We start from the raw sequence: 277533 nt of genomic DNA, 5'->3' as shown, positions 1-277533 counted from the left end.
CAAAAAAAAGCAAAATAAAGCCCACATTTCTGTAGATTTGGATAGTTCAGGAAAGGGTTACAACGCCTGCCAGGTTTTTATTGCTGCCTGTGTTTCCACTTGGGAGATTGACCCTCTCTGTTTTATATAGTGATCGGTGATGGGAAATGCAAAATGGTACAGTTGTCACCAGAGCAGGAAGAGAGGGAGATTCTTCCAATGGGAACACTAGTTCTGGCAAATCTAAAACGATAATTCATTTTAGACTAGGTTGCCAGTCGTGACTCGTGATACTAAAGTCTCTTTTTTTTGTTTCAAAATAATAAACATGTTATACTTATCTCATCTGTACAGTTGGTTTTGCACAGAGCAGCCCAGATCCTCCTCTTCTCGGGTCCCTCTTAGGTGTTCCTGGCCCCTCCCTCCTGCCTAGTACCCCCACAGCAAGCTATGGGGGCATGCTCTGTGTGTCCATTCAGACACGGAGCTGCAGTCCAGCCCCACCCCCACTCTTACCTCATTGGCTCACTGACTTTGACAGCAGTGGGAGCCAATGGTACTTCGCTGCTATCTTAGCCAATGAGGAGGGGAGTCCCTGGCAGTTGAGACCATCCTACAACATTGCTGGATCTAGATGGACCTCAGGTAAGTTTTAGGGGGCTGCTGCACACAGAAAGAACCCTTCTCTACTGCTAGTACTGTCCCCCACAGGCTGGGTACCTGTCCCTGCACTACTGACTCACATAAAGCACACTAAACCTGGGAGCCACAGGCCTTAAATAGGCTTTGCTTGACCCAAGATGGCTGCCAGAGTCACAAAAGGTGGCAGCATCCAATTGGGTGCTTTCTCAGTGACTCAGGAAACCCTAGAGCAGGGATATGCAATTAGCGGACCTCCAGCTGTTGCTAAACTACAAGTCCCATCATGCCTCTGCCTTTGGCTGTCATGCTTGTGGCTCTAAGAGTCTTGCTAGGCCTCATGGGAATTGTAGTTCTGCAACAGCTGGAGGTCCGCTAATTGCATATCCCTGCCCTAGAGGAACTGGGTTGCTCTTGACTTCCTCTCCAGCTGCAGTGCTGTTGCGGAGGAGCGCCACCTGCAGTGGAGAGAGTAGACTGCACCTGTCTACATGCTTACCTCCCAACTTTTTGAGAAGGGAATGAGGGACACCTATTAGCAAAAGTATGCAGGCATAGGACACACGCTCTGCCACATCCCCCTAAAGGTGAATTAAACAAAAAAAAAAGATTAGTTATATCCACAGGTGTTTTTTTTTTTACCATTTACTATTCCTTTTATTGGCTTTTTAAATTTACAAATAGAGCAATTTAGAAATTTGATGAAAGGTTTAGCGCTGGGAAACACTTCTGAATGATAAATAATGCATTTTATATACAACTATATAGATCAGACCAAAACGAGGGACAAATGAGGAGGAATGAGGGACGAGAGGGACATTTCTCCAAACCAGGGACAGTTGGGAGCTATGTGTATTTAGAATAGTTGCTGTAGCCCCTCCCAGCTACTAAATAAATCAGCTTTTATTGCTGTTTCTGTCTCCATCAAAGAGATACCCCACAACTTCCTGTCCTGAAATCACCATGACACTGGGACAGGAAGTGAGGATATATCTAGCCAACGGGGACACCGACAGCAAAAACCTGACAGAGGCTCCAACCCTTCTCCATTCCATCCAAAACTTTGAGGCAATAGTTAGGCTTTTGATAGTGATGTGTGTATCTTATTATTCAACACTGAGATGAATGGTTGGGTGCCAGCTGCAGCCGGTATATAATGAGATCCTTGATGCAGCTGTGGTGATACGGTACGCGGGCGAGGACGAGGGGGCGGAGGATGTGACCTCCCCGAGATGACAGTGACTTTGATCTTGTCTGTAGAGTGATTGTCATCTGGCTGTGTGGGAGATGAGATGAGGTCTACATCACGGCTTTGATCTCATTATATGAAGATGTACAGGATGAGGAGCGCCAATGTGACCCACTCCACCAATTACATAACATACAGTATTATTGTTGATAATGATAGTATTACTAATAGTATCATTAATATGAAAATGGTTATAATACATAAGTTCTAGCAAGCAGAGCCCTCTGATTCCTCTTGTACCAAATTGTAATGTAACTGTAATGCCTGCCTTTTATTAAGTGCTGCGCAAACTGTTGGCGCTATTTAAATCCTGTATTATAATAATAATACTACTGTTAATAATAATAATAATAATAATAATAATAATAATAATAAAGTTAATAGTACTATATCGGGACTAGTATTAACAATATTGTAAAATAGTATAATATTGTAGCTTTTATATATAAATATGTATAATGCATATTGTACACTGGCTTAAAAAAGTATTCATACCCCTTGAAATTTTCCACATTTTGTGATATTACAACCAAAAATGTAAATGTATTTTATTGGGATTTTATGTGATAGACCAACACAAAGTGGCACATAATTGCGAAGTGGAAGGAAAATGATAAATGGTTTTAAAATCTTTTTACAATTAAATATGTGAAAAGTGTGGGGTACATTTGTATGGCGCCCCCCGGAGTCAATACTTTGTAGAACCCCCCTTTCCCTGCAATTACAGCTGCAAGTCTTTTTGGGGATGTCTCTACCAGCTTTGGGCATCTAGAGAGGGACGCTTTTGCCCATTCTTCTTTGCAAAATAACTCTGGACTGGACTTTGACGGGACCATTCTAACACATGAATATGCTTTGGTCTAAACCATTCCATTGTAGCTCTGGCTGTATGTTTCGGGTCGTTGTCCTGCTGGAAGGTGAACCTCCGACCAAGTCTCAAGTATTTTGCAGACTCTAACAGGTTTTCTTATAAGATTTCCCTGTATTTGGCTCCATCCATCTTCCCATCAACTCTGACCAGCTTCCCTGTCCCTGCTAAAGAAAAGCATCCTCACAATATGATGTTGCCACCAACATGTTTCACGGTGGGGATGGTGTGTTCAGAGTGATGGGCAGTGTTAGTTTTCCACCACACATAGAGTTTTGCCTTTAGGCCAAATGTTCAATTTTGGTCTCATTTGGCCAGAGCACCTCCTTCCATGTTTGCTGTGTTCCCCACATGGCTTCTCACAAACTGCAAACAGGACTTCTTATGGCTTTCTTTCAACAATGACTTTCTTCTCACCACTCTTTCATAAAGGTCAGATTTGTGGAGAGACGACTAATAGTTGTCCTGTGGACAGATTCTCCCACCCTCCCACCTGAGCTGTGGATCTCTGCAGCTCCTCCAGAGTTACCATGGGCCTCTTGGCTGCTTTTCTGATGAATGCTCTCCTTGCCCGGCCGGTCAGTTTAGGTGGACGGCCATGTCTTGGTAGATTTGCGGTTGTGCCATACTCTTTCCATTTTCAGATGATGGATTGAACAGAGCTCTGTGAGATATTCAAAGCTTGGGATATTTTTTTATACCCCAACCCTGCTTTAAACTTCTCCACAACTTTATCCCTGACCTGTCTGGTGTGTTCCTTGGCCTTCATGATGCTGTTTGTTCACTAATGTTCTCTAACAAACCTCTGAGGGCTTCACAGAACAGTTGTATTTATACTGAGACTAAATTACACACAGGTGGACTCTATTTACTAGTTAGCTGACTTCTGAAGGCAATTGGTTCCACTAGATTTTAGTTGGGGGTATCAGAGTAAAGGAGGCTGAATACAAATGTACCCAACACTTTTCACATATTTATTTGTAAAAATGTTGAAAACCATTTATCATTTTCCTTCCACTTCACAATTATGTGCCACTTTGTGTTGGTCTATCACATAAATTCCCAATAAAATACATTTACGTTTTTGGTTGTAACATCACAAAATGTACAAAATGTCAAGGGGTGTGAATACTTTTTCAGGGCACTGTATTATACAATAGGTGCGACCCTTAGAGGTCTGTATATAAAACACTGCAGTACATCCTTTATCTGTCTTATAAATGCCAACCATCAATACGTTTACCTATTGATGAAGCTGCTCTGAGCCATTTCTCTGTGAACATCTGACAAAATCTATTGTACAAACTCCACCTATAGGAAAAAAAAGACTTTCCATCTATCAGTAATCACTGAATCTCAAGTTTACATTTAATTTAATCTGGTTATATTTTTCCTCTACTGCTTCCCCCTTCCCCCCTCATCAGCATACTAATGACTTTTTAAAATAAAAGCTTTCCATTCTTATTGTATACCTCATTTTAAGGCCAGTGATATCATCACTGGGTCTCTGTGGTTCTCTGTGCAATGCAGGCAGATCACGGCTGGTGGGAGGAGCAGCTGTACACAGCTTTCCTGGAAACATCCCAGCAACCTGCCTCAGTACTTATCTCAAGATCCCTCAATCCCGATGCAAGCAGTGGGAGGAGTTATACAAATATCAAAACACCTTGATGGGTGGATGTCAGACTGGTGGAGTGGGCGTTTATGGGCAGGCTGTATTTGCATGCAGACTGCCCTGGGTAACACCCACATGTGATACTGATTGACAGAACAGAAATCCAATGAATGAATGGAACAGGCCAAGGACAGTCAAGATGGGGAAGAAAGGGCTAGATGATGATGGGTGTCCTCCAGCCAGGAAACGGGGCGGGGTTTTTTCTGACTTGCTGCAGCTTTTGATGTACACTGTGAGAAGCTCACAGTGTGCAGTGAAATCACAGTAAGCCATTTCAGTCCAGGAGAGGAGCCGGTACAACTGTGCAAGACTGAATGGGAGGCTGAAGGTCAGCAAATGATTGTAAATTGTGTGTTTTCTTCCTTGGAGAACAAATCAACTAAATCTTTAATGCTCTAACAAATATATTTTTATTATAAAGTTGTCTAAAATAAAATGTAAGCTAAACACTACAATTATAAATTAAAAAATTGTTACTAATAATGGTCTGTACTCTGAAATCTCTGATAGTTGCTGGTAGAGTTGGGCCGGACAATAAAAATGAAAAATCCCTGTAAATGTAGTGCCTGGGGGGTCCCCTTAGTCTGCCTGTAAAGTGGCGCATCTGCACCATGTATAGAACCTGCTGCAGCAAAAATGCAATTTCTAAAGAAAAAAAATGCCATTTAAATTGCTGGCAATACAATATCATTTCCGACAATACATGAATTTGAAAAAAAAAATGGCGTGGGCTCCCCCCCAAAATCCATACCAGGCCCTTATCCGAGCATGCAGCCTGGCAGGTCAAGAAAGGAGGGGCGAGCGCCACCCCCCCCCCCCACCCACAAATCCCACCTGGGGGGGTCTGCCTGCTCAGATAAGGGTCTGGTAAAGATTTTGGGGGGGCCCATGCTATTTTTTTTTTACATTTTGGCATGGGGTTCCCCTTAAAATCATACCAGACCCAAAGGGCCCCCCATGCTGTTTTTTTTCCACATTTTTATTTATTGCCAGCAATGTTTTCTTTTTTTCATTTAGCTGTCAGCGGGGAAGCCCAGTGACAGCTGATGACTCATCCGTTGTCAAGGACACAGCAGCTGGCTTTCTGACCCCGCTCCTTAACAACCAACCATTTACTATGCCCTGATTGCATTCTAAGCCCTGACTGAACAAAGCTTTGCCCAATGTGCAACCCACCGAGCGCCCTGCAAAATTCTGGTGTTCGCCGAACGGGCGAAAAGGCATTGTTCGGCCCGGACTTTTGCTTGGCCCAAACCGTTCCCCCAACTTTATTGTTTAATATTAGTATTTAGTCATGACTAGGTATTATTACGATTAGTTATTATTAGTAAATGTTATTAGAATGTAGTCATTACTAGTTAATATTATTATTATTATTTTTTTTTGTAGTAGTAATAGTAGCTAATATTATTAAATATTATTAGAAATTAGTTGCTACTAGTTATTATAATAAATAATAATATTATTTATTTAATATTATTAAATAAATAATATTATTATTAATATTATTTATTTAATATTATTAAATATTATTAGCATTTAGTTATTGCTATTTACTATTGCTAGTTATGATGATGATTATTTAACAGCATTTTTATAGTTTATAGTTTTTATAGTTAGATGATTTTAAATATTTCTAGCAATTGGTCATCGTTAGTAATTATTGTTTCATATTGTTTAATATAATTAGTATATATTAATTAGTAATCATGCTTTTTATTTATTTATTATTATTATTATTATTATTATTATTATTATTATTATTATTATACTACTATTAAGCCCTAAATGAAGAAAAAATGTTTTGGCACCACACCCAAATAATTAGATATAGAAAAATAGAAAAAAGTGGGGACTTTAAAGGTGCAAACGGACACACAATAATAAAAAAAAATATATTATTTATTAGAAGTCAATAAAATGCATCTCGTAAAACAGATATTTTCAACAGATACATATATCACATTGAATAAAAAAAATGATGCTTCCACTCGACATGTTTTGTCGAATATTTACCCAGCTTCTTCGGGGGTATATGCATTGATCTAAATGAAACAATAAATACCGTATTTATGGGTGTATAACACGCACGTTTTCCCCCTTAAAATCAGGGGGAAATTGTATGTGCGTGTTATAGGCCTAACCGTTCCTCTTTCCCAGAAATAGACATAGCTGAATCTCCTGTGTATTCGGCTCTGCTCGCAGTCATGCCCAGTCCCGCCTCCTGGCATTGACATCCCGCCATTGGACGGGTGTTATGTCCATCTTAAGAGCCGGGCCAAGAGGCGGGACTGGGTGGCACTGCGAGCCGAGACGAGTACACAGGAGATCCGGCTCTGTTTATTTCGGCAATAACAAGACTGCAGATGTGCACTGATCATGCTGCAATGATGTGCCCATTGCAGGCTGCAGATGGGCACTGATCATGCTGCAATGATGGGCAAGGCTACAGATGGGCACTGATCATGCTGCAAAAAAGGGCAAGACTGCAGATGGGCACTGATCAGACTGCAATAATTGGCAAGGCTGCAGATTGGGAACTAATCAGGCTGCAATGATGGGCAAGGCTGCAGATGGGCACTGATCAGACTGCAGTGATTGGCAAAGCTGTAGATGGACACTAATCATGCTGCAATGATGGGCAAGGCTGCAGATGGACACTGATCTTGCTGCAATGATGGGCAAAGCTGCAGATGGGCATTGATCAGACTGCAATGATTGGTAAGGCTGCAGATGAACACTAATCAGGCTGCAATGATGGGCAAGGCTGCAGATGGACACTAATCATGCTGCAATGATGGGCAAGGCTGCAGATGGACACTGATCTTGCTGCAATGATGGGCAAAGCTGCAGATGGGCATCGATCAGACCGCAATGATTGGCAAAGCTGCAGATAGGCACTGATCAGGCTGCAATGATTGGCAAAGCTGCAGATGGGCACTGATCAGACCGCAATTATTGGCAAGGCTGCAAATGGGCACTGATCAGGCTGCAACGATTGGCAAGGCTGCAAATGGACACTAATCATGCTGCAATGATGGGCAAGGCTGCAGATGGACACTGATCTTGCTGCAATGATGGGCAAGGCTGCAGATGGGCACTGATCACACTGCAATGATTGGCAAGGCTATAGATGGACACTAATCATGCTGCAATGATGGGCATGGCTGCAGATAGGGAACTAATCAGGCTGCAATGATGGGCAAGGCTGCAGATGGACACTAATCAGGTTGCAATGATGGGCAAGGCTGCAGGTGAGCACTGATTTTGCTGCAATGATGGGCAAGACTGCAGTTGGGCACTGATCAGGCTGCAATGATTGGCAAGGCTTCAGATGGGCACTGATCAAGCTGCAATGATAAGCAAGGCTGCAGATAGGGAACTAATCAGACTGCAATGATGGGCAATGGCAAGGCTGCAGATGGGCACTGATAAGGCTGCATTGATGGGCACTGACCATTTTGCTTCAAAGTAGTTTATTTATAAAAAAAAAGTAAAAAGTTTTTTCTGAAACTTCCCTCTTAAATTGAAGGTGCGTGTTATACGCCGCTAAATACGGTAATTCATAAAAGAAAACGTACACAGTGAATATAAACAACGTTTTTTTTTTAAAGAAAGATTATAATTGTATAATCATGACATGATAATTCAATAAACATCAATACATAGTAGTGTAAAGTCCCCACTTTTTTCTATATTTAATTATTATTATATTTTTTATTATTATTATATTTTTTATTTCCATGAAAGGTATGGATTTCGGCCTTTCTATAAACATTCCACTCTGAAAACCTTTTGTTAGGAACAACAATGTGGCAAGATGAGCCGTTCTTGATGCTGATTATTAAAAGATCATTAAAGAATAGTTAATTGTGCGGCGAGGGGGTTACATATATATTTCCCCTCCCCCAATTCTGATCTCTGTGTTTGTGGCGGATGGACGGACCCCTACTGTCTCTGTCCGTCCCCCGCCGCCGTCTCCTCTGCCTCCATGGCAGATCCCGTATGCAAGCTTTAGTTCCACAAGCTTACACGATTACAGCCAGGCCTGTCCCCCCCCCCCCTGCCCCCCACCCCGCCTCTGTAAAAAACAAAATGATTATGATAACTAATTGCCTATAGCGTTGTCTGCGTACAATCAGCGGCCAGGCCTCTCCCTCTGAATTAGCGGCGGCAACAGCTGACGCGCTCGATTGAAACATCACACCGAGATTAACGATTCGTTCCACGCATTTGTGTTTATTTAGAGAGAGGGAGCAAAAAAAATAAAAAATCTCTGTGAAATAAAATTAACATTTCTATTCAGCGATGCAGAATACCTCCCAACCATCGAAAAAAGGGCCAGAACGTAACGCTTGAGATTTGTGTAAGCCGCTGCACGTTTAATGGCGCCCGGAGACGCACGTAGGACCGCGACCATTCATGTAAAGATTTGCATAAGAAGGAGGCGATTACAGAAAAACCCGCTCAGTTCCAATTTTTATTTTTTATGCATTTAACTGTAATTTGGGGTGTCCGTAGAAGGGCCAATCGCTTACCGCCAGCACGGCTGCTCATAGACGGGATGATTATTTGTATCAAATTACATTTCTTTTTTTTTCTTTAAATTTTATTACATTTCTTTTTTTTTAAATCAGATCCTTTTTTATTATTTTATATGAAAACAACATTGACACAATACAGACAGAACCACAAAAAATAGAAATCACACCAAACCAAAACCCTCCCCAAAAAAATATATAAAAATTTTTTTTATTAAATTTCACATTATACAAAATATAAAATAGTTTGTTCAAAATTCTCGTTCATAAAAATATAATATAATAATAATAATGATAATAATAATATATAATAATAATATATACATTCCATTTCTGTATAGGCATAAGAGCCCTTTCACACGGCCAGCGCGGCCGCGTTAGCAGTAAAGCGCCGCTAGTTTTAGTGGTGCTTTACTGTCGTTTTAGTGGCGCTTTCCGGCTGAGGAAAAGGTTAAAAGCGCCGCTGCCGAATCGCTTAGCAGGTGCTTTGGCAACACTGCCCATCAATTTCAATGGGCAGGGGTCGGTGGGAGAGCGGTGTATACATCGCTTCCCCTCCGCCCCAAAGATGCAGCTTGCAGGACTTTTTTTTTCGGTCACGCAAGCGCACCGTCCCAGCGTGAAAACACTCGGGCCTTCACATTGGGGAGGCCAGAGAGGTGCTTTTCAGGCGCTGTTTTTAGCGCTAAAACGCCTGAAAAGTGCCTTAAGGCTACTTTCATACTGGAGGAGGGGGGGGGGCATTAGCAGTAAAGTACCGCTATTACCGCTATTATAGCGCTGCTTTACCACTGTTATAGCAGTGCTTTTCAGACACTAGTGGGGTGCTTTTAACCTCCGCTAGCGGCCAAGGAATTGGTTAACAGCACCCAAAAATCGCCTCTGACGAAGAAGCATTGCATGCGCTTCGGCAGGGGTGCCCATGAGTTCCAATGGCTGGAGCGGTGGAGATCCTGCAAGCGTACCACCCCAGCGTGAAAGCACTTTACAGGCGCTATCTTTAGCGCAAAACAGCCAGTAAAACGCCTCAGTGTGTAAGGGGTATAAGTGGCACTAAATCTTAATGCATTAATAATAAACATTATTATTGTCCAGTGCCATAAGTGCCCATTGATAAGCCTTTTGCTGCCTATGTAATGCATATGTTGGCGGCACAGAGGGTGAGCTTCAACGCCCATACGCCGTATGTATGCGTCCCTGAGCTGCAGAAGGCAGCGCTGAGAGCACGCTCACTGTGTGCTCCCAGTACAGTGACCGAGCTGTCACAGACAACTCCCGGTCTCTCTCAGGAATGGGGGGGGGGGTGGATCGGCTCCCAATCATGTGATCGCTGCAACGACCAATCACAGTGGTGAAGTGATTCGGCAGTCATTCCCGCCCCCTTGGTGTAACGTCCAAGTTAAAGGGGGTTCAGCTGAATTGCTGCTCTCCTATACCAAAGAGGTCTATGTCTAAAAAAATAATTAGCTGCCTGGATGTCTTAAACATTGGCAAAGCAAATGACCTCTGTATTGTTTTTAATATGAATATTATAGTAAAAAGGAGAAAATCTGGACAGCCGCACTCCAATAAGAACACCTCTATTGTGAAAGATATCAAAAGTTCATCACAACAGCAGGGTACAGGGCGGAAATAACTGACGCGTTTCACACTCTCAGCAGTGCTTAATTATAGCTTTATTATACTTGATCATTAGCGTCATCTCTTGCCCATAATGCGGTATTTTCCTAAAATACATCAATGAAAAGAAACAGGCTGAAAATACCTGACACGCTTCACACTTTTAGCAGTGCTTAATCATAGATTTATAAATACTTGATCATTAGCTCCATCTATTGCCCATAATGCAGTACTTTCCTAAAATACATCAATAAAAAGAAACAGGCTGGAAAAGTTGACGCGCTTCACATTCTCAACAGTGCTCCTTGATCATTAGCTCCATCTATTGCCCTTAATTCAGTATTTTCCTAAAATACATCAATAAAAATAAACAGGCTGGAAATTACTGAAATGTTTCACACTCTCAACAGTGCTTAATCATAGCTGGCGATCATATTTGATAATTATATTACACACAATACAGTGATCTTTCGTTGCAGCTGAATGAACTGTCCTCTCAATTTAATGTAGCGAATTTCACATAGAGGGGTTCATAGTATTAATAATTGATAATCATATTGCAAACAGTACAGTGACCATCCGTTGCGTCTGTACGAATGCCTAAGATATTTGCGCTGCACATTTCTTATACACAAACCCCTCGGTGGAAGCTCCAATATTAGCTGCAGCATTAAAATAAGCCCCATGGACTTCAAAGCCGGGTTTGATATTCAATGCCACCTATCAACTCGGCATGTCTGGTTAATTTTGCCACAGCCATGACATAAAGATTGGCAGCGAATGAACAGCCTCCGCCAGTCTTGTTTAGCCTTTAGGTAAGTAGCCAGGGTGCGGTAAAACTGAGTTTCAGCTGTATGTCTTTACCCACCCCTCTTGTGAAGGGGCCTTTAAGAATGAATAGGGTGTAGGTCACGCTAGGATCTGCAGCTCCTCTTGCTACCTACGTAATGCATATGTGTGGCAGCAAGTAGGCGCTAGTAATGATTGGGAGCCAGGAGGACCAGATCCTAACCATGTGACCACTGTGACAGCCAATCACAGTGGTCACATTAACCACTTAAGGACCGAGCCACTTTTTAAGATTTGTTGTTTACAAGTTAAAAACTGTTTTGTTTTTTTTGCTGGAAAATTACTTGGAACCCCCAAACATTATACATTTTTTTTCTAACACCCTAGAGAATAAAATGGCGGTCGTTGCAATACTTTCAGTCACACCGTATTTGCGTAGCGGTCTTACAAGCGCACTTTTTTTTGGAAAAATTACACTTTTTAAATTAAAAAATAAGACAACAGTAAAATTAGTCCAATTTTTTTTTTTTATATTGTGAAAGATAATGTTACGCCGAGTAAATTGACACCCAACATGTCACGCTTCAAAATTGCGCCTGCTTGTGGAATGGCTTCAAACTTTTACCCTTAAAAATCTCCATAGGCTACGTTTAAAAAAATTCTACAGGTTGCATGCTTTAAGTTAAGGGCTAGAATTATTGCTCGCACGCTACCGATCGCGGTGATATCTCACATGTGTGGTTTGAATACCGTTTTCATATGCGAGCGCTGCTCACGTATGCGTTCGCTTCTGCGCACAAGCTCGGCCGGACAGGGCGTGTTTAAAAAATTATTTTTTTTCTTATTTATTTTACCTTCTATTTTTTATTTTTACACTGTTTTTTTTTTTATTGTGTCACTTTTATTCCTATTACAAGGAATGTAAATATCCCTTGTAATAGAAAAAAAAGCATGACAGAACATCTTATATATGAGATCTGGGGGTCAAAAAGACCTCACATCTCATATTTACACTAAAATGCAATAAAAAAAAAAAGGGCCTTTAAGAGCTATGGGCGGAAGTGACGTCAAAACGTCACTTCCGCCCAGCAATGATAAGGAGAGGGGTGGGGTCCATCTTCCCCTCACTCCTCTCCATACCCAGCAAGGGGTAACATCCGATCGCCTCTGCCGCTGCCAACAGCTCCGGTAAGCGGTGGAGGGTACCAAATCGCGACGGGAGGGGGGGCAATAAAAGTGATCTTGTGGCGAATCCGCCGCAGAGACCACTCTTATCGGAAAGCGGCCTGCCAGCCAAAGAAGAGGATACCGGGGTTATGGCAGCTAGCTGCTCCCATAACGATATTCCTCTTCAAAGTTAGGACGGAAGTGGTTAACGGACAGACCTTCCCAGTTAAAGGGATGCGGGGCTGGACAAGAAGGGTCTAATATTGTCTAAATCCATTCATCATTTGTATTCTTCTTTATGCTTTGGCTTTCTGCACAGACCTGGAAGAAATACATAGTGTGAGACTTCCTGTAATAAAGACCACCCACTGCTGCTCTCTCTCCCTGTGCAGGGTGACCGGTCTTGTCTCCGCCCCTCATCCTGTCATTTTCTATAGTGGGTGGAACCTTCTGGGCCCCTCCCATGGCTCTACTCTCTGCACAGCCCAGTGATGATGTCACTGCTACTTTTGCAGGGTAATATCTAGGTTTGCAAAGGCATTTGGTGCACATGAAGAAGAATCCTTTGTGGCTATTGAGGAATATATGTAAAAGTTTTGGAGTTCAGCTTTAAAAAAGCTCCAGGGCAAAGGTTTGGCTTGTCTTTGTAGAGCACTCAGTGGAGGGTAACAGGACTCTATAGAGGGAGAGGTCGGGGTGGCTCTTGTGTCCAGTGCTTGGCTTTGGGTTACTGCAAGTCATCCATCAGACTGTCAGCGCCTTGTACCCGGAGACATTAACCCTTGTCCTACCCGCCAGAGAGAAACACAAGGACCCCAGCTGCTTTCAAGACCGGGGGCCCTTGTATGGTCTCTTGTACAGCTGGAATATTCATGACCTCCTCTGTCCTCTCTAATTTATTGTCCCCTTCCCAGCACCGCACTATCATCACCTCCACTGCAAGGGAGTCCATAAAAGCAGGTTCAGTGCCTTGTGTGTATAAAGGTAATGTTTCCCTAGGAGAGCCAGGCAGCCATATTGGAAGCTCTTTTTTTATTTTTTATCAACAACTGACACTTTTTAAATATTTTATTTAATAACTTTTTATCATCATTTTATTATAATATATATATATATATATATATATATATATATATATATATATATATATATATATATATATATATATATATATATATATATATATATATATATATATATATATATATATATATATATATTTTTTTTTTATTACAATAAAAATAAAAAAATAAAATTATATATATATATATATATATATATATATATATATATATATATATATATATATATATATATATATATATATATATATATATATATATACTGTATATATTCCCCATCTCAGTGCTTCTCATCTCCTCTTTTCCTCTTTCAACCACTTACTTGTCTTCACGCTTTTGCTCCAGTGTCGGTCTTATATTGTGGTTCTGGACTAGCTTGCCAGTGGACCATGCCCGCTCAATGTGTGTCTCCACCAGGGGGCGCAGGTGACAGGGCGGGACGATTTAAAGGCAATTCACCACATCACAGGAAGTACCTGAACAAGTATGTATCTTCATGGCAGGATCACCGGGTATTCTTGCAGATTTAAAAAAGAATTAAAACAATGTTTTGAAAAGAGTATCAGCACATCAAATATTATATGAGGTTTGGGTGATTGGGTTTAGATATCACTTAAAGCTGACCTCCGGCCTTCCCTTGAGTCTTGCACAGCTGTAGAGGCTCCTCTCTTGGACTGAAATGGCTTACTCTGATTTTACTACACACTGTGAGCTTCTCATAGTGTGCATTAGAAGCTGCAGCAAGTCAGATAGAGCCTGCCACCCACTAGCCATTATCTGCCAACATGGCATAGAGAAGCACTTCTCCGGTATATGGGTCTGTCCTTCCATGGCAGTTGGGCCCATTCTTCCTCAGTATATGGGCTTGTCATTTCCCAGTATATGGGCCCATCCTTCCTCTGTAGATGGATTCTTCCTTCCCCAATATATGGGCTCGTGCTTCCAGGATATATGGACCTGTCCTTCCCCGGGATTAAGGCCTGTCCTTTCTCAGTTTTTGAATTCATTCTTCCCCACTATAAAGGCCTGTCCTTCATTGGTATATGGGATTTTCCTTCCCCGGTATATAGGTCTGTCCTTCCCTGATATATGGGCTTGTCCTCCCCGCTATAAAGGCCTGTCCTTCCCCCAGTATATGGGCTCATCCTTCCCTGGTATATGGGCTCATACTTCCTTGGTATATGGGCTCATACTTCCCTGGTATATGGGCTCATACTTCCCTGGTATATGGGCTCATACTTCCCTGGTATATGGGCTCGTACTTCCCTGGTATATGGGCTCGCACTTCCCCGGTTTATTTGGGCCTGTCCTTTCCTGGTATATAGGCTCATGCTTCCCCAGTATGAAGGCCTGTCCTTCCCCAGTATATGGGCTCATCCTTTCCCGATATATGGGCTCATCCTTTCCCGGTATATGGGCTCATACTTCTCCAGTATAAAGGCCTGTCCTTCCCTGGTATATGGGGCCCATCCTTCTCCAGTATATAGGTCAGCCTTTTCCCAGTATATGGAGCCCATCCTTCCCTACTATATGGGCCTGTCCTTCCCTAATATATGGAGCCCATTCTTCCCCAGTATATAGGCCTGTCCTTTCCCAGTATATGGGCCTCTCCTTCCCCGGTATATGGAGCCCATCCTTCCCTAGTATATGGACCCATCACTTCCCGGTATATGGACCCCATCCTTCCCCAGTATATAGACCCATCTTTTCCCTGTATATGGAGCCCATCCTTCCCCAGTATATAGACCCATCTTTTCCCTGTATATGGAGCCCATTCTTCCCCAGTATATAGACCCATCTTTTCCCTGTATATGGAGCCCATTCTTCCCCAGTATATAGATCCATCTTTTCCCTGTATATGGAGCCCATTCTTCCCCAGTATATTGGCTTGTCTTTTCCCAGTATATGGAGCTCATCCTTCCCCAGTTTATGCAGCCTATCCTTCTTCAGTATTAGGCCTGTCTTTTCCCGGTATATGGAGCCCATCCTTCCCTAGTATATGGGCCTGTCCTTCTCTAATATATGGAGCCCATTCTTCCCCAGTATATAGGCCTGTCCTTTCCCCAGTATATGGGCCTCTCCTTCCCCGGTATATGGCGCCCATCCTTCCCTAGTATATGGACCCATCATTTCCTGGTATATGGAGCCCATCCTTCTCCAGTATATGTACCCGTCTTTTCGCAGTATATGGAGCCCATCCTTCACCAGTATATAGACCCATCTTTTCCCTGTATATGGAGCCCATTCTTCCCCAGTGTATGGGCTTGTCTTTTCCCAGTATATGGAGCCCATCCTTCCCCAGTATATGGAGCCTATACTTCTTCAGTATATAGGCCTGTCCTTCCCCAGTATATAGACCCATCATTTTCCAGTATATGGAGCCCATCTTTCCCCAGTATATGAGCCCATCTTTTCCCGGGATATACTGTAGAGTCCATCTTTCCCCAGTATATGGGCCTGTCTTTTGTCAGTATATGGAGTCCATCCTTCCCCAGTATATGGAGTCCATCCTTCCCCAGTATATGGAGTTCATCCTTCCCCAGTATATAGAGCCCATCCTTCCCCAGTATATGGGCCCGTCTTTTGCCAGTATATGGGCCCATCTTTTCCCGGTATATGGTTCCCAACCTTCCTCAGTATATGGGCCCTTCTTTTCCCAGTATATGGAGCCCATCCTTCCCCAGTTTATGGGCCCGTCTTTTCCTGGTATATGGAGCCATCCTTCCTCAGTATATGGGCCCATCTTTTCCCGGGATATAGAGCCCATCTTTCGCCAGCATATGTGTCCAACTTTTCCCAGTATATGGGCCCGTATTTTTCTGGTATATTGAGCCAATCCTTCCCCACCAGTATATGGGCCTGTCTTTTCCCGGTTTATAGAGCCCATCCTTCCCCGGTATATGGGCCTGTCTTTTTCCGGTATATGGGGTATATGGAGACAATCCTTCCCCAGTATATGAGCCTGTCTTTTCCCAGTATATGGACCCCATCCTTCCCCAGTATATGGGCCTGTTTTTTCCCGGTATATGGAGCCCATCCTTCCCCAGTATATGGGCCCTTCTCTTCCCGGTATATGGAGCCCATCCTTCCCTAGTATATGGGCCCTTCTTTTCCCGGTATATGGAGCCCATCCTTCCTCAGTATATGCGCCTGTCTTTTCCCAGCATATGGAGCCCATCCTTCCCCAGTATATGGGCCTGTCTTTTCCCAGTATATGGAGCTCATCCTTTCCCAGTATATGGGCCTGTCTTTTCCCGGTATATTGGATATATGGGGTCCATCCTTCCCCAGTATATGGGCCAGTCTTTTCCTGGTATATTGGGTATATGGGGTTCATCCTTCCCCAGTAGATGTGCCCATCAATTGAAAATAAGATTGTATGACCGTCAGATTGGAACATATCCAGCCCTCGTTTCCCACACTGTGCCTTTTTTCTTCTCTCGCTCTCCATATAAACACTATAACATAATGGCATGCAATCTGATTTGCGTTCGCATTTCATTCATACGTTTTTTTTTTTTTCCCAGTGGCGGTGACAGTGAATGAACGGTCAAATCCTGTCCTTTTCATGTGGCCGTTTGTATATCCCTGCATTGCTGAGCGATGACGTTATGCGCAGCGAAGACAAAAGACGAGGAGGGGGGAGGGGGCCAGGGGAGCCGGTTACCATCATTCAGTCTCTCCAGTGATGGAATCCCAATTACACTCACAAGAGGGATTGTATCAATATTGACAGACCAGCCCCTCCCGGGAGCAACGCCGCACCGGCCGCCATGTGAACGTCTGATTATGATTTTCACATACAGGAAACGATCACACAGATCACACCATGGAATTTTAATTGGGGGGAAAAAAAATGTTTGTAGACATTTCTATGAAAATTGTTTTGGGAGCTTCGCCGCTCGATGCTCAACATGGATGCATGGGACACTGGAAATGAAATATAGATATATGGAGCTATGTACAGTATATATACACACACCGACCACTTTATTAGGTACACCTGTTCAATTGCTTGGTAACACAAATTGCTAATCAGCCAATCACATGGCAGCAACTCAATGCATTTAGGCATCTAGACTTGGTGAAGACAACTTGCTGAAGTTCAGAATGGGGAAGAAAGGGGATTTAAGTGACTTTGAACGTTGCATGGTTGTTGGTGCCAGATGGCCTGGTCTGAGTATTTAAAAAACTGCTGATCTACTGGGATTTTCACACACAACCATCTCTCGGGTTTACAGAGAATGGTCCCAAAAAGAAAAAATATCCAGTGAGCAGCAGTTGTGTGGAGGAAAATGCCTTGCTGATGTCAGAGGAGAATGGACAGACTGGTTCCAGATGAGAGAAAGGCAACAGTAACTCAAATAACCTCTCGTTACACCCAAGGTATGCAGAATACCATCTGTGAATACACCATGAGTACAACACACCCAACCATGAAGCAGATGGACTACAGCAGAAGAAGACCACATCGGGTGCCACTACTGTCTGCTAAGAACAGGAAATGAGGCTACAATTCGCTCACCGAAACTCGACAATAGAAGATTGGAAAAACATTGCCTGGTCCAGCCTTTCTCAACCTTTTCAACACAGAGGAACCCTTGAAATAGTTCTCCGGTCTCGGGGAACCCCTGCTAAAAATTAGAGATCTACAACTCATGATACATTAGTGTGATGGTCAGTGGGAAGAATGGTCCTTACACTTGTGGTCATTGGGAAGAATTCCCCCCTTACAGATAGTTAAAAAGATCAATGGTGTCGGTGGGAACTTATCTGAGAGGCAGAAATTGCCCAATGCTGAAGGAACCCCTAGCAACCTCTGGAGGAACCCTAGTTGAGAATCACTGGCCTGGTCTGACGAGTCTCGATTTCAGCGGCGACATTCAGATGGTCGGGTCAGATATTTAGCGTAAACATGAAAGCATGGATCCATCCTGCCTTGTATCACCGGTTCAGGCTGGTGGTGGTATAATGGTGTGGGGGATATTTTCTTGGCACACTTTGGGCCCCTTAGTACCAATTGGGCATTGTTTAACCACTTGCCGACCGGCAGAATGGCACGGGCAGGCATATGGGCGTATATATAAGTCCCTGCCTTCCCGCGGGTGGGGGGCCCGATCGGGCCCCCCCCCCGGTGCCTGCGGCGGTCGGTATTCGTTCGGGAGCGATCCGGGATGAGGGGGCGGCCATTCATTCATGGCCACCCCCTCGCGATCGCTCCCGACGAATAGAAATGCTCCGTGACATCACTTCCTCTCCTGTAATGTAAACACAGGAGAGGAAGTGATGTAATCTCTCCTCCGTGTCGGTATTTTTCGTTCCGGCACCGAGGAGAGAGGATCGGTGAGTTGCACCAACACACCACACGTACAGTAGAACATGCCAGGCATACTCACACCCCCCCTTTACCCCCCGATAACCCCCCAATTAACCCTGCCCCCCCCCCCCAGTCACAGTGACACCAATTGCATTTTTTTTTTTTTTTGCATTGGTGTCATTTGTGACTGTAATAACTGTTAGGGCAGTTAGGGTTAGCCCCCTTTAGTTCTAATGTGCCCCCCTAACCCCCCCCAATAAAGGTTTAACCCCGTGATCACCCCCCGTCGCCAGTGTCACTAAGGCTGGGTTCACATTGCAGCGGTTTATGAGAACGAATGTGATTCGCACCGCACTGCAGTGCAAATCACATCCGATCTCTGTGCGATTCGAGTTCAGCCATACAGATAGTATGGCTGAATTCGCGCCGCACCCGCCGCAAATTCGCACGGGACCCTTTTTTTGGTCCGCAGCAGAATCGGATCTCATGGGTGTTCACACCATGCAATCCGAGTTTGCAGATCGCACTGCGATATGCGAACTGATCTGGGGGTGTCATTAACATTTCACTGACACTCCCAGCAGTTCGCATAGGGCAGTGTGAACTGCCGCCGGGAGGCATGCGATGCGGGAACCCGCCGCGGATTCGTGGCGTTCCCGCATCGCTCCAGTGTGAACCCAGCCTAATAAGCGATCGTTTTTCTGATCGCTGTATTAGTGTCACAGGTGACGCTAGTTAGGCAGGTAGGTATTTAGGTTCGCCGCAACTTTTTATAGCGCCAGGGACCCCCATATACTACCGCATAAAGCCCCCTGATTGCCCCCTAGTTAACCCTTTCACCAGTGATCACCATATAACTGTTACAGGTGACGCTGGTTGGTTAGTTATTTTTTTATAGTTTCAGGGCACCCGCCATTTATTACCTAATAAAGGTTTAACCCCCTGATCACCCGGCGGGTGTCATTTGTGACTGTAATAACTGTTAGGGCAGTTAGGGTTAGCCCCCTTTAGTTCTAAGGTACCCCCCTAACCCCCCCAATAAAGGTTTAACCCCGTAATCACCCCCCGTCGCCAGTGTCACTAAGGCTGGGTTCACATTGCAGCGGTTTGAGAACGGATGTGATTCGCACCGCACTGCAGTGCAAATCACATCCGATCTCTGTGCGATTCGAGTTCAGCCATACAGATAGTATGGCTGAATTTGTGTCGCACCCGCCGCAAACTCGCACGGGACCCTTTTTTTGGTCCGCAGCAGAATCGGATCGCATGGGTGTTCACACGATGCGATCCGAGTTTGCAGATCGCACTGCGATATGCGAACTGATCTGGGGGTGTCATTAACATTTCACTGACCCTCCCAGCAGTTCGCATAGGGCAGTGTGAACTGCCGCCAGGAGGCATGCGATGCGGGAACCCGCCGCGGATTCGTGGCGTTCCCGCATCGCTCCAGTGTGAACCCAGCCTAATAAGCGATCGTTTTTCTGATCGCTGTATTAGTGTCACAGGTGATGCTAGTTAGGCAGGTAGGTATTTAGGTTCGCCGCAGCTTTTTATAGCGCCAGGGACCCCCATATACTACCGCATAAAGCCCCCTGATTGCCCCCTAGTTAACCCTTTCACCAGTGATCACCATATAACGGTTACAGGTGACGCTGGTTGGTTAGTTATTTTTTTATAGTTTCAGGGCACCCGCCATTTATTACCTAGTCTCACTAGTGTACCCCTAAATTTAGGGGTGTCTACTTTCCAAAATGGGGTCATTTGGGGGGCGTTTGTGCCATCTTGGCATTTTATGGCCTTCAAAACTGTAACGCCCTTAGAAAGCCTGAAGGCGGTGCTTGGTTTTCGGGGCCCCGTGCGCGGCTAGGCTCCCAAAAAGTCCCACATATGTGGTATCCCCGTACTCAGGAGAAGCAGCAGAATTTATTTTGGGGTGTCATTTCACATATGCCCATGGCATGCGTGAGCAATATATCATTTAGTGACAACTTTGTGAAAAAAATAAATAAAAAAAAAAAGTTTGTAATTTTCCCGCAACTTGTGGCAAAATATAAAATATTCCATGGACTCAACATGCCTCTCAGCAAATAGCTTGGGGTGTCTACTTTCTAAAATGGGGTCATTTGTGGGGGTTTTGTGCCATCTTGGCATTTTATGGCCTTCAAAACTGTAATAGGTAGTGAGGAGTGAAGTCAAATATTTACGCCCTTAGAAAACCTGAAGGCGGTGCTTGGCTTTCGGGGCCCCGTACGCGGCTAGGCTCCCAAAAAATCCCACACATGTGGTATCCCCGTACTCAGGAGAAGCAGCATAATTTATTTTGGGGTGTCATTTCACATATACCCATAGCATGTGTGAGCAATATATCATTTAGTGACAACTTTGTGTAAAAAAAATAAATACATTTTTTTTTTGGCATTATTCAATTGCTTGAGGCAAAAAAATAAAATATTCAATGGGCTCAACATGCCACTTATCAATTTCCTTAGGGGGTCTACTTTCCAAAATGGGGTCATTTGGGGGGGTTTTGTACTGCCCTGCCATTTTAGCACCTCAAGAAATGAGATAGGCAGTCGTAAACTAAAAGCTGCGTAAATTCCAGAAAACGTACCTTAGTTTGTAGATGTGACAACTTTTGCGCAAACCAATAAATATACAATTATTGACTTTTTTTTACCAAAGACATGTGGCTGAATACATTTTGGCCTAAATGTATGACTAAAATTGAGTTTATTGGATTTTTCTAATAACAAAAAGTAGAAAATATCATTTTTTTTCAAAATTTGCGGTCTTTTTCCATTTATATCGCAAAAAATAAAAATCGCAGAGGCAATCAAATACCATCAAAAGAAAGCTCTATTTGTGGGAAGAAAAGGACGCAAATTTTGTTTGGGTACAACATTGCATGACCGCGCAATTACCAGTTAAAGCAGCGCAGTGCCAAATTGTAAAAAGACCTCTGGTCATTGACCAGCAAAATGGTCCGGTCTGAAAGTGGTTAAACAACACGGCCTACCTGAGTATTGTTGCTGACCATGTCCATCCCTTTATGACTACAGTGTCCCCATCTTCTGATGGCTCCTTCCAGCAGGATAATGCCCCATGTCACAAAGCTCCAATCATCTCACCACTGGACAATGAGGTCCCTGTACTCCAATGGCCTCCACAGTCACCAGATCTCAATACAATAGAGAACCTTTGGGATGTGGTGGAATAAAAGATTGGCATCATGGATGTGCAGCTGACAAATCTGCAACTGTGTGATGCCATCATGTCACTATGGACCAAAATATCTGAGGAATGTTTTCAACACCTTGTTGAATCTACGCCACGAAGAATGAAGGCAAAAGGGGGTCCAACCCGTGACTAGCAAGTGTACCTAATAAAGTGGCTGTTGAGTGTATATACCCAACTGTATACAGGGGGGATAGACAATAGTTTACATTCTACAGGAAGCACCAGAGATTGAATGGTGTGTGCTCTGATTTGTAAACCGGAAACAGTACAAAATTCTATATATAAGATGAAGTGTGCCTACCACTGGGACTATCCATCATCAATGTATCTATCCCGGACCTATCTATCTATCTATCTATCTATCTATCTATCTATCTATCTATCTATCTATCTATCTATCTATCTATCTTGTACATGGATTGTCTGTATACGGACTGTTTTGCAGGCAATGTCCAGCAGGTCTTGATTGGGCCCAGGAAGGGGATTTTGGCAAGACGTTGAAGGTCCTCATTTCCTTTCAGCGGTGTCCCCATGCAGTTTTGTTGCCTAGGAGACACCCAGTGTCCTCCAGAACAAGATGGTGGCGTGGTCAGTCCAGCTGTGACCCGCCTGTCCCCAGACATTATGAGTCCACAGTCCCCAGGGGCACAAACACAGCTGGGAGAGGAGAATAGGAGGGGGAGGGGGGACAATCCATTAAATAAAGGGTTCTGCCGGAGTTGCTCTTGTGCTGACCATGGCGGAGTACAATAGGGAGATATTGGATGTTTTCTCTATTATTTCTTCTGTCTGTCTGTCAAAACAGACAATGTATAGATGACAGCTCCTTCTTTCTGATGTATGTAACGCTATCCGGGGAGTTATACTGTATAGCCAGGATGAAAAAAAACCATGCCTGTACAAAAATAAAGTCCATCGTTAACACTCAGCACCAATAGGCATGGTTTAAAATACATGTAAACCTTACCTGAGTATCAGCAACAATTGTCTTTTACTGTGTTAATAAAGTTCTTTTTTTTCAATTGTCGTAACTTTTTGTTGTCAATCTCCTGCAGCCTCTTTGCAGCCACTTCCCATCTACAAGCACTCCAGCAATGCCTGATGACATTTCTTAGTGGGGTTTTCCTGATGGTTACTACAATACTTATATGTCCCGTACACACGATCGGATTTTCCGAAAACAAATGTTGGATGTGAGCTTGTTGGCGGAAAGTCCAACTGTGTGTACGCTCCATCGAACATTTGTTGGCAGGCTTTCCGCCAACAAATGTTGGCTATCAGGTTCTCAAATATTCCACCAACAAATGTTTGTTGTCGGGCTCTCCGATCCTGTGTACACAAGTCCGTGGGACAAAAGTCCACGCATGCTCGGAATCAAGTACGAGCCGGAAGCGCTCGGTCTTGTAAAACTAGCGTTTGTAATGGAGATATCACGTACGTCTTGTACGTCACCACCTTCGTAATTGTTGGCCGTTTGTGGGACCGTGTGTATGCAAGACAAGTTGGAGCCAACATCCTTCGAACAAAAATCCACGGTTTTGTTGTCGGAAAGTCCAATCGTGTGTACGGGGCATTAGAGTCCAGTGTCAGGTCTTCTCTCCAACAAGCAGCCACCAGCACTTCCAGGATCCCTAATGACACATGACTCGGAATTCAAGCAACATGTTGCTCCATACTTCCAATGTCTTGAAAACCCTTCTTCCGATCCTTCTCCTCTTCTCCTTTGGCTCCAGCACGTGGATCCATGTCTCTAATGCCACGTACACATGACCGGACTTTCCGTCGGAATGAACTCTGACGGACTTTTCGGTGGAGTTCCGATGGAGTTCCACTGAAACGGACTTGCCTACACACGATCACACCAAAGTCCGATCGTTTAACGCGATGACGTACAACGGGACTAGAAAAAGGAAGTTCAATAGCCAGTAGTCAATAGCTGCCCTTGCGTCATTGTTGGTCCATTGGACCTGCATACAGACGAGCGGTTTTCTCGATAAGAACTGGTTCTGGCGGAAAGATTTGAAACATGTTCTATTTCTAAAGTCGACAGAAAAGGTCCGATGAAGCCCACACACGATCTAATTGTCCGACGGATTCGTTCCATTGGACCTTTGCTGTCGAAAAGTCCGGTCGTGTGTATACGGCATAAGTGTAACCCTTTGCCACAAACACCCCTTTGGGTCTCCAAATTCTGTCCCTGTGTCTCCATTGCACCTCTGGACATATCTGAATCTCCAAGTGTACCCCTATGTCTCAAGCATGCCTCTGTGAACTTCTGTGTCTCCATATGTACCCCCGTGCTACCAGCATCCCCTGGACTTCAAGTGAACCCCATGTGCCCCCAACAAAACCTTTGAGAATTTCAAGGTCTTCAAGTGTGCCCATGTGCCACTAACGAAACCTTTGAGCATCTCAGGGTCTTCAAGTGTTCCCATGTCCCACCAACGAAACCTCGGAGCATCTCAAGGTCTTCAAGTGTACCCATGTGCCACCAGCATGCTTCTGTAAGTTTCCATGTCTTCGCTCTCCAAGTGTACCCCGTGCCATAAGCATGCCTCTGTGAACCTCTGTGTCTCCATATGTACCCCTGTGCTACCAGCATCCCCTGGACTTCAAGTGAACCCCATGTGCCCCCAATGAAACCTTTGAGAATTTCAAGGTCTTCAAGTGTGCCCATGTATCACTAATGAAACATTTGAGCATCTCAGGGTCTTCAAGTGTTCCCATGTGCCACCAACAAAACCTAGGAGCATCTCAAGGTCTTCAAGTGTACCCATGTGCCACCAGCATGCTTCTGTAAGTTTCCATGTCTCCACTCTCCAAGTGTACCCCATGCCATCAGCATGCCTCTGTGAACCTCTGTCTCTCCATATGTACCCCTGTGCTACCAGCACACCTCTGAGCATCTCCCGGACTTCAGGTGTACCCCTGTGCCACCAGTGAACCTCTGAACATTTCAGAGTCTTCAAGTGTATCCCTGTGCTACCAGCATGTCTCTGTGTGCCGCCACGTCTCCAACTGTACCCATGTATCACCAGCATGCCTCTGAGCATCTACAGGTCTTCAAGTGTACCCACGTGGCACCAACATGCTTCTGTGAGCCTCGATGTTTCCAAGTGTACCCATGCGCCACTAGCATGCCCCCGTGAGCCTCCATGTCTTAAAATGTGCCCTTGTACCACAAGCATGCCTCCGTGAGCTTCTGTGTCTCCAAGTGTATCCATGTACAGTGGGTAGAATGCTTCTTACATTGGTGGACAATGAGAAGAATGCCCCTTACATTGGTAATCAGTGAGAAGAATTCTCCTTACATTGGTGGTCAGTGGGAAGAATTCTACTTACATTGGTGATCAGAGGGAAGAATTCTCCTTACATTGGTGGTCAGTGGGGAGAATGCTCCTTACATTGGTGGTCAGTGGGAAGAATGCTCCTTACATTGGTGTTGGTGATCAGTGGGAAGAATGCTTCTAACATTGGTGGACAAGGAGAACAATGATCCTTACATTGGTGGTCAGTGGGAAAAATGTTCCTTGCATTGGTGATCAGTGAGAAGAATGTCCCTTACATTGGTGATCAGTGAGAAGAATGTCCCTTACATTGGTGATCAGTGAGAAGAATGTCCCTTACATTGGTGATCAGTGAGAAGAATGTCCCTTACATTGGTGATCAGTGAGAAGAATGTCCCTTACATTGGTGATCAGTGAGAAGAATGCCCCTTACATTGGTGGTCGGTGGGAACCTTACAGGAAGTTAAAATGATCATTGGTATCCTGCAGCTGGCTCAGACAAGTAGTTTGGCCTTTGAACTACACAGGTACCTTCAAATAGGAGGTCAATCATTCACAGCTAAAGGAACCATTATCAACCTCTGGAGGATCCCTAAGGTCCACTGGAACCCAAGTAGAGAATGGTTATTCTAGCATTCCAGTTATGCAATGTAGGGAGGAAGGTCAAAGTAAGGACTACAGTCCCAAACAGTGGTGGACAGAGTCACTAATGCAACTCCTGGCCAAGTAACAACATCTATTCAATGGCAGCTAGATGGATGTGAACCATATTCAGATCTACATAACAGTGGAAAGGGTCATAGAAACCCATCTGGCCCATATAAAGTAAAAATGGACCCTTACGTTTCAGAGGGCCCTTGTGCAGCTGCACAGTCTCCACAAATGGTATATTTGCCCATGTCTACAGCACTAGCTTATAACGATCAGACGTTTTCAAATCTGTCCAATCAATCTTTTCAATTCAGAGTGAATGTTTCTTCTAGTGGCATAGACATAAATATACAATGGTGAAAACCCATTCTTGTTTAAGGTTCTGCTCAAAGCCATTTCGGCCCCTGAAGAAACAGATTTGTAAAATATGTCGGGAGGGGTTAATTAAACTTCCTCACTGACATGCATTCCCATTCTGTTGCTCAGCATTTTCCTCCTTGAGCTTTTCCCAGCATCCAGTAAGTGGAAAATCAGTTCAGTGATGGTGTGCTCAGCTCCCAGGCTGATGCAGTCCAGCCACAGACATAACAGCAGCTGAGCCCAGCAGGGACCCCAAGCCTGCCAAGGGCTGAGGAATGTCTGTACTCCAGTGACCTCTGGTGGGCATGTTTAGGAACTTCATTTTTTCCTAGTCACCGTCATCGGTGGACGAAGCCTAGGCTGTGTCACGTAATAACCTTCCAGATCAGTTCTCTTTAGGCTGGGTTCACACCTTTCTGGTGCATTAACAAATGCATGTTAGTGTGCATTAACGTGCATTGTTAAGGTAGCACATTCATTTGACTAGGCTGCCAAAACACACCAAAAAAGGTCCATGCATAAACACAATATTATCAAAAGTATCGGGACGCATTCCTTTACATGCACATGAACTTTAATGGAATCCCAGCCTTGGTCCGTAGGGTTCAATATTGAGTTGGCCCACTCTTTGCAGCTATAATGGCTTCAACTCTGTGGAAGGCTGTCCAGAATGTTTAGGAGTGTGTCTATGGAAATATTTGACCATTCTTACAGAAGCACATTTGTGAGGTCAGGGACTGATGTTAGAGTGAAGACTGCAAGCCAGGCCTTCTCACCCAAGTCATCCCAAAGGTGTTCTATTGGGTTGAGGTCAGGACTTTGTGCAGGCCAGTCAAGTTCCTCCACCAAACTCGCACATCCATGTCTTTATGGACCTTACTTTGTGCACTGGTGTGCAGTCATGTTGGAACAGGAAGGGGCCATCCCTAAGGTTGCCACATCATTCCTTTAAACCCGAACACATATGAATTACACAGGTTCTGAGGCTAATTTAGCACAGATAAGGCACCAAGTGAGTTTAGCTACCACCATGGTTTTAGTCCGTCGGACTAGCACACAGATGAACCAATTGTCCGCTAAAACGCAAGCCCAGTGGACAATTTTGAAGCAAGTCTTATTTCTAGGTCCGCTGGACTTTTTGGGAAGAAAAAGTCCGCAAGAGCCCACACATGATCGAATTGTCCAGCGGAAAGTCCGATCGTGTGTACGCGGCATTAAGGGGATCAGCATACCAAGACATTTTGGACAATTTCATGCTCCCAACTTTGTGGGATCCATTTGGGGATGGCCCCTTTGTGCACTGGTGTGCAGTCATGTTGGAACAGGAAGGGGCCATCCCCAAACTGTTCCCACAAAGTTGGGAAAATGAAATTGTCCAAAATGTCTTGGTATGCTGCCGCTTTAAGAGTTCCCTTCACTGGAACTAAGAGGCCAAGACCAACCCCTGAAAAACAACCCCCACACCATAATCCCCCCTCCACCAAACATATGGCACAATGCATTCAGGCAAGTACCGTTCTCCTGGCAACTGCCGAACCCAGACACATCCATCAGATTGCCAGACAGAGAAACATGATTCATCACTCCAGGGAACACGTCTCCACTGCTCTAGAGTCCAGTGGCGATGTGCTTTACACCACTTCATCTGACACTTTGCATTGCACTTGGTGATGTAAGGCTTGGATGGAGCTGCTTAGCCATGGAATCCCATTCCATGAAGATCTCTAAGCACTGTTTGTGTGGCCTTCAGATTAGCACAAGTTTGGAGGTCTGTAGCTATTGACTCTGCAGATAATTGGCGACCTCTGCGCACTGTGAGCTTCAGCATGCGCTGACCCCATTTTATGTGGCCTACAACAAATTGTGGCTGGGTTGCAGTTGTTCCCAGTTGCGTCCACCTTGTCATAATACCACTAAGCCCCTGTACACACGGTTGGAGATTTTGCCAACCAAATCCGTCGGATTTTGCCCATCGGATTTTGTCCGTCGGATCTTATCCGAAACTGTTGCATACACACGGTTGGGCCAAGTTGGCGAAAAATCCGATCTTTCAGAACGTGATGACGTAATTTCGTTACGATGGGACTACATTCAGGCTAGTAGCCAATAGCTTTGATGTAGGAATTTGATCTGAGCATGCGTGGCACTTGGTCCGATGAAAATGCTCTACACATGATCGGATTAGGTCCGTCCGGCCCAGTTGGTCGGGAAATATTTCCAACATGTTGGAAAATTGGATCGGACAGAGATTCGGACAGAATCAGTCCGATGCATACCACACACAGTCGGATTATCTGACGACACGGTCCGATAAGACTCATTCCGACAGATTCTCCGACCGTGTGTACAAGGGCTAACAGTTGACCATGGAATATTTAGTAGCAAGGAAATTTCACAGATGGACTGACTTATTGCACAGGTGGCAACCTATCACGGTACCACACTTGAACTCATTGAGCTCCTGAGCGCAGCCCATTCTTTCACAAATGTTTGTAGAAGCAGTCTGCATGCCTAGGCACTTGCTTTTTATTTTTTTTATACACCTGTGGACATGGGGGTGATTGGAACACCTGAATCTAATGATTTGGAGGGTTGTCCCAATACTTTTGGCAATATAGTGTATATGCAGGCTGCCATTGAAGACCAAATTCTGAAAATGTTACTTGCACAGCAATGATGCTAATGCAGTAAATTAGTTTCACCAGAGAAGCGAAAACTCCTGATCTGCATAGTTGTTCTGGGTCAGGGACTTAGAAACGTTGGTAATAAGGGGAGAAGGTTACAAGGTCCACTTATACCAGGAAGTACCGGATATCAGGAGGTCTGCAGAAGGCACACAAAGGGGTGTTGACGCTCTATTTGACTAATGTGACGTTCCACAAATAAATGTGTGAGAATCTCATCGGCGTGCTGGTGACTTTTTTTCTTTCCACATAACTGAGTTCCACACTTCAGACATATATATCATGATAGCTGTTGTTACATAACTGAAAATTCTACCTTTTTCTCAGCTCAGCATACATGATGTGGGAGGTTGTGATATTTTTACCAATGTTGTGCAAGGTTTTAATTTGCACCTATGGTAAGTGATACAGTTAGAGGAGTACTGGAGCATTTTCACTCCTGTTTCTGGCATGTTCATGCTGTAATGAAGTCCGTTCAGACACCACCCTTGCCGGTGTCCTATCATATAATGTCCCCCATTGGATAGTGTCCGCTGTGTACTGCGCATGCGCAGTACACAGGACACCCACATTCCAAAAATAGCCGAAGATGAACGGTGCCTGCGCCGTGAATCCAGGTTCTAGCCCCACCATCCAAGTGGATATAGAGTTAGAATAAAAAGAGCCGAGCGCAGCGAGGCCGTGCCCGAAGCGTGGCGAGTGAAGTGAGCCCGCGAGGGGCCCTCTATTATGTGCAGCCCTATGTCCACTTGGATGGTGGGGCTTGCACCTCGACTCACGGTGCAGGCGCCGTTCATCTTCAGAGATTTTATGAATCTCCTGCTCCGTACTGCGTAAGCACTGCGCCTGCGCAGTATGGGGCGACACTTCTAGATGGCCGGACGATATATATCAGAACACCGGCTTGTTAGGAACATTTGCCTCCCACTAGCCATGACCAAAACATAGAGTTCACAGTAGAATTCTCTTTGCTACAGGATTGCTGCAACCAAAAACAAGTAAAATGCTAAATGGCTCCCTATACAGATCGCCGCATTATATGGCATCTTCTAGGGCAGTGATGGCGCACCTTGGCACCCCAGATGTTTTTGAACTACATTTCCCATGATGTTCTTGCACTCCGCAGTGTAGTTGAGCATCATGGGAAATGTAGTTCCAAAACATCTGGAGTGCCAAGTTTCACCATCGCTGTTCTAGGGCTTCTTTTCTCAACCCCAGAGGAACCCTTGGAATAGTTTTCAGGTCTCAGAGAACCCCTGCTAAATATAATTTATTGAGGGTCAGTAGGAAGAATGCCCCTTACATTGGTGGTCAGTAGGAAGAATGCCCCTTACATTGGTGATCAGTGGGAAGAATGCCCCTTACATTGGTGATCAGTGGGAAGAATGCCCCTTACATTGGTGATCAGTGGGATGAATGCCCTCTACATTGGTGATCAGTGGGATGAATGCCCATTACATTGGTGATCAGTGGGAAGAATGCTCCTTACATTGGTGATCAGTGGGATGAATGCCCCTTACATTGGTGATCAGTGGGAAGAATGCCCCTTACATTGGTGATCAGTGGGAAGAATGCCCCTTACATTGGTGATCAGTGGGATGAATGCCCTCTACATTGGTGATCAGTGGGATGAATGCCCCTTACATTGGTGATCAGTGGGATGAATGCCCCTTACATTGGTGATCAGTGGGAAGAATGCCCCTTACATTGGTGATCAGTGGGAAGAATGCCCCTTACATTGGTGATCAGTGGGAAGAATGCCCCTTACATTGGTGATCAGTGGGATGAATGCCCCTTACATTGGTGATCAGTGGGAAGAATACCCCTTACATTGGTGATCAGTGGGAAGAATGCTCCTTACATTGGTGATCAGTGGGATGAATGCCCCTTACATTGGTTATCAGTGGGAAGAATGCCCCTTACATTGGTGATCAGTGGGAAGAATGCCCCTTACATTGGTGATCAGTGGGATGAATGCCCTCTACATTGGTGATCAGTGGGATGAATGCCCCTTACATTGGTGATCAGTGGGATGAATGCCCCTTACATTGGTGATCAGTGGGAAGAATGGTCCTTACATTGGTGATCAGTGGGAAGAATGCCCCTTACATTGGTGATCAGTGGGAAGAATGCTCCTTACATTGGTGATCAGTGGGAAGAATGCTCCTTACATTGGTGATCAGTGGGAGGAATGCCCCTTACATTGGTGATCAGTGGGAAGAATGCCCCTTACATTGGTGATCAGTGGGATGAATGCCCCTTACATTGGTGATCAGTGGGATGAATGCCCTCTACATTGGTGATCAGTGGGATGAATGCCCCTTACATTGGTGATCAGTGGGATGAATGCCCCTTACATTGGTGATCAGTGGGAAGAATGGTCCTTACATTGGTGATCAGTGGGAAGAATGGTCCTTACATTGGTGATCAGTGGGAAGAATGGTCCTTACATTGGTGATCAGTGGGAAGAATGGTCCTTACATTGGTGATCAGTGGGAAGAATGCTCCTTACATTGGTGATCGGTGGGAAGAATTCCCCTTACATTGATTGTCAGTGGGAAGAATGTACTTTACATTGCTGGTCAGTGGGAAGAATGCCCGTCTTGCATTAATGGTCAGTATACCGCCCTTCCAAACAGCTGAAAAGATCATTGATGTCTTTCAGCTGGCTCTGCCAAGTGACATTGGACCTGAAACTTTGCAGGCACCCCCAAATCAGAGGTCAGTCAGCTACAGCTCAAGGAAACCGTAGCAACGTCTGGAGGAAACCTAGGGCTCCATGAAACCCTGGTTAAGAATGGCTGTTCTAGGGCCCGCAACGGACAAGCTATGCTCAAATACAATGTGAGACCCTTTTATTGCTGTATGGTAGGGATGATGTTTATTTACCCAAAATAGCACAGATAATTAGGAGAATTCAGTGAAATGTTGCCATTTTGGCAAAATGTTTGGAAGGCAAAATGAAGGTGGTTTTATACCCCCGGATTACTTTCTTTTTGTATTGTTCTTAGTCGTTGAGCACATGCTATGTTGGCAGTGGCAGGTTTATGTAAAGTTTTTGTATTTAAAAAATCCAAGATTATATAAACAAGAAGGTTTGGGTATTTTTGATAGTTGCAATGGACTTTAAATAGTGCCTGAAGGTTATGGAGGCTCTTTCAAATGTCCTGGACCTATTCTTGTAGCAAAAAAATAAAATAAAAATGTCTCTTGGTAGCTTAATTATTTTATGTTTCAACCATATTGAACACCCCATTGAATAACTCTGGAAATCATTTGAATTCAGATTGTGAGCCAGGTCTTCTGAGCTCACATTAGCTCTTTTGGGCACAAATTTCCAGAGACACCCTCAAAAATCTTGTGGAAAGCCTTCTCAAAAGAGTGGAGGCTGGTAGTATAGCTACAAAATGGGCTTTATGAAGGTCAAGTGTGCCCAGATATAGACCTTATAGTACCACATATGCAAATCCTCAAAGAACATGTTCCAATTAAACCAGGCACAATCACAATATTCCTTTGCATTCATAGAGAACCTCTTCTCTAGATCAGAGGCCTCCAAACATTCTAAACAAAGGGCTAGTTTACTGTTCTCCAAACTTTGGAGGGACCGGACTGTGACCAGTGGAAGAAGAAAATGTCCTGGCATCAGTGGTAGTATACAATGCCCCATTGTTGGTATTAGTGGGAGGAATAGTGCCCCATCATTGGTGTCAGTGGGCTTAGTAGTGCCCCACCATTGATGTCAGTAGGAGGAATAGTGCATCATCATTGGTATCAGTGGTTGTAATAGCCCCCCTCTCATTGTTGGTATCAGTGGGAGGAATAATGCCCCATCATTTGTGTTAGTGGGTATAGTAGTGCCCCATCATTGGTGCCAATGGGAGGAACGGCGCCCCATCATTGGAGTCAGTGGGAGGAAAATTGCCCTATGGTTGGTGTCGGTGGGAGAAACTGTGCTCCATCATTGTTGTCAGTGTGGAAAACAGTGCCCCAGCGTTGGTGTCAGTGGGAGGAACTGTGCCCCGTCATTGGTGTCAGTGGGAGGCACAGTGCCCCATTGTTGGTGTCAGTGGGAGGAACAGTGCCCCATCATTGTTGCCAGTGCGTGTAATAGTGCCCCATAGTTGGTGTCTGTGGAAGGAATAATGCCCCATCATTGATATTGGTGGGAGGATTAGTGCCCCATCATTGGTGTCAGTGGGTGTGGTAGTACCCAATCGTTGGTGTCAGTGGGAGGAATAGTGCTCCATCATTGGTGTCAGTGGGTGTGGTAGTACCCCATCGTTGGTGTCAGTGGGTGTGGTAGTACCCCATCGTTGGTGTCAGTGGGTGTGGTAGTACCCCATCGTTGGTGTCAGTGGGTGTGGTAGTACCCCAATCGTTGGTGTCAGTGGGAGGAATAGTGCTCCATCATTGGTGTCAGTGGGAGGAATAGTGCCCCAAAGATGGTGTCAGTAGGAGGAATAGTGCCCCAAAGATGGTGTCAGTGGAGGAACAGTGCCCCATTGTTGGTATCAGTGGGAGGAAAAGTGCCCCATTGTTAGTGTAAGTGTAAGGAACTATGCCCCACTGTTGCAGACAGTTGAGGGAATAATGCCCCAAGGGTCGGATAAAAGCAAGCAAAGAGTCAGATCTGGCCCTGAGACACAGTTTGGAGACCATTGCTCTAGATAATAAATACAAATAGTTAATTACACTTTGCTGGAATAATGGCATTTCATTGACTGATCCTCCCATATCTGCCCACATTTCTGTTGTCCCTAGAGTTGGGAAGAAACAATACACTGAAGCAAAAACAGTTTTTTTTTTCTCTGGATGAAAACTTTAAAGAGTGATATATTTTATTATATTTAAAGCATGGTGAGAAAACAGCACAAAATTGTTCCAAAGACGGTGCTCTCCAGAAGTGGAAAGAGTTGAAAAAGAGACAAAAGGAAAGAAACATGCAAGGTAGAGAGATCATGGGACACGTACATAGAGATTCATCATGTTACATGAGAGAGAAAAGGAGAGGAGAAGATCAATAGATAAAAGAGACCTTCTGGAAGAGATGGACAGAAATAGGTATACAAGAAGGGACAATGAAGGATGATCTGATTGTATCTTGAAGGCCATCACCCAAAGCTGACTTCTTAGTTTTGTGTAGACATTGGTTCATGGAGTTGTTCACTCGTGTCTTAGATCTCCTGGAGACTCCAATAGCAAGAGATCCCTCGCAGGTGTTTGGGTCTCAATGCCCTCCCACAATAAAGGTGTCAATTTCTCACAGTTGAATCCACCAATTATCGTTCTTTCTTTATTACTGAAAATCTACCGAGGGCACATGTCATTATTTGGCTTTGTAATAGTTGCTTAAGTTGAGAAAATATCTCAACGTTGGAGTCCCTCAGAGATAGAAAGGGTTCACCTTGCCAGCAACTACACAAAACTGACATATCAGATTTGGTTGAAGACAGCCTTTTACCCCTGAAGCATCCTTAAAACTATCACATCGTTGTGTGACATCTCACAGTTCCTGTAAAACTGGGACAAATGGCGTCAAAATCACAAACGCCGTAAAAAAAAGAAAAAAAGAAAGAAACCACACTGCTTCTCCCTGGTAAGCTGAGGGCACAGGCCATGGATGGACGTAATGCAATTCAAAATGTCCTCCATCTTCTGGTCGCAGTGAAGTGAGCACAAGCAGTAATGTACAGGCACTAGGGCAAGCCGGGAAGATGTACAAGAGAGGAAGGAATCCTCTCTGTCGAAGCAAAGGTATGTACAAGGCGGTTTCCTCCTGGAGATGTTCTGGTCAATGGTCCCACCATGTCTTTCAATCCACCCTACTCTTTGTTTCAGGCTTGATGGCTTCATTTTTGATCCATCTACTAAAGGATGACCATCCAAGGCAACTCATGACTGACCAGTGTCATGGTAGGTAATCTGTACCTGAACGTGATGCAACAATGCATTTCTTCATCTTTCCTCATGTTGGCCACAACAAACCAGCGTTCTCAAGTTGCCTACCACCACCTTATAAACAGCATGACTGCACTCATGCCAAGAAAGCTATTGTGAGGTTTACGCCTATAGGAAAAATATAGAAATTCTGAGCTAGAAGCAATGGTCAAATGCTGAAATGTTTACACCGTAAGGGAGAATGGGTTGACAAAGGTGTAAAACAGTCTAAACGGGACTGTGTTATAGGATGGGTTTCTATGAATCGACTTAATCCCTCCATCTTGATACAAGCCATAAGACTTTTTCTACAGCCATGCAAAACCCTCTTCAACCTTTTCCTACTTTCTAAGAAACACATCCATAAATGCCAGTGCCTCTTCTTCATATATTTCCTTGTTCTTCTTCTTTAAATCTTGTCACCTGTAATGGCTCCAAACTTAGGACATCAACAAAAACCAGAATCAATGAATGCTCTGGAACAGACTATCTAAGATAATAATCTTCTGAAGCATTAGGAACCAAAACATGAAGGACCACCACTGAACTTGAAGCAACATTCCACAATGCGCTGGACTCAACCTCACACCATAGAATCCTTGTAGAGTACGCTGATGTTTTTTTTTTTTTTTTATCAGATGGGAGTCGGCTCTACTTGTGAGTTTCATAACAGTCCACGACAGAGAAGACAAGAGATGAGGCGTGGGAAATATACAACCCTTTTTTTTCTTCAGAACATGGAATGAGGTCTTCACAAACCGGAGTTTAAAGTATCTCCCAGGATCTTGCTCTCCCTGCTTGTCAACAATTCGATGGTTCGGCTGTGTTAGCCCACCACCCCTACTGCCAAAGTCTCCGATCAGATGGTCAGTGCTGGGAATGGTTCGGAGGATACGGTTCGAAATTTCAGCTCCTGCATCTTATTCGATCACAACACAGCGGGGCAGGTGCTGGGAGAAATACTTGAAGAGTTCAGGTGTGGCACCTGGGCAGTTGGTGAGTTCCAATTCTTCCAGATCTTGTAGCTGAACGAGGCCCGAAAGGCCAGTGGTTGTCAACAATGGGCAACCTGAAACAACAGCAGAGTATTTTTTATGTTAGCATGGCTCCTAGAACTGTCCAAGTGTAGCCAAAACAAAACAACTCCTGTGCATGAGTGTGATAATTGGGTGCCAGTTCTTCATGAGCATCTGCTTCACCACACAGGTCAAAGTCACACCGACACCGCCTTGCTGCCCTCCTGGGACTGGGCAAGTCCCGATAGCACTCTACAAATAAACAAAGGAGGGTGCACCCGCCTAGTGCATTGTCCCACACACCATTTATTAGTAATCCACAAATAAATATACTCACAGTGTATCAAAGCAAACATCTTCCAGGTTGCTCTGTCCAATCAACACACTCCTGACCATGGGAGAACACCACCAGGATGCTAGCTGGCTTATGTGTTTCGAGGGAAGTGCCCTCTTCCTCAGTGCCAAACCCTTCCCTTGAAACGCGTAAGCCAACTAGGATACTGGTGGTGTTTTCCCAAGGTCTGGGATGCGCTGAGTGGACAGAGTGAGCTGGAAGTTGATGCATGCATTGATACTCTGTATTTCTTACATGGTTTGTGAGTATATTTGTTTGTCAAGTACTAAATGGTGCGTGGGATAGTGCAGCACTAGGCTGGTGCTTCCTACTTTCTTTGTTATTTTGTAGACTTTCAAGTGTAGGGTTGTCCCTAAAATGAGACAATCCATTGATGGATCGATTTCCCCTATCAGCACAGTCAGTCAGTGTTGATGGGGGAAAGCCTCCCGCAGGGCTATTGTATTCTACCAGCGGGGGGGGGGGTGGCACAGGGAACCTTCTCGGCCGTCAGGTTACATTGATTACTAATAGTGGCTATAGCTGCTGGTAGAAAGTACATGAAAGATCTGACATTCTGGTTGTACCCAAGTTGATTGGTGGGGTACAATCAGCCTGCTCATAATGGAATCGAAATTTGGCCAGGTTTGGGTACAATCAGCATGCCCATGCTTGTGTACAATCAGCCTGCCCATACATGGATTGAAATTTGGCCAGTCTTGGGTACAGTTAGCATGCCCATACTTGGGTACAATCAGCCTACCAATACATGGATTCCGATCTATGTATGGTCTGCTTAAAGGGGTTGTAAAGGTAAAAATGTTTTCACCTTAATGCATTCTATGCATTAAGGTGAAAAAAACATCAGACAATGCCGGCCCCCCAGCCCCCCCCCTCTTTTACTTACCTGACCCCTCGAAAATCCCGCGCTCGCACCCGACATCCTCTTCGCTGATCAGCCTGGCCGCTGATTGGTTACAGTGGATGGATTGACAGCAGCGCGAGCCAATGGCTGCGCTGCTTTCAATCACATCCAATGACGCGGCGCTCCGGGGGGGCGGGGCCGAGTGATACAGCGAGCGGCTATGGCCTCCGGCTGTATCACAGGAGCGCACCCGCAAGCACTTCTCACCATGCAAGGGAGCTTGCATGAATGAAAGAACTCCTTGCGGGGGGAGCGAAGACAGCTGCCAAGGGACCCCAGAAGACCAGGTTTGGGGCCACTCTGTGCAAAACGAGCTGCACAAAAGAAATACCTTTACAACCCCTTTAAGTCAGAAACAAGCAGATTTCACCCAAAGAATAATGGATGATTGGAAATTTGCCCATGCTTGATTGGAAGGACCCACCATTAGTTTTAGTCCCTATTTTCCTGATGCTCAGATGCAGTGCATTCTTGGTGAAAGTAACATTGGCCCTAGTATATGAATGGGGACCTAAGATTGTGAGCTCCTTGAGGGTAGGGACCAATGTGAGTGTGCAATGTACAGGGATATGGGTAGACACTCACTCAGGTTGAATTGGATGGACTGGTGTCTTTATTCAACCTTACTAACTATGAAACATTCCCTGATCCATGCGGAAAGGGCACAATTGCTATGCAATCACAAGATTTTTTTTAGAACCAATGGCAATTATTTATTGCAGTTTTTTTCCTTGCTGGGGAGATTTGCCCTCTCTACTTACACTGGCGACCATTATCACCAGAGAGTCAAAGGCAACCCAAAATATTATGGTTGTCACCAGAACAGGAAGTGAATGGAATCTTCCAATGAGGAGACTTGTTTTAGCAACATCAAAAAAGGATAGATTTCCTCTTACTTCCTGCTGTATCTTGAGCCAGGAATTGAAGGACAACCTTCCCAACGTGACAGATAGCAAAAAAGGTTCTAACAGCACTCTAAAAATGTTGGCAGGTGTGAAGAAATGCTGTAAAGTAAGAATGCTTTCAAAAATATATATTTTAATCGTTTCATTTTATCAATTTACAAAATGCAAAGTGAGTGAACAGAAGAAAAATCTAAATCAACTCAAGATTTGGTGTGACCACCCTTTGGCTTCCAACCAGCATTAATTCTTACAACTTGCACACTTGTCAGGGATTTTGTAGGACTGGAGTCAGGTGTGTGATTAACCAATTATACCAAGCAGGTATGGAGTTTGAAACACAGTCATTAACAGAAAAATCTGTGTAGGAGGCTTAAAACTGGGTGAGAAACAGCCAAACTCTACCACTGTAGTGAGATTGTGGAAGAAAGTTTCATGTCACAGGTCAGCAGGGGCGGACTGACCATTCAGCCACTCGGGCACTACCCGAGGGCCCCCATCAGGGTTGCCAGCCTCAGTAAAACCAGGGACAGTATGTAAAAAATCGGTGTTTTTTTTACATGTGTTTCTGAAATGTCCCTTGCCGACATCCTTTTGGTCTAAAAATCCTGAGATTATAGCTGCCCTACCTCTCCAGTACCTTCTTAGCCAATAGTGTACTGTGTGATTGTATACTGTTTGTGTGTACACTGTGTACAAGGTGATCAAATACCACCAAAAGAAAGCTCTATTTGCGGTAAAAAAAAGAACATACATTTTTGTATGTGTAGAAGTGCCGATAAAATGGCCTGGTCATTAAGGACCTTCCAGGGCTGAAGTGGTTCTATTGTTATACGTGTTTCTATTGTGGAGGTTCTGGAAATTAAGACCCCTTTCACACCGAGGCGCTTTGCAGCCTTTAGCATTAAAAATAGCGCCTACAAAGCACCCTAAAACAGCGGCTCCATTCACTCCAGTGTGAGAGCCCGAGGTGCGCTGGCAGGGCATCAGAAAAAGTCCTGCCAGCAGCTTCTTTGGAGTGCATTAGGAGCGGTGAACTCACCACCCCTAAAGCGCCCCTGCCCATTGAGATCAATGGGCAGTGCCACCGAGCCGCCGGCAAAGCGCCCCTGTAGAAGCACTTTGCGGGCAGTTTTAATCCTTTTTTGGCTGCTAGCGGGGGTTAAAAGCACCCCGCTAGCGGCCGAAAAGCGCCGCAAAAACAACAGTAAAGCACCGCTAAAAATAGCAGCATTTTACCGCCGCCGCTCGGGGCTGCTCAGTGTAAGAGGGCAAAGGGCTCTTAGAATTAGGACCGCAGTATATACAGAGGTTCCTTGGCGTGGGCACTGCCGCTTATGCATATATTTGCAAATGTGTGCAAAAAGAAAAAAAAAACGCTTTGGTTTTATTGCAAACTGTTAGAGCCAATTTGGTTGTTTTACAGGCTGGTGGTAAGTGTGCTGGGAAATCTTTTGCTTGTTAAAGAGTTCAAAGCAGACTGGGATTTCAAGATGTGTGTTGTTCAAGCTCTTTTGAAGAAGCACAAAGAATCCAGGAACGTTGAGGACCGTAGACGCAGTGACCGTGGACGCAGTGACCGTGGACGCAGTGACCGTGGACGCAGTGACCGTGGACGCAGTGGTCGGCCAAGCAAACCTAATGTAGCAGATGAAAGACACATCATGCTTACTTCCCATTGCTGGTCATCAGAAGATGTCCAGCAATGCCGTCAGCACAGAACTGGTGAAAACCAATGGGACCCAGGTACATCAATCTACTATATGGAAAGATCTGGCCAGATGTGGTCTTCATGAAAGAATTGCAGCCAGAAAGCCATAACTCCGATGTGCAAACAAGGCCAAGTGACTCAACTATGTATGAAAGCATAATAACTGGGGTCCAGAAAAATGGCAGCAGGCGCTCTGGTCTGATAGCAGGAGACTGGAGGTGAAGGACTGGAGCGCGCTACAATAATGAATCCGGCAACAGTGAATCATGATGGAGGTTCCTAGCAAGTTTGGGGCTGCGTTTGGATCAATGTTGTCCTCAATGATGAGAAATACAGGCAGATACTTATCCATAAGGGAGGTGCGTGATTGGCCCTAATTTATTTTGCAGCAGGACAACAACCCCAAACATACAGCCAATGTCATTAACCACTTCCTGCCCGCCATCTAGCCATATGACGTGCGCAAAGTGGTTGTGTTATTCTGCCCGGAGCTCAAATTACGTGGTCAGTATAACAAGCCGGTGTGTGCCCGCAGCACGGCGATCCTGGAAGTGATGGTTTGGCCCCCACAGACCCTTGATCTCAACATCATGGAGTCTGTCTGGGATTACATGAAGAGACAGGAGGATTTATGGCAGCCGACATCTACAGAAGATCCGTGGTTAGTTCCCCAAGAAGTTTGGAACAACGTACTTGTTGAGTTCCTTCAAAAACTGTCTTTAAAAAATAAATAAATTCTTCTAGGTAGACTTGAACACAAAGGGGGGTCACACCAAACATCGATTAGATTTGGATTTCTCTTCTGTTCACATACTTTCCATTTTGTTACTTGATAAAAACAAACAAATAAAGCGGAGTTCCACCCAAAAATTGAACTTCCGGTGATGGTGACCCCCTGACATGCCACGTTTGGCATGTCATTTTTTTTGTGGGGGGGGGGTACCCAGTTTTTATGGGCACCCAGCTCCCACTTCCTCCCGGGACTCTGTAGCACCAGAAGAAAGTTCACCTCTCACCCCTCCCTCCCTGCAATCTTCTGGGACATGTCCCGGGTCCTAGGGGATTGCCCGGCCATTCATAGCGTGGCTCTCACATGCACAGTGCGCGCCAGGCTGTGAAGCCACACCGGTGCCACGGAGAGGAGGGGGAGACGAGTGAGGCTTCCTGCACCCGCATCACTGGACCGTGGGGCAGGTGACTGTCTGATTGTTAAAAGTCAGCAGCTACACTTTTTGTAGCTGCTTTTAAATGGGTGGAACTCCGATTTAACACTTCTTATTTCTGAAAGCATTCTTCATTTACAGCATTTCTTCACACCTGCCTAAAACATTTGCACAGTACTGTTTATGATGTAACACAGAACTACAGACACGGGGGGCACATATATATGATCTATATGAACCATTACCTAAAGATCTGCTTTATTCAACACAACATCGGATGCTACTCACCGGCCAAAGATAAGAGTCGTAAACTTTTCATACACAGTAAATGCTTCAAACCAAAATCCTGCACCTGGGGATGAAGAAAAACACGGGATCATGGATGTACTTTCATTTTATTTTTATGAATGTCCAAAACCATCCATCCTCTCCCTCTCTCCATCTATCCAATCTCTCTCCTCTCCCCATCCATCCATCCATCCATCCATCCATCCACCCAATCTCTCTCCTCTCCCCATCCATCCATCCTCTCCCTCTCTCCATCTATCCAATCTCTCTCCTCTCCCCATCCATCCATCCTCTCCCTCTCTCCATCTATACAATCTCTCCTCTCCCCCATCCATCCATCCATCCATCCATCCATCCTCTCCCCATCTATACAATCTCTCTCCTCTCCCCATCCATCCCTCCATCCATCCATCCTCTCCCTCTCTCCATCTATCCAATCTCTCTCCTCTCCCCATCCATCCATCCTCTCCCTCTCTCCATCTATCCAATCTCTCTCCTCTCCCCATCCATCCATCCATCCTCTCCCTCTCTCCATCTATCCAATCTCTCTCCTCTCCCCATCCATCCATCCATCCTCTCCCTCTCTCCATCTATACAATCTCTCCTCTCCCCATCCATCCATCCTCTCCCTCTCTCCATCTATCCAATCTCTCCTCTCCCCATCCATCCATCCTCTCCCTCTCTCCATCTATCCAATCTCTCTCCTCTCCCCATCCATCCATCCTCTCCCTCTCTCCATCTATCCAATCTCTCTCCTCTCCCCATCCATCCATCCATCCATCCATCCACCCAATCTCTCTCCTTTCCCCATCCATCCATCCATCCTCTCCCTCTCTCCATCTATACAATCTCTCTCCTCTCCCCATCCATCCATCCATCCACCCAATCTCTCTCCTCTCCCCATCCATCCATCCTCTCCCTCTCTCCATCTATCCAATCTCTCTCCTCTCCCCATCCATCCATCCATCCATCCATCCACCCAATCTCTCTCCTTTCCCCATCCATCCATCCATCCTCTCCCTCTCTCCATCTATCCAATCTCTCTCCTCTCCCCATCCATCCATCCATCCATCCATCCACCCAATCTCTCTCCTTTCCCCATCCATCCATCCATCCTCTCCCTCTCTCCATCTATCCAATCTCTCTCCTCTCCCCATCCATCCATCCTCTCCCTCTCTCCATCTATACAATCTCTCCTCTCCCCATCCATCCATCCTCTCCCTCTCTCCATCTATCCAATCTCTCTCCTCTCCCTATCCATCCATCCATCCATCCACCCAATCTCTCTCCTCTCCCCATCCATCCATCCTCTCCCTCTCTCCATCTATACAATCTCTCTCCTCTCCCCATCCATCCATCCATCCATCCACCCAATCTCTCTCCTCTCCCCATCCATCCATCCATCCACCCAATCTCTCTCCTCTCCCCATCCATCCATCCTCTCCCTCTCTCCATCTATACAATCTCTCCTCTCCCCATCCATCCACCCAATCTCTCTCCTCTCCCCATCCATCCATCCTCTCCCTCTCTCCATCTATCCAATCTCTCCTCTCCCCATCCATCCATCCATCCTCTCCCTCTCTCCATCTATCCAATCTCTCTCCTCTCCCCATCCATCCATCCATCCATCCACCCAATCTCTCTCCTCTCCCCATCCATCCATCCTCTCCCTCTCTCCATCCTATCCAATCTCTCTCCTCTCCCCATCCATCCATCCATCCATCCACCCAATCTCTCTCCTCTCCCCATCCATCCATCCTCTCCCTCTCTCCATCTATCCAATCTCTCTCCTCTCCCATCCATCCATCCACCCAATCTCTCTCCTCTCCCCATCCATCCATCCTCTCCCTCTCTCCATCTATACAATCTCTCCTCTCCCCATCCATCCATCCATCCATCCCCCTCTCTCCATCTATCCAATCTCTCTCCTCTCCCCATCCATCCATCCATCCATCCATCCACCCAATCTCTCTCCTCTCCCCATCCATCCATCCTCCCCTCTCTCCATCTATACAATCTCTCCTCTCCCCATCCATCCATCCATCCATCCTCTCCCTCTCTCCATCTATCCAATCTCTCTCCTCTCCCCATCCATCCATCCATCCATCCATCCACCCAATCTCTCTCCCTCTCCCCATCCATCCATCCTCTCCCTCTCTCCATCTATACAATCTCTCTCCTCTCCCCATCCATCCATCCACCCAATCTCTCTCCTCTCCCCATCCACCCATCCTCTCCCTCTCTCCATCTATCCAATCTCTCTCCTCTCCCCATCCATCCATCCACCCAATCTCTCTCCTTTCCCCATCCATCCCATCCTCTCCCTCTCTCCATCTATCCAACTCTCTCCTCTCCCCATCCATCCATCCATCCATCCACCCAATCTCTCTCCTCTCCCCATCCATCCATCCTCTCCCTCTCTCCATCTATACAATCACTCCTCTCCCCATCCATCCATCCTCTCCCTCTCTCCATCTATCCAATCTCTCTCCTCTCTCCATCCATCCATCCATCCATCCACCCAATCTCTCTCCTCTCCCCATCCATCCATCCTCTCCCTCTCTCCATCTATCCAATCTCTCTCCTCTCCCCATCCATCCATCCACCCAATCTCTCTCCCTCCCATCCATCCATCCTCTCCCTCTCCCATCTATACAATCTCTCCTCCCCTCCATCCATCCTCTCCCTCTCTCCATCTATCCAATCTCTCTCCTCCCCCATCCATCCATCCATCCCCCCAATCTCTCTCCTCTCCCCATCCATCCATCCTCTCCCTCTCCCATCTATCCAATCTCTCTCCTCTCCCCATCCATCCATCCATCCATCCACCCAATCTCTCTCCTCTCCCCATCCATCCATCCTCTCCCTCTCTCCATCTATACAATCTCTCCTCTCCCCATCCATCCATCCTCTCCCCTCTCCATCTATACAATCTCTCTCCGCTCCCCATCCATCCATCCATCCCTCCATCCATCCACCCAATCTCTCTCCTCTCCCCATCCATCCAATCTCTCCTCTCCCCATCCATCCATCCTCTCCCCATCTATACAATCTCTCTCCTCTCCCCATCCATCCATCCTCTCCCTCTCTCCATCTATCCAATCTCTCTCCTCTCCCCATCCATCCATCCATCCATCCACCCAATTTCCTCTCCTCCTCCATCCATCCAATCTCTCTCCTCCCCCATCCATCCATCCATCCATCCCCCCAATCTCTCTCATCTCCTCCTCCATCCATCCATCCATCCAATCTCTCCTCCATCCATCCATCCGATCTCTCTCCTCCTCCATCCATCATCCAATCTCTCCTTTCCTCCATCCATCCATCCATCCATCCAATCTCTCCTCTCCTCCATCCATCCATCCAATCTCTCTCTTCTCCTCCTCCATCCATCCAATCTCGCTCCTCTCCTCCTCCATCCATCCATCCAATCTCTCCTCTCCTCCATCCATCCAATCTCTCTCTTCTCCTCCTCCATCCATCCAATCTCGCTCCTCTCCTCCTCCATCCATCCATCCAATCTCTTCTTTCCTCCTCCATACATCCAATCTCTCCTCTCCCCATCCATTTATCCATCCAATCTCTTCCTCTCTTCAATCTCTCTCCCCTCCTCATCCATCCATCCAATCTCGCTCCTCTCCTCCTCCATCCATCCATCCAATCTCCTCTCCCCATCCATTCATCCATCCAATGTCTCTCCTCTCCTCCTCCATTCATCCATCCAATGTCTCTCCTCTCCTCCTCCATTCATCCAATCTCTCCTCTCCCCATCCATCCATCCATCCATCCACCCACGCTCTCTCCTCTCCCTCTCTCCATACATCCAATCTCTCACCACTCCCCATATATCCATCCATCCATCAACCCAATCTCTCTCCTCTCCTCCTCCATTCATCCATCCAATCTTTTCCTCTCTCCAATCTCTCTCCTCTCCCCATCCATCCATCCATTCTCTCTCCTCATTCATCCATCCATCCATCCATTCAATCTCTCTCCTCTCCCCATCCATCCATCAATCCATCCAATCTGTCTCCTCTCCCCATCCATCCATCCACACAATCTCTCTCCTCTCCCCATCCATCCATCCATCCATCCATCCACACAATCTCTCTCCTCTCCCCATCCATCCATCCATTCACCCAATCTCTCTTCTCTCCTCTCCCCATCCATCCATCCAATCTCTCGCTCTCCGAAACAATCAATCCATCCATCCATCCAATCTCTCCCTCTCTCCATCTATCCAATCTTGCTCCTCTCCCCATCCATCCATCCAATATCTCCATCCATCCAATCTCTTTCTCATTCCCTCACCCCCTCTTCCCATCCATCCAATCTCTCTCTCCATCCATCCACCCATCCATGCAATTTCTCTCTCCTTCCTTCACCCCCTCTTTCTATCCATCCATCCAATGCCCCCCTCCCTCCATCTATCCATCCATGCACCCAACTAATCTCTCTCTCTCTCTATCCATCAATTTGATCTCTCCCTTCCTGTATCCATCCAAACCCCCTCCCCTTTCCATGCATCCATCCATGCAATCTCTCCACCCATGCATCCATCCACTCATCCAATCTCTCTCCTCTCCCTATTCATCCTCTCCCTCCCTCCATCCATTCTCTCTCTCCATACATCCATCCATCCAATTTCTTCCTCCATCCAATCTCTCCCTCCCTCCATCCTTCCAGTCTCTCTATCCCTCCAATCTCTCTCTCCCTCCCTCCCTCCCTCCATCCATCCATTCATTCATACAATCCATCCATCCATCCCTCCAATCTCTCCCTCTCTCCATCCATCCATCCATTCATGCAATCTCTCCATCCATTCCTGCAATTTCTCCATCCCTCCCACCATCTCTCATATATACAGCATCCTTCCTGCATAGGGTGGTGGGAGTTCTGTCCTCTTGTGTCCGTCTCCTCACCTGGCAGCACCATCGGAGGTACAAGCTGCGGAGTGATGTCATAGTGGACAGGTAGCTCAGTCCTGTATCTGTAATCCGGACACACCTGCGGAGAGGATAACACAGAGGAGTAATTGTCCTGGACATGCCATACTTTCCAATGCCGGGGACGACTTTCCTGCCAGAGCAGTTGCTGATGGTACTTTGTGAGTCAGAAGGATAAAGGTAAGTAGTTCTGGCTTCTCCCTGATTTCCATTAGCTGCCACCATGTTCAAGAACAGTGGTGCCGAACTATATGAAACCAGACGAGGCAACTAGCATTTCCAGATGAAGGCCAGCAAGAGAAGTCCCTGTGCTTTTCTCCCCCCCCCCCCCCCCCCGCAGCTACACTTTACAAGAGTTATGGATACTGCCACTGTTGACCAATCTTACCGAAAATGCTGGTTGCCTGACCTACCTGACTGTTATGTTGATCCGCTGAGTCTAGTATGTTCAGAGTGATTGGCAGGGGACACGTATGTAGATTGGGAGGTTTGAGCTCACTCAGATATCCAGCACGGTTCTGGGTTAGTGAGGCTAGAGAGAGTCAGGCAGTTGGCATTTTCAGAAAGAAAGCCAGCAATGTTAGTCTAAGTATTTCTTTCAGTATAGGCTTTCTTTGACTTTCTTAAAATTTTTCCTTCCCAGGTCTGTACACCATAATAAATGGGTCACCATCTCCCTACTGGACTTTAAGCCCTTGTACACACGGTCGGAGATTCCGTCGGAATGTTTCCGATCGGAGCTTTTGTCGGATATTCCGACTGTGTGTGGTCTGCATCGGACTGTTTCCGTCGGAATATCCGTAGGACCAACTTTTCCAACTTGCCGGAAATATTTTCCAACAAAATGCTCCGATCGGACATACTCCGATCATGTGTAGCCTACTCCGACGGACAAGGTGCCATGCATGCTCAGATCAAATTCCTAGACCAAAGCTATTGGCTACTAGCCTGAACGTAGTCCTGTCGTAACGAAATGTACAATCGGATTTTCCAACAACTTAGTCCGACCGTGTGTATGCAACATCACTTCCGGACCTCTTCCGGAATTAATCCGTTGGAATTACTCCAACGGATTTGGTTGTCGGAATCTCCGACCGTGTGTACAAGGGCTTAGGGTTCATACATACCGGGATTTTATAGGCATAGCATGTGCCCAGCATGGCAATTATATGCCATGCGGGCCTGAGATGCCACACGTATAGCCTACCACAAAGGTGAATGGCTGTACGTGGCAACGCTCTTGTAAACACCAATGCTTTGGTGTATCAGCATTTACGCCGCTTTTACAGATCCCTGATGTTTTTTTCTCAGCCTCTAAATGCACCTCCATGTTAGCCTATATATACACACGTTTACAGGCATATTAGAGGAGGAGCGTTTAGAGGCTGGAAAAAAAAAACGCCTCCTCCAGCTCATTCAGGAGAGCAGCGTTTGAGCAGAAAAAAATGACTGATGTGCCTAAATGCATCTAACAGCTTAACCGCTTCAGCCCCAGAAGATTTGGTTTGCGCAAAAGTTTTAGCGTCTACAAATTAGGGGATAGTTTTATGGCATTTTTATTTTAAATTTTTTTTTATTAGTAATGGCGGTGATGTGCGATTTTTATTGGGACTGCGACATTATGACGGACACATCGGAAACTTTTGACACTATTTTGGGACCATTGTCATTTATACAGCGATCAGTGCTATATAAATGCATTGATTACTGTGTAAATGACACTGGCAGTGAAGGGGTTAACCACTAGGGGGCGATGACGGGGATAAGTGTGTCCTAGGGAGTGATTCTAACTGTGGGCTTCAATTCCCATGACAGCGATCACTGCTCTCGATGACAGGGAGTGGTGATCTCTGTCATGACACAAGCCAGAACAGCGAAATGCCTTGTTTACATAGGCACTTCCCCGTTCTGAGGCTCCGTGACATGATCACCGGGAGACTGGCGGACATAGAGTCTGCCGGTCCCGAGGGCAGGGTCACGCTGTATGTGGCAGGTGTGTGTGCGCCTGCTATTCCCGGCTCTTAAAGGAGATGTACAGGTACGCCCATTTGCCCACCGCTGTCATTGTGCCGACGTATATCGGCGTGCGGCGGTAGGCAAGTGGTTAAACACACGTTCACTTCATTCTGTTGACCAGAATTAATGAGTGTCTTTGCCAATGGAATAAGGCCCGACCATAGACTGTGAAAATCTCGGCAGGTTTAGCAGGAACCGGACGAGAGTCTAACCATGCCTGGGCAGGCTGAATGTATCAAAGCCCTGCACTTACCACATCTAGGAAGCGGCCGGGCAACATGTCTGGTGGCTTTCTTCCTCCTCCTGTGGTGTGGATCACAGCACCTTCTGCCTTGCATCCTCCTCCTCTTCCTCCTAGGTGTCCAATAGGATTGCCTGACCTTTCAGCCAATCGGTAAAAACGGATTTCAGGCCCGTGCTTCCTGATTGGCGGAGAGGTGATTCAGTGTTAGAAAAGCTAATATTAATTTGCTTTTCTAACACACCTGGGTGGGCTCCGAGTGCAATGCTCTGTGCTCCGAGTCTACCCTATTTTAAAGCCTATGGCTCTAATCAGGTGCTCCCCTCCCCCCCAGCCAGAACACTCCATTGGCTGAGAGCGTTGATGCCGGTCAGCAGACCATTTTTGGCTATGAGCCTGGCTTCTTTCGGATCGGCTGTCATACACACAGGCCGAATGTTGGCTGGTTTCTATTGAACCGGCCAATGCCGGCTGACATTTGGGCCGTGTGTACCAGGCTTAACTTAATACCCAAACATTTGCAAAATACGTCTTGAGGTTCGTTTTTTTAAGTTGCCTTCTCCTCTTCTGGAGCAAAGTCATCCAGGGGAGGAAGAAAAAACATTCTATGTGCACGAGGCCTTACCCATGCATGTGCGTCTGACTGCAGGGCTTCTGGAATGGACCAGCATATCTCCCAACTTTTTGAGATGGGAATGAGGGACACCTATCAGCAAAAGTATGCAGGCATAGGACACGCCCCTTGTCACGCCTCCTTAAAGGAGAATTGTACAAAAAAAAGATTTGTTGAACCCACAAGTGCTCTTTTTACCACTAATATTCCTTTATATTGGCTTTTGGAATTTACAAATGCAGCCATTTAGAAATCAGGTGAAAGGTTTAGCGCTGGAAAACACTTTTTGATAGATAAAAAGTGCATTTTATATACATCTGTATAGATCAGTCCAAAATGAGGGACAAATGAGGAATGAGGGACAGAGGGACATGGCTCCAAGTCAGGGACAGTCCCTCGAAATCAGGGACAGTTGGGAGCTATGGATCAGAGTCCTCCTCTGTGCCGGTACAGACCAATCAGAATCACTCTGATCTGTCCTGGAAGCGCTGCAGAGGGAGAAGAGCAGAGATTTCAAATCCCTGGACTGCTACACTGGCTGTGTGTGTGGCTACTGACAGCTCATCGCCCACCGAGGTAAGTACAGTGGGGACCGGGGGGGGGGTGTACGGTGTTTGTTCATCTTTTCTGAAAAGCCGAGCTTACACTTTAAAATGACTTATTTGCTAGAAGAGAACTGTAAACCAAAATTCCCCTACCCTCTGCAAAAGAAGAACGTTCCTGCTTATTTCTCCTGCTGTCTGCCCAGTGCCCCGTACTACAGAGATACAGCTGCCTGATGAATCTTCATAATTGGACACGGTTAATTTCAATACCTGGTGCTCATTTTAAAATCCGCGTTCCCCTATGTCCCTACTTTGTCTTGAAGGGGTCACTTAGTCCCTGTGCTTCTCTATGCAATGCAGGTAGATCATGGCTGGTTGGAGAGGCTGACAGGACGGTGTACATAGCTTCCTGAAGACACCACAACTCCCTGCCTCAGTACCTCTGTTCCTAGCCCTCAGCTGACGCAAGATATGGGTTGGATCTTTTTGTGCAATTATCAAAATGTCTTAACGGGTGAATGTCAGTTTGGAGGACTAGAGGTTGCATTTGCTTATGTTGAATTGTTTTATGGCACACGGAGCATTAGCAGATACATTTCCTTCAATATAAGCTTAGCCCTTGTACACACGGTCGGACATTCCGACAACAAAATCCGTCGGATTTTGTCCGAAACTGGTGTTGCAAACACACGGTCGGACAAAGTTGTCAGAAAATCCGATCGTTCAGAACGTGATGACGTTATTTCGTTGCGACGGGACTACGTTCAGGCTAGTAGCCAATAGCTTTGGTCTAGGAATTTGATCTGAGCATGCGTGGCACTTTGTCCGATCGGAATTCTCTACAAACGATCGGACAAAGTCCGATCGGATCATGTTGTTGGAAAATTTTATAGCCCAGCTCTAAAACTTTGTCGGTCAGATATTCCGACGGAAACAGTCCGATGGAGCCCACACACGGTCGGATTATCCGACAACGCGGTCCGATCGGACATTTTCCGTCGGAATTTCCGACCGTGTGTACAAGGGCTTACATCTACATTACGATACAAAGAATGGAGCTCAGTTCTCTGCCTTCCATCAGATTTAGAATATCAGGGTGACAAGTAACTTTCATGGCCACCCTGTGCCCTTCCACACCTACCTGTCGAGAACCAGTTCCTCCAGCTTGTGCAGGTCGCAGGCGATGTACTCTAGTGCCGTGTCCGTCAGCCTGGGGCACCACGACAGGTCCAGTCCTCGGAGCCTTCTCAGGTTCTCGGCCACCAGCTCCACCCCATCATCGGTCACTTTGGAGCAGCCGGAGAGGCTTAGGACAGTGAGGTTGGGCAGGCTGTGGACCACGTTGACCACGCCGTGGTTGGTGATCTCCCAGCAGGAGTGAAGGCGCAGCGTGTGCGTGGCCCGGCCCTGTTTGGCAGTAAAGTAAGCCAAGGCGGTGTCCGTTACGTGGTAAGCCTGGAGGTTGAGCTCGCCCAGGTTGGGGAGGAGCTGAGAGATGGCTGCCACTGCATCGTCCGCCACGTTGATGCAGTCACTAACGCTCAGGGAGGTGATGCGTCCGTGTAGGCTGGACCACAGGCCAGCTTCCGTGAAATCGTTGCATCCCGAGAGCTCTAATCTTACCACGCCCTGCATCTGCTCCAGCATCACCTGGTGGGAAACAAAGACAGAGTTAAAGACTTGCTGAATTTTCAGATTAATTTGGTTGTATCTGTTCTAGATTCTTCAAACCAAAAGGTATGAAAAGTTTTACTTTTTTTTTTTTTTTTTTTTTAGAAAGCAACCACAGCCTGAGTAGAAAAGCCAGTCCCCTGCCAGTGTGAAGCTTGAGGAGGTGCGAAAGTCTTACAATTGGTTTTCTTTAGAAAGCAACCACAGCCTGAGTAGAAAAGCCCGTCCCCTGCTAGTCTGAAGCTTGAGGAGGTGCTCAAAGTCCTATTATTGGTTTTCTTTATAAAGCAGTCACAGCCTGAGCAGAAAAGTCCCCTACCAGCATGCTGTAGATGAAGGATCACCCGAATACAGCACATAGACACTTTGGGAGCCAGGGAAAAGAGTCAATGTGTTTTGTCATGAGTAAGTGCTGAGATGCGCAAAACATGTTGACCCTTTTCCCTGGTTCCCACAGTGTCAATGTGCTGTATCCAGCTGCTTTTATTATAAAAAAAAGTTGGATGTCTTATTAGAGTGCAGTTGTCTGGATCTTTGGAGATTTCTCATGTATGCACCTATGCAAGTGTTTTTTGTAAGCAGTGATCTCCCTCCAAAGGTCTTCATGCTGTACCCTCTCCCGAGGTCTAACACATCCCCTGCTAGTCACTAGAGCTCTCCAATCAGCAGGGAGCATGTGTTTTGCTGATTGTAGAACAGTAGCACTGACTCACCAGGGTGGCGTGTTGGACTTCTGCAGAGATTAAGCAATAAGACCTTTGTCAGGGAGACCACATAGAGACAGTGAGAGCCAGGAAAAAGGGTCAACGCGTTTCAGTAAGTGCTGAAACTCGTTTAAAGATTTTCCTGGCTTGCACAGTGTCCGTGCTGCATCCAGTGATTTTATGATTTAATAAACATGGATGTATTATTAGAGTGCAGCTGTCCGGATTTTTGAAGATTTCTCATGTATGCAGCTATGTGAGCTGGGCTAGCACCCGAATGTGTGTGAGGTTGAAGCATATTGATGGCGGACTCCACTTGAGCACCAGCTTATTGTTCAATACTGTGATTTGGTGATCCTGAGTTGTGCCCATCGAAACTGTGTTATTAACAGGTTAACTTTAAAAAGCATCACTAGCTGCACCACTAGGGTGCTTGGACATAAAATGCAGCCTATCTCCAGCCTAAGAAAGTACCCCTCAATGGGGGTGGGCCACTCCACTGACTGCTGTGAACTGTGAGTTTAAAGGAGTTGTAAACCCTCGTGGCAGAGAGACAGGGTGCCCTGGTCCAACTTTGATCGTCCATCACACGCCCACATGCCGCGGGCGCAATCACATGTCTGTCCCCCCTGGCTGAACTCACTGCAGACCAGACTGTAGCCCCCTCCTCCTTGGCTCTAACATTTCAAGTACACAGGCTGGGAAGAGCCGAGGAAGAGGGGCACCACACTACAGCACCTGCCTTAAGGTATGTAATTACAGGAGTATTATGCTGAGGAGGGGGACAGGGTAATTGGGAGGGGGCATTGGCAGGTAACAATTATTCTGCCAAGAATGATTTTAGAGGGGAAGAGTTAGAGGATGGGGGCTAGGGGGTGCTTTTTGGGGGTTAAACAGAACTTGTGCTAGAAGTAGAAGGGGGGCAGATTTGAAGTTTGACCCCTCAGCACAATTCCTCTCCCCTTACAATACACCCCTAGCACATATTCTCTACCCCCCCCAACAAATCAAAGATCCCATCCCGGCTCTATCCATCCAGCCCAATACCATCCCTGCTCCATCTACCCCCCTGATCCCCTCCTGGCTTCATCCACCTTCCCCCAATCCCATTTGGGCTCCATCCACCTCCCCCCGAATCCCACCCCGCCTCCATCCACTCCCAGATCCCATCCCTGCTCCATCCCCCCACCCCAGATCCCAGCTCCATACACCTCCTCCCATCCCATCCCAGCTCCATCCACCCCTTGATGCCATCCTTGCTCCATCCACCCACCCTTGATACCATCCCGGCTCCATCTATCCCCCTGATCCCATCCTGGCTCCATCCACCTCCCTCAACCCCATTCAGCTCCATCCACCTCCCTCCAATCCCACCCCACCTCCATCCACTCCCAGATCCCATCCCTGCTCCATCTCCCCCACCCCGGCTCCATACAGCTCCCCCCGATCCCATCCCGGGTCCACCCACACCCTCGATCCTATCCTGGCTCCATCCACCTCCCTCAATCCCATTCGGCTCCATCCACCTCCCCCCAATCCCACCCCACCTCCATCCACTCCCAGATCCCATCCCTGCTCCATCTCCACCACCCTGTCTCCATACAGCTCCCCCCGATCCCATCCCGGCTCCACCCACCCCCTGGATCCCATCCTGGCTCCATCTATCCATCCATGGTCCATCCATTGTGGCAGGTTAAGCAGCTCCAATGCACTAGTCTGCTTGGTGCCCGGGGGGGGGGGGGGGGGGTGATACCATGCTTTAACACACCGGGTTACACCAACCCTAGTGCCGCCACTGCTCAGTAGTACACACACTTGCTAGCCAATGCAATCTGCTAACCAACAAGAATATGGTAGCTCCCACCAATAATTCTAACTTAGATGGGCATGTCCCAGGTCAAGCAATCAAACTGCCTGGAGGAACCATGAGGTGGAAACAGTTTTGAGAAATTTTTGTCTAATGGTGGCCATGCACATGGTCATTTGAAGATCATTTCAGCCACTTTCAACCAGTAGGGATGAATGAAATTGTGAGTTTCTGCTTTGGTAAAATTCTCGAAAAATCTGTATTTTCCATTGGTTGAAATGCATTGGAGTTAAAGTAGCAGTTCAGCCTAAAACTGTTTCTAAACCGCGTACACACGACTGGACTTTCCGGCAGACTAGGTCCGACGGTCTTCCTGACTGACTTTTCAGCAGAGTTCCGACGGACTTTCCAGACAAACTGACTTGGCCACACACGAACGGACTAAGTCCGTTCGAAAGTCCGTTCATTTTGAACGTGATGACGTAAGACGGGACTAAAAAAAGAAAGTTCAATAGCCAGTAGACAATAGCTTCCCTTGCGTCGTATTTGGTCCGTTGAACCAGCATAGAGACGAATGGTTTTCCCGACAGATTTGAAACATGTTCTATTTCTAGATCCATCTGATTTTTTTTAAATAAAAAAAATCTGATTATACCACACACGATCGGATTGTCCGATGGACTGATCCCGTCGGACCTAGTCTGCCGGAAAAAGTCCGGTCGTGTGTACGCGGCATAAATCTACTCTGTGCCACATTCTAAGACTAACCTATCTAACCCAGTAAAGTAAAAACCACTATACATACCATTTCTGCAGCCGATCCGGTCTGGTGTCCTGCAGCAGATGCTGTGTAGAAGAGACAACCAACAACGGTTGTGAAATGCCTGGGAAGAGACATCACCCATAGTTACTATGAGGCTTCCCGTTGTTGGCTGCCTCTTCTGCACACGCTTACACACTGAAGCCATGGAAACCGGACCGGAGCGGCTGCACAAAAGAAGTGCATAGGGATTTCATTTTTACAGCGGTAGATAGGTTAGTCTTAGCCCTTGTACACACGGTCGGACATTCTGACGGAAAATGTCCGATCGGAACATGTTGTCGGATAATCAGACCGTGTGTGGGCTTCATCTGACTTTTTCCGTCGGAATGTCCGACCAACAAAGTTTGAGACCTGGATATAACATTTTTCCGACAACATGATCCGATCGGACTTTGTCCGATCGTTTGTAGAGAATTCCGATCAGACAAAGTGCCACGCATGCTCAGATCAAATTCCTAGACCAAAGCTATTGGTTACTTGCCTGCACGTAGTCCCGTCGTAACTAAAAAACGTCATCACGTTATGAACGATCGGATTTTCCGACAACTTTGTCCGACCGCGTGTATGCAACACCAGTTTCGGGCAAAATCCATTGGACAAAATCCGACAGGTTTTGTTGTCGGAATGTCCGACCGTGTCCGACCAGACTTTCCGGCTGACTAGGTGTGACGGTCTTCCCGACGGACTTTCGGCGGAGTTCTGACTGACTTTCCGAACTAACGGACTTGGCCACACACAAACGGACTAAGTCCATTCGAAAGTCTGTTAGTTTTGAACGTGATGATGTAAACGAGACTAAACAAGGAAGTTCAATAGCCAGTAGCCAAAAGCTTCCCTTGCGTTGTATTTCATCCGTCGGACCAGCACACAGACGAATGGTTTTCCCGATTTTAGTCTGTCGCAATTGAGTCCGTCGGATAGATTTGAAAAATGTTCTATTTCTAGGTCTGTCTGATTTATTTTTTGAAAAACGATTGGACTAGCCCACACACAATCGGATAGTCCGGACCTAGTCTGCCGGAAAGTCTGGTCGTGTGTACGCGGCATTAGATTTCGTTTTAAGCTGAACTTCTACTTTAAGGTAGGTCAGTCATTCAATCTGGTTTTGTTTCAATTTATATCCCCTTGTTAAGGGTTTAAAAATGCACTGCAAAATGTGCCTGAAAAACATGTGTGTGTAAAGTGATTGTAAGGGTTCATTTTTTTTTTCATTTTTCATTTTTTTAAGTAACAAACATATCACACTTACCTCCACTGTGCAGCATGCTTTGCACAGAGTGGCCCCGATCGTCCTCTTCTGGGTCCCCCGGCAGCTCTCTCGGCTCCTCCCCACATCAGATAACCCCCTAGGAGAAGCGCTCTCGCTGGTGGTTACCCCTAGGAGTCCAGCATTCTGCGGCCATAGCCGCCGAATGTATGACTCGCCACCGCCCTCTGGTGCCTGCGTCATTGGATTTGATTGACAGCAGCGGGAACCAATGGCTGCGCTGCTATCAATCTATCTTATCAAGAGCGAAGAAACCCAAGCAGAGAGACAGCACGTCCCCGCCGGGTCAAATTCCAGGGCTCAGGTAAGTAAAACGGGGGGGCTCGGGGGCCAGTCACTGCCAGGTGTTTTGTTCACCTTAATGCATAGGATGCGTTAAGGTGAAAAAAACACAAAGGTTTACAACCCCTTTAACTCTACAATGAAAAGCATTACTTTTCATTCTTTTTTACGTTTTGTTCCCTTCTTTGTTATATTATATTATATGGTATACTAAACCCTGGAGCCTAGGTTCACACATATGCGATCTCAGACATCGCATGTGATTCACACCCACACTGCAGGTGCCGATCACATGCAATGTCTGTTTGATGCAAGTTCAGCCATACTATTGTATGGCTGAACTCACATTAGATTCTCAGAAAACATAGTGCAGGGACCCCCCCCCCCCCCCGCATTGAAATCGGATCGCATGAGTGTTCTCACTTATGCAATCCGACTGCTGTACGAGCTCACAGTTCACACTGCGATTTATGAACCGATCTGGGGGTGTCATTAACAACGTATTGACACCCGCAGTGGTTCGCAGAGGGGAGTGCGAACTGCCTGCGGTCCCGTGGGAGAGATGCAATGTGGGGACTGGCGCTGGAATTGCGCTGGTTCCCGCATTGCACAAGTGTGAACCTAGGCTAAAGATTTATCTTTAGTTTTGGATAGTGGTTAGGAGAACCTCTGCAGGGTTTCGATGGCTGTCTGTGTTCCCCTTGGGTAAATTTGCCCACTTTGCTTGTCTGGTGAAAATTGTCACTGGAACAGAAAGTGGTGTGAAACCCAAAATGTTGGAAATGTCACCATAACAGAAACAGAGGAGAAATCTTCCAATGGGCACACCTGTTCTGGTGACAATGGTCTAGGACAGTGTTTCTCAAATCCAGTCCTCAGGCCCCCCCCAACAGGTCATGTTTTCAGGATTTCCCTCAGATGAAACGGCTGTGGTAATTGCATTTTACAACAGTCCACTAGTATGATTTATGTCCTTTATGGGGCACAGGAGTTTTTTTTAGAGTTCTGCAGAAAGTTGTGTTACTGCTCATTCAAGCTCTGATAAAGGGGGATTTTTTTGGCGCCAGAAACACGTTGGCTACCTTTTTATCACCTCAAGTTTATCAGCAATAAATAATTGTAGACTCTTAATGCTGTTTTTTTTTATTTTACAAAGAAGTCCAAGGAAATCTCAATGGAGACGGCAAAAAAAAAAAAATTGCTTGACAAAGGTTTTGTTTATTCCCTACTTTATTGAAAAGTCTTTAGATATACTTTTGTAGCACCCTCTACATTGATAGGAAGCTAGGCCTGCTAAATATGCCTACACTCACACAAAAAAGAAATCTAGCACCTAATTGTTTTAGTTTCTGTGGGCTGGGAGTGGCACAGTTAGCAGCTGGTGACTCACAGCCAGTGTCACTGAGACCTCCCTCTTCCTTCTAGAGGATTCTAGAAGGAGAGGAGAGGTGGAGCTGCCTGGTGTGTTCACCAATCCCCAACCTGGATTGGCAGGGGCAGGCCTCCTTAAATACCAAGGGACAGCCCAGCTGGGGAGGAGTTGTCGGGTGGAAGAACTGAGGATGAAGGACTAGGCTGTCAAGGCCTTTGAGGAAGCTCCGCAGTCTGGGGGGGGTGACCTTGGATGCAGCACAGAGCCCTCCAGGAAATCATGGAGGCTCTGAACAGGAGGCACAGGAGAAGCAAGAGAGGTCAGCAGGAGCTAGTACTGCTGGGCAAGTCTTCAGGAGGGAACCACTCGTTGCAGCCAGGAGGGCTGGTGAGTGACGTGCAGTCAGGAGGGAGGTACGCCTGAGAGGACTGGAAGATTGCAGTCAGAGATGGGTGCAGAGCCAGTAGTGAGGACTGCAATGTCATGGGCAGTGGAGTTGGGCCGATGCAGGCAGGAGAACTGGTAGGGCCTGTAGAGGGCTGTCTGGAAGCAGTAGTCCACCAATAGCACAAAAAGGACAACTAGCACAAAAAGACTTCCTATTTTCTGCTACACCATAGGGGCGTGTGGTCCCTGCCTGCAAAAGGCAGTTGCTAAGGCCTGGCTGACCTAGTGTCAGGCCTAACCTCACATGTGCTAGCTGTTTCTGAGAAGCAAGAGTTGTGCAGGAGGAAGCGCGAGAGAGAGAACAATAGTCTGCAAGCAATAGTTGTGGAGAAGTTTTGTGTACATAGTTGTCCCAAATGATTGATATACAATCCTCCTATTGATTGATATACAATCCACCTAATTGATTGAGATACAATCTGCTGGACATCTCATAATTCCCTTACCCCATCCAAGTAAAATTCCCTTATAAAAATAACAAAAACAAGCACATGGACTGTTTTCTGCCAGAGAGTGACTAAGGAGTGAACACCTGGCTGGGCAGGGTGACAGGTGGGCCACATCACTTAGCAGCCCCTACGGGGGTACTGCTACACTTTAATCCAGTTTTTCTCAACATTTTTCTCCCCAGAGGAACCCCTAAAATAACTTTCAGGTCTCCAGAAACCCTTACTAAAACCAATTAATTGGGGGGCAATGGTAAAAATGTCCTTTACATTGGTGGTCAGTAGGACGAATGCAACCCTTAGCCCTAGTACACACGGTCGGAACATTCCGGCGGAAAATGTCCGATCGGACTGTGTTGTCAGATAATCCGACCGTGTGTGGGCTCCATCGGACTGTTTCTGTCTGAATATATGACCGACAAAGTTTTAGAACTGGGCTATAAAATTTTACGACAACATGGTCCAATCGGACTTTGTCCGATCGTTAGTAGAGAATTCCGATCGGACAAAGTTCCACGCATGCTCAGATCAAATTACAAGACCAAAGCTATTGGCTACTAGCCTGAACGTAGTTCCGTCGTAAGGAAATAACGTCGTCACGTTACGAACGATCGGATTTTCCGACAACTTTGTCCGACCGTGTGTATGCAACACCAGTTTCGGACAAAATCCGTCGGACAAAAGCCAACAGATTTTGTTGTCTGAATGTGTGTACAAGGGCTTACAGTGAGGGTCAGAATGTAACCATTACAGACAGCTGGTCTGTAATGGTAGCATTACGACCATCACTGTAAGGGTTGCATTCTTCCTACTGGTTAATTGTCCCTTTTATTTGATGGTGTCTCCATAGTTTCTAGGCTGACACCACTTACCAAAGCCAGCAGCATGACAACAAGCTTAAAGTCAGTTAGTTTTCATGCTGCTGGCTTTGTCAAGTGGTGTTGGCCCAGGAACTATGAAGACACCGTCAAATGGGGGGACAATCAACCACAGGTCAAGGAACCCTTAGCAACCTCTGAAGGCACCTAACAGTTCCATTGAACCCTGGTTGAGAATGACTGTTTAATCTGTCCATTTTAAGTACCCTGCTTTAAAAGGGAGTTAGTGAAAACCATTTTGTGTCTGTTTCTCCAACCATTGCGTCACATTACTTGATTAACACAACTTAAAGCTAAAGACCAATTAGTACATAACAAATGCCCACCAATGGTCTGCTGACCAAAGAAAGTAACCATACATGGTAGACTTCTTAAGATTTTTGCTAATGTCCTCAAATTTCTGATTCTCAAGGAATGAACATATTATGTAAAGGGTTGCTTACCTCCAAGCCAGCGTCGGTGATTGTTGACCTCTTCAGACTTATAGACTTGACCCCTTTCTTAGACAGGGGATAGTTGTCAATGAACTCACAGATGTCCAGGTCTGAAACCCCAACCAAACAAAATGAGTCAAACCCACGCACCGCAAACCCCTGCAGACTGACAAACTCCTTCTCCCCCGAGGGCAGCACGTTGTAAAGTTCCTTGGCGTGCAGAACTGGGGTCATTCCAACCCAGAACTTCGGCTGGTACAGCACCCGCCTCCACGTCTTGCTGACCTGCGCAAGAATGCATTTCTCGCAGGCCGAGAAGTAACAAAAGAGCCGGTTGAGGATCTTTTCGTCGAAGGCCAGGTGACAGTCCATGCCCTGGTTCTGAACCCTCTCCATGGAGAGGCCACAAGGGAAGGGGGGATTTTCTTCTCCAGGGCTGAGACCCAGCGGGATGGTGTGGGTCGGAGGTGGTGGCAAAATGGGTAACACTGAAGGATTGACATGCTCTGTGTGCTTGGGGAAGGCTTGACTTAAAATGGATGGCACTGAGGCGGGCTGGCAAATTCGGTTCTTGACAGCTGGTGTTCCTTTGGTGATGCTGGCAGAGCCCAGGCCATTGGTGGGGCTGGGGATCTTCACCAGCCCGTTACGGGGCAAGCACTGGGCCTTGGTGTCTCCGTTATTTGAGTTAGACATGTTGACAGCTGTGGAGAAGCAACGGAAAATACATAGATATTAGTGTATATTATATACTGTATATCAAAACCTAGAATTTCATATATACTTTAAAATGTTAATGTACAGTGTATATAAATGTAATTTTCAATATTTTTAAAGGAACATCTTAAGATAAAATATTAAAATAATACCTGGTGATCTTGCTATGAGGTGCCTTGTTCAGGCCCTTCCTGTTGTATACAGGGTGACAAAGCTCTGTCCATGTCTCCCACTTGTCCTTCTGCATTGTTACATAAAAATCTAACTGTGTGTGGCTAGTTTTCATTTTTGGCCAGCTCCATTAAAACAAAATTCCATCCAAAAATAATTAAAAAAATAGTTAATAGCCCACAGTGGAATGCACAGGTTCAAATGCGCATGCTCCCATGCAGGGGCGGACTGACCATTTGGCTACTCGGGCACTGCCCAAGGGCCCCGGGCCACTAGGGGGCCCCATCAGGGTTACCAGCCTCAGTAAAACCAGGGACAGTATGTAAAAATCTGTGTTTTTTTTTTACATCTGTCTCTGAAATGTCCCTTACCGACATCCTTTTGGTCTAAAAATTCTGAGATTATAGCTACCCCACCTCTCCAGTACCTTCTCAGCCAATAGAAACATGTCTGTGTATACTGTGTGTACATGTCTGTGTATACTGTGTGCACATGTGTGATTGTATACTGTGTGATTGTATACTGTGTGTGTATACTGTGTGATTGTATACTGTGTGATTGTATACTGTGTGATTGTATACTGTGTGTGTATACTGTGTGATTGTATACTGTGTGATTGTATACTGTGTGTGTATACTGTGTGATTGTATACTGTGTGATTGTATACTGTGTGATTGTATACTGTGTGTGTATACTGTGTGATTGTATACTGTGTGATTGTATACTGTGTGTGTATACTGTGTGTGTGTATACTGTGTGGAGCCATAATCTCTGATTGTCTGGGGGGCCCATAATCTCCTATTGCCCGGGGGCCCCATGAGTTGTCAGTCCCCCTCTGCTCCCATGTGTTCCCATGCGGTCAGGTTTTGCAGCCCATTTATTTGAATAGGCTGCAAAATGCACTGGAATGCAGAAAAAGTGGTGCAATGCAAGCATTACTTTTTTCAGAACGTACTGCACCAAACTACGTGGTATTGCAATACTACGAGATATGGTGCCTGCAAACAAGCTGCCTTTGCGGGATGGGCTTGGGGAGCTATTAACAAATCACTCCAATGAAAAAAGGGCATTCAAGACAGTGAAAGGAGAAACAGCACAGTAATGAGCTCTGTCACTCAGCACTCTCCTCCTATCAGCATGCCGCATTCCGGAACATGAGCTTATTTTCTCCTTGTGCTGCTTCTTCCTCTCACACTGCAGCCATGCTGTAGAAGGATTGCAGGAGCTGATACCGGGTCACATTCAGGTACTTACTGCTTGTATTTAAAAATGCACTTAATGGTGTATTCGTGATTACATGAATTAATTGCATTAATTTGTCCTTAATATCTCCAGGGAGCTTTAAATAATAAACTTAAAGGGCCGGTGTACTGTGAAGAACGCTATTACTGATTCGTCTTGAAAATGTTGGATAACCGAGCTCTGTCCATTCACAGTTCTAAAGCTGCTGTCCAAGGTGCTGAAACTCCATTTTCCGTCCGTCAGTTTCCCTCGTGAAAGGTTTGCTTGAAAATATGTTTGTGGCCCATGCAGACCAAAACGCGGTGCGGGAAAGGTGAACGTGCGGGAAAGGTGAACGTGCGGGAAAGGTGAAGTGCGGGAAAGGTGAAGTGTGGGAAAGGTGAACATGCAGGAAAGGTGAATGTGCGGGAAAGGTGAAGTGCGGGAAAGGTGAAGTGCGGGAAAGGTGAACGTGCGGGAAAGGTGAAGTGTGGGAAAGGTGAACATGCAGGAAAGGTGAATGTGCGGGAAAGGTGAATGTGCGGGAAAGGTGAATGTGCGGGAAAGGTGAAGTGTGGGAAAGGTGAACATGCAGGAAAGGTGAATGTGCGGGAAAGGTGAATGTGCGGGAAAGGTGAATGTGCGGGAAAGGTGAATGTGCGGGAAAGGTGAATGTGCGGGAAAGGTGAAGTGTGGGAAAGGTGAACATGCAGGAAAGGTGAAGTGCGGGAAAGGTGAATGTGCGGGAAAGGTGAATGTGCGGGAAAGGTGAACGTGCGGGAAAGGTGAAGTGTGGGAAAGGTGAACATGCAGGAAAGGTGAATGTGCGGGAAAGGTGAATGTGCGGGAAAGGTGAATGTGCGGGAAAGGTTAAGTGCGGGAAAGGTGAATGTGCGGGAAAGGTGAAGTGCGGGAAAGGTGAACATGCAGGAAAGGTGAAGTGCGGGAAAGGTGAAGTGCGGGAAAGGTGAATGTGTGGGAAAGGTGAAGTGCGGGAAAGGTGAATGTGCGGGAAAGGTGAAGTGCGGGAAAGGTGAAGTGCGGGAAAGGTGAATGTGTGGGAAAGGTGAATGCGCTGCCCTTGAAAATGCCAGTAAATTGTTAATGGCACCTCAAACGCATGTCAGGAGATTGTGACCACCTCTCTATGGAGCCGGTTCACACATCTCCGGAGCGGCTCCATAGGGAGCACAGGGATTAGCACAGGAGGTATAGGGAATTGCTTAGGAGTCTTGTGCGTTTTCTGGTCCATTTCAGGTCCCAATTCAGCCAAAACTTGGGGCTGAAATCGGACCTGATGCGGTGAACGGAGGCGAACTGGACCCCCGCTGTGAGCCGCTCCATGCTGCGGTGTGAACCCAGCCTCATACATTATTAAAAATGAATATTAAATTCACACAGTGTCAGCACCTAAATATGACCGGATATCAGTGTCTTGCAATCCCTGTAGAGCAGGGCTGGAGTGTGAGAGGAAGAAGCAGCACAAGCAGCCAATAAGATCTTGCGCTGACAAGAATCATGGTAATTGGAGGAGAGAGCAGAGTGACAAGCTCATCACTGTGCTACTTCTCTATTCACTGTCCAGTAACAGGTTGGGGGCTGGTACAGGATTACCTGAGTTGAATGATACTGAACATCAAACTGAGGACACCTAGTGGCAAAAAAAGGTACTGCAGAAAAAAAAATCTGGATTAAAGCTGAAGCAGCAGAAGCTGGTTTTGTTATTTCTCCATGGTGGGTGCCGAGGGTTGGAGGGGAAGGCGAAGAGCAGACATATGTCCATTCTTCTCCCCTTCTTCTTGACCCGGAAGTGACGTCAGAGACGTCACTTCCGGGTCAAGCTCTCGGGTGTCCCCGGCTAGCTCAGGTTAAATTAGCAGTGCTTTCCCGCTAATGGACCCACTGCCCCAGTGTGAAAGCAGCCTTAGTGGAGCACAGGGGAGGCATTGGGGGTCTTTTAGACCCTACATATCTCAATAAAGAGAACCTGTCACCTACAAATCATCACACAGGGGAGAGTTTATCCCCTTACGTTAAAAAATTATGTAAAACAAATTTGTTTTTGCAAAAAAAATAAAATAAGGTTACACCCATGCACATAAAATCCCCCCCCCCAAATGTTTTTGAGGCCACACCCCCACATATACACACGCACAAATGTAAATGCATTCATCCGGGCACCAACATGTGAAAACGTTGATTGCGATACAAGTGTTGTATATCACTGCGTGTGCCGGAGTGAGAGCAATAATTCTAACACAAGACCCCCTTGGTAACACTAAACCTATACCTATAGGGGGCTTTTGAAGCGCCGCCTATAGAAAATATACGGTACTGAAGTTTGACGCCATTTCACGGGCGCGCAAAAATTTACAGTTTGGCATGTTGGGTATCGAATTACTCGGTGCTACCTCGTCTTTTATACATTACCAAAAATCTAGGGTGCCGCAAAAAAGCTTACTTACCATATTCATCACTCCTCCAGCAGATGGCGCTCTGCATGGGTCTTGAGGGTGTTGTAGGAGTTGCGACCATCGGAGAGTAGGAGAGAAGAGGCTACGGTGGGGACTAGTCTTACAATCTGTGGGCTCAAGGCCCCTTCAGGGGCGGACTGACCATTTGGCCGCTCGGGCACGGCCACTAAGGGGCCCCATCAGGGTTGCCAGCCTCAGTAAAACCAGGGACAGTATGTAAAAATCTCTGTTGTTTTTTTACATCTGTCTCTGAAATGTCCCTTACCGACATCCTTTTGGTGTAAAAATCCTGAGATTATAGCTGCCCCACCTCTCCAGTACCTTCTCAGCCAATAGAAACATGTCGGTGTATACTGTGTGTACATGTATGTGTATACTGTGTAATTATATACTGTGTTTGTGCATACTGTGTGGCCCCATAATCTCTGATTGCCTGGGGGCCCCAAAATTTCCTATTGCCCGGGGGCCCCATGAGTTGTCAGTCCGCCCCTGGGCTCCTTAGACCTACTGTAAGTCTAGGTTCACATCCATGCAGTTGCGATTGATGCATTTTTCAGAATCTTTTTGCATTTTTAAACCCGCAGTTTTCATGCATTTCGTGTTTTGCTTTTTTTTTTTCCTCTTTAAACACACTGAATATAGTTGGTTACTACTGAGCGGGCCGGAAAGCCGGCCGCCGCATCCTTGACCACTAGCTGACCAGCGCACGATGATATACGTCAGCACAATGGCACGGCTGGGCAAATGGGCATACAGGTATGTCCCCTTTAAATCGCGGCATTGTGGTCGTCTGCCGCATGCTCCATGTCCGCGGACTCGATGTCGCAGATCGTGACGTAGAACGGAGAGATGCCTATGTAAACAAGGCATTTCCCCACTCTGCCTAGTGACATGACAGGGATCTACTGCTCCCTGTGATCGCTCGCTGTCATATCAGTAGTAGCCCATCCCTTCATAGTTAGAATCACTCCCTAGGACACTCTTAACCCCTTGATTGCCCCCTAGTGTTTAACCCACTTGCCTACCGCCGCACGCCAATATACGTCGGCACAATGGTAGCGGTGGGCAAATGGGCGTACCTGTACATCTCCTTTAGGAGCCGGGGATAGCAGGCGCACACGCACCTGCCACGTACAGCGTGACCCTGCCCCACATAGAGTCCGCCGGTCTCCCGGTGATCATGTCACAGAGCCTCAGAACGGGGAAGTGCCTATGTAAACAAGGCATTTCGCTGTTCTGGCTTGTGTCATGACAGAGATCACCGCACCCCATCATCGACAGCAGTGATCGCTATCATGGGATTTGAAGCCCACCGCCCCTCAGTTAGAATCACTCCCTAGGACACACGTATCCCCTTCATCGCCCCCTAGTGGTTAACCCCTTCACTGCCAGTGTCATTTACACAGTAATCAATGCATTTGTATAGCGCTGATCGCTGTATAAATGACAATGGTCCCAAAATGGTGTCAAAAGTGTCCGATGTGTCCTCCATAATGTAGCAGTCCTGATAAAAATCTCACATCGCCACCATTACTAGTAAAAAAAAATAATAATAAAAATGCTATATATCTATCCCCTATTTTGTAGATGCTATAACTTTTGTGCAAACCAATCAATAAACGCTTATTGCGATTTTTTTAAATCAAAAATATGTAGAAGAATACGTATCGGCCTAAACGGAGGAAATAATTTTTTTTTTATATATATATTTTTTGGGGGGATATTTATTAGAGCAAAAAGTAAAAAATATTGCTTTTTTTTTTTTCAAAATTGTCGCTCTTTTTTTGTTTATAGAGCAAAAAAGAAAAAAAGCAGAGGTGTTCAAATACCACCAAAAGAAAACTCTATTTGTGGGAAAAAAAACGTCTGTTTTGTTTGGGTACAATGTTGCATGACCGCGCACTTGTCAGTTAAAGCGACGCAGTGCCGAATCGCAAAAAGTGCTCTGGTCAGGAAGTGATTAACAACCGATCGGTCATCTGCTGGCAGCGAGGTTCTCTGCTGACAGCTGAATGTAAAAAAGGAATTGCTGGCAAAATAAATTTGTGGGAAAAAAACAGTGTGGGCTCCCCCCCTACCCCAAATCCAACATCAGTTGTTAAGGATGCAGCGGCCCGCTCCTAGACGCTTTGCTTCTATATGTTTTGCGGTGCTGCGTTTTTTTTTTTTAAAGGGTCGGGGACTTTTTCCCCACCACAGATTACGTTTTGCCTGTAATAGACTTCAATGGATTCGCACCAAAAACGCAAGTGTTGCGTTTTTTTTAATGTGTTTTGTGTTTTTTTTTCCCTTTAAAAACAATGTACATAGCTGGTCGCTAAGGAGCGGGCCGGGAAGCTGGCCGCAGCATCCTTAACAACTGATGAGTCGTCAGCTGCCAGTGGGGTTCTCTGCTGACAGCTGAATGTAAAAAAGGAATTGCTGGCAAAAAAATTGAGAAAAAAAAATTTAAAATGTCGTGGTCCTCCCCCCCCCCCTCAAATCCAACATACATCAGTTGTCAAGGACGCAGGCGCCCGCTCCATAGCAACCAGCTATATACAGTGTGTTTAAAGAGAAAAAAAAAAAGCGAAACGCAAAATACATGAAAACTGTATGCAAAAACGCATCAAAAACACGGGTTTAAAAATGCAAAAGGCACCTGAAAGACGCATCAACTGCAACCGCATAGATGTGAACCTAGACTTAGGTCTAAGGAGCGTTTTTTTCACACTTTTTGTTTTTTTGTGCTGCCAATTTTTTTTTTTTTTACATTCAGCTGTCAGCGGAGAACCCCGCTGGCAGCTGATGACTCCTCGGTTGTTAAGGACGCTGCGACCGGCTTTGCTTAGCGACCAGCTATGTACAGTGTTTTTAAAGGGGAAAAAAATGCATAATATGAGAAAGAAATAACAAAAACGCACTTATATATTTTTTTTTGCCGGCAATTCTTTTTTTTACATTCAGCTGTCGGCGGAGATCCCCGCTGGCAGCTGATGGCTTATTAGTTGTTAAGGACGCTGCGACAGGCTTTCCTTAGTGACCAGCTATGTACAGTGTTTTTAAAGGGGAAAAAAACAAAACGCGTAAAATAAGTGCGTTTTTGGCGCGACTCCATGAAAGTCTATTACAGGCAAAACGCAATCTGCGATGGGAAAAAAAAAGTCCCTGACCCTTTTCAAATAAACACAGCGCCGCAAAACGCACAGATGTGAACTACACCCATAGGAAACCATGTTAAATGGATTGTAGTGTGTTTCTGCAAAAATGCACCAAAAAGCGCATAGGAGGATTTGGGAGGGTACCCACGCTGTTTTTTGGGGTTTATTTTCACAAATGTATTTTGCCGGCAATTCCTTTTTTACATTCAGCTGTCAGCAGAGAACCCCGCTGGCAGCTGATGACTCATCTCATGTTTCTGCAAAACGCACTAAAAAGCGCATAGGTGTGAACGCAGAGCAATCGAGCGTTCGACCCTTGCAGCACCGGGGCAGCCCCACTGCAAGGGAGGATTTTTTTGCTATCCCCGGACACTCAACCTATCCCATTCATACATAAGGCTATGATGAGTCCGCAGCTCCCCTTTACATAAGCCGGAGCGTTTCTCCGGGGTCAGCGAGACGAGGCTGTGAATAGAATGACATCACGGAGTGTTTAGAGTCGATCGACTCCGAGCTAATCCACAGCCTGCGAATCCCCACTGAGCAATTATTCACTGTGGCGTGACTCGCTGCTTCACGAACGATAATGTGTGAGGTGTGGGGGGGGGGGGGGGGGACATCCCTCGGAAAGAAGATGGTGGACTGTCAGTGGAGAGGAAGAGGTGGGAGGAGAGCAGGAAAGAGATGAATGCAGCACTGAAAATAGACGGCGTGGGAGGCAGAGAAGGAGAATGGATTGGAACAAAATCGAAGCAAACTGGATTATTGAACAACGCAGCGCAAAGAGCGACGCCCGGGTACGGGATCCTGTGTCCACCAATCACATATCAGTTTACAGCACATACCGGCCAATCGCCTTTCTGCCATTTACTCCACTTCAGCCCCGGAAAGGTTTTAACCCCTAATGACCAGAGCCTTTTTTTTGCGATACGGCACTGAGTCACTTTAACTGACAATTGCGCGGCCGTGCGATGTTGCACCCAAACAAAACTGACGTCCTTTTTTTCACACAAATAGAGCTTTCTATTGGTGGTATTTGATCACCTCTGCGGTTTTTATTTTTTGCGCTATAAACAAAAAAAGAGCGACAATTTGAAACTTTTTTTTTTTTACTTTCTGCTATAATACACATCCAAAGAAAAAATATAAAAAAACAAATTTATTCATCAGTTTAGGCCGATATATTCTTCTACATATTTTTGGTAAAAAAAAAAAAATCGCAATAGGCGTATATTGATTGCTTTGCGCAATAGTTATCGTGTCTACAAACTACGGGATCGATTTAGGTTATAGGTTAGGTTATACTGGTAATGGCGGCGATCTGCGATTTTTTAGCTGGACTGCGACATTGCGACGGACAAATCTGACTCGAAATTACACTTTTTGGTGACCAGTGACATTAAAGTGGAGGTCCGACGAAATTTTTATTTTTTAAAAGTCAGCAGCTACAAAAATTCCAAAATTGCAGCTGCTGACTTTTAAAATATGAACACTTACATGTCCAGGGTGCCCATGATGTCGGCACCCGAAGCCGATCTATCGCTCAGCTCTCAGATGCTGCCACCGCCATCTTCACAAGGGAATCGGGAAATCAAGCCTCGCGTCTTCACTTCTCGGTATCCCTACTGCACATGAGCGAGTAGCACTGTGCAATCCGGATGGTCTCTGCTGTCTCTGGGATCTGTGTGTTTTCCAGCAGATAGCGGGGGGGGGAGAGGGGGGCAGAGGCGTAGACTCTCGGAGTCTGTGCCTGGAAGTGGGTGCAAATACCTGTATTATACGGGTATCTGCACCCCCTCCCCCCTGAAAGGTGCCAAATGTGACACCGGAGGGGGGGAGGGTTCCAAAAAGCAGAGGTTCCATTTTTGTGTGTACATCCGCTTTAATACATTGATCAGTGCTATAAAAATGCACTGATCAATGTAAAAATTTCACTGACAAGGAAGGGGTGAACACTAGGGGGCGATCAAGGGGTTAAGTGTGTTCCCTCAGCGTGTTCTAACTGTAAAGGGGGGTGGGCTTACTAAAACATGACATCACCAGGAGCAGTAAATCCCTGTCATGTCACTGGGCAGAATGGGAAAATGCTTTGTTTACATTGGCAGTTCCCACGTTCTGACTCTCCTCGCCACGATCGTGCGCCGCCGGTGGACATAGAGTTCACTAGACCTGCGGGCACGCTCCCACATCGCGTGTGGTGGGCGCGCACGCCCACTATCCTGCTTTTACGGACTGACGTACAGGTACATTGGTTTGCGCAGGAGAGCCATTCTGCCGACGTATATATGCGTGAGCCGGTCGGGAAGCGGTTAAAGGTTAACTAAACCCAAGAACAAAAATGCGATATATTGCAGCGTGCTGCTCCTTACATGTGGTGGCGGCATTCCTACTTTTTTTTTTTTTTTTAAGCCAAGGACAATTTCAGCAAGTACAAAAAGTGCCTGTTGATCCTGCCAGAAATGCACAGTCTGTGTCATTTTGTGTGAGTGGAACTGAAGGCACAAACAATGTTATATTTCTTTTGTAAACTACTAATCTTCCCATTCCCCATGTAATGGAGATGAAGAAAGGCAAGCATACATTTTAGCCTTGGTCACACCCATTTCTCCCTCCATAGATGCAGTAGAGTGAATGAACATATTCCCCATGTTGTAAAGCGCTGCGCAAACTGTTTGCGCTTTATAAATCCTGCATAATAATAGAAATAGCCAGACAGGAGGTTTGTTATTTGTGCTCTACCAGGTGAAAAAATAAAAATAAATTACCACGTAGCCCGGCTACCACTTGTGGGGTCCTCTGGTGAAGACCAAGGTGCCACAGGCTAGAACCAATGCTCCCTCCATAGATACAGTGGAGTAAGTGAGCGTAGCCACCTTAGAACGAGAAGTCTGTTATATGCATTTTGCCAGGTGAAAACTAAGGGAAAAAGTGGCAAAGTAGCCCTATTACTACTAAAGGTGATGGCCTATCCCCCTTGGAGGTGCTCTGGTGAAGAACAAGGTGCCTCAGGCAACAACCATTGCTCCCTCCATGGATACAGTGGAGTGAATGAGCGTAGCCACCTTAGAATGAGAAGTCTGTTATTTGATCTTTACCAGGTGAAATAAAAAGGGAAAATGTGGCAAAGTATCCCTGTTGCCATTAGGGTCACTGACTCATTTCTCTTGTTGCGTGCTCAGGTGAAAACCAAGGTGCCACAGATAACAACCATTGCTCCCTCCATAGATACAATGGAGTGAGTGAGCGTAGCCACCTTAGAACAAGAAGTCTGTTATTCATACTTTACCAGGTAAAACAAAGGTGAAAAGCGGCAAAGTAGCCCTATTACTACTAAGGGTGATAGCCTATCCCCCTTGGAGGTGCTCTGGTGAAGACCAAGGTGCCACAGGCAACAACTATTGCTCCCTTCATGGATACAGTGGAGTGAATGAGCGTAGCCACCTTAAAATGAGAAGTATGTTATTTGCTCATTAGCAGGTGAAAAAAAGGGAAAATGTGCAAGGTAGCCTTGTTGCCATTAGAGTCACTGACCCATTCCCCTTGTTGGGTGCTCAGGTGAAAACCAAGGTGTCATAGATGACCACCAGTGCTCCCGCCATAGATACAATTGAGTGAGTCAGCGTAGCCACCTTAGAACAAGAGGTCTGCTTTTCGCACTTTACCAGGTAAAATAAAGGGGAAAAGCAGCAAAGTAGCCCTAATACTACTAAGGGCGATGGCCTTTCCCCTTTGGAGGTGCTCTGGTGAAGACTAAGGTGCCACAGGTGACAGCCAGTGCTACCTCCATAGATACAGCAGAGTGAGTGAGCGTAGCTGCATTAGAAAGAGAAGTCTGTTATTCGTACTTTGCCAGGTGAAAACAAAGGGAAAAAGTGGCAAAGTAGCCCTGTTGCCATTAGGTACACCAGCCCATCCCCTTTGAGTTGTGTGCTCTGGTGTAGACCAAGGAGCCACAGATCGGAGCACCTGCTGCATTGTGGTAGAGACAAGAGAGAGTCCTACTGCCCTTGTTACCATTTTACCGTGGTGGGCAGCAGTGGTGGGTCTTCTTTTGTACCTTTTCTTCAAGCCAAACCCGAACACTTTTGCGGCACAGGGCATTTTTTTTTTCCTGCAGGAAACACTATAGGATTATAAAAGATCTGGGACAAGGGGAATAGTAACATAGTGCACAGAGCGCGCCAATGGGTGTGGCCAAATTGCTCTTTCCCACCCTTCAGTGCTGCCAAACCTGAACCCAAACAGCCACCTGCAGCTGCAACAGATTTGTGTATGACTATCTCGGTTACTTGGGGAGCCACAGCCTGGTCTGAATAATGTGTCCAGGTTTCAGGCAGAATGAAACCCGGACACCTGATTCAAAACCCGAGAAGATCCATCGATCAACTTCAGGACAACCAGCCTGTTTTTGATTTTTTTTTTTGCATGCGATTCATGTGTTCCAGAAATGTAAAACAGTGAGGGACAAGGTAGGAGCTTAGCAGCCATAGAGACGGCTCTCACGGTTTACATTTAAAGGATAGATTTTGCAGTGAGATCAGAATTTTATAACAGCAGAGATCCAGCCGTGTGACCTTAGTATTCCCTCTTTCTCCCTCTCTCTTTCTATATACATATATTACAGTATCTAATATATATATATATATAATTTGATTAGAAGTGTTCCCTTTAAAATCGACTTATTATTCTGTGGCACAAATGTAGTATACCTTTGTTCACCTTCCCCGTGTCACACGGTGTTACGGTAACAACGAAAATTGAAATCACACTATTTAACCCGTGGCCGTTCCTTGTGATCACGGCAAGCTAAGACTGCAAAGTTGTTGTTTTTTTTCATTTTGTCAACTTCTCTCACAGATTATTAAACATGCCCCCCCTTATGTAACACACTGTGCTCGTTCACACTTCACATACAGTGTTAAATGTGCAGCGAAACGCGTTACCCAATCACTATTTTTTGGAGTTTTCGGAAAAGTTCTGGAGTGAGAAGGATTGCAACAACTACCTTGCATCTGAAATGTGATAAAGTGTGACTTTTAAGTAGAACTATACGTATGTGTTATCTTTGGGCTTTGTGAAGAGGAACTTCACAAAGGGGTTAATTTTGCTTTTAACCCCCTCTTACCCTTTTCACTTGCCTATAATCAAATAACATATTCACGTGCACAAGGAATCTAGAATTGTCCATCTGTGATCCATCTCCACAAACTAGGTCCCATGCCTCCATATGACAAGCCATCAGTTCAACTCTCCTCCAGCCACAGGGCCACACTTCTATAGCTGCAGGTCGCTCTGCTCCAGCCACAGGCCTGCTTTCCTCCAGCTAAAGGTCTGCTGTTTTCCAGCAAAAAGGCCACCCTCCTCCATCCACAGGTCACCCACTTCCTGCTACAGGTCACCCTCCTCCAGCCACAGGCCCACCTTCCTCCAGTCACAGGTCACCCTCCTCAAGCCTCAAGCCCACCTTCCTCCAGTCGCAGGTCACTCTCTTCCCACCACAGGCCCGCCCTCCTTGAGCCGCAGGTCACCCCCCTCCAGCAACAGGCCACCCTTCTCTAGCAACAGGCACAACCTCCTCCATCCACAGGTCACTCTCCTCCCACCACAGGCCCACCCTCCTCCAGCCACAGGTCATCCTTCTCCAGCAACAGGCCCACCCTCCTCCATTCACAGGTCACCCACTTCCTGCCACAGGTCACCCTCCTCCAGCCTCAGGCCCGCCTTCCTCCAGTCACTGGTCACTCTCCTCCTGCCACAGGCCCACCCTCTTCCAGCCAAAGTTCACCCTCCTTCAGTCACAATTCATCCTTCTCCAGCAACAGGCCCAGCCTCCTCCATCCACAGGTCACCCACCTCCTGCCACAGGCTCAACTTCCTCCAGTCACAGGTCACTTTATTCCAACCTCAGGCCCGCCCTCCTCCAGCCACAAGTCACCCTGCTCCAGCAAAGGGCCACCCTCCTCCAGCAACAGGCCCACCCTCCTCCAGCCACAGGTCACCCACCTCCCGCCACAGGTCACCCTCCTCCAACCGCAGACCCGCCTTCCTCCAGTCACTGGTCACTCTCCTCCTGCCACAGGCCCACCCTCTTCCAGCCAAAGTTCACCCTCCTTCAGTCACAATTCATCCTTCTCCAGCAACAGGCCCAGCCTCCTCCATCCACAGGTCACCCACCTCCTGCCACAGGCTCAACATCCTCCAGCCATAGGTCACCCTCCAACAAAAACTTCTGACATTTGGTCACATGATCCCTACTGAATGGAGAATTTTTTTGATTATTTCCCTTCAGCACCAATCACAGTGCCTAGGCTTTTGATTATACAACCAGTACTAGAAGGAGCCCATGTCAGCATTTTCTCCAGGAAAGGTAAGTATGTTAGCCCTTCTTTTTATTCAACTCAGCAATAATGTTAACGTATCTTTAAAGCAAGCCTACACTCTACCAATAGTTGACAAAGCATCAGGTTTCCTGTATAGGAAACACATAACCTATTCTGTCATCCCCACCAGGGAGACAATGTGACCAATGTAGAACATATGCAGGTGAACGTCATCCTTAAATGCATAGTGGTGACAAAATATCCAAAAGGGTTTAGGCTACAAATAAGTAGCACATCATTGCGGCTTTATAGAGATGTCCTTTAGGACTACAGTATGTCCATGGACATCATCTTCAGAAGTATATTCAATAAATGGATACTTTTTTTCCACATTTGAACAACTTTTTCTTGCTTTTGAGCTGTCTCTGAGTTGTGTTTTTTATCTGAACTGTTTTTTTTTTCCATTTTTCCATTTAGTGGATGCAAACAAATGCCTATGTATATAAGCACAGGTGTAGTGCATGCAGTGCACATGGGCCCCAAGGGGAAGGGGACCACATTGGGGATTCCATACCAAAAGTGCTCCTCCACTAAGTGATTTTGCTTGAAGTGATTGCGGCCGCCATATTAGTTTTGGGAAAAGCTTCTGTCCTCCAGCTGTGGTGCTCTGAAGGCCATCAGATTAGCCTGGCCTCTGTGAAGCACCTTTCCTAGCTAGAGGACCAAGCCAGGGCCTGTGGTGTTATTGGCCTGGCTTGTGTCCCAAGAGTTGTGAGGAATATTCACCCGGAAGCACAAATGCTCCCAGTGAAATTAAGAAAGTTCCGTCTGATGCTTGCGCTGGGGTAGGAGGCAGCTCCCAGGGAGCAAATTCTCTAGGGGCTCATTAACACTCTCAAAAGTGATCTGCAGTTAGATGTTTTCAGAGGGCACCTGGGTGGTGATATGTTGTCTACCGGATGCCTGTTTTAACCTTTTAAAGCTTGAATAACCACAACCGCATTACACGTTGTTGCACTCTGGTTGCAGAATGCCTCCTATCATTGAAATGGGTCCATAAAACACGACACAGGGTTTACTTTTTGCTGCAAAGTAAAGTATCAAGGCAGCATGTGTACCACCTACTTCAGCGGCCATCTTAGTTTAAAGTGGATGGTCAGGGGGCAGTAAAACCGTAGCTTAGCTTTCTATTTGTAGGGCTCCTTCCCCTGCTGCAGGCCTAACAGTGAATTGATGCATTACACAGGGTATGAAATGCAACACTGGGTTACATCTATGTCCTCACAACCATAATATGCTATGACAGGTCCTCATCGGAAAGAGTCATGCTACGGTCACTATCCTGTATGAGAATTGCTGTAAGCGTCCATTGTGTATGTGCCCAAAGCATAGGGCATTGAAATCTTGAAGAAAGGGGTCCAACTTATTATATTACACACTGGTGGTCCTCCTGCATTCCCAAAATGCCCATGTATATAAGACCTATAGAACCTTTAGGTATCAATTGGATTCCAACGTTCAGGGCTAATATGATTCTGATGGCTTTAATTCTGATGGCTTTGATTCTGGTGGCTTTAATCACATTTCTTCTTATCTATTTAAATTATACAAACTTTACAATTAAAAATGAATTCCAGGATTCCAGGCACTTTGTAAAAGGTGAAGGCACACCATGAGACAAGTCCAAAGAGGTACATGACATCTCCTGAACTGCTCTATTATTTATATCTAACGGGTTTATGGCTCTGCCTGAGCATACACTGGGGCTGTGAGACAGAGACACAATGCCTGCCCTTTCCCTCTGCTGCTCATTCAGAGAAGCCTTTTTATTTTGTGAAGGACTTCACATAATACAAAGGCCTCTGTGATGGGCAAGAGGAGGAGAGAGACAGGCATAGCAGGTGCACCAACTCTAATGTTGAACATTGCGTAGACCTGAAGCATCAGCGTCAGGCTCCAAGAAATTCAGTGATACCCATCTTCTGGAAGTGCAATAAAAATGTCATATGTAAATAATAGAGATAAGTTCAGGAGATTTCATGCACTTCCTTAGACTTAACTCATGGTGTGTCTTCAATTTTTAAAAAGGAGCTGCATACCTGGAATTTAGCTTTAAGGTAGTATGATGAGAGGAAATCCTTTATCTATGCAAACTGATTTCCTGTTCAGTAACCCAATAGAAGAAAACTGACAACTGTCACTTTTTAGTCTTCTTTAGCCTATGATGGCCACTAACGTAGCATTATATATTACATTATGTAGCTTTTCTAGGAGCCCTGATATCTCTGTTCTTCAAATTTATTCTTATACTGGGTATGATACTGCACACAAATGTACACATCCGATCCATAGCATTCGACGCTAAAGTTACCTCGCCAAACCACAGTTCACTTTTCCATTTTTAAAGCCTCTTAATGTCGATACCTTTTTAGCGGCAGGAAGGGTAAAGGTTACCGTCTAATTGTTGCTATTCACCCGCCCCCGATGGCTGTTAGGCTCTCTCCAAATTCATTTTTAATGAAGCATCGAACTGTTTTTTCCATAACGTGGACTCTTTTAACTTGCAGGAGACAAAAGTCAGAATTAGCCGCACGCTACGGTGCAAATAAATGACCTCTTTAACGAATAAAATAAATATACAACTATAGACTGGAGTCTGCAAGTTTTTTTTTTCCACCCTGAGCTAAGTAAAGAGCCAAAGAGTGGTAATAAAAATGGAAAGGAGTTACGGATGCAGACAGTTCAATGGACAAGGAACTTTACTGAAAGCAATAAAAGAATCCTTTGGGTCGATGTTGGGTGACTGCTGTAGCAGTGATTGGCTGGAGAAGATTATGGCAGTCCTGTTTTTATTAGCAGTTGTTTCGGGACGAAGACAAGGACAACTGAGAACTTTGAAATGTTCTGTCTGGTCAAAAGTTGGGACATACTAGTCCCAGCGTGTCTGCTAGGGCTATAGGTAGCTTTCCTCATGATAGACCAATTAATATCTTGGTGACGCAGAAGACAAAACCACCCTCCTTATAGGTGGTGCTAGTGTTCAAGTGCAGAACTAGTGCTGGGCTTTCTTATTAGCCTTTGTACACACGGTCGGACATTCCGACAACAAAATCCGTCGGTTTTGTCCGACGGATTTTGTCCAAAACTGGTGTTGCATACACACGGTCGGACAAAGCTGTCGGAAAATCTGATCGTTCAGAACGTGATGGCATAATTTAGTTACGACGGGACTACGTTCAGGCTAGTAGTCAATAGCTTTGGTCTTGGAATTTGATCTGAGCATGCGTGGCACTTTGTCCGATCGTTTGTAGAGAATTCCGATGGGACAAAGTCCGATTGGATAATGTTGCCGGAAATTTTTTATATCCAGCTCTCAAACTTTGTTGGTCGGACATTCCGACGGAAAAAGTCAGATGAAGCCCACACACGGTCGGATTATCTGACAACACAGTCCGATCGGACATTTTCCATCGGAATGTCCGACCGTGTGTACAAGGGCTTAGACTGACAATTATACATTGGTACTGTGAACAATAAAACATACAGTAGAAGCACCTTTATGTTTATTGTAGTTTTATTCTTGTCTGTGGCTGTTCTGGCTCTAGACAAGTACAACTGAGAACTTTAAAATGTTCTGTCTGCTCAAGAGTTGGGACCTAGTGTCAGCGTGTCTGCTAGGGCTATAGGTAGCTTTCTTCGTTGATCGATCAGTTAGTACCTTGGCTTAAACATAGACACACAACTGGATGATGCAGAGGACAAAACCATCTCCTTTTAGATGGTGTTAGTGCGCAAGTTCAGAACTAGTGCTGGGCTTTCCTATTAGACAGCCAGTTATACATTGGTACTGTGAACACTGAAGCATAGGAGCACCTTAACATTTATTGCAGTCTTATTCTTGTCTATGGCTGTTCTGGCTCCAGACAAGGACAGCTGAGAACTTGAAAATGTTCGGACTGCTCAAGAGTAGGGACCTACAAGTCCCATTGTGTCTGCTAGGGCTATATGTAGCTTGCCTCGTGACCGGTCAATTAGTATCTTTAGTTAAACATAGACACACAATTGGATGAGATAGAGGTCAAAACCACCCTCCTTTTAGGTGGTGCTAGTGTAAAAGTGTGGAACTAGTGCTGGGCTTTCTTACTAAGCAGCCAAGTATACAATGGTACTGTGAACACTGAAACATAGAACCACCTTGATGTTAATTGCAGTCTTACTCTTGTCTGTGGCTGTTCTGACTCCAGAAAAGAACAACTGAAAATGAACTGAAAACAGTCTATGGCTGTTCTGGCTCCAGACAAGGACAACCGAGAATATGAAAATGTTCGGACTGCTCAAGAGTAGGGACCTACCGGTCCCAGAGTGTCTGCTAGGGCTATATGTAGCTTTCCTTGTGACCGATCTATTAGTATCTTTGGTTAAACATAGACAAACAATTGGATGACGCAGAGGTCAAAACCACCCTCCTTTTAGGTGGTGCTAGTGTACATATGCAGAACTAGTGCTGGGCTTTCTTACTAAGCAGCCAAGTATACAATGGTACTGTGAACACTCAAACATCTTGATGTTAATTGCAGTCTTACTCTTGTCTGCGGCTGTTCTGACTCCAGAAAAGGACAACGGAAAACTTTAAAATGTTCAGACTGGTCAAGAGTTAAGACCTACTAGTAGTTCCAGTGTGTCTGATAGTGGCCACAGGTAGCTTTCCTCTGGTTTATAGGTTGCTTATGTCATCTTTATCTTATCTATCTTATTATCAGTATCTGAGGTTAACCATACACACACAAATGTATGATGCTGACGATTGACGAACAAACCACCTTTCTTTAAAAGGTGATGCCAGTGTGCAAGTACAGAGCTAGTGCTGGGCTTTCTTATTAGACAATCACTGGTCCTGAACACACTGAAGCATTGAAGCACCTTAACGTTTATGGCAGCCTACTAGTAGTCCCAGTGTATCTAAAGCCCCATACACACTATCAGATTGTCTGCTGAATTTTTCCTTCAGGTTTACCAAAACCATGTAGTACAAGGGCCTGCCTGATTGCATACACATTGAAACTCCTAAGGTTTGACCTCATATTATATGGTTTTGGTAAATCTGATGGAAAAAAATCAGCAGAAAATCTGATAGTGTGTATGGGGCTTAATAGTGGCCACAGGTGGCTTCCCTCTGGTTTATAAATTGCTTATGTCACCAGAGACCCATTTTCAATATCTCAGATTAAACATGCACACACAACCAGATGATGCAAAGGTGCAAACCACCCACCTTTAAAGGTGGTGTTAGAATGCAAAATACAGGGCTAGTGCTGGACTTTCTTATTAGACAGCCTAAGATATATTGGCACTTCGCAAACTAAAGCATTATAGCACCTTGACATTTATGACAGTCTTGCTCTAGTCTGTGGTTGTTTTGCTCCAAACAAGGAAATCAGAGAACCTTGAAATCCTCTGACTGCTCGGGATGGGAGTTGAGACCTCCTAGTAGTTCCAGTGTGTCTGCTAGGGCCATAAGGAGCTTTCTTCGGGTTGAGGGGTTGCAATGGCATGACAGACTCATTATTAGTATCTCAAATTAAGCACACACACATACAACAGGATGATGAGAAGAAGGAAACCACCCTCCTTCAAAAGTATTGCTAGTGTGCAATGCAAAGGTAACATGCTTGTCTGGATTACCCAGAGGGGAGACATTCACCCCTCCTCTCCTCTAAGGGCATAAACTATATAATTTAATGGAATCCTGTACAGTGGAAGTATGGATGCTGACCTCCCCTGGCTGTTATTCTGATCTAGTGGGTTTAGTACTTTCTGGAGCTTTGACTGTGGATAGGTAGATTAGGAACTTTCACTTTCCTCTGAATTTCCTGATGGGCATGCTTCTTTTTAGATGATGTCTCAGAAAATATTTAGGTCTGAGATAGTCAGGAATTTAGTAATGTTAGAGGGAGGTCAGCAATGACAGCTAACACGTCTTTTAGTACAGGATTTCTTGATGACCAAGACATATGCGTGCATGACTTATGTATGTATTCACTTCTGTGTGCGAGCACGGAGGGATGGGGCGCTTTAAAAAATATCTTATTACAATGTCCTTTTTTTTTTTTAATCACTTTTATTCCCATTACATGAAATGTAAACACCTCTTATAATAGAAATAAGAGATAACAGCATAATTGCCAACTGTCACGTATTTCCCAGGACATTCCCGGTATTTAGACCTTTGTCCTGGTCTTACTGTATCCCGGGGATTTGTCCCAGGCAATCTGAGTTTTCTCAATTTTTTTTTCAATGCCGCTAGAGGTACGTGGCCAGCACTGGTGAATTGTCTCCGCCGGCACGGAGACCAAATCACCAGTGGCGTCACGGGTGCCGCTGATGTAAGGAGGGGCTCCTCTGGGGACACCTGATGTAAGGAGGGATTCCGCTGGGGGAACCTGATATAAGGAGGGACTCTGCTGGGGCACCTAGTGTAAAGGAGATAACACTGAGGCACACCTGATGTAAGGGGGACATCGATGAGGGACACCTGATGTAAGGAGGGACTCCGCAGAGGGACACCTGATGTAAGGAGGGACTCCGCAGAGAGACACCTTATGTAAGGAGGGACTCCACTGGGGACACCTGATGTAAGGAGGGACTCCACTAGGGACACCTGATGTAAAGAGGGACTCTCCTCAGGACACTTGATGTAAGGAGGAATCCGCTGGGGACACCTGATGTAAGGAGGGAGTCTGCAGGGCACACCTGATGTAAGGAGGGACAATACTGGGGCACCTAATATAAGGAGGGACTCTGCTGGAAACGCCTGGTGTAAGGAGGGACTCTACTGGGGGCACATGATGTAAGGAGGGACTCTTCTGGGGGCACCTTTATGTAAGGAGGGACTCTTCTGGGGGCACCTGATGTAAGGAGGGACTCTTCTGGGGGCACCTGATGTAAGGAGGGATTCTACTGGGGGCACCTAATATAAGGAGAGACTCTGCTGGGTACACCTGATGTAAGGCGGGACTCTACTTGGGCAGCTAATATAAGGAGGGACTCTGCTGGGAATGCCTGGTGTAAGGAAGGACTCTACTGGGGCACCCGATGCAAGGAGGGACTCTGATGGGAATGCCTGGTGTAAGGAGGGACTCTGCTGTGGACACCTGATGGCATCTGGTGGCAGGTGATGTGACAAGTGACACGCTCAGGGCTCCCACTGATTCATTATGGTTAGTTGAACGATTTCATTTTATATTACAATGTAATAATAGAAATAATACGCTTAAATAATCCTGACACCATAACAACCATGGTGCTGTGATGATTGAAGTGCCAACACCAGGTGTTTGGAGTATTTTTATCTGCTGATTGTTAAACTTTCTGGAATACACATATCGCTATTGTGGTGTAAGATCTGCGCCTGCTGTCCCTCCATCCCTCTTTCTTTATTTCTCTCTCTCTCTTTCTCCCTCCATCCCTCGTTCATCTCAGACTCGAACCACGCCCCCTTTAAGCCACGCTCAAAATTTTGTTTAAACCACGGCCATTATTCACCGTGGGCCACTGAGCGCATCACATTTTTGTTCCCACTCGCAAGTGATGCCTATAAATGAAGGCCCAGCCCCCTAATTATAATAAGACTCCACCTACATACAACAAAGTGTCCCTAAAAATGTTTTACTTCGGCCCTAGACTGGAAGTGACGTCGCTCCAGTCCACCAAGACCCGAAACAATCTGGTCCCTGGGAAAAATTATATATATATATATATATATATATATATATATATATATATATATATATATAATTTTATTTTTTTTTTTACCTCTGCCTGCCTGCAACATTAGCAGCAGCGAGTGCGGCCTATAATTTTGGAGGACAACATGATGCTTGTAGCCGGTGTATCTATATAATTTTGTTTTTCTCCTTCTCCTTTATTTTATACCTCTGCTTGCCCGCAACATTAGCAGTTAAGCCTCCAAAATTATAGGCCCCGCTTGCTGTCAGGCCTTATGTGATGCTTGTTGCCCGGCAACAGCTGTTACAGCCCCCATAAGGCCTGAGCTGCCATAAATCCCATTCTGTTGACAGAACCACTTACATCGATACGCCGGCACTTCCTGTGCATCGGCTATTCACAAAATAATTATTTGGATGGAATTACGTCTTCCTTCCACGAAAATGGAAAAATGGGCTTTTCAATGTCCACTATTAAAATGTTCGCTGTGAGAGCAACCCGGGGACCACACAACAGCCCTCACCCACACCTCCCAACTTTTTGAGATGGGAACAAGAAAAAACCTTTTAACAAAAGTATGTAGGCATAGACACACCCCCCTGCCACGCCCCCTTCAAGGAGAATTATACAAAAAAAAATGATAAGTTAAACCCACAAGTGCTTCTTTTTTCACCACTACTAATCCTTTATACTGGTTTTAGAAATTTACAAAAATCGGATGAAAGCTTTAGCACTGGAAACATTTTTTGAAAGATAAACAGTACATTTTATATACAACTATATGCATCAGACCGAAATGAGGGACAAAAAAGGAGGAAAGAGGGACAGAGGGATCCAAATCAGGGACAGTTCCTTGAAATCAGGGACAGCTGGGAGCTATGCCCTCACCTACAGTGTCACATTATATAAATAACAGCTCCCCGCTGCAATTTTACTGACACTGGAGACATTACCATAAATATATCATTATTATTAGAACTTTTTTTTACCACATGCCGACCAGTGCGCGACGATGCTGGGCAAATGGGCGTACGGGTACGTCCCCTTTACAATTGCGGCATTGTGGGCGCGCACCCGTCGCATACTCCACAACCCTGCTCGCGGGTCCCGCAAACTCGATGTCCGCCAGGGGCCCGCGATCGTGTCACGGAGCGACAGAACGGGGGAGATGCCTATGTAAACAACACATTTCCCCGTTCTGCCGAGTGACATGATAGGGATCTACTGCTCCCTGTCATCGGGAACAGTGATCGCTGTCATGTCAGTGGTAGCCCATCCCCCCAACAGTTAAGCCCTGTACACACGGTCGGACATTTGGACCACAAAATCCGTCAGATTTTTTCTGACGGATTTTGGCTGAAACTTGTGTTGCATACACACGGTCGCACAACGTTGTCGGAAAATCCGATCGTTCTGAACGAGGTGATGTCAAACACGTACGTCGGGACTATAAATGGGCCAGTAGCCAATAGCTTTCGTCTCTTAGTTTATTCTGAGCGTGCGTGCCACTTTGTCCGTCGGAATTGTCTACACACGAGCAGAATTAATGCGATCGGATTTTGTTGTTGGAAAATTTTAGATCCTGCTCTCAAACTTTGTGCGTCGGAAAATCCGACAGAAAAAGTCCGATAGAGCCCACACGCGATTTTCCAACAACATAATCCGATCTGACTTTTTCCATCGGAATTTCCGGCCGTGTGTACAGGGCATTAGAATCAATCCCTAGGACACACTTAACCCCCTGATTGCCCCCTAGTGTTTAACCCCTTTCCTGCCAGTGTCATTTACACAGTAATCAGTGCATTTGTATAGCACTGATTGCTGTATAAATGACAATGGTCCCAAAATAGTGTCAAAAGTGTCCGATGTGTCCGCTAAAATGACGCAATCATGATAAAAATTGCAGATCGCTGCCATTACTAATAAAAATAAAAATAAATGATCATAAAAATTACATAAACCTATCCCCTATTTTGTAGATGCTATAAATTTTGTACAAAACCAATAAATGTACGCAATTTATTATTTTTTTTTAACAAAAATATGTAGAAGGATACATATCAGCCTAAACTGAGAAAGAAATTAGTTTTTTTTTATATATTTTTGAGGGATATTTATTATAGAAAAAAAAAGTAAAAAATATTGCTTTTTTTTTTTTTAAATTGTCACTTTGGTTTTTATTTTTTGCGCTATATAAACAAAAATACAGAGGTGATCAAATACCACCAAAAGAAAGCTCTATTTTTGGGGAAAAAGAACGTCAATTTTGTTGAGGTGCAACGTCGCACGACCGCGTAATTGTCAGTTAAACTGGCGCAGTGCCGAATCGCAAAAAGTGCTCTGGTCAAGAAGGGGGTAAATCCTTCTGGGGCTGAAGTGGTTAAAGGAAAGAACTCCAGTCTACACCAAAACATTTCAATAGCTTCTAATGGTGGAGCTGTTCAGTTTTCTGACTATAACCTCTTAAGCTGCGTACACACGGGCGGACTGTCTGGCCAACTTAGTCCGTCGAAACACATTTCAGCGGACAGTCCGCTCGTGTGTGGGCTTCAGCTGACTTTTTCAGCGTGCAGTCTGGCGTACTAAGTATTTCGGAATTTCCGTAATATTGTCCGTCGTACTTTGGTTTCAGCGGACAGTCCGCTCGTGAGTAGGCTAGTTCGATGGACTAAGTATGGCGCATGCTCAGAAAGGATTTACACGGCGAAAGGTTGCATTGCAGTGTATTGGACTTCCTATTTCTAGTCCCGTCGTACGTGCTGTACACGTCATCGCGCAAACTTTCGACGGACTGTTTGTGCATCCGTGTGTGGTCAAGTCCGTTCATTCGAAAGTAGGACGGACTGTCCGTCGGATTGTCTGACGGACTAAGTAGGCCATACAGTCCGCCCGTGTGTACGCGGCTTTAGCAGTTCTAAATCCAGATCTGGACCTGGAAAGTCTGCTAATCAGCAATTCGACTCACTTTCTAAACTGCGGCGGCACCCATCCTGCTCTAAAGTGTATCCCAATCGCCCATTTTAAGCGTTTTCAGGAAATAAAGGTTCACCAGAAAGCAGAAGCCCATACCTCCCAACATTCTGAGATGGGAATGAAGGACACCTACTAGCAAACGTATGTAGGCATAGGACACGCCCCCTGCCACACCCTCTTAAAGGAGAAATAACCAAAAAAAGGTTAATTAAATCCACAAGGGCTTTTTTTTACCACTACTATTCATTTATATTGGTTTTCAAAATGTACAAATGCAGCAATTTAGAATATGGATGAAAGGTTTAGCACTGGGAAACACTTTTTCAAAGATAAAAAGTGCATTTTATATACATCTATATAGATCAGACCAAAATGAGGGACAAATGAGGAGGAATGAGGGACAGAGGGACATTGCTCCAAATCAGGGACAGTCCCTCCAAATCAGGGACAGTTGGGAGCTATGGAAGCCATCAGAAGACTGTTATTAAACAGAAAAGCCTCTTCCGTGCAGCCCCCTGATACTGGTTTCACTTTCTTACTATGAAATGACTCAATAGCAGGATTTCCGGTTAAACACTCACACAGCTGGATGACTCAGAGGATGAACACACCAACCTCCTCCTCGTTTGTAGAGACAATGCCAGTGTTCGCAGGAGGAGCTAATGATGGGCTTTCTCATTACACCACCCAGTATGCACTTCAAAGCCTGCCCCCTCTTCTGGGAATAACATCTTATATTGTAAAGTGCTGTGCAAACTGTTGGCACTGTACAATAATAATTATCTTCAAGAATTTTTTTATGTTGTACTAATAATGGCAATCGGTCCCATTGTAGCACCCTCTACCAGAAGGTAGGTGCTAGTAAGGGTTGTTTTACTAGGTTTGTTCAGCACAGGCAAATTTAGGCAGGCCTATGCTGCAAGCTAGGCCCATATGTTTTGATCTTGGGGCTGGGAGTTGTTAGAGTAGCAGTGGGTGTGACCACCTGCACAGTTCTGAGGGGCCCCCTCCTGCTTCCAGGGAGAATGTTCTGGAAGAGGAGGCTGGGCCTAGAGCTGGAGTGGCAGGCAGCACATGTGGGAGCCCTGACCAATCCCTAACTGGTGTTGGCAGGGGGCGGGCGTCCTATATATGCTGAGGTGACATGCTGCTGGGGAGGAGTAGTCGACTGGGTGATGTGAGGAATGGAGTGCTAGACAGCCGCAGGAGCCCACCCCCGTCTGGGGGGGGGGGAAGTATTGATTGCAAAAGGAGGCTCAAGGAGAGCTGTGAAGGAACGTTGTCTCTACACGGTCATTGGCAATGTCTCTGTCACCAGGGCCGCTGATAGGCCAGTACAACTGGCCCTGCGGTACCGGGCCTGACCAGCAGGGGGGCCCGGGCAACCTGAACGGCAAAATTTTATGTTTAAAAAAAAAAAAAAGTTCCTCCTCCACCGATCAGTGCTATACAACCCCCCCCCCCCCCCAGCGCCCCCCTCCACAACTGAAGAGGAGACAGCGCCGTGCCTTCGCAGCCCACACAGAGAGAGCCCGAGGCACTGGCAGTGGGCAGCATTTCAGGGGGGAGGTGCGAGCAGCCCCCGAGTGGAGTGACATCTGCCGGCTCAGTGATCCGGGACCCGGCGCAATAATCCCCTTCTCTCTGTGGTCGCGTCGCGCGGCCGTTCTGATCAGTCTCGGTATCGGCTGTCACTCACAGCCGAGCAGAGTGAAGCCGCCTCCCCCTCCTCCATGCACAGCACTGTGTAGACATAAAGGAGGAGGGGGAGGCGGCTTCACTCTGCTCGGCTGTGAGTGACAGCCACTGCCGAGACTGATCAGAACGGCGCGACGTGAGTCACGCGACCACAGAGACAAGGGGATTATTGCGCCGGGTCCCGGATCACTGAGCCGACAGGTGTCACTCCACTCGGGTGCTGCTCGCACCTCCCCCCTGCAATGCCGCTGCCTTGGAATCGAGGTACATTATGGGTCCTTAGGGGAGTCTGTGCACTGTAGGGGGGTTCTTTACTGTGGGGGGTCTGTGCACTGTGGGGGGGGTCTGCACTGTGGGGGGTCTGAACTGTATGGGGGTCTGAACTGTATGGGGGTTCTGCACTGTAGGGGGGTCCTGCACTGTAGAAGGGGTCCTGCACTGTAGGGGGGTCCTGCACTGTAGGGGGGTCCTGCACTGTAGGGGGGTCTTGCACTGTAGAAGGGGTCCTGCACTGTAGGGGGGTCCTGCACTGTAGGGGGAGGGGTCTGTACTGTAGGTGAGGATTCTGCACTGTAGGGGAGTCTGTACTTTAGGGGAGTCTGCGCTGTAGGGTGGAGGGGCCTGTACTGTAGAAGGGTCTGCACTGTAGGGGAGGATTCTGTACTGTAGGGGGGTCTACACTGTAGATGGGGGTCTGTATGGTAGGGAGGGGGGTCTGCACTGTAGGGGGTCTGTGTAACATGCAGGAGGTCCAGAGCTGTGAGGGGCTGTGTAATGTAAATGAGTGCAGAGGTGCAGGGTGCTGTGTAATGTAAAGGGGTCCAGAGGTACAAGGGCTGTGTAATGTAAAGGGGTCCAGAGGTTCAGGGTGCTGTGTAATGTAAAGGGGTCCAGAGGTACAAGGGCTGTGTAATGTAAAGGGGTCAGGAGGTTCAGGGTGCTGTGTTATGTAAAGGGGTCCAGAGGTACAAGAGCTGTGTAATGTAAAGGGGTCCAGAGGTGCAGGCTGCTGTGTAATGTAAAGAGGTCCTTAGGTGCAAGGTCCTGTGTAATGTAAAAGGGTCCAGAGGGGCAGGGTGCTGTGTAATGTAAAGAGGTCCTTAGGCGCAAGGTCCTGTGTAATGTAAAGGGGTCCAGAGGTGCAGGGTGCTGTGTAATGTAAAGGGGTCCAGAGGTGCAGGGTGCTGTATAATGTAAAGAGGTCCTTAGGCGCAAGGTCCTGTGTAATGTAAAGGGGTCCAGAGGTACAGGGTGCTGTGTAATGTAAAGGGGTCCAGAGGTGCAGGGTGCTGTGTAATTTAAAGGGGTCCAGAGGTGCAGTTGTGGAGAGGGGGGTACACAGTAGTGACAAAAAGATATTGAAGGATGCAGAGGTATGCAGGGGACACAGTGGGTGTTTTTACATTTTATGGTGGTGTCTCCGCGTGACAAGAACTTAGTAGCAGAGTGAGAGGCGACTCAGGCGAGCAGAGAAAGCAGGGGCCGGGCGAATCGATCGAGTCGAGATCTTGTGGACAATTACAGGTGACAAGGTGAGGTGTATGCTTGCTTGGGGGGGGGGGTTTGAAGTTCAACATCTGCAAATGCAATACATACCCTGCCAATACCCAATACTCTGCAATACATACCCTGCCAATACTCTGCAATACATACCCTGCCAATACTCTGCAATACTCGGCAATACTTACCCTGCCAATACTCTGCAATACTTACCCTGCCAATACTCAGCAATACTTACCCTGCCAATACTCTGCAATACATAACCTGCCAATACCCAATACTCTGCAATACATACCCTGCCAATACTCTGCAATACATACCCTGCCAATACTCTGCAATACTTATCCTGCCAATACTCTGCCAATACTCTGCAATACTTACCCTGCCAATACTCTGCAATACTTACCCTGCCAATACTCTGCAATACTTACCCTGCCAATACTCTGCAATACTTACCCCGCCAATACTCTGCAATACATACCCCGCCAATACTCTGCAATACATACCCCGCCAATTGTTTCAAGGCGGGGTCTGGGGAGGGGCAATGGGTGGGGGCAGGGGTGGGGCTGAAGGAGGGACCAGGGGCGAGGCCAGGGTGGAGCTGAAGGGGGCCCCATCAGGTAGGCTGTACGGGGCCCCATGATTTCTATCAGCGGCCCTGTATGTCACCACACTGTCGGTGGCAGGGAACTGGAGCAGAGGGGCAGGTGAAGCTGTTGGAACGCATGGTCCAGACAAGTTCCTCATCGAGGACTCAAGACTGGAAGGTCGGTGAGTGGTACCACAGTGGATGGCTGGAGGTGCCAGGGAATCTGTAAGCCCTTGTACACACACCGTGTTGTCAGATAATCCAACCGTGTATGGGCTCCATCTAACTGTTTCCGTCGGAATATCCGACTGACAAAGTTTTAGAGCTGGGCTATAACATTTTCCGACAACATGATCCGATCGGACCTTGTCCGATCGTTTGCAGAGAATTCCGATCGGACAAAGTGCCACGCATGCTCAGATCAAATTCCTAGACCAAAGCTATTGGCTACTAGCCTGAACATAGTCCCGTCGTAATGAAATAACGCCATCACTTTCTGAACGATCGGATTTTCCAAAAACTTTGTCCGACCGTGTGTATGCAACACCAGTTTCGGACAAAACCCAACGGATTTGGTTGTCGGAATGTCCAACCGTGTGCACAAGGGCTTAGGGAACCCTGCTAGTGACCGTGTAGAAGCAGAGTCTTTATCATGCACACAGTGGATGGTGAAGAGTCCTGGATCAGAGAAGAGACTGTGGGGATCAAATCAGTGTGGTCGGCTAGCACATGGTTTGCAAGTTGGACTGGCTGGGAGCAGTAGTCCATTTCCTAGAAGATAGACTTTAACCTACCAGGCCTCTAGGGAGAGGTTCTGCAGGCCTCAGGCCTAGTAGCAGCGAGTCACCAGAGCCAGTAGAGGGGCTTATTCAGAGTGAGTTCTTCATACTCATTAGAAGAGGATGTGCGATATATCTCAAATGTAATTATAAGTTGTGCAGGAGGAAACCAGTTGTGCAAGAGGAAGCAAGTTTTGGGCAGGAGGTGAAGAGATCTAAGACCATAACTTTTACACGGTCAAAAGTGACGTTCCTATCCTTCACACGGTAATGGATGGAGAACTCTTATGAACAGTCGTCTGCATGGAGATGCAGAGGGAGTAACAGACTGCAGAGAGCTGCAGGAGAAGAATTCTACTTGTGCACATTCAATCTTCAGGCTCTAACTATAATCAAAGTATAAAGAAATCTGTAAATATGATGGCAATGATTAATTCTATGGGCATCCCATATCCCAACCCCTATCCAAGTTGTACCCCCTCCATAAAACAACAAAAACAAAGCTTGCAAAAGACTGTTCATTGTCTCTGGAAAGGATGTATGAAGTCTGGCAGTGGAGTGATTTGGTGGATTGTTTTTCATTAGTACTAACACCATGGCTACACCATTTTTACCAGTCATGTCAGTAAATTTCAGACAGATAGTGTAACACTGACTTTTGCTGGGATCCGACACTGGGTTTTCTTTGCAGTACATGGCTGCTTGCACTTCCCAGTTTCACCCAGTGTGGCGGTGCCACTGCCAATCGGGAAACAGCTCTGCTGATTGGCAACTGGAGAAGCAACGCACGGCTCAGCGTTTAAGCACCACACTGCTACACCTAGACCAAAAAAGTTTTAATTTTATTTAGTATTACTATTGCCACATCTTCTTCTCCCTTTTTTTTACATTTTTGGTTGTGCCCTTTTCATATAAATACCCTCTGGGGAGGGACAATTGATGGTGGCGACTAGTGTGTCTCTTGGACTACAGTTTTTTGTTGGTACCATGAGGCTGTGTTGCGTCCATTCTCCTGTTGAGTGTAACAACTAATGTAGTCCGGCACACTATCCTCTGTTATAGATATATTCCTGTATTCATTTATAATCTTCTGGTTCCCAAGGGATGTTTCAAAACGCACCCTTATGTCTCCAGTAAGCCCCCATGTCTTCTGTGTTCCCTGTGTTACCCTATGCCTCCAAGTGCAATTTGCATGTCTCCAGTGTGCCCCTGTGTCTCCAAATGTGCCCTGTGCACCACCGTTTCTCCAAATGCACCCCTGAGTAGCCCTGTACCTTAAAGTGTGCCCCCATGTCTCCAGTGTGCCCCTGTGTCTCCAAATGTGCCCTGTGCACCACCGTTTCTCCATTTCTCCCCCCTGGGTAGCCCTGTACCTCAAAGTGTGCCCCCATGTTTCCAATGTGCCCCTGTGTTTCCAAATGTGCCCTGTGCACCACTGTTCCTCCAAATGCACCCCTGGGTAACCCTGTACCTCAAAGTGTGTCCCCTTGTGTCCAGTGTGTCCCTGTGCACCCCTGTATCGCCAAGTATGCCCTTTGACCCCAGTGCCTTCAAGTCCACCCCTTTGTGACCCTGTATCTTCAAGTGCGTGCCCATGTCTCCAGTGTGTTTCTGTGCACCCCCACTGTGCCTTCAAGTGTGCCCTTTTATCTCTGTGCATCCCTATGTCTCCAAATGCACCATGTGTGGCCCTGTGCCTCCAAATGTACCCCTGTGTGGCCCTGTGCCTCCAAATGTTTCTCTGTGAACCCCTGTGCCTCCAGCACTCCCCTGCGCATCTCCATGACACCTGTGTCTTGACACAGCCTGTGGAACACTCCTGCAATCGCTTGGACTGTCCATCTCTCAGTAGATATGGACCACAGTCCATGACAGTTGGAATTGCTAATCCACTAGAGGCTCAACCTCCCCGACCTCAGGCCTAAGCTCTACCCTGCATTTCTAATTCCAGTCCACTTCAGCAGACTCTGCAATTTCGCTGAAAAATCAATTCAGCTGAGATGATTTCGCTCATCGCTATGTGGGCCTCCACCCCGTAGATACAACACGACATCAGATGTAAAACAATAAAAAGCAATAGCTGAAAATAAATTGATGGAGATATCGAGCCGATGTAAAGAGCCAAGGGGATGGATGGGGACGAGTCTCCATCCAGAGAGGCTTCGTCTAGTGATGGTTTACCATCCATCCTGCCTTTCCCCAGGAGGGTGGATTGAGTGAGCCTGCCTTATAATTAGTCATTTTAAATGAGAAGGACCTGACAGAGCCATGTTTTATGGTAATGACACACTTCCTGTGCTGAGATGAATGGAGTGACGGCAGTGAGCAGAGAGCGGAGGTGAGGTCATAGTATACCTCCATCATTCCTAATCCCTGAACAGGGCCATGCCATTCCGATACACTACGGCGCCCCGCTGCCTCCATGCCGGAGTATTGTCCTGGGACTAAAAGGGAGGAAATAGAAAAGGGCAATCTAATTACATTGCTGGGGAACTTACAGCTCATCGCTGGGGGAACGGCTAAATACACATTCAAAATGCACATCGGAAGTGTTTGAGCTGCCAAAAGATTTGTAATTCTGCTCAGCTAGCTTTGCGACCCAGACAAATCTGCCAAACAGCATTTCCAGATTCCTGTTCTCCAGTGGAGTTAACCGCTTGCCGACTGCCTCACGTGGGAGTAGGACAGCAAAGCAGTTCTCCTGCACTGGATCACATAGTAGATACGTGATCCAGCACTTCCGGGTAGGGGCCTCGACCAACTGTGCTGTGATTAGTCACAGCAGAAGCCGATTAGCGGGTGCGGGCCAATGGATGTCGGACGGCACCCACTGCTCTGCGAGGAGACACACTGGGCGGAACTCTGCCTATGTGAACAAGGCAGAGCTCCCCCCTGTCAATGGGGATGTGCTGGATTTTGTTTCCCTGCAAATGCACCTACAATGGGCACGTGAACATTGGAGGCCAAGTCAACAAACCATTGGTCCAGTTCCAAATTCTCCAGATCTCAATCCAATAGAATATCTTTGGGATGTGCTGAAAAATCAAAGGCCCCACCTCACAACTTACAGAACCTAAAGTGGAAGTAAACCCATCCATTTAACCATTTCAAATAAGTAAAATTTCCGGCATGTGCTGGGAATGTAACACTCCCATTGGTTGTACTCTCAATCAGACTGTCAAACCATCCAATGTCTGGTGTCATAACTAATCGCATGTGTAGCATCATGGCAGTTGTATACTAAATAGAGGCCAAGATGCCAGCTTCCTTGGCTGAAAACAATAGTAGGGTTTACTTCCACTTTAATGCTACTGATGGTTTGGTGCCAGATATCACATACCTTCTGAGGTCTAGTGGTATCCATGCCTCGATGGGTCAAGGCTGTTTTGGCAGCAAAAAGGACCGACTCAGTATTAGGTGGGTGATCATGTTATGCCTGATCGGTGTGCAAACAGTATAACTGAAATAGTAATTACAATGTAAAAATACACAAATTCATTGTATTTATTCAATGACACTTGTAGACTATCTGCAAGTGCCATTTTACACAGGAGTGGTTGTGTTTTGACAACCTAAAGCCTGATACACACAATCAGATTATAGGACTTTTTGTCCATTTTTTTGTTGCATGCTAGTATCATATCGAAAGCGAAGAGGTTACGCAACATGCGAAAATTCTCGTACAACAAAATTCAACTTCAGGAGTAATGCAATGTGTTAAACTGTTTTGTATGTGTGCTTTCTTTTCTGAGCATGCGTAGTCTTGCTCCTATGATTTTTTCCCGACAAAAACTGTGCTAATTAAATTGGACGCTGTGTTCACATATGACTACATTTTATACCGTGCACATCCAGTTTTTGTCGTCTGAAAATTCGGAATCAGTTGTCGAAAGCACTATACTAACGATCCGAAAATCGACAGATCATTAGTTGGATGAAATTTTACTTCCGATTTTCTGATCGATCGTGTGTACGGGCCTCTACTGTGTAGAATAAATAAATTACTGGCTGCCACTTTGACAGCCAGTAGTTGCTGGTAGTATGAGCAGAAGAAGTGAAGGCAGAGAAATAGGAGCTGGACTTTTAGGATATGTAAGTTTTTTTAAGACACATCTCTGTTTAAAATCCTCAAGTGGTTAAAAAAAAAAGTAATCTGTTTTTGCATATATTTAGTATAAGTACCTAAACATGCCTGGATCTCAGCTGTAACATCAAGCACAACAACACTGGGACTGGGAAGGAAGGGACAGCACTTCCCAGCCAATCAGAGGAAGGGAAAGCACTCCCCAGCCAATCATAGGAAGGGACAGCACTCCCCAGCCAATCATAGGAAGGGACAGCACTCCCCAGCCAATCAGAGGAAGGGACAGCACTCCCCAGCCAATTAGAGGAAGGGATAGCACTCCCCAGCCAATCAGAGGAAGGGATAGCACTCCCTAGCCAATCAGAGGACAGGACAGCACTCCCAAGCCCATCAAAGAAAGGAAGAGCATTCACCAGCCTATCAGAGAAAGGAAGAGCACTCCCCAGCCAATCAGAGGAAGGGACAGCACTCCCCAGCCAATCAGAGGAAGGGACAGCACTCCCTAGCCAATTAGAGGAAGGGATGGCACTCCCCAGCCAATCAGAGGAAGGGATAGCACTCCCTAGCCAATCAGAGGACAGGACAGCACTCCCAAGCCCATCAGAGAAAGGGACAGCACTCCCCAGCTAATCAAATGAATGGTCAGCACTCCCAAACCAATCAGAGGAAGGGACAGCCATCCCCAGACATCCAAAAGGAAGGGATAGCACTCCCCAGCCAATCAGAGTAAGGGACAGCACTCCCCAGCCAATCAGAGTAAGGGACAGCACTCAGCTGCTCAGAGGAAGGGACATCACTCCCCAGCCAATCAGAGGAAGAGACAACACTCAGCCATTCAGAGGAAGGGACAGCACTCTCCGGCCCATCAGAGAAATGGGACAGCACCCCCCCCCCCCCTCCAGCCCATCAGAGTGTCAATTGCACTGTTGCCCCATGTTGAAGTGCACATTAAAGTGCGTTGTGTTAAGGCAACATATTCAATTGAATGAATTGTGCAATGCACTAAAAAAGGTGCATGCAACCTTTTTTGGCAGTGCAACATAACGCAGGTGCATTGAGAAGGTGCACTGGGGTTCCATTCATAATGAAAGGCATCCCATCATACCAATGTGTGATATTATGGGGGTTATTTATAAAAGGCAAATCCACTTTGCACTACAAGTGCAAAGTGCACTTGAAATTGCACTGCAAGTGTACTTGGAAGTGCAGTTGCTGTAAATCTGAGAGGTAGATCTGAAATGAGGGGAAGCTCTGCTGATTGTATCATCCAATCATGTGCAAGCTAAAATGCTGTTTTTTATTTTCCTTGCATGTCCCCCTCGGATCTACAGCGACTGCACTTCCAAGTGCACTTGCAGTGAAATTTCAAGTGCACTTTGCAATACAAGTGCAAACTACAAGTGCAAAGTGGATTTGCCTTTCGTAAATAACCCCCTATGTGTTTCAGTAACATGTGCGTTACTGTAGCACAATAGTGTGAACAGGCCACTAGGGCGTCATTCAGACATGCTGCTGTGTTCAGATATACTATATGTTTGCTATGCTTCTTTTTTTGAATGAACAGAGAGACTTTGCAGAGCTCTTTCCACTCGTTCATTCTGTGCAGTTGAGGATCCAGAGATGGAGAGTGAGGACTGTGCAGTGGCGGCGGCTCCATTAGGAGCGAAGTGGTAGCGCCTGGCCCCTAATCCATGCGCCTGGCCCCTAATCCCCATGCAGGGCACCGAACGCATGGACTTCAATGGGTGTTTTTTTTTTTTTGTTTTTTTTTTAAGCACATGATTAGAACTTGATAATTGGCTTCAAAAAAGGGTGGGCTGCGGGAGCAGAGCACTGCACCCTGAGCCCACCCAGTTGTGTGATGATAGCAAATTAATATTTAATATTAATATTGTCTTCCTGCTTCTCCTTCGGTCAATCAGGAAGCGGATCCTGAGACCCGATTGGCCGAGAGGAGAAGCGACCGTATTGGCTGGCACCGGGGAGGATGTATGGGGAGATCCGGGAGATGTCCGTCCTCAACGGAGCAATCTCTCTGCTCTGCATCACCGGCAACCTAGCCAGCCACAACAAGCCAGAGCCCAACTGCGTGAGTACCACCCACTGACCCACATGAACACTATAATAGGGATAGGGACATAGAGATCTGATAACCGGTGGTTTGTTTGACGGCCCCCCCCCAACAAATGGAGCACCAGCCGCCACTGGGACTGGGACTGTGTCCTCAATCACGTTCTTTGTCTCAAAAGTAAGACATCAGAGGTCCCTGATATTTCACCAAAGCCCCCCAACAAGGCTGTTAAAAATAATAAAAATAAAAACTGCTGACAACGTTTACTGCCCTACTGACTTACATTGTCCACTGCCCTACTGACACCAACCTCTGCCCTACTGACATGTCCACATCCACTGCTCTATTGAGACATCCACTGCTCTACTGACACCTTCCACTTCTCTACTGACACATCCACTGTCCTACTGACATCTCCACTGCCCTACTGACACTGTCCACTTCTCTACTGATACCATCCACTGCTCTACTGACACCTCCACTGCCCTACTGACACTGTCCACTGCTCTACTGACACCTCCACTGCCCTACTGACACTGTCCACTGCCCCACTGACACTGTCCACTGCTCTACTGACACCTCCACTGCCCTACTGACACTGTCCACTGCTCTACTGACACCTCCACTGCCCTATTGACACCTCCACTGCTCTACTGACCCCTCCACTGCTCTACTGACACCTCCACTGCCCCACTGACACTGTCCACTGCTCTACTGACACCTCCACTGCCCCACTGACACTGTCCACTGCTCTACTGACACCTCCACTGCCCTACCTACACTGTCCACTGCTCTACTGACACCTCCACTGCCCTACTGACACTGTCCACTGCTCTACTGACACCTCCACTGCCCCACTGACACTGTCCACTGCTCTACTGACACCTCCACTGCCCTACTGACACTGTCCACTGCTCTACTGACACCTCCACTGCCCTATTGACACCTCCACTGCTCTACTGACACCTCCACTGCCCTACTGATACCATCCACTGCTCTACTGACACCATCCACTTCTCTATTGATAATTGTCCACTGCTCTACTGACACCATCCACTTCTCTATTGATAATTGTCCACTGCTCTACTGACACCATCCTCTGCCCTTCTGACACCATCCACCGCCCTACTGACACATCCACTGCTCTACTGACACATCCACTGCCCTAATGACACCAACCTCTTGCCCTACTGGCTCATCCACTGCTCTACTGACACCAACTCTGCTCTACTGACAACAACCCCTTCCCTACTGATTCCATTCTCTTCTCTACTGACACATCTACTGCCCTACTGACACCGTTCTTGGCTCTTCTGACACCATCCACACACCTTCCATTGCCCTACTGATACTGCCCACAGCTCTACTGACTGACTCTGTCCACTAAGGTAAGCTAAGTTTATATTTTTACGTTGAGGAGGAGATTCTGTTGGGACTCTTGGGAGGATGTAAGGTCTACCTGTCAATGTGGCAGGAAAACTATGGACTGGATCATGTCTGATGAATAGTAAAAGGAGGGAGGAGCAGCCAGTTTGGGAGAGGAGCTGGTGATGGAGGCTCTCTCATGAGGGTGAAATGGGGGCTGTATGGTCTAACCTTCTAAGTGTCAGGGACCCTATGTTAGGGTCTGCTGTCTAACAGAACCTTCCTATGGACTGAGCCTGGACCACAGGTGTGCGAAGACTCACAAAGTATGCAGCAGCTTCCCTTTATGTCTTCCAACTGAAGCAAGTAAAGTGTAACATGTTTAAAGAACTGGTGAAGGGAGATCAATGTTCAACGCTATTCCCCTCAAAATGACTGAGTGTTTGGTCACTGGCAAGTAAAAAGATGTTATCCTAGCACTGTGCGGCCCGGTGCAGTCATTTGGGCTCCAGCTATGAAGGGCACTAACTCGCACATTCAGGTAATACCACCTTGTTAACCATGCCACCTATAAAAAGATAATTAAATTAACTGACAGCATGCCGTTTCCCTGTGCTGCCAGCAAGCAGCTACAGCCGCTGATCTGTGTATTCCGGCAGCACCCGGGGGCTGATGTCAGAATATAATTTCCAGGTGAGGGGGGTTCCTCCTCCGGGACATTGTTCAACCCACTTGGCTAAACAAGAAGCGGTGTTTCTACCTTAGGACAGGACTACAGAACACCTCCCCCAATCCTCTGCTCCATAACATGGGGTAGGGGTTTATAATCTCAGGAGAGAACTGGGAACAATGCAACTGATAAAAAGTCAGGACAGGCAGAAAGCACAGAAAGTAATCAACATGTTTTTGTTTTATCTGCTCCAAAAGTGCAAAAGAAAAAAAATGCTTCCATGGTGTGACCATAAAGGCGCAAATAATAGAAGATCATTGTTAGGCCCCTTTCACATGGACGGCTGTTCTGCCGCAGTGTAGCATGTTTATTTTTTTCAGTGAAATTCAAGACTCCATGCACAGCGATCAGCTGCATTTGCACAGTGCAATTACCTGCGTTTATGTGCGTTTCTGTGCAGTTGCGTTCAGCTGCAGTTATCTAATATAGTCATTCCCATAGCAACCCTTTTTTTAAATTTATTTTTTTGGTCCCTTGAATCCCTTCTCACGCTGCTATCCGCAGTTGACACAAAAGACTGCGATTACCTGCGGTTATATGCATATAGCTGCGCTACATCGCACCTGGACGCATTCAATTCTATTTTTTCTATTCGCACCGAACCGCATGTAATGAAAACGCTGTGTGTGAATGGGACCATAGAAAAGCATTGTGTGCTTTTAGCTGCGGTAGAAAACTAGAAAAACCACAGCTAAAAGCACCATTCTATCCGTCCTTGTGAAAGGGGCCTAAGGATTTATATATCCTCCTCCAGACACCTATGGGGTGATTCTAGTAAATACGACACTTGTGGAACACATCTGGTAGGTGGGAAAACCACATTCTGATATTCTTCAGGGGATTTTTGTGCTTTAAATTATTCAAAGAATGCCTGAAGTACATAACCTCTTATACAATATGTATGGTGTAAGGTAAATAGTCTGCGGTGGAAAGGTCGGAGGGAGCAGGTTCTGCTCCCGTCCAAAACTGCCATTAGGGGCGATGTAAAGAGAACCTGTCATGACTGCAGTATGGGCATTGCCTCAATTGCTTCCGGCTTGACACCCGCCTGGCATTGAGCGCCTTCTGTGGGGAGAAGATGTGAACGTAAACAGTGCAGCAGAACATGATTCTGCCACATTGTAACAAGAAGCTCTTCATTTAATGCAGGGGTGCCCGACCAGTGGCCCGGGGGCCACATGTGGCCCGCGACCCCCTGCTCTGGGATGGAATAAAATAGAATACTGTTATTAGAAGAAGGTTTATTACTAAAATCACAGTGTATATTTGGGCATTTCTGTTCTGCAGTAGCTACTGGGCGGCTTTCAAACTGATCCACAGGTGCAGAGAAGTGCACCTGTAGGTTACCTGCACTGAGCCATAGACTTCTATTACCTGCAAGTTTGGTGAGCTTTCTGAAAGTGCACCACACCTACAGGCTATAATAGAAGTTTATGGCAAAGTGCAGATAACCTGCAGGAAAGCCATAGGTGAACTGTGCTGCACCCGTGATATGGGTAAACAACAGTGCAGCAGTGTGAATGCAACCTTAGGCCCCTTTCACATGATCAGTCCAACCCAATCGGACCCTCCATTCACCTCTAAGGAGTGGAAGATGTGTCCGTTTACAAACGCCTATATCCAATCCAATCCGCCATCCACCCACTCCGCTCATTGTGGCCCGCGACCAGGTTGCCAAGCAGCTTAAGTGGCCCTTGCTCTTCAAAAGGTTGGGCACCCCTGATTTAATGCTTGTATATCTAAAGCTCCCTGACTGAATTAATTTTTGTTGACATGGCATTATCTTTAGCCCTACCCCTTTTGCTTCCCCTCCTTCCCAACTGAGATTCTCTAACCCAGTGATGGTGAACCTTGGCACCCCAGATGTTTTGGAACTACATTACCCATGATGCTCATGCACTCTGCAGTGTAGGTGAGCACCATGGGAAATGTAGTTCCAAAACATCTGGGGTGACAAGGTGCGCCATCACTGCTCTAACCCACCGCCCCCTTCTACTAATCCATATTTACCACTTTCTTGCCATAAGAGCCCACCGCATCGTTCACACTCTGCTACCAGCCTCTTTTTCCCTAAAGCCAAAGTAGGTGCTGTAGAATCCCACAGATTTCAACGGGGGCTGTCTTTCAAGCCATCTCTCAGCCCTCTTGCAGTCTACAAGCTTCTACTGTGCATGTATGGACTTTCAGCCTGTGGGGTTCTGCTGCACATGTCACTTTGAGACTCTGGGGTTCTACTATGCATGTAGGGTCTTTGAGTCTATGAGGTGTCATTACGCACATACAGTAGTAGTTTACTATGCACGTATGGACTTTCAGCCTATGGGATTATACTGTACATGTAGGGACATTGGGTCTATGGGAGTCTACTACACATGTCAGGACTTTGAGTCTATGGGGTTCTACTATGCACATAGAGACTTTGAGTCTATGGGATTTTGCTATGCATGTAAGGCCTTTGGGTCTATAGGGTTCTACTAGTACTACACATGTTGGCACTTTGAGTCTACGGGGTACCATTAGACACATAGTAGTCTTCTATGCATGTAGGGACTTTGAGTCTATGGGGTTCTACTACATATGTAGGGACTTTGAGTCTATGGAGTTCTGCTATGCACAGTGGCGGCCAATCCATATCAGGTGCAGGGGCACCGTACCCAGCCCAATCCAAGCGCCCAGCCTCTAATCTACATGCAGGGTGCTGGACGCATGGATTTCAATGGAGTTTTTTTTTTTTTTTTAAGCACATGAAGCTCTAATTGGCTTCAAAAAAGGGTGGGCTCAGGGTGCAGAGAGCCCATTCAGTTGTGTGACAATATTGTCTTCCTGTTTTTTCTCCCAGCCAATCAGGATGTGGGTCCTGCGACCCGTTTGGCCGGGAATCTTAGAGCAGACCAGGTTGAAGAGGAAGGCTATGAAGAGAGTAAGAATGACGAGGGCAATCTCGGCAGCAAGAAGCCCAAGGAGCAGAGGTCACTGAGGCTGAGCATCAACAACGAATGATGCATTGGACATCCCCTATGCCCATAGCCCATCCGTCAGGAAACACTCCGGTAGGTTCGGCCGGTAGGAGAAGCCCTGGCTCTTCTTCTGGAGCACCTACAGTTGCAGCCTCCTAACAGTAAGGCCTCTGATCACTGCCGTCGGGCTGGGGGGGGGGGGGTTTGATGAAGGTGCGAGCGAGGAGTGGGGGGGGGGGGTTGTTTGCCGCCCTCCAAAAAAATATTGAGCACCAGCCGCCACTGGCTACTTTGGCTATATGGGGTTCTACTACAAGTGTAGGGACTTTGAGGCAGGACTTGGATGGATTCAGTGCAAGAACTATGTAAGTATGGAGCTGTAGAGAGGCAGTTCAAAACTTCAAAGGTTTCCTTACATTTTTCTACAGCCAAAACCTTTTTTTTTTGTGTTAAATGAAGTCCGAAAGGATTAGGACCCCTGTCCGGGTTTACTGCTATCTGTAGCCCATAGTTCTATTACAGGAATTTGCCTTCACTTCCTGGAGATTCACCCTCTCTATTTGACTCACACCTATGCATTTTTTATTGCTTTTTGCAGAAACGCACTACAATTAATTTAACATGGTTTCCTATGGGACACATTCATATCTATGCTTATTTCAGCCGCTGCATTTTTGGAAAGGGTCAAAGACTTTTTTGAAAACAAAACTGTGCATTTTTGGTTCAATAGACTTCAATGGAGAAGCTGTAGAAAAGTATGTCGTGTTTTTAGCCTTAATTTTATAGCGATTTGTGTTTTTTGCCTAGGGTTGTGGGGAAGAGGCACCCCCTGTCCTAAACACCCCCCCCCCCATGTTGAGGGCATTCTTTTTTTACATTCAGCTGTCAGTGTGGAAACCCGCTGACAGCTGACGAGTCATCAGTTGCTAAGGACACATCTTCTGGCTTCCCGGCCCCGCTCCTTAAAGCGGGAGTCCGCCGTTTTTTTTTTTTTTAAAAGCCAGCAGCTACAAATACTGCAGCTGCTGATTTTTAAAATAATGACACTTACCCGCCCAGCGCGCCCGCGATTTCGGCACCCGAAGCCGATTTTTCGATCGTCTCTCGGGTGCTGCCGCCGCCATCTTGGGTATGGGAATCAGGAAGTGGAGCCTTTCGGCTTCATTTCCTGGTTCCCTACTGCGCATGCGCGAGTCACGCTGCGCAATAAGGATGGTCCCCGCTGTCTCTGGGATCCGTGTGTTTTCCAGCATGCAGCGGGGGGACCTTCGGAAAGGGGCGTAGATTCTGCGGAAAGGGGCGTACCTTCTGCAGAATCTACGCCGGAAGTGGGTGCAGATACCTGTACTGTACAGGTACCTGCACCCCCCTCCCCCCTGAAAGGTGCCAATTGTGGCGCCGGAGGGGGGGGGGAGGGTTCCAATGAGCGGAAGGTCCACTTTAGGGTGGACCTCCGCTTTAACAACCAGCTATTCTTCACACAGAATTCAAATCAATTTTCCAATCTACACAAGTCGCATCAAAAACGCACCAACGTTGCATTAAAGTCCTATCATGGTAACGTTGCAATGGAAATTGCACAATTTTTAGGTTGCACAAGTGTGAATAGGGCCTTACGGACTCGGTCTGTATCCTGACTTCACTCCTGCCTTCATTTCTGCACCTGATCCTTCTGCCGGTGTATGACCCAGCTTGTCTGACTCTGTTCCAAATGTTGCTAGACTGCCAGCTGCAAGCCCTTGCCTACAGTCCACTGGTGCCTACTCATCGTCTGTCTTCTACCTGCCTGTGCCTGTCTGCTGTTACCAGTGCAAGCTTGCACCTTCCTCCTGCTCTCTGGTGTCCATCCGGCATTCCTACTGTGGTCCACCGATGGTCTGTCTCTGCTCGATCTGGATATTCCGCCCAACCCTGCTGCTAACAAGACCCACAGGCACTCGTGCCACTCTGTACTCCTGCGCCAACTGTCCACTCACCTCACGAGTTAGAGTGTAAGAGAGGCCTTCCTCATCGTGTCAGGCTCTTCTACCAGGTACATGACAATGGTCCATGGAAATGTAACTGGAGGAACAGCCGGGTGTTTCCTTTACCTACATACTTTGTCTAAAAGGTGTCGCTTTTTCTCATCTCAGAAAGTTGGGAGGCATGGTATAGGATGGAGCTGTCTATCTACATGCTTTAGCACTCACATCAATGTGTGTCTTTACTTTGTATGTAGTGTTCCGAATACCTCTACCTCTACATTTACCAGTTGGGAGATTTCACCTTGTTTCCCATCTAGACAGGAAGTTATTTAAAATCTCCTTAACAGAGATACAATCAGAAGAAAGTTAGCTACAGCGGGAAGGAGTTAGAACTTTGTGTTTACTGTAGGCCGTGTCTGGGACTTTTTGCTTTCCTTAGTTCTTGTATCGGTGTCACAGAGACAGGAAATGAGGGATGAAATGCCAAAAGTGGCCACAGGCAGTTAAAAAAAAAAAAAAATTAAGTCTTCCCCACTCTATTCAAAACCAGCAGATGGTGGGGATGATATAGTACAGGTCTCCTGTAAGTGAATCAATTGTATTGACTGTATTTTTCAATTAAAATGATCACCTTCAAGGACAAGTGAGCTTTAAAACAAGGTGCATTGATCTGTTTTGCCCCCTTCCCCTGACCTAACGTATCCCCCCCCTCCCCCACCATAGATGCACACTTACCTCCTTCCGACAGCTGCAACTCCACTGTTTGTTTACATCCATCGTCGCAAGTCTTCACTGTCCTGGCCACACCTGTGTACCAAGGCAAAGACAGTCCCATAGAAATCTATAGGATTGTGTTCCGAAGCCGGAGACAATCAAAGACTATCCCCTTGAAGTCTACCGGACTATGTCCCAAGGCAGGAAACAATCCCATGGAAGTATATGACTGTCCCAAGGCTGGAGACGGTCAAAGACGATCCCATACAAGTCTTCAATACTATGTCCCAAGGCCAGAGATGATCAGAAACCATCCATAGAAGTCTACAGGACTGTGTCTGAAGGCAGGAGACAATCCTCTAGAAGTCTATAGTAATGTGCCCCAAGGCTAGAGATGATTGGAAACAATCCCATAGAAGTTTATAGGTCTATGTCCCAAGGCCAAAGTCGATCCCATAGAACTCTATAAGATTGTGTCCCAAGGCTGAGAAATATCTCATAGAAGTCTACAGGACTGTGTCCGAAGGTAGGAAACAACCCTCTAGAAGTCTAAAGTACTGTGTCCCAAGGCCCAAGATGATCAGAGACAACCCCACAGAAGTTTATAGGACTGCGCCCCAAGGCCAGAAACAATCCCATAGAAGTCTATAGGATTGTGTTCAAAGGCTGGAGACAATCCTATAATAGTCTATAGTATTGTGAAGGTAGGAGATGATCAAAGATGATCCCACAGAAGCCTATAGGACTGTGACCCAAGGCCTGAGGTGAACCCATAGAAGTCTAAAATTGCTTTGTCCCCAAGACCGAAGAAGTTCAAAGAGGACCCCAAAGATTATATTACTGTGTCCCAAAGATAGAGATGATCAGAGACAGTCAATAGAAGTTTATAAGACTGTGTCCAAAGGCTGAATATGATTAAAGAGGATCCCATACAAGTCTTCAGTTCTATGTCCCAAGGCCAGAGATGATCAGAAACAATCCATAGAAGTCTACAGGACTGTGTCCAAAGGCCAGAGATGATCATAGACGGTCAATAGAAGTCTAACGGACTGTGTCTGAAGGCAAGAAACAAGCCTCTACAGTACTGAGTCCAAAGGCCAGAGGTGATCGGAAACAATCCCATAGAAGTTTATAGGTCTGTGTCCTAAAGTCAGATATGATCGCATAGAACTCTATAGGAATGTGTTCTAAAGATGTAGATGATCAAACAAGATTCCATAGAAGTCTGTAATACTGTGTTACAAGGCTAGAGAAGAATAAAGACAATCCCAAAAAAGTCTATAGTACTGTGTCTCAAGGCTGGAAAAGATCTCATATAAGTCTATAAGTCATACAAGTAGTTGACTCTGTATAATAGGATAGGTGTGTAGGTGGTGGCTCTGTAGATTAGGGATAGGTCTAGTGGTAGGCGACTCTGTATATCAGGGATAGGTCTAGAGCTAGGTGATTCTGTATAATGGGGATAGCTCTCTAGGTAGGTGACTGTATATTAGGTATAGGTCTAGTGGTAGTTGTATATTAGGGACAGGTCTAGAGGTAGGTGATTTTGTATAATGGATATCAGTGTGTAGATAGGTGACTCTGTATATCAGGAATAGGTGTGATGGTAGGCGACTCTGTATAATGGATATTGGTGTGTAGGTAGGTGACTGTGCATAATAGGATAGGTGTGTAGGTGGTGACTCTGTAGATTAGGGATAGGTCTAGTGGTAGGTGACTCTGTACATCAGAGATAGGTCTAGTGGTAGGTGACTCTGTATATCAGGGATAGGTCTAGTGGTAGGTGACTCTGTAGATTAGGGATAGGTCTAGTGGTAGGTGACTCTGTATATCAGGGATAGGTCTAGTGGTAGGTGACTCTGTATATCAGGGATAGGTCTAGTGGTAAGTGACTCTGTATATCAGGGATAGGTCTAGTGGTAGGTGACTCTGTATATCAGGGAGAGGTCTAATGGTAGGTGACTCTGTATCTCAGGGATAGGTCTAGTGGTAGGTGACTCTGTAGATTAGGGATATGTCTAGTGGTAGGTGACTCTGTATATCAGGAATAGGTCTAGTGGTAGGTGACTCTGTAGATTAGGGATATGTCTAGTGGTAGGTGACTCTGTATATCAGGAATAGGTCTAATGGTAGGTGACTCTATATATCAGGGATAGGTCTAGTGGTAGGTGGCTCTGTATATCAGGGATAGGTCTAGTGGTAGGTGACGCTGTATATCAGGGATAGGTCTAGTGGTAGGTGACTCTGTATATCAGGGATAGGTCTAGTGGTAGGTGACTCTGTATATCAGGGATAGGTCTAGTGGTAGGTGACTCTGTATATCAGGGAGAGGTCTAATGGTAGGTGACTCTGTATATCAGGGAGAGGTCTAGTGGTAGGTGACTCTGTAGATTAGGGATAGGTCTAGTGGTAGGTGACTCTGTAGATTAGGGATATGTCTAGTGGTAGGTGACTCTGTATATCAGGAATAGGTCTAGTGGTAGGTGACTCTGTAGATTAGGGATATGTCTAGTGGTAGGTGACTCTGTATATCAGGGATAGGTCTAGTGGTAGGTGACGCTGTATATCAGGGATAGGTCTAGTGGTAGATGACGCTGTATATCAGGGATAGGTCTAGTGGTAGGTGACTCTGTAGATTAGGGATAGGGCTAGTGGTAGGCGACTCTGTATATCAGGGATAGGTCTAGAGCTAGGTGATTCTGTATAATGGGGATAGCTCTCTAGGTAGGTGACTGGATATTAGGTATAGGTCTAGTGGTAGTTGTATATTAGGGACAGGTCTAGAGGTAGGTGATTTTGTATAATGGATATCAGTGTGTAGATAGGTGACTCTGTATATCAGGAATAGGTGTGATGGTAGGCGACTCTGTATAATGGATATTGGTGTGTAGGTAGGTGACTGTGCATAATAGGATAGGTGTGTAGGTGGTGACTCTGTAGATTAGGGATAGGTCTAGTGGTAGGTGACTCTGTACATCAGAGATAGGTCTAGTGGTAGGTGACTCTGTATATCAGGGATAGGTCTAGTGGTAGGTGACTCTGTAGATTAGGGATAGGTCTAGTGGTAGGTGACTCTGTATATCAGGGATAGGTCTAGTGGTAGGTGACTCTGTATATCAGGGATAGGTCTAGTGGTAAGTGACTCTGTATATCAGGGATAGGTCTAGTGGTAGGTGACTCTGTATATCAGGGAGAGGTCTAATGGTAGGTGACTCTGTATCTCAGGGATAGGTCTAGTGGTAGGTGACTCTGTAGATTAGGGATATGTCTAGTGGTAGGTGACTCTGTATATCAGGAATAGGTCTAGTGGTAGGTGACTCTGTAGATTAGGGATATGTCTAGTGGTAGGTGACTCTGTATATCAGGAATAGGTCTAATGGTAGGTGACTCTATATATCAGGGATAGGTCTAGTGGTAGGTGGCTCTGTATATCAGGGATAGGTCTAGTGGTAGGTGACGCTGTATATCAGGGATAGGTCTAGTGGTAGGTGACTCTGTATATCAGGGATAGGTCTAGTGGTAGGTGACTCTGTATATCAGGGATAGGTCTAGTGGTAGGTGACTCTGTATATCAGGGAGAGGTCTAATGGTAGGTGACTCTGTATATCAGGGAGAGGTCTAGTGGTAGGTGACTCTGTAGATTAGGGATAGGTCTAGTGGTAGGTGACTCTGTATATCAGGGATAGGTCTAGTGGTAGGTGACTCTGTAGATTAGGGATAGGTCTAGTGGTAGGTGACTCTGTATATCAGGAATAGGTCTAGTGGTAGGTGACTCTGTAGATTAGGGATATGTCTAGTGGTAGGTGACTCTGTATATCAGGGATAGGTCTAGTGGTAGGTGACGCTGTATATCAGGGATAGGTCTAGTGGTAGATGACGCTGTATATCAGGGATAGGTCTAGTGGTAGGTGACTCTGTAGATTAGGGATAGGGCTAGTGGTAGGCGACTCTGTAAATTATGGATAGGTCTAGTGGTAGGCGACTCTGTATATCAGGGATAGGTCTAGTGGTAGGTGACTCTGTAGATTAGGGATAGGGCTAGTGGTAGGCGACTCTTTAAATTATGGATAGGTCTAGTGGTAGGTGACTCTGTATATCAGGGATAGGTCCAGTGGTAGGTGACTCTGTATATCAGGGATAGGTGTAGTGGTAGGTGACTCTGTAGATTAGGGATAGGTCTAGTGGTAGGTGACTCTGTATATCAGGGATAGGTCTAGTGGTAGGTGACTCTGTATATCAGGGATAGGTCTAGTGGTAGGTGACTCCGTATATCAGGGATAAGTCTAGTGGTAGGTGACTCCGTATATCAGGGATAGGTCTAGTGGTAGGTGACTCTGTATATTAGGGATAGGTCTAGTGGTAGGTGACTGTATATCAGGGATAGGTGTAGGGGTAGGTGACTCTGTAGATTAGGGATAGGTCTAGTGGTAGGTGACTCTGTATATCAGGGATAGGTCTAGTGGTAGGTGACTCTGTATATCAGGGATAGGTCTAGTGGTAGGTGACTCTGTATATCAGGGATAGGTCTAGTGGTAGGTGACGCTGTATATCAGGGATAGGTCTAGTGGTAGGTGACGCTGTATATCAGGGATAGGTCTAGTGGTAGGTGACGCTGTATATCAGGGATAGGTCTAGTGGTAGGTGACTCTGTATATCAGGGATAGGTCTAGTGGTAGATGACGCTGTATATCAGGGATAGGTCTAGTGGTAGGTGACTCTGTAGATTAGGGATAGGTCTAGTGGTAGGTGACTCTATATCAGGGATAGGTCTAGTGGTAGGTGACTCTGTATATCAGGGATAGGTCTAGTGGTAGGTGACTCTGTATATCAGGGATAGGTGTAGTGGTAGGCGACTCTGTATATCAGGGATAGGTCTAGTGGTAGGTGACTCTGTAAATTATGGATAGGTCTAGTGGTAGGCGACTCTGTATATCAGGGATAGGTCTAGTGGTAGGCGACTCTGTATATCAGGGATAGGTCTAGTGGTAGGTGACGCTGTATATCAGGGATAGGTGTAGTGGTAGGCGACTCTGTATATCAGGGATAGGTCTAGTGGTAGGTGACTCTGTAAATTATGGATAGGTCTAGTGGTAGGCGACTCTGTATATCAGGGATAGGTCTAGTGGTAGGCGACTCTGTATATCAGGGATAGGTCTAGTGGTAGGTGACTCTGTAGATTAGGGATAGGTCTAGTGGTAGGTGACTCTGTAGATTAGGGATAGGTCTAGCTGTAAGTAGGGAGGTGTATGGCCTGTATATAAGGCAGAGGAGTGAAGACATCAGACAATATGGATGGCACGTACAATCACCAAATCTTACCGTCAACAGCGCCGGCTCAGCTCACGGCATCATTCCTCTGCGGACTCCTAGGGGGGGTCACCAGGTACCGATGGGGGCCGCACACACCTTCCTTCCTGGAAGCCCCCCCCCCAGCCTTGTATAAAGAGGGGGGTCCCGGCCTTGTAAGAAGAAGAAGGAGGGGGGTCCGAAGACGACAATTCCCCCGATCTCCACACTAGACCATCAGCCTCCGAAATAGGTCACGCCAACATCCCGAATCCCAGAACGCCTTGCAGCCGGCAGAGATGACAGCCCGAGACGCTGGAAATCCACAGGGATCCCGGCTCAGCCCGGGGGTCCCATTCACCCAAACGTAGGAGGAGGAGGGGGGGGGGAGGGGGGCGACAGCTGGAGATACTTGCAGGTGCAAAGACACAAGATGGAGCCAATCCAAGGAAGAGGAGGATAAAAAAAACAGAATCCTTTAAATAATGGCTTGGAGGGGAACCAGATCTCCTCACCCAGCAGGCAGCGGTGGCGTCACGGACAGCGATGGGTAAAAAGCCGACATGAAAAGCCGAGGACTCCCCACCCTCTGTCACACACGCACACACATACACACACAGGGTGTCAAACAGCGCTCTGGTTAAAGAGACATCACCATCATTATCAATAATACATGACTCCAGGCTGGCCTCCTCCCTTTCTGTCATTCCCCTCCACCCCCTCCTCTCCTCTGTCACTGTCCCTCCTCCTCCTCCTTAGCAATACAGAAATCGGAAAGTAAGGTGCCTATTACATGCCGATCTGCGCCCCCCCCCCCCCCCTTCTCCTCCAGAGAGGCAGACGGAAAGAGGATTGCTCCTTAGAAATAAAACAAATCAGAGGTTTATTTAATAAGGCAGCACATAGAGCAACCATGGGCAGCGCCTGTGTGGAGCCCAATATTTGCAAGCGATGGGAAACGGCGCTAGTATTGCATGTCGGGGCGAGCGAGAATGAGCGCTTGCATTCAGATGCGGAAATTTTGCATGGTGGCGGAGAATTTCTGCAACTGGTGGATGAAAAAGATAAACAAAAATACATCGGACAAATTGTTAAATTTGGTTGCATATTTGGTTTTTGGACAGTGAAAAAAAAAAAAAAAGAGACATCGCACAAACTGCTATATAATAAAAATGAATACATCATAATATCGATACATCATACAAAATCAATACATCGCACAAACCGATACAGCATAGAAATCAATACACCACAAAGCCGATACATCATAGAAATCAATACATTGTACAAACCAATACATCATACAAACTGATACATCATACAAACTGATACATCATACAAACTGATACATGTATAGAATTCAATACATCGTACAAACCGATACATCATCGAAATCAATACATCGCACAAACCGATACATCATAGAAATAAATACACCATACAAACTGATACATCATGGAAATCAATACATCGTACAAACCGATACATCATAGAAATCAATACATCGCACAAACCGATACATCATAGAAATCAATACACCACAAAGCCAATACATCATAGAAATCAATACATTGTACAAACCAATACATCATAGAAATCAATACATCGTACAAACCGATACATCATAGAAATCAATACATCGCACAAACCGATACATCATAGAAATCAATACACCACAAAGCCAATACATCATAGAAATCAATACATTGTACAAACCAATACATCATAGAAATAAATACATTGTACAAACCAATACATCATAGAAATCAATACATTGTACAAACCAATACATCATAGAAATAAATACATTGCACAAACCGATACATCATAGAAATCAATATATGATACAAACCGATACATCATAGAAATCAATACATTGTACGATGTATTGATTTTTATGATGTATCAGTTTGTGCAATGTATTGATTTCTATGATGTATCAGTTTGTACGATGTATTGATTTTTATGATGTATCAGTTTGTGCAAACAGATACATCATAGAAATCAATACATTGCACAAACCGATACATCATAGAAATCAATATATGATACAAACCGATACATCATAGAAATCAATACATTGCACAAACTGATACATCATAGAAATCAATACATTGCACAAACCGATACATCATAGAAATCAATACATCGTACAAACCGATACATTATAGAAATCAATACATCGTACAAACTGATACATCATAGAAATTAATACATGTATCGGTTTCTATGATGTATCAGTTTGTACGGTGTATTGATTTCTATGATGTATCGGTTTGTACAATGTATTGATTTCTATGATGTAATGGTTTGTGCGATGTATTGATTTCTATGATGTATCAGTTTGATACATCATAGAAATCAATACATCGTACAAACTGATACATCATAGAAATCAATACATCGTACAAACTGATACATCATAGAAATCAATACATCAATACATCGTACTGATAAATCATAGAAATCAATACATCATACAAACTGGTACATCATAGAAACCGATACATGTATAGAAATAAAAACGTTGTACAAATCGATATATCATAGAAATCAATACATCACACAAACGGATACATCAGAAAAATCAATACATCGTACAAATGGATACATGGGCAGCTTCTGTGTGGAGCCCAATATTTGCAAACGATGGAAAACGGCGCTGGCATTGTGTGTCAGGGCGAGCGAGAATGAGCGTTCGCGTTCAGATGTGGAAATTTTGCATGGTGGCGGAGAATCTTTGCAACTAGTGGGTGAAAAAGATATACAAAAATACATCGGACAAATTGTTAAATTTGGTTGCATATTTGCTTTTTGGACAGTGAAAAAGAAAAAAAAAAGAGACATCGCACAAACTACTACATAATAAAAATGAATACATCATAAAATCGATACATCATACAAAATGTATACATTGCCCAATCTGATACATCGTACAAATCAATATATAATAAAAGTCAATACATCATACAAACCAATACATCATACAAACTGATACATCATTGAAATCAATACATCGTACAAACTGATACATCATAGAAATCAATACATCGTACAACCCGATACATCATAGAAATCAATACATCGTACAAACCGATACATCATAGAAATCAATAAATCGTACAAACCGATACATCATAGAAATCAATACATCGTACAAACCGATACATCATAGAAATCAATACATCGTACAACCCGATACATCATAGAAATCAATACATCGTACAAACTGATACATCATAGAAATCAATACATTGTACAAACCGATACATAATAGAAATCAATACATCGTACAAACCGATACATCATAGAAATCAATACATCGTACAACCCGATACATCATAGAAATCAATACATCGTACAAACTAATACATCATAGAAATCAATACATCGTACAAACTAATACATCATAGAAATCAATACATCGTACAAACTGATACATCATAGAAATCAATACATCGTACAACCCGATACATCATAGAAATCAATACATCGTACAAACCGATACATCATAGAAATCAATACATTGTACAAACCGATACATAATAGAAATCAATACATCGTACAAACCGATACATCATAGAAATCAATAAATCGTACAAACCGATACATCATAGAGATCAATACATCGAACAAACCGATACATCATAGAAATCAATACATCGAACAAACCGATACATCATAGAAAACAATCAATCAGACAAATTGATAGATACGGTTGCATGTTTGGTTTCTGGTCAGTAAAAAAAAGATACACCACACCAACTGATATTTCGTAAAGATTGATGCATTGAAAAAAAAAATAAAGATACATCAGTCAAATGATGATTGATACATCTTAAAAAAGCTACATTTTACAAACCAATACAATGTAGAAATCACTACATTATACAAACTGATAGCCCCTGGAGGACGAAACCCGTAGGGCGGGGCATGGACATGACATCATCACACACTGGGTTTGCGCTCGTGGCCAGGAATCGTGGTCAAAGAGAGCCCCGTTCTAGTTTAGGGCAGTTATATTTGTGTGAGTGGAGACACATGGAAATGGGAGTCTGCAGATCATTACTCCCGGAGGGGAATGTGCTGTTAGCCGGTTTATAATATTACCAGCATTAGTCTCTGGTGAGTTTAGTACATGTGGTGGAAGAAAGAAGAATTAAAAAGAATTTCCCCTTGATTTATTATGTTAGGGCTGTTTAATTACATATATGAATTTCCCTGACGTCTTTTTATTTAATTTTAAATCGCACAAATTGTTTACATTTATTATTGGATTACCCACTTGACCTGCTGTAGACCAGCACAAGGCTGGAATGGGCTACATGACCATCAGAGAGAAGCTTGGTGAGAAGGAGACAACTGTTGGAACGATTATTTGCAAATGGAAGAAATACAAAATAACCATCAATCGCTCAGCCTGGAGCTCCATGCAAGATTTCACCTCATGGGGTGAGGACGATCGTGAGAAAAGTGAGGGATCAGCCCGGAACTACACGGGAGGAGCTTGTGAATGATCTCAAGGCAGTTGTGACCACAGTCACCAAACAAGCCATTGGTAACACAATACACCACCGTGGATTGAAAACCTGCATCGCCCGCAAGGTCCCCCTCCTCAAGAAGGCACATGTACAGGCCCGTATGAAGTTTCTTTGAGTTTGATTTTGAACATCTAAATGATTCAGAGAAGGATTGGGAGAAAGTGCTGAGGTCAGAGGAGACCAAAATTGAGGTCTTTGGCATCAACTCCACTCGCCGTGTTTGGAGGAAGAAAAATTCTGACTATGACCCCCAAGAACACCATCCCTACAGTCCAGCACGGAGGTAGAAACATTATGCTTTTAGCGTTTCTCTGCTAAAAGGTACAGGTCGACTTTGCAGCATTGAGGGGCCAGTTGTAAAATCTTGGATGAGAACCTTCTTCCATCAGCCAGAACACTGAAAATGGGTCGTGGATGGGTCTTCCAGCATGACAGTGACCCAAAACATACCGCCAAGGCAACAAAGGAGTGGCTCAAGAAGAAGCACATTAAAGTCATGGAGTGGCCTATAGGAACAAAAAACAAGCCACTGCTCCAAGTAAGTATTGTAATCCACAAGTCTGGATGGACTGAGTGCTAGCCCCTACCCGCGTCTGTGAGCATGGGATCATAAAAGAAGGAATTGGCTGCACACCTTCGCCGATCCAACACATTTTTTGAATATGTGATGGACTTCCACCAGGACAGGGACACAGACAAGGATGGAGGTGAGGTGTTTCACGCTAACATCTTTTCTGATCCCATGGAGTGGCCTAGCCAGTCTCCAGACCTTAATCCTATAGAAAATGTATGGAGGGAGCTGAGACTTCCAGTTGCAAAGAAACCTTAAGGATTTAGAGAAGATCTGTAAAGAAGAGTGGACCAAAATCCCTCCTGAGATGTGCAAACCTGGAAACCAACTACAAGAAACATCTGACCTCTGTGCTCGCCAACAAGGGTTTCTCCACCAAGTCATGTTTTGCTTGGGGATCAAATACTTATTTCACTCAATGAACTGCAACTCAATTTATAACATTTATATCAATTCTGGGTCAATTCTGACACTTCGCTCCAACATGTAAAAATAGACTTTTTTCTTGCTAGAAAATTACTTATAACCCCCCCCCCCCCCAACATTTTTTATATATATATATTAGAGCCGCACAATTAATCGTCAAGAATCGTTATCGCGATCTTGACTAAAGTGTTTCACAATTCTTTCTATGCAAAGAATTCTCTGCTCTTCTGAAGACACAGCCCTCAAAAAGAAAGGAAGAGTCTGCCAAGAATCAAAACATTCTTTATCAGTTGAACTTAAAGCGGTTCTCCACCCTAAAGGGGAAGTTCCGCTAATCTGATCCCTCCCCCCCCCCTCCGGTGCCACAATCGGCACCTTTCAGGGGGGAGGGGGTGCAGTTACCTGGATAATCCAGGTATCTGCACCCACTTCCGGGCAGACCGCCGCAGACGCCCCCCCCCCCTCCCCCCCGTTGTGTTCTGGGAAACACACAGTTCCCAGGACACAGCAGGGACCAGCAGAGACGTGCAGCGCGACTCGCGCATGCGCAGTAGGGAACCGGGCAGTGAAGCCGCAACGCTTCACTAACCGATTCCCTGACAGAGGATGGCGGCGGGGGCAGCAGCGAGACGAGCGATCGCTCATCATCTGCCGCCGACATCGCTGGACCCCGGGACAGGTAAGTGTGATTTTATTAAAAGTCAGCAGCTGCAATATTAGTAGCTGCTGGCTTTTAATATTTTTTTTTAGGTGCAGAACCACTTTAAGTATAAACATTGTAAGGATTTGTCAATGGAATAGAGGTTATGTGTAAATGAAAAAAGTTTAACCACTTAAACACTAAACCTTTTTCTGACATTTGTTGGTTTCAAGATAAAACCATTTTTTTTTATTATAGAAAATTACTTAGAACCCACAAACATTATTTTATATATATATATATACATAAATATTTATATTTATTTTTTTAGTAGACACCTTAGAGAATAAAATGGTGGTTGTTGCAATATTTTATGTCACGCTGTATTTGTGCACGGTCTTTCAAGTGCAATTTTTTTGGGAAAAAATGACTTTAATGATTAATAAAAAAAAAAAAAAAACAGAACAAAAAAAAAAAACTAACCAGTAAAGTTAGCCCATTATTTTTTTTGTATAATGTGAAACATTTTACAACACGAGAATTGTGAGAGAACCGTGATCTTTTTACTCTAAGCAAAAAAATCGTGATTCTCATTTTGAGCAGAATCGTGCCGATGGTCAGGTGCAGGCAGATGGCAGGAAGGGGCACAACAGATAGCCGGGTCTTTAAACTGGTAATCACAGGTCAGTTCAGGTTTGGGTACACAAAACGCCGTAAAGCAGACAGCGGGGACCGTCTGTGACAGACAGGCTTAAATAGCCCGTCTGGTGCCAACAGAGGTGCACGTGCGCGCTGCCGCGCATGCGTGTACGCACTCCCACGCGCATGCACGATGGCGCACGCGAATGCACGCCAGAGAGCCTGGAGCGCAGATTTCTGGCAGGATCTTCATGACAGACATGAAGGAGACAACAGTTGGAGAGGCTCAATACTACATTCATGGAATAAAATATTAAAAAGGATTATAAGGATGGTGCTGAACAGAAGTTGGGACACATATCCAGATTGAAAAGGAGGTCCCCCAAAGAAGTATAAATCCTCAAAGCTCGGGAGATCCCTCACACGGATCAACAAAAAGGGAGGAATGACGGCGTTTGTCTCATACAGAACCCCAGAACAGCAGCGTCCTTCATTGGGTGACCTCCTTTTCAATCTGGATATGTGTCTCCACTTCTGTTCTGCACCATCCTTATAATCCTTTTTAATAAATACTTTATTCCATGAATGTAGTATTGAGCATCTCCAACCATTGTCTCCTTCATGTCCCTGAAGAAGGGATTTATCTTGAATCTCCCGAAACGCGTCAGTCTATAGGAGAAGTGCTCTAGAAGTGCTCTTTTCTTATATACTATATATGGATAGTATGTATTACTTTGTGCATTGTTGTTATCTCTGACCGTTACACTGTTTTTATGAAATAAATTCTTCTTTTTTTTTTTTTGAAAATATTGTGCCTTCAAATATTATATCATAAAATCATTATTTTCCCCACTGTATATAGCAGTTGTCAGTGATTACTCGTTGGGCGATCATGGGCGAAGCCAAAAATCGCCCGTGTGTGCCCAGCTCTAGATTGCACACTGCTGTGATTGTGTGTGAATAAGCCCCCCCTGCCCCCCTGCATCCTTTATGTGTGCCGCTCCGTTGGGAGATATTTCTTCCTTTTGTATATTGACCAATCGCTAACAAAATCACTGAACGCCAAGATAAGTCTCGGTGTGCTTTGTGTATTTCTTCCAGGTCTGTGCAGTAATCCAATGCGAGACTTCCTGTAATAAAGACCTCTCACTGCTGCCCTCTCTCCTTGTGCAGGGGGACTGGTCTTGTCTCCGCCCTCTCCTGTCATTTTCTGCAGGCAGCCTGTAGTGGGTGTGGCCTGATAGGTCCCTCCCACAGCTCTCCTCTTTGCACAGGCTACATACAGCGCAGTAATGATGTCACCGCTGCTTTCACGCGGGAATAACTGGGTTTGTAAAGGAATTTGGTGCGCCCAGAGCGGATTTCTATACTTTGTGGCCCAGGAATAGATCATAAATGATGGTTTTTGTGCCCAGCATTCAGCTTACAGATCAGAGAAGACACAGTGTGGATGATTGATGACAGATATGAGGTCATATCACTGGGACGAGGCCCCGCTGCTTGTAAAATGCCTACTAAAACACTCCAAGATTTACGGCTGTCACAGATACCAAGGTGGTTAGAATTAATGGGATGTATACCCACCTCCCTACCCCCCGCTCAGGATAATTACTGCTTCCTAATGTGCAGATAATAATTGGATCCTAATTCCCTTAATGACGTATAAATGACTCTGGGGCCGCTCTGGAACATTTCACATTTTAGGACAGGAAGGAAGACAGACGCACACCTTCCCCTCTAATGTATATCTAAAGGCAGAACTTTTTTTTTTGTTCTGCCCACCTGTGTCCCATTGGAAAGAATACCCTTACTTCCTGTCCTCTAGACACAACAGGAAGTGAGAGCTCCAGCTGACCTCCAGCCTCCCTTTCAGTCTTGCACAGTCATACCGACTCCTCTCCTGTTACTAACTCTGATTTCACAGCACACTGCGAGCTTCTCACAATGTGCATTAGAAGCTGCAGCAGACACAGTCCGCCTTATTTCCTGGCTGGAGGACGTCCGGCATCATTTTAGGACTTTTCTCCCCATCCTGACAAACCCCGCCCCTTTAATCCATTGGATTTCTGTTCTTTCAATCATGGAGGCTCAGAATCACACGCGGCCTGCCTAGGAACGCCCACTCCTCCAGGCTGGCATCTGCCCACCACGGCATTTTTATATCTGCATAACCAGAGATCCCAACTGTCCCTGATTTGGAAGGACTGTCCCTGATTTGGAGCAATGTCCCTCTGTCCCTATTTCCCCCTCATTTTGGTCTGATCTATATAGTTGTATATAAAATGCACTTTTTATCTATCAAAAAGTGATTCCCAGCACTAAACCTTTCATCTGATTTCTAAATTGCTGCATTTGTAAATTCCAAAAGCCAATATAAAAGGAATAGTAGTGGTAAAAAAAAAAGCACTTGTGGGTTTAACCAATCTTGTTTTTTTTATACAATTCTCCTTTAAGGGGGCGTGGCAAGGGGGTGTGTCCTATGCCTGCATACTTTTGCTGATAGGTGTCCCTCATTCCCATCTCAAAAAGTTGGGAACTGTGGCATAACTCCTCCCACTGCTTGCATCAGGGCTGAAGTCTCATGGTAGGAGTACTAAGGCAGGGGGCTGTGATTTTTTTCTCAAGAAGCTATGTACATCACCCTGCTGACTCCTCCCGCCAGCCATGATCTGCCCGCGTTGCATACAGAAGCACAGAGACCCAGTGATGATATCACATAAGGTGTGAACATGGAAAGTTATTTTTATTGTAAATGTTATTAGCGTGTTGATGAGAGGGGAGGGAGGATTAAACTTCTGAGAGGGCATCTATTGCATGAATGAATGAATGAAATACTTATATAGCGCACAATGCGCACTGAATCGCCTCTAGGCACTGTGGCGAGCTTTGATCATCTGCTAAAAGAGGAAGGTCTTGAGTTTTTTCCTAAAAGCCAGGTGATTTTCTTCAAGGCGGATGTTGATTGGAAGACCATTCCATAGCCGAGGCCCTTGGACAGCGAATCTCCGATCCCCCTTGGATTTATACCGGGCTTTGGACACGAGGAGGAGGTTTTTGTTGGCTGATCGAAGACTGCGGTTTGGTGTGTAATGATTTATTTTCTCCATTAGGTATTGCGGAGCTTCTCTATGCACGCATTTGTGGGTGAGGCAAAGGGTCTTGAACGTGATCCGATTTTTTACGGTTAGCCAATGTAAGCTCCTCAGTGAAGGAGAGATGGATTCCCAGGTTTTTTTTCCTGTTATCAGCCTTGCCGCCGTGTTTTGGATCAGTTGTAATCGCGCAAGTTGATATTGTGGTAATCCTATGTAAAGCGAGTTTGCGTAGTCCAGTCGTGAATTAATGATTGTTCCAACTACCACTGCTTTGTCATTCTTTGGGATAAAAGGGATGAGTCTGCGAAGCATGCGCAGCAGATGGTGAGATCCACTGACTACAGATCCTATTTGCGCCTCCATTGACATTTGTGCGTCTAAAATAACCCCGAGACTCTTCGCTTTGGTCTTTGGGGAGATAGTCTGCCCAAAGACGGTTGGTGGAGACCAGGAGGTTTTGGTTGCGGGCTTATGATTTGGGTGTAAGATAAGAAGCTCTGTCTTTGATTGGTTCAGCTGGAGGGAGTTGGTGGTCATCCAGTCCTCTATTGATTTGAGGCAGTTTTCAAGTTGTTGTTGGTGATCTTTTTTTCCATTGATCCGGAAATAAAGTTGCGTGTCGTCAGCGTAAGAGTGGAAGCTGAGATCTGAGCATCTGATGATTTGAAGGAGTGGGCGAATGTAAATGTTGAAGAGAACGGGTGACAACGGAGAGCCTTGAGGGACTCTATTGACGACCCCCCCCCCCCCCCCCGCGCACCCTCAGCGGCAAGCACTCATGCTCTCTGTGATTGCGGTGTCCTTCAAATACAGCTAAGCACAGATCAGGCTAAAAAGCCAATCACAACGGTGATCAGCTATGGCCAATCCCAGCTGATCACCATGTAAACACACTTGCCGATTATCAGCATTCCTTTCTTCACGCGGTCACAGCGTGAGGAGAGGAGAGAGCTGGTAACTGGCAAGTGTGAAAGGAGACCCAACTGTACCCATCAGTGCTGCCAAACAGTGCCTCATTAGTGTTGCCTAGCAGTGCCCTTCAGTGCTGCCTACTAGTGCCCACAAGTGCCACATATTAGTGCAGCCTCATCAGTACTGCCTGTTAGTGTCGCCTCATTAGTGCTGCCTATGAGTGCCCTTTAGTGCTGCATATTAGTGCAGCCTCATCAGTGCAGTCTATTAGTGCCCATCAGTACTGCCTATCAGTGCAGCCTATCAGTGACCATCAGTGCTGCCTATCAGTGCAGCCTATCAGTGACCATCAGTACTGCCTATCAGTGCAGCCTATCAGTGACCATCAGTGCTGCCTATCAGTGTCGCCTCTCAGTGCCCATCAGTGCTGCCTATTAGTGCCCATCAGTGCCACATATTAATGCAGCCTCATCAGTGCCACTTATCAGTGCCCATTAGTGTAGGCTCATCAGTGCAGCCTATCAGTGCCTATTAGTACTGCCTATTAGTGCCACCTCATCAGTGCTGCCTCATCAGTGCTGCCCATCAGTACTGCCTATTAGTGCCGCCTCATCAGTTCTGCCTATCAGTGCCGCCTAATCAGCGCACATCAGTGAAGGAGAAAAATAACCTGTTTAGAAAAAATGTTATAACAGAAACTATGAAAAAAAAAAATCCAAATTATTATTTTTTTGAGCAAAAAATAAAATGTGCAGTGGTGAATACATACCAGCAAAAGGTGGTATTTGTGTGGGGAAAAAAAGATACACATTTCAAATGGGTACAGTGTTGCATGACCGTGCCACTATTATTCAAAGTGCGCCAGCCTGGGCAGGAAGGGGGTGAAAGTGCCCAGTAGGCAAGTGGTTAATTTAAAAAAACACAATACATACCCCAATTTTTTGGTAAAATATAAAAGATGATATTTTACGCCAAGTAAATAGAAACTTAACATGTCACGTTTTAAAGTTTAAAAATGTTTTTTTACACTATCCCTTTTTCATCACGTTTATTGCTATCACCAGAAATGTAAACCTCCCTTGTGATCATAGGCATACGCACAGGGTGTGCCGGATGTGCCTGAGCACACCCTAATCACCCTGTGCAGTACAGTGCAGCTTTGTGTCTACTATGCTTCCGTTTCTGAATGAACAGGAAGCCGTTCAACACAGAGCACTTCCCATTCATTCACTTTCCAATGCAGCTCAGGCTGCAGAGAAAGGGATTGGAGTCTTCAGTTCTTTTCTCTGTCTCAAAAGTGAGACATCAGGGGTTAAGACCCCTGATATATTACCAGACCCCCAACTGGGCTCCTAAATAAATAAAAAATAAAATAATAATAATAATATTTAAAAAATAATAAAATAATAAAAATAAAAAAACTGCTGACACTGTCCACAGCTCTACTGACACTGACCTCTGCCCTACTCACACCATCTACTGCCCTACTTACACCAAACTCTTCCCTACTGACATGTCCACTGCCCTACTGGCTGTTTTAATACAGTTTAAAATAAGAGTGTGCGTATTTATACAAACGCATGTTTGTTTGAGCTTTAGGCTGCGCACACCTATGCTTGTGTTATCAATAAAGCATGACAGGTCCTCTTTATGGAGACATTTGGGGTCTATAATACCCCAGATCTCTCCTCTACCCTTGAAAGCATTAGATAAAAAAAAAAAAAAAACATTGATCTCATGCTTTCCAGAAAAAAAGGCTCTGTTTATATTTGCCCTAACTGGAAGTGATGAAATGCTTGTCACTTCCCATCTCCTAGTCCAGTGGTCTCTAAACTGCAGCCTGGGGGCCAGATACGGCCCTTTGCTTGCTTGCTTGGGGCACCATTTCATCCACTTATACCAACAATAGAACACAATTGCTCCCAATGAAACCAGCAACAGGGCACAATTCCTCCCAAAGAAATCAACAAAGGGGCACAATTCCTCCCAAAGAAACCAACAAAGGGGCACAATTCCTCCCAAAGAAACCAACAAAGGGGCACAATTCCTCCCAAAGAAACCAACAAAGGGGCACAATTCCTCCCAAAGAAACCAACAAAGGGGCACAATTCCTCCCAAAGAAACCAACAATGGGGCACAATTCCTCCCAATGAAACCAACAATGGGGCACAATTCCTCCCAATGAAACCAACAATGGGGCACAATTCCTCCCACTGAAACAAACAATGGGGCTGCCGAATGTGCAAAAAGTACAATAGATTTGACTTTTAAAACCATGCCACACCAAACCGCTGGTGGTTGTGAACACTCAAGATGTGTGAAGGTGCCATTAAGAATTCATGGCTCCCGTGCTCGTCTGCAGATAGGACTGGGGAGACAAGCTTAAGAGGACTAATAGAGAGCAGCCTGAGATGGGTGTAGAACCAGAAGAGGGGACTGGGGAGACATGTCTGAGAGGAGTGATAGAGAGCAACATGAGATGGGTGTAGAACCAGAAGAGAGGACTGGGGAGACACGCCTGAGAGGAGTGATAGAGAGCAACATGAGATGGGTGTAGAACCAGAAGAGAGGACTGGGGAGACAAGCTTAAGAGGACTAATAGAGAGCAGCCTGAGATGGGTGTAGAACCAGAAGAGAGGACTGGGGAGACACGCCTGAGAGGAGTGATAGAGAGCAACATGAGATGGGTGTAGAACCAGTAGAGAGGACTGGGGAGACACGCCTGAGAGGAGTGATAGAGAGCAACATGAGATGGGTGTAGAACCAGAAGAGAGGACTGGGGAGACACGCCTGAGAGGACTGATAGAGAGCAGCCTGAGATGGGTGTAGAACCAGAAGAGAGGACTGGGGAGACACGCCTGAGAGGACTGATAGAGAGCAGCCTGAGATGGGTGTAGAACCAGAAGAGAGGACTGGGGAGACACGCCTGAGAGGAGTGATAGAGAGCAACCTGAGATGGGTGTAGAACCAGAAGAGAGGACTGGGGAGACATGTCTGAGAGGACTGATAGAGAGCAGCCTGAGATGGGTGTAGAACCAGAAGAGAGGACTGGGGAGACATGCCTGAGAAGAGTGATAGAGAGCAACCTGAGATGGGTGTAGAACCAGAAGAGAGGACTGGGGAGACACGCCTGAGAAGAGTGATAGAGAGCAACCTGAGATGGGTGTAGACTGTAGAACCAGAAGAGAGGACTGGGGAGACACGCCTGAGAGGAGTGATAGAGAGCAACATGAGATGGGTGTAGAGCCAGAAGAGAGGACTGGGGAGACACGCCTGAGAGGAGTGATAGAGAGCAACATGAGATGGGTGTAGAACCAGAAGAGAGGACTGGGGAGACATGTCTGAGAGGACTGATAGAGAGCAACATGAGATGGGTGTAGAACCAGAAGAGAGGACTGGGGAGACACGCCTGAGAGGAGTGATAGAGAGCAACATGAGATGGGTGTAGAACCAGAAGAGAGGACTGGGGAGACATGCCTGAGAGGAGTGATAGAGAGCAACATGAGATGGGTGTAGAACCAGAAGAGAGGACTGGGGAGACACGCCTGAGAGGAGTGATAGAGAGCAACATGAGATGGGTGTAGAACCAGAAGAGAGGACTGGGGAGACATGTCTGAGAGGACTAGGAGATTGCAGTCTGAGGTGGATGCAAAACCAGGTGAGAGAACTGTGGAAACATGAGCAGTGGAAAGAGGCAGCTGCAGACATGGGGGCTGGCGGGACCTGAAGATGTGGTACTGGGCTCAGTAGCCACGTGGACAGCTAGCTCTAAAAGACTATCATATTTTGTCACTACAAGGGGCCCACGTTCCCTGCCTGCAAAAGGGCACCTACCTTAGGCCTGGTTGAGTCACTTCCGGCCTAAAAATCAGTGCTAGCTGGTCCTGGAAGCGTAAGCCAGTAAAGTGCTGGAGGTATTCAGGAGGAATAGTCTGCAAGCAAGTGTTGTGCTGGAGTGAAGACTGGAGTGTATATAAAGAAAGTGCATATAGTTGGTCCCATGTAAATTTTCTACAATCAAGTGGGCATCCCATATACCCTTACCCCATCCAAGTTAATTCCCCTCAACAAACATACAAGACAAAGTGCATGGACTGTTTTCTCTCTAATGGCGTGTATACACGACTGGACTTTTCAACAGCAAAGGTCCGACTGAACGAATCCGCCGGACAATTCGACCGTGTGTGGGCTTCATCGGACCTTTGTTGTCTAAAAATCAGACGGACTTTAGATTTAGAACATGTTTCAGATCTTTCAGTCGGACTCGAGTCCGGTCGAAAACTCAGTTTGTGTGTGTGCTAGTCCGACGGATGAAAACTGACACTAGGGCAGCTATTGGCTACTGGCTATGAACTTCCTTATTCTAGGCTGGTCATCACGTTTAAATCCATCGGTGTGATTGTGTGCGGCCAAGTCCGTTCGTTCGGAAAGTCCATCGGAACTCTGCTGAAAAGTCAGTCGGACCTAGTCTGCCGGAAAGTCCGATCATGTGTACACGGCATTAGAGTGACTGGAAATCGTGTGCCAGGCTGTGCAGGGTGACAGGTGGACTAACACACTCAGCAGCCCTCACGAGGGTACCGCTACATGAGCAAATCCTTTAATGAAACGTGATTAGGCTTGTTTTATAGAGAACATTTCCCGTTTCCTCGCTCGCTATCATAGAGAAGTCATAATTAAACCCCACACTCATTTATATTTTAACTCAGCAGCCATCCCCCTCCCGGTGACTACACCTCTATTAAAATTTAATGATATTGAAAAATATCACGCGGGCGGCTTAAAAATAAAAACATTGCATAATTAACCGGCCTAGGGAGATAACGCGCACACCTCAGGTGGGGACGCCGCTACTGGCAGAAAAGAAAGACACCTTTTAAAGTGGACCCGTCATTGAAATTACAATAGCATATCAGCATTAGGATTCATGGTGGGAACAGATCCGTTCTCCAATTCTACCAATGGAACTCAAAGGTAAAGCATACAGACAATCATAGTGCTTTCTCAACAAAATGCCATTGCAATGGGCAGCGCGTCTTGGGAGTACTATTTACATCCCCCCCCCCCCCCAAAGTTGCTGCTTGCAGGAATTTTCGTGACGTCCGGAAAGGGCACAGCCCCAGCATGAAAAGACGCACTGCAGTGAATGGGATGCGATTTTCAGAGACTATTCCTAGTGCTAAAGGGCCTGAAAAGCACCTCAGTGTGAAAGTAGCCTTACCTCCTTAAACAGAGATTGCTGAGTGCCCTTCATCAGAACCAACGTTGGTCATCTTCAGCTATGAAGATTTCTTAACTGTCGGACCGCCCCCACCCATCCATTTAGCTGTCCGATCGCCCTGCCCATCCATTTAGCTGTCAAAACGCCCCCGCACATCCACTTGGCTGACGAAATGCCCCGCCCATTCATTCGGCTGTTGGATCGCCCCGCCCATCCATTTAGCTGTGAAAACGCCCCTGCGCATCCACTTGACTGACGAAACACCCTGCCCATTCATTCGGCTGTTGGATCGCCCCCACCCATCCATTTAGCTGTTGGATCATCCCCGCCTATCCATTTAGCTGTCGAATCACCCGCCCATCCATTTAGCTTTCGAAACGCCCCCGCACATCCACTTGGCTGACGAAATACCCCCCGCCCATTCATTCGGTCGTTGGATTGTCCATTCATTTAGCTGTCGGATTGCCCTGCCCATCCATTTAGCTGTTGGACTGCCCCACCCATCCATTTAGCTGTCGAATCGCCCCCTTCCATCCATTTGGCTGTTGGATCACCCCCACACATTCATTTGGCTGTTGGATCACCCCCACACATTCATTTGGCTGTTGGATCACCCCCACACATTCATTTGGCTGTTGAAACGCCTCGCCCATTCATTTGGCTGTCGGCTCAACTCCCCCCCCACCCATCTATTTGGCTGTCGGATCAACCTTGTCCATTCATTTGGCTGGCGGATCGCCCCTTATTCATCAGTTTGGCTGTCCGATTGCCCCCGCCCATCCATTTGGCTTTCAGATCGTCCCGTCCATCCATTTGGCTGTTGAAAGGCCTTGTCCATTAATTTGGCTGGCGGATTGCCTCCCTCGGCCCATCCGTTTGGCTGTTGGATCGCCCCCACCCATTCATTTGGCTATCGGATCGCCCCCATTCATCCATTTGACTATCGGATCGCCTCCACCCATCCACTTGGCTGCTGGATCGCCCCTGCCCATCTATCTTGCTGTCAGATCACCCCATTCATCTATTTGGCTGTCAGATCATCCCCGCCCATTCGTTTGGCTGTCGGATCACCCCTGCCCATACGTTTAGCTGTCGGATAGCCCCCCATTCATCCATTTGGCTGTTGGATCGTTTCGCCCATCCATTTGGCTGTTGGATCACCCCAGCCCATCCAGCCACCATCTTGTCATTCCTATACCTCATTTTCTTCAATGCATTCTTTTGCCCTGCTAACAGGTTCTCTTTAGCAGAACACATATTAATGTTTCACGCATGGTTTATGTTTCCTAGAATAGCAGCGTGCTGCTCCCCCTCTCCCTGTGCCACCTTAATTCGTTGTGCCGGCTCCTGAAACATATTTTTTATTTCAATTCCCTGTCTCCCCAAAATCCCATCTGGGACCGGCCAGGAGGTCATAATGACCCCAGCATCATCTGCTCTCGTGCTGTGCAGACACCTTTTAAAAGCCTTTGCTTTGTAGCTGTCTGTCTCCCGATCTTCCCTGCTCGATTATTTAAGAGTCTGGTCAGGTTTCTCTGGTGTAAGGTGATGGGAGGGGGGAAATGAGCGCGCATCCCAAAATAGCAACAAACTCACACGGCACGCTTTCCCGCTCTGCCTGCCTCTCCCCTCCCTCCCTCCCGTATTGTTATTGCCATCCAGTATGCAGCCACATTCACAGAGAACCAAACAGAAGCAGAGGACTCTGGGAAGATGGTGACTCCATCATCGCACAGAACTGGTCGGGCAGGGACCAGATTGATGTCAGTGTTCCAGCCATGATGGGCCTCATTTACACATAGGAGGGTAAAAACAGGTGGCTGATTCACATTTTTATGCCCCTGACCGATTACTTACAGCAGACATGGTGGGCGTTTGCATTCCTACACATTGCTGCAGTGCAGCCTGACCAAGGGTGTCCATTGAAGTCCATAGCACTGCACAGCAACCGCGTGTCAAATGCTTGGCATATGGTTGCTGCATGCATTCCCCTTTGGTTCAGGAAAATAGGACACATTCAGGAAGTAGCAGTATCATCTTCAGAAGGCCTGCAAACCATCTCTGAAAGGTGATCCATTGCAGAACACTTTTCAGAGATGGTTAGGACCACTTTGAGAATGAGGCCTAAAGCCTTGCACACATGATGGGATTTTCCGCAGACAAAACCTCTGACTTTTGTCCGAAGGTGTGTGCAGATTTTGTCTTGCATACAAACGGCAAGTTATTGTCGGCCAACAAACACGAACGTAGTGACGTACTATAGGGTTTTCCAACTCTTTAGCACCACCCTTTGGGCTCCTTCTGCTAATTTTGTGTTAGTAGAAGTTTGGTGAGTGTTGATTCAAGCTTTTCATTTTGTGCTTTTCAGTTTGTTTCTGAACGGCCGTTCGTCAACCAGCCATGTTGCAGAATTGGAGGAGATAACGTGTTATTTATTATTGGCCTTGGAGTTATTGTTTTGACCCAAGTCCAGTCTAGGTACAGGAGGAGGAGGATTTCTTGGACCAAAAATTGGTTGCTTTATTAATCGTGACCAATTATGTCATATGCCTTTGCTGCGGGAGCTCCAGGAGAATAATCCGGATGATTTCCAGATGACGGACCCCTGCTTTCACCAACTCTTGGCATTGTTGACCCCCCTATATTAAGAAGCAGGAAACATACATAAGGCTTTTATTTTATTTTTTGGTTGAATAATGATTTGATTTGGTATATTTTCTATATTTTTGGATGCATCGAATGCACTTTTTTGTTAAGTTCTATTGGCAGATAGCATGTCTAATTTTATTTGTTTTCTTTTTTTTAATGCACAATAAAAAAATTGTGGAGAATAATACTTGGCTGTGTGTTTTACTTCAAATGACAGTTTGTATTTTTTTTTTTATATAACTGCCCACTCCCAATGTAAAATCGACAAGGGACATCCCAACATAGTTGTATCTTTGATCTTATAAACTACAGGATGATGGTGTTGAGGTAACTTGCCCAAAAAAAAAGCATAATAATATGATTCTTGATATCACTAGAAAAAAAAAGCCTTTGAAAATTAGTTTGCAATAACTCCATCAGTATCACCAGCAAAGCAGCTTCATTATTATCCCATAAAGAAGAGAATTGTGCGCTGCATTTCGAGATTTCATAATTTGCCGCTTCACGAATGTTAATTCTCCATTACGAACGCTAGTTTACAAGACCGACCGCTTCCGAGCATGCGTGTTTGTACTTTGGACTTTTGTCCGACAGACTTGTGTACACACACTCGGAAAATCTGACAACAGACATTTGTTGGCTGAAAATTTGAGAACCTGCTAGCCAACATTTGTTGGTGGAAAGTCCAACAACAATTGTCCGATGGAGCGTACACACGGTCGGACTTTCTGCCAACAAGCTCACATCCAACATTTCCCGTTGGAAAATCCGATCGTGTGTACGCGGCTTTAGACACAAAACGTTTGAATATAGTGGGGGAAGTCTTGAACGCTCTGGCAGATTTGTATTACTTGGTGTGGTAAGGCTATATATGACTTCTTGTCAGTTTTGCGAGGTGATCGGACTTCAAAATTTGGGGCTTAGTGGTGGCGGTGTGTTGTGACCATGTATTGGTCCTCCGCTGCTCATCTTCTTTAGCTACCACCAATCAGAATATTTTGTTTCAAATGCTGCTTTATGTCTTGACATACCTCCTTAGACCCAGTCTGACCAGGTCACCTGTTGACTTGGCACCATTCTCAGGCAGCTTAAGTCTTTAATAAGACAAAGATGTTGAATCCAATGCAAATTTACTTCAGATGACTACAGTGCAGTGGATGTTTTTTCAATCTTTTGAAATGTAAGAAGACAATGGCATTCCCAAGTGAATAACTAACACTGACTGAAGAAACATGGAAGAAACAGTAAGGGTCTAGCTAGGACTGATCTAACTAGCACTAAAAAGGAGAGAAGGACATAGGGAGAAACCTTAATTACACAGTAAACATGTTGTAGTGGCCCAAGACCTCCACTAGATGTCAGCATACTACAGAACAATAATAACCTGATGCGATTCAATACAAAACATGAAAAATACACGAAAGTGGGGCAGAGTATTGGTTTGTGTAACACTATATTGTTAAAAAGTATTGGGATGTCTTCCTTTACACGCACAAAGGCATCCCAGTCTCTGTCCGTAGGGTTCACCTCTTCTGGGAAGGCTGTCCACAAGGTTTAGGAGTGTGTCTATGGGAATGTTTGACCATTCTTCCAGAAGCGCATTTGTGAGGTCAGGCACTGATGTTGGACGAGAAGGCCTGGCTCGCAGTCTCCACTCAAATTCACCCCAAAGGCGTTCTCACGGGTTAAGGTCAGGACTCGGTGCAGGCCAGTCAAGTTCCTCCATCCCAAACTCGCTCATCCATGTCTTTATGAACCTAGGTTAGTGCACTGGTCCAAATCATTTGGTGGAGGGGGGATTATGGTGGGGGGTTGCTTTTTAGGAGTTGGGCTTGGCCCCTTAGTTCCAGTGAAGGGAACTCTTAAGCATAGCTCCTAAATTTCTGTCAGACCCACGTACCTGACAGGTGAGCCCGAAATAGCAGGGGAAGGTCTCCCTTACGGGTCTGGTTCACGGCCCCTGATAGGATGGACAGGAGGCACGGGAGCGCAGACGGGTATGAGAGCCTGGCGGGTTAGTTGCTGAAGGAGGGATCCGACGGCAAAGTTCAGACAGGTAGGCAGACTCTCACAGCTGGATGCAGGAGCAGATGCAAGCAGAAGGTGGTGAGCAGGTCCAGCCACAGGCACAGATGACAGCAGGCAGGTAGTGCAGAAAAGGGATAAGCAAGTTCAAGTCCGGGTCACAAGCAGGGTTGGCAACAGGCGGGCAGCGTGGTACAAGGAGAAGGCAGATGCGAGGTCAAAGGCAGGCAGCAGACAGGAAAACCCAAGGGACGAGCTGGGTAAACAGGAGTTCAGGAACACAAGCAAAGTCACAGGTAACAGGGCACAGGAAGCTGCAGATCGGACAGCACCGAGCACACCACGGGGGAACACTTAAGTAGGCCGATTGGCGCCAACGCGCACCGACGCGCGCGCAAGCGCAGCCGCGCGCCCAGCACACACCGGAGCCCCCCACCAGCACACATCCTCTTGTTATAATCCTGGGTCTTGGCCATAGCCTCCTGTAGCAATTTGTTGTTGGTCATAAAAAAGTCAATTGTCTCTGAAACTGCAGGAATGGCACACTCAGGAACCGAACTGGGCAAGAAGGATATAACCATAATTTGCGAAGAAAGGCGTCTGTTTGATAGCAGAATGCAATGAGTTATTATAGGCAAATTCGGCTAGAGGCAGAAGAGAGACCCAGTCGTCTTGTGAGAAGGCAGAAAAACAGCGGAGGTATTGTTCCAAGGTCTGATTGGTCCTCTCCGTCTGCCCATTCATCTGGGGATGATAGGCAGAAGAAAACGCCAACTCAATCTCAAGGGAACTGCACAGAGCCTTCCAAAACTTGGAGGTAAATTGGACACCCCGGTCGGATACAATGCTTGAGGGAACTCCATGCAACCTCACCACTTCTTTAATGAACACCTTTGCAGTTTCCAAGGCCGAAGGTGTGCCTTTCATGGGCAGAAAATGGGCCATCTTAGACAGTCTGTCGACCACCACAAAGATGGTAGAGAAACCTTCCGCCAGGGGCAACTCCACGATGAAATCCATTGAAATCATCTTCCAAGGTCTTTCTGGAACTGGCAAGGGTCTTAGTAGACCCCAGGATCTTGTCCGGCTAGTCTTGTTCCGGGCACAGGTGGTGTAGGACTCTACGTACTTGCTGCAATCACTACTTAGCTGCGGCCATCAGAATGCACGATGTACCAAGTCCGCCGTCTTCAAAGTGCCAAAGTGGCCGGCAAGTTTGTGGTCGTGGCAGAGCTCCAGAACAGCCATCCTCACATCATCCGGGACTAGAATTTTGTCCCTGTACCGGAACATGCCATCTTGTGATCTCACAACATTCTCAACCGGCGGGGACCACCCCACAGAAGCTTGTCTAATCCGGGACAGGAGGTCCCCCTGAAGAAGCAAAAAATTTCCAGCAGGGAGGATGGTATCTGGAAGCAAGGTATCCTGGGAGTTATGAAACATGCGGGAGAGGGCATCTGGCTTGATGTTCTTGGAGCCGGGTCTGTACGTTATGTGGAAGTGGAATCTGGAGAAGAACAATGCCCACCTCGCCTGCCGTGGTTTCAATCTCTTAGCCGTTCTCAGATACTCCAGATTCTTATGGTCGGTATAGACCAGGATTGGATGTGCAGCACCCTCCAGTAAGTAACGCCACTCCTCCAAAGCTGCCTTTATAGCCAGTAGTTCCCGGTTCCCCACATCGTAATTTCTCTCCGCTGCGGAAAGCTTGCGAGAGTAAAAGGCCACAGGGAAGAGAAGGGCCTTGGAACCTTGTCGCTGGGAGAGTACAGCCCCTACCACGATTTCCGAAGCGTCCACCTCAAGGACAAAAGGCAGGGCAGGATCCGGGTGCTTTAGGATGGAAGCAGAAGTAAAAAGTTCCTTCAGTTTCTGGAAAGCAACTTGGGCCTTAGGGGACCAACAGAAATGGTTTCCTTGCTTGGTTAATTCAGTAATGGGGGCGATTATAGCTGAGAAGCCCCTAATGAACTTCCGATAAAAATTGGCAAAGCCAATAAAACGCTGGACACCCTTTTTATCGGTAGGAGTGGGCCAATCCAGAATAGCGGACACTTTCCGAGGATCCATCTTGATACCATCAACAGAGATAACCAGGCCAAGGAACTGTATGCTTTCGAGCTCAAATTCGCACTTTTCCAACTTGACCTAAAGTCTATGATGCCTAAGGCGGGTCAACACATTTCGGACGTGCCTGCGATGGTCAGAGACTGAGGAAGAGAAGATTAGGATGTCATCCAAGTAAACGATCACATATAAATCTAACAGGTCACGGAAGACATCGTTTATAAAGTGTTGGAAAGTGGCGGGTGCATTACACAGACCAAAGGGCATAACAAGGTATTCGAAGTGCCCGAACCGCGTACGGAAGGCAGTCTTCCACTCGTCCCCCTCACGAATGCGGATCAAGTTGTAGGCACCGCGGACGTCTAACTTGGTGAACACAACAGCGGATCCCAGTCTCTGGAAGAGTTCAGGCACTAAGGGTAGCGGGTAGCGATTTTTGATGGTAATTTTATTTAGCTCCCGATAATCAATACAAGGTCGAAGAGAGTGGTCTTTTTTTTCAACAAAAAAGATGCCGGCCCCAGCTGGGGAAGTAGATGGGCGAATGAAGCCTTTCTTGAGGTTTTCATCCAAATAGCCCTTCAGAGTTTCCAGCTCTTGCTCAGTTAACGGAAAAATCCTTCCAAAAGGGACCTCAGTTCCGGGTAGAAGCTCTATCGGGCAGTCGTAAGATCTGTGCGGGGGTAAGGTTTCTGCTCCTTTCTTGCTAAACACATCCGCAAAATCCCGATAGGGCTCAGGAATTGCTTGAAGTGACTCAGGATCAGAATCCAGACTGAGAAGCTGAGTGGACGTGGAAGGGACTTCAAAAGAGCAGTGCTGTTGGCAGTAGCCGGAAAGAAACTTGACCCTCCCTGAGGCCCAGTCAATGTTGGGGTTGTGGGCTTGTAGCCAGGGCATTCCCAAGATAATGGGAAAAAGAGGGGAAGAGATGGCGTCCAAGCAAAGGAGTTCACGATGGTTAGGGCCCATGGTGGCCAGCAAGGGGATGGTTTCCTGGGTGACAGGACCAGAACTTAGGATGGAGCCATCGGCAAGGTGCACCGCCAGGCTCTGGGACTTCGGTCGGAGGGGAATGCGGTGATTGGCAGCAAATGTCTGGTCAATAAAACAACTACAGGCTCCGGAATCAATTATGACTGGAACTGGGATATCCTTGTCGGGAAGCTGTAGAACAACAGAGAGAGCAAGGTGAGAGGTAGACTTAGGCAGATTAGGAGCATGCTTGAAAGGAATCGGAAGAGACTTACGCGTCTTGTTATGACAAGATCTCACGTAGTGACCTGGTTCCCCACAGTACATACACAGGTTACTGGCTCTTCGACGTTGCCATTCCTCCAGAGTGAGGGAGGGACGGATGAGACCCAGCTGCATGGGTTCAGGTCCCGGAGCCGGAGGAGCTAGGGTGGTCGGCCGAGAAAAGCTGGAAGCACTAGGAACCTTGGGGAGGACCCACGTAGGCCGAAACTGACTGGAGGACCTCTCAGAATGACGTTCCCTAAGGCGTCGATCGATTTGGATGGAGAGGTTGATGAGCTCTTCCAGAGACTGAGGGACACCGACCCGTGCCAGTTCGTCCTTGAGTGAGTCAGACAAACCCATGCGGAACTGGTAGCGCAGGGCGACGTTATTCCATTCTGTATCAGAACTCCAACGTCTAAAGTCCACCACATAGTCCTCAACCGCCCTGCGCCCCTGCTGTAGGACATGCAAGGCAGCCTCCGCAGTTGCTCTCAGCTGGGGATCCTCATAGAGCTGGGACATAGTGGCGAAAAAGGTATCCAGACTGTCAAGAGAGGGCGACATCTGCTCTAGAAGACGATGGGCCCAGGACTGGGGTTCACCAGACAGAAGAGAAATCACGAAGCCCACTTTAGTCGCTTCCAGGGAGAAGGTGCGAGGTTGTAAAGCGAAGTAAAGCTCGCAAGCATTGCGGAAGGACCGGAACCTACCGCGGTCACCAGAGAATCTCTCTGGAGTTGGTACCCTGGGTTCGGGAGGCAGCATTACTACGGAGGGTGCTGGTCCGGCAGCGGAAGCTCCTGGTTGGTGTGCAGGAGATGACAGTACCTGGATTTGGCCTTCCAGTCTGGTGTAGCCTTCTTGCAGACTCTTCACGGCTTGAGTGAGACCCGCCAGGTATCTGCACAATTCCTCCATGGGGGAGGCTCCCTGCTCGGGCTCAGACATGGCTGTCCGATACTGTCAGACCCACGTACCTGACAGGTGAGCCCGAAATAGCAGGGGAAGGTCTCCATTACGGGTCTGGTTCACGGCCCCTGATAGGATGGACAGGAGGCACGGGAGCGCAGACGGGTATGAGAGCCTGGCGGGTTAGTTGCTGAAGGAGGGATCCGATGGCAAGGTTCAGACAGGTAGGCAGACTCTCACAGCTGGATGCAGGAGCAGATGTAAGCAGAAGGTGGTGAGCAGGTCCAGCCACAGGTACAGATGACAGCAGGCAGGTAGTGCAGAAAAGGGATAAGCAAGTTCCAGTCCGGGTCACAAGCAGGGTTGGCAACAGGCGGGCAGCGTGGTACAAGAAGCAGGCAGATGCGAGGTCAAAGACAGGCCGAGGTCAAAGGCAGGCAGCAGACAGGAAAATCCAAGGGACGAGCCGGGTAAACAGGAGTTCAGGAACACAAGCAAAGTCACAGGTAACAGGGCACAGGAAGCTGCAGATCGGACAGCACCGAGCACACCACGGGGGAACACTTAAGTAGGCCGATTGGCGCCAACGCGCACCGACGCGCGCCCAGCAGCGCCAGCGCGCACCAGCACACACCGGCGCCCCGCAGCGCGCCCAGTGACACGTCCGCTACGGGCAACTCTCTGACACTTTCCCTGATTTCGAGGGACTGTCCTTGATTTGGAATAAAGTCCCTCTGTCCTTCTTTCAGTCTTTCAGTGTTGACAACCCCCCCCCCCACGTGAAATGTAAAGGGGAATGCCAGGAACTCTGATGTGGGGGGCACTCTGGTGACTAGAGACCACCTTCCGCAGAATGAATACACTAAAGTAAGGAATGGGGGTTACTAATAGGGGGGAACCTTTATATCAGTGCCCCCTTACATTATTTGTATTACCTCCCCCTTACATCAGTAACCCCCTCCTCACACTGGCCTGGTGGTGCTGTCACTGACCTCCTCTCAGGTGCAATGTGCAGTGCTCAGTCGGCTCCAACTTGGTGGCTCTGGTTTTATCCTATAGTCTCCTCTCCACAGTCCACACACGTTTGGCTCCTCCAGTGACCCACATTCCAGTGGCACTCCCACTCTTGACTCCTCTCCAGCCTCCCCTCAGAGACTGCAGACATGATAAAAGACAAGAGATGGTCAGAAACTGCGGACATGGTACAGGGGATGGTCAGAGGCTGCGTGGACATGATACAAGAGATGAAGAGAGACTGCAGACATGATACAAGAGATGGACAGAAGCTGCAGACATGATACAAGAGAAGATCAGAGACTGTAAACATGATCCAGGAGATGGCCAGAGGCTGTGGACATGATACAGGAGATGGTCAGAGGCTGTGGACATGATACAGGAGGTGGTTAGAGGCTGCACGGACAGGATAGTGTCCTCCTCACCCTCTCACAGTAGTAGTTTCCTCCTCTGTCCCCCTTCATCAGTGTCCTCCTCCTGTGCCCCTTTCACCTCTCCAGTCCACAGGCACATCAGTGTCCTCCTCTGTCGGCTTCACCCCCCCCAGTAATGTCCTCCTCTGCCCCTTTTTTTATTATCCCCTCACTAGTTTCACTGTCCTCACTGCTCTTTGGCTTCTCCTCTGCTGCGGCAACTGGCGAGAAGCCGCTGCGGCACTGCCGAAAACGAGTGCCTTCTATTCAAAATTAGCGTTACTGCACATGTACCGCCTGGCTGAGTGTGTACAAGCTTTCCCGAGCCCGGTAGGCTCCGGTACAGTGCATGTGCAGCTGTATGGTCGGCCCACAGCCACTGCTCTGTTCGCAAATAGTGTCAGAGGTGCAGCGGTGGTGAAGGACTGTGCTTGCTTCTCTTCATTCGGGAGTCGGGACACAGACAAATATTGGTATACTGGTAGGCTGCATTGATGGGTGCTGGTGAGGTTGCATTTGACGGGCGCTGTTGAGGCTGAATTTGATTGGTGCTTCATTAAAAAGGTGGGGTATACATGGGCAGGGCAAATGGGGTAAAATCAGGAGTGGAGCAAATGGGGGGCAGCAAAATTAGGCTTCACCTAGGGTATCAAAAATTAGATATACACCACCGCTCAAAGGCAGGTCCTGGGAACTCAGAGATAATTGCTCCAGGTGAAGGGATCCGGGTGCGAGCCACAACATGCAGATAATGTGAATAATGACGGAACTCTGGACGGCCGCACTCCAATGCTAAAACGATGCTTTATTCAAATAATATTTAGGACACAGCAAATTACATCATAGCGAAAGATGCTAACAGCTGACGCGTTTCGCACTAAGGCTAGTGCTTACTCATAGCTGGGTATCAAAAATCCTTGAACCAGCCCTGGTTGCCAGAGCTTGACTGAAGAGGAAGCCAGAGATAATGCTTAAGCGTGGATAGGGTAGAAGTAGAACTTTGAATTTTTTTTTTGGGGGGGACAAAATTTAACTGGGGTTCCACTTTAACTTGTATTTTATTTATAGAGGTCTATACTTTGATCCTTAAAAGGGAGCACTGAGAAAGAATGAGGGATAGAGGGATTTGGCTCTAAAAGTGGGATAGTGGTTCCAACTTAGGGACAGTATGAGGAGCACCTTCTGTAGAGAGTCCTGTAACTGTGGTTTAGTTCACAACTTTATTAGTATTCACAGAATTCTACTTTATTTTTAAAAAAATATAGGAATTTTCAGCTTTTTATCATTTTCCATGACCCCTCTGGTGAGATTTACCCTATTTGTCCTGGTCACCATTGTCCCTGGGACAGAAGGTGAAAAACACAGATTTTTCTTTTACAGAAGGGAAATCATCCAATGGATACACCTGCTCTGATTGCAAATATGGGGGGATTTCTTCTCACTTTCTCTTGTGTCTCAGAGACAGGAAGTGAGGGTAAATCTGTCCAAAATGTTGCAATCAGATGTACTTCAGGAAAGATAGAAGACTGTAGGTAAGGATTCCAGGAGATCATTGGCCAATGATCCTGACGGTTGTCCTTGTATACCACCCCTTCCTGTTTCTAACTGACCACTTGTGTGTGTCCCTCCTTCCTACTGGAGCTACAAAGCACCATGCCAGTCCTCGGTGTTCATGTAGTCTTGGAGTCATGCCCCCCAGCCAAGCTGTTACAGGCAGGAAGTGTCAGTGGATGTCAATCATCCATGGATCCCGCCTACAGCCTGAGGACAATACAAGGGTCTCCATGGAGCAATGAAACCTCTGAGATCTGGGACATCTGGGGACCTTCTGTTCTTCGGAGTCATTGACCCGGGACAAGAGTACAGATAAAAAAAAAACAGAGAAAAGTCAGAAGAACTGTCTCCGGTCACTGACTCAACATGTACTGGGGCCAAAGCATCACTATAATAGCCAGGAAACTAGCATTTTTCTCTCTTTCTCATAATTATCTGTTTTTTTTTTTAAACCTATTTATGTATCTTCTGTATCTATTTCATAATTATCTATTTCATAATTATCTATGTATCTAACTATTAGTCTCATAATAATCTATGTATCAAGCTATCTCATAATTATCCATGTATCTTTTTAACTTATTTATATGATAATAATCTGTCTAGCTATCTATCCCATTCCATCTATTAAACTTTCTCACAATTATCTGTGTTTCTTTTCCATCTATCCATCCATCTATCTGTCTATCTATGTAATAATTATCTGTGCATCTTTTTTTTATCTCTGTATCAAACTATCTATAATGCTCTATGTATCTTTTTTTTATCTATTAGTCTGTTAATCAATTATCTACTGTATGTATCTTTCATATAATTATCTGTATATATTTTATTTATTTATCTATGTATCTACTCTATCCATTTCATAATTATCTACCCATCTTCACTCTATCTATTAATTATCTGTGTATCTTGCTTTCTTTTCTTTCTTTTTTTTATCTATCTATCTATCCTTGATCTATATATTCATTATCTATCATGCCCCATACACACAGTTGGATTTTCCGATGGAAAATGTGCGATCGGATCACGTTGTCGGAAAATCCGATCGCGTGTGGGCTCCATCGGACTTGATTTTCCGACGCACAAAGTTTGAGAGCAGGATCTAAAATTTTCCCGACAACAAAATCCGATCGCATAAATTCCGATCGTGTGTAGACAATTCCGATGGACAAAGTGCCACGCATGCTCAGAATAGACTAAGAGACGAAAGCGATTGGCTACTGGCCTCTTTATAGTCCCGTCGTACGTGTTATACGTCACCGCGCTCTCAACGATCGGATTTTCCGACAACTTTGTGTGACCGTGTGTATGCAAGGCAAGTTTGGGCCAACATCCGTCGGAAATAAATCCATGGATTTTGTTATCGGAATGTCCAACCGTGTGAATGGGGCATTCATCTCTTAATTATCTATGTATCTAACTATCTCATAATTATCTGTATATTCTTTTTATCTATCTATCTACGTATCTATCTATCTACGTATCTATCTATCTACGTATCTATCTATCTACGTATCTATCTATCTACGTATCTATCTACGTATCTATCTACGTATCTATCTATCTATCTACGTATCTATCTATCTATCTATCTACGTATCTATCTATCTATCTACGTATCTATCTATCTACATATCTATCTATCTATCTATCTAGTATCTATCTAGTATCTATCTAGTATCTATCTAGTATCTATCTAGTATCTATCTACGTATATATCTACGTATCTATCTACGTATCTATCTATCTATCTATCTATCTACGTATCTATCTACCTATCTATCTATCTATCTATCCCATAATTATCTGTGTATCTTTTTTAATCTATTCTATGTATCTACTCTATCCATTTCATATTTTAATTACATTTAATTTTATATTAAAGATTTGGAAATGTGATATACTGTGGAATATTAATGGAATTGTTATAAAATCAATAAAAATGTTGATAATAAAAAAAAATGCTCTATCCATTTCATAATTAACTACCCATCCTCACTATCTATCTATCTATCTATCTATCTATATATCTATCATGCTGCGTACACACGACCGTTTTCTCCATCAGAATAAACTCTGACGGTTTTTCTGATGGAGTTCCGCTGAAAAGGACTTGCATACACACCAAAGTCCGACCGTCTAGAACACAGTGACGTACAACATGTATGATGGGACTAGAAATAGGAAGTTAAATAGCCAGTAGCCAATAGCCACCCTTGCGTCGCTTTTGTTCCGTTGGAACAGCATTCAGAAGAACAGTTTTCCCCATAGGATGTTATTCAGTCGGAAAGATTTAAAACATGTTCTATTTCTAGGTCCGTCAGAATTTTCGAAAGAAAAAGTCAGATGAAGCCCACACACGATCGGAATATCCGATGGTATGATTCCGTCTTACCTTTTCTACCAGAAAGTCCAACCGTGTACACGCATGAGCCTCTTAATTATCTATCTATCTTTTTTATTTATTTATCTATCTATTAGTCTTTTAATTATCTATGTATCTAACTATCTCATAATTATCTGTAAATCCTTCTCTGTTTATTAATTATCCGTGCATCTTTTTTTTTATCTACTCTATCTAGATAAATAGATAGCTAGATAGATAGATAGATAGATGACAGATGACTAATAATATCTATCTATCTATCTAGATTTTTTATAGATAAAAAAAAAGATACACGGATAATTAATAGAGAAAAGGATATACAGATAATTGTGAGATAGTTAGATATATAGATAATTAAAAGACTAATAGATAGATAGATAGATAGATAGATAGATAGATAGATATAGTGAAGATGCATAGATATCTAGACTAATAATATCTATCTATCTATTAGTCTTTTAATTATCTATGTATCTAACTATCTCATAATTATCTGTATATCCTTTTCTCTATTTATTAATTATCCGTGTATCTTTTTTTTTATCTACTCTATCTAGATAAATAGATAGCTAGATAGATAGCTACATAAAAAAGATAGATATTATTAGTCTAGATATCTACCCACCTTCACTCTATCTATCTATCTATCTTAATTATATGTATATCTTTTTCTCTATCTATTAATTATCTGTGTATCCGTTTGTTTTATCTACTCCATTTCATAATTATCTACCCATCCCCACTTATTTATCTATCTATCAAACGTCCTATGATATAGATGGATAAATAGATAGATACACAAATAATTATAACAGTATATATATATATATATATATATATATATATATATATATATATATATATATATATGATCCCTGTGCCTCCTCCTGGTATTGGGGGTGAGATGTACATCCAGGGAAGGATCTCTCTTTGTATACAGTATATATATATATATATATATATATATATCTGATGTACATCCAGGGAAGATGGCGTCGTTATCTGGGGACGGCCTCCTCATTGGATGTACACAACGCTCCGTCCAACTGCAGTGCGGATGAGTCAGACCCCTGCCGTCACCCAGGCAACCACTGTCGCCTAGCGATGGCTGTCTCCCCCAGTAACAGCGGTCTCCTGGCAACGGGATATTTCCCTGGCTCCCGTGATGGATGAAGGAGAGCGGGAGGGAGGGAGGGAGGGGGAGGGGAGCGGAGTCTGTGTCTATTTTTAGCCGTTCTCTCGGATAAATAAAATGGGTGTCTATATAAAATATACAGGTCACCAGCGGGAACGCGTTGCCGGGTTTAACCCTCCGCATGCCGGGGGACGGTGACAGCACTCTGGCTCGCAGGTTTCCCCTGTAATGATGCTAATCGTGTTTCTATTTTCATACCCGGCTCCTCGGCGTGCCATCAAATAAACATAAAATCGGATCCCCCTTTCTGCGTGTTGGACGCGGTCCATGTGATTTCCTTTCCGAGCGGTGAGCTCGGCGCACGACGTGACGGGAATGAGATGGGTGAAATATATAGAATTAATCCACAGGGGGTGGAGGAGGGGAATTATGGTGTTATAAAAAAAGGGGCTTGTTTTGCGAGGCAGCGCCAGGAGGCATGGCGATAATAGATCTGTGAAATTATGAATTCCGATTGGCTGCCCAGGATTATGGCCAATGGTACTTTGACTTATTGTATGCACCATGTTTTCTGACCGTTATGATGATGTCGCAGCGGCAACCTGTGATTGGACAAGGAACTGGCGGGCCGGATGAAAAATCCAATCCAAACGCCATTGTTCCCTTTAATAGGCCAACCCTGCCCCCTCCGCTGGCATACATAGACGGTCAGCTCTCGCATATCCAGCACCAATCATACCTCCGTGTTTTTCCATCTTCCCCTCAACCGGTATCAGGACAAGGTCATCTAGAGCCTGGGGCAAAAACAAAAAATTGTAACCCTCTAAGCATAAGTTCCCCCTCCCCCCAGTACAAATAAACCCCCTGCTCAAATCCACTCATTCCACATATGCTCCCAGCAAAAATTGCCCCCCCACCAAAAAAATTCCCCCATCCTAGCACAAATCCTCTATCCCCCAAATTTCCCCTCCGAGCATAAATGCCCCCCAAACATTCCCACTAGCACAAACCTCCCTCTCAAAAGAAATGTCCCCTCCTAGCTCACATCTCCTCCCACCTACCGTATTACCCTTTCTAGCACAAACCCCCCAAATCCTCCATCCTAGCACAAATCCCCTCCCCCAAATTTCCTCTCCTAGGACAGATGCCCCCCAAACATTCCTACTAGCATAACTCCCCCTCAAAAAAAAAATGTCCCCTCCTAGCACAAATCCCCCCCACTGTATTACCTTTACTAGCACCAACACCCAAAATTCCCCCTCCTAGCACACGAAGGCTCTGATGGAGGAGGAGGGATTTAAAGCCCTCAGACTCCTCCTACAAATTCAGGCTAGCCTGCGGCCAGCCTTCCAACTTACATGTCAATTAAGTCTAGAGCAGTGATGGTGAACCTTGGCACCCCCAGATGTTTTGGAACTACATTTCCCATGATGCTCAACTACACTGCAGGGTGCATGAACATCATGGGAAACGTAGTTCCAAAACATCTGGGGGTGCCAAGGTTCCCCATCGCTGGTCTAGACCATGTGAACATGAAAACTGGTGGCTGCTTGAAATGTTCATCCCGGGAGCTGAGGAAGGGGTCTGCGGGAGAGCCGGACGCACACAATTTTTCCCAGAGAAAAGGAAACAAGCGGGCAAAAAGAAAAGCGCACTCTGTTAGCTCTCTCGGTAGCACCTCCAGCAGCACACTGCACAGATCTGTGGCTCGTGGTTCTCCGTCACAGCTTTGGGTAATCACCTGGCTGGGCTTTCTGTCTTTCAGTGTTTGATTGAAGACAGCATTGGCTGTCCTTCATCATTTTCCCTATATCCTCTGCACTCTTCCTTTCCCTCTGAGCAGGTATGCCCCACTTTTTTTCATTATTTCCACACTTACCCTGTTTGCCCTAAAATAAGACCTAGCGTGATTGTCGGAGTTGGCTGCAATATAAGCCCTACCACCCAAATAAGCCCTACTCTGTTTCCTCAAAAATAAGCCCTACCCTGAAAAGAAGACCTACAAGGACTTTAACCACTTCCCACCCGGCCAATGTATATATACGGCGGGTGGGAGCCGCCTGCTCCTGATAGGACGTTCAGGAACGTCATTCAGGAGCAGCGGGATCGCGCGCGCGCGCGCCCGCGCAGCGGCGCGATCCCGATGTGCTCGTGTCACCCGGACACGGCACATCTCAGATCGGCAGGAGGGCTCTGTGATTGGCCCTCCTGATCACATGACGGCCGTGTCCAATCACGGCCGTCATGTGATGTAAACAAACAGCCGGTTGCTAGGCAATCGGCTCTCCTCTCCTCACACGGAAGTCACCGCTGAGAAGAGGAGAGCAGAACGCTGCAGCCGGCTGATGATCAGTGAGTATGGGCTGCTTTTCACAGCTTTTTACTCACTGATCATCAGTGTAGTGTAAACACACAACACACCACACAGTGAAAACACAGTCCCCACATATGTCCCCAAAACACACATGTCCCCAAAACATACATGTCCCCAAATAATAAAAACACATGTCCCTAATAATAAAAACATGTCCCCCACATATGTCCCACTAAAATCACATGTCCCAATGATTATCTGCACACATATGTACATGATCATTTGCGTACATATGTCCGTGATCACACAAACCAATTATTATACACTTAACGGAATTTTTTTTACCAAAAACATGTAGCAGAATACATTTTGGCTTAAATTTATGACAAAATTTGATTTTATTGGATTTCTTTTCAAATAGAAAAAAGAAAATATTGTTTTTTTCCCAAATTTCCGCTTTTTTTGCGCTTATATCGCAAAAAAAAAAAAACGGAGTCGTGAATAAATAACACCAAAATAAAGCTCTATTTGTGCGAACAAAATGATAACAATTTTTATTTGGGTACAGTGTAGCATGACCGTGCAATTGTCACTGAAAGCGCTAGAGCGCTGAAAGCTGAAAATTGGGCTGGGAAGGAAGGGGGTGAAAGTGCCCTGTATTGAAGTGGTTAACTAGGGCTTATTTGGGGGGTAGGGCTTTTATTGCAGCCATCACCGACAATCACACTAGGTCTTATTTTAGGGGAAACAGGGTAGTTTGTATTCACTTTTTATCTTGGTGTTGGGCTCCATTATACTGTTCAATACTTTTCAATAATATAATACATCTTCTATACTATATACACTATACTCTAGTCTACCTGATTTATTCATTTTTCCAGCATTGGAGCCCAAATGGTTTTCTTTTTGACCACTTGTTTCCTTTTCTCTGGGGATCATTGTGCTCCGCACCTCGTCTTCTGGGGTCCCCCGGCGGCTCTCTGGGCTCCTCCTCACATCAGATAACCTCCTAGGAGAAGCGTTCTCCCGAGTCCATCGCCGCCGAATGTATGACTCAGCCCCGCCCCCCGGGTCATTGGATTTGATTGACGGCAGTGGGAGCCAATGGATGCGCTGCTATCAATCTATCCAATCAAGAGCTGAGAACCCCTGGGGCAGAGAGACAGCGTGACATCGGCGGGTCAAGTTCCAGGGCTCAGGTAAGTAAAACGGGGGGCTGGGGGGGGGGGGGGCGGTCACTGCCAGGTATCATAGGATGCATTAAAGCGTGATTTTTTTTTTTTTTAAGTCAGCAGCTACAAACTCTGTAGCTGCTGATTTTTAATAAGGGCACTTACCTGTCCAGGGAGCCCACGATGTCGCCCCCCCCCCCCCCCCGAGGTCGATCCGTCCGTTGGTTCGGGTGGCAGCGCTGCCATCTTAATGAATGAAAATGGGCAACAAAAGCCGCAAAGCTCCACTGCCTGTTTCCTACTGCGCATGCGCGAGTCACGTGGCGTGCAGCCTTTTGTGAATGGCCCTGTTAATTTCTGGGACACACACGTCGGGCAGCTCGCCGAAGAGGAGGAAGTGAAGGAACAGCGCCGCGGAATAGGAAGAGGCAGATTAGGAAGACTGCTTAGCAACAAGGGTTTGTGGAAAGCAAAAACTATTTTTTTTCCACATTTTTTTAATATATTTTTTCGAGAATGTTAATTATTTTGAGGGGACAGCACATTTACACTGTTATACAAGCTGTACACTCACTACTTTACATTGTAGACAAGTGTCCTTTCTTCCGTGTTGTCACATGAAAAGATAGAATAAAATATTTACAAAAATGTGAGGGGTGTACTTACTTTCACGAGATACTGTATATTTTCACATTCATTGCACGCTCAGTAATGTGTTAGTGGAACACTTCTAGGTATTTATTACCTCTCACGGCAATGCCTTCATCTACGTTCCCCTCCAGAAGGACGGCACCATCTTTGTTCTGGCATCATCCAGGGTCACCGTCTACTCCCAGGACTGAGATTCTGGATCAGAGATGATCCCGTTATCTAGATCCTGGAGCCCCCCCAAAAAAACCCACAGGAAATGTAAAAAATTACTCTGGTCCATAAGGGGTATGAAGATAGGAGAGAAGACGGGGTTAAAGAAGAACTTGTTCTGTGACTCTGGCGGGACTCTTTAGCGGAGGCCGCTGTTGACGGGAAGGTAAAATCCTGTTTATTTAACTGACGGCAGACAGGTGGATGTTTTCATACGCAGAGAAGTGACTGGAGCGCCGGAGATGCCAAAACAGGTGTCCGTGTGACATGTTTACCAACAGAGATGGGACCGCCGCCATGCAGCTGGCCAACTAGCGGCCCCTGTGGTCTCTGACATCCATTACATCTATTCCCCACCATCACAGGGACCTCTTCCACCAAGGACACAGTAGACAGGATGACAACACAGGAGCACAATTGGGAGACAGTTGTCACCTCATAACAGGAACCTCAGTGGCAGGATCAACAGAGAAAGCTGCAAAGTTCAAGGGGTGCTAAAACTGTATCTGGAGTCTCCAAAAATAATCCGTACACACCCACTGTGTCTTTCTGAATCCACATGTGGGGCTAAGGCAGGGTGGCTACATTCCTACATGGGGGGGGGGGGGAGTGGGACTAAGGCAGGGTTGCTATGTTCCTACAGTACATACAGTGGGACTAAGGCAGGGTGGCTATGTTCCTAAATGAGGTGGAACTAAGGCAGGGTGGCTATGTTCCTACATACAGTGGGACTGATGCAGGGGGGCTATGTTATTAAATGAGGTGGGACTAAGGCAGGGTGGCTACGTTCCTATATATATAGTGGGACTAAGGCAGGGTGGCTATGTTCCTATATATAGTGGGACTAAGGCAGGGTGGCTATGTTCCTATATATAGTGGGACTAAGGCAGGGTGGCTACGTTCCTATATATAGTGGGACTAAGGCAGGGTGGCTATGTTCCTATATATAGTGGGACTAAGGCAGGGTGGCTATGTTCCTATATATAGTGGGACTAAGGCAGGGTGGCTACGTTCCTAAATGAGGTGGGACTAAGGCAGGGTGGCTATGTTCCTACATACAGCGGGACTGATGCAGGGGGGCTATGTTCTTAAATGAGGTGGGACTAAGGCAGGGTGGCTACGTTCCTATATATAGTGGGACTAAGGCAGGGTGGCTACGTTCCTATATATAGTGGGACTAAGGCAGGGGGGCTATGTTCCTAAATAAGGTGGGACAAAGGCGGGGGGGGGGGCTACGTTTCTAAATGAGGTGGAACTAAGGCAGGGTGGCTACGTTCCTATATATAGTGGGACTAAGGCAGAGGGGCTATGTTCCTAAATAAGGTGGGACTAAGGCGGGGGGGCTACATTCCTAAATGAGGTGGAACTAAGGCAGGGTGGCTACATTCCTATATATAGTGAGACTAAGGCAAGGTGGCTACGTTCCTACATACAGTGGGACTGAGGCAGGGTGGTTACGTTCCTACATACAGTGGCACACCTCCCAACTTTCTGAGATAGGAATGAGGGACACCTATCAGCAAAAGTATGCAGGCATAGGACACACCCCCTGCCACGCCCCCTTAAAGGAGAATTGTACAAAAACAAGATTGGTTAAACCCCCAAGTGCTTTTTTTTACCACTACTATTCCTTTATATTGGCTTTTGGAATTTACAAATGAAGCAATTTAGAAATCAGATGAAAGGTTTAGCACTGGGAAACACTTTTTGATAGACGAATAGAGCATTTTATATACAACTCTTTAGATCAGACCAAAATGAGGGACAAATGGGGAGGAAATAGGGACAGAGGGACATTGCTCCAAATCGGGGACAGTCCCTAGAAATCAGGGACAGTAGAAAGCTATGCAGTGGGACTAAGGCAGGGTGGCTATATTCCTACATACAGTGGGACCATGAAGAACAAATGCAGCCACCCTTTAACAGGAAGAAAATAAGGAGGCTGAGAACAATAGAAGGGACTACTTTTGAGTCAAGAATACATACATGAACTATGGTTACCACCTGTCCGGGATTCACCCGGACAGTTCGGGTATCATATCATGCATTCGGGTTTCAGACCTCCTGAAACCCGGGGACATTATTCTGACCAGACTATGGGGTTGCAGTTGTGTAAGCCGAGAGTGTCTGTTACACTCTCTTTCACACTGCCCAAAGCCAGCACTAACAATTACCCCTCTCCCACACAGATGGGAGAGGAGAAAGGCCTTGATCTGCTTCTCCTCCTCCCACCTCTAACCCTCTGTGTCTGCCCACACTCCAGCAACATCAGCTACAGCTGGATGAGAGGTGCTGACTACCAAAGGGTGAGTGAGCTCACCATCCATCCCTGTCTGTGACTGAAGTCTCCTCCCTTCTCTCTCCTGCCTCTGAGTGAGTACACCAAGGTAAATCAGCGTTCTCAGAGTTCCACCTTATATCAGAGTCCTCTCCCTACATCAGAGTTCTCAGTGTCCCCCCTTACATCAGGGTTCCCAGAGCATCCCTTATGTTAGAGTCCCCAGAGTTCTCCCTTACATCAGAGTCTGCAGAGTCCCCCCCCTTACAGTGAAAGGGAACTCTGCGAGTTCAGAAGTAAAAGGGGAACTCTGTGGACTCTGATGTAAAGGGGGACTCTTGTGATAAACTTCATTGGATTATAAATGTTATTTGATTGCAAAATATATGCATAGTTCATACTATAAAAAAAATTGCTGTGTACCGCTAAAGTGTTCGAGTTTGACTTAAAGAAAAGGTGGCGATCCTAACTTGAACAGAACGTTCTTTTAACTGCTTCCCGCCCAGCCTAAAAGGACTGACAGGTGGGAGCAGTGTTGTTCTAGGAGTATGTCACATGAAGCCACGTTCTCCGGGGTAATCTTTTACCCGCCGTGTCCACAGGATGACTATATCGGCCTCTGCCGGTACCATGCAATCGCTGTAGCCAGTTTCATTGTGTACTATTGTGATGAGCTCTGTGATTGGTCACAGTCATTACATGGTACAGACAGGGCCAATCACGGCCCATCTGTACCATATGATTAGCTGTGGCCAATCACAGTTCTTCACAATAGTAAACATTGAGTCGTTTTCATTCAGAAAAAAAAAGTGATTGCTTATAACTGTAAAATGCAGTTATAAGCAATGAATGAATGACTTGTATAGCGCTACCTATACGAACTGAATCGCCTCAAGCAATCATAATGTAAAAAAAAATCCTGATCACCTTCCCAAAGCTGTACAGTCTTACTATGGTAACACTGTATTGCTCTGGTCACTGTATGTAAAAAAAAAATATATAATAATAATATAATAAAAAAAGCAAAAAAAAAAAAGTGTTTTTTTTTTTAATTTCTTTAATATTTCTTTATTTTTTTTTTTACATATCATCACCAGTCAGTGTCCCTGATCACTGCCATGCCAGACGTATGATGGCTCTGCACTGCACTGGTGACAGTAAGTAAAAAATTGTGGGAAAAAACCCCAATTTTTTTATTTTCTTAATTTTCCAAATAATCGTGACAAAAAAATTACACTTCTAAAAAATTTGCCATGCCTCTTACTAAATACCTTGGACTGTCTACTTTCCAAAAAGGGGTAATTTGGTACTATCCTGGAATTTTAAGGCCTCATGAAATGAGATAGATTCCACAAACTATAGGATATATATCTGAAAATCAATCCAGATACTGACAGCCTAACTTTCCTACAGACTAAATAATATACACTGATTTGGGTTATTTTTTACCAAAGAAATGTAGCAGGTTAAATTTTGGCCTAAATTTATGCAGAAAGATTCATTATTTGCAAAAATGTTAACAGAAACAAAGAAAAACGCTTTTTTTTCATACTTTTTGCCCTTTTTTGTTTCGTTTGCAAAAAAAAAAACAAAAAAAAACAGCGGTAATTAAATACCATGAAAAGAAAGATCTATTTGTGTGAAAAAAATTATAAAAAGGTCATATGGGTGCAGTGTTGCATGACCGTGCAATTGTTATTCAAAGTGTGAGAGTGCTGAAAGCTGAAAATTGGCCTACTACCCTGGGGGGCCCTAGTGGCTACTATCCTTCCTGGGGGCCCTAGTGGCCTACTATCCTGGGGGGCCCTAGTGGCTACTATCCTGGGGGGCCCTAGTGGCTACTTAGAATATTACTCACTACAAGAAATCCCTGATCCTATTTTTAGGTCTAAACTGGGGTGACATCTCCTGGCCACACTATGGAACTACACTCCCTTCCCTACGATATTATTATTATATTATTATTATTATCACACAGCCTACATCCTTCATGCAGTTTGGTTCTCCACATACTGCCCATGACCACCCTGGGTGGACTCCTGCCAGACAATTTATACAGAGCCTTATTCCCATGATGCCAAACACTGGCATGGGCAGGGCTGTCTATGGTCACACCCTACTACTATTCTTGTGGTTCCTAGTGGCTACTTAAAATACTACACTACCTATACTACAAGGCATCCCTTAGCCTACTTTCATGGCTAACCAGGGGGACACCTCATGGCTACATTGGGAAACTACACCAGGCATTTCTTTACAATACTAGACACAATTTGCATTCTTTATCTGCTGGGGAGGTGCAATTCATTTTTTAGGATCAGCCCAGGGCTAGGCTTTAAAGCATTGGATCCCATGGATTTTACAGCATAAGGACTCCCACTTAGTACCCTACACCATCTACTAACGATAAGGGCTCCCTGATCCTACTAACTAGGACAACACTGTCCTTGTGGCCACACAGGGGAACTGCATCGGCACTCCTGCGCCCTTACCCTGCAATACCAGAGCTGCACAGCCTACATCCTGGATGTAGCTTGGTCCTCCAGACACTTCCCAGGGTCTCCCTGGGCAGACTTCCCACCAGACTATTTAAACAGAACCCTACTTCCCAAGATGCCCCACGATGGTATGGGTGGGATTATCTATAGTCACACCCCACCTGTGGCATGTGTAACACACCCAAAAACTTCACCCAGTGCCAAAAAAAGTGCACACACATAAAGAGGTGACACAAAACTCGCAACATGTGTTACACTGATCCTCTATAGGAAGGACCTTACCCTGATCCCCCGGAGCGTTAGGCTCCAGATGGGGACTTATGTACTTCACTGGGTCCATTTGGCCGAAACCAGACGGACCCCCTTTCTCTGGAAGGTTTGCCAAAACAGACCCACCCAAGTAATCGGTGGGACTCCCCCGAAGGGAGACCTCATGAGAGAGGGCGACCCAAGCCAGAAGGCCTATGTCCACCCCCTCCCAAGACTTTCAGGGTAGGCCCGAGGACCCACACTCTACTAATCACACTGTGACAAACGTGCAACATAAAACAAAAAAAATACAAAAAAGTGACAACGGGTAAATGAATAGAAAGTGGGAGAAGTGAAAAGTGACCATTGTGCAATACAATGGCCGGCCCTTCGGCCAGGAATAAAAAAAATTCCTCTGGTCTAGGCCAAAAGGCTCAGCCTTAGATGCAGGTGTAAAAAAAAGTGTGCATGGTGAAGTGACCATGGTGCCATAAATCAATGTGACCCTCACTCACAGTGACTGTACGGCACCCCTGAACTGCCACTTCAGGGACACATTCACCACAGGCTTTTCGTCCCAACCCTGACCAACAGCCCAGTCAGCGCAGCCCCCAACCCAGCCAGGAAGGCCTGAAGTTCTGAGAGCTTGGGGAGAGCCCTTGACCCCTAAGGCTCAACCGTCGCTCCCATCACTCCTATCTAATTACATTCTGGAAATACTGATGTAATGTTCTCTCCCAAAAACTGACTGGAGCTAGGACTACAACATTTAGACCAGAAGGCCAGGAACCCGACCCTCTGGCCAGACCCAATGCAGCACCCATCTACACCATGAGCACCTTTCCAGACGGCTCAGACTCAACAAATGACTGGTCCCCAGTATTTGTGCCTGGAAGGGCGGTTTCAGCAGGTACAATTACGCCATTGGATTTGCATAGCTCTCCCCTATGGGAGTAGCACAGCGCCTCCTCTGGCAACTGATAAGAATAGATACTACACTTGATCTTAGCCAAAAGGCCGAGAAGCGATGGTCACACTCCACTACTACTCTTGAGGCCCCTAGTGGAAACTTAGGATACTACATTGCCGACTCACTACAAGGGATCCCTGAGCCTACTCTCATGGCTAATTAGGGCAACACCTTTTGACCACACTGGGGAATTACAACTGGCACTCCTATCCTACAATACTAGAGCCTCACAGCCTACGTACTTGATGTAGCTTAGTCTTCCAGACACTTCCCATGACCACCCTGGGCTGATTGCTGCCAGACTATTTATACAGAGCCCTTTTCCCATGATGCCCCACACTGGCATGGGCAGGAATATCCATGGTCACACCCCACTACTACTCTGGGGAACCCTAGTGGATACCACAGTGCCAACTCACTACAAGAAATCCCTGAGCCTACTCTCATCATGGATAACTAACAGGACACCTCATGGCTACACTGGGGAACTACATCAGGCACTCCTATGCCCCTGCGCTACAATATTAGACAACATTTGCTTTATATCCTCCATCTTCTGGGGAGGTGCAATTACATTTTCTAGGATTAGCCCAGGGCTAGGCTTTACATTTTTGGATCCCATGTAATTTTACAGCATAAGGACTCAACTCATATCTGAAAATGGCAGCCAAATAAAAAATTGACACCCATATCTTCACTCTTCAGTTTTATTTGGACCTCCGGATAAGCCCCATCAGATGCTTCAGTTGGGGTTTACAGCGCCCAATCTGATCTGCTCTGCTTTTTCAGCTCACCCCGCACCTGTCTGCCCATCCATGGCCGCCCCGAGCGCACAATACGCAGATACGCATAAGTGGCTTAATGAAAACCTGTCACCGCCACCGCGACATCAGTAAATAGCCAACAGCGGGCCGGTCACCAGCAACCCAGGTGATGCCAGCCAGCCTGAATAGAGCGATTGTTGGCAATTTTTCACGATTTAATTATTCATAGCGTTAATCCGGGCGTTTCCATGGCGTGCCACGGCGGGGAGCCTTTGTTCTGATGTGTCTGTATCCACTGACCCCCTCAACCTCCCTGCTGGGTCTGCTCAAAACACCCATTCTATTGGAGTTTAATAGAGATAAGAGTGTCACATGCAAGTTGTCACAATGTTCCTAAGCTGTAATATTATCTAAGCCTGGGGGAATGGCGGTCACCGCATACACCGCCATCCCGGGATAGGCGCGATTGTTTTAGCAGGAGATTACAGTCTGCTCTCTGCGTGGAGTCGCTTGTGGCCCGTCCAAGACCAGAGGCGGCTTTTACAGGCGCGGAAAAAAAAAAAAACTTGAAGGTGCCAAGCGTCGCCCATGGCGGGGGCTTCGACTGGTACAATAGCGGGCTGCCAAGAGCAAGCTGAAAGGCGCTGACAAGTGTAAGCTCTTGGGCTCACGTCCATCCACAATCAGCTGTGAGCATGAATAATTCAGCGCTCGGCTTTGTTTGGGAAGCCGCAGTTTCAGCGCGGGGTTTTAAGAGGGCTAATCCGTTTAACCCCTGAGCGGCCAAGAGCATGGCGCGCCTTGGCTAATGGGGTCATTTCAGAAGCGCGAGTTACAAATTTTAAAGTTGTGTGCTCTGTGATAATGTTTAAGGCCCATTCACTGCCTGTCTTACATTAAGGCGGATCATTTATTTTAAATAGACCAGCAATGCACCTTAATGCGCAAAAGAGTGCGCTCGCGCATTTTTTTTCAGTGCACTTCAATTCATTTGTGCATTGTGTATGTGTGTTGCATTAATGACTTGCGTTGGGCAAACAGTTCGGCCCGAGCATGAGTCCGGGCCGAACATTCAATTTTCTATTCATTGGGGAATATTCATTATGGGTTAACATTGGCTGTTCACCCGTACAGCGAACATCTGAATTGTCGGGGGCGTTCGGCTGTTTGTTCGGCTGCCACACGCGATTGCGGGCACAAGAGCCAGAACAGGGACGTGTGCGTGTAAACACACACATCCCGGTTCTGTGAGGAGAGGAGAGACAGATTGTGTGTTCCTACTTGGTAGGAACAACGATCTATCTCCTCCTCTAGTCAGTTCCATCCCCCACAGTTAGAACACACACGAGGTAACACAGTTAACCCCTTGATCGCCCCCTAGTGTTAACCCCTTCCCTGCCAGTGACATTTACACAGTAATCAGTGCATATTTATAGCACTGATCGCTTTATAAATGCCAATGGTCCCAAAAATCTGTCATAAGTGTCCGTCGCAATACCGTTAAAGATCGCAAATCACCGCCATTACTAGTAAAAAAAAAATAAAAAAAATAATAGGCCATAAAAATGCCATAAATCTTTCCCATAGTTTGTAGATGCTATAACTTTTGCGCACACCAATCAATTTACGCTTATTGCGATTTTTTTTTACCAAAAATATGTAGAATACATATTGGCCTAAACTGATGAAGAAATTTTTTTTTTCATTTTTGGGGGATATTTATTATAAGAAAAAAGTTAAAAATATATATTTTTTTTTCAAAATCGTTGCTCTTTTTTTGTTTATAGCGCAAAAAATATAAACCGCAGAGGTAAAAAAAAGGACGCAAATTTAGTTTGGGTACAGCGTCGCAGGACCGCGCAATTGTCAGTTAAAGCGGCGCAGTACTCTGGTAATTGTTAATTGTTAAGAGAGCCCAAGCGCGGGGAGCAGATGCTCATCTTGAAAATTGTGCCAAAACTCACACTGAAAAAGATACACCGCGCTCCACTCCAAAAAAAGGTTCTGGAACTTCATTGGGGTATTTGTCACACGTAGGGCAGCCCATTCAAGTGCGCTACCAGCGGCAGTGCTAAAAATAATAAAAATAAAAAAACAAAGTGGAAATTTGGGTTCCCGTTACACTCAGCTATGAATCCAGCCTTAGACTTCCAATGTTTGTTTTCTCATCGTTTGACCCCTTTCACGCTGAGGCAGTTTTTCAGGCGTTTTAGCGCTAGAAATTGCGATGAATGGGAGGCAGTTTTCACGCGATATGGGTGCTTTTACACCCGGGCTGTGCGCTTGGGGGACGTTTCAAAAAAGTCCTGCAAGCAGCATCTTTCGTTTTTTTTTTTTCTCCTTTCCTCAATCACCGGCTTCAGTGCAAGGGACATCGGGACCGAAGAGGAAGAGGCGGAGCTGCCTTATCTGTGCCCACCAGTACCGGCTGCCAGTGGCCACATAGTGCCACGAATCAGTGCTCACGCAGTGCCATAAATGAATGCATAAGTGCTAGCAGTCAGTGGCACGTATCAATGCCAAGTGCCACCTATCAATGCCCACCAGTGGTGCCAATCAGTGCCACCTAGCAGTGCCCATCACTGTCACCCATCAGTGCCAGCTATCAATGCCCTTCAGTGCCACCTCATCAGTGCCGCCTATTAGTGCCCATCAATGCAGCCTATTGGTGCCCATCAGTGCAGCCTCATCAGCGCATATCAATGAAGGAGAAAAATTAATCTGTTTACAAAATGTATTAACAAAATATAAAACGATATTTGTTTCTTTTAAATTTTGGTCCTTTTAAAAAAAATTTAACAAAAAATAAAAAACCCAGAGGTGATCAAATACTACTAAAAGAAAGCTCTATTTGTGGGGAAAAAAATTATAAAAATTTCATTTGAGTACAGTGTTGTATGACCGCGCAATTGTCGTTCAAAGAGTGACAGTGCTAAAAGCTAGAAATTTGTCTGGGCAGGAAGGGGGTTTAGGTGCCCAGTAAGCAAGTGGTTAATAATAGTATAATAATAATAATAATAATAATAATAAAAATAGTAAGGCTCAGGGTAACCGTCACTTTAAATATCTTTCATATTCAGCCAATCACAGTGTTGCTCTCCTATATCAAAGCCCCCTTATAATATACATGTATTGGCCCTCTAATAACCGAAATCACCCGGGTCATGCTGAGCGTTGCTGTTCATCATCAGCCCTAAAGGCACGAGGGGGTCGTCTGGTGCGGCAATTAAGAGCTAAAAATAGGAGTCTGCCCTTCACCTCCCTCTGTAGTGCCGGCAGCTCGGTGACCCCTCTATGAATAGAAGGTGACGGGTGGACGTCACAGTGACGCAGGAGCACCACTGACTAGAATAACAAGACCCCGGGCTCTGCCTGACATCACTGGCATCCAGCCAATCATAGACCTCGTAAAAAAAAAAAAAAAAAATAATCACAGTGTTCATATCTGCTGGTGTTGGAAAGCAGGAACGTAGTCGGCTGATCGGACATCCAGGGACCGGATCGTCTCGACATGAGGATCCGGATTTTGGCTTCAGCATAAAAACACCCCCAAAATCTTCATTGTCCTATTTAATTGTTGTAATTTCTTCTTATTACCTCTCTCCCTACAAACCCCCCACCCCTTCAGTCTTGCACAGCTGTAGAGGCTCCTCTCCTGGACTGAAATGGCTTACTCCGATTTCACTGCACACTGTGAGCTTCTCACAATGTGCATTAGAAGCTGCAGCAAATCAGATAGAGCCCCGCCCCATTTCCTGGCGGGAGGACAACCGACACCATCAAGCCCCCCCAGCCTGACTGTCCCTGACCCACCCCTTCCATTCATTGGACTCTAAGGTCTTCCCATTAGTGATGGACGAACTTCCGACGGGACGTTTCGCGAACGCGAAACGCGAACGGACACAAACGTTCGCGAAAACGACCGTTCGCCGCGGGCTCCATTGACTTCAATGGGAGGCGAATTTCGCAAACCTTTAGGTCGAATTTGCGGCCACGGGGTAATTATTAGGGGGTAGCACGTAGTCCCACCACCTGGACAATAGCATAATACATGTATGAGGTGAATTTGGGATCGATAACTACAAGCATTTTTTTTTTATTTGGGAAATTGTTCTGACAATTCAGGACTATGGAGCTAATGAAGGCAATGGAGGAGAGGGAAGGTCAGGGACCAGGGTAGGCAAACAAGAGGGTGCAGGAGATACAGAGCACTGACAGCAGCACCGTAATACAGAGCACTGACATCAGCACCGTGACATACAGCGCTGACAGCAGCTCCGTGACATACAGCGCTGACAGCAGCTCCGTGACATACAGCGCTGACAGCAGCTCCGTGACATACAGCGCTGACAGCAGCTCCGTGACATACAGCGCTGACAGCAGCTCCGTGACATACAGCGCTGACAGCAGCTCCGTGACATACAGCGCTGACAGCAGCACCGTGACATACAGCGCTGACAGCAGCTCCGTGACATACAGCGCTGACAGCAGCTCCGTGACATACAGCGCTGACAGCAGCTCCGTGACATACAGCACTGACAGCAGCTCCGTGACATACAGCGCTGACAGCAGCTCCGTGACATACAGCGCTGACAGCAGCACCGTGACATACAGCGCTGACAGCAGCTCCGTGACATACAGCGCTGACAGCAGCTCCGTGACATACAGCGCTGACAGCAGCTCCGTGACATACAGCGCTGACAGCAGCTCCGTGACATACAGCGCTGACAGCAGCTCCGTGACATACAGCGCTGACAGCAGCTCCGTGACATACAGCGCTGACAGCAGCTCCGTGACATACAGCGCTGACAGCAGCTCCGTGACATACAGCGCTGACAGCAGCACCGTAAGCAGCCCCAGGAGGAAGTCAGCACAGCACAGGGATGGTGTGATCCCCTCATAATAAGAACCCCCAGGAGGAAGTCAGCACAGCACAGGGATGGTGGGAGCCCCTCATAATAAGAACACCCAGGAGGAAGTCAGCACAGCACAGGGATGGTGGGAACCCCTCATAATAAGCAGCCCCAGTAGAAATATGACACCGCTCAACCTCTTCAAAGAGGAGGGTAGGGGCATATAGTACGGTGTGCTTTTTTGGGTCAGGGAAGTGAGCCAAATGAATTAAGAAGGTCTGTGTGCTTGATTCCAAAAATTGTTTATAGACATATACATGGTCTACTGATCACATGTGTTGAATTCCTCCGAGATCCATGCCTCATTCATTTTTAGAAATGTGAGGTAGTTAACACTGTCGTGAGCTAGGCGAGTACGCTTATCGGTCACAATCCCCCCTGCTGCGCTGAACGTCCTTTCGGACAGGACACTGGATGAGGGGCAAGCCAACAGTTCGATTGCAAATTGGGCAAGCTCTGGCCAGAGGTCAAGCCTGCCCACCCAGTAGTCTAGGGGTTCATCACTCCTCAGAGCGTCCACATCGGCCGTTAACCCAATGTAGTCGGACACCTGACGGTCTAGGCGTTCCCTGATGCTGGATCCGGATGACACCTGTCGATGGGTCGGCTGAAAGAATGACCTCATATCCGAAGTCACCAACACATCTTCAAACCGGCCTCTTCTTGCAGGCGCTGTTGGATTGGTACCCGCAAATCCTTCTCTGGGAGTGGGAATTGCTCCTCTGCCAGCGCACGCAAAAGCAGAATGCAGCATTTCTCGAAGCAAGGCCTGGAAGTGCTGCATTCTGACAGCCCTCTGCGACGGCGGTAACATTTCCGCCATTTTGTGTTTGTACCGGGGATCTAAGTACGTTGCCACCCAGTACTGGTCCTTGACCCTCATGCTTTTTATACGGGGGTCCCTATTAAAACACTGGAGCATGAAGGCCCCCATTTGCACTCAAGCGGAAGGTATGTGGTGGTGGTGGTGTTGTTGGTGGTAGTGTCTTTGGGGGTGCACATAGCAGAGAGTGAAGAAGAGGGTGCAGATCGAGAGGATGAGGAGGGTGCAGAAGAATAAGGCTGAGTGAGCCACTCAACCAAGTCTGGTGCGTCCTTTAAAGTAATTGAACGCACCTTCTGCAACTTCCCACTTTGGCTCAAGGCTGTTGCTCCTGCCCTACCCCTACCACCCCTGCGGAAGGGCCTGCCTCTTCCTCTGCCTGTCATTTTTTAAATCACCCTGTGACAAAACTCTTAGTCCCTATACCGCTGAAGGACTGCTGCAGTATAGGGCAGCGGTCAGCAGTAGTGCACGTCAACCCTATGTATTGTGGACCGATAGCGGTCCTTACAGAACAGCAGACTGTACTGCACTCAGGCCTATGTACCGTAGCACCCTATACCAAGTTACCAGCCCTTATAAAAACTTTTGTGGACCAAGCAGGTTGTGTGTTAGTGTTTAGCAGACTGTGCGTCAGTCCCTATACCGCTGAAGGACTGCTGCAGTATAGGGCAGCGGTCAGCAGTAGTGCACGTCAACCCTATGTATTGTGGACCGATAGCGGTCCTTACAGAACAGCAGACTGTACTGCACTCAGGCCTATGTACCGTAGCACCCTATACCAAGTTACCAGTCCTTATAAAAACTTTTGTGGACCAAGCAGGTTGTGTGTTAGTGTTTAGCAGACTGTGCGTCAGTCCCTATACCGCTGAAGGACTGCTGCAGTATAGGGCAGCGGTCAGCAGTAGTGCACGGCAACCCTATGTATTGTGGACCGATAGCGGTCCTTACAGAACAGCAGACTGTAACGCACTCAGGCCTATGTACCGTAGCACCCTATACCAAGTTACCAGTCCTTATAAGAACTTTTGTGGACCAAGCAGGTTGTGTGTTAGTGATTAGCAGACTGTACGTCAGTCCCTATACCAATGAAGGACTGCTGCAGTATAGGGCAGCGGTCAGCAGTAGTGCACGGCAACCCTATGTATTGTGGACCGATAGCGGTCCTTACAGAACAGCAGACTGTAACGCACTCAGGCCTATGTACCGTAGCACCCTATACCAAGTTACCAGTCCTTATAAGAACTTTTGTGGACCAAGCAGGTTGTGTGTTAGTGATTAGCAGACTGTACGTCAGTCCCTATACCAATGAAGGACTGCTGCAGTATAGGGCAGCGGTCAGCAGTAGTGCACGGCAACCCTATGTATTGTGGACCGATAGCGGTCCTTACAGAACAGCAGACTGTAACGCACTCAGGCCTATGTACCGTAGCACCCTATACCAAGTTACCAGTCCTTATAAGAACTTTTGTGGACCAAGCAGGTTGTGTGTTAGTGATTAGCAGACTGTACGTCAGTCCCTATACCAATGAAGGACTGCTGCAGTATAGGGCAGCGGTCAGCAGTAGTGCACGGCAACCCTATGTATTGTGGACCGATAGCGGTCCTTACAGAACAGCAGACTGTAACGCACTCAGGCCTATGTACCGTAGCACCCTATACCAAGTTACCAGTCCTTATAAGAACTTTTGTGGACCAAGCAGGTTGTGTGTTAGTGTTTAGCAGACTGTACGTCAGTCCCTATACCAATGAAGGACTGCTGCAGTATAGGGCAGCGGTCAGCAGTAGTGCACGGCAACCCTATGTATTGTGGACCGATAGCGGTCCTTACAGAACAGCAGACTGTAACGCACTCAGGCCTATGTACCGTAGCACCCTATACCAAGTTACCAGTCCTTATAAGAACTTTTGTGGACCAAGCAGGTTGTGTGTTAGTGATTAGCAGACTGTACGTCAGTCCCTATACCAATGAAGGACTGCTGCAGTATAGGGCAGCGGTCAGCAGTAGTGCACGGCAACCCTATGTATTGTGGACCGATAGCGGTCCTTACAGAACAGCAGACTGTAACGCACTCAGGCCTATGTACCGTAGCACCCTATACCAAGTTACCAGTCCTTATAAGAACTTTTGTGGACCAAGCAGGTTGTGTGTTAGTGATTAGCAGACTGTACGTCAGTCCCTATACCAATGAAGGACTGCTGCAGTATAGGGCAGCGGTCAGCAGTAGTGCACGGCAACCCTATGTATTGTGGACCGATAGCGGTCCTTACAGAACAGCAGACTGTAACGCACTCAGGCCTATGTACCGTAGCACCCTATACCAAGTTACCAGTCCTTATAAAAACTTTTGTGGACCAAGCAGGTTGTGTGTTAGTGTTTAGCAGACTGTGCGTCAGTCCCTATACCGCTGAAGGACTGCTGCAGTATAGGGCAGCGGTCAGCAGTAGTGCACGGCAACCCTATGTATTGTGGACCGATAGCGGTCCTTACAGAACAGCAGACTGTAACGCACTCAGGCCTATGTACCGTAGCACCCTATACCAAGTTACCAGTCCTTATAAGAACTTTTGTGGACCAAGCAGGTTGTGTGTTAGTGATTAGCAGACTGTACGTCAGTCCCTATACCAATGAAGGACTGCTGCAGTATAGGGCAGCGGTCAGCAGTAGTGCACGGCAACCCTATGTATTGTGGACCGATAGCGGTCCTTACAGAACAGCAGACTGTAACGCACTCAGGCCTATGTACCGTAGCACCCTATACCAAGTTACCAGTCCTTATAAGAACTTTTGTGGACCAAGCAGGTTGTGTGTTAGTGATTAGCAGACTGTACGTCAGTCCCTATACCAATGAAGGACTGCTGCAGTATAGGGCAGCGGTCAGCAGTAGTGCACGGCAACCCTATGTATTGTGGACCGATAGCGGTCCTTACAGAACAGCAGACTGTAACGCACTCAGGCCTATGTACCGTAGCACCCTATACCAAGTTACCAGTCCTTATAAGAACTTTTGTGGACCAAGCAGGTTGTGTGTTAGTGTTTAGCAGACTGTACGTCAGTCCCTATACCAATGAAGGACTGCTGCAGTATAGGGCAGCGGTCAGCAGTAGTGCACGGCAACCCTATGTATTGTGGACCGATAGCGGTCCTTACAGAACAGCAGACTGTAACGCACTCAGGCCTATGTACCGTAGCACCCTATACCAAGTTACCAGTCCTTATAAGAACTTTTGTGGACCAAGCAGGTTGTGTGTTAGTGATTAGCAGACTGTACGTCAGTCCCTATACCAATGAAGGACTGCTGCAGTATAGGGCAGCGGTCAGCAGTAGTGCACGGCAACCCTATGTATTGTGGACCGATAGCGGTCCTTACAGAACAGCAGACTGTAACGCACTCAGGCCTATGTACCGTAGCACCCTATACCAAGTTACCAGTCCTTATAAGAACTTTTGTGGACCAAGCAGGTTGTGTATTAGTGTTTAGCAGACTGTGCGTCAGTCCCTATACCGCTGAAGGACTGCTGCAGTATAGGGCAGCGGTCAGCAGTAGTGCACGGCAACCCTATGTATTGTGGACCGATAGCGGTCCTTACAGAACAGCAGACTGTACCGCACCCAAGCCTATGTACCGTAGCACCCTAGACAGACCAAGTTACCAGTCCTGATAAAGAGCTTTGTGGAACAAGTGAGTTGTGAATGATTAGCAGACTGCAGCAGAAGGGCAGCAGTCAAGTATAATATTCTTTCTATATTTGGAAGAAAGAATATTATACGTGTACAAGCCTATTACTGTACCACTGATACCAGTCCTGAAAAGAACCTTTGTGGAACTAATAGTAACAGCAAGTCTTTAAAATTATCCTCACTGCCTGACACACTGCTTCCTGCCTGTCCCTATACAAATTGGCAAAAAAGAGTAGGCTGGAACGATTAGCTGGAACAGCTCTTTTGTGGACCTGATAGTAACAGCTAATGATGATGATGATGATGATGATGAAGAAAGACTAATCTGGCTGAGCTGTCCCTAAAATAGCAGCATACAGCGCTCTGTCCCTTTATCTAAACTGACAAAAGAAACTCAGGCTGCTGACCTAACACCTATACCAGTCCTGAAAAGAACTTTTGTGTACCAAATAGCTAGCGTTTTCTCTGTCCCTACTCCACACAGGATCCTTTCCCTACAGTGACAGAAGAAAGAATGTAAAATGGCCACCGGATCGGGTGTATTTATAGGTTAGGGGGAATGTCCAAGTGTCCATGAGCTGTCATGTCTCAATTGGTTGTCCTGTAACACATGATAAACGTGTCACGAAAGGTTAAAGTTCTTGTATACATTAAACACGTAAGTCCGCCGGGGCGAACGACGGAAAAAGGCGTTCGAACCCGCGGACGGCGAAAGTCGGAAATTCGCCGCGAAACGACCGCCGGGCGAAACGTTCGTCCATCACTACTTCCCATCACCGGGGACTCGGCATCAGCTTTAAAATGCAAATAGACTGCCCAGGAATGCCCATTCCTCCAGATTCACATCCACCCATCAAAGCTTTTTCATATTTGCATGACTCCGCACAGTGATTGCGTCAGGGCTGAGGGCTCTGGAGAGGAATACGGAGGCAGGGGGCTGTGATGTCTTCTATGAACAGTACCCCCCTCCCCCCCATCAGCCATGATCTGCCTGCATTGCATAGAGAAGCACAGAGACCCAGTGATGACAACCCAGGGTCTGAAATATGATAGGTAATTAAAAGAGGCAGATTCAACTATATGGTCACTCCAACCAGAACTGATATTTCAGTTCGGGAGTGACACTGCATCATCCATGGGAGCTTATAGTATATCTGTCAGGACTAATACAGAGACATTCCCTGACACTAAGTCTTACTGTTGTTGCTACAGCACAGTTTCCGGGTCTGTAAACCCGCTGTGCCCATTATGAGGGGTTCCCACCATACCTGTGCTGAGTTCCCGGGTCTGTACAGCTGCTGTGCCCATTATGAGGGGTTCCCACCATCCCTGTGCTGAGTTCTCGGGTCTGTACACCCACTGTGCCCATTATGAGGGGTTTCCACCATCCCTGTGCTGAGTTCCCAGGTCTGTACACCTGCTGTGCCCATTATGAGGGGTTCCCACCATCTATGTGCTGAGTTCCCGGGTCTGTACACCCGCTGTGCCCATTATGAGGGGTTTCCACCATCCCTGTGCTGAGTTTCCAGGTCTGTACACCCGCCATGCCCATTGTGAGGGGTTCCCACCATCCCTGTGTGGATGTTTCCGGCTTTTTACATCCGCTGTGCCCATTATGAGGGTTTCCCACCATACCTGTGCCGAGTTCCCGGGTCTGTACACCCACTGTGCCCATTATGAGGGGTTCCCACCATCCCTATGCTGAGTTCCCAGGTCTACACACCAGCTGTGCCAATTATAAGGGGTTCTCACCATCCTTGCTGGGTTCTTTAGTTCATATTATGGAAAATGTAACAGGAGAAGTCGTAACACGCAAAAGACCCTCAAATCTTCCAGGTGGATCGATCTTTATATCTTTCATAATTCCTTTGTCTATTCTTGCCCATCTGGAAGTTCCAGGTTTTGGCACAGACATCCACACACATCCGCGGTCAGCTGCACATCACTGCTCTGAACCAGCTTCTGGATTCCATGCCTGTGCGATGTGTATCGGTGAGGTCGACTGTAGTGTCGCATGTGACAGGGTGACAAGAGACAACTCAGGAGCACAATTAGTAGACAGGAACAGAGTGTGGTCACTCAGAAGAGCAAGTGCCTAAACACGGACCTTCATGGCAGGATCACCGTGTATTACTTTATCCACTTCCTGTCCGTATGACGTCATATGACATCCTGGACTTGAAGTGGAGATATCTGGATGATGCCTGCAGCTACAGGAATCATCCAGATATCTTTCTTTTCAGCCAGCGATTTTCTACAATGTAAAAGCCATCCTAGTGGCCAATTAGCCACTGGATGGCTTCTACAGACAGTGGGACAGGAGGCTCCCCTTCTGCTGCCCGCGGGCACCTATCTGGGATCTCGCATGAGATCAGAGAGCGCCAGGATCAAACCCGGGGCGAGATACCACAGAGCTGGATGAAGACCAAATGGTCTCCAGCCATCTCTATGATCCTGGGAGGCCGGAAGTAACGGCATGATGTCACTTTTGGCTCTAGCAGATGTAAGCACTGCCTTTTTCTCCTGGGAAGCAGAGATCATTGCTTTTTTGTGCACTGACCAAAAATGTGTTTGTTTTCGTGGCATTCATTTTTTTTGCTTTTTTCGGAAATTTTAAAATTTCTAAAATTCGGAAAAATCGCAAATTCTGAAATTTGAAAATTCGGAAATTTGAATTTTTGGAGTTTTCAAATTTTCGAAATTTCGAACATTAGAATTTTCAAATTTTATCATTTTCCAAAAATTCGTAAATTCTAAATTTGGAAACTTCGAAATTAACGAATTTGTCAAAATTCATTAAAAAATGAATTCGCAACTAAAACGGATTGCACATTGGGGTCTTATAGACGCTCAGATATCTCCATAAAGAACACCTCTCATGCCTTATTTGTAGACATGTGCAATTTGGTATTTTATCACCTCTGCTGTTTTTAAGTTTTTTGCTATAAACAAAGATTGACAGTTTTGAAAAAAAAAAATTTTTTTAACTTTTTTGTATACTACATATCCAAAAAAAATAAAATACATGTACGTATATTATGTATATTTTATATATATATATATATATATACACACACACACACACACCCACACACCATTTATTCATCAGTTTAGGCCGATATATATTCTTCTACATATTTTTGGTATGAAAAAAATAATCAAAAATAAAATCACAATAGGCGTACATTGGTTTGCGCATAAGTTATTGTGTCTAAAAACTATGGGATAGATTTAGAGACTTTTATTTTTTTTTAAAGTGCGGCGGGCGGTCCTTAAGCAGTTAAAGCGCCTCCGTCTCCTTTGCGTATGCGGGCGTGACCTACATAGGCATTCGCCACACGCGCACGACAGTGTTCGCACCACACACGTGAGATATCGATGTGAGCGGTATAGTGAGCGCAATAATTCTAGCATTAGACCTCCTCTGGTAAAAACTCTAAACCGGTAACCTTCCAATATTTTTAAAGCGTCGCCTATGGAGATTTTTATATGCCGTAGTTTAGCGCCATTACACAAGCGTGCACAATTTTTTTAAAGCATGACACGATAGGTATTCTCTTTACTTGGCATAACATCATCTTTTATATTTCAACCAAAAAATGTGGTTATATATTGTGGTTTTGTTCTTTAAAACTCATTAATGTGCACTTTTTTTCCCCAAAAAATTGTTGTTTAAAATATCCCACTTGACATAAAAAAAAAACACCATTTTATTCTCTAGATATCATGTTTGGGGGTTCTGATTAATTCTAGCAAAAAAATAAAATAAAAAAAAAAATACATATTTTTACATGTAGGAGAGAAAATGCTAGAACCTGCCTGGGTGGGAACTAGGTGCAGATTTACAAAGACTGATGTGACGTTGGTGACAGGAGGACATCTCCTTTAATTCTGGCATGACACTCTGCTCCTCTGCTGCCTCCCAGGGATTCTCCAGTGTGAAACGATCCCATCTGCCACGGCCGAGCTCCCTACATAGGTGACAGACGTCTAGGGGACATGGAGAGAAAGTGACAGCCTTTACACCCCCCCCCCCCCCCACCGGAACCTTGCCGTGACTACGAGTCATGCGTCACGACAGGAGTGACTCACCGCCGGCGGAACCTGACAATGTCTCCGTGAAGCGTGACTAACGATAGCGCCAATCCGCAGCTAAAAGTACAGAGATTTTCTCTTCTCAAAACTTCCTGGCAATTATTTATCTTCTAGAATATTAATATAAATCATCATACCCGTGTCTGGCATAAGACCAGATCTGCTGCTAAATGCCTGAGCGCAAGTGTAGCCAAAAGGTCAGCGCACACAAATTTGAGACTTCAATAAAGTCCCATGTCTGTACACCCGCTGTGCCCATTATGAGGGGTTCCCACTATCCCTGTGATGAGTTCCCGGCTTTGTACATCCACTGTGCCCATTATGAGAGGTCCCCACCATCCCTGTGCCGAGATCCTGGGTCTGTACACCTGCTGTGCCCATTAGGAGGGGTTCCCACCATCCCTGTGATGAGTTCCCGGCTTTGTACATCCACTGTGCCCATTATGAGAGGACCCCACCATTCCTGTGCCGAGATCCTGGGTCTGTACACCTGCTGTGCCCATTAGGAGGGGTTCCCACCATCCCTGTGATGAGTTCCCGGCTTTGTACATCCACTGTGCCCATTATGAGAGGACCCCACCATTCCTGTGCCGAGATCCTGGGTCTGTACACCTGCTGTGCCCATTAGGAGGGGTTCCCACCATCCCTGTGCTGAGATCCCGGGTTTGCACACCTGTTGTGACCATTATGAGGAGTATCACCATCCCTGTGCTGAGTTCCTGGGTCTGTACACCTGCTGTGCCCATTATGAGTGTTGTGCCCTGACATGCACTTTAAAGCTACTGTAGGGTGGCAGACTATAAGAAGCCAGATCATGCAATCTGTGTGACAACCCACCCCAAACTGTAGCTGGAACCCCTGAGGAACACCCCAATCCTGAGCCTGAGAATAGGTCCCGCCCCTTCCCTCCTCCACCAATCACCTGGCAAAAGCAGAAACATAGTGGCATCATGCCTAAGTCTATGGAACTAGCGACCGTCAAAAAGTCAGCGTTTGCATAGAAACTATGAGGCTCCGCCTATGATCTGCCAACTTGTGGTGCTGGAACACTTATAGAAAGATCCTCAAGATATTACCTAATAAAACCTCATACAGGCAAAACAATTATATCAAAACCTAATGCTTAAAAACATGATTTGGCTCAATGATGGTTGAGCCAAATCAGGTTTTTAAGCATTACGTTTTGACACCTTGTGGTACTGGCCACCACCCTGCAGCCTTCCATTGGCCACACACCACAATCTGATTGTACAATCTTATTTGGATTGGCTGGAAGTATACTGATACATTAAATTTACATCCAATCAGGTTGGCTCTCACACTTTATTGATGTTGATTAATGTAAACAAGCTTTTAGAAATCATAATGTATGCTGCATTTGCCGAGTCTTCTCCTTTCACACAACAGAGTTTACTTTAAACAAAGTATATACAAATGGAGACCAAATATTATTAGGGATCTGTTTATAAAATACCTGCTGTGTGAATGTCTCAGCATTCGCACGGCCGTCGTGAATAATCCCTACAATGCGTCTAATATGCACATTTCCTATGATATCTCCGGCTCCATCTAGTGGCCATAATAATTTTTTTTCTGAAATACCGAAATCAGGAAAACACTGCATTATGGCCACTAGAGGGAGTTGGCGATCATAGGGAATAAACATAGAAGACTCATTACACGGATTATTTGTGATGGCAGTGAGAATGTTGAGATTTTATCACACGAAGTTTTGCATAAACAGACCCCTATGGGTGTAAGATGTAAAAAAAAAAGGAAAAAATGTATACAATTAGTATAAAAAAATTTAAAAAATATAATATTATCTATTTATTATAAATGCATGTATTATCTATCTATCTGTATCACCAACATATTTTAATACTTGTTTTACTAAAAAAAATATATATATATACCTTTAACCCTTCTCTGTAACAAATGTCCATCATCTTCTGCACACCAGATGAAATTTCCCTTCAGGCTGTAAGTGGGAGTTCCTATGCCAAAGAGAAGAGAGAGTGGATGATAGACATGTGCAATTCGTTAAGTTCCGATTTTTGTTTAATGAATTTTGACAAATTCCTTAATTTTGGAAATTCGAAAATCCAAATTTCGGAAATTCGAAAATTCAAAATTTGGAAATTAGAATTTTTACATTTTTGAAAATTTGGAGATTTGAAAATTATAATTCTCAGAGACTCAGAAATTTGAATATTCATAGACTCTGAAATTCGAAAATTTGAAATTAGAATTTTCGGCAATTCAAAAATTCGAAATTGGGAAGTTCAAAAATTGGGAAATTCTAATTTTCAAATATTTGGAGATTCAGAAATCTGAAAATTGTGAAATTCGAAATTCAGAATTTTCAAAAAAAGCAAATAAACGAATGAAACGAAAATGAACAAATTTTTTGTCAGTGCACATGTCTAGTGGATGAACTAATGAAATCAGTCTATTTACCCATTTCATGAAAAAATTTGAAAATTCAAAATTTGGAAATTCGAATTTTAAAATTTTCAAAAATTTTGAAGATTAAAGAAAATTCGAAAAATTCAAATTTTTGGAGATTCGGAGATTGGAAAATTCGAAATTTGGAAATTAGAATAGTCAAAGAGTTGGAAATTCGCAAATTGGGAAATTCAAAAATCAGAACTTTCAGATTTCCGAATTTATGAAAAAAGCAAAAAAACGAATGAAACAAAAAACTAACAAATTTTTTGCCAGTGCACATGTTTAGTGGATGAACGACACTAATGAAATCATTCAGTCTATTTATCCATTTCATGAAAAAAATAAAAAAACTGTTGCAAGAGAATTCAATAAGCATCTACTACCCTCTTGTTTGGAAAATGTAGCTTGCCTGGCTGGCATGCACACCCTCGGCCTGCGGTGTGATATTGACCCTTATTTTTGCCCCCTTATATTGATCACCCTTCCATTGATTGCATAAAACAGGAACCCCCTGGGGGTGGATTTTGATGGCACGTACAACTAAATTAGAAAACAATCAATTTACTTTATTAAATATAAAAAATAATGTACAGTATACACAAAATATCTGGATACAAATATTGAGGAGATATTTATAACAATGAAGAAAGCACAAGCCTATACATGATCAATGTAGGTATAATCACCCTACGCGTTTCAGAGCTAGTACAAAGTACAAATCCTGCAGACTACACATGCGGGACGCCAGTCAGATGACCTGCCTTCTACACTTTGACAGCTGTTACTACAAGGGTTTTCCAGAGAGGTCATTTGGGATCTCTCCTGGTCCTAACAACAAGATTAATGGTACATCTGTGCTGTACTAAGTTCCCTATTCCTTTTTCTCCCTCCCTTGAGAAGCCCTGAATACTGGCAAAACCAGCTATTTATGTGAGATCATCCACTGCTTTTGTTTTAAAAAAATAAGAACCACGGGATACATCCAATTGTTGTCACAAGCTCTATTCCTTGTATATATGTTGTATCTACACCCCTGAAGAAGGAGACTTTGTACTAGCTCCGAAACGCGTAGGGTAATTATACCTGCATTGATCATGTATAGGCTTGTGCTTTCTTCATTGTTATAAATATCTCCTCAATATTTGTATCCAGATATTTTATGTATACTGTACATTATTTTTTATATTTAATAAAGTAAATTGATTGTTTTCTAATTTAGTTGTACGTGCCATCAAAATCCACCCCCAGGGGGTTCCTGTTTCATGCAATTAATTTTGGATGTGGCACAACTAGTCTACACAGCCCTGCCGTACCATACTATTACCCTTCCATTGGTGGTCAGATGGAGAGGAGCCTCTTTTACATTTGGGGTGGATGGGGAAAATTGCTCCCTCAGAGACAGCTAAATAGATCATTGGTGACTTTTTTGAGAGTCAAGATCAGAGACTCCTCTGGGCCCACAGTATCGGCATTGCAGAGCAACATCAGTCCTGGAACAGGAACAGGAATATACAGGTACCATCAGATGGTAGAGTAGTTTACATCTTCTCAAGCACCTCTAGAAACCTCTGAAGGAACCCCAAGGGAGATCACGGAACTATGGTTGAGAAAGGCTGAACCTGAACAAGGAGAACAAAATGAGAAAACCTAGACTAGACCAGACCAATGTGTTGTCTGTCCTGGACAATATAACAGGTAGGCCATAATTATCCAAAGATGGACCCCAAATCGTTGCATTTGGGTCATGTGACACTGTCCATTTGACACCTCTGCCAGTTTAGATCTCCAACATGCAACTGATGCTTCCCCTAATTGCCATTTTTTGTTCCCAGGCTAAATAGCTTAAGACCCCTTTCACACTGGGGCGTTTTTCATGCGCTTTAGCGTTAAAAAAAAAAGCGCCTGAAAGAAGCTGCAACTGCAATCCCAATGTAAAAGCCCGAGTGCTTTCACACTGAGGCGCTGCGCTGGCAGGGCGTCAAAAAAAGTCCTGCAAGCAGCTTCTTTGCAGCGCTTTTTGTGGGCGCTTTTAACCCTTTACTTGGTCACTAGCAGGGGTTAAAAACGGCCCAATAACGCTCGAAAAATACTGGTAAAGCGCTGCTAGTTTAAGCGGCGCTTTACGAGCATTTTTCGGGCACTGACATTGTGAAAGGGCTCTTAAAGCACTTGGGCTTTCACATTGGGACTGCAGATGAGGCTTCTTTCAAGCGCTTTACAGGCGCTTTTTTTTAACACTAAAGCACCTGAAAAACGCCCCAGTGTGAAGGGGTCTTAGAGACAAGAGCCACCATGGATGGGTGTTTTGTTGATTGATCCAATGAGGGAGCAATGGCACTGGAGCAGGTAAGGGATCCCCTGTAACATCTCCCATATGAATAAGCTGGCAATACACTGAAACTGGTAGATCAGTTTACATCTTCTCAAGGACCTCTAGAAACCTATGGAGGAACCCTAAGGGAGATCACGGAACTATGGTTGAGAAGGTTGGACCTAAACAAGAAAAACAAATGAGAAAACCTAGACCAGACCAGAACAATATGTTGTCTGTCCTGGACAATATAACAGGTAGGCCATAATTATCCAAAGATGGACCCCAAATCTTTGCTTTTGGGTCACATGATACTGTCCATTTGACACCTCTGCCAGATGAGATCTCGAACATGCAACCGACGTATCCCCTAATCGACATTGTTTGTTCCCAGGCTAAATGGCTTTAGAACCAAGATCCACCATGGATGGGTGTTTTGTTGATTGATCCAACGAGGGAGCAATGGCACTGGAGAAGGTAAGGGGTCCCCTGTAACATCTCCCATATGAATAAGCTGGCAATACACTGAAAACTTAATGAGCGTCTCATTAGTTTGGAATGAAGCGGTTGAGAAACAGTAGAAAGACGGACAGCAAAACACGAGAGCGCAGACAGAAGCCTGTTTTTGATACACGGCTCAATTTCCAGTCCACATAAGGCTTGAATTATACTAAAATCAGAGAAACGCGTAGGCTGCTGTGCTTTTCCTTGAAGCTTCCCTCCAGTCTGTTTTATGCCAGTACCGCATGTACCACAAATCTGTCTACACACAGATAACAACTGCCGTCTCTCCATCCCACCCTCCTTCCATCTGTCTCTCATATCCAAGACCAGAGAGACAGAACAGCACAGGACACAGAGGAGTTCATATTCATGACTACCTGGGTTATGCCGCCACCTTCAGGTGAATGGACAATGGCCAGAAAAAGGCAGGGATTCTCACTAGATGTGTGCAACTGATTGTGTTACAAACTTTAAATTTAAACAAAATTTTCATTAATCTGAGATTCAGATGTATCCAAATTTCTGAAATCGCAATAGTAAGGAATTTCAACAAATCTGAAATAAAATGATATCGAAACGAATTATCTGAATTTGAAAATGAATTTGAAATGGAAACATACTGCAATAAATACATTAAAGTATAAAAGTGAAATAAGATGATGATTCCTATTTAAGCTGCTTTAGAATAGAAAAGAATAGAATACAACCGAATAGAATAAAATAGAATAGATTTGAATTGAAAATAAAAGAATACAATACAATAGACTATAAACGAATAGAAAAGAATAGAATACAACAGAATAGAAAAAAATAGAATAGATTTGAATTGAAAATAAAAGAATACAATACAATACAATACAATAAAATAGACTATAAAATAATAGACTATAAAAGAATAGGCTAGAAAAAAAATTAAACAGATTAGAATCAAATAAAATAGAACGAATATAGCAGTATTCCTGAATTTTAATTTCGGATTGAATTTTCATTATTTTGAGATTTGGTTGTATCTAAATTTTAAAATCACCATAGTAAAGAATTTTAAACAAATCCAAAATAAATGATAATGAAACAAATTATCCAAATTCGAAAATGAATTTGAAATGGAAACATACTACAATAAATACAACAAAATATAAAAGTGAAATAAGATGAGGATTCCTACTTAGGCTACTTTAGGCCCTGCGTCCTCAGCATAGCAGGGAGGGACCGGGCAGCCTCACAGATGATCGGTAGACACGGGCGCCATCAAAAAATGTGTTTCGTTTCGTTCCGTACGGGTAAAAAAAATCATATTTCGTAATTCGTGTACGAAATTCAATTCGGATTCGTACAAAATGTGAATTTACGTTGGATTCGTAAACTTTTAGTTAAATAACGATGAATTTATCATTATGAGAGGTTCCCACCATCCCTGTGCTGTGCTGACTTCCTCTGATTGGTGAACAAAACACCAGTCATGTTTCTGTTAATTTGGATCCGAAATTCGTTAACAAATTTGGTATTTTGTATGAAATTCCTAAGCATAGAAATTCCCATAGGGTTCCCACCATCCCTGTGCTCAGTTCCCAGGTCTGAGTGTACACCCGCTGTGCCCATTATGAGGGGTTCCCACCATCCCTGTGCTCAGTTCCCAGGTCTGAGTGTACACCCTCTGTGCCCATTATGAGGGGTTCCCACCATCCCTGTGCTCAGTTCCCAGGTCCGAGTGTACACCCGCTGTGCCCATTATGAGGGGTTCCCACCATCCCTGTGCTCAGTTCCCAGGTCTGAGTGTACACCCTCTGTGCCCATTATGAGGGGTTCCCACCATCCCTGTGCCAAGTTCCCAGGTCTGAGTGTACACCCGCTGTACCCATTATACGGGGTTCCCACCATCCCTGTGCTGAGTTCCCAGGTCTGAGTGTACACCCGCTGTGCCCATTAGAAGGGGTTCCCACCATCCCTGTGCTGAGTTCCCAGGTCTGAGTGTACACCTGCTGTACCCATTAGAAGGGGTTCCCACCATCCCTGTGCTGAGTTCCCAGGTCTGAGTGTACACCTGCTGTACCCATTATGAGGGGTCCCCACCATCCCTGTGCTGAGTTCCTGGGGTTTTAACTTTTAGGTTCCTTAACTTTTCATTAAATACGAATTTTCGTTATGAATTTGGATCCGAAATTCCTAAAAACTAAATTTCGTAATTCCTATGCATAAAAATTCGTATTTCGGATTTCGTACAAAACTAATCGCACATGTCTAATGATCGGTGCGGCGATGGGGGGAGTCACAAGCACCAATCTCCCTGTATAGCTTTCAATAAAGCAGCTGACAGCCGCTTCTCCTCCTCTCCCTCCCGCAGCTGTCAGCTGCTTTATTGAAAGCTATACAGGGAAATTGGTGCTTGTAACTGCCCCTGCCTCACCGATCATCCCCGACTGTCCCCAGGGTCCTCCTCTGGTTCCTGGTGTCCTCCTCTGGCTCCTAGGGTCCTCCTCCAGCTCCTAGGATCCTCCTCCAGCTCCTAGGGTCCTCCTCCGGCTCCTGGTGTCCTCCTCCGGCTCCTGGTGTCCTCCTCCGGCTCCTGGTGTCCTCCTCCGATTCCTGGTGTCCTCCTCCGACTCCTGGTGTCCTCCTCCGACTCCTGGTGTCCTCCTCCGGCTCCTGGTGTCCTCCTCCGGCTCCCAGGGTCCTCCTCTGGTTCCTGGTGTCCTCCTCCAGCTCCCAGGGTCCTCCTCTGGTTCCTGGTGTCCTCCTCTGGCTCCCAGGGTCCTCCTCTGGTTCCTGGTGTCCTCCTCCAGCTCCTAGGGTCCTCCTCCGGCTCCCGGTGTCCTCCTCTGGCTCCCAGGGTCCTCCTCTGGTTCCTGGTGTCCTCCTCCAGCTCCCAGGGTCCTCCTCTGGTTCCTGGTGGGGCAGCACAGTGGTGTAGCGGTTAGCACTTTCACCTAGCAGCAATAGGGTCACTAGTTCAAATCCTGACCATGACACCATCTGCCTGGAGTTTGCATGTTCTCCCTGTGTCCACGTGGGTTTCCTCCGGGTACTCTGGTTTCCCCCCACACTCCAAAGACATGCTGATAGGTTAATTAAATCCTGTCAAAAATTGGCCAAAATATGTGTATGTGTTTGTAAGCATGTCAGGACCCCATGGGGCAAGGACCACGCTATACCGCAGATGGACACCGACAGTAAAAAGCACCCTGAGATGATTCAGTTTGCATAGGTAGCGCTATACAAGTCATTCCTCCAGCTCTCAGAGTGCCCCTGTCTCCTCTCCATTCATCTTCCATGCAGCTGAGGCTGCAGAGAAAGGGAGCGGGGAATCTGTGTCCTCAATCCCTTTCTCTGTCTGAAAGGGGAGATGTCAGGGGTCTGTTTAGACTCCTGATTACTCACCAAAATGCCTCCTCCCCCAATAGGGCTGATAATTTAAAAAAATGAAGAATTGTAAAAGATAAATATTTAAAAATTGAATGAAAAAAATAAAACAAAAACACTGACCCACCCAAAAAAGTGAGCATTGTAAAAACAAACAAAAAAAGTTTATATATATATATATAAAATATTAAATAAAAAATAAATTGTAAAAAATAAAATAAAAAAACAACGGACACCATCCACTTCTCTACTGATAGAATCCACTTGGAAAAAGGGGGGAACCTCGTGCCAAATTGCATAAAAAGATGAATAGTAAGTTAATTAACCACTTCAATACTGGGCACCTAAACCCCCTTCCTGCCCAGACCAATTTTCAGCGCTGTCACACTTTGAATGACAATTGCGCGGTCGTACAACACTGTACCCAAACTACATTTTTATAATTTTGTTCCCACAAATAGAGATTTCTTCTGGTGGTATTCGATCGCCTCTGCGATTTTTATTTTCTGCTAAACAAATAAAAAAAGACTGAAAATTTTGAAAACAAAAGTGTTTTATTTTTTTGTTTGCTTTTGTTTCAGGTACAAAACTTTGCAAATAAGTAAGTTTTCTCCTTCACTGATGGGCACTGATGAGGTGACATTGATGGGCACTAATATGCCGCACTGATAGGTGGCACAGATGGGCACTGAGAGGTGGGACGGATGGGCACTGAGAGGTGGCACAGATGTACTGTAATGTATGGTACTGATGGATGCAAATCAGTGCCAAAGAACAATGCCTGCTAATCACTGATGCCCATTGTGGGCACGGATTGGCATCTCTGGTGGTCCACTGTGGGCATCTTCAGGGGGGCTGTGCTGATAATCAATCAGCGCAGACCCCCCCTGTCAGAGGAGCAGCCGATTGTCTTTCCTCACTTGTGTCTGTCAGATGTGAGTAGAGGAGAGCCAATCACCGGCTCTTCCTGTTTACACCGTGGTCAGCTGTGATTGGACACGGTGTCCTGTCAAATACTGTCCCCGTCGGATAGTGTCCGCTGTGTACTGTGCATGCGCAGTACACATGACAAGCAGATTCTGAAAATATTGCACAGGCGCCGTTCATCTTCGGCTGAGTCCAGGTTCCAGCCCCACCATCCAAGCGGACACAGAGTAAAGCCGCGTACACACGGGGCGGACTGTCTGGCCAACTTAGTCCGTCATACAATCCGACGGACAGTCCATCATACTTTCGAATGAACGGACTTGACCACACACCACTTTTTGAGCGGACTAATACAGCGTACTAAGTCCGCCATACTATCCGCCCTACTTTTGAAATGAACGGACTCGCCCACACACGCGGAGGAAAGTCCGCTCATTTCAAACGCGTCTCCAGGTAGGCGGGGCCCACGAAGGAGGCGTTGCTGGCCCCGCCGCCTGGTATGGACTTAAAAAAAAAATCGGCGTGGGGGTCCCCCCAGGTCCACATCAGACCCTTGTCTGAGCACGCTACCCGGCCGGCCAGGAAAGGGGGGGTGAGCGAGCGCCCCCCCCCTCCTGAGCCGTACCAGGCCGGAGGAGGAGGCGCGGCCCCCCCTTCCCCAAGGCACCCCCCCATGTTGAGGGCACGCGGCCTGGTACGGCTCAGGAGGGGGGGTGCTCGCTCGCCCCCCTTTCCTGGCCGGCCGGGTAGCGTGCTCGGACAAGGGTCTGTTGTGGACTTGGGGGGGACCCCCACGCCGATTTTTTTCGGCGTTGGGGTTCCCCTTTTAAGTCCATACCAGGCGGCGGGGCCAGCGACGTCTCCTTCGCGGGCCCCGCCTACCTGGATACCCGCTCGAAATGAGCGGACTTTTCTCCGGGCGGGAAAAGTCCGCTCATTTCAAAAGTACGGCGGACTGGCACACACACGGGCGGATTGTCCGCCGAAATGCGACTCCGACGGACAGTATTACGGAAATTCCGAAATACTTAGTACGCCAGACTGCACGCTGAAAAAGTCAGCTGAAGCCCACACACGAGCGGACTGTCCGCTGAAATGTGTTTCGGCGGACTAAGTAGGCCAGACAGTCCGTCCGTGTGTACGCGGCTTTAGAATAAAAAATAGCCGATCGCAGCGAGTCCGTGCCTGAAGCGTGGCGAGGGGCCCTCTAATATGTGCAGCCCTATGTCCACTTGGATGGTGGGACTTGCAACTCGACTCACAGCGCAGGCACCGTTCATCTTCTGAGATTTTCCAAATCTCCTTGTGCTCCGTCCTGTGCAGTACGGGGCGGACACTATTTGATAGGTGGACATTTTTGGACAGAACACCGGCTGATCACGTGGTAAAGAGTCTCTATCAGACGCCCTTTACCTAGATCGGAGTTGCGGGGTGTCAGACTGACAGACCACAACAATGATTGCCATGATGCGCCCCCCGGGGGGGTTTCATATCCTGAAGATGTCATATGACATCCGGTCAGGATAACACAACCACTTTGCTGCCATCATTTTGCTATATGGCAGGCGGGAAAAGGCTAAAGCTGTTCCCCTACGTGGTGTGAATGATCTACCTTGTAGAAAATTATAAATTGCGAGGGCGCTAATTCATCCCAAAGGTGTTCTATCAGGTTGAGGTCAGGACTCTGTGCAGGCCAGTCAAGTTCCTTCACACCAAACTCACTCATCCATGTCTTTATGGACCTTGCTTTGTGCACTAGTGCAAATCATTTAGGGGAGAGGGGGGATTATGGTGTGGGGTTGTTTTTCAGGGGTTTGAAGGGAATTTGGCATACCAAGACATTTTGGACAATTTCATGCTCCCAACTTTGTGAGAACAGTTTGGGGATGGCCCCTTCCTGTTCCAACATGACTGCCCACCAGTGTACAAAGCAAGGTCCATAAATACATGGATGAGCGAGTTTGGGGCAAAGGAACTTGTCTGGTCTGCACAGAGTCCTGACCTCAACCCGATAGAACATCTTTGGGATGAATTAGAGTTAAGACTGTGATCAAGGCCTTCACGTCCAACATCAATGTCTGACCTCACAAATGGGCTTCTGGAAGAATGGTCAAACATTCCCATAGACACACTCCTAAACCTTGTGGACGGCCTTCCCAGAAGAGTTGAAGCTGTTATAGCTGCAAAGGGTGAGCCAACTCAATATAGAACCCTACAGACTAAGATTGGGATGCCATTAAAGGTCATGTGTGTGTAAAGGCAGGCGTCCCTATACTTTTGGTAATATACTGTATATACATGACACACACCTTCCCCTGTACACACCGTCCATACATGACACATACACACCAGCCCTTGTACAGACCATTCATGTCTAACACACACCAGCCCCTGTACACACCGTCCATACTGATACACAGCAGCCCCTGCACACACCATTCATGTCTGACACACAGCAGCCCCTGTACACACCGTCCATACTGACACACAGCAGCCCCTGTACACACCGTCCATACTGACACACAGCAGCCCCTGTACATGCTGCCTCCAGTTGTTATGGAGTGTCTCATGCAGTGGAGGTCACATGACCGGGCAGAACGCCGCTGTTCCGGAACCCTTGTGCGCGGTGTCTCGGAGCGGGCGGAAAACTATAGAGTGACGGAACACATAGAAGAAGAGCCGTTTCCGGTCAGGAAGGAGAGCCTGTGAGTTGTGCGGGTTGGCGGTGAGAAGGGTGGAGAATGTGGTTGGTGGGGAATGGGAGAGTGTGCAGGGTGGTGTATAGAGGGAGGAGGGGGGTCCTGGTTGTAGTTGGTCAGTCTGGGGCACTACAAGAGCCTGCAGGGACTGGAGAGGGAGGTGAGGGTCCCTGGGTCAGGTCTTTCCAGAGAAGGGGGCCCCCTGAGCCCTCAATTCCAGTGCTATGAAGTGATGTGGATGATGTTATTTAGGGGGAGAGTTTATGTGAGCGCACACCGATGACCTGATCTCTCCGGTCACAGCCGGCCAATGTGACTTCCGGGGCAGAAGAACGGTGAATGTTTTGGTCAGTTCACCTTTTAGAAGTGAACTCTTCTAATCTTGAAAACAAACGGGTACAGAGCCAATCAGAGCGGCTCTTTACATCGTGATCAGCTGTGATTGGACACAGCCGATCACGTGGAAAACACACTGGCCGGTTATCGGCACTCCTTTCCTCCACACTGTCACAGTGCCAGGAGAGGAGCGCCGGTGTTCCATCAAAGTGCCCGCGCATGCGCACATCGTAGGAGGCTTTTTTCGACATGAGAAACCATTTCACGGGCACAACTAAAGCGATGCAAAGAGTGGAGGGGCACCGCAGATGTCAGATTGTGCCTCGCTGTTGCAGGGCGGGTTTTGTCTGTGCTGCAACCTGGCCTTAGACATGGGCAACCCCCCCCCCCCCCTGCCATTCAACACACCACCCCACCCGACACACGGGCAAAACCCCCCTCCATTCAACACACCAGACCCGCCCCGACACGGGCAAAACACCCCCCCCGCCATTCAACACACCAGACCCGCCCCGACACGGGCAAAACACCCCCCCGCCATTCAACACACCAAACCCGCCCCGACACGGGCAAAACACCCCCCCGCCATTCAACACACCAAACCCACCCCGACACATGGGCAAAACACCCCCCCGCCATTCAACACACCAAACCCACCCCGACACATGGGCAAACCCGCCCCGCTATTCAACACACCAAACCCACCCCGACACATGGGCAAAACACCCCCCCGCCATTCAACACACCAAACCCACCCCGACACATGGGCAAACCCGCCCCGCTATTCAACACACCAAACCCACCCCGACACGGGCAAAACACCCCCCCGCCATTCAACACACTAAACCCACCCCGACACATGGGCAAACCCGCCCTGCCATTCAACACACCAAACCCGCCCCGACACGGGCAAAACACCCCCCGCCATTCAACACACCAAACCCGCCCAACACGGGCAAAACACCCCCCCGCCATTCAACACACCAAACCCGCCCCGACACATGGGCAAAACCCCCCACCATTCAACACACCAAACCTGCCCGACACACGGGCAAACCCCCCGGATAGCAGCTGGAGTACCCTATTGTACTGCGCATGCACTTTTCCACAGAGGGCCCTATTCAATAGAACACCGGTAACCGGCTAGTGTGAAAGGGGACACTAATCATCAGTGCAGCCCCTACAGTGCTGCAGATCATTGCCGCCTGTGAGTGCCTTCAGTGCTGCATATAAGTGCCACCTCATCCTCTGCCCTACTGAGCCTATCCTATGTCCCACTGTCCCCATCCCCTCCATTGACCATATATGTGACACATGGACCAATCATGTCTCAGGGTCTGATGAGGAAGCCACCACTGTTTACTGCGAACAGCTGCAGCTTCCCCATCAGGCCCTGAGATAAAAAGGTATACTGCAGCTGAGGTGGGACAAATTTAGATTGGTGGGCGGGGGGATGCGCCCAATTTTAGCCTTGTCTAAGGGTAGCACAAAACCAAAATTCATCACTGTCCACAGTTCAGACTTATTAGGCCTCCTGCACACAGTGGAGTTTTGACTTTCTCTTTTGAACACCTTTTACTCCTGGCAGGAAAAAAAGCTGCTTAAAAAAATGCCCCTAAAGCTGTGTGTTGCTCACATTTTTATCGCAGCTTACCAATTCTTAGATGTGATGGCTGCATTCGTTTTCTTTTTTTTTTTTTTAGCCTTTCTTTGCTTTTTTTCCACTTGGTGATCCACCAAATCTGTTGTTTTTCCAAAAGCACAAGCTCCTCAGCAGAATGTATCATTTACAGGGATGAGACAAACCATTTATTACTGACTGGGGTGCTTACAATGATCAGCTTTTATTCATTCATGTAAAACCTTTTATTCCAAAAGGAAAAAAACAATTGTTTGCTGTATCCGATTCTAAAGTGTTAGCTGGAACGTGGCCACCAAATCTGCACACATCTCAGGAGGGATCTTGTCTCACTCCTGTTTGCAGATCCTCTCCAAGTCATTAAAGGGGTTGTAAAAAAAAAAAAAAATGAACCTTTTACATTGACATTAAGGTTTCGAAGGCTGACGTTTGATAGCTCGAACCTTCAGCTCCCTCCACATATTTTCTATGGGATTAAGGCAGGGGTTGACAAATTTGCTTGGAATCTAGGAGCCAGCTTAAAAAGTTAGGAGCCAGGTCCGTGACGACGATCCGGACCTGTCCCTGGCCTGACATGGAGACGAGTGAGGGGAAGATAGCAGCGCTGTCGCCGCGCGCCCCCCCCCCCCCGTCTCCAAGTCATTGCCCATAGCTCTTAGAGGGACATTTTATTTATTTTTTTCAAATGACAATTTTTTTTTCAATTGCATTTTAGTGTAAATATGAGATCCGAGGTCTCTCTGACCCCAGATCTCATATTTAAGAGGACCTGTCATGCTTTTTCTATTACAAGGGATTTTTACATTCCTTGTAATAAGAATAAAAGTGACACAACATTTTTTTTAAAAGAACAGTGGAAAAAAAAAAGTTAAAATAAAGCAGAAAAAAAAATAATTTTTAAACGCGCCCTGTCCTGCCCGCATATAAAATCGGTGTTCGAACCACACATAGGAGGTAGCGCCGTGATCGGTAGAGCGAGAGCAATAATTCTACCCCAGACCTCCTCTGTAACTCAAAACGTGCAACCTGTAGAATTTTTTTAAACGTCGCCTATGCAGATTTTAAAGGGTAAAAGTTTGTCGCCATTCCATGAGCGGGTGCAATTTTGAAGCGTGACATGTTGGGTATCAATTTACTCGGCCTAACATTATCTTTCACAATATAAAAAATAATTGGGCTAACTTTACTGTTGTCTTATTTTTTTATTAACTAAATTATTTTTCCCAACAAAAGTGCGCTTGTAAGTCCGCTGCACAAATACGGTGTGACAGACAGTATTGCAACAACCACCATTTTATTCTCTAGGGTGTTAGAATAAAAAATATATATAATGTTTAGGGGGTTCTAAATAAAGGGAAGAAGAGGCAGGTAATATAATTAATACAGGCAGAGGAATCTTCATTAACATTGCTGGTTTGTCATACCAACGGCGACCACAAGAGGGCGCCAGATTCCATAAGGAATCATAGGACCGCAGAAGGCCTCAAAGCCGCGGCCTAAATTTTCGGCCGTCGGCGGAACGGCCCGACGCGATCACGCTGGGGGGGTCCACAGACACAGGATACCCCCAGCTGTGCTGCCCCAGGCGCGAGGTCGCTATTTCTAGTCGCCAATGCGACCTGGCGACCGGGTTTTGTCGAGCCCTGGATTAAGGTCTGGAGACTGGCTAGGTGCAGGATTATATAATCCTACCTACACAGGACTGACCACGGCGACCACTGACCACAGTGACCTCTGACCCAGATAAAGATAAAACAGTTAGATCCGTGTTTTTTTTGTTTACAGTCTTTCCCCCTAGCAAGGAGAAGTTGAGATGTAAAGAGTAGAGGGGTGGGGGGGGGGGGGGGGGATTAACAATGACTGGTCACCTTCGGGTAATCAAGAATCAGTTCCCAGCTCCCACTGGTTAGTACGAGACCCAGAGCTGTCGGTGGCAGTGCGCTGAGCGGTACAAACACAGGTACCGAGGCCACATAAATCATTACACACCAAACCGCAGTCTTCGATCAGCCAACAAAAACCTCCTCCTCGTGCCCAAAGCCCGGTATAAATCCAAGGGGGATCGGAGATTCGTTGTCCAAGGGCCTCGGCTATGGAATGCTCTACCAATCAACATCCGCCAGGAAGAAAATCACCTGGCTTTTAGGAAAAAAACTCAAGACCTTCCTCTTTTAGCAGATGATCAAAGCTCGCCACAGCGCCTAGAGGCGATTCAGTTCGCATTGTTGCTCTATACAAGTATTTCATTCATTCATTCATTCACATATGTTTTTAACGCATACTGTTGGGCAGGTCGATTGAGTTGGTTGCAGGCTGGTTGGTAGGTTGAGCTTGGGAATGTCTTCTTTTTTTTTTTTCTCTATGCGTTGCCTTTCCAGTAGGGCTGAATTAACAACTAATCAATTATGAAAATAGTTGTCAGCTATTTTCATAATCAACTACCGTATATACTCGAGTATAAGCCGAGATTTTCAGCCTCTTTTTTGAGGCTGAAAGTGCCCCCCTCGGCTTATACTCGAGTCATCGCTGTCTGCCCGCTCGATCAGCGTGTCGAGCAGACAGACAGCGGCCATTCTATAGTTCAAAAGCCGCGCCTCCGGCTCCGCCTTCGCCTGTGATAGGCGGAACACTGAATTTCCCAGCAGCCTGTGTTCCGCCTATCACGGACATCGTATCATCCTCGTACTACGGACGAGGATGATACGATGTACGTGATAGGCGGAACACAGGCTGCTGGGAAATTCAGTGTTCCGCCTATCACAGGCGAAGGCGGCGGCGCAGCTTTTGAATTTTACAATGGCCGCCGAGGCGCCGACGAAGAGGGCACGGGACGGAGGCACGGGACGGGACGGGACGGGACGGAGGCAAGGCACGGCGGCGAGGCACGGAGGCAAGGCACGGGACGGAGGCTCGGGACAAAGGCTGGACACACACACACACACACACACACACACACACACACACACACACACACACACACACACACACACACACACACACACACACACACACACACACACACACGGATGGATGGAGACACACACACACACACACGGATGGATGGAGACACACACACACAGGGATGGATGGAGACACACACACACAGGGATGGATGGATGGAGACACACACACACACGGATGGATGGATGGAGACACACACAGGGATGGATGGACGGACACACAGGGATGGACGGACACACAGGGATGGACGGACACACAGGGATGGACGGACACACACACAGGGATGGACAGGCATGTCTTACCCTCGGCTTATACACGAGTCAATAAGTTTGCCAGTTTTTTTGGGGGTAAATTGGGGGCCTCGGCTTATATTCGGGTCGGCCTATACTCGAGTATATACGGTAGTTGGTCAGCCGATTAGGTGGCCTACATACAGAATGCATTATTTGTTTACATATCGGGGAATACAGTGCAGCACACACACAGCTCAGTACACCGTCCATACATGTCAGTAAGTGCCTGAGAAATTATAAATGTGAATGTGTGAGGAGCAATGCCTCATGGGACATGTAGTCCTGGGCAGGAACTGAGTGGTTCTAAAGACAGAGGTTTCTTTTTACCTTGCTATAGGAGCGCTCTATACTATACTATGAAAATAATTGTTAGTTGCAGCCCTACTTTCCAATGCTCCTTGCTGCAGTGACCAGTTATAGGTGAGGGCAGTAATCACTTGTTTGTATGATGAATTCTATTGGTCAGGCAACGCACGGACACCTTTGCCCCCATAGTGCTCTGGGCTGGGTGTTAAATGCACGTGCTTCCATTGTTGGAGACCCACAGAAATTCGATTTTGAGTCCACAGAAAATTGGGTGCCTTGCCGGGGGTTTCGTGGCTTATGCATGTATTTGCAAATGTGTGCAACTAAACCACTTTTTTTTTATAACGCATACTGTTGGACAGGGCAACTCATTTGGTTACAGGCTGGTTGGTAAGTTGAGCTTGGAAATTTTAGTGTTTTTTTTTTTTTTCTTGCACATATGTGCGTACGGTTGGCGGGAAGAAGATAAAGTAGAACTAAAAAAACATGAGCAAAACTGCTCCAGGGGAGTATTCAGCTGTCCATCTACTAGCAACTTGAGGTGAAGGTGCTACAAGCTATAGAAAAGGAACCTCTAGGAGGTTATGAGTAAGAGTTAATTGTAGCGCGAAACGCGTTAACTTTCAGCTGTACCCCACACTGTCTGTGATTATTTTATGGAATATGCAATAAAGGTTAAAGAAGTGCAGTGGATTCCGGATCCTTTTTATTTTCTAAAGTAGAACTAAAGGCCAACGTTATTGTTTTTTTTTTTGTTTTTTGGATCACGTAAGGAAGGGTTATAACCCCTGTCAGATTATTTTTTTCCATTGAGGAGATTTCCATTCATTTCATGCAACATAGCCAAAACAGGAAGTGAGGAAATCTCCCCAAAGTAACGGTAAACAAGGCACATAGAAGATGTACTAAAACTGGTGAAGCTGTGCACGGTAGCCAATCGGTTAACTTCAGCTTGTTCAATTAAGCTTTGGCAATAAAATCTGGAATCTGATTGGTTTCTATGCAGAGCTGTACCAGATCTTGCACGCTCCGATTTTGGTTAATAACCCTGATAAAGGTGAATCTCCTTAACTGGGGCACAGACCACAATAAAAACTTGACTGGTGCTCTGATCGCTGTCCACTTAAAAAAAAATAAAAGTTTGCTTCTAGTTGTTATACTTTCACATAAAATAAAAAATCGAATTCACGTTTCAGAACTTGCAAGCCCACAGTGTGCACTGCATTACGCATGTGTGAGAACATTTGTTGCCGTAGCAGCGAGGTTAAATTGCTTCTCTAATTCTTGTCTTTTGTATCTCCTAGGCTTGACTGGTCAAATGTTGTGAAATCTCAAGGGAGGTCCCGATTAACTGAACTGGTCTACTGAAGAAGCGTTTCATGTGTCGAGACCTTTAGGACCCGGGAACCCCCCCCCCCCTTTAAATATGTGAATCCTCACACCCTTTCCCCCTGCATAGTCCAATACAACCGCTCTTGTGGAGACCCTTACCGGAGTCTGGAAGGGGGCCAGCGGCCGGGTGCCCGCCATGGAGAAAATGGCGCGAGTCACCACGGCCCTGGGCGGTAACACCCTGACAGGCCGCACCATGTTCTGCCACCTCGACGCTCCGGCAAATGCCATAAGCGTCTGCCGGGATGCTGCACAAGTGGTCGTGGCCGGCCGCAACATCTTCAAAATCTACTCCATGGAAGAGGACCACTTTGCGGAGAAGTTGAACCTGCGGGTTGGCCGGAAGCCTTCTCTGAATTTTAGCTGCGCGGACGTGGTGTGGCACCAGATGGATGAGAATCTATTGGCCACGGCGGCCACCAATGGTGTGGTGGTAACCTGGAACCTGGGAAAGCCCTCTAGGAACAAGCAGGACCAGCTCTTTACAGAACATAAAAGGACGGTGAATAAAGTCTGCTTCCACCCAACGGAGGTCTACATGCTACTCAGTGGATCCCAAGATGGCTACATGAAATGCTTCGACCTTCGTAAGAAGGACTCTGTCAGCACCTTTTCAGGTATGGCTCTGTTATATCGTAGGCTATATAGATGGAATTATTTGGTATGTCTTTGGTGATCCTGAGAATGATCTAGGAACTGCTCATTCCAAAGTCATCCCCTTACCTTTTTGCTTAACTTTTTTTTTTTTTTTTTTTGTTCTGTGTTCACCCCTGGTCTTAAAGTGATTGTAAGGCTTCAAAAAAAAAAGAAAAAAATAACCTGTTTATACTTACCTGCTGTATGCAGTGGTATGGCACAGAGCTTCCCTGAATCTCCTTTTCCCTGCTCCCCACCAGTACTCTTCGCTCCTCCTTTTCTCAGTTGGCCCACCTGTGGGTCCTGCCCCTCATTCTCTGCTCACAGAATTTGATTGACAGCAGTAGGAGCCAATGGCTGATGCTGCTGCCTCTGAGTGTGGAGAGAGCCTCTGAGATGAGCACAGCACTGGACCGAGACTGGGCTTAGGCAAGTATACTAGGGGGTCAGGGGTCAATACAAATAGAGGGATTGTTTTTTTTTTTTTTTTTGTTTTTTTTTACCTTGAAGTGATACTAAAGTCTCTGTTATTTTTAAACAAAACTAAAATAAATAACAATAATAATAAATATGTCATACTTACCTGTTCTATGCAGTGGGTTTGCACAGAGCAGCTCCAATCCTCAGGTCCCTCGCTGGCGCTCTTGGCCCCTCCCTCCTACCAAGTGGCCCCACAGCAAGCATCTCGCTATGGAGGAAAGCAAGATGAGCCGCTGCCCTGCACCCCCCCCCCCCCTCCTAATTGGCTGACTCTTACTGCTGTGTCTTAGCCAATCAGCAGGGAGAGTCCCGGGCAGCCGAGGTTCTCGTGCAACATCACTGGATTGAGATTGGGCTGAGGGAGGGAGGCTGCTGCACACAGGTTTTTTTTTTTTTATCTTAAAGGAGAAGTCCAGCCAAAGCTTGTTTGGCTGTACTTCTCCTATGCCTGGGCTGACATCCGGCTCAGCCTCTCAGTGGAGGCACTGGGGGACAGCTGCACCATTGGACCGATGCTGCATCCACCTAGGTAAGTATGAATATGGGGGGGGGGGGGGTATACATTTACTTCTCTCTGAATGCCTAAAATGCATTAAGATTAAAGTGGTTGTAAAGGCAGAAGTTTTTAAGTGGTTTTAAAGGTAAAATCCTCCTCTTTCGTGTCCCCTGCCAGAATGCCCTGTCCCAGTGCACCCATACTATCATGCAGTGCACATTATAACAGACTTGCCTGAGGACAAAGCCCTCCAGCGGTGCGCTGTCACAGCTGCTGGCACTTCCAACTTCACCCGGCCTTCTTTCAGGGTTCGTGGGCTTCGGTGATACGAATGGCCGAGCCGGCGATGATGTCACTCCTGCTCATGTGAGCTGGAGATGCTCTTTACAGCACAGCTCTGAAGGAACGGTACAGGCATGCCATTCCTTCAGAGTGCATGCTCCAGTGACGTCACCGGCTGCATCTAAAGTAAATATCTGCTAAACTGTGCTAGTTTAGGAGATGTTTACTGTACCTGTAGGTAAGCCTTATTATAGGCCTTACCTACAGGTAAATATGATACATGGGTTTACTCCCACTTTAAATAGCAGGAACGTACTACGGTGCACCTCCCAGTATGTAGCAGATCCGGTATATTTATATTAAATGGATCACATTCGGAAAGATAGAGATGTAAAAGAAAACAATAAAACCCCAAATGAACGCGGTAATATAATGCAGCTTACTTTATCCCTAGACGTGATGGCTGCGTTCGTTTTCTGTTTTCGGGCTTCTTTCCTTTATTTTACCTGGTAATCCTGCCAGAAACACACTTCCTGTATTAGGGTGACATCGTTCATTGTACTGCATCTCTGGGAGAACAGCTTTGTCAGCCTAGTCTTCTTCCCTGATTTGGACTACAAGCACCTCTCCCTCATCTTATCAGCTTAACATAAGATGGAGGTGTTCTGTATTTCACAGAGGATAGCGGGGAAAGCTGATTAAAAAGCTTAAGATTTCAGTTCACCACAAAGAAAGTTGTAAGGATGCTGGATTTCTGGCAAGATCAACAGATACTACTTCAAGCCAAGTGCATTTTCTGTAAGTACTGAAGAAAGAAAACTATTGCAGCCACCACAACAAAAGACTGGTGAGCTGCAGCAAATTCCATTTTTTTTTTATTGGCTTTAGCTATACGTTTGATATACAGGTTCCTTTTTAAAGGTTAAGTTCAGCTTTGTACAAAAAATAATAAATCCACATCTTTTTGCAAGTAAAAAAAATAGCATTTTATTATTTTTGTAGTAGGAGCCTGGAAAGCATTGCACCAGTGATCAGCAGATCCCTGCCATGCCATGGTGGTCTCCTGAACACTGTTCGTGTATCTGTGTTGCCCGTACATCCCGTATGGGTTAAGCGATACTCACTGACAGGAAGTCTCGAACTACCACTGTGCTCCACAGAGCCTTGATAGTTCATTGATAACTACAAGCCGGAAACCGCTAAGGATGTCGGGGCTTGTAGTTCATTCTCACACACAGCTGTGTGAATGAATGACATGGCCATAAGGGTGGAGCCCCACGCTGCTTTCAAATAGTGGCAGCTAGTATGGGGAACGCTTCCCCATACTGCTGCCGCGGGGAGGGGGCAGCGGGCGGCAGCTGCAGCACTAGGAACATGCTACACGTTCCACCCTAAAATCGGATTGAACATGTAACATGCCAATGGAAAAGAACACACTGCCCAAAGCTCTTGGAGAGTGCTGCTCACCCCGAACAGACATAAAAAATAGAATAAATTGTGGGGGAATTTGTTCTATATTGAACATGTAACATGCTGCCAAAGGTAAACTTATCCTTTAACCACTTAAGAACCGGAAAGGATTTACCCCCTTAATGACCAGGCCATTTTTTAATGTACGACACTGCGACGCTTTAACTGACAATTGCGCAATCGTGCGACGCTGTACCCAAACAAAATTAACGTCCTTTTTTCCCCCCCCACAAATAGAGCTTTCTTTTGGTGGTATTTGATCACCTGTGCGGCTTTCATTTTTTTGCGCTAAAAACAAAAAAAAAGCGACAATTTTGAAAAAAAAGCTATATTGTTAATTTTTGCTAAAATAAATATCCCAAGAAAAAAAAAAAAATATAGAAATGTATGTATGTATGTGTGTGTGTGTATGTATGTATGTGTATATAATATATATATATATATATATATATATATATATATATATATATATATATATATATATATATATATATATATATATATAATTTCTTCTACATATTTTTGGTTAAAAAAAATTGGTTTGCACAAAAGTTATAGCAATCAATAAACACTTATTGCATCTACAAAATACGTGATAGATTTATGTCATTTTTTTTACTAGTAATGGCAGCGATCTTCGTGTGCTTTTTAGTGGGACAGCGGCGGACAGATCGGACAATTTTGACACTTTTTTGGGACCAGTGACATTTTATACAGCAATCATAGCTACAAATATCCACTGACTACTGTATAAATGTCACTGGCAGGGAAGGGGTTAACATTAGGGGGCGATCGAGGGGTTAAATGTGTTCCCTGGGAGGTGTTTCTAACTGAGGAGACTGACTGAAGGAGGAGAGAGATCGCTGTACCTAATCACTAGGAACAGACGATCTCCCTCTCTAGTCCCCTGACAAAACGGGGATGGGTTTACATTGACAGATCCCTGTTCTGGCTCTCTGTGGAGCAATCGCAGGAGGCAGGCGGACATTGTGTCCGCCGGCCACACGCATCAGCTACAGCGCCGCGTGCCACCACTGTATCTATTGCGCAAACTGACGTACAGCTACGACAATTTGCGCAATAGAGCCAACCCACTGCAGTATAATGATGGTGGCTGGTCGGCAAGTGGTGAGGACCAGTGCAGTACATCATGGCTGACCAGATAATCTTGTTGCAGGTCAATCTGAGAGTGTGAGAGACGTACAGTTCAGCATCCGGGATTATTTCACTTTTGCGGCCACCTTCGAAAACGGAAACGTTCAGCTGTGGGACATCCGCAGGCCTGATCGTTTTGAACGCATGTTTACTGCTCATAACGGACCTGTCTTCTGCTGTGACTGGCATCCTGAGGACAGGCAAGTACCCTGATGGAAGGCCATGAATACTGTTTAGGTAAAGTGTGTTGTGCAGAGGTGGGTGACTGAAGACGTACCTGTGGACTCTGTGGTGGAGATTTACTAAAACTGAGCCACACACAATCTGGTGCTAGCTGTTCATGGTACCCAATCAGCTTCTAGGATTCAGCCTAGGTTCAGACTGACAGTGGGATTGAAATCATGCGAGTTCAGCTGAACTCGCATGATTTCATGCCTGACATGTCAGTCATGACTGCGGGAGCGATTTCAGAGACATCTGTGCGGGTTCCTTCACAGAAGTCTATACAAATCGCACCCCCAAGTTGCCAAAAGTAGTACAGAAACTACTTTTGGGAATCGGTACGGTGCTGCTAAGTCGGCGTTGCACCCAATTGTACGGTAATACCCACCGATTTGGCATGTGATTTGACATGTCAAATCGATTGGCGAATCGCATAAATGTGAACCTAGGCTCATTGTCAAGCTTGATTGAACAAGCTAAGGTTAGAACCTGGTTGCTATGCACAGCTGTACAAGATTCTGTGTGCTCCAATTTTATGAAATATCCCCCTGTGGTTGAGTGTGGGGTTAGTATGTGTGGGTGCAATGGATCCAAGTGAAAGGGATGAATACGGAATCGCTTTTATACAGGGGGCACAGCATCAATGGAGTATTGGTTGTCAGTGAAGTATGTATGTGCATGGGTGCTGTGGTGGTGGTCAGTGGAGTAGTGTGTGGGTGCGGTGGTCAGTGGAGTAGTGTGTGGGTGCGGTGGTCAGTGGAGTAGTGTGTGGGTGCGGTGGTCAGTGGAGTAGTGTGTGGGTGCGGTGGTCAGTGGAGCAGTGTGTGGGTGCGGTGGTCAGTGGAGCAGTGTGTGGGTGTGGTGGTCAGTGGAGCAGTGTGTGGGTGTGGTGGTCAGTGGAGCAGTGTGTGGGTGCGGTGGTCAGTGGAGCAGTGTGTGGGTGCGGTGGTCAGTGGAGCAGTGTGTGGGTGCGGTGGTCAGTGGAGCAGTGTGTGGGTGCGGTGGTCAGTGGAGCAGTGTGTGGGTGCGGTGGTCAGTGGAGCAGTGTGTGGGTGCGGTGGTCAGTGGAGCAGTGTGTGGGTGCGGTGGTCAGTGGAGCAGTGTGTGGGTGCGGTGGTCAGTGGAGCAGTGTGTGGGTGCGGTGGTCAGTGGAGCAGTGTGTGGGTGCGGTGGTCAGGGGAGTAATTTATGGTTGCTGTGGCGGCAGTCAGTGGAGTAGTGTATGGTTGCTGTGGCGGCAGTCAGTGGAGTAGTGTAGGGTTGGTGTGGCGGCAGTCAGTGGAGTAGTGTATGGGTGCTGTGGTCAGTGGAGTAGTGTATGGGTGCGGTGTCGGTGGTCAGTGGAGTAGTGTCTGGTTGCTGTGGCGGTGGTCAGTGGAGAAGTGTCTGGTTGATGTCGCGGGGTTCAGTGGAGTAGTGTATGGTTGCGGTGGTCAGTGGAGTAGTGTATGGTTGCAGTGGTCAGTGGAGTAGTGTATGGTTGCTGTGGCAGCGGTCAGTGGAGTAGTGTATGGTTGCAGCGGTCAGTGGAGTAGTGTATGGTTGCAGCGGTCAGTGGAGTAGTGTATGGTTGCAGCGGTCAGTGGAGTAGTGTATGGTTGCAGCGGTCAGTGGAGTAGTGTATGGTTGCAGCGGTCAGTGGAGTAGTGTATGGTTGCAGTGGTCAGTGGAGTAGTGTATGGTTGCAGTGGTCAGTGGAGTAGTGTATGGTTGCAGTGGTCAGTGGAGTAGTGTATGGTTGCAGTGGTCAGTGGAGTAGTGTATGGTTGCAGTGGTCAGTGGAGTAGTGTATGGTTGCAGTGGTCAGTGGAGTAGTGTATGGTTGCAGTGGTCAGTGGAGTAGTGTATGGTCGCTGTGGCGGTGGTCAGTGGAGTAGTGTATGGTTGCGGTGGTCAGTGGAGTAGTGTATGGGTGCTGTGGCGGCGGTCAGTGGAGTATTGTATGGTTGGTATGGCGGCGGTCAGTGGAGTATTGTATGGTTGGTATGGCGGTGGTCAGTGGAGAAGTGTCTGGTTGATGTGGCAGTGGTCAGTGGAGTAGTGTGTGGGTGCTGTGATGGTGGTCAGTGGGGTCCAGCATTGGTGTGGTATACAGTACTACATTGACAGTCAGCAGAGAAGTGAATGGGGTACAGTCCGTGGGCTGTGTGGCCAATGTCCATGTACATAAGAAACACATTTTATTTATACAAATTGGTTTGGTATTTAAAACAAAAATGGTAACATAGTTACTTTCATTTCCTTGCAGAGGTTGGTTGGCAACTGGTGGACGTGACAAAATGGTAAAGGTGTGGGACATGAACACTAACCGAGCCAAGGAGATCTACTGCGTTCAAACCATTGCTTCCGTGGCGCGGGTAAAGTGGCGGCCCGAGAGGAAGTATCATATAGGGACATGCTCCATGATGGTGGACCATAACATATATGTATGGGACGTTAGGAGACCCTTCATCCCGTTTGCCACCTTTGAGGAGCACAAGGATGTGACGACGGGAATTGTTTGGAGACACTGCCACGACCCCTACTTCCTGCTCTCGGGCTCTAAGGACAGCACTTTGTACCAACACATCTTCAGAGACGCCAAGAGGCCCATAGACCGGGCTAACCCTGAAGGCCTCTGCTATGGCCTATTCGGAGACCTGGCCTTTGCGGCCAAGGAGAGCCTCATATCTTCGTCATCATCATCCAATGACTCTAATAGGAAACCGTACGACCGACGGCACCCCATCTTCTTCCTGAGGAAGCCGGACCCCATGGAGCAGTTTGAGAACATATCCAGCGGGTTAAGTGTTTTCGAAGCAGGCGGAGGAGACATGGGCTGGTTTGTAGCCACAGCTGAACGTTACGCTTTGGCCGGGCGGCCGCTATCTGAACTGTGCGATCACAACGCCAAGGTGGCCAGAGAACTCAACAGGTGGCAGGTGAGCTTAAGGGGCACTGACTACATCACCAGTGCCTAAAATGAAGGCTTGGTATGGGAGGAGCCAATCAAAGTTGGTGCTTTATTAAAAAAGTGCAACTTTACTTCTTTTTGTCATTTTCAGAAAGGGGAATTAGGATGACAGGCAAAGGAGATTGTCCAGTTTGGGGTGAAAGATTCCCTCTGAAGCTCTAGGCCAGTGATGGCGAACCTTGGCACCCCAGATGTTTTGGAACTACATTTCCCATGATGCTCATGCTCTCTGCAGTGTAGTGGAGCATCATGGGAAATGTAGTTCCAAAACATCTGGGGTGCCAAGGTTCGCCATCACTGCTCTAGGCAATTTATTTTGTTCAGGATCTGGAGGAGGGCCGGAATCTGAATGCTGAGACCAGGGAAGGCGGAGATGAGGGAGTGTTGCTGCTGCACAGAGTGGAACAGGATCTGTAGGAGAACAGAATTCCTCCTAAGTGCTGAGGCATCAGAGCCTCTTCACGGCTGTAAGGAGAAGTGCAGGATCTGGTAGAGGAGTTCTGTCCTCTCTGCTTTGATTGCTGGGTCAGGGAATGGGGGTGGAGATGAGAGGGGTGGCGCAACTTCAGGAGAGGAGCAAGGGCCACGTGAAATGGTCTGGTGGGATACATCCTGTGGACCTTTTGTTCGTCTTTAGATTATATATATATATATAATATATATATATATATATATATATATATATACCGTGTTTCCCCGATAGTAAGACACCCCCGATTGTAAGACGTATCGGGAGTTTCAGAGGGGTCGGCTAATATAAGCCGTACCCCGAAAGTAAGACATATGTCTTACTTTTGGGGAAACACGGGGGTATTGCCGCCTCCAGTGGCGTACTAAGAGTGGGGCGGGGGGTGCGGGCCGCACCGGGTGCCACACCCTGGGGGGGGTGCCAGGCCAGCGCCCTCCCCCTCCGACTGAAGAGACAGCGCCGTTCTGATCAGTCTCGGGCAGCGGCTGTCACTCACAGCCGAGCAGAGTGAAGCCGCCTCCCCCTCCTCTTGTATGGCTACACAGTGCTGTCCATGAAGGAGAAGGAGGGGGAGGCGGCTTCACTGAAGCCGCCTCCCCCTCCTCCTCCTCCTCCTCCATACACAGCACTGTGTAGCCATACAAGAGGAGGGGGAGGTGGCTTCACTCTGCTCGGCTGTGAGTGACAGCCGCTGCCCGAGACTGATCAGAACGGCGCGACGCAACCACAGAGAAGGGGATTATTGCGCCAGGTCCCGGATCACTGCCGACAGGTGTCACTGGCTCTGTGTCCTCCCGGTACAGGTCAGTGCTGGTCATACAGAGAGAGACCAAGGAGGGGGATAGGGAGGGGGGGTGTGAAGAGATTCTCTGCAGCTCTTATTATGTAACCGCAAGATGCAGCTGAGGAGGACTACAAGTCCCAACATACCGGGCTGTGTGGGCTTACAGTTCTCCTCTGCTGAGCATAGCAGCTTTGTATGCTTGGACTTGTAGTCCTCCATAGTGCAGCCTTGCATGCTGGGACTTGTAGGCCTCCTCTGTAGTACAGTGCAGCCTTGCATGCTGGGACTTGTAGTCCTCTGTAATGCAGTGCAGCCTTGCTTGCTGGGACTTGTAGTCCTCTTCTGTAGCGCAGTGCAGCTCTGCATGCTGGGATTTTTTTCCAATATAAGACATACCCCGAAAGTAAGACATAGTGGGGCTTTTGGGAATAAAAAGTAAGACACTGTCTTACTTTCGGGGAAACACGGTATATATATATATATATATATATATATATATATATATATATATATATATATATATATATATATATATATATATATATATATAAATTATACACACTATCTCACAAAAGTGAGTACACCCCTTTTCATTTTTTGTAAATATTTTATTCTAACTTTTCATATGACAACACTGAAGAAATGACACTTGTCTACAATGTAAAGTAGTGAGTGTACAGCTTGTATAACAGTGTAAATTTGCTGTCCCCTCAAAACAACTCAACACACAGCCATTAATGTCTAAACCGCTGGCAACAAAAGTGCGTACACCCCTAAGTGAAAATGTCCAAATTTGGCCCACTTAGCCATTTTCCCTCCCCGGTGTCATGTGACTCGTTAGTGTTACAAGGTCTCAGGTGTGAATGGGGAGCAGATGTGTTAAATACCAAGAGAAGAGGCTTCAGGGGATAGATCTCATTGGTGAGGTAAGGTAAGTACATTTTTTTTTTATTTTTATTTTTATTTTTTTTACTGGTACCCTAGGCAAAAACGTTTGTAGTGTAGGGGAGGAGCCCCAGTGCTATGGTAGATTTTTGCTTTCCTGCAGAGTTTAATGTTAAGGCCTTTCTATATATTTTATAGAGGGCTGAGAAATAGACATGGATTTCATTAGCCACCATAATACTGAGAACTTTAACCCCTTCAATGCCAGGCACTTTTACCCCCTTCCTGCTCAGGCCAATTTTCAGCTTTCAGTGCTGTCACATTTTCAATGACAATTGCACAGTCATGCAACACTGTACTGAAAATAGTTTTTTAATCAGTAAATCCCACCAAAAGACATCTCAATTTCTGGGAAGGAAATCACTTCTGGGTTTTTTATTTTTTGCTAAAAGGAAAAAAAAAAAGAAAAAAAATAAAGTTTTTCTTCGTTTCTTTTAGAAAATTTTGTAAATAAATAATTTTTCTCCACTGATCTGCGCTGATGAGGTGACACTGATATGACGCACTGATGGGCACAGGTTTGCCTCACTGATGGGTACAGTTTGCCATCACAGATGGGTTCAGAGTGGCAGCACTGGTGGGCACTGTTGGGGCTGCACTGTAATCAGGGCACCGATTACCTATACTGGTCTCCCCTGTGAGGAGATGCCGCTGATTGACAGAGTGAGAAGAGAAGAGCCAGTGTGAGATGAGGAAAGCCGATAAACAGCATCTCCTTGTTTACCCATGTGATGGGCTGAGTCCAATCACAGCTGATCACATATAAAGAGCCACGGCTCTTTACTGAGATGGAGGTCGCGCCATGTCCCAGGGACAGAGCTCACACGGGATTGTCGCGCTGCGTGCCGAGACCGGGCAACATCTTATGACGTCAGCCTGGAAAGAGAGCTGCCCCGCTCCACCATCATTTTACTATATGACGGGCGGAAGACTGTTAGAAGTTAAGAAATAACAGCCTTACATTCTTTAATTTATTTTTATTTTTTTATATATATATATTTTTTTTGTAAATCAAACAAAAGGCATAAAACAATACACCCGACCAGCAGAGTGTGGTGCAGAAGCAATGCAAAATAACATTAATCGCCCCAAGAACCCCCCCCCCCCCTTTCATGCACAAGCTGCACCCCACTCTAGGCAGGCATGCAACACAAAAAAAAAAATAGCGCACACTAATAAAACAAATAATGTGAAAAAGTGTAAAACAAAAAAAAAATCACATGAGAAAAAAAATTCCTTAGTACAGTAATAATAGAGCTAAAAATAGTCTCCAGTCCTTGAATTACAGTGAATACAAGAGACACAACCCAAAATAAATATATTGGTTACATTGCGTCCAAAAAAATCCAAATTGTAACAAAAATGACAAAGTGCAAAAGGAACAAAAAAGTTTTTAGGATGCCGCCCCTCACACTCTGCTGGAGAATCCTGTATTACATTTCTGGAGGATGAACATACAATCATAGGGAGCTAGATGGCCTCTTACCAGATCTGATGGACCCCAAATTATAAGGGTCAAAATCTCCTCATGACAGCAACACACTGTAGTGATTATAAACCCGATGGGCTCCCGGAGCTGGGTCAGCGGCTCTCTCTCATCCAAAGGGACAAGCTGAAGCACTCGCTCCATAAACTCTGGCAACTTCAGTAGTCCGCTGTGGTGATTCCCCTTGATTTGATCAGAAGGGAGAGCGGCTTTCTCCCATAATGGATAGCAGGATAAATCTGATAATCTTCCTTTTTTTTTTTTTTTTTTTCTTCCAGCAATTCCTCCAGTGTATGTTAAAATGATTTCTTTAAAAATCAAGGAGAGCTTCATAGTGCACAAAAATCTTTGGTATTTATTTTAAAAACCAAAAGATTTTTCGTGCACTATGAAGCTCTCCTTCTTTTTTTTGTGCCGAGAAATAAACACACAGCTTCTAAATTCTCCAGTTTTAGGCCGGGTTCACACTGCTGCGGTGTATCAGATCGGATGTGATTCGCACCGCACTGCAGTGCAAATCACATGTGATCTCTGTGCGATGCGATTTCAGCCATACAGATAGTATGGCTGAATTCGCATCGCATCCGGCCCAAACTCGTACAAGACCCTTTTTTTTTGGTCCGCAGCAGAATCTGATCGCATGGGTGTTCACACCATGCGATCCGATTCCTGTCCGAGTTTGCAGATCGCACTGCGATTTGCGAATTGATTTGGAGGAGTCGTTAACTTTTCACTGACACTCCCAGCAGTTCGCATAGGGCAGTGCCGAATAGCAAAAATGGCCTGGTCATGAAGGGGGTAAAATCTTCCGGAGCATAAGAGGTTAGAGATCACAGACAAGGGCTTCTTAAGGGATTCGTCATATAATTGAAAATACTTGCTCATTCCTTATTGACTATCTATTATCTAAGTGCACCAAACTGCTCTCCCAAATGTCTATCTTTTGCACCTGCAGCATGCCTTCACCTCGCAAATTCAACTTCTTAAAAGATTCAAGATGTAGATATAAGATTTACATTCAACTTAGGGGGACATTACTCCCACTAAGAGTAATGTCACCCAGGGTTTTAATGCTTATCTTGGAAAAGATTACCTTTTTTTTTTTTTGTTTATGTTTAATACTGCATTTGATAATTACACACTGCCATCTACAGACTACAATGGCATCTGCAGGCCTAAATCTTATTTTTTGTGAATGAATCCACCAGCCGGGTGGATCATCAGCGCCAGCCTCGCCTGATACAGAGTCAGGTGTCGGAGAGGACGTAGATTAACCACTTCAGCCCCGGAAGAATTGGCTGTTCAATGACCAGGCCATTTTTTGCGATTCAGCACTGCGACGCTTTAACTGACAATTGCGTGGTCATATGATGTTGTACCCAAACAAAATCAACGTCTTTTTTTTTTTTTTTTTTTTTCTGCAAATAGAGCTTTCTTTTGGCGGCATTTGATCATCTCTGCGTTTTTTTTTTTTTTTTTTTTTTTTTTTTTTTTTTTGCGCTATAAACAACAAAAGAGCGACAATTTTGAAATAAATACAACACTTTGTACTTTTTGCTATAATAAATATCCCCATTTCTTTTATTTATTTATTTTTTTAAAAGGCAATTTTTTTTCCTCAGTTTAGGCTGTATTCTACATATTTTTGGTAATAAAAATGCCATAAAACTATCCCCTACTTTGTAGACACTATAACTTTTGCACAAACCAATCAATATAAGCTTATTTTTTTTTTTTTTTTACTAGTAATGGCAGTGATCTGTGATTTTTATTGGGACTGCGACACTGTGGTGGACATATCGCACACACTTGACATGTTTTTGGGAGCATGGGAATTTATACAGTGATCAGTGCTATAAAAATGCACTGATTACTGTGTAAATGGCACTGGCCAAGGGGTTAACACTAGGGGGCAATCAAGGGGTTGTGTGTGTTCTAACTGTAGGGGGAGGGGACTGACTATAGGAGATGACAGATTGTGGTTCCTAGGAACTTACGATCTTGCTCTCCTTACCTTGCAGAAGAGGGGGATGTGTGTGTTCACACTCACGTCTCTGTTCTGCCTCTTGTGCCCGCGATCGCTCCTGGCCAGCGGTTATTGTGACCGCCGATCATGAGCATCGGCACCCCCGCAGTGCAGCGGGCATGTGTGCCTGCTATCCCGCTTAAAGGGACCGACCTACAGCTATGGCTGTTCATGGGATCGTGCCGACCTGCCGCAGTATAATGATGGGGGCTGGTCAGCAAGTGGTTAAAGGAGAAGTCCAGCCTGAGCTCGTTAGGCTGGGTTTCTCCTCTGGGTCACAGGAGTGTAATTTTGTTTTGCACTCTTGTGACCCGTTTTCAGAAGAGCGCGGACTGAAGTCTGCTCTCTGCTGACGTCACAGGAATCGGTCCGACAATGTCTGGATCCGCCGGGTGCCTGGACTGACAACCGTCTCAGTCTCTCAGCGAGCCGCTGAGAGCCTGAGAAGGCCGATCCCCCCGCCCCTCAAAAGCTCAGCGCTCCAGTGAGCGTGGAGGAGCAGAGAGGAGAACTGTGACTGACAGTCAGCAGCTCTCCGCTTGGGGATCTGTGAGAACCGAGCTATCGGCGGTGTTCGATCGCTCGGTTTTCAGTGCAGCGGCGGCGGACAGATGCAGCATCAAACCTATGCATCCATCTAGGTAAATAATGATGGGTAAATTAAATAAAAGAGAAAATTATGTTTTTGTTTTAACGTTCCCTCATCACAGGGTGTCATGCTGGGAAACTTTACCCGATTCCCAACTGCAATATGTAGATTAAAGACCTTTACATGCTGTAGCAGCAGTACACAGATAATCGTCAGGGGATTGGCCATTTACTCAGCCTTTGTTTATCCACTTGCCCATTTGGCACTTTCACCCCCTTCCTGCCCAGGCCAGTTTTCAGCTTTCAGTTGCTGTCGCACTTTGGGTACAGTGTTGTATGATCGTGCAATTGTCATTCAAACTCAATTTTCAGCATTATTTTTTTTTTCACACATATAGAGCTTTCTTTTAGTGGTATTTAATTACCACTGGGTTTTTTTTTTTTTTTTTTTTGCTAAATAAACAAATAGACTGGGCAAAAAAACAACTTTTTTCATAGCTTGTTATAACATTTTGCAAACGGGTAATTTTTCTGCGGCACTGGTGGGCACTGATTGGCAGCACTTTTGCAGAAACCGATTAATCGGCTTGTTTCTCCTCTCTTCGGTGAAGAGAGCCAGTAACCGGCTTCTGTTGACATCATGATCAGCTGTGATTGGACACAGCTGATCACATGATGTTAGCTGTGTTTTTTAGCCATTCTCTCAGGGTTTGGTTTTTAAATTGATGTAAAAAAAAAAAGTGACATCAAGGTAAAGCTAAAAATATACAGAATGTTCCTAAAATATACAATGGCTTTTCCTTATTCAATTTCTTGTTGATGTCTGGGTTGGATGCTTTTTGGCTTTTGAGGTCCATACAAATGTATTCAGACCTCTGTCTATGGGACTAGGAAGTCCTCATCACTTCTGTTTGTTGTATTTCTAGGTTGCTCAGACTTGGACAATGCTCAGAATCATCTACTGCAGCCAGGGCACCGTGCCGCCCACCAATCTGAACCACAGCTTAAGCAAAAGTGGAAACGCCTTGCCACTCCTCAACAGGTGAGCTTGTAGGATTAACCAGTTGTGGGCACCGAGTTTGCTACAAAACCCCCCAAAAAACTTCAGTAGACAGGGCATGTAGAGTACATCCTGTGATTATTCTTCACTCCTGCTTACCCCCCCCCCCCCCTCACTTGCTGGCAGTTCCTGTCTGTCAAAATGACAGCCTGCAGTTGCTGTGTAAATGGAGCAACCGTAGAAGCGTCTGCTGTCAAAAAACTCTTAGCCCTTGTACACACGGTCGGAGAATCCGTCGGAATGTGTCCTATCGCACCGTGACGTCGGATAATCCGACTGTGTGTGGTATGCATCGGACTGATTCTGTCAGAATATCCGTCGGACCCAATTTTCCAACTTGTTGGAAATATTTCCCGACCAACTGGTCCGATCGGACATACTCCGATCATGTGTAGAGAATTCCGATCAGACAAAGTACCACGCATGCTCAGATCAAATTCCTACATCAAAGCTATTGGCTACTAGCCTGAACCTAGTCCCATCGTAACGAAATTACGTCATCACGTTCTGAATGATCGGATTTTTCGACAACTTAGTCCGACCGTGTGTATGCAACAGTTTCGGACAAAATCCGATGGACAAAATCCGACGGATTTGGTTGTCGAAATCTCCGACTGCGTGTACAGGGGCTAACAGTGTTTGTATCTCTCCATCTCCTGTCTGAAGATGTTTTTAGCCACGTTTTGATTTTGAGAGGCAAAAATCTGATTGCTGCAGCTGGGATTGACAGCTGTGTAGAGATAGCTTTGTGTGCGTCCATTCACAATCGCCCCAGGTACTTGCTGGCTGTTCACACAGTCATGAGTAACTGCAGCCACTGACAGCCTGTCATTGCACCGTACAGGCTCAATGGATGCAGCTATCCACACACAGCTGCCATTGCCAGCTACAGGAACCAGTAGGCTGTCGCTGAGATTCACAGTGTGGCTGTGACTGCCGCTCTGGCTGGACCATCTGCCGTTCTGCGCATGCGCGGCCAGACGGAGCTTCGTAAAGTTAAGGAAATGTCCGGCAAATTATGGCGGCTGGCGGCAAATTACCAACGGCATTCGACGGAACATTGGAAATGTCCGTAATTGTTGTTCTGCGCATGCGCGGCCGACTTACGTACATTTCCGGATTACAAACAGGAGGAAAATCCCTAACGGGTTTGTAACCCGGCGACCCCCTGTACCTGTCAAGACACATTACAAACCTAATTTCGTCTAAGAACTTAACAAGGGTGCCAAACTTCCCCTATGACATTTAAAATGAAGGGGGGTAGATGCCCTTTAGAAGAGTAATTTGGGAGACGGTTAAGGCCCCACCGACCCGTTGTGGGTCATCTCGATGCCACCCCTATGGGCTCACACTGTGAACTAGGAGACTCCATCAGAGTTGTTTGGATGCCAGGACCGTGTCTCTCTTCGCCCCCATCTAGAACCCAGGGTCAGGCATATGCAGGAGCCAGGGTTATGTGTACAATACGAGAGCGGGGGGTGGGGGGAGGAGATGCCAATAGCCTATATCTCATTTCTACAGAACCCTATTTATATTTGTCAAAAGAAAATACAACCTGACAAGAGTGTATAGCCTACTGATTGCTATGTTTCAAAAATGGAAAGCAACAGAAAGATAAGGATTTTTCACCAGTAAGAATAATGTGAAGGGGGAAAAAAAAGAGGGGGGGGGGGGTTAAAAGAGAAAGTGTGTGTACTATTTCATTCATCTGCAGATCAAATGGACGAGCTTCAATCTGCACATTGTCAATTAAACCAACCTGAAAAAGTCTTCTTCTCCTTTCTTCCTCCTTCTTTCTTCCTTTTTCTTTCTTTCTTCTCTAATTCTCTGACTAAAGTTCCCCTTTAAATAGCGATAAAGCGGAAGTTTACACAAAAAGTGAACCTTCGCTTCTTGGAACCCCCCCCCCCCCTTTTTGTCACCTTTCAGGGGGGAGAGGGGTGCAGATACCTGTATAATACAGATCTCTATGCCCAGAAGTGGGTGCAGACTCCCGCGGGAGGTACACCCCTTCTCGCCACCCCCTCCCCGCTGTTTTCTGGGGAACACAGCAGGGACCAGTGAGGACGCAGTGCGCAACTCGGGCATGCGCAGTAGGGAACCGGGAAGTGAGGCCGCAACGCTTCACTTCCCGATTCCCTCACCAAGGATGGCAGCGGGGGCAGCCGAGAGATGAGCGGCAGCTTGGCTTCGGCTGCCAACATCGCGGGCGCCATTTATTAAAAGTCAGCAGCTGCAGTATTTGTAGCTGCTGGCTTTTAAATTTTTATTTTAGGTGGAATCCCTCTTTAAGTCCTGCTAGATGACTTCAGGCTGGCCCCATGCCGGTATAGCGATGTAAAACATTAAAAATAAGTGCCTGTTCTGTTTTTAAAATCCTGTAATACACTGTCTCACCCTGCTCTGCACATGCTCAGTTGCTCTCTATTTGTTGGCACTGACGGAAATGTAGAGGCTGATCTGCTGACAGCCGAAAGATTTACTGCTGCTCAAGGGCTCTGGATTTCAGCAAAGTGGCAGCCTCCATAAGGGGTGTACAGGTGTGGGAGCTGAACTGGTTAAACCATAACCAAATTACATTTGGCTTGTAAAATCTCTCACAGTTGGGAGTCAGGAACAGAACGCTGGCAGCCTATAACAGGAGGTGTCTGTACAGGGAGGGGCCTTTATGGCAGGATCACTAGCCGGTATTTTAACCACTTCACACTCTTAGGACATACTGTACATCCTCAAGTTGAAGTGGATAAACCAGGAGCTGTGATCCCAGTATGAAATGGCCTTTAATATAGAGGTGATCTAAGAGGTTCTACAGTCTCCCAATCACTTCTACAGGTCATGGAAGGGCCCCCGACCCTGTTCCCTGGCTCTCTGGTGCAATCCTGGCACCACTGCCACCTGTCTTCTCTGGTAAACACAGAGGGGTAGAAGGTGCCAATTAAAAAAAAAAAAATTGAAAGTTATTCTTTGAATGACATTCGCATAATAAAGCTTATACAGAGTTTTGGTTTATGTATGCTTTGTGTGACTTCTATTTCCTGGCTTCCAATCTGTAACTGGCACCTTCTTCCCTCAGCTTCAGCATAAAGGAAATGCCCTCTGGGATGGGCAGTGAAGCCAGACTGGAGCACAGCAAGGGAGACAGCCGAGCGGACAGTGTTCTCATTGACTCGGCAGCCATTAATAATGATGGTAAGGAGAGAGGAACTATATACAAATTTCCTTGGGAGGTCGTGTCCATGGGGAAAATATCCCACTTTGCTTATTGTAGTTTTATGTAATGAATACCTGACTTTTTTTTTTTTCTCAGTTTATGGCTAACCCCTGTAATACTGCATCAATCAAATCATAGTCCCCATACTATCAATATCGGCAACAAACTTACCCAATCTTTCCATAATTTACTTTTTTTCGTGATACAAACAGGATTCACTTCTGTTGTGTGTGTGTGTGTGTGTGTTTTTTTTCCTCCTTTTTTATATTCAGCAAATGTTATTGCAGTGGTGGAAGCTTGCAGAGACAGGAATTGACAATTCCAGGAAATGGTCAGGTTCCTACACGGTCACAATGAGGAACATTCAAATCTTTATTATCCTCTAATACTGTAAGGTTTTCTTTTAAATAGTGAGGTCTCGTGACAGGGTCACTTTAAAGGGTTTTTTTTTTTTTCACCTTTAATGCATCCTATGCGAAAAAACACCTGGCAGTGACCGGCACCCCCATTTTACTTACCTGAGCCCTGGAACTTGACCTGACGGGGACGCGCTGTGTCTCTGCCCTGGGTTGTCGGCTCTTGATTGGATGACGCGGGGGGTGGGACGGAGTCATACATTTGGGGGCTGACCTCGAGAGAGCGCTTCTTCTAGGGCAGGGGTGGCCAACCTGCGGCTCCCGAGCCGCATGCGGCTCTTTGCCCGGTTCCATGCGGCTCTTACGTTCAACAGCACAAACAAAAAACAATCTTCGTTTCAACAATCTTCGTTTCAACAATCTTCGTTTCAACAATCTTCGTTTCTCTTCCTTACTCTTTTACAGTCGTTCGCCATCCGCTCTCACACACACACCTCCGCTCTCCCCTCACTCTCACTCCCCCGCCCCCTCGCTCTGTATTTTCGTCAAATGCGCATGTGGGCAGTTTTTCAGTAAGAGCAAAATCATTTGAGTAAACCTTTCGTGCTCAAAATGGCAGGGAAAAAATGTACAGCAAAACGAAAATATGAAGAAGAACACAGGACGTTTTTAACAGAGTGGGAGAGTTTATATTTTTTTGTTGAACGTAATGGAAAGCCATTCTGCCTTATATGTCAGGTGTCCTTGTCGCATTTCAAATCTTCAAACCTTCAGCGCCACTTCAGCTCACTCCATGCTAACATCGACCGGGAATTTCCAAAAGGGACTGAACTTTCGCAAGCACAAGTTGGCTACTTTGAAAAGTCAAACAGAAAAGCAGGCAAAGTTTTTCCAAAAACGTACAAAGCACACAGAGACTGTAACGCTTGCATCGTATCAACTGGCTTGGAACATTGCACGGGCCAAAAAGCCATACAATGAAGGGGAGTTCATTAAAAAATGCCTCTGTGACGTTGTTGAAATCTTGTCTCCTGAAAACGACAAACTAAAACGAATGGTATCAGACCTCCAACTGTCCCGCCACACTGTTGAGCACAGAATATCAGACATTAACACGTCTATTCAGTCAAAGTTGCACTCTGATCTTCAAGCTTGTGAGTATTTTAGTGTCGCATTGGATGAGAGTTGTGACATACAAGACAAGGCTCAATTGGCAATATTTGTATGGTCTGTGTCAAACGATTGTTTGTTTGTGTGAGAGTGCACACAGTGTTCATTGTTGAAAATGACTGGCCTGTGGTCTTTGTAGTGTTAAAACAGTGTGTGACATTTACAATAAATCCAGCTGAGCAAAAGTATGTGTGTATGAGGAAGGGATGGGGTGATGTTCATGTGTGCCCATGAGTACGATGTGGCTCTTTGCGGTAACTTGGTAAAAAATGTGGCTCTTGGTCTTTGTCTGGTTGGCCACCCCTGTTCTAGGGGGTTATCTGATGTGGGGAGGAGCTGCCAAGGGACCCCAGAAGAGCAGGTTAGGGACCACTCTGTGCAAAACTAGCTGCACAGTGGAGGTAAGTAATGATATGTTTGTAAAGGTGGTGTGTTTTTTTTTTTATTTTTTTTTTTTAAATAACACAAATCACTTTAACTTCTAAACAGGCCTCCTATAATGTTCTTGATTCTGTGACTCGCTCCCCATTTTCTATATAGGGCTAACCTAAATTGATGTTTATGGCTATTTTATTATTTTTCTGTTATTTTATACACTGTTTAGGTATATTTTCTTTCAGTGTAAGTCTAATTCTCAATTATTCTTTCCTGGCAGAGAATGAAGAGACTGAGGGCAGTGATGTTCCTGCTGACTATCTGCTGGGAGATGTGGAGGGAGATGAGGATGAGCTGTATATGGTTGACCATGAGCATCCCCACCGTAAGTCTCATTTGCAACTTTTACTCCCATTGTTCTGTTAACAAAAAGGTAGAGGTTTACTAAACCTGGAGAGTGCAAAATCTGGTCCAGCTGTGCATGGAAGCCACTCGGCCTCTAACTTCAGCTTAATCAATTAAGCTTTGACAAAAAAAAAAAAAAACCTGGAGCCCGGGTTCACATTGAGGACGGGTTTGAAATTTTCTGAGTTTAGCTGAACTGGCACGGTTTCAAACCAGCAATGCAGTCCGTCTTTGAGAGCGATTTGACAGATGTCTATACAAATTGCCCTCGAAGTCGCCAAAAGTAGTACAGAAACAATTTTTTGGAATCGGTGCGACGCCGCAAAGTCAGCATCGCACCGATTCAGACGGTGCTGTTGCCGGCGACTTGACATGTCAGATCGGCCCGATGTGAACATGGGCGAAAGCTGATTGGAGTGCGCAAAATCTGGAGCCGCTCTGCATAGCAACCAGTTTTAATAAATCAATCCCCCTGTGTATTTCTTCTGGCAACCATTGTGACTGAAAGTGATGGAGAAATCCAAAATTGTAATTCTCCCCAGAACAGGAATAGAGTACAAATCCTCCAGTGGGTACCTATTCCAGGGATAATATTTACTCAGTTTGGGGGGAGATTTTTTTCCCCCCTCAATTGCTATTATAAAGTGAAGGAAATTCTCAATGGCAGAAAATATAACCATTCCCTACTTTACCAACGATTAACCCTTCGTGCCGACCATACACAAATTTGCGTTCATGGCTTGAAGGGGTTAAACTGGGGATGTTAGCTGCAGGCATCACCCAGCGGTTGGCTTTTTAGTGATAACAACCGATGCGGCTAAAAGTCGCTCGGCTGTTATACTAAAGGAGCGGGAGGGACATCTTTGATCGGGTCTCCGATGTAAAATCCCGGAAGAGACGTCACGGTGACGCTTCCAGTTTACTGGGCTGCCAATGACTCAGATTTTTAAAAAATTTAGAGCATTCATCGCTTTTTGCGATCTGAACACTTTTTAAGTGCAAAGGAGGGATTTTGAGTCTTTTAGACCCCCGATCCCTCCATAAAGAGTACTTGTCACCACCTATTACTGTCACAAGGGATGTTTACATTCCTTGTGACAGCAATAAAAGTTTTTATTTTTATTTTTATTTTTATTTTTTTTTATAAGGGACAATGTAAAATATTTTTTTTACAGCGCCCCCTGTCCCCGAGTGCTCGCGCAGCAAAGAAATGCATATATGTAGGTCACGTCCGCAAATATAAACAGTGTTCAAATCACACATGCGAGGTATCGGCACAATCGTCCGAGTGAGGGCAAGAATTCTAGCACCAGACCTACTCTTAACAGTTACCAGGTTAGAGTTGCAATGTTTTTTAAAGCGTCCCCTATGGAGTTTTTCAGGTGCTGTAGTTTGTGGCCATTCCACGAGCGTGCGCACTTTCAAAGAATGACATGTTGGGTATCTATTTACTCTGCGTAACATCATCTTTCACATTATACAAAACTGTGGGCATTTTTGTAAATACCACGCTTTCAGCGAAACGAAAGACATTCGCCAGCACAACAAATGACAATTGCAAATAACAAAATAAATATAAAAAAGTGCGGCGCTAAATAAGAATGGTATTAAACCATATAAAATTTACTAATATTTTAAACATTCAAAGCATGTGCAAACATACCTAAATGTACACAGAAATAAAAAGTGCAACGTTAATGACATTTGAAAGTCCACACTGTGAAAAGTGATTGGAAAGATTAAAATATAGTCCAAAAAGCAAGTGAAAAAGTAACAAAAGTGTTGATCCCCGTGAGTAGATATCAACCTCCCAGTTATAAAGACAATAATGCTTGGAAATAAAGTAATAGGAGAAACCACCACCGATTAAAATTGAGGCTTACCGGAACATATTAACTCAACAAGGCATATGCCAAATGAGTCGTCAAAGCTTTGTGGTGACGATGCACTAATGTTTGAGAACGTCAACGTTTGGAGATGTTTTAGCACCGGAAGTTGGTAGTCCAGGGAACACACGTCACAAGAGCAAAACTCATCTGTGAACCCATGCAACAGATTTTACCTCTATTAGCCATAAATGAAATAAGCAGATTCACACCATGTGGAATTTTTAACAGGAAATTTATTTAAAAAAATGTAATAGAAAACACTCACATTTGAGTAGAAACAACAAGCGCTTGTATAACTGGAATAATAACGCAATGGAATCAGTAGACTCGACCCAACGCGTTTCATCTAAGAGGATATCATCTGGGGTCTTTATATCTGGAGATTGATATCTATTCACCGGGATCAACACTTTTGTTACTTTTTCACTTATTTTTTGGACTATATTTTAATGTTTGCAATCACTTTTCACAGTGTGGACTTTCAATGTCATTAACTTTGCACTTTTAATTTCTGTGTACATTTAAGTATGTTAGCACATGCTTTGATTAAATATTAGTAATTTTTATGTAGCTTAATACTGTTAGCCCAATTTTTTTGTAAAAAAAACAAAAAAATAAATAAAAAAAGTGCGACGCTAAATAAGAATGTTTTTTTTATTTTTTTATTTATATATTTATGTTTGTTTTTTTTTATTCATGAAAATGTATTTTTTCCCCAAAAAATTGCATTTGAAAGACCGCTGCGCAAATGCTGTGTGACATTAGAGAAGTGTTAGAGAGTCATGTTTGTAACTGAGACCCCCTGCTCTAGAGGCATTGCAAGGGTGACAAACTGGTGGCCCTCCAGCTATTGCAGAACTACAAGCCCCAGAGTCTCTACTTAGAATCACCAAACATTATATACATTTTAGCAATTTTCTAGCAAAAAATATGGATTTGAGCTTGTAAGCAACAAATGTCAGAAATGGGCTTAGGCATGAAAGGGTTAAAAAAGAGAAAAAAAAATATGTTTGGCTTTCCATCATTTTTAAATAAAACCCAGAATAAAGCTAAAGCGATGGTAACTGACAATTCCCAACTCAAAGGCTTCTAACACTTGATGGATTTCTTTTGTGCCACAGATTGAGGATCGGTGTATTTTGAAGTCCATGATCTTTAATGTAACCTGTAATATGTTTTTGTGTCGTGTACAGCGGAGGAGCAGGAGTACGTTCTTCCCCAGGAGGCCTTTCCCCTGCGTCATGAGATCACTGACAACCCCTCGGCCCTGGACCACTTACAGGACAAAGCCGACTCTCCCCACGTAAGCGGAAATGAGGCGGAGACTGTGTCCCTCACTCCGGTGGAGTCCTTCTCCCTCATTTCTATCTCTCACGCGCTTTATGAAAACCGCCTCCCCAGTGACTTCTTCAGCCCCACCGTCCGCGACATGTTATGCTTCTACGCCCAGCAGGGTGATGTGCAGATGGCGGCCTCTGTGCTCATTGTGCTTGGGGACCGGATCCGCAAGGAGATAGATGAGCAGACGCAGGTGATGGAGCAATGCAGCCATTGTCATTTCTTTTTTTTTTTTTCCTCAGCAGGAAATTCTATATTGTGCAAATGAAATAATGTTTTTTGTAAAAATGTTCATATAAACATCTTTCTCTCCTTGAAACTGTACAACAATTGTATGGTTACAAGATATCAGTAATTATGATCCATTCTTTTCAAATAAAGAACAATAAATTATTTTTTGATAATAGTGCAGACACAAATAAATGTTAACAATAACATATCGTCTCTCGACTCCGCTAGTGTATTGTAAGGAGAATTCACCTGATCTAGGGGAGGGCAGAGTTCTTGTCCAGCTCATTACAAGTGGAGGCTTCCTCCAGTTAGGCACCCAAATCTTTCCATATTTGGCAGGGCAACCTCTGTGATTTATATGAAAATTTTACATCAAAAGGATAACCATTTGAAAAAGAAAATTGTACAAGATAAACACTTTCGATTTCCTTTAAAATATATGGCCAGGTTAAGAATTTATCAATTTGTATGCATTCAGGCAGGCCCTTGCACTACTAGGTAAATATACAATTTTCCTTTAGATTTACCAAAACGATATAATATGAGGTCACACCTAATCGTATAATGCATGGCCAGCCTTAGAAGAAATTTTACAGATACCACCACATAATGGATCTACACATTACAAAACAGTTCACACAAAAGCCCCTTTTATACTTCTTTTTGGGTACGAATGTGTATGATTTAGTGTAAGTTTGTGGCTTGCATATATAACACCGGTCATGTGTTTCTCCCCCTATAGGAACACTGGTTCACCTCCTACATTGACCTATTGCAGCGATTCAAACTGTGGAACGCGTCTAACCAGGTGATCAAACTGAGCACCTGCAGCGCCATCAACTGCCTGAACCAAGCTTCAACCACCCTCCACATCAACTGCAGCAACTGCAAGAGGCCCATGAGCAACAAGGGCTGGATCTGTGACCGGTGAGCAAATGGAATGATTAGCAGACCATCACACCATGTACAAAAGAAGCAGGTTATCCTAATGTGTGCTCAGGCACCTAGCAATTTCCAAAGGATTCAGCAGTGGCTTCTCCATTCTATCAGTAGAAGTCTTCTCTTTAGGGCTCATTCAGAGGGGCACTGAGACCAGTCCTCTGTGCTAAGCCACTTTGCATGCAGCTCCTAGATAGATGGACACACAGCAAAAAGACAGCCCATAGAAGTGGATGCAGATACTGCGGATGCATGGTCGCATATCAAAATGTGACATGCAAGTAGGAGCGCTGCACAGATCCAGTCAAAGTCCCTTTGCATTCAGATCTGTTCACCTGCTCCTGCTTGCATATTGAAATTTGATATGCGGCTGTGTCCATACAACTGCTGTGTCTGCACCCACTTCTCTAGGCTGTCTGCATGCACCTTTAATCACTTGCCGACCGGCGCACGCCGATGTACGTCGGCAGAATGGCATGGACAGGCAAATGGGCGTACAGGTACGTCCCTTTAAATTTGCCATCGGGCCATCGCGTGCACGCCGGTGGGGACCTCCGTGAGTCCGATCGCAGGTCCCGCAGACTCGATCGCCGCGGGGATACCCGCGATCGTCTCACGGGGAGGAAGAACAGGGAGATGCTAATGTAAACAAGCATCTCCCCATTCTGCCTAGTGACAGTGTCACTGATCTCTACTCCCTGTGATCGGGAGCAGAGATCAGTGACGTGTCCCACAGTTAGAAACACTCCCCAGGGCTCAGTTAACCCCTTCACTGCCAGTGTCATTTACACAGGAATCCAGTGCATTTGTATAGCATTGATTGCTGTATAAATGACAATGGTCCCAAAAATGTCCGATGTGTCCGCCATAATGTCGCAGTCACGATAAAAATCGCTGATCGCCACCATTACTAGTAAAAAAAAAAAAAAATGAATAAAAATGCCATAAAACTATCCCCTATTTTGATTGTAAACGTTATAACTTTTGCGCAAACCAAGCGCTTATTGCGATTTTTTTATTTATTTATTTTTTTTTTTTATTATTTTTTTTTTTTTCAAGAATATGTAGAAGACTACGTATCGGCCTAAACTGAGGAAAAACATCCCCCAAAAATATATATAAAACATTTTTTTTTTATTTTAGCAAAATGTAAAAAATAATAAATTTTTCTTTCAAAATTGTTGCATTTTTTGGTTTATAGCGCAAAAAATAAAAACCGCAGAGGTGATAAAATATCACCAAAAGAAAGCTCTATTTGTGGGGAAAAAAGGACGTAGATTTTGTTTGGGAGCCACGTCGCAAGACCGCGCAATTGTCAGTTAAAGCGACGCAGTGCCGAATCGCAAAAAGTGCTCAGGTCTTAGGCTTCATTCAGACGGCCATCTCCCATCTGTCCTTCATGCATAGCTGATTTTTGATGCGTGTGCATCCACCTTAATCACTGACCTGCAAAATGGTCCGGGACTTAAAACTATGTGTTATTTTCCAAAAGCTACTCACGAAAAAATAGCTATGGTCCTACCTCTAATTTAATAATTTATCTATGGATCACGGGAGTGCATTCCATTTTGCACTCCTGTGACCCATTTTCCGCTGTCAGTTGACATCAGAGCCGGTCCATGCTCTGTAGAGATCCTGACTTTGTTCAGGCATCTTGGTGGATCCTGACATAGTCAGCTGACCCAGCTGCTAAGAGCCTGAGCCATCCGCTTCTGCCCCTCCACAGCCTGGCGCTCCAGTGAGTACTGAGTGGTATTTGATCGCTCAGTTCTCGGCTTTAGGAACGACAGTGGACCGATGCTGTATCCTCTTATTAGGATTTATTTTGTTTGATTCCCGAACATCTTTTAATGGTTTGTTTCCTCACCAGGTGTCGTCAGTGTGCCAGCATGTGTGCGGTATGCCACCACGTAGTGAAAGGCTTGTTTGTCTGGTGCCAAGGCTGTGGACACGGCGGACATCTTCAGCACATAATGAACTGGATGCAAACAAACTCCCACTGCCCCGCTGGGTGCGGGCACCCCTGTGAATACAGCTGAACATTGTATATATGAATGCATACAGATAAAACATTACCTGTGTCAGCTGGTGTTTGAGTACACCGTGACACAGGAATTATTTCCACTGTCCCCTTCTTGTGAGGAAACGTGACACGTGCAACACTTTCTTCTTCTTTTTTTTTTTTTTTCTACTTAAAGTGAACCTGTCCTTGCCAAAAAGTGCCTAAAGTAACAGCAGTACTGAATTCATGCTACTGCTTGTGGTACTGTTTTAGTTTGAATGATGGCTATGTCCTGCAGGAGCCCATAGGATCCCAAGCCTAGGCTGTACAAAGGGTCCTGATGTCTCTACTGGTTTATGACTCCTTTTACACAGGTGTACACATAGGTGCACCCGTGTGAATGACTGCTTTTGCCTGTTCGGGGTACAGAGGTGTTCTGTGCATCCATGTGCAGGCAGTCTCTTTTATTGCTATTAGGACTCATCGGCTGTTCCTGATTTGACAGCCATGCGGATACATAGCCCCAAAATTGGGAGCAACGGCTGTGTGTGTAGCAATAAATTGGCCTGCCTACATACAGATGCACTGAATACCAGTGCAGGAAAGACAGCCCTTTTGCATGAGTGTATGCTTATGTTAATGAGCCCCTAGAATAAGCCCCACCCCATGTAAATCAACTTCTAAATTCCAGAGTGCTCCAGGACATTAATAAGTTGAATTGGCATTGCTTAGTGCCAGAAGGGAACAGGATTTAAAGCTGAACAGGGACAAGCACAAAAATGTTCATTTAAATTTTCACCTCATTAGCCAGGAAAAGGGATATATATCCATTTGGTGCATACCAGATACCTTATAGAAACCCACTTATTACCTTGTAATAGTAGCAATGACATCATCACCGTGCTGCGCAGAGCTGTAGGAGGGACCCAGCAGGCTCCACCCACTACAGGCTGCCTGCAGAAAATTACAGTTGTGCAGGGTGACTGGTTTTGTCCCCGCCCACAAGGAGAGAGCGCAGCAATGAGAGGTCTTTATTACAGGAAATCTCAAGGTACAAGGAACAATACACATGATAAATGTATATAGGGAATCATTTTGTTTATTCCAGATTCAGCTTTAATCCCAAATTGAAGGACATTTGTGTCTGAATGATACTCTTTGTACAGCCTGTTCCATGGATCCAAAGGGTCGGCTACTTCCAGACGACTGTACTTTAGCACTGTTACCCTTTTAGGACTGGTCAGGCTCCCTTTAAATGATAATGTTACTGTGGTCTGAAGATTTGTCTTCCGTCATGCACAGATCTAAGCGTCTAAAGGAAGAGCTACTTTTGTAGTCCATAAAATCCACATGCACTTTTGTGTTTTTTTTTTACCGCACTGACAAAAAATGTTGTTTTTATGTTTTAATCAGATCTTTGGATGCAGGTTATGACATTTTACTTTCTGGGTTACTTAGAAGAGTTTACTTCCTCTTTATGGATGTAATGCATGTATGCTGAACTTTTATAAATTGGGGAAAGGTTCCAAGAAGTCAGATATCAGCAAAATGGAAGCTATGGAGGACCTCTTATTTAAAGCCAAATTATAGCCGAAACATCTTTTTTTTTTTTTTTTTTTTTTTTTTAATCAGCATGAGGAACTATATACACACCAATCAATGTGCAGTGCCCTTGTGCTGCTGGCTGCAGTTTTACTTGAAATCCTCTCCTCTTTTCTTTTTCCCACCCCCGCTTTCGTAATCGTCCAGCTCTGCAGGGGTTAATACTAACTGAGGGACCTACTGTATGTACTCGTCAAGAGTTCTCGCTATCCTTTCCACCTTGAAAAATATATATAGACTAAATATACAAACTCGCGCTGATTGTGTATAGCAGCTGCAATTTTTTCACTTTACTGATTCTACCTTGCTAATCACTTGGAAACCATAAAACATATATATTTTTCACTTTTATTTAGTATGTTTGGATTGGAGCACTTTCAGTTATTTGTGTTGGTTTATCTTATGAATACAGCACTCGTAAAGTCCAAAACAAAGCGAATGAATGAAAACTTCAGGTGCACAACACCGCCTTAAGTGTCCCCACTCGCCAGATCCACGTGACCCCCAGCTTTTCAGTCTGGAGGGTCAGTTTAGGCTTAGTATTGATGTCTTTAGGATGGTGTGTGGAAAGCCAGGTCAGCAGATCCAAGGTTCCTCAATGTAGAATCTGAGCTAGATAGTTCCATTTTTACTTCTGGGTACGTGTCTTTCTAAGTACCCATCTTTTTGTTTAAATAAATCCATTTTTGATGGTACTTCACTATTAAAGAGGGATTATAACAAGCATTAAGCATGGAACAGATGGTATAGAACGCACGCTACCAACGATGGAAAGGATGCTCCACCGGTCGCTTGGAACGCACGTTTGAATCCAACTATCCTCTGTTTATAGAAGCTGTACTGTAACTTCCCGCAATAAAAAAAAGTGCTGGAAGACAGGCAGGTGAGTTGAAAGGCCTCCTCCATTCATAGATCGCTTTTCATTTTGGGAAATGATTATGCCTCCTTTATTCATTAAAGTCACATTAAGGGTGGGCATAGTGGGCACTCTTGACCAGTGTATATGACAAGTCTCTTGGCTTATATTAAAGTGGAAGAAAAGCCTATTCTTAGAAATGTTCCTTCCCTTCTACTCCTCCTCCTACCTATCCTTTTGTATGCTGTGTGTGTACTTGCCTATTTTTAATCCATTCTGGACACAGGGAGCCAGAGCTGTGGGATCACATGAAAGGACCATTGAGTAGCTGCTGCAGGGGAGAGGGGGAGTGCTGACAACAACTTGGACATGGGAGCCTATGGGTGACATCACTGCCTCCAGAATTCCCAGCTGTTGTGAAGCGCTTTCTGAGCTGGTGCTGCAGGATCGTGTGACTGGACCGGAGTGGATAAGAAATGGGTAAGTACACAGACTTAAGCTTTTCTTCCACTCCACTAAGAAGATATAACTATTCTTGGACATCTTCCTTTTTTTTATTCATACAGGTTAGAAAGAAGTTCTCCAGTGCTCCAGTTCTTTCATGTGATCCTGCTGCTGTAGGGGAGAGGAGGGAGCGCTAACAACGGCTAGGCCATGGGAGCATTTACAACTATGTATAAAAGAGAAGAGAGGCGCCTCTCTTCTCTTTTATACTCGGAAGCCTCCACAAGAGGATTTGAAGCTCCTGCTGGATTTTGCTTCCATTTGTAGATGGAAATTTTTATGGCTACACAATTGCTCTAATCTTTTTATATGGACTATAAACTGAAGGACTTAGAAATAATGGAAACTCAGATGATTCGCTCCACAACCATTTATTCATTTATGTGGAAATTCACTTGAATTGTGAGCATATACATTTTTTTGCGGAAACATGCTTGTAAGCCAAAGCACTTGTATAGCCAAGGTATTACTGTAGTTGGTGTAAATTCCAGTCATATTCTAAGGCTAAACCTACTCCCACCCCATTCTAAGACTATTCTATCTACCCTGTAAAAGGAAAACTGCACCTACTTGCCTATTCTGAATCTGCTCTGCTCTGGTCACATGATCGGATTGCCAGCATCGCCTTCAACTTAGTAAGTCTATGGGTGACATCACCACATAGGCTTTGCAGCCGTTGTCACTGCCTCTCCTCTATGGGGCATCCGCTGTTGGCTGTCCCTCTTCTACGCTGAAGCCACTGCTGGGACCCAATCATGTGACTGGAAAGACTTCAGAAGAAGTATTAGGCATCTTTCCTTTCACAAGGTAGGTAGAGGTTGGGGGCAGGTTTAGCCATAGTTAAAAATTTAGAATTTGACTGGAATAACACTTTATTTCACTTTAATCCTCGCAAACGCCAGAAGATTACAGCTGTGGGGTGTGATGGTAAGACAGGATTTCCCCCTAAAACCGCAGCCAGCAGCACAAGGGACACTTCACTTTGTAAGTACAGTCCCTCTTGCTGATATTTATTTTTGACTAAACGTCGCCTATAAGCCAGTGATAAATACCTATACGTGCTCAGTGTGTCCTTCAGTGCCAGGCTGAGATCTTTGGGGCATGTTTTTGCGAAGATGATTTCACTCTTCCAATAGACTGGCTACCATGCACAGCTGCACCAGATTTTGAGTGCTCCAGTTTTAGCAAATAACCCCCATGTGGTTGCTGATAGGTCCAATCAGCTTGTTCAATTAAACTTTGCATAGAAACCAATCAGCTTCCAAGTTTCTTTTTCTTTTAATTTTTTTTGTCAGAGCTGTGCCAGATTTTGCACTCTGCAGTTTTAGTAAATCAACCCCATATGACTACTGATTGCTCGGGGATGGGATTTTTGCTGGTGTGCTTTGTCAGTACAGCAGGGGATGGAGGAGATACTGTCTAGTAATTGAAGCTGGAGACTATAAGGATAGTGCAGACTATGTCAGAGTAAGTATGCTAATATTGATCCACTGACCTGATACCGGGTAATAGTAAAACTAGCAATGGGGATGTGAAGATCATTTTTTTTTGGCAGTAGGCAGGGAATTTCCTTCCGCTTTAAGTTGTCCCTAATCTTATTTTTTTTTTTTTTTAAATACCGTTCTATAAAAGCAGTTGGCTTGTAGCGGGAAGGAGGCGGGTTAGCAAAAAGTGCTGGGACTGAACAAAGGTCGGTAGAAGTGCTGTGTCCGACCCCTACCATGTCCATCACAGGACATATTTAGACTTTTCTATAAAGTGCATCAGTTGAACACTTTAGTAAAAATCTGGTGCAGCTCTGCATAGAAACCAAAATCGGAGAGTGCAAACCACCCCTATCGGCTTCCAGGCTTTATTGTCAAAGCTTAAAAGGGTAACTCCACTTTCGTGGGGGAAAAAAAAAATAGCAAATAAAGAAAAAAATAATATAGCGTATATAATTGTGACACTAATCCTATTGTTGTTGAATGTTATTAAAAATTACCTTTCCTTTCCTTTTCAGTCTGCAGACAATGTAATTTTTTTCGGCTGCCGAAAAAGGTGTTTTGGCACATTGGCAAAAGGAAAATATTGCTGATAATGGAGCCAAAAATGGGGCGGGGCCCCTCCCCTGGTGCTGCCCTATGCAGGGGTGTCATCTTGGCTCACCCCAGTCCTTTCTGCCACAGAGCGGCGATCTCCGTGTGTCAGGGAGCTGAATTGCACGGGCCGCAGTAACAATGTCCTGCTGACAGACGGCACACTGATCCAATGGTGGGACATTGAGTCAGCGTGACATGATTACTGGAGGCGGGACATTTGTTACTGTGGCCTGGGCAATTCAAATACAGCTCTGTGACACTGGAATCACTGCTCTGATCCGGGCACAGGCAGGCTGCATATGGCTGGCATTGGCAGGCTGCATCTGATGGGCACTGGTGAGGCTATATTGATCTCTTGTATCATGTCTGCAGTCTCTGGCCATCTCCTGTATCAGATGGTTAGAGACTGCATTTTTCTTGCACTAAAGGTGTCAATAATGGCCAACAATAAATTCATATTATTATAAATTGATGATGTATTTAAAAAGTCGATATAAAAACTTTTTCAATTAATAATTGTATATAAAAATATAATTATCGGTATCGATTTTGGGCCTAGTGCATCCTTCATTTTTGGTTTCAGCACCAAAATTTTCATTCAGTGAACCCCCTAGTAATTTTCCGAGAATACATTGTGTACAGAACAGCTCCAGGTAGCCATATTGCCGAGTGTGTACGGACCACTCCACAGAAACATCATTTCCCTGCTTGTGTGATTGGCTCACCAATTTTCCCAGAAGTCTGTCTAAGATACAAATCAGATTTCAGGCATCTCCTGCAACAAAAATGTAAATTTTTGGGAGATACTTTCAATAGGAACACATCTAAAGGGATGCAGGCCCTGCAAATTTTCTCATTAGTGCCTTGTAGCTCTACATCTGACAGTTAATTATTAAACCACTCCCATTAGACCTACTCAGACAGACACAGAGGGATTTATTCAGAATAACAACAACAACAAAAAAAAACATCACCCAGATGGTAGGAATCTGCAACAAAGGTGATCTATGTACATTGCAAGGATTATTTCCATTTGTTTTTTTTCTCTCAACAAAAGTGGAGTTACACTTTAACTGAAGAAGCTGATTGGTGCAGCTGTGCATAGAAACCAGATTTTGCACTCTCCAGTTTTAGCAAGTCTTCCCCCCTCTCTCTCCAATCTCAGCGGTCGGCTTTCATTTCTCTTTTGGTTTATTAGGGGGGAGTTATGGGCAAAGGTAAAAAATGACATCTGTGATGCCGGCTGTCACTGAACACGGCAGCTTTGGTACAGTACAGGGGGGACTCGGAGAAAGAAGAGTTGTATTACCCATAGATCCTAGCAAGAGATCAGTTCTTTTTCTAATTCCTGTAATAGACTGACAACACTGTTCATTCTGTAGTAGGATTGCACAGCAGAGTTGTCAGCTTCTGGACGGTTTTAGATGGAAGTGTAGTTTTTAAAGGCTTTCTCCGTGAGAACAAGTTTTACCTGTATTTAGGGTGTAACAGGAAGCATAGTTGTGTACACAGTTTCACCCCCATGCCTGAATCGTAGGGAGCTTCTTGCTATTTTTTTTTTTTTTTAATTGGTGGGACTGTGTGCGACTTGGACTGCACAGCTGTGTCATCCATTCACTGGGATTGCTGGGTGGAAAGTCCCATCTATCACCACTGTGCAGATCTGCTCCACTCATCCCTCCTCCCTCACCCCTTTTGTAGTCCAGTTGCACCTCCTCCTAGCTCAGCTCTATACCTCTGTACAGACCTGAGCCTGGAGGTAACATCAGTAGAGCCTGTGCATTGCATCTGTAATAAAAAGGGATTTGCCGGTTGTATTTCTTTCTTTTTTCCCTCTTCAGGGATTTCCGTCACTTCCTGTTTCAAAGCCAAAACAGGAAGTGAGAGGAAATCTCCCCAATGGGACACAGCTGGCAAATAACGGGTTATAACCCTCCCTTACTCTATCCGAAGAGAAAAAATACTCTGCAGACTTCAATGTTAAAAAAAAAAAAAAGTAGTATTGGTTGTCTCTTAAAGGCAAAGTCCCCCTTTAGTTTTACTTTAATTTGTTGTGTAAAAGGCAAAACATTTTGTTTTTTTCTATGGATAGGGTAAAGGAGGGTTATTATAACCTGTCAGCTTTTCTTTTTTTCTTTCTTTACCAACTATATCCCATTGAGTAGATTTCCATTCACTTCCTGTCCCATCGTCCCAAATGGGAAGTGAAATGCAAAATGAGGCAATCCCTGGTTGTCACCAGAACAGGAATAAATAGGGCGAGTCTCCCTGAAGAGGCCACAGACAGCATCTCATCAAAACCTGAAAAAAAAAGTTTAAATGTAACTCTAGGAAAAACACGTGCCACTAATGTGTCCCATTGTCAGTGTGAAAGGGGTCCTCCGGCAGTGGCACATTTCTTCAGCCGCTAGCAAAGTGCTTTGCAGGCACTTCAGCAGCAGTACCCGTTCATTTCAATCGGCAGGGACGGTGGAGGAGCGGTGTATACCTGCACCGCCCCAGGACTTTTTCTAATGTCCGACAAGCACACCGCTCCAATGTGGAAGCACTTGGGCTTTCACAATGAGGCTGCAGGATAGGTGTTTTTCAAGTGCTTTGGAGGCATTTTTCAGGCGCTTTTGGGCTAATAGGCCTTAGCTGGCATTAGACCCCTTTCACACTGCAGGCGCTAACACGTTTTAAGCCATTAAAGTAGAATTCCACCCGAGCAGTAACTATGTTTAAGATGCGCCCACTGGCTAAGTTGTATAAAGAAAAAAAAAAAGACTACTTACTTGCCTTTTCTCAGTCCGGTCCGATCATGTGATTCCACCAAGTGAGCAGCTGGGCCATGAGCGCCCATGGGTGACATCACCTCTCCCAGAATTCCCAGCCGTTGTCAGTGTGTGGTGGCTGCAGGGGAGAGGAGGGAGCTCCGACATGGGATCACATGACCAGACAAGGGAGGATGAAAAATAGTTAAGTATACACACTTTTTTTTTTGCATAGGTTAGGCAGGATCAATAGTGGGGGGAGGGGACATTTTTAAGCTTAGTGTTGGTTTGGAGTTCTACTAATACTAATGCCAGTGATCGGTTGCATCACATGTGTTATTTTTGAACAATCCCCATAGCTCAATTCCAAACCTCTTTTCATATAATCCAGCTGGACCCCAGGATCTGGGCGTGTACATTTTACTACCAATATCTCCCTCTAGCCCGACTCTTCCAAGTTTATTGTATAAAACTATATCCAGGAACTGTACATACGCGAGAACACTCAGGTTGGAGGAGAACAGGCAGCACCTGAGGAAATCACTCTGTCGCTGTGTTATCAGTTCATCCCATCCAACATAATAGTAATGAAAAGACAAGACTGGAAAAAGTGAAGCGCTGTGAATACTTTCCGGATGTACTGTGACCCCAACAGTTTTATACCTTGCTCATTTTGTTATGTTACAGCCTTATTCCAAAATGGATTTAATTATTTTCCTCAAAATTCTACAATTTAAAAAAAAAATCCCAACTTCTTTCTCGTCATTATGGGGTATTGTTAATTTGAAATCTTTGTTTTTAATTAATTTGCAATGTACATAACTATTCACAGCCTTTGCTCAATACTTTGGTGCCAAAGGTGCTTCCACAATTACAGCCTCAAGTCTTTTTGAGTATGATGCTACAAGCTTGGCACACCTATGTTGGGCAGTTTCTCCCATTCTTCTTTGCAGGACCTCTCAAGCTCCATCCGGGTGGATGGGGATGGTTGGTGCACAGCCATTTTCAGATCTCTCCAGAGATGTTCAATTGGGTTCAAGTCTGGGCTCTGGCTGGGCCACCCAAGGACCTTAACAAAGGAGTGGCTACGGGACAACTCTGTGATCTTAGCTTTGTGGTTAGGGTTGTTGTCCTGTTGGAAGATGAACCTTCTGCTCCAGAGCACTCTGGACCTCAGACTGGGGCGGTGTTCATTTAGGATGTCTCTGTACATTGCTGCATTCATCTTTCCCCCAATCCTGACTAGTCTCCCAGTTCCTACCGCTGAAAAACATCCCTACAGTGAAGCATGGTGGTGGCAACATCATTCTGTAGGGATTGTATTGGCCAGGTGATGAGCAGTGCCTGGTTTCCTCCAGACATGATGCTTGCCATTCAGGCCAAAGAGTTCAATGCTTGTATCATCAGACCAGAGAATTTTGTTTCTCATGGAGTGAGAGTCCTTCAGGTGTCTTTTGGCAAACTCCAGGCGGGCTGTCGTGTCTTTTACTGAGGAGTGGCTTCCATCTGGCCACTACCATACAGGTCTGATCGGTGAAGTGCTGCAGAGATGGTTGTTCTTCTGGAAGGTTCTTCTCTCTCCACAGAGAAATGCTGGAGCTCTGTCAGAGAGGTGACCAAGAACCTGATGGTCACTCTGACAAGGGCCCTTCTCCCCGATCACTCAGTTTGGCTGGGTGGCTGCTGTAAGAAGAGTCCTGGTGGTTCCAAACTTCTTCTATTTACAGATGATGGAGGCCACTGGGCTCATTGGGACCTTCAATGCTGCAGAAATGTTTTTGTACCCTTCCCCAGATCTGTGCCTCCATACAATCCTGTCTCGGAGGTCTACAGACAATTCCTTGGACTTAGTGCGTGTCATATAGACATGGTTTGTGCTCTGATACACGCCACGAAGTTTGGAGTCCAATTGTGGCAAATTCAGTTGATTCTACGACTTGATTGTTTGTTTGCCTTTCGAAATCATGTCCAAACATCTTAAGGATGATCAATGAAAACAGGATACACCTGAGCTCAATGTTGGGTGTCGTGGCAAAGGCTGTGAATACTTATGTACATTGAAATCTTGGGATTTTTCTGTGAAAATGTATTAAAAAAAAACAAAAAAAAAAAAACACTTTCATGTTGTCATTATGGGGTATTGTTTGTAACATTTTTCCACAAAATTCTACAGCCTTATTCCAAAATAGATTAAAGTGAAGCGTTGTGAATACTTTTCAGATGCACTGTAGGTTGGAAGAAATTCAAAACTGGTTCTGGCAGTGAAAGGGTTAATATGCAGTCATTAGTTTTTGCACACATTCTTAAAAAAAATACATTTTAGAGCCCGCGGTGCTGTAATCCAACCACTCTAGACTCTCCTCTTTAGAGCCAACAAACAAAAACTCACCACCGCCCCTATCTATAGCTGGTTCTTGCTCTAAGCAGCATTGGAAGGCTAAAACAGGTAACAACAAGGCCTGGGGAATGCCCAGGAAAAACCCAAGCTTACTTACCAAACAGCTCACAGACAACCAAATAAACCTGTCTAACAGTATGCAAATGCGTGTGGACTAAACCCGTTTTTAACGCAAACGCATAAGGAAGCCACAGATACCAGGGTGCCATGACGAGGCTCTATTTTTGTTCCCTATCACATTGGTGTTGGTGCATTGCTGGACCAATACAAACACCTTTGCAGCCATTGAGCTATTTTCTGGGTGTTTGGTGTGCTCCTGTACCTTTTAAGAAGGGGTGGGCTCCCCTTCAGTCCACCTGCCCTCATCTAACTATCAGAATGCATGTGCCTCCACTGTGGAGACACTCATAGTTTATCTGTGGTCCTAACACTGAACACCAATGTGGCCCAGTCTGCCCCGTAAGTCTAGCTCCCCCATAAAGTGGTTGCACTGCTTCTGGTATGCGGGCGGGTGGCCGACATTCTGCAACTGTAGGGGGGGGGGGGTACCGCTTCTATCATCCTGGACCACAAACCTTCCTCACTGTGCTATATGTTTTCTGCTGCACCATTGGCATAGTTACATTTTGGATAATTTTATGGAGAGGACTAAGAAGATAGTGTTGCCTATAGTTCTACTTTAAGCACATTTTTTTTCATTTTGGATAGATTAAGGGAGGGTTATAGCCCCTGTCAGTTTATTTTTTTACCATCCCTGTCCCATTGCAGAGATTTCCCTTCACTTCCTGCCCCATAGCCAAACAGGAAGTGAGAGGAAATCTATGCAAATTAAGGGAATCCATTCCCCCGACCCTCAGAACTAAGATCCGCCCTGAAATTTTCGAGTGGGGACACTAAACAGCAAGAGGTGTGGCCTTGGCAGGAAGGGGTGGGTCATATTTAAATTAGGGGGTGCACGAGTTTAGGTTTTGTGCTGCCCTAGGCCTGACTAAATAGGCACTACTGGTGACTTGTCTTGGGGAAGCATAGTACATCAGTTTTGGGGAAAAATATCAGCTGTAGGACACACACTACTGACCAACGTCCTGCTTCCAAACAGTAGTACGAATATTATGGTGGCATGGTGCATTTTGTTTTTCATGCCATATGTTTTTTAATCCAGGGTCTCTGCGTTAATAGATACTATTTTGGGGGTTTTTGTGCACTTTTAAAACAACTTTTACTGCTGGAATCTTTGTTTAATCCTTTTATTTTTGGAGCATCCGTGCTAAAATAAAGTCCAGCTGAAACCCAAGCTGCTTCTTAGTTTGAGCTTGTTACCCTTCTGCATCCATGTACTGGTCAGAATGTATTATGGTAACTATCACCACTAATGCGAACAGTAGTATATTAGCCAGCAGCCTTCTGTAAGTCATCCTGGTAATTTACCACTAGATGGCAGCAGAACTCCATAGTGAACTTTGTACCTCAGTGATTTGATAAAGTCATGAAACATGCTTTGTGGCTTTATAAAAGTTATGGCGGACATCATTGTATATCCTACTCTAAATTGAGCTGATATGTTATACCTTACACCACTGCTTCTGATTTTTTATATATATATATATATATATATATATATATATATATATAGTAGGTTGGACTTAATGGACTTTTTTCAACCTCACCTATGTGTGTGATTATATGTCAGTATTACATTGTATATCCCTGTATGTTGCGGTTGTTCAGGTGCTTATCTAATAGTTTCTTGAAACGATCAATGCTCCCTGCTGAGACCACCGCCTGTGGAAGGGAATTCCACATCCTCGCCGCTCTTGCAGTAAAGAACCCTCTAGGTAGTTTAACAAGACTCGTGGCCACTCATTAAAATTGGAGTTTAAGGTTAAAACTTTTTTGCAAAAGAGAAGAAAAGAGGTTTGTCCCTATTGTGGGTCACCAGTACGGTATTTGGAGAAGAGACACTTGAGAGGGGATATGATTTCAATATACAGAGAGAACAAGTTCAGTGCTCACAACCGTTCCTCATAACTAATATCCTCCAGACTCTTTATTAGCTTTGTTGCCCTTCTTTGCTGTCCAGTTCTGGACACCAGGAAGGATGTGCTGGAAAAGGAGCGAGTACATACTCCAGGTGCGGCCAGATCAGAGTATTGTAGAGCGGGAGAATTATCGTTTTATCTCTGGAGTTGATCCCTTTTTTAATGCCAATATTCTGTTAGCAATGGAATGCTGCTTCTGAGCCTAACAAAGCAATCATCTACTAGGACCCCCAGGTCCTTTTCCATCCTAGATTCCCCCAGAGGTTCTCCCCCCAGTGTATAGATTGCATTCATATTTTTGCCACCCAAATGCATTATTTTACATTTTTCTACATTAAACCTCATTTGCCATGTAGTTGCCCACCTCATTCATTTGTTCAGATCTTTTTTCAAGGTTTCCACATCTTGCGGAGAAGTTATTGCCCTGCTTAGCTTAGTATCGTCCGCAAATACAGATATTGAACTGTTTATTCCATCCTCCAGGTCATTTATGAACAAATTAAACAGGATTGGTCCCAGCACAGAACCCTGGAGGACCCCACTACCCACCCCTGACCATTCTGAGTACTCCCCATTTATCACCACCCTCTGAACTCGCCCTTGTAGCCAGTTTTCAATCCATGTACTCACCCTATGGTCCATGCCAATGGACCTTCCTTTGTCAAATGCTTTTGCAAAATCCACAGTTCCCCATAAATGTTTACTGTACAAAGGAAGGCCCGTAGACGTAGTGTATTTATCTAGCTGGCAACTCACCTCCTCATAGAAGGCTAGTAGATTGGTTTGGTAAGAACGATTCTTCATGAATCCATGCTGATTACTGCTAATGATACCATTCTCATTACTAAAATCTTGTATATAGTCCCTTATTAGCCCCTCCAAGAGTTTATATACTATATTAGGCTAACTGGTCTCTAAAAAGGGCCCAAAATACATTCCTGGGAATTAAATATTGGAGCTACATTGGTACCAGCTGATTGGAGAAAAGCTATTGCAGCCAGTAGACTGTCGGTCAAGTAATTGCCAGACCATTGTTCCTAATTTTTTACTGAGTTCCCTAAGTACCTTCGGGTGCTAGCCATCTGTTAACATTAATAAATCACCGGGACCAGAGGACTGAATTAAGTTTTCAAAGTCTAATTTCAACCATGGAGGTGCTTCCTGTGAGATGTCATGAGGATAAACACTGCAGTTTTGGTTACTGAAGCCCCCCAGATTCTCTCATGAAGACTGAGGAGAAGAATAAATTCAATACCTTCGCCATCTCCCCATCCTTTGTAACCAGATGTCCTTCCTCATTCTTTATGGGGCCAATATGGTCTGTCCTCCCTTTTTTACTGTTTACATACTTAAAAGACACATAGCAGAGGAGAGCAAAAAAAATCCCAAGAAATTCTTTAAGTTCTATCTTAGCCGTCCTTATTGCACCCTTACATTTCTTGTTGCATTCTTTATAAAGTCTGAATGCTGATGATGATCCCTCAATCTTGCATTTTTTGAAGGCCTTCTCCTTTTCTTTTATATGCATTTTTACTTTGGGGTTAAGCCATCCAGGACTTTTGTTCGCTCTTTTAAATGTATTACCCAATGGGATGCATTTGCTAATGTCCTTATTTAATATGCTCTTAAAGCAAACCCATCTCTCCTCTGTGTTCTTTGTTCCTAAGCTTTTATCCCAATTTATGCCTTCTAGTAAGGTTCATAGTTTAGGGAAGTTGGCTCTTTTGAAATCCAGTGTATTTCCTATTTGGCTTCCGTATAAATGAAACATAAAGGGAATACACACAATTGACCTGTGATAGCTGTTCCCTAAATTGCCCCGTATTTCCACATCCGTGATCAGGTCTGTATTGTTGGTAATCAGTAGATCCAGTAACACTTTATTTCTAGTTGGTGCGTTTACCATCTGACCCATAAAATTGTTCTGCAAGACATTTAGGAACTGGAATGCATTAGATGAATGTGTGGTTCCCTCCGCCCAGTCTATGTCAGGATTAGCAGCAAGGATGTGTTATCATAATGGGGGATTTTAATTATCCAAACTGTGATTAGAGATCTGTCTCCCCCTCCTCCTATAGCATACTCCCAATATTATTTTCCCCTTGGCTCCATTCCTTTGGAGCTCTACCCATAAGGATTCCACCTCTTCCCTAGCTCCCTTAGTGATGTCATCTCTCACATTCACTTGTACATTATTCTTGATATATAGGCATACCCCTCCCCCTTTTTTACCCTCTCTATCCTTGCGATAAAGAGAATACCCTTGAATGGTTGCCAGCCAATCATGAGAGTTGTTGAGCCAGGTCTCTGAAATTCCCACACAATCCAAATCCTCCTCGTACAACAGTATCTCTAGCTCTCCCATCTTGTCTGCCAGGCTTCTGGCATTGGTGAACATGCCATGTGTGATATATATATATATATATATATATATATTTTTTTTTTTTTCTAGAAAAGTGCTTGGACCCCCGATATTATATTTTCTGAAAGAGGCACTGGAAAACAAAAAGTTGGCTGTTCCAATTTTTGATGTCACATTATTTGTGCAGCTGTTTCTCAAATGCACATTTTCACAATTAAGCTAGCAGTGCTCCAGAACAAATAGATATGTATATATTGGAACATCTGAGAAAGGAATGGAAGTTTTCAGTCCAATAAAATAGACAAATGTACACAATTATTATTCATACATGGAAAAACCGCCTATGGGCATGGCTGGCAGCAACAGGTTATTGTGTGTGATACACACACACACACACACACACACACACACTGTTGGCTATCCTGGTGTGTTTGTATGTATGTATATGTATGTATGTATGTGTATATATATATATATATATATATATATATATATATATATATATATATATATACAGACACACACACCATTAGGGGTCGAACGATATCGTTTTCCTGATGCCAATACAATACCGATATTTCGGCCACCTCTCCTGCTGATAGCTGATGTTTTTTGCAGATATTTTGTACATTTAAATTTTTATTTTTTTTCACTGTTATTGCTGTTACAAGGAATGTAAACATCCCTTGTGATAGTAATAGGCATGTGAGAGGTACTATAAGACCCCAAACCCCTCCTCTGCACTCTTAAGATCAGTGTTTTTGAATGCTTATTTTTTTTTTTTAAACTGACGTCTTTTGACATTTTGAAGATTCCAGCAATCTGAGAAGTGAGGTCATCGACTTTGTTTGGTTTTTCAGCCAGCCGGTGGACGTGCTGGCTGGTGGCTTGGGCCTCCCGGTGCTTGTAATAACAGCTGAGTGGCTTCTGAGCTGCATCGGTTGTTATAAGAAAGCCGACCGTCCGTTCTAAAGAATGGTACTAGGGTGATGCCTGCAGCTGCATGCATCACATGGGTAAAACCCCTTAAAGTAATATCGGTCATTTCTAGAAGTATCGATATCAGCCGCCGATAATCGGTCGATCCCTACTCACCATATGACCCCTCACATGAGCCAGATCTGGTTTTGCTCAGCAGGGGATCCGTCCGAGCTGAGATGAGAAACTGGATGAATGACAGATCCGTGTTTGCTCTGCATATGCGAAGTGGACACAGACACAACCCGCTCTGCTCTGTGGGCAGCCTGATGTAAACGAACCGCCTGACAAAAGTCAGTTTACATCAGACTGCCCATAGAGGAGAAGGGAGGGTCAAATCGGGTCTGGCTGAAAAGGGGACAGCTGTACCCAATCTGACCTCTTAGCTAAAGGGAAAGGCGTAGGCCCCTTCTATACGTTTTGCTGCTTCCACCTACTTATGACTATAACAGCACGACATGTAAACAAACTCCTGGCCACTATAGCAGCTGGGAGTTTGTTTACATTTTTTCTGCTGCCTATGTAGTAGATGATCATGTGGCTTTACAGCTGCCCAAATCACACTTCTACATGCTCAGGTTTGTCTCTCTCTTTCCCAGCCAACATGTGCCCTAGGCTTTCCAGTTCCTCCTTGGACCTCCAGGACCATCTGTTATCTGATCCCTACTGGGTAGTATGACCCCAGAAGCACTTATCTCTATCCACAGCCATAGATGACAGGTTTTGGCAGCTCTGAATTAGGAAGTGCTCAAAGATGATCAAACACAGTTTATCTTTTAATCAGCATCAATATAGTGACATTAGGGGGTCTAACATGCATGTGGATGAAAGTGATGATTGCACCACACACAATATATATTGCTGCCTGCTGGCATATGAGCCATACCATTGGGGTGATCATTTACAGCTAACTCTAAACCAACCTTTCTCAACATTTTTTAGCACAGACAGTAACCCCTTGGGCCGGTTCACACAGGGGGCGATGCGAGGCGACACGACTTGCCTCGCCGCGACCTCAGCGGCGACTTGCAAATGACTTCTGTATAGAAGTCAATGCAAGTCGCCCAAAAGTAGTACAGGAACCTTTTTTCTAAGACGGAGCGACTCGAGTCGCTCCTCTTAGAACGGTTCCATTGTACAGAACGGGGGCGACTTGTCAGGTCGCGGCACGGCAAGTCGTGTCGCCCCCTGTGTGAACCGGCCCTTAAAATAACTTATGATACATTAGTGTGATGGTCAGTGGGAAGAATGGTCCTGAGATTTCCTGGTGTCAGGGAACCCCTGCTTACACTTGTGGTCATTGAGAAGAATTATCCCCTTACAGATAGTGGGAAGATATCTGTGATCATTTTTAGCTGACACCATTGAAGTAGAAACTGCATATTGCTGAAAGAAGCCCAAGCAACCTCTGGAGGACATGGAACCCATGGTTGAGAAACCCTGCACTAAATTGCCCATAGATGATGACGTTTACAGCTTTTGGGTACTGCAGTTTTGTGCAGCTTTGCAGGCACACAAAACTTTAGTTAACACAATCTGAGGGTTAACTGTATATATGTATTTGATACTTATGTTTCATATTTTATAAATACAAATGGAGATTAAATTAGTTTTGGTGCAAAAAAATATATATGAGTGTATTTTTTTATTTTTTATTTAACCACTTCTTACCGAGCCTTTAGCAGAATGACGGCCAGGCGGTGGTTCAGTTACCCTGACTGGGCGTCATATGACGTCCAGCAGGATAATATGGGGGAGTGCAGCACGGCAATCAGTGGTGCTGCGTGTCACTCTGGTCACAGGTGATCATGTGGTAAGGAGCCTCCGTCAGAGGCTCCTTACTAGGATCGGAGATGCGGTGTGTCAATCACAGCTGATCACACCGTGAACCAGGAAGTGCCGGTAAATGGCTTTCCTTGGTTCACGCTGACAGGGAGAACTGATCGGCGACTCTCCCTGTCAGGGGGGGGGGGGGGGTCTGTGCTGATAATCAGCACAGCCCCCATCAGATGTGTCCATCAGAAAGGCCTGTCAGTGCCCATCAGTAACCATACCTCCCAACTCTTTGAGATGGGAATGAGGGACACCTATCAGCAAAAGCATGCAGGCATAGGACACACCCCCTGCCACGCCCCCTTAAAAAAAAGCAATTGTGGGTTTAAATAATCTTGTTTTTTTTTTTTTTTTGTACAATTCTCCTTTACCACTGCTATTCCTTTATATTGGCTTCTGGAATTTTCATCTGATTTCTAAATTGCTGCATTTGTAATGTTTAGCACCGGAAAACACTTTTTGATAGTTGTGTATATAAAATACACTTTTTATCTATATAGATCAGACTAAAATGAGAGACAAATGAGGAGGAATGAAGGACAGAGGGACATTGCTCCAAATCAGGGACAGTTGGGAGCTATTCAGTAACACCTGTCAATACCAAATCATCAGTGCCCATCAGTGCTGCATTATTATTATTATTTAAATGGGTTGTAAAGCTTTGTTTTTTATTTTCTAAATAGGTTCCTTTAAGCTAGTGCATTGTTGGTTCACCTACCTTTTCCTTCAATTTCCCTTCTAAATGTTTTTTTTTCTTTGTCTGAATCTCTAGCTTCCTGTTTCTCCTCAGTAAACTTCACACCATAATCCGAGCGGTGTTTAGTAAGCTGTTCTGGCTGACTAAACAGCTTACTGAGGAGGAACAGGAAGTGAGAAATTCAGACAAAGAAAACAAAGAAAAAAAACATTTAGAAGGGAAATCGAAGGAAAAGGTAAGTGAACCAACAATGCACTAGCTTAAAGGAACCTATTTAGAAAATAAAAAACAAACCTTTACAACCCCTTTAACCACTTGGGACCCGCGCTATAGCCGAATGACGGCTACAGCGCGGATCTCCTTTTCCGGGACTACGTCTATTGACGTAGTCCCGTGCACAAGCGGCCTGCGCGCCCTGTGATCGGCGAGTCTATGAGACTCGCCTGATCACCGATCAGAGCAAGGGGTCGATCCCGACCCCTTATCACGTGATCAGCTGTCAGCCAATGACAGCTGATCATGTGATATAACTGAGTCGGTAATCGGCTATTATTCCGAAAAAGCCGATCACCGGCGGCCGTGATCGGGACATCAGTCCCGATCACGGCCAGCCCTGCCAGTGCCCACCTGCCCCCTGCCAGTGCCCACCTGCCCCCTCATCAATAAAAATGATAAAAAATAAGTGCCCCCCAGCAGTGCCCACAGTGCCACCCAGCAGTGCCCACAATCTGCCTCAACAAAGGTGCTGCACCCCAGTGCCACATATCCGTGCCCATCAGTGTCATCTACCAGTGCCCATCAGTGCCCAGCAGAGCCACCTATCAGTGCCCATCAGTGGTACCTATCAGTGCCCCTTAGTGCCACCCATCCGTGCCATCTTATCTGTGCCCATCTTTGCCCATCAGTGCCACCTTATCTGTGCCCATCGGTGCCGCCTTATCTGTGCCTATTAGAGCCGCCTTAACTATGCCTATCAGTGCCCACCAATGCAGCCTATCAGTGCCGCCTCATCAGCGCACTTCAATGAAGGAGAAAAATTACCTGTTTGCAAAATTTTATAACAAACTATTAAACATGATTTTTTTTTTTTGCATCTTTTTTTGTTTGTTTAGCAAAAAATAAAACTCCCAGCTGTAATTAAATACCACCAAAAGAAAGCTCTATTTGTGGGAAAAAAATGATAAAAATTTCATTTGGGTACAGTGTTGTATGACCGCGCAATTGTCATTCAAAGTGCATCAGCGCTGAAAGCTGAAAATTGGTCTGGGACTGAGGGGGGTTTAAGTGCCCAGTAAGCAAGTGGTTAAAGTACTTGTATAGTGCCGTCAATTTACGCAGTGCTTTATGTGACGGACTGGGGTTTATATGGTCACAAAACAGACACCCCAAAGCAAAGTACATATTCTTTTTTTTTTTTTTTTATTTCTAAACATCTCCCTTCTATTCTATTAATAACCAGTAGATGGCAGAGAAGGTACACAAACAGTCTATGGCTGGAAGTAGTTTATATAAGGCCACACACCATGTGACTGGAAATTAAAGTCAGTGGTCATATCTCATGCTGTTTGTGTGATTCTTTGCAGGTATGTACTATAAATTGTTCCTAATCTGTATTAACTTGTGATAGAAAGATTCCTAAACATCTTGAGCAAACGCAGAAAAAGTCTCAGCAGATTTTATGCTATAGTTTTGCTGTAATTAGAAGTTTAGGACAGCATGTGTGAGAAACAAGTGAAAAGGGCATAAAAACATGAAAATACTGCATTAGTCAGAACAATTGTCTATTATAAGCACTAAACCATTCTAAATAGGTATATTTAAACCTGATTTATTGAAAATTGCATAGATTAGAAAGCACATGTTTTCTGTTAATATAAGAAAAAAACCTATTGTATGTAAGCTTATGCATTACATCATACAGACTTGCAATGTGCACCATCTAGTGGTTAAAAGAGAGTACTACCATGATAATATTTGTATTAAAGCAATGCATTGCCAGTATGATTATTGCACACTAAGCCCACGTACACACGGTCGGAGATTTTGCCAACCAAATCCGTCGGATTTTGCCCGTCGGATTTAGTCCGACGGATTGTGTCCGAAACTGTTGCATACACACGGCCGGGCCAAGTTGGCGAAAAATCCGATCTTTCAGAACGTGATGACGTCATTTCGTTACGATGGGACTACGTTCAGGCTAGTAGCCAATAGCTTTGATGTAGGAATTTGATCTGAGCATGCGTGGCACTTGGTCCGATGAAAATGCTCTACACATGATCGGATTAGGTCCGTCTGGCCCAGTTGGTCGGGAAATATTTCCAACATGTTGGAAAATTGGGTCGGACGGAGATTCGGACGGAATCAGTCCGATGCATACCACACACAGTCGGATTATCTGACGACACGGTCCGATAAGACTCATTCTGACAGATTCTCCGACCGTGTGTACAAGGGCTTAAAGTGTACCAGAGAGATAAAGATAATTATCTATAACACTGAATAACAGGGATATATATATGTGTTATTAAAATATAGTAATGTTCAATGTTGTAACTACATTTTAAAATACTGTAGTTAAAATCTGTATTATATATTGTTAATGGTTATAAACATGTGACTAATTTTTACATAACAATACATCTTTTACATTTTTATAAACTACTTCCAGCCATAAAGTTAGTGGTCATATCTCATGCTGTTTGTGTGATTCTTTGCAGTCCACGCCAAGCTGATCACCTTATCTTATCGCGTCTACAATCATCGGCTCTCTTAATTCACATTTTGAGGCCGGTAACATTTACATATACATTGTAAGCTCCTTCAGGGGAGGAACTGATGTGAATGTACAATCTAAGGTCCCTAACTCACATTCATATACTAGGGCCAATTTAGATAGAATCCAATTAACCTATCAGCATGTCTTAGGCGGCACTGATATGCTCCACTTCAATCGGTACCCATCAATTCTACATAAAAAAGTTTCTTTCAAAAATACAGAAACAGTTTGATCACCTCTGGGGGTTTTATTTTTTGCTAAACAAATACCACCAAAAGAAAGCTCAATTTGTAGGAACAAAATTTAAAAAAATTAGTTTGGGTGCAGGGTTTGAATGACAATTGCATGCTCATACAAGTGCGACAGCACTGAAAACCTAAAATTGTCCTGGGCAGGAAGGGGGGGGGGGGGCCTCGTATTGAAGTGGTTAAAATATAGATTTGAAAAACAGTAGCGCAAGCATCACGTAACAAAACCTCAAAATATTATACATTTTCTGAAAGCAGAACAGAGTCCCTGCAGAATAAAATGATGGTAATTGAAGATTTTATTTATAAGTACATTTTCTGGCAGATAAAGGGTTAAAGCCTATCCGCAGCCAAATCGGTTTCTTCGCTGTGGACAGAGCTGGGAAGGATTATTCACATGCATACACTGGCCAGAATCAGATATATGATAATGATGCTAACTGTACACTGACATATATCACCATAAACTGTCTTTTGCTGCCATCTAGTGGTGAAGCAACAGAATGATCGACAATACTTTTATCAGTGACTTTGTGGAATTAAATAGGGCACAAGAACGTTGTGGGGTTGATTTACTAAAACTGAAGAGTGGCTACAATGCAAAGCTGAACTAGATTTTGCAATAGGCTTTTAATTTCAGTTTGTTCAATTAAGCTTTGGCAAAAAAAAAAAATCTGGAAGCTATGCAGAGCTGCCCCAGATTTTGCACGCTCCAGTTTTAGTAAATCAACCTCATGTCCTTACTTCAGTGTTTCTCAACTCCCAGTCCTCAAGGCACCCCAGCAGGTCATGTTTTTCAGGATTTCCCTTAGATGAAACGGCTGTGGTAATTGCTAAGTCAGTGAAACTGATCAAATCACCTGTGCAGAATAATGGCAAGCCTGAAAACATGACCTGTTGGTACGCCTTGAGGGCTGAAGTTGAGAAACACTGCCTTACTCTATAGTGCTCCTATATGTTCCATGACACAGCCTATCAAATCACTAAGGCACAAAGCATGTTAAGATTAGGGATGAGCTTCATGTTCTTTCGACGTCCCATGGGTTCGACTTGAAGTTCACTCCCAGCCATCCACATGCCCAGCGGTTGAATGCTAGCTTGGCTAAATTGCTAGCGCTTCAACTGCTGCATTTTCAGTTGGTAGACTCGGCCCCCTTCCGTGAGTTTGGGAACCTGCCACTGAGGAACCGCACATTGCACAAACGACACTTTTTCGCACGGAAGGCAATTCCGGCTCTCTACCGGCATGTGGAAGGCAATGTCTTGGCCTCACTGGACAGGGCAGTCAGCAGTAAGGTGCATATTACTGCTGACTCATGGTCCAGCAGGCATGGACAGGGATGTTACCTATCTTTCATGGCGCATTGGGTGACTCTTTTGCCAGCTGGGAAGGATGCAGGACAGGGGATCTCTCCTCCACCCCCTCCTCCTCTTCTTCCTCCATGGCCTCTTCCTGTGCTTTGTCCTTGGAACCAGCAGTGCTCCATAGGCGTTCAAGGGGCTACACAAGTACGCAGGCAAAAATATGCCATGCCGTGCTTGCGTGGTGTACTTGGGGACAGGAGCCACACTGGGGCAGAGATTGTCAGCTCTGCATGGGCAGGCTGAGAGGTGGTTGACGCCACGCCAGCTTAAGCCAGGAATGGTGGTTTGCGACAATGGCAACAACTTCCTCTCCGCCCTCCGATAGGGACAACTGACCCATGTGCCCTGTGTGGCTCACGTCCTTAACTTGGTGGTGCAGCGGTTCTTGGGCAGGTACCCGGGGGTTACAGGATGTCCTGAGGCAGGCCAGGAAAGTCTGTGTGCATTTCCGGCAGTCATATAATGCCAGTGCTCGGCTGGCTGACCTCCAAAAGGAATTTAACCTGCCCAAGAACCGCCTAATCTGTGACCTGCCCACCAGGTGGAACTCAATGCTTGCTGCGTGTGCAGCAGCTACAGCATGGCCGAGGGTCATAAATGAGTACCTGTGCGACTACGGCACCAGGACAGGGTCAGGGGAGCTCGGTTTTTTTTTCCCCACGCCAGTGGGCCATGATCAGGGATGCATGCACTGTCCTGTCACCATTTGAGGAGGCCAGGAGGATGGTGAGCAGTGACATTGCCTGCATCGGTGACACTGTCCCTGTTGTCCACCTGTTGGAGCACACGCTGCATGGAATAATGGACAGGGCACTTGAGACAGAACAGAGGCAGGAAGAGGAGGACTTCCTTACCTCTCAAGGCCCCCTTTATCCAGTCAGTGTTCCTGCTGGCCCGCCGATCACAGAGGAGGAGCAGGAGGAGGATTGTGTCAGCATGGAGGTGGAGCCTGGCACTCAGCATCAGCAGCAGTCTTGTAGGGATCATTTACAGTCCCAAGAAACCCGTGAACTTGTATGTGGCTGGGAGGAGGTGGCTGCGGATCATGTCGTCCTTCGTGACCCAGAGGACTCCGGACCGAATGCCTCAGCTAACCTACGCTGCATGGCCTCCCTGATCCTGCAAAGCAATGTGGAAGGATCCTCGTATTCGTCGAAATCAAGGAGAGGGACCATTACTGGCTGGCAACCCTCCTTGATCCACGTTACAAGGGTAAGGTTGCGGACCTTATCTTGTCGTCACAGAGGGAGCAGAGGATGAAACATCTTCGGGAGGCCTTGCAGAAAGGTCTGTGCAAAGCATTCCCAGAGACTGGGAGGTTACAAATTCCTGGTCCTGGACAACATGTTACTGAGGCTTCGGTCAGAAGGAGCGGTGGAGAAGGTGGCCGCCTGACCGATGTGTTCAGACAATTTTTTAGTCTGCAGCCCCAAGGTATAATCGGTTCCAGCAACCATTGCCAGCGTCTGATTTACATGGTGCAGGAATACCTAGGGGCAAGGTCAGACTTGGACACCTTTCCCACCGAAAATCCCCTGTGTTACTGGGTCTTGAGGATGGATCACTGGCCAGAGCTTGCACAGTATGCAATTGAGCTACTGGCCTGTCCTGCATCCAGTGTTCTTTCGGAATGCACATTTAGTGCTGCTGAAGGCTTTGTAACCGATCACAGTGTGCACCTGTCCACCGACTTGGTTGATCAACTGACCGTCATAAAAATGAATCAGTCCTGGATCACCACCAGCACCAAGATGCTGGTGTAACCGAATACATTTTTTTTAAATGTCAGATCCCTTCAAGACTGCCTATGCTGATGCTGAGTGACTGTCCTTTTCCTCCTCAATGATCATGCTGATAGCTTGTAAGAACATTTTTGGTTCTGGGTGCCGCCACCAGTGGCTAAGGCCCAATTTTTCAGCCCCTGTTTAACAGGGGCGTGTAATTACAATTTTTGATGCAATATTTTGCAGGACGGTTTGTTGCTGCGCTCAACTACAATATTTGGGTCTTTGTGAGAGGCACTGGTGCTGGTGCCACAACACTGCAACCAAGTTACTCTTGGTGGGTGCTGGAATGGGCCCTTCTGTGAAATATTTTATCAAGAATTGTGAGGACTTACAGTGTTGTGGCACCAGCACCACCCCCACCACCACTGGCCCAATTTTTCTACCACTGTTCAACAATGGCATGTAATTACAATTCTTGATATAATAGTTCACAGCAGGGCGCTCCAGCGCCCACCAAGAGTCACTTTGAGGGCTTACAATGTTGTGGCAACACCAACACCTTAGGCCCCCATTTCTGCAGAGCATATAGGGCAGGCCCCTACTTTCAAACATCCAACTTACAAACGTCTCCTACTTGCAAACGGAAGGAGACAACAGGAAGTGAGATGAAATCTACCCTTAGGAAGGGAAACTCTTTCCTGTAAGAGTTGATATGGGAAAAACTTGTCTCCTCTCCACTGATGCTTTATCACCAATCCTTGTTTCACTAAAAAACCCAAATTTTCAAAAAAACATTTGTCATTGGGACAGAAAGTGAGGTGAAATCTTCTGAAGAGGTGCACAGACAGCACAAAAAATGTTGCAGGGGTGATAACCCTTCCCCATGTTTTTCAAAAAGCTTAAAAATTAAAAATGTATGAGTTCAAAATTACAAAGTGTAGCTCCAGTCAAAAAATCTAACAGATTCTACTTAACAAAACCTACAGTCCCTGTCTTGTTTGAACAGCAATATACAGGCGGTCCAGAGTATAAAGGGCCTGGGGGCCCCACGCCTTTCCTTTTTTAAATTTTGGTGCGGGGTTCCCTTAAATATCCATACATGGCCCATGCCTTTGTCTCACTGATTTTCATCCATATTGCCGGGACCAGACATTACATGACAGCCGCAAGCAGTTTTAAATGACTTTTATTCCTTTAAAAATGTCATTTTGTGCAGGGACTCTTCTAAGCACGGGAAACACGTGCCACTTTACAGGCATACTATAGACAACCCCCAGGTACGATATTTAAAGGAATATTTCACTTTTGTTTTCACTTTAAGCATCATTAAAATCAGTGCTTCTGAAAAAATGGCAGTTTTTAAAACATTTTTTTGCATTGATACATGTCCCCTGGGGCAGGACCCAGGTCCCCAAACCCTTTTTATGACAAAAAAGTGCTAATTTTAAAGGCTAATATGCAAGTTAAAGTCTATGGGACTCAAACGTTTGAAATCTAACGGGGTTCTAAAGTTCGCCCAAATTTTCGGTCCGTTCGCAGGTTCTGGTGTGAACCGAACCAGGGGGCGTTCGGCTCATCCCTAGACAGAACTAGGTCCTTTAGGCCGCGTACACACGCGGGGACTGTTCGCCCAACTTTGTCCGTCAAACAGTTTCAGCGGACAGTCCGCTCAAAATTAGCATGGACGGACTTGGCCACACACGACGAATGAACAGTCCGCTGAAACCGTGCGCGATGACGTGAACGGCACGTACGACGGGACTAGAAAACGACGTCCTATACACTGCAATGCAAACTTCGGCGTGTAAATCCTTTCTGAGCATGCGTGGAACTTAGTTTGACGAACAAGCCTACACACGAGGGGACTGTTCGCTGAAACAAAGTTTCAGCGGACAGTTTTTCGGAATTTCCGAAAAACTTTGTTCAGCAGACTGTCCGCTGAAACTGTCCGCTGAAAGCCCACACACGAGCGGACTGTCCGCCGAAACACTGTTCAGCGGACAAAGTTGAGCGAACAGTCCCCGTGTGTGTACGCGGCCTTAGAAACAGTCAGAATAGGCTGTGATGAGAGTTGGTCACTAGGTGGCGTGAGTAGTGCTGTCCTGAGTGAAATATATTCATATTATGTGCTAAGTTTCAGTTTGATAATTTTTGGAAGGAGGTGCCATTCTCCGTTGGGGATGGGATCTGCTTTCAGAATATAAATAATGTATTATTTTCTGGGGTGTACTTACACTGCTGGGCTTTCTTCGGCTGAGGACCAGTTCAAATCACTGTGTACATATTGCACTACCTTATTATAGGATAGGATGCATTTGTATTGTTTGATCTTCTCTTTCAGGTGTTGCTGTGTCGGTGTGTCTTCCTTGGCTAAGGAGAGACAGGGATCTAACCTGCCGTCAACACTAACTTACTTCCATATTATCACTGTACATATATTTTAGATAGTGAGAAATCATAGTTATAAATAACGTATCAAAAATATTTATTTACAATTTTAAAGGCAGGCCTGAACAACAACCTTGATAAGTCATATAGAGCAAACATATGTGTGGCATACCATTAGTATGGAAATATATACAAAACTATTTGACATCTACGTTTATTCCGTTATATTTTTAACCCTTTCCTGTTTTCCTCTCCCATCCCAGTTTTTGCCAGGACATTTGTTCTCAGGCTTTGTAGAAAAATTATTTGAGCTCCCAACTCCGAGACGTATTTTTTTGGGCAGGGGGAGGATGTAGCACCCTGGCGTTTAAGCAGGGTTGCTCCTCACAAATTTACTTGCCAGGAGTAGTTATCCTGGTCGATTGTTAGGGAGAAATCAATAACAATCAACATCTAAGTTTGGCCTTGTTGCACTTTTCTTTTCTACCACTAGATGGCCGGGTACCCGGTGGTACTAGATATGAGAAGGGCAAACTAAGGTCAGGTTATGGGTATATGGGGTTATTCAGCCTGTGAGGATCAAGGTATAAGAATAAAAATGGTTGACAGTATGTTTCACTAAATGCTTATCTCGTCTGTTTTCAGTTGTTTTAAAGACACATCATTCTTAAGGCCGGATGGGTGCAGTCACGTACACATAAGAGGAAACCATGTCGCAAGGGTCATCTGCCACCTCAGCTCTAAAAGCAGAAGACACTTAAAAATGTTGAAACAAAACAACTTCTATAAAAGGCAATTTCTAACGCCTGTCTTTTTTAGTGTATAAAAAGAGCTGTGTGATAATAAAGGACCTCAGAGTGAGTGCGACCGTCTGAGCAGACATACTGAGAACTTCTTTCCGTGTCTCCTTGCTTAGATAAGACTCTAATGATAATTGGGAAACGGTAACATAACTTATGAATAGGTGACTTGTAGTAGTCACACCTAACATTTTTGGCGCACGAACAAGGGACTTCGCTAAAGAAACTACAAGAGGCGAACGAACATAAGGACGGAACGAAGAGGTCGGGCACATCAGGAACCACAGACAAAACCTGCGCAGGTAAGAAAAGCTTTATTTTCTTATAAACTCTGTGCTTCTTAGATTTGTGCCCACCCGATCTGTCTGTATTGTTCTTCAGGTAAAACCAACCTCTGTAGTAAGCGAGTCTTGAATTTAATATTTGACTTATGTTACCGTTGTTTCTTGTCTGTCTCCTTGTCATCTGTCTGTTGTGACTGAGATAAGCCCTGTTTGTATGGTGTGAATTGAAACATATATCATCCCAATGGGTAACGGAATGCGCCCTTAACTCGTAAGAGTACTTGGGGGTCCGACACTTAAGTTTGATATACTTTCAACCCGTTTTTAGGCTCATGAATCAAAAAGCGTATAAGTCCTGACTGCCTCAATAAAGCAGGAATAAGAAACGATTGCTGAGAAATTCCATGTTAAAGGGAAGGGAATAAGGTCTCCACAAAGTCCCGGAGATCTAGTCATATGTGTTTGGCCACCTACAAGTGATGATTGTGATTATTGTTTCTGTTGTATTAGTAGTCGCATTTATCTGGTTGGGGTGTAAAAGTAGTTCGGTTTCAGAATAAGTACCCCAGACAAAGTTTTAGTATTTTGGCACCCTAGGAGGAGAAGGCAACGAGACACTTAGTAAGTGATCCAAACGCCACCTAGGCAGGACTGTCAAAATGGGCCAGACACATGGTAAACCCCAGGAGGAATCTCAGAAATGTTATGCTGTTAAAGACATAATGACAATGTTGTATGGGAAGGACAAGGCACAGGGCACGAATAGGGTTCTCAAGAAATTTGGAATGGATGGAGAAAATGGGTTAAGTGTAGAAGGTTGGGAGAATATAAAGAGAGACAGACAGGGAGAGGTCCTGCAGAACAGATGGGTATCACAAATACAATGTTTAATTAAGGTTTCCAACAGGGCTAAAGAGGAGGGATGGAAGTATTGTCATGAACAGGGTGGATGGGACATGAAGGTCCGACGCAAGAGTCTCCCTTCTGCTCCCGAGGATGGAGTAAAAACGGAAGGTACTCCACCTCCTTATACCACTACCACACCAGGTAGCGAAAGACCAAAACTTTATCCTTCCTTAAGAGGAAGAGGATGGGTATGCCGAGTATGCGGTACCCAGAATACAGACTGGGCACAGGAATGTGTACATTGCGGAGCTCAAAGACCAGAGTCCGTAGCTCCAGTCCACAGTCGGACTAGGGTAATACAAGTAAATAATCCAAATGCGGGTCAAGCAGGACAGCCACCTACAGTGACTCAACAAGTCGTTCTGAGGACATGGGCACCTTGGTCGGCTGACACTCTTATGGCATTAATACAGAATGCTCCTGATCCCGTAGCAAAACCTGCCGCATTCTGTAGATTCGTGACACAATTACTAGACACGCATGAAGCAACTTGGCAAGATGGGGAAGATTTGTGTAGACATAAAATGACACTAACAATGTTTAATCAATTTATGAATGAAATTGCTCCACATAGACCACAAGGGGATCCAGCGACAAATCCACCAGGAGTACACCCCCGTCATATAGACTCTAGACTCCTGTTTATTAATCAGTTACGAGAATTTTGCCAAAGGAAACAGCAGGAAAGGGGTTCGACAGCGCCCATAAAACAGGCCCCAGGTCAGACTGTTACAGAATTTTACCTCAACATGGAAAGCATGATGGCTGACGAAGGTCTAGATTTAGCCTTACCCGTCACCATTAGGGCTTTCAATCGACAGTTTATGGAAGGACTAGTACCCCAAATAGGTGACAAACTGAAGGCATGTACTCCCGAATGGAGAGCCATACGGGACAGAGGAACATTGTTGCAGAAAGCACAAGGCATAGAGGCTGATTTAGCAGAAGCTAAACCCAGAAGGACACCGGGAGTTAACATTGTTGCCCGGGTCAATGAAGGAGGGAATTCCTCCCGTAAACCTCTTACCTGTTATTACTGCAACAAGGTGGGACATATAAAAAGAGACTGTAGGAAAAGAATAAAAGACGAACAGGAAGGAAACACGGACAGAGACACGAGGGACTACAGACAGAGGCGTACCAACGATAGGGACGATCCGACCGCATGACTTGCCCCAGTCCTAGCTGAATCAGAGAATAAAATGCTCCACATGTTGATGAAGGTGGAAGGTAAACATATTCCTTGTTTAGTTGACTAAGGAGCATCACGCAGCTTATTATCTGATTCAGTAGTCCCTCCACACATGACATCCCGTGACACCATACCCATAAGTGGTTATGACGGTCTTTTGTCCGATGCCCCACTGACTAAACCTTTAAAAGTAAAAATAGGGAATGGCAACCACCTGACACTTGTGTATTGTTGCAATATGTAGATGACCTATTGTTATGTTGTCCGGATAACGATACTTGTTTAAAAGCCACTCTATCATTGTTACAATTCCTGGCTGAAAAAGGGTGCAAAGTGAATAGAACTAAGTTACAGGTATGCCAGAAAAAGGTTGTCTTTTTGGGCCACTGTATATCCCAGGGTACTCGACACCTCACTGAAGAACGAGTCCAGGCCATAAGACAAATGAATGTCCCACGCAACTTTAAGCAACTTCGTATGTTTCTGGGAATAGTGTCATATTGTAGACAATGGATACCACATGCCAGTTCTCTGATGCAGCCATTATATGATTGCTTGAAAATAGTACCCTATGTACTCACAGAAGCAGGTCATAAGTCTTTTAGCACCTTAAGAAAGTTACTAATTTTGGCACCTGCGATCGGGATCCCTGACTATACCAAAACATTTCATTTGTACATTGCTGAAATCACGGGACACGCAACAGGGGTGTTGACACAACAACACATCAAACAAAGGCCAGTAGCATATTTCTCAGCGGCTCTCGATCCTGTCTCTAGAGGATCACCGTCCTGTCTACGAGCAGTCGCAGCAGTGTCAATTATCATTGACAAATCCTCAGAAATTGTCTTAGACAATCCTGTAGTGGTACATACCACACATGACATACACGCCATCTTGTCACAAGTTCAGCCAAAACACATATCAATGGCGAGGCAGCTGCGTCTGCAATGCACCTTGCTCCTACCTCCCAATGTTACCTTCCAGCGATGCACTTCCTTTAACTTAGCACAACTTCTACCCTTACAGACAGATTTGACAGGGGGGAGTAATGGTGAAGGCACAGCACAAGAAACTCAGGATTCTGACACACTTTCATTTCATGACATAACATCTGATGAACACGATTGTTTTCAACTTATGGAACAAGAGATCACGGGGTTCCCACATGTCACAGACACACCCATTGCAAATGCAGAACACACACTGTACATAGATGGTAGTAGATTTGCCGATGACAAAGGTAAATATCACACAGGTTATGCTGTGGTAATGGACACACAGGTAATTGAGGCAAAGTCATTACCAGCACACATGTCTGCACAGGAAGCGGAACTAACAGCTTTAGAAAAAGCCTTAGAACACTTAGAGGGACAAGAAGGGAACATTTACACTGACTCTGCCTATGCTTATGGTGTTGCACATGATTATGGCCACATATGGAAAGCTAGAGGTTACCTTACAGCAGCAGGCACACCTGTTAAACATGGTGAAGGAATCAAAAGAGTCCTGAACAATCTTCAAAAAGTTAGAAGAGTAGCCATTATGAAGATAGCGGCACACACGAGCGCAAAAACAATTGAGGCAAAAGGAAATGCATTTGCAGATTTAACTGCAAAACAAGCAGCTCTAGGGGAAGTAAGCCCTGAGACCTTAGCAACGGTAAAGGTGAGCATCCCAGAACCGACATGGCAGCAGATGAGTAAACTACAGGAGCAAGCAGGAGAGAGCGAGAAAGATAGATGGGTAAAAATGGGAGCAGCACCAGGCCTTGACAATATATGGAGGGAAGGAGGCAGAATATGCCTACCTGCCTCTCTATACCCCGCAATGGCAGCGGCTGTCCACTTGCCCACTCATGTCAGCTCCAATTCTATGTATACGATTGTAAGCCAAGGATGGCTAGCCCCTGGATTCAGTAGTACTGCAAGGAACTACTGTGCTGCATGCCAAATCTGTCTGTTAAATAACCCAGGACAGAGAGTGAAAACCCCACGTAAACATCAGGTTCGGGCCCAGTATCCCTTTCAGAGACTGCAAATTGACTATATCCAAATGCCTAAGAGCGGCCCATTTGAATTTTGTCTCGTGTGCATCTGCTTATTTTCAGGCTGGCCAGAAAGTTATCCAGTGAAGTCAGCCACAGCGAAAGCCACAGCGAAGAAACTGATCACAGAGTTAATACCTAGGTTTGGTCTTCCTGAAACCATAGAATCAGATAGGGGAACACACTTTACAGGAGAAATCATGCAGAATGTAATGGCTATGTTAGGGGTTCAACAAAGTTTCCACACCCCTTACCACCCACAGAGTTCAGGATCAGTAGAAAGAGTAAATGGGACAATAAAGTTAAAAATACAAAAAGCTATGCAAGAGTTAAATAAACCTTGGCCAGAATGTCTGCCTTTAGCTTTGTTCTCCATAAGGTATACTCCAACGGGAAAAACAGGGTTATCCCCATATGAAATACTTTTTGGGAATGCACCCAGACTAGGTTTATACTTTCCACAGAGTATGCAATTGAAATGTGATAGTTTGACTGCATATGTGATACAATTACAACAGCATCTAACTAAGATCCACAAAAGTGTGTATTCTTCTCTTCCAGACCCTAACTCAATAGCAGGTACTCATTCGCTGAGCCCCGGAGATTGGGTCTATGTAAAGAAACATACCAGAAAAGCTTTAGAGCCACGGTTTGAAGGACCATATCAAGTACTGCTGACCACTCCCACATCGGTCAAGTTGGAGGGTAAAGCAGCCTGGATCCACGCTTCACACTGTAAAAAGGAGCCAGTTGGCAAATGACAACATGTATCTTTTTATTCTTTTTGTTTCAGTAATCCTGACCAATAGTTTGGTTACCTCACAGAATGAAATTCACAAGGATGAAGGATTTTCTAAAAAAATGTTATTACTGAAGTTTAAATATGCTTATGCTCGGAAGTCAGGATATGAGAAATGTTGGATTTGCAGTAAATTACACCCCAGTACAGCAAACATACCACTGATGGCAGTTCCTATAAATTATACTGACCTTGCTAACAGTAGCATTAACATAACTGGAACAAATACCAGCAAGACAGTAATGTTTAAATCAAATGGTCTCGCCTTTCCCCCTGCCTGGTGTTTCAACTTAGGGAACACAACGGGAGGAAATAGAGAATGCCAAGACAGCAAGTTTAATTTGTCCATTGTCGTATTAAATGGAAGCTTCTACCCCAGTAATTCCAGCACACACCAGACATTATCTGACTTCCTCACTAACAGCACAGTGGTGTAGTGGTTAGCACTCTCACCTAGCAGTAAGAAGGGTCGCTGGTTCAAATCCCAACCATGACACTACCTGCCTGGAGTTTGCATGTTCTCCCTGTGCCTGCGTGGGTTTCCTCGGGTACTCCGGTTTCCTCCCACAATCCAAAGACATGCAGGTAGGTTAATTGGCTTCTGTCCAAAATTGGCCCTAGTATATGAATGGGGACCTAGGATTGTGGGCTCCTTGAGGGTAGGGACTGGTGTGAGTGTGCAATGTACAGGGATGGGGACAGTTGTAGACACTCACTCAGGTTGAACTGGATGGACTGGTGTCTTTATTCAACCTTACTAACTATGAAACTATGAAACTAACATTGTGGATAATAATGTTAGGTGGTTAGTATCCAACTTATCCCTCTATGGATACACCTCTCGTTATAGAAATGATATCAGTTCAAGATCAGTAGCTCTAGGAAACAATATATACATCTGTTGTGGGGATAAGTGTTATACCTGGATACCTAGAAGGGCTCAGGGATGGTGCTACCTCGCAAGTTTGGTACCAGTAATGGGAGTAGTGGGTGATGAACGAGGTGATCACCTACTAGAAGCTAGTATGCACCCCAGATATCCCCTCAGATATCGTAGCAAGAGAGAAATATTCTTAGAGCAGGACATGGCATGGGCTTGGTTCCCGTCCTGGACAGGATGGGGTATAGACTTAATGAAGCGACTAAATAACTATACTGGAATAATTAATGATATTTTGGAGAAAAACTCTGATGACATTACTAAGTTAAATCTAGAGACCAGAGCCATCACAAAACAAATAGAATTACATGAGTTAGCGATTGAAAGTATGAGTGCAGCATTAACAGGACTCTGTGAGGCTACAGAAGACTATGAATGTTGTACTTGGATACATAACACCAGCATCGAGATACCCGACTATTATGACATCATTGCACGACACCGCACGGAAGTAAAGGATCTACAGGAGAAGGCCCGTAATATTGGCCGTGACTGGGATCCGTTTGGTGGAACCTTTAGCTTCTCAGGGTTATTCTCTTGGCTTAAGAAGGCAGCGATGACAATTATAGTGGTGCTTTTATTTGTATTTCTTCTTTATGCGTGCTTTAAACTGCTCATGTGCTTTTGCAAGAAAGCCAAGGTAAATGCTGTAGAAAAGATGGAACTTTTGTAAGTTGATAAGTTGGATAAGATAGGTGGATTTGGTTCCTTGACATCACCCATCTGTCAGAAAAGCCACTCTTCCTGAATTTTAGATGTTGGTACTATCCAGGGGGATGGGTGTATACCCCTCTGACAACTCGCGGTCAGGGAGAGTACTTTGGACATAGGCCGACTAGAACTTGTTCAGGTGGACCCAGGGTAAGAGGGAAGGGTGATGTCAAAGGGGGAAATTGTGAGGATCAAGGTATAAGAATAAAAATGGTTGACAGTATGTTTCACTAAATGCTTATCTCGTCTGTTTTCAGTTGTTTTAAAGACATCATTCTTAAGGCCGGATGGGTGCAGTCACGTACACATAAGAGGAAACCATGTCGCAAGGGTCATCTGCCACCTCAGCTCTAAAAGCAGAAGACACTTAGAAATTGCCTTTTATAGAAGTTGTTTTGTTTCAACATTTTTAACGCCTGTCTTTTTTAGTGTATAAAAAGAGCTGTGTGATAATAAAGGACCTCAGAGTGAGTGCGACCGTCTGAGCAGACATACTGAGGACTTCTTTCCGTGTCTCCTTGCTTAGATAAGACTTTAATGATAATTGGGAAACGGTAACATAACTTATGAATAGGTGACTTGTAGTAGTCACACCTAACAAGCCAATGGGTGGGGGTTTTCTTGAATCCCTTGGCCTGCTGGAAGAGACTATATATTCGGGTGGAGTCAGGTGATCTGTGTTCTGTGCCATCTGGAAGGCTGTCTGGGTGGACGTGTGTCATATTGCCCCGGGCTGCTAGGCCAGAGATTAGGCCTATCCTGTGGGCATCTGGCTGCTAGGCTGCCTGAGGGCCTATTCAGAAGCAAGAGAGCAGAACCTGTCGTGGGCGGAGGTAGAGGGGAAATTGTCGCCACTAAGAGGACCATCCGCCTTATTACCAGGGGCCACAGTGAGTAACTGAAGCAAGTACCAGAGAAGTATTCTCACCGAATGGGCACAGTGGAGAATCAGGAAACTTCAATAGGTGATCAATCAGGGATCCAGCTAGCGGAGGTGACGCTTGAAAAGCAGCCTTGTGTGTCAAGCCAGGGACCGACATCTGCATGTGCAGGAATGCTGTCTTGCTGGAGGCCTTTCCCTGTATGGCTGCCTTCCTATTGAAGTCGGAGTCTACTAATTGAACTTGCAACTACTTAAGGGTGTCCTGGCCCTAACCCTCTTTCCCTCATAAAAGTTTGTAAGAGAAATAAACATCTCTTTTGCATTAGAGAAGTGTCTGGTGCCCAATAACTTTATCTACCTTGCACCCACTATGCCTCATAACCCACCATATACAGAAGGATGCCAGCTATCTCTGATCCTGGAGGTTCTCTTAAGACAGAAGGAGGCCGGAGATCTTGCTACACTACATTGATGGGCACTAGTGAGGCTGAATTGATGAGTACTGATGAAGCTGCATTAATGGGCACTGGTGAGATTGCATTAATTGGACACTGATGAGGCTGCACTAATAGGCACTGGTGAGGTTGCATTGATGGACACTGGCGAGGCTGCATTGATGGACATTGGTGAGGCTGCATTGATGGGCACTGATGAGGCTGCACTAATGGGCACCGGTGAGGTTGCATTGATGGGCACTGGTGAAGTGGCATTGATGGGCAATGGCAAGGTGGCATTGATGGGCACTGGTGAGCCTGCATTGATGAGCACTGATGGGGGCTCTTTTTAACATAGACTCTCAAAGGGACACAGAGAGGACCCGCACACATGCATGCGACATCATGTCGTGTTTTGCGCCTGGCACTGGGCCAGCTGCAAACCTTCTAGTTCTACTGTCTTGGATAGGGAAAAGGCAGCCACCTCTCTCCAACTTCCTCCCTCGCCTCAGCAAACAGTGCCCAGAATGAAGGAAGAGGAGAGGACACACCAGCCAGCGACAGCAGGGCCAGGGTGCCAGCCAGCCACCCACGCTGGTGACCAACCCACAGCAGGGCCAGGGTGCCAACCAACCACCCACAGTGACCCACCCACAGCAGGGCCAGCCAGCCACCCATGGACAGGTGGCAACCCTAAATGTCTTGTGTTGCATTGTAAAAAAAGTGGCAGGTGTACATATATATATATATATATATATATATATATATATATATATATATATATATATATAAAATTACCCATCCACACCAGGGAGCCAGCCAGCCACAGCAAGGTGCCAGACAGCCACCCACTGGAGCCAGCCATAGAAGATGCAAGAGTGAGCCAGCCACAGAGGACGCAGGAACCAATCACAGCTACAGTACCCATAGTTAAGGTAAGAGGAGCACTACACAGTGCCAATTTAATTTCTACTTTCTGAGAGGTTGTGGTAGGGGTGAGTCATGGCACAAGGAGGGGGTTCTGTGAGGACCAGAGTGAATGAAGATGTTTACTGTACACTCTATTACTCCTTTGTTAGAAAGAGCCCCCCCCAGGTGCCATTGAACACTGAAAGGGCCTCTGTTAGAGTCTGTAGTGTCTATTATTGAGACCCCCTCCTCCAGATTCCATTAGAAAGCGTCCCCTTCAGGCCCCATTAGAGTCTAACAGAGTCTAGCAGTGCCCATTAGACAGTCTGTTGCAGAGAGAAACCCCCTTCCAGGTCCCATTAAAAAAAGGCAGAAGTTGTAGGGGTGGGGTCAGGGGCGGGACACAAAGCAAGGGCCCCCTGTCAGGTCTCGCCCCTATTTGGTCCGGGGGCCCAGAGTGTTGTTAGTCCGCCCCTGGGTAAGTGTCCTAATAAAAAATTCAGCAGCTACACATATACTGTAGCTGCTGACTTTTAATATTTCTTTGCTGGGGGGGTGAACCCCACTTTTAAGTGGGGGGAGTGGTGTGGAGAAGTCCTTGTGGTGTAGAGATTCTGTGTCTTCAGCTAGCTTAACAAGGGCTCCAAGAGATTTTGGTATAATACGCCCCTTTTTAACTAACGACACCACCAAGCTTCTAATTCACTCCCTGGCCATCTCTCGCCTCAACTACTGCAACTCCCTCCTCGTTGGATTACCTTTACACAGACTATCCCCCCTCCAGTCCATAATGAATGCCGCTGCCAGACTCATCCACCTTACCAGCCATTCAGTGTCCTCCACCCCTCTCTGCCAATCCCTCCACTGGCTTCCACTCACCCAACGCATAAAATTCAAAGTACTAACAATAATTTACAAAGCCATCCATAACTCTGCCCCCAACTACATCCCTAACCTAGTCCCAAAATACCAACCAAACCGCTCTCTTCGGTCATCTAAAGACCTCCTGCTCTCTAGCTCCCTTGTCACTTCCTCCCATGCTCACCTCCAGGATTTCTCCAGAGCTTCTCCCATCCTTTGAACTCCCTAACCCAATCTGTCCGACTGTCCCCTAATCTATCCATCTTTAGACGATCCCTGAAAACCCTTCTCTTCAAAGTAGCCCATCCTGCTTCTAACTAACACTGTTTTACTTTCTCCATCAGCTCATCCCCCACAGCTATTACCTTTTGTATCAATTGCCCCTTCCTTTTTAGATTGTAAGCTCTAACGAGCAGGGCCCTCTGATTCCTCTTGTACCAAATTGTAATGTAAATGTAATCTCTGCCCTCATGTTGTAAAGCGCTGAGCAAACCGTTGGCGCTATATAAAACCTGTATAATAATAATAATAATAATGGCTCCATAACGTTGCTCGATCGCATAATTGTCAGTTAAAATAACGCAGTGCCGTATCACAAAAAATGACCAAGCATTTCTGGCAGTGGCCATCTTGAGTAAGGGTAGATGATGCACATAGCATTTACTGGAATCCATCTGCCCTTAGCTCAGGCATGGCCTGAGCTGAGAATCCTCCCTCGCCTCCTGGAGACTCCTGTGATGTATGACATAATTTGCTTAGGCATTTAAACCAGGAAGTAACTAAAGAAATGCAAAAAAAATAAAAAATGTAATGCAAGTAAATATGATGTACACTTTCCTATCTATGTACTAATGCCATCAGCATAAGGATTAGAAATAGAACTTAAAGTGGAACTTCACTCTCTCAGTTAACATGGACTAGTAAGTGACATTCCTGGGTGGCCATAGGAGGGTAGTAGCTCTATTTGTATGTGAGCCGCCTAACCAGAGCAAGCAAACTTTTTTAAATATTGCTTTCCTTCCCTTTACTATTCTGTATTAATAAGAATTTTGAATCCCAGCACCTCTTATGCCCTGTACACACGATATGATTTTCCGACAGCAAAATCCATGTTTTTTTTTTCCGACGGATGTTGGCTCAAACTTGTCTTGCATACACTCGGTCAGACAAATCTTGCTGAAAATTCCGAACGTTGAGAACGCGGTGGCGTACAACGCGCATGATGAACTGAGAAAATTGAAGTTCAATAGCCAGTGCGGCTCTTCTGCTTGATTCCGAGCATGCGTGGAACTTTGTACGTCGGAATTGTGTACACACACACACACACACGATCGAAATTTCCAACAACAGATTTTGTTGACAGAAAATTTAAGTTCCAGTTAATTCCAGTTCTCAAATTTTGTGTGTCGGAAATTCCAATGGAAAATGTTCGTTGGAGCCTACATGGTCGGAATTTCCAACAACAAGCTCCCATCAAACAATTTCCATCGGAAAATCCAACCGTGTGTACGCGGCATTCGATTTATCCCCTTGAACTACCAATTCAATTCTGACAGGGCTTCCAACAGTGCAAGGTCCTAGAGCAGGGGTCCCCAACCCTTGCCACCGGTCCGCGGCCAGTTGATGACAGCTTTCGTCGGCCGGAAGGGAGGAGGAACTGGGAGAGGACAAACAGGCATGGCCGTTCAGGAGGAGATGAGCGGCGACCGTGGTCCACACATTCCTATCACAGACTGCGGTAGCTGCTCACCTTCTGCTGTGTGGCCATGCCTGTGTGTCCTATCCTGGTTCCTCTGCCCACACGGCTGACAAACAGGCATGGCCACACAGCAGAAGGTGAGCAGCTACCGCAGTCTGTGATAGGAACGTGTGGACCACGGTCGCCGCTCATCTCCTCCTGAACGGCCATGCCTGTTTGTCCTCTCCCGGTTCCTCTGCCCACCCGGCTAACAATGTCATCCAATCAGTAGGGCAAGGGGTGGGAGGAGCTGCAAATTGGAGTGGAGAGCTCCTTCCGCCCCCTGCCCTGCTGATAGGATGACGTTGTTGGGCTTTTGGTGGGATACAGCACAGGACACAAGGACTGATCACAGCCTCTGCCCTGCCAAAGGTAGGAGTCATGTGCAAGGGAGGAATACATAAGAATGGGGAAGTGTCATGTTAGAGAGGAAAGGGGGGGGCAGACTGCAGGGGCAATTAGATGGAGGAGGCTGTGATTGCAAGGGGCACTGTAAAATAAAGGGGACTGCACTGTAAATGGGCACTGTAGTGATTACAGTGCCCCTTTACAGTACAGCCTCTTTAAATCATAGTGCCCCCTTTACAGTGCAGTTCCCTTTCCTTTACATTAATGTAATGGGGATTGCTCTGCAAAGGGGGAACTGCAATGTAAAGTGCCCCCTTTATATTAATGTAACAGGGATTGCTCTGTAAAGGGGGCAGTTTACAGAGCAATCCCTGTTACATTAATGTAAAGGGGCACTGTGATGTAAAGGGGACTGCACTGTAAAAGGGCACTGTTATGTAAAAGGGGGCTGTGAAGGGGAACTGAGGACACCAATATAAAGGGGGGATTGTGTTGTAAAGAGGGGCTGGGGACAGTCTCTGTGAATAGCCCCTCCTCCCCGATCCTTGGTGACTGCCGTGAAAGTGGGCCCTGGTGCCAAAAAGATTGTGTACTCTGGCATCCTCTCCTTGGGGATCTCTGTTCTAAAGGGCACTCCCCTTCCCACAGCGCTTTAATTCTAATCTACAAAACCAACAGAGTTTTGTAAAAAAAAACAAAAAAAAAAACGAAGAAGGGTTATTAGAGGTAATAAGGGTTGTATAACATTTTTAATACAAACTTTTAGCATTATGAAAGCTAATTTTGATTAGCAGCCAATTTCAGTGAAATACTGTAGAATCATGTAATTTAAAAAAAAAGTTTTTTTAACTGAAATTGAACAAACCTGACGCAAATCGTAAAAGTTTACATACAAATGATTAAATTGTTTTTCTTAACTCCTTAATTCCCTTCTTTTTTTTTTCAAATTTCTTTTTAATGTTCACTAAAATTGGATTTTCTGATGGGAAATGTGTGATGACAGGCAATCCGACCGTTTGTATGTTCCATCGGACAATTGTTGTCCGATTTTCCGCAGACAAATGTTGGCTAGAAGGTTTTAAAATTTTCCATGGACAAATGTCTGTTGTGGGATTTTCCGAGCGCGCGTACACAAGTCCATCGGACAAAAGTCCAACGTACAAACACACATGTTCGAAAGCAAGGACGAGCTGGAAACGGTCGGTTTTGTAGACTAGCGTTTGCCATGTCACAAATGATAATTCTCCATTACAAATTATGAAATCTCCAAATGCAGCGCACATTCTCTTCTTCTTTAATGGGAAAATAATGAAACTGCTTTGCTGTTGATACTGATGGAGTTATTGCAAACACATTTTCAAAGGCTTTTTTTTTCTAGTGATAAAGAAAAATATTATTATGCTTTTTTTTTTTTGGGCAAGTTACCACAACACCATTATCCTATGTCAATTTTACATTGGGAGTGGGCAGTTAGTTTATATTTTTTTAAATGTGTCATTTGAAGTAAAACACATAGCCAAGTATTATGCTACACAATTTTTTTTATTGTGCATTACAAAAAGAAAACAAATAAAATTAGAGATACTATCTGCCAATAGAACTTGTCCTGTGCATGTGTCCTGCTTCTTAATATAGGGGGCAACAATGCCAAGAGTTGATGAAAACAGGGGTCCGTCATCCGAAGATAATTCCGAAAATCATCCGGATTATTCTCCTGGAGCTCCCGCAGCAAAGGCATATGACATAATTGGTCACGATTAATAAAGCAACCAATTTTTGGTCCAAGAACTCCTCCTTCTCCTCCTGTTCTTGGACTGGACTTGGGTTTAAAGTAATAAATCCAAGGCCAATAAATAACACGTGATCTCCTCTGATTCCGCAACATGTCTGGTTGACGAATGGCCGTTCAAAACAAACTGAAAAGCACTAAATGAAAAGTGTGAATCAACACTCACCAAACTACTACTAAAATTAAATTAGCAGAAGGAGCCCAAAGGGTGGCACTAAAGAGCTCAAAAACCACATAGTACGTGACTACGTTCATGTTTATTGGCTGACAATTCCTTGCTGTTTGTATGCAAGACAAAATCCAGGCACACTCTTTCGGACAAAAGTCTGAGGTTTTGTGTGCGGAAAATCCGATCGTGTGTATGAGGCTTAAGGGTCATATAAAAAGCCCTGACAGCTCAGTCCTGCAGATTACATAAGGAGAAAGCAGCTCTATTTGTTTTTAGCACCAAACTGAATGGTAAAGGAGCTCAAATTGGTTATTTTATGTGGTCATATGATGAACAATTAAAGCAATTTCAGAGGCCAACAACACTTCCCCTTCATCAGTGGTCAGTGAACTTCAATTAGATAGATCTTAAATCAGATTTTTTTTGTGTTAATGAGTCCATCTGATGTTTCATTTTACTGAGTCTGTCTAATCCTTGGTAAAGTTTCTCTGAGCCCTGATGAAGGGGGAGTGTTTCTGGCCTCCAAAACGTGTTGTCTCTTATACGCTTGGCTGCTGTTAGGAAGGCTGTACTGGGCTGTACAGAGCCCCATGACTTCTGACAGGGCCCCCAACCCTGCCTCCACTCCCCTGAGGTGCATTGAAACAGCAGCACTGATTTTACCTCCTTACCAGTAGCGTCACTAGGGTTGGTGTCCCTTGGTGCAGGTTGGGGGTGGCACAGGGCAGGTTGGGGTGGTACAGGGCAAGTTGGGGTGGTACAGGGCAAGTTGGGGTGGCACAGGGCAGGTTGGGGTGGTACAGGGCAGGTTGGAGTGGTACAGGGAAGATTGGGAGTGGTACAGGGCATGTTGGAGGTGGTACAGGGCAGTTTGGGGGTGGCACAGGGCAGGTTGGGGTGGTACAGGGCAGGCTACTGGTGGTACAGGGCGGGTTTGGGTGGTACAGGGCAGGTTGGAGGTGGCACAGGGCAGGTTGGGGTGGCACAGGGCAGTTTGGCGTGGTACAGGGCAGTTTGGAGTGCTAAGGGGCAGGTTGGAGGTGGTACAGGGCAGGTTGGGGGTGGTACAGGGTAGGTTGGGGGTGGTACAGGGCAGATTGGGGGTGGCACAGGGCAGGTAGGGATATGTGACAGTGTGCTGTGCAGTAACTTATAGCATACCTCTGATTACCTCATGTTTGCAGATAAAGACTCGGGCGGGTGAGTGAGGCTGCTGTATCCTCGGCACTATCTCCTTCATCTGTGGGATCGGCGTGAAGGGGTCTGTGGGAGGAGTGGAGGCAGCCACACCCCCAGCCCCACCCACCTAATCCGGCTGCCAAGGGAGATATTGGAGATCCCTGAGTGACACAGCTGGCGAATGTTATAGGCAGCCTCCCCCTGTCCCCCGAATGGCTGAATGCCCTGCTCTCCCCACTCCACTGCAAGCCATAGCGTTTTGTGGTGGCCCCGGTGTCACCCCTCTGGTGGGTGTCACCCGGTACGGGCCACACCCCCATAGCAACGCCACTGCCCCTTATGCCCTGAAAATTAAAAGAAAAACCCTGGGACCCATGTTGACCTGTTGGGGCCCAGCGAAATGTAATTTAGGCCCTGGTAAACAACTATGAGCGGGGGGTGGTCTAGTAAAATCTATTTATTTTTTATTTTTTAAATCTATTTATTTAGGAAGAAATTAAGAATAAAGTTTCCCTGGGCCCTCCCTGTTTAGCTGATGAGATCTGGGCCCAGTACAACAAGACCAGCTGTACAGCCTTATCAGCGGCCCTGCTTTTATGTGATCATATGATGAGCAATTAAAGCAATATGGACTCTTTTACCATTGGGTACTCCTGTTGTATTTTTTATGCTTTGTATTGTGACCCTCCCACATGCTAAAAAAAAGTTATGTCCTTAGATTAATTAATTTAGCTATGTTATTTCTCCCTCTTTATTTCATACATTTTTTTATTTTTATAAGGGTGCCTTCATGCAGTCACATTACAGCGTGATATATAAGGTCTGGGCAAGTCTATCTGTATAAGCTACTCAATCAGACACCATTTTTTTTATTGTACATATTTAATATTCAGAACAATGTCATTCGTTTACAGTATCCCATTTAGCTGTTGTAATTTTTTTCTAAAGAACAGGGAAACAGTTAATCAGCTAACAGAGTTTAATTCTGGTTTTACACATAGCTACATTGAGGTGTGGGCATTGGAGATTAATTTGAAATATTCTCTTGGTGTAAATGGTAATCATTGAGCGAATTATAACAACCATACAGTAATTGTTTGTTTTTCTTCCATCCCTAATTAAATGATTTCACTAAGGACGTTTCTTTTGTTCAGAGAAAAACATTTTAAGTTTTGCAAGGCTGGGCTCAAGGGAGAGTTTAATGAGCCAAAGATTATCCCTCTTGATAGTAAGAGAAAAAGTTTCTGAAAACAAAATAATAATATAATAATTTTCTAATGCAACCAGAAGGCCTTAGCTGTATGCATTGCAACACTATCAATACAATAACTTTGTAATAGTAACTATAAACTGTAAATGACCACATTATTGTGTGAGATTAATAATAGGAAAATATATTTTATATTATTTAATATATATATATATATATATATATATATATATATATATATATATATATATATATATATATATATATATATATATATAAATAGTAATAATAGAGAGATTTTGAATGGGAAAATTCACAGGGAATTTCACGGTGGTTTATATAAATGGGCAAAAAAAATTATAATAATTTTTTTTAACATATATGTCAAATTAACGCACAGTCTATTAATAGTAATAATAAAATAATAGTAATTATTGTAGGAAATATATAAAATAATAATAATAATAAAAATAATAATAATTATAATAATAAAAATAAATACTACTTCTACAACTAATAATAATATATTGAAAAGATGCAACCAATTATCCAAGGTCATCAGTGAGTACAGGCTGGTGTGAGAGATTCTTGAGACTGTGGGCTACTGTCACCCCTCTTGTGCTCGAGTCAGTCTGTCCAAAGGGGACGTGGTGTCTGATGTCCTGAAAAGCTCAGTCCACTATTTGCTGCAAGCAAGGACTGTTTGCACACATTATTGCTCTGCTAAATCCCTTGCAATAGAGTCAGTTCTACCTAAAGGGAATTCACTACTAAACCGCTCCTGGAAAGCTTGGTCCAATATTTGCTGCAAGCCAGGACCCTTGCTCACCTTACTAAGAGGACATTAAAGAGGAAGTAAACCCTGATGGGTTTACTTCCTCTTTGATTCCCTGCAAAGGTAAAGCATAATGGACTACTATGCATTGCATAGTAGTCCATTATGTGTCACTTACCTGGCACAGGAGCCGCTGTCCCCTGTAGTCCGGAGCATCCATCTTCTCGGTGGGTCTCGCTGCTCCGCCGCTGTCATTTGGCGAAGCTGCCACTCCTGCGCATGCGCACAGGAGCCGCCACTTGCGGCATATCGCCGTTGACAGCGGCGCGCTCAGCGGTGCCTGTCTTTCGGCAGATATTTCTTTGACTTACAGGTAATCCTAGATTAAGGCTTACCTGTAGGTCAAAGTGGTTTGTAAGAGTTTATAACCACTTTAATGACTCGTTTCCACTGAGCTGATCGGTTCGGGTTGATTAGGTATGGTACCCTATTTTTTTTTTCATTATGAAAGCGGCCCATACAACCAAACCATACCGCACCATTCATTGTCCTGCTTCAGATGTGGGGCCATAGAAAATGGTACGGTACAGTTAGGGCGGAGCTACTGGCATTACACAATACATTCCACCAATTGGCGGACAGAAAAAACGTCAATGCTCACGTCAAAGGCATTTTTTTAAACCCCGTATGGCCCCTGGTGGTCCAACTTGCAGTGGAAACGCTCACCTGAATAGGCCAGACCATTCTAACCCTTCTAAACTGTACGGACCTGAACCGTTCTGCTCAGTGGAAACGAGGCATTAGTGTCCTAAAGTTCACTACCAGGAGTTACTAGATTATCCGACAATTACCCTGAACCTATCCAGGTTCAAGTTCTGCAATAAAGAATCAGAAAAGCATACCCCTAGGCAGTTGACTGGGCCAAAGGAGTGACTGTGTGCCTGGCTGAAGGGCAACTACTGGTAAAAGAACCCAGAGAATCTATTCGGTGGCCTCTGCGGGGGTGAGCTCTACATTTCTTGTCCCACAGAAATTCAAACTCAAAAGCCCCATACACACTATCAGATTTTCTGCTGATTTTTTCCTTCAGATTTACCAAAACCATGTAGTAGAAGGGCCTGCCTGATTGCATACAAATTGAAACTCCTAAGGTTTGGCCTCATATTATATGGTTTTGGTAAATCTGAAGGAAAAAATCAGCAGAAAATCTGATAGTGTGTATGGGGCTTTAGATTTTTTTTCACTTGCTGTTACTGGGAATGGACGTGCAGTAAGATTTTCCCACTGAAGACACAGCCCGCAATAATAGCTTGAAAAAGGTTCTATCTATTAAGCACTTAAGCCCCAGACTATTTTGCTGGCCAAATGACCAAATGACCAAATGAGTACTTTTTGCGATTTGGCACTGTGTCGCTTTAACTGACAATTGCGCGGTCGTGCAATGTGGCTCCCAAACAAAATTGATGTTCTTTTTTTCCTCACAAATAGAGCTTTCTTTTGGTGGTATTTGATCACCTCTGTGGTTTTTATTTTTTGAGCTATAAACAAATAAAGAACAACAATTTTGAAAACAAAATATAATTTTTTACATTTTGCTATAATAAATATCCCCCAAAAATATATAAAGAAAAACATTTTTTTCCTCAGTTTAGGCCGATATGTGCTGTTCTACATATTTTTGGTAAAAGAAAAATTACAATAAGCGTTTATTGATTGACTTTTTACTAGTAATGGCAGCGATCAGCTATTTTTATTGTGAATGTGACATTATGGCGGACACATCGGACATTTTTGACACATTTTTGGCACCATTGTCATTTATACAGCAATCAGTGCTATACAAATGCACTGATTCCTGTGTAAATGACACTGGCAGTGTAGGGGTTAACCACTAGGGAGCAGTGTAGGGGTTAAGTATGTCCTGGGGAGTGATTCTAACTGTGGGTGTGGCTACGTGTGACATGTCACCTCTGCTCCCGATCACAGGGAGCAGAGATCAGTGACACTGTCACTAGGCCGAACAGGGAGATGCTTGTTTACATTAGCATCTCCCAATTTTTCCTCTCCGTGAGATGATCGCGGGTATCCCCCGCGAACATTGAGTCCACGGGATGCGCATCCCGACTCACGGAGCTTGCCGCGGGCGCATGCAGGCCACCTCTTAAAGGCAACGTACAGGTACGTTAGTTCGCCTCACGCGGATATACTGCGGCAAAATGGCATGTACAGGCAATCGGCAATCGGTTAAACTTGACCTCCATGCTTCCCTATAGTCTTGCACATTTGTACAGGCTCTTTTCCTGTACTAAATTAGATTTCTCAGATTTCACTGCACACTGTGAGCTTTTAGAGCTGCAGCAAGTCAAATAGAGCCCACCTCATTTCCTGGCGGGAGGACATCCAGCATCTTTTCTTCCCAGCCTGATTGTCCCTGGACCATCTCTTTCTTTCATTGGATTGTAGTTCTTTCAATCATGTAGGCCCACCATCACATGTGGGCCATACCTAGGTAGGTCTTCAGGCAAATATAGTCTGTTATTTTTATTTATTTTTTAAATTAGGGTTTACAACCGCTTTAAAAGGGCTTCTCTAGTGCTACACTAGACATACATGCCTATACGTACCTGCTCCTGTGCCATGCCCACTTTTGCACAGAGCGGCCCAGATCCTCTTCTTCTGGGGTTCCCCACCAGTGCTCCAGTCCCCTCCTCTTTATCAGGTGCCCCCCAGGGTGAGCCACTTTCCCTGGGGGGCACCCATGCAGGCTCGATCCTGAGTCCCGCTGCTGCCTCCACTGACACAGACAGTGGGACTTGGCCCCACCCCCCACTCTGTCACTGGATTTTATTGACAGGAGCGGGAGCCAATCAATCTGTCCAATGAGAAGAGAGACAGCAGCTGGAGCCACTGCCCTTGTGCGCAGTGCTGGATCAAATCGGGCTCAGGCAAGGAAAAAAGGGGGGGGGGGGGCTTAAATACATTAAGGTGAAAAACCTTGAGGCTTTAAAAACATTTTAAACCGCACAGTAGAATATAAAATCCTGGACACTATTTATTTTTCCTTCCCCGGCCTTGATGGAAAAATAGAGGATGATAAAAGGCACCTAAAAGGTAGTAGAAGCCTCAGACTTTTAGCCTCACCCCCCGCCAGTTACTATCTTCAATACAAAAGGATTGGTTGATGTTTTGTTAGAGACCAAGAGAGGAACTTCATTGGCTGCCTTTCTAAAGCCTATTTTTAGCCATGCCCACTGGCACCCTGGTAGAGGGGAGAAGAGTCTGGAGATGGAGAGCCATGTGTAGATTGGAGAAAGGGGTATTGAGTTTCCAGGACTGAGCAATTCTGTGCTAAGACAGGTATACCAGGATGCTCAAACAGGGGACACAGACACTGTTACTGCTTCCCAAAGACTGCTGTGTGTGGACAGAGCAATGTGTCCAGAGATCCAGAGAGTAGCATCACAAGTATTGTGTTTGCCGGGAGGAGAGACAAAGAAGCTGCTGACTCCAGGGGAGAGGGACCTCCAAGGGCAAAATTGTGGTCTCCTGGTGGAAGAAGCTCAGCTGTGTTATCATTATATGAAGACTGGCTAAAACAGGGGGGCCCCGTGTGAGTGTGGTGAGCTATCACCTGACCTTTGGGGGTTGCACCACTACCAACACCTGTAGTGAGAGGTCTCTTGGCCACCTGAGTTATCCGTACTTACTATATTCTGGTTGAGCCCTCCAAAAGGAGATCCAGGGCCTTCATCTGTCAGACTCTATATAGACCCACCAACCAGTGACATAGGCAGGACATCTTATTTATTGATAGGTTACATAGCTAGGACTTTTTCTCTCTACAGTTGTGTTTAATATTGCACCTGCAGTTATCTTTGCTATGGTACTATTGAGTTTGTTGTTCACCTATTTTTCTGCAGTGCATTTACTTGTTAGTAAAGCGCCAATTATGGTACCAGGAGTGTTGGAGAGTTTGGGTTCTGCTAAGGCAGGTCATCACTGGAGGAAGACGGGAGGATCCATCTATAATCGGCTCTTACCGGGGTAGTACTACACTAGAAACGTTCACATCGTCAGACTACCGCCTCCTGAATGCCTGTTTTTTGATCCAAACCCAAGGGATATTTTGCATTGCAAAAAGGCACCACAAACCATTCTCCACATTTGTGCATGTTCTCTTGCTGTGTAAACCCCCCTCCTGCCCAGACCAATTTTCAGCTTTCAGTGCTGTCACTCTTCGAATGACAATTGCACGGTCATGCAAGACTGCACCTAAATTAAATTTTTATATACAAATAGAGATTTGCTAAACAAAAAAAAAGACAGAAAATTTTGAAGAAAAAAAAAATCATGTTTCATAGTTATACAATTTTGTAAACAGGTAATTTTTCTCCTTCATTGATATGCGCTGATGAGGCAGCACTGATGGGCACTGATAAACTGCACTAGTGGGCACTGATAGGCTGCACTGATGGTCATTGGTCACTGATAGGCACAGATGAGGCAACACTGATGGCCACTGATAAGATGCCACTGATGGGCCCTGATGTGTGGCACTGATAGGCACTGAAAGGTGTTACTGATAGGTACCACTGATAGGCGGCACTGATGGGTACTGGTAGGTGACACTGATGGGCAGCACTGTTGATGAGGCATAGATTGGTGACATTAATAGGTGGCACTGTGGGCACTAATAGATGGCACTGTGGACACTGATGGTTGGCACTGGTAGGCGGAACTTTTGTGCACTGGTAGGTGGCACTGGCATGTGGCACAGGCGTGCACAAATGAGCTGCCGGCTGCTCTCCTTGATCAGGACTGATGTCCCTCTGACAGCCGCTGGAGATCGGCTTTTTTTCCCTCAGCGTGAGGAGAAAAAATAGCTGATTGTGGCTCTGTTTACATCACATGATCAGCTGTCATTGGCTGACAGCTGATCACGTGGTAAGGGGTCGGGATTGACCCCTTACTCCGATCAGCTGAGTCTCAGACTCCCTGATCACAGAGCGCACCGCACGTGCCCCGCAGGGGGTGCGCAAGCCGCTGGAGCACAGGAGGACATCTATTGACACCCTCCCGACAAAGTAGGTCTGCGCTGTAGCCTTCATTCGGCTATAGCGCGGATCTGAAGGGGTTATTCAGATATTGCGGTAGACGGTTCAGCTAACCATTTGGCCCACACTCTTTTTTAGAGGAACCCCTGTGAAGATAGGAGTATAGTGTCTTTATAAAGAGACAATACATTATTGACATGCATTTTCCATAGAGAGAGGGAAGGTGGGGCCATTTTTTTTCCACAAAGTGTAATCATTTTCCTGGCATAGAAGAGGAGAAGTTCGATCAGAGTTCTTGCTGCCACCCTAGGGACTAATTCTTCCACCAATCCCAATAAACATATCTGTGGGGTTGGGGTTATATCAATTCCCACTATGTCCTGTATTACAGAAGTTATTTGTGTTCAGTACACACTGATTGCGGGGCAGGACCAGAAAATATGTATGAAGTCACCCGGGGCCTGGCCACAGCGCCAGCCCTCCGAGGACAGGGAGGTTTACTGCAGCTCCTGACTTTTAATATTAGGACACCTATCTGTCCTGGAATCCAGCGATATCAACATTGCAGCCGATGTTTCCATCGTCTCTCAGGTGCTGCCGCCGACATTGCCTGTAAAGGGAAACCGGCAGTGAGGATTTGACCCCCTCAATGCTTACTACTATTTGAGCTTGGGGGGGGCCGGCCTTAGAAGTGAGCATTATCCTAGAGCAGCAATTTTTCCAAATGCCCCCCTATGGTTGAATCCCACTTTACTCCAGTTCTATAAATTACCTGAACCTATTGTATGGACTAAGTATAATGTTAAGTTGGTTTCTCAGGTCGTAATTATTCAGAAGTTATCCTCCTTCGCTTCACTCACCTTAAATTTTAATTTTCCCAGTTCTCATTTCTTTAGATATTATCAGCTTTCCCAAGCCTTCAATGCCCAGTTTCCACAAACCTAACCCAATGATCGAACAGTCTATTTTGGAAATGGTACTTCGGCCTGATTGTTCGGAGAAACCTACTTCCAGATTGTATCAAACTTTTTAACAATTTCTCCCCCGGTGTTAGAGGACCTTATGGCGAGATGGCTGCGGGACATTCCTGATTTAGACAATGATGATTGGGATGAAGTGTGGGATTCTCCCTTTCGAGCTTTGGTTTCTTAAGAGACTGTTTAATTCAATTAAAATTGGTTCATAGAGAATATTTTACACCATACCGACTTCACAAGATGAGCCCTACATGTTCTCCCGACTGTTGGCTGTGGCTCTGGGAGATTTCACACACATTTTCTGGACTTGTGCATACATTGTAGGGTTTTGGATGGAGGTGGTGGCTTTGTTAAAATCTATTTTACATGCTCAAATGCTGGTTACTATGTCAGTAAGATTAAAGGGTTAACCAAACCCAACAAAGTCCTCACTTAGAAAAAAGCTTTTGTGACTCAAAATGTGCGCTACCAAATGGTGGTACAGTACGTTTAAAGGGTTAAGGATATTCTTCCAGAGTCAGAGTTGACATTCGTTAATATTACTCCGTTTTATGCCAGAAAAGCTATTGCCCTGTATTGGAAAAAGCCTTTCCCGCACACATTAGTATACCGGAAACAACTGGTTAATAATAGTTTACCATTACATAGAGACACCTATGTGAACAGGGGTTGTCCCCGTAAATACCAAAAATTTGGGCTAAGCAGTTGGAGGAGCCCTACACGGCACCCCCCAACAATATTGACTTCTAATCTTTAATAGTAATTTTTAGATATGATATTGATACATATATTGCTGATATCGATAACCACTTGCCGCCCACTGCACACCGATATATGTCGGCACAATGGCATTGGTGAGCAAATGGGCGTACCTGTACGTCCCCTTTAAATGGCAGGACCCACTGACTCGATTTCCACCGGTGTCCCAGTGATCGTGTCACGGAGAACTGGGAAGTGCCTATGTAAACAACGCATTTCTCCATTCGGCCTTGTGACATGAACGAGATCACTGCTCCCTGTCATTGGGAGCAGTGATTGCTGTCATGTGAGTGAAAGCCCACCCCCCCCTCAGTTAGAATCACTCCCTAGGACACATTTAACCCCTTGATCACTCCCTAGTGTTTAACTCCTTCCCTGCCAGTGTAATTTGCACAGTAATCAGTGCATTTTTATAGCTCTGATCGCTGTATAAAGGACAATGGTCCCAAAATAGTGTCAAAAGTGTCTGATGTGTCTGCTATAATGTCGCAGTCATGATAAAAATCAAAGCTCGCAGCCTTACTAATAAAAAAAAATAATAATGAAAATGCCATAAAACTATCTCCTATTTTGTAGACGCTATAACTTTTGCGCAAACCAATCAATATACACTTATTGCGTATTTTTTTTTTTTTTTTTTTTTTTTTTTTACAAAAATATGTAGCAAAATACATATCGGCCTAAACTGAGGAAAAAATTTAGTTTTTTTTATATATTTTTGGGGGATATCTATTAACAAAAAGTAAAAAATATTGCTTTTTTTTTTAAAATTGTCGCTCTTTTTTTTGTTTATAGCGCAAAAAATAAAAACCGCAGAGGTGATCAAATACCACCAAAATAAAATGTTATTTGTGGGAAAAAAAAGGACCTGAATTTTGTGTAATGTATTTGTGTTAGTTTTGTTGATTTAAAGGAAAAAAAACAAGAAAGAGATTTAAAAAAAAAATATATATATATTATTTCCAGTACGTGGGTCACGCTACATTTATGTCCAAAAAAAATAAGACTATAGTATCCTTATTAGGTTATCATAATATGAAATCCTTTTCAAATACAGCGGGGTTGATTTACTAAAACTGAAGAGTGCAAAATCTGGTGCAGCTGTGCATGGTAGCCAATTAGCGTCTAAAAAAACGAACTGGAAGGTGATTGGTTTCTGTGCAGAGCTGCATCAGGTTTTGCACTTTCCAGCAGCAGCAGCCAGTCCATAAGGAGCGCCGCTCTCCTAATTTCCATGCGGGGTGCCGGACTCATAGGTTTCTATGTGATTTTTTTTCCTTCTGGAAGCACATGGTTAAAGCGTGGGGCTCTAATTGGCCTCAAAAAGATTGGGCTTTGTGCGCAGAGCACTGCACCCCAAACCCACCCACTTGTGATATTAGCGAATCAATATTTAATATTGTCTTACGGCTTCTCCTCCTGGCCAATTAGGAAAGGAAGCAAATCTTAAGATCGGATTAGCCAGGAGGAGAAGCCGGGAAGCCGCGACCGTGGATGGGGTGAGTGCGGACCTGCCGGGGGGTTTGTTTGCTTTGCCCCCCCCAAAAATCTTAGAACCGCAGTCTTAACATCTTTATTCTGTAAGCAGTAAATCAAGGGATTCAAAGCAGGTGTGACTGCCGTGTACAGAACGGTGAGCACCTGTTCCATCACTTTGTAGTGAAGTGACCGCGGCATGATGTAGACGCCTATACTTGTGCCATAAAAGAGAATTAGCACAGTAAGGTGCGATGAACAAGTAGAAAAGGCTTTTCCTCTTCCCTCCTTTGATTTGATATTAAGGATCACACAAACTATTCTGATGTATGACAACAAAATGCATATAAATGGACAGAGCGCAAGCAGCAATATTTCAATATATATTTCCATAAAAAGCACTTCTGTATTGGCACACGAGATCTTCATGATAGATTTGGCATCACATAAGTATTGCGGGATTATATTGGAGGGACAGAAATGTATTTTGGAGGCAGAGATTGTGGTCATTATAGAGTTTGAACACCCTACAATCCATATAGCAGCGGTGATCTGTATACAGTGATTGCGGTTGAAGACTCGATGGTAATGTAAGGGTTGGCAAATGGCAACATAACGATCGCAGGCCATTGTGAACAACAGAAGATCTTCTATACTGCCAGCCGCCCAATAAAAACCCAACTGGATGAAGCATTGTATGAAGGAGATTGTGTAATTCTCAGTCAATATCATGTTCAGCAGTTTCGGGCTCGTTGATGTTGTGTAACACAAGTCTACCAAAGACAAATTACAGAGAAAGAGATACATTGGGGTATGGAGATGATTATCAAACCATATTACTAGGATTATAAAGGAATTCACGAGCATACCTGTTAGATATATCAGAAGGAACAAAAGAAATAAAAAAGGCTTGTCTGCTTCTCTGGTGGAAAATGGCAATAAGTGGAACATTTGAGGAGATGTCTCATTTTCCATAAAATTCAAGCCTTCCATTCTATAAGGAAAAACAAAAACACTATTTAAAAGAAATAATTGATCAAATTCTAAAGCAGGTGGCAACATAGCAATACCCAGATATTCCACACTCACTTTCCCACATGCTCACCTTACATTGAGGTTGTACTCTTATCAAAAATAACCTGGTCTCAAAACACCAACCTACTCGTTCCCTTCATTCCTCCCAAGATCTCCTGCTCTGTAGTTCCCTTGCTACCTCCTCCCATGCTCGCCTCCAGGACTTTTCCCGAGCCTGAGCCTCTCCCATCCTCTGGAACTCCCTACCCCAATCTGTCAGACTAGCTCCTATTCTGCTTGCTTTTTGACAATCCCTGAAAACCCTTCTCTTCAGAGAAGCCTATCCAGCCCCCACCTAACAACTGTACTTTTACTTTCTCCATCCCCCACAGTTATTACCTTTTGTTATTACCTTTTGTATGGTGCTTTTTCAACAAAGCACCCAAGCGAAGATCCCCAAAAAATTGTAAAAAAATGAAGAATAATGTAAAAAAATAATAAAATAATAAAAAGAAAAAAACACTGACACTGTCCACTGCCATACACACACCAATCTGTGCCCTACTGACACTGTCCTTTGTCCTAATGACTGACCCCATCTACTGTCATGCTGACACCAATCTCTACTCTACTGACTGACATCAACCTCTGCCCTAATGACATGTGAACTACTCTACTGACACCATCCATGTTTTACTACATTTTAAAATGTTTGTGTGTGTGTGTGTGTATGTGTGTGTGTATATATATATATATATATATATATACACACACACACACACACACACACACACACACACACACACAGGGCTCAAGTACTTTTTCCACAACAGGAACTCAGTTCCCATTAGCAGCCGTGTCCTGCAAGACTTTGAAGTATGCAAGCTGTGTGGCAGGTGCTACACCAGCAGCCACCGACACAGCTCGCAATAGTAAGTGCCACACACTTGACCATTCAGGCATTGCCAGTAGGGGGCCCCATGACAGCTTCCGTTTCGATCTACCTGTCAATCACAGCTAGCTGATGGGTAGATCAGCTATTCTGCTCACAGGACATGCAGGGAGAGATGTGAGCTGAAGGAGGAACATCAGTTTGGGTTGGTAAGCTGAGCACAATACCTGGCAAAGTTTAATACCAGGAGGGAAGTTTATGTGGAAATATGTGAAGGGTTGGAATAGCAGCGAGTGTATGTTAGCTTAGGGGGCTGCAAACTCTGCAGGGCTCTAACATACATCTCCTAAGCAGGAACACATCACTAACTCCCCAAGCATTCTGTCCAGATAATGTGCAGTTCATTTATGACCTTTCCGTTTAACCCTGTGTTATCCAAACTCTGCTCAATGAAAAGTGTAAACTCACCACATAAACACTCTATATACAAAATAACATTCCCCAATAAAGATCAGAACATGATGTTCACATTTGCATGGAAGCACAATGGAATGAATGCTGATTATTCAGAGAATTACTGTATTTATGTTTATTGAGGATTGTTTTTTTTATGTACTAACAGTTAAGCTTCATACACACAATACGAAAATTGGATGAAAAATACCACTGATGAAGCGTTGGTGCATATGAGCATATTTTTTTTTTTTATCGGTGGGGGAGTGGATCTAGGGTGGAAGTTCCCACACTTTTTTCCACAGGACTTGACCTATATATATATATATATATATATATATATACACACACACATATATATATATACATATACATACACACACAGACACACACACATGCAGTTTTGGGGTACACACCCTAATGCAATAGGCTGTGTACACCTATCCAGTGGCAGCCCACTCATTAGGGGTGCAGGGGCGCTGCCCCCTAATCCATGTGCCCGGCCCCTAATCTAGATGCAGGGTGCTGGACGCATTGATTTCAATGTTTTTTTTTTTTTGTTTGTTTTTTTAGAAGCCTGAGGCTCTAATTGGCTTTAAAAAGGATAGGCTCGGGGGGCAGTGATCCCACCCACTTCTGTGATGTGTGCAGCGATGGTTGGAGCGGATAAGCAGTGGAGAGGAGGAGTAGAGGAGTGAGCATGCAGTCTCCAGTGGTGACATGTGCAGAGGCAGAGTTCTGTGCAGCCTGAGCTGGGAGAAGAAAGATAGTGATGTCTGTCATTGGAGTGTGTGGCAGCCTGGCTCTGTCCACCTGGCTGCTCTCCTGCTGCTTCGTCCATCTGCTGTGCATGGATTGCACGGTGGCTGACAGGGAGGGGAAACCACGACTGTGCATGGGGTAAGTGCGGATCTGGCGGCATGGGCCCCCAAAAAAATGGAGGCTGGCTTGCCCCGCCCCCCAAAAAATTGAGCAGTAGTCCCCACTGCCTATGTCAGTGGTGATATTCATGTAGGCTCTGTGGCTTAAGCCTGGTACACATGGGCTGCATATTGGCCAACATGACCGCTTCAACAGAAACTGTTTGACATTCTGCTCACATGTAGATCAGCCTATCTGGCATCCAATCAGTGCTGCCATCCAATGACTGGAAGCTCTGACCAGTGTGTTTTGGCGGGGAAGCAGACCCCTGGTTGGAACATAGTACATCGATTTATCTGCTGAGCTATTAACATTGCATAGTTATTATGGCGAGCTCTTCCTGAGCTGCTCAGTTTTTTTCTGTTCAGCCCGCTGGGTTGAATAAAAAAAAGCTTAAAGTGTTTGCCAGGCTTAACAAATCTTGGAGCTGGTCGGTCTCTAGTGGATTAAGACATGGATTTCTTTCCTCATAAAACATATTTGTACATACATGCTATTTTAATGGGGTCACACTCCTTCAAAATATTGGCTTGGTACACCTTTGAAGAAGAAAGGAGAGCAGTTTTTGGTAGAGAAACAAACAAGTTTTTAAATAGATTATTAAATAGCTCTGAAAGCTCAAATATGACAAAGTTAGAGATATATTTGTTTCCAGGTATAAAGGAGCAAAGGAGGCTATCTGCACATACACCCATCACGATTCAGTAGCTACTTGTGCAGTAGACAAGAGAGGAACTGTGGTCAGACATGTACTGGCCATTGGGACTACAGGGAGTTTCCCGGTGGGCCGATGGCTCAGTGGGCCGGTTTCAGTGACAAAGTAATGGCTGCGCGGCTCGCCCTCAACTTCACGCAGTGATGTGACAAAGATGAGAAAAATACAGAGGAGAATAAGTGAAATAATAAAAGAGGTTAGTGAGGACTCCTTATGTTATGCTACTTATGATTTTTTGCACAATTGCGTATAGTTTTATATACTGGTTTTGTGTTCGTTTGCAAAATTAAAGTGGGCTGGTCTGGATGAAGTCCAGGGATAAATAGTAACATGATGGGAAAAGGGGAGGGGGAAATTTTGGGACTTTAAATGAGGTCATAGCCTCCATCCCTATCAGATATAAGATATAAAATTAAAAACAAGAGCTAAGCGGGACTTTAAATGAAGTACGGGGTCTTTTATTGAAAAAAAAGGAGAAATATTGTTATGCGATTATATGATGCGACAAAATTACATGTATATTAAAGAGGTGCACAGACAGACACATTATTAACATTGACATTTTGTTTTATATAATCTTACTGACCAATACAGAGTAGGTTATAAAAGCGCACCTCCATTATATACATAAGACAACCAAATATGGAAATAAATTAAACAAATAATACAATGTAGGCAACAACTTTGAATCTATGACTTCTTGGTTGTTGCAGTGGATTAGTAAAGAAAAAAACAACATAGTTGATGCAATTTTTCAAGAATTGATGCTAGTTGAAATTGGGGTACCAAAATACACGGCGATTATTGGCTCTACGCGTTTCGCGGCTTACTACCGCTCGTCAGGAGCAAGCTCGTGATTGGTCTGAAAATACAGAGTAGTGGTAAATTAATGTTTGCAATGATGGAACATGGGGAGATTGAAATACCCCTACCTAGTGGTCACTTACACATAGCCATGCAGTCAAAAGTGCAGCGCCGAAAGCCTAGGCACCCAAAGCGATGATACGGGAGTTGAGGAGGCCCATCCAAGGGCGAGGAGGCCCACAGAATGCACACACAGGCAACCACCGGGACAACAAGGGCGTTTAGTAACTGAAAACGAATATAGAAATATAAAACTGAGCCTAATGGGTGAAAAAATGCATGGTGAGAACTACAGATAATCTGAGAATTGTGAAAGAAAAATGCGTTGAAAAAAGAAAATGTTGGGGTGGATGTGTGATGAGTGTAGGAGAGGGTTAGCATGGGAAAGGGGGGAAGGGGGGAAGAGGGCGGAAGAAAAAGGGGAAGGAGGGGGAAAGTGGCTGTGTATGACATGACCCAGTCTGAATGCCAGGTGACGGAGTGAGTAGTGACAGAAAAAAGTAAAGAAAGAGGGACATATGGATTGATTGTGCAAAAATACCTTGTGTGTGGAAAAAACGCGAAAACAAGGGGTGACAGTGTATGGTAGGTGAATAGCCCCAGTTGTTCCGGGTCCCGCCTGCCGTCGCCAACCATGGATACAGCCAAACCGCCGTCTGGGGGCCCCCAGCGTCACACACTCAAGGACACCAAATGGAAGAGTGAGCAATGCCAGACCCGGGATATATACATACTCCGAGTCAGCGTCCACACCCACACTCCAGGTGAAATGAGGATGTAAATCAACCTAGCCTGAAAGGCGGCACCCATAACAGTGATGCCGTACAAACGGTGGTGAAAGTGTGACGCCGATACGCAGTGGGTGAACGCGCCCCGCCTCCCAGCCAAGAGAAAAAAATAAATAAATAAATAAAAAAATCTTGGATGAGGAGGGCGGAGGGCGTCCCCCAGTGCGCATCGCAACTCCCGATCATGACAAAAAGGAATGCAGCGATGCAGACGACACCAACACCACCCGACTGCATAGGTGCGTCAAGGACCGAATAATGCAAAAAAAAAAATTTTTTTTTTTTTTTTTTTAAAAGATTTTGGAACAAACAATAGAAGCTGCTAAATCTAAAACAATGATGAATAATAAGATACTTTAAACAATATGGTCCAAAAAAAAAACAAATAAACATTGGCTTAAGTATGCTTCCCTTTGTCAGACAGCTTCTATTTAAATATTTTTTTGATTCAACAGGTCTGGTAGTTATCAGGCCTGGGTGTGGCAAATCAAATGTAACTTAGCTTTCCAAAATGTGATTATTCACAGTTCATTAATAATTTAGCAAGGGGGGGGGGATTACTTTTTCACATAGGGTCAGGCAGGTTTGGACAGCTTCTTCCCTTAAAGTGTTACTAAACCCACAACAGTAAAATCAGTCTGTATATGTTAAAGCATGCTTGTTATATTGACGGTGGAACCTAAGGGGTCAATCCTTCACATTGTGTAAAAAGGATGTTTGATCCTGTTTTCTCTGATTTTCCCCTTCTTCTATGGTCCCCTAATCATTTCCTGATAGAAAAGAGCATTGAATGGGAAGGGTGTATGAAGGTGTAATACATTAATGCAAAAACAGGAAGATATTCAGCAAACTGAAAAGAACTGGAGATAAACAAGTAACAGTTGGGTTGACATGAGCATAAAGGAGAAAAAACACAGATTGGACTGGGTGAGGCAAATAGTTCCAAAACACGGTTAGGAGGGCTTGTTGAGTAATAGTGTATACTGGATGTGTTGTGTGAATGTACATACCTCACACTGCCTGATATTCAAGTCACCTTTACAATAAAGCTGCACTTTTTATACACATCCTTTATGTGAAGGGTCATGGATGGTGGCCACATTGATAGCATCCTACAGAGTTAGGTACATCTTTGCTCGTGCAGTTAGTGCAGCAAACACTCTACCGATGTGTTTTATTTTAACCCAACTTACCCAAGAGCTTGTTAAAGTGTGTTCCTTTATCACCCTTTAAATAAAATAAAGATAACTTGGTTATAAATATGTATTGAACAGCTACACATTTGAATAGCCCTCACCCAGAGGTGGCATATGTGTTCACATAGCAATGGTAGAGATCCTCTGGCATAACAGCTCTTACCTTGAACTGAACAGGGTACCTGTAAAATAGATGTTCAGGTCCGTAAGCAGAAAATGACAGTAATCCTAGCTTTAAATAATGTTTTCTAGGCTCACACAGTCATAGACACATTATCTAGAGGGAATTTTGCTCATTAAGGGAATTATATCATTGCTTGTTATACCCCGAAGGTTATTTTTATGCCGTTAGGTCACTGGAGATAGGTACCAATCAAGAAAAAAAATGGAGAAAAAAAGCTTTCTCAGCCTTCCTATCATATCTTGTATGGGCTTAATTTTTTTGTTGGTATACAGGTCACAGGAAGGGAAAGAAGGAGAGATATCTGCATGCATTGATCCCAAATCATACAATTTCAGCTAAGAAACTGGATAAATCTGCATATCAGACAGATTTACAGAAAAAAAATATTTAGGTAAATTAAAACCAAATTCAAAATCCTCCCTTGCAGTGCAGCACAGTTAAATGTTTGTTAAGTCTAGGGAAGGCTAAAAGCACTTTTACTTTTCTCATCCTCCATTTCCCTGGCAAATGGTACCCCCCCCCCCCATACTTTAGTAATGGACTGTCCCTCTGTGTCCTCACATTCATTGCAGGATTATGGTCCATGCTCTGGTGTGGCAGTCCGATCCCTCTGACATTATCAGTGTGCAGGAAGGAAGAGGCTGCAGGGATCGATCCGGCAGCACGAAGGTGCCAGCAGCTAAAAAAAAAAATTATGTGTTTTATGTTATCAGTTAATGAAAGAAAGGGGGGGGGGGGGTGTGTTGCGCTTCCTAAATTCAAATAAGCTAGCAAAAATAGAAATGAATCAATAGTGTCAAAACAAAGAGGTGCAATCGTGCTTAATCAAACAATCAAAAATTGCATCCAAAGTGCATCTGTGCATAGCATAAAATCAAATAATTCAAAGTGCATCTGTGCATAACTCCAGTGTCAACAACAGTGATACTGCGATAGGCAAAATAAGGTGCATATAGTAGAAATTATTATACATAGAGTGCATGTAACAGCTAGAATATAAAATATAAAAAATAGCAGCAGCAAAAAAAAAAAAAATTTTTAACAATAGCAGCAAACAAGTGAGTCTAATTAAAGTGTCCCATACATAGTCCAATCGTGAATATTAGAATGCAATATCACAAAATAGTAAGGTGCAATGTGCCAAGCCAGCTCTCTTCCATTCCAGTGATTTTTCATGTAAGTGCTGATCACACTAGGTAATTACCTCACTGCTGCAAGGTATGCAGCAAAGAAATAGCCTTTTGCAAGAAGCACTTGAAGCAAGGGGATGACTGGAGAGAGGAACTTCTAACGATACCACAAATCATCCGATTTCCTTGTGAATGTTACCAGCGTATGCACTCAAGGGATAGATAAATAACATCCACCATAGTGTAGTATGTAAAACCATCAACTTTATTTAAACAGATAATTATCTACTCACAAGTGGATACAGGTAGAGTGCACAGCTAACAGTAGACCGACAAGCGTCTCGCTCGGGTGTAAACGTCACTTCCGGTTTCCTACGCGTTACGTCACACAATGACTTCGACTGGGATGTTTCTAAGGCGGCCGGAAGCTGTTTTTGAGAGCACTGGGCGGGCATGTTCCGCCCTTCATTAGCATATTATGTTGCATTCGGGGCATGTTTCAGAGGGAGTGAACGGACCAATAGGGCCAGGCGGATATGTCCCGCCTTCTGTTTACCTATCACACTGCGTCGAGGCTTGTTGTAGACAGGGCGGGCGAAAACGGAGAAAAAATTTAATAAATAAACTTACTATAAAAACGATGGACAAACAGAGACACCAGGTCCATAATAGTAGAAATTGCAACAGAGACTATTTACCCAACATCACGCCATTTGGTATATGCTCTCCCATCATAGATAGAGGCAGGCCCTATAGATTAAAGTACAGGACTACGCCGGCGGCCATTTTCTTGGAGACTACAGGTCTATCTCGGGGGCAGCCATTACTTTGGTGGTAGAGATCTGTTCATATACTAAGGCATAGGATCGTCGTCAATGATGGAGACAACCATTTTTTCAATAGTGAATGAATGAATGAATGAAATACTTGTATAGCGCACAATGCGAACTGAATCGCCTCTAGTGGGCATCTTTTATCGTATTTATACATAGGCTTGTCTCGTTGCTATTGAATCACTTTATTAATTTAGATCTCATAATCCAAGAAATAGAGTAAGATTCTATGAACCGAATGAAAAGGACAAATATAAAAAAAGACAAATATAAAAACAAAGATGATGTATATATATAGAAATCAATTCTTTCAACATGTATATATATATATATATATATATATATATATATATATATATATATATATATATATATACAATGCATGGGAGGCCTGAATAGGCCACCATACTAAAAATCGAATAGGTACCAGGAAAAAATACTAAAACCTATAAGACCGATTAAAAATTAATTAAAAATGGGGGAGGATCGCGGAAATGACATATACATTACAAATCATCCAGAATAATGATGAGCATAAAACATAAAAAATGTAGTAAATTTATATAAAAAAAAGTCTAGTAATGTATATGGAAATGTAAGAAAAAATAAATATTGAGAGATATATATATAACATAATTATAATGCATCGTAAGGGAGAGAGAAATATGGAGAAATCAAAGGGGCACTAAAAATTACTGATAAAACAATTCAAATCAAATTCCACATTCAATCCTCTAGGGGCAAAAGTGTCAAGGGCAAATATCCATTTTGATTCTATCTGGCTCAAAGTCCTAACTTTATGCCCACCTCTCCAGTGTTTAACATAGGGGACAATACCCCAGAATTTTAGGTCCCTGGGATCTTTTTTGTGATGGGTAGCGAAATGCTTAGAGACACTGTGTTTGTCAAATCCCTTTAGGATATTTTGTATATGTATATGGGTGGAAGAAACCCCATTGGAAAAAAACCAATAACAATAATAAGAAGTACAGCCACGTTGATAACTGGCATCACCCTCCTTATGAACAACCTCGAGGACCATACCATCCCCCATATGTAAGAAATCCTGCTCCCTATTACGAATATAATCACAGAGAAAGAGATGATTGGGGACCACCGCAAGCCTACCAACGACCGTATGACCAATACTCAGTTCCCACCTACAACCATTATGCGCCACTCAGAGATTATCGTGATGATGAAAGAGAAGATCATTACTACCAGACCTACTATCCCGATCCGTATGATAATAAGGCTTTTTTAGGAAGAGGTCTGGATCATCATCCCCCAAAGACGAGAGACGCACAGGGGGAAAGAGAGATAAGTCCAAAAAGAAGAGAGGCAGAAGAGCGGGAGCGAGAGAACAAGCGAAAAAGAGAATAAAAGGCGAAGGGGTGTTTAATCTAAGTGGCATCCCCTTAACGACAGAAGAAATAGCCGTATTAGACAGGGGCCTGAAATTTGCTCCCAAAAAGAACTTGGACAAGTTTCAGACCTACGTAAACATTCAGAAATATATAAGGGGCCTTAATATAAAAAAATATCTAATTAATAATCCCATAAAAACTCAGGCCCCTGTGCCAAATGTTGTCACACATAGCACCTTAAAAAATAAGTCTGTTTTTAGTCCTCAAATTAATAATAACAAATTTGTAGATGTTTTAAAAAAAATAGTTGTTGAAGACTTGAAAACTTTGGATATCAAGAAGCAGATAGAACCAAATTATATGAAATGCGGAATGAAGCGACTAAGTGAGCGCAAAGATATAGTGATCCGTCCGGCCGATAAAGGAGGAGGTATTGTAATATTGTCAAAAACTCAGTACAATGAAACCATGTTAAATCTGTTAAATGATACAAAAACTTATAGGCTACTACCAAAAAATCCTGTATTTAGAGGAAGAAAGGAACTTGAACTAGTGGTACATTTGGGTTTGAAAAAATCAGTGCTGAACAAAAAGGAAGCACAATTTCTTATACCAGAATCGGTAAGGACCCCAATAATCTACGATCTACCTAAACTTCATAAAGACAAAACCAATCCTCCCCCTAGGCCTATAGTAAATGGTATAGACAAACTAACTTCGAGGATAGGATCCTATATAGATAGCTTTCTACAGCCAGTCGTTAAAAGGACCAAAGCATATCTCCAAGACACAAAGCATATCCTGCAGATCTTGGAAGAATTCTTGAACGAAGGACCGTTTATTCTCGCAACAGCGGACGAAACCTCACTCTACACTATAATTCCCCACCATGAGGCCTGCGAAGCTGTTAAATGGGGCTTAAGAAAACACTCAGATCTTATCTGTTCACAGAGGAAATTCCTAGTTAAATGCCTTGATTTCTGTTTAAAGAATAATTATTTTTGGTTCAATCGGAAGTTTTACCATCAAACGACGGGCGTCGCAATGGGTGCTAAATTCGCACCTAGCATCGCCGGACTGTTTATGGCGAAATGGGAGGAAAATACAGTCTTCTCCGACACACCCAGAGAATTGGTGATGTATAGACAATACATCGACGATATTATACTACTTTGGAAAGGAAGTAGTACCAGGCTTAGTGAATTCCAACGGAAATTGAATCTCAACGATATGAATATAATATTGACATGGAACACAGATGAAAAAGAGGTAATTTTCCTTGATCTAGCAATTATACAGGAAGATGAGAGACTGCAGACAAAAACACACTTTAAAAGTGTCGATAAAACCAGTTACCTCCCAGTAATGAGTTGCCATCACCATAACTGGCTTTTTAACATCCCTAAAGGACAGTTCATGAGACTGCGTAGAAATTGCAGTAAACATGAAGTCTTTTTGGAACAAGCGAAATCCATGGGCCAGAGATTCTATGAGAAAGGCTATGACAAGGGTACAATCCTAGAGAAAATATCGGAAGTAGAGAAGATGGATCGCCAAGATCTCCTCAAAGAAAAAAGAACGCAAGAGAATAAAAATAAAAACAGGAAATCAAAAGACGGAGCAATAATTCTTGATTACAACAGTCAATATAAAACTGTAGAAAAAATAATCAATAAACATTGGCATATTTTGCTGAACGACAAAGATCTACATGAGGTTTTACCACCTAGACCACAGTTTATATATAGACGTGCTCCAACATTAAGAGATATGATAGTGAAAAATATACCAGACCCACCCGTAAAGAACTTTACGTTCTTTACAGGAAAAGGCTTCTATCCATGTAAGAGGTGCTTTGCATGCACAAGAGCAAGTAAACCTAACAAAGTCTTCCAATTCTCGTCCACAAGTACTGGTAACACACATAAAATCAAGGATTTTATCTGTTGTAATACAGAGGGTGCTGTATATGTCCTAGAATGTAGCTGCGGCCTTCAGTATGTAGGCCGCACAAAAAGGCCTTTGAAGATTAGGCTCAAGGAACATATACAAAATATCATCTCTTTCTCTGTGATTATATTCGTAATAGGGAGCAGGATTTCTTACATATGGGGGATGGTATGGTCCTCGAGGTTGTTCATAAGGAGGGTGATGCCAGTTATCAACGTGGCTGTACTTCTTATTATTGTTATTGTTTTTTTTTCCAATGGGGTTTCTTCCACCCATATACATATACAAAATATCCTAAAGGGATTTGACAAACACAGCATCTCTAAGCATTTCGCTACCCATCACAAAAAAGATCCCAGGGACCTAAAATTCTGGGGTATTGTCCCCTATATTAAACACTGGAGAGGTGGGCATAAAGTTAGGACTTTGAGCCAGATAGAATCAAAATGGATATTTGCCCTTGACACTTTTGCCCCTAGAGGACTGAATGTGGAATTTGATTTGAATTGTTTTATCAGTAATTTTTAGTGCCCCTTTGATTTCTCCATATTTCTCTCTCCCTTACGATGCATTATAATTATGTTATATATATATCTCTCAATATTTATTTTTTCTTACATTCCCATATGCATTACTAGACTTTTTTTTTATATAAATTTACTACATTTTTTATGTTTTATGCTCATCATTATTCTGGATGATTTGTAATGTATACGTCATTTCCGCGATCCTTCCCCATTTTTCTTTCAAAAGTTTTTTATTTTTTTGATTACAGCAGTACAAAGCAATAGAAACATCAATGTACAGGATGAATTCGATGAGCGAAACAAGTTACAGATATATAACTAACCAGCCATAAGGCCAAAAATGTTACTCAGTTTGTCAAGAAGAAACAAACACAAGAAAAAAAAAACAGTACACGTATGAGGCTAGAGTGGGAGTGAAAATAAGCTGTCTAAGCTGGATTTTCGTCAGATCCCATAACATAAAAGCGAGATAACAGATCATACAAAAGAACAGGGTGAAGGGGAGCAAGGGGGTGGAACATCCAGGGGAGAAATAACCTTCCCCACCCACCCGCAATGCAACACGGTAGAGCAAAGAACAAGGGATCTCCCCAGCCGCCCCTTACGGGAACTTGCTGCGACCGGGGACTCCCCCTGCCCATCCCCCCCCCCCCCCCGCTAGCTATCAAGGCTCCACCCCAGTGTGGGAAACAAAGTAGAAGGGACCTCCAATGACTCCCCAGCCAACAGGACGGGGGGTTATCCTATTTAATTATTTCCACAGAAAGTGTAGCATAACTAAGTATGTAAAAGCCCCAGCACCGTAAACCAAGTAACAATGGAGGAAGGAGGTAGAGGGGTATACCTCCCCTCCCACCTGATCAACTATGTTACTAACCATGTTAAAACCAAAACCTAACCGGTATAGACCAGACATTAGCAAGAATAGAAGAAAGATAAAGATATCAATAAAGTAAAGAGAGCAGGGGAAAGTGAGCTAAAGTAAGAAAAAGGTAAGAAGTAGAAGAAAGGAGAAAAGAGAAAGAGGAGAGAAACCGAGAGAAGGTGGGACACCCAAAAGAACCATCAATTAGAGAAAGAATAACCCGGGTAAAGTGGGATGTGGCAATATTTGGCCCAGGGTTCCCATATAAGCTCAAACCTACGCTTCTTGTCTTGTATGGTACTGACTATTTTCTCCTGTGTCATGATCCAGGAAACTTTATTTTTCACCGCAGAGAACGAAACTGTCGTTTTTTTCCAGTGGGCAG

General features: G+C 45.2%; 3 protein-coding genes and 1 pseudogene across 4 annotated transcripts; 1 reads left to right on the top strand and 3 right to left on the bottom strand.

The window, feature by feature from the left end:
• Positions 1–33961: 33961 nt before the first annotated feature.
• FBXL16 (F-box and leucine rich repeat protein 16) lies at positions 33962–144346 on the bottom strand. 2 transcript variants are annotated; one of them, XM_077449559.1, is made up of 6 exons: positions 144071–144346; positions 59926–60620; positions 50927–51435; positions 46347–46431; positions 41425–41488; positions 33962–36154 (listed from the first exon to the last, which is right to left on the bottom strand). In XM_077449559.1, exons 2-6 carry the CDS (start codon positions 60610–60612, stop codon positions 36006–36008), a joined length of 1494 nt encoding a protein of 497 aa, XP_077305685.1. In that variant the 5' UTR covers positions 60613–60620; positions 144071–144346; the 3' UTR covers positions 33962–36005. The 2 variants fall into 2 exon arrangements, with proteins under 2 accessions (XP_077305685.1, XP_077305684.1); XM_077449558.1 differs by lacking the exon at positions 144071–144346 and adding an exon at positions 108428–109082.
• Positions 144347–150134: 5788 nt separating this feature from the next.
• Positions 150135–150240, bottom strand: LOC143925795 (U2 spliceosomal RNA; annotated as a pseudogene).
• A 26345-nt stretch (positions 150241–176585) lies between these two features.
• Positions 176586–214818, top strand: WDR24 (WD repeat domain 24). The gene is made up of 10 exons (XM_077449557.1): positions 176586–176713; positions 183547–184251; positions 188176–188353; positions 190624–191296; positions 198553–198668; positions 201760–201875; positions 204079–204183; positions 207286–207623; positions 208404–208588; positions 210471–214818. The coding sequence occupies exons 2-10, from the start codon at positions 183771–183773 to the stop codon at positions 210637–210639; spliced, it is 2361 nt and encodes a 786-aa protein (XP_077305683.1). The 5' UTR covers positions 176586–176713; positions 183547–183770; the 3' UTR covers positions 210640–214818.
• Positions 214819–262759: 47941 nt separating this feature from the next.
• Positions 262760–270513, bottom strand: LOC143925552 (olfactory receptor 1M1-like). The gene is made up of 2 exons (XM_077450031.1): positions 270456–270513; positions 262760–264443 (listed from the first exon to the last, which is right to left on the bottom strand). The coding sequence occupies exon 2, from the start codon at positions 264440–264442 to the stop codon at positions 263420–263422; it is 1023 nt and encodes a 340-aa protein (XP_077306157.1). The 5' UTR covers position 264443; positions 270456–270513; the 3' UTR covers positions 262760–263419.
• Positions 270514–277533: the final 7020 nt, after the last annotated feature.

Source organism: Lithobates pipiens, unplaced genomic scaffold (assembly GCF_037356315.1).
Source record: "Lithobates pipiens isolate NorthernLeopardFrog02 unplaced genomic scaffold, aLitPip1_a1.2 Scaffold_22, whole genome shotgun sequence".
Classification (NCBI taxonomy): Eukaryota; Metazoa; Chordata; class Amphibia; order Anura; family Ranidae; genus Lithobates; species Lithobates pipiens.
The sequence above is the reverse complement of the archived record's forward strand: the minus strand, read 5'-3'. Positions and strand labels throughout refer to the sequence as shown.

Bases quoted from the DNA above. Each gene is read 5' to 3' on its own strand.
- FBXL16 (XM_077449559.1), bottom strand. From the start codon at position 60,612: ATGTCTAACTCAAATAACGGAGACACCAAGGCCCAGTGCTTGCCCCGT. The intron at 51,436-59,925 runs GTAAGCAACCCT...GTTTCCCACCAG, and splicing joins TCACCGACGCTGGCTTGGAG to GTGATGCTGGAGCAGATGCA. The intron at 46,432-50,926 runs GTAGGTGTGGAA...TCCTCTCCGCAG, and splicing joins GAGGAACTGGTTCTCGACAG to GTGTGTCCGGATTACAGATA.
- WDR24 (XM_077449557.1), top strand. From the start codon at position 183,771: ATGGAGAAAATGGCGCGAGTCACCACGGCCCTGGGCGGTAACACCCTG. The intron at 204,184-207,285 runs GTAAGTCTCATT...TGTCGTGTACAG, and splicing joins TGACCATGAGCATCCCCACC to CGGAGGAGCAGGAGTACGTT. The intron at 208,589-210,470 runs GTGAGCAAATGG...TTTCCTCACCAG, and splicing joins AAGGGCTGGATCTGTGACCG to GTGTCGTCAGTGTGCCAGCA.
- LOC143925552 (XM_077450031.1), bottom strand. From the start codon at position 264,442: ATGGAAGGCTTGAATTTTATGGAAAATGAGACATCTCCTCAAATGTTC.